Source organism: Rhinichthys klamathensis, unplaced genomic scaffold (assembly GCF_029890125.1).
Source record: "Rhinichthys klamathensis goyatoka isolate OS25496 unplaced genomic scaffold, OSU_Roscu_1.1 h1tg000595l_1, whole genome shotgun sequence".
NCBI classification, from domain to species: Eukaryota; Metazoa; Chordata; class Actinopteri; order Cypriniformes; family Leuciscidae; genus Rhinichthys; species Rhinichthys klamathensis.
Genome location: NW_026607051.1, coordinates 1,688,639 through 1,976,996, shown reverse-complemented (window position 1 = coordinate 1,976,996; position 288,358 = coordinate 1,688,639). Strand labels below are relative to the sequence as shown.

The following is a 288,358-nucleotide window of genomic DNA, read 5'->3' as shown; positions in this document are numbered from 1 at the left end:
CGCGCTGTGTCTATAAACGAGCCGTCATGGCCACAGAGTCCCGTTCTATTCCTAGAAGGAAATCGACTGACTGGGCAGTAATGAGCTCTTGTATTAGTGTATTGATAAACCTGACCGTCGAAGGCAAATCTCAAGAATGGCCTGTGACGGGGTATTATCTGAATCTGAAAATAGGCATCTTTTAGATCGAGAGAGATAAACCAGTCCCTCGGGCGAACGTGCGCGAGGATTTTCCTGGTCGTAAGCATTTTGAACGGCCTTTTCATAAGCACTTTGTATAAATGTCTCAGATCTAAGATGGGCCTGAGGGCTCCGTCCTTCTTGGGCACGAGAAAAATATCGTCTGTAAAAGCCTGACTCGCTCAGAGAAGGCGGTACCAGCTCTATAGCACCTTTGCACAGTAGCTTCGCTATTTCTGCGCGGAGTAGATGTGCTTCTTCTGCATTCACTGTCGTCGCGGTCGCGGGGACGGCGAACGAACTGACGTGAATAGCCCTGCTTTATTGTGCTTGGCACCCATTCTAAAGAACCCCTGGGATAGCTTCCCATGCTTTTATATGTACAGCTAGTGGGCGAATGGCCTCCGTGCTCTGATCGCGCACCCTCGGTACTTGGAGGCGGCAGCTCGCTGATAACCGTGACAGGCTGAATTGTGTGTGACGTCCCAATTGCCATGAATGGGGATCGTTCTTTTACCACTTTGTGATGCGCAAGCAGCGCGAGCGCTTGTGCGCGGGCACGAGACTTACATATGAATGTGACGCCCTGATCGCTTTGGATGGGGAGCGTTTTATGATCGCCTTGAGACGCGAGCGCGGCGCTATGGGCAGAGTGTTTATTAGTAAGCGTGAGCGCTTCTGAGCGGGCACAGGACTTACAGTTATAAGTGACACCCCGATCGCTTGGGATGGGCGGCGTTTTATAGTCACTCTTAGATGCGCGGGCGGCGCTCGGGGAGAGGTATGTGTTAGAAAGCGTGAACGCTCGTGGGCGGCACGTGACTTACATTCATAACCTGACTGATATGAGTCTTTAATGGCCGTGTGAGCGTTGCCATTAAGCGTGCGCGCTCGTGAGCGGGCACGTGACTTACATTCACAGCCCGACCAGTTATGAGCACTTGAGTACGGCGGCTTGCTGACAGCGACAGCTGGCTGTTTTACATGTGACGTCCCGGTTGCTTAGAACGGGGAACGTTTTGTGAAAACATTGTAATGTGCGAGCAGCGCCGGAGGCGGTGTGTCAAGTCAAGTCAAGTCATCTTCATTTATATAGCGCTTTTAACAATGAATTGTTTCAAAGCAGCTTTACAGAGATACACATATAATTTAAGGTAACAGATTGTTTTGGCGTTATAGCGGTTCTTGAAAAATGTTACTTCCAGCTAAAGTTAACTTTGATTGATTTACCTCCGTCGAAATGATCAGACTTTAAACGCAAACCTGTGATTAACGCTGACGGCGTTCACATGCTCATTCAGAATTCTATAGTTATGTGCTTTTTAAAATATGTGCGCAGGTTTGTAATTCATACAACCCAGCCTAAACAAACTACTTTTCTTGCCTATAAATTTTGATACAGAATTTTGTTTTATTTTATCACTTCGGGGTACGCGAGCCGGAATTCACAGCGCTTTATCTGTAGAGTGGGAAAGGGATCCTCCATAGGGAGAGGATAGTGGATACTTCAGCACTGCATTGTCATCGGGTCCAGGCGAATATCCTTCGTCAGATCTGGACACGGCCTGGATCCGGCAGGCTGCGGGAAAACCTCGGGATAAACAAAGACACTAATATTAGCGTAGATGCCATTCTTCTTATGATGTAGCGAGAGTGTGGTGTGTCTGCTTAGTAAGCGTGAGCGCCCTTGAGCGGGCACATAACTTCCATTCATAGCCTGACCAATATGAGTACTCAAATACGGCGGCTCGCTGACAGCGACAGCTGGCTGTTTTACATGTGACGTCCCGGCTGCTTTTAAACGGGGAACGTTTATGAAAACTTGTAATGTGCGAGCAGCGCCGGAGGCGATGTGTCTGTTAGTAAGCGTGAGCGCTCGTGAGTGGGCACCTGACTTACATTCTTAACCTGACATGTATGAGGCTGTTCTGGCCGTGTGACAGAGCGGGCAGAAAATAGGCGTGAGCACAGAGTTGTGGGCACGTTTCCTACATCTAGCACTTGAGCGGCATTTGCCAGCTTTATGAGAGTGGGCTCTGCGAGAGACACGGGGGTTATCGTGCTTGTGTGTAAGGGTGAACACCGAGATGTGGGCACATTTTCTACACTCAAGACACCAACGGCGTGAGCCGGATAACCAGACATTATACTCACTTGAGATTTCTCTGGGTCGCCGCGAGAACGGCGGATGTGTGCAGGCGAGCGGGTTGCATTACCGGCTCGTTGGCTGCCAAATACACCGCTGCAGTAGCGTTATCTAAGGGGACTGACAGGGCGAGACATTTCGACGGCGGCGCGCAAGCCCGTCCGGGTCATGCAGAGAGCTCGAGAGGGCTCTGCATGACGCGCGAACGGGGACGTGAGGGCGGGGTAGCTCTCTTGTAACGTAAAGAGAGCTAGCCGCGTGCTCGTTGGTCGAGCAGAACTGTATAAAAATTTCTGCTCTTACCACGCATCCAGTACGTCGCGTATGTTGATGCCCGTCCGGGTCATGCAGAGAGCTCGACGCGCGAACGGGGACGTGAGGGCGGGGTAGCTCTCTTGTAACGTAAAGAGAGCTAGCCGCGTGCTCGTTGGTCGAGCAGAACTGGGAACAGTGTTTGTATGAGGGCGCGCGCACTAGTAGTGGGCACGGGACCTACATGTGACACAGATGATGCCCGTCCGGGTCATGCAGAGAGCTCGAGAGGGCTCTGCATGACGCGCGAAACGGGGGCGCGAGGGCGGGGAAACTCTCTTGTAACGTAAAGAGAGCTAGCCGCGCGGCGCTGTGGTTAAAGACTTCGATTCGAGCCCGCAGGGTCGACATCGGAAGTTCCTCGCAGTGCTCGCATCCTCCATCGAGAGGGCGAGGCTGCGTGTTCCTGGCCCAGGCAGAGAGCGCAGATAGGCGGTCTCCAAAGCTGAGCTGCTCTTTTAGGAAGTGTAGAACACAGAGATAAAAGGATATGTCGCCGGATAGCGTAGCTCACACGGATGGCTGAAGGTGGCGAAGACGGCCGGCTTCCTCAGCGCTGTCCTAAGCTGGCTGTTCGCTGTTCGACGGTGGCTTCTCTCAGATCCAGCGATGCGAAGAGCCCGCTGAAGAGACGAAAATCAGGGAAATCAGCCTACACACGGGATGTGTAGGCTGATTTCTGAAAGAAGTTGACATATAAAAACTTATTTTATACGCTAAGCCACGCACATCCCCCAGCAGGTCGGCCTGGTATGCCTGCAACACCGCCATAGTGTGCAGTGCAGCACCGGCCTGACCTACTGCCGTGTATGCTCTGCCATTCAAACGAGCCGTTGTTTTCAGCGGTTTGGATGGCAGGGTTGGAGCTCTCAGTGTCGCTGCCCGCCCAGATACGAGATAGTTCGCGAACGTCTCGTCAATGGGCGGCATTGACACGTACCCATACACTCCGATCCCCTCAACATCAGCGAAACTAGCCCGCTGATGTTGGTGAATACGGGCAGAGTATGGGTTCTTCCATGCCTTCTCGATCTCCAAGTGAAGACAGGGTACCCCCAGGATCCTCCAACTTAAATTCAAGGCTTTTTAAGACCTTTTTAATACCATTTCAAATGAAATTCAATGCCAACTTCGTACCCATTCCGACAGAAGTATGAGGGGAAAATGTCAAATCTGTATGCGTTTTAAACCCTAGAAACTAATTATGTACAAGGAGGCTACTTTAATTAAATAAAACATTTTACTTAAATTATCAGTCATATTTAATACATACGCAACAGCATTGTAGCGCGCACGTGTATGTAGGCCAGTGTTAATTTTGGCAGCCATTTTTGATTTACGAAAATGCTTATTGGTCTTAATCACATTTGAGTCATCCTGTTTTTTATAGTTGTAGTTAACGAAAAGTCTTTGCATTTTTTGTCAACTTTTAGTCAAACTGCAGTTACTTTACTTTTGGTAGTTATTTTATAGCTATGTAGTCTTTAGACAGAAAATGTAATAATAATTATTCTCTCTAGGCCAATTCAATTAAGCTTATGAGAAATTATTGACATTGCACTCTTTAGCAGTAGCACTTGTGCAGTTCTACATAATTTGGTTCTCCAATGTTTTAGAGTGCCGTACCCCCTGGTGCAGTCACACCTTTTCTATTAAGGGACAAGATTTGCCCCCTTTAATACATTTTTCCATTTCATTTTTTACCTTTGTAATACCTTAAAAAGAAAAAAAGAAATAATGCTTTAAATAAAACAATGTTCATTAAATTTGCAATGTTAAAAAACATTAAAATCGCCAGTAGGTGGCAGTAACTCACTATCTTTATGAGTGAGTCTTTGAGTCATTCATTCATTCATTCATTGAATCTCACGATTCGTTCAAAGCCACATATTTCGTTGCAAAACAGAGCAAGCCTGACAATGCTGTTTTAAATGTAGTACATCACTTAATGTTACCCTTTTTTCTTTTCTTTTTTTACTGTTGTATAAAATCAATGTCACGTTTGAAATCGTGTGGATATTCGGGAAACATTGCATTCTTGCTCTTATGAACACTGGTGGATATCTCAGCCTGCATTTTGATCGCAGATTTAGTCGCACAAACAGCGCAAGCGGCTCGTGACAGAACACAGACCGACTGAATGACACTTGAATTTAAGTAGAAAATCTTAAATAAAGATCGCTGAACTCCAGCTTGTCTGTGTTTTCAGATCATCCGCGCTTCTTCAGCAGTGTAGAGAGAACGCGCGCGCATGGTTGCCAGATACTATTGAAAAGACCGGGTAGAAAATATGTTCTTTTAACAGAAAAGCTCTTATTTGGGGTTTAAATTCTGTCATTTGTGGCCACAGCGGATTAAACTAGGCTATCTTGTTCTGTACCTCACTTGCCTAGTAACCATAGTAACGGTGCGCACGCTATCGCTTTTTCTGCCATGATGTGGAGCGCGAGGTGCACTCAACGCTGCATACATTTTGAATTAGCCTACATTAGTAACAGTTAATTTTGTTACGGTATGAACTTAATCCTAGCAAAGGCAAAAAAAATATATAAGACCTTTGTAACGAAATCCAAGACTTTGTATACTAAATTCAAGGCTTTTAAGGCCTTAATTTGAGATGATCAAATTCAAGACTTTTTCAAGGCTTTTAAGACCCGCGGGTACCCTGGAAGATCAGGAAGGAATGGAAGGCTCACCCGAGCTGGTGGTGTATGGCCGGGGAGAAACCGATCATCGAGTCTGCCGCGAGCGGTCTCTCCTCTAGCGCGCTGCCAAGGCAACTGCAGCCTTTCAGCAGCGCGCTCCATCACATCCACCAGCTCTGCATACACGGGGCAGGGTGGCTGAGGAGGTTCAGGATCTATCTGATCATAAACCTCCTCAACCATCTCCTGCGCGTACCGCCCGCTCCCGCAACGTATGTGTTACACTCCCGCCCGCTCCCGCAATATGTATGTCCACTCCCGCCCGCACCCGCAAAACTCGGAGAATTTATTCCCGCACAATAATAGAGATGCATTGACTTTGTGTCTTCTCCCGTCCCGCAGGAAAAAAACGCGTATTTGTATTGCTATTATTAAAGAGATTCATGGGGTTGTTGGTTTCGTTTCCCTGGCCTGCATGTATTCTGACGCACTGATCAGGAAGATGAATAGTAAATGTCAGACTTTCCTTGCTCAGGTTTTGTGCTGTAAATACCCCATTTGAGGTTCTTTTTCACATCATTGACATCTCCATCATGTCGTTAGGCTACCTCCCGATCCCGCAGGGTTTTTTTTTTTGGCCGCCCATTCCCGCCCGCAGCAAAGTTCAAACCGCCCGCTCCCGCGAGATTTGCGTTGGGTCCTGCGGGACCCGGCGGGACTCAATCCCAATGCAGCCCTCTAGTCTGCGCGGACCGGCGCGGTCATTGATATGCTGGAGCACTGTCTATGAGCAGAATGGCGTCTAAGCGATTGTGGTGTTCTGTTCTTGGGTGTAATAACGAACACAGCAGTCATTTTAATGTTCCTAAATCCGAACCGCTGAAGACACAGTGGCTGAGTTTGTTTTCGAAGGGAATATTCCCCACGAGCAACGTCAATGCTATCATGTTTGCGCGAATCATTTCTCACCAGACTGCTTTATAAATGAGGGTCAGTATAAAGCTGGTTTTGCTAAGAAGCTGCTCATGAAAAAAGGATCGGTACCAGCTATTCATGTTCCTGCTGAACCTCTAGAACAACTGAAGTGAGTGTAACGTTTTATTAAACTTTATATTAATCTTTGCAAATCGCTAGCTGCATGCTTCACAATGAATGCGTCTAAGGTTTACACTTAGGGTACATTACGGCATGTTTTCTATGTATGATGTTCTCAATATAATTCATAATCCCACGTTTATACTGAACAACGCGTTATGGTTATTGTGTTATTGTGTTGTACGCACAGAACAGAGGGGCGGGGTGAGCAAAGCTCATTATCATTTAAAGTCATATGCACTGAAACGGCGTGCTGAAAACAGAGCTGTTTTTGACCAAGTAAAATAAGTGTTTTCTTACAATACTAATGAGAATTTGTAATTAAAGTATATTACAAACTTTTAATTTAGACCCTAATGAATCATACTAGCTTGTACAAAAATGGCATTATATGACCCCTTTAAAATATATGAACGACACGTTTAATTCATCTATCTGTAAATATCTTGATATTGATGAAACTTGCTCATTTTGTGGTAGTATTGTTGAAGAAACAGCTGCCCATTTATTTTGTGAATATGGGTTGATTTAAGTTGTTATATTTTAAACCCTACTAATTAGGGATGGCTGACACGAAACAGTCGTTCCGAAGCTTTGCGAGATCCCGAAGCGCAGATGTTTCGAAACACTGATCCGAAGCGTGATTCAAAACAACTATGTCACGTGACTATGGCCAAACGAAGCCTCGAAATGTTTGTTTCATCAGGTGTGATCTGCCGAATCAGCGTTTGATTGACACGGTCGGGAACAACAGACCACACAATCGCACATCTGTATAAAAGTGAAATCAACGCATATTGACCTCGTGGGTTTTTGTGAGAGGAGTTTGATTTTGAGATTTGATTAGTTATAGGCTATTTAGGCTTAGCCTACATTTAAATTTACACAACACATTGACTGATAGGCTAGAGACAGACAGAGTATAGCCTACATATAGTGACACATTAATAGATGCATAGATATAAATATAGACAGATAGATTAATAGATAGATTTGCCCAGAATTCATGATCCACTAACTTACTGGAAAGAGAGAGCAGTAATCTTTCCTCATTTGTATGTCCTAGCTAAAAAAATATCTTTGCATGCCAGCAGCAACAAATGTCCCTTGTAAGGGGATTTTTTCAAAGGCTGGAGAAATTATCTGTAAAAAAAGAAGTAGGCTAAGTCTTTCCACAACAGAGAAATTCATATTTTTGAATAAAAATCTCTAAAAAAGTGAGACATTGTGGCTTGATTTCTTTTATTAATATTCATTTTGCAGGACCAAAATAACATTATGCACAGTGAGGAGCCTATAGGTTACAAGCTTCACATAAGGTTGTTTCAGATCAACACCTGCAAGTGACCACTAGGTGTCACAGTGGAGACGGGTGTCGGATTGATTCGAAGCCTCGAAACAATATGGCCCATTTGGTTCAACTGTTTCATTGCTTCACGAAGCCTCGATCTGCCCATCACTACTACTAATGTGACCCACAGTTTTATCCTTAGGCTATAACGATATAATTTTTTATTTAGAAACCCCCAAATTGTCATCTCTTGAATATGTTGTTAATTTCTTTATTTTATACCCAAAAAGTTTCTCCTTTAAGTTCTCCTCTTTTTCTTGATGAATTTACCTCTCATTGAGTCATTTCTATGGAGCCCCTAAAAGTACGGAGCCCCTAAAGGGACCTTTGCAACAAAAATAAAATAAAATAAAAAATAAAGACTATATCGCGTGCGCACGCGATACGTTTCTCGTGCGCACGCATTACATTTTCCGGTTTGCATACAATTTGGTCACTGTCATTCCTATGAGGAAAACAAGAGCATGGATGTCAAAGTTTAAACTTCTCCTCTAGATTAAAAAAGACCAAAGTGTTATTAAACTGTTGGTTACAACGCGACCAATAAATCCTTATTTTTAAGGAGTTGGTTTAACAGGGATATTAATCATCTTATGAATATGTTTGATAATTATGGAGATATTTTAACATACAAACAATTTATGCGAATCCATAGTTTTCCTGTGCATTTTAAAGAATTTAATTCTGTCATTAAAGCTATTTCCCCTACTCTGATTCATCTTATCAAAAGTCATATTCAATTTAACTCCACATTAATGATAAATCCAAAATTAATTTTTAATGGCATTGAAGTGATTGATAAAAAATGCAATAATAAACATATTTGTACAATATTTCAAATACAAAATAAAATAGCACCTAGAGTATTTTTTTTTTGGAACTATATTATTGATCATATTATTTGGAAGACTGCTTGGTAGTCCCCTTTAAATATCGCATTAATAATAAAACCAAAGAAATACATTTTAAAATTTTGCATACTATACATGTTATAATTTTGATGATTATGGCTTACAGTTATGAAAACCTTTTCACAATATTCTAAATTTGAATTTGGGGTTTTCATAAGCTGTAAGCCATAATCATAAATAATATAACAAATAAAGGCTTGAAAAATCTCACTTTGCATGTAATGAGTCTATGTTATATATTAGTTTCACCTTTTAAGTTGGGGATGAATTTAAATATTTTTGCATATGGATATACAATTTTCCCAACAGTATAAATAAATTAACAATGTATTCAAGACCTTGGTTAACATTGTTTTCATAATATACAATAATATCCTTTAAACTAAAATAGTATTTAATTTTTACTAAATTAAAGATAAATTCTCCCAATTCCTTCCAGAAATTTTGGATAATTTTGCATTCAAAAAACAAATGAGTCAACACCTCTTTCCCACTTTTACAAAAGGAACATAAATCGTCAATATCAGAGTATCTTGCAATTAATGATTTAACAGGATAAATGGTATGCAAAATTTAAAAATTTAATTTTAGGTTTTATTATTAATGCAATATTTAAAGGGGATTAACCAAGCAGTCTTCCCAATATTGCCCTAATTTGCAAATAAGGGCAAATAAAATTGCTTCCTAATTTGCCCAATATTATCAATAATAGAGTTCCAAAAAAAAAATCCTCTAGGTGCTATTTTATTTTGTATTTGAAATAATGTACAAATATGTTTATTATAGCATTTTTTTTATCAATCAATTCAATGCCATTTCAAATTAATTTTGGATTTATCATTAATGTGGAGTTAAATTGAATATGACTTTTGATAAGATGAATCAGAGTAGGGGAAATAGCTTTAAAGACATAATTAAATTCTTTAAAATGCACAGGAAAACGTCTCGGTTACGTATGGTAACCCTCGTTCCCTGAGTAGGGAACGGAGACGTCTCGTCGGAGGAGTTTCCAACGAATTGGGATCACGCTAGGGAGACCAATTGCCTTCGAGTAAATTAAAACGAGCCAATAAATATTGGCATGCGGGATTTGCATTCCGCGTCCCGCCTAGCAATACGGGTATAAAAGCGGAAGCGAACGCACATACCATTGCTTTACGCTGAGGAGCCGGACGGTGTCCAGTCCCCCGCGAAGGTACAGCAAACATGGCGACGGGACGAGACGTCTCCGTTCCCTACTCAGGGAACGAGGGTTACCATACGTAACCGAGAAGTTCTACCAGAAAGACTCGGGAGAATAAATACTGTAACAATAAATACATTTATTGATAGCCCAACAAGCAATAAAGTTCTTTGGCGTAGGCCCCGTCCATAGCTCGCAATCCAAAAGGGTCCGGACTCTGCATTTCCTGCCTGAAGACGAAGGCAGGGGCGCAGCCGACCCCCTGTGAGGTATAGGAAGTGACCATCCTGGTGGTGGTGGGGAGGATGGAGGGGAAGGGACCATCCTGATGGTGGTGGGGAGGATGGAGGTGAATGAAAGCGTCAGCATCTGCGAACTCGAACATGTGTAAGTACTGGTCTTTTATACCGCAAGTATTAGACACGATTGGATAGATGAGAAGGTAATAAGTGACGTAGCAATTGAGTCTTCCCGGCAGAACTTAACGCTAAAGCTTCCATTTCCCTTTCGTATGGGAACTCCTACGTCTCGTCGGAGGAGTTTCCAACGAATTGGGATCCCAAATAAAACGCCATGATGCTGGCCCCTTCCAGCGCCCAGCTAAGCTGCCCGCCAAGCAGTTTCTCAGTTTCTTCCGGGCGGGAGCTAGCTAAGAGGAAATCACACTGCTGTTCCGCAAGACCCGCTCAGTGGATTTGGATAACACTGGGGAAATGTGCCCATGTGGGAACGTTGCGGAGCCCCCGGCCAGCCCGAAGGGAGGCACTGAATACACATATGAACTAGCCCGTAGGGTAGTAAAACATATGGGAGTCCTCTAGGTAGTCCCAGCCCGTAGGGTGGGGAGCATACTCAGCAAGGACGACAGAGAGAGTCTGTCGAGGGGAAGACACGGAGCTAGCCCGTAGGATAGCAGGAACGTGGAAAATTGATCACGAGGAAGTCATCGTGAAGGTCACTCAGTCTACCAGCAACTTCTTAAGAGAGGTAATAGACCTAGCGTCAGGCGGTCCGCCACGCCTGATGCCGAGGGGTGATGGAGGAGCTCAAAACGTTAGCCGTTTGTTGGGGAACCAGGAAGCAAAAAGGCGCACGGATCCAGCTCATAAGGCGGAATGGTGCAGCAAGCCGACAGAACCTATTCCCTCGCGCCACTGACCGTAGCGAGTAAACGGGAGGAAACCGGTTCAACACGTAAGCTATAAAACCTGGCAAACGTGTTAGGTGTCGCCCAGCCCGCAGCTCTGCAGATATCTGTCAGTGAGGCACCTTGCGCCAAAGCCCAAGAGGAAGCGACACTCCTAGTGGAGTGAGCCGTTAACCTGGGTGGGCAAGGTACGTCCTGGGATTCATAAGCCCGGACGATAGCATCCACTAGCCAGTGGGCTAACCTCTGCTTGGAGACAGCCTTCCCCTTCTGGTGGCCTCCGTAACAGACGAAGAGCTGCTCTGAGGTCCTGAAGCTTTGCGTTCTGTCCACATAACAACGTAGTGCACGTACGGGACAGAGAAAAGCCAGGGCTGGGTCTGCCTCCTCCACGGGCAGCGCTTGCAGGTTCACTACCTGATCTACAAATGGAGTGCTAGGAACCTTGGGCACATATCCGAACCGGGGTCTCAGAACCACGTGAGAAAGGCCCGGTCCGAACTCTAGGCACGATTCGTCGACCGAAAAAGCCTGCAGATCCCCGACCCTCTTGAAGGAAGCTAGAGCCAATAGAAGAGCAGTTTTTTCAGACAAAACTTTTAGCTCTATATTCATTTAAGGGCTCAAATGGGGGCCTTTGAAGCGCTCTCAGCACCAGGGCTAAGTCCCAAGAGGGTACAGGGTGCAAATTACGAGGGGGATTTAACCTCCTAGCACCCTTAAGGAATCTGATGATCAGGTCGTGCTTCCCTAACGACTTCCCGTCGATCACATCATGATGGGCAGCTATTGCGGCCACATATACTTTGAGGGTGGAGGGAGACAGCCTTCGCTCCAACCCGTCTTGTAAAAAGGAAAGCACGACACTGATCGGGCAAGTTCGGGGGTCTTCCCGGCGGGAAGAATAGCAAACGACGAACAGGTTCCACTTCAACGCATAGAGGCGCCTCGTAGAGGGGGCTCTAGCGGAAGCGATGGTATCTACCACAGCCTGTGGTAGGCCATCTAGAACCTCCGCGTCCCGTCCAGGGACCAGACATGAAGTCTCCACAGGTCTGGACGCGGGTGCCAAAGAGTGCCCCGTCTCTGAGAAAGCAGGTCCTTCCTCAGAGGAATGGGCCAAGGAGGTGCTGTCGCAAGGAGTATGAGTTCCGGGAACCAGGTCCGGTTAGGCCAGTACGGCGCAACTAGCAAGACCTGCTCCTTGTCCTCCCTGACTTTGCACAGTGTCTGTGCGAGAAGGCTCACTGGGGGAAACGCATACTTGCGTGGGCCCCGGGGCCAGCTGTGTGCCAGTGCATCCGTGCCGAGGGACCCTCCGGTCAGGGAATAGAACAACTGGCAATGGGTCGTGTCCGGAGAGGCAAATAGATCTATCTGAGCGGCTCCGAAGATTCCCCATATCAGCTGAACCACCTGGGGATGGAGTCGCCATTCTCCCGGAAGGGGCGGCTGCCGTGAGAGCTCGTCGGGTGCACGGTTGAGCACACCAGGGATATGAATGGCCCGAAGCGACCTCAGATGCTTCTGACTCCATAGGAGGAGATGGCGGGCGAGTTGCGACATACGACGGGAGCGTAGACCACCTTGATGGTTGATGTAAGCCACGGACAGTACCAGTACATGCCTGTGCAGAAGCAGCCCCTTGAGGCGGCACAAGGCTAAGCGTACTGCTTGCAACTCTAGGCAATTGATGTGCCAATGCAGCTGAGGCCCCGTCCACAGACCTGAGACTGCATGCCCGTTGTACGTGGCCCCCCATCCGTTGGCAGAGGCATCCGTGAAAACCACAGCATGCCTGGACACCTGGACTAAGGGCACTCCGGCCCGTAGAAAGGCAGGGTGCGACCAAGGACTGAAGGTTTGGCGACAGTGCGGGGTAATATTGACCCGGAACGTGCCGCTCTGCCACGCCCATCTCGGGACTCGATCGTGAAGCCAGCGCTGAAGCGGTCTCATATGCAACAGGCCGAGCACCGTTACTGCGGCTGCCATATGCCCCAGGAGCCTCTGAAATTGCTTCAGTGGAACCGCTGACCTGCCTCGAAAGGACCTGAGGCAGTTGAGCACTGACTGGACGCGCTCCTCGGTGAGGCGCGCAGTCTGACTGACCGAGTCCAGCTCCATACCGAGATAAGAGATCCTCTGTGTGGGGCAGAGTTTGCTCTTGTCCCGGTTGACCTGAAGTCCCAACCGGCTGAGGTGCCGGAGCACCAGGTCCCTGTGATCGCACAACAGATCTCACGAGTGAGCTATTATCAGCCAGTGAGTTGATAGAGTTGAGAATGTGAACGCCATGTTCTCTCAAGGGAACAATGGCCGCCTCCACGACTTTCGTGAAGACGCAGGGCGACAGGGCCAAGCCGAAGGGTAGGACCTTGTACTGATATGCCCGACCCTCGAACGCAAACCGAAGAAACGGTCTGTGTCGAGGCAGAATCGAGACATGAAAGTACGCGTCCTTCAGGTCGATCGCTGCAAACCAATCCTGGGGACGGATGCACTCGAAGATGCGTTTCTGCGTAAGCATCTTGAACGGGAGCTTGTGAAGGGCCCGATTCAAAACACGCAGATCCAGGATTGGTCGTAACCCACCGCCTAGGGCTGTAGAACCCAGACCTCATCTCGGCTGGAGGGACCGGCTCGATCGCGTCCTTCGCCAGCAGGACAACGATCTCTTTCCTCAGGACAGGGGCGTTGCACTCCGCACTTGGGTGAAGAGGACACTCCTGTACCTGGGAGGCCGACGGGCAAACCGAATTGCATAGCCGAACCGGATGGTGCGAATGAGCCACCTGGACGGTCTCGGAAGCGCTAGCCAGGCTTCGAGAGATTGAACCAACAAGCACGCGGAGGGGCAGCGAGGGACCCGCCCTCGGAGGCATTGCTGCGGCCGAAGGTGGGGTCTGTGTGTGTGGTGCAACACTTACCTGCCTCCACCGGGGGGCAAACAGCAGGGAAGGCCCATCTTTCTCTGGGGCGTTCGACTGCTGACTGTCCCGAGGCAGGAGGGGAAACGAGGAGCGAGGCTGGGGGGCGTCGAGTCCTGGCTTACGCGCCTCCTTGCCCGGTGACAGATGAGAGTGACGAGGCCGTAGCGGCGACACTGGCATCTGAGCGCCTTGGCCAGCGACAGACGAGAGCGACGAGGCCGTAGCGGCGTCACTGCTATCTGAGCGCTGGGGCGAGGGGAATGAGAGCAGCGAGGCAACGTGGCGGCGCACACTGTCATTCTCACCCTCTAGGAGGGGAAACCAGGAGCGAGGCCCGGGGGCGTCGAGTCCTGGCTTCCGCGCCTCCTTGGCCAGCGACAGACGAGAGTGACGAGGCCGTAGCGGCGTCACTGCCATCTGAGTGCTGGAAGAGGGGGGAAGGAATGGCGAGGCATGGGAGCGTCGCTCACTGCAGTCCGCACCTCTTGTAACCCAGAGATGGAAGAAATTGCTCTATTGAAAAAGTGGGTACCACTGGACTCCGGCCAGCAGCGGAACAGAAACTGAACAAATTCTCCACCCGGCCCTCCTCCGGGGGCGGGAGAGGTGAGGACACCATCTCCCTGAGAGCAACTTCCTCCAACCCTGTGTCACCCGTCTCAGGGCTGCTGAGACAGGTGGCGCCGTCCTCCTGCGAAAGCTAGACGTCACCATAAAGCTGGCTGACATCTTTTTCACAGGGGGCTGACACCCTTGACGACAAACAGACTGAGGAGAAACCAGGAATGAGTCGACAGCATATCGGGTCAGCTCCTGGCCTCCTCAACCTGCTTCTGAACTGTGGAGATCCGCTGGGCACAGTCTCCAACAGTGTCGCCGAAAACGGCAAACCCTGTGGGATAGGAGCACCGAGAAAGCGAACTTTGGCGATGTCTCGTACTCCACAAGGTTTAGCCGTGGGATGCTTCTGGACCAGCAGTGTGGACATCGTCTGACCGAGGGCCAGTGCTATAACTTGCACAGCTCAACCCCGACTCAGAACTACCCCTGTGTAGTCAAACCACTAAGGGTAGTGAGAGAGGAAAAAACTTTCTGCAGATTTTGGCACGTTTGGCTTTCCACAGCACCAACATGCTTCCATACTGCTAAAAGCTCTTTCACACGCATCCGGGCAAGCACGGGGGTGGGGCAAGGCAATTACGCGTTGCACTGCGCCCCCAGAGTAGCCCGGGAAGTGTGGCTGTCAAGTCTGAATCTGATTCAGCATGAGCACACACACCATTACAGTGGGAACTCAGCGTCATCATTTCCAGAGTGTAACAGCCCTCTCTCCGATGCAGCGATCGACATCTGATCCCTGGTGCCCTGAATGAATTAGCCGGTCCCTCATGAGAAGGACCAGAGATTCCACCCGAAAGCTGCCAGGCATGCAAAACAGTGAACGTGGCCATACCTTGATGGCACACGGCACGCTGAGCGCTCAACCCCTCGAGAAAGGCAAGCGAACAACGCGCCAACGTGGTCATGCTCTCGTAAGAGAGCATAAACCACACACGAACACAGTCTCAGCATGTTTGCGATGCGCTAGAGGAGTGAGGGTTCCGAGGAGGTGGTCTCGTCAGAGAACACTCACTGTAATCCTCTAATCACCAATGCTATTAACCAAAATAGCCCTCCACCGTTGGCCACCAGAAGAGGAACTAGATCGGGGAACAGTCAAAGGCACGCTTCTAGAGCGCCGACTGACACGCGCTGGGTTGCCGTGACAACCCGCGCTGTCAGCCGGCAGCTCGACGGCACACGGCACACTGAGCGGCTCAAGCCTTTACGAGAAAGGGAGACGAACAACGTGCCGACGTGATCATGCTCTCATGAGAGAACATAAACCACCCACGAACGCAGTCTCAACATGCTTAAGCCCAGGCATGCAAAACAGTGATCGTGGCCGTCAAATGAGGACAGGAAACGACCGCATCCACAAACACACGGGTGAAACGTCATCCTGAAAAGGACGCGATCTTCACCCGTGTTGCTCTTTTCACAGAAAACGCTCTCTTATTGTGCTGAAGCACACAGGGATGAACGCGGCAACACAGCGGGGAAACTGCAAGCCCGCTGTGCGCACTCAACCGAATACCAGCTGTGACAACAGCTCTTTGAAAAAAAGGCAGATCGCGTGAAGCAGCAGCCGGTACCCGGGAGATCGCGAAGATCGCTGAAGCGCTGTCACACCAACACAGAAAGGTCTCGGAGAAAACAGCAGACTCGTTGAGCGTGAAGATAAATCTTGAAGCTCATCCACTCAGAGGACACACCGGTCGGCTCCGAAGCTAAAAGCAATGGTATGTGCGTTCGCTTCCGCTTTTATACCCGCATTGCTAGGCGGGACACGGAATGCAAATCCCGCATGCCAATATTTATTGGCTCGTTTTAATTCACTGGAAGGCAATTGGTCTCCCTAGCGTGATCCCAATTCGTTGGAAACTCCTCCGACGAGACGTAGGAGTTCCCATACGAAAGGGAACTATGGATTTGCATACATTGTTCGTATGTTAAAATATTTCCATAATTATCAAACATATTCATAGGATGATTAATATCCCTGTTAAACCAATTCCTTAAAAATAAGGATCTATTGGTCCGTTGTAACCAACAGTTTAATAACACTTTTATGGCGTTATTTCCCTGTCAAATGTCGAGAGCGCATTATTGTAGCGCGAAAGTACATTCATATAATGTGCGAGCGTGAATCTCAATGCTCGCGCGCGCTCTCAGATACACGCTGCTCTTGTAAGAATTTTCTCTGGGCTCGCTCAGAGAATATGCCTGCACTTAAAACGTGTTCAGTGCAATCGCGAATCTCTCCTCTTCGCTTAAAGTAAGCGTATATGTGCTTAGACTGTGTCCCGTGCGTTCGCGCATGCCTAATTACTCTTCTCTTCGATTTCTTTCTCTTTGCTCTTGGCATAAACGCTGTCAAAACGGCAACAACCAATCAGAAATTGCTATTCCATATGTTATCTAGGTTTTTTTTCCCTTTTTTTCTGCTGTTCTGTAAAGCACTTTGGCCAGCCAGTGGCTGTTGTAAAAATGAGCTATATAAATTAAATTAACTTTAACTTGTGAATGTCATTGGTTGTTTTTGGTCATAATCCTTGTCCTTGTGTTCCCATTGTCTCTTGTCTAGCTTTGTTCCCTGTACCATTGTTGGTGATTCTATGTTTAGTCCAAGTTTATGTTCATGTTAATTTCATATTGTCACTTCAACCCAAATCGGTTTATTGGAATAAACTATACTTGGGTTCAATTCAACTCGACTTCAGTGGACTGCATTACACATATTATAGACATGATTCATCAACACAGTCTCACACCCTACTCGTCAAATGTCTGACGCATGGTCAAGACCCCTGGCGTCAAGTTTCAACGACAGAGGTGTACCCTTGACGTTGTTTTCGACGCGGGGGTCCGTCAGATAGACATTCATGACATGTTAATCCTTCATCGTCAGATATAGACGAAATAGGAAATCAACTGTCCATCAACGGTGATGCCGACGCTGATGCCGTCACTTTATGTGACTCGTGATATGGTCACGTAATTGAATCTATTGATTCGTGACACGGACACATTTATTTCGTTATTTTCGTGATATCAGCACGTTTTTTTAAACTAATGTGTTTCTATGGGAATCATCTTTCGTGATCACAGCACGATTCTGCCTGTCAGGCTGCAGCAGAGAAGCTGTTTAATCAACATTTATTCACGAGATCTTATCATGGTTTATGTATTTCTTTTCGGTTTTATTGCCAGGGAAGCTGGATTGCTTTGCTGTTTATTGATATTTTTAAAATTATATTTTATCAGTAGGAAATCGCGCTTAAGAAGTCTCATTCCGGACACATCGCGATATTTGGCATTAGTTCACGTGTGCCAGCTGTTGGTAAGTAGCCTAGTCTTAACTATCCTAATAATGTTTTATATAGGCTAATGTATTTTCTGTTTGTCTATATTAATCAGATTAGCTCACGTTCAGTCACTGCATTATCTGTCATCTCCACAGAGGCTTTTGCGTTTCATTGCTTTCTAATTCAAAACAGGGTGATTTAAACACTGTCACGTGACTATAGGCCTAGAACTTTAACCAGTTAATCATATTCATAACAGGTTTAAAGTAGTACAATTAGTTCCAAAGTTGTATTTGTAGTAGAAGCACGGTAAAAACAACACTTACCATGCTTTTACCACAGTTACATTAGTTTTACTGTGATAAGTGTAGGAAAAAGACCGTAATCACAAAACTTACCATGTTTTTACCACACTGTTGGTAGTTTTAATGTGATACTTATTGTAATTGCACAGTAACCACAACACTTATCATGCTTTTACTACAGAAACCCTAGTTTTACTGTGATAGGTGTGGTAAAAGGACAGTAACCACACAACTTACCATGCTTTAAACCTCAGTAACCTTAGTTTTACTGTGATGGGTGTAGTAAAGGGCAGTAATCACAAAACGTGCCATGCCTTTACCTAAGTATTGGTAGTATAATCCTATATATTATACATAATGATATTTTATTATCTCTTTTTTTCAGCTAAAAAGACCAAAAGGGCCTTTAGTCAGCCCATTATTGTTTGAGGACAAGTTAACCGAGGAGACGGACAGCTGCAAAGGCAAATATTCACAATGGTATGTATGTGCTGGTTTTAACCCTAAATCAAACATTTTATAAAAGCATTTGTTGTTTCTTGAACCTTTTCTTACAAAACCCATAGCCCAATCAGTACGAACATAGTCTCATAGTCTTAATAATTCACAAGATTTAACAAGTTGTCAAATTCGTATGATACTCGTACATATTTGTATAGTATACTTGTACATAATCCTGTAGCTTTTACTCCTAGTGCTGTCATTGGCTACTGCCTCAATTCCTGTACATATTTATCGCGATATTTGTAATTCAGTTGCACCCCTTCTTGGAAAGTAGTCGGATGTCCCACACAATGTCAGAAAGTTTATATTAATTGCATTGTATTCATTAAAATTATTACAAATTAGTCCCTGTCTGTTCATTTTCCAATGATGCATGATTTCTCTTCACACCTCATAGCTTACCTCTGTTTGCAAGAGTGGAAAAGCTAATTTGACTTGTCACATGACATCATATATTCAATTATTTTGTCGTAATCAGATCAGTTACACTGCTGATAACTGTCCCGTTTGCATGGTAAATCATGTTATTTTTTAAAGAGTTCCTATGATTATTGCTTGCTATTAAAGACATACTTTTATTCATAGAAATGCCCACATATCAGTGAATTTATTACATAAAAATGCTTTTAACATTTAATTATGCAAAACTCTTTACAGAAATAAATCCTACAATTATATATAAACTGACTACTTGCAAATAATGTATTAAAATTATCTTCCTTTCTGTTTTGCAGGATTACTTAGTATTTTTTTTTTTAAAGCTCTACAACATCAATCTCAACAGCACTTTTAAGAGCCAACCATCACAAGAGCTATTAGTGAGTCGCAGCGAATCTTGCCATGATCAGCCCTTCCCAGGTAAAGTTTCTACAATATTTCAATCAGTATTTACTCATCAAATGCTCTCTCCTACGGAGCCCCCCTAGTCCCACTTTGTCAAAAAAATGTATTATAACTATCTCGTGGCCTCAAGATAAGTAACTCGTGGCCTCAAGATACTATCTCGTGGCCTCAAGATAGTATCTTGTGGCCTCAAGATAGTATCTCGTGGCCTCAAGATAGTAACTCGTGGCCTCAAGATACTATCTCATGGCCTCAAGATAGAGATACTATCTTGAGGCCACGAGATACTATCTTGAGGCCACGAGATACTATAGTAACTCGTGGCCTCAAGATAGTATCTAGTGGCCTCAAGATAGTATCTCGTGGCCTCAAGATAGAGATACTATCTTGAGGCCACGAGATACTATCTTGAGGCCACGAGATACTATAGTAACTCGTGGCCTCAAGATAGTATCTAGGGGCCTCAAGATAGTATCTCGTGGCCTCAAGATAGTATCTCGTGGCCTCAAGATAGTACCTCGTGGCCTCAAGATAGAGATACTATCTTGAGGCCACGAGATACTATCTTGAGGCCACGAGATAGTATCTTGAGGCCACGAGTTACTATCTTGAGGCCACGAGATAGTATCTTGAGGCCACGAGTTACTATCTTGAGGCCACGAGATAGTATCTTGAGGCCACGAGATAGTATCTTGAGGCCACGAGTTACTATCTTGAGGCCACGAGTTACTTATCTTGAGGCCACGAGATAGTTATAATAATTTTTTTTGACAAAGTGGGACTAGGGGGGCTCCGTACTCTCCTGAATCGTATGGTAAATTAACTTATTTATAACTTGTCTTAATTTATGTTTCAAGAACAATAGTAATTGCACATAGAGTAAGTAGACTTTCTTGTTTTACAGCAGAGAATGAAGACCAGTCCTTAAATCGTGGCAAGCTAATCGAATAAGTTTCAGGTGAGGTATGGGACTAGCTGGTAAGATTCACCAATTCGCAACGGTGCATCGGCATAAAAGCTAACGATGCGATGCATCGATTTAAATAAGTGTGCATCGGATATAAGTTGGCATTTGTATCGCGATGCATCGTTTCTAACATCTGCATCGGTAAAAAATGATTTATTCATATAATTATTAGTAGATGCGCTATACTTTTACTATTTAGAAAGTGACCAATCAGACCAATATTTTATTATGTAACTGCTGCGTTCTCACCGAACGCAAATTGAGCGTCTGGAGCGAGTGATTTCCTTGTTAAGTCATTGTAAAGACAAGTTGACGCAGGTCTGGAGGTCCTGCGGCGCGAGACACATTTAACGCGGTGCACTGGACACGATTTCGCCTCATTTGCGCGTCCAGTTCGACTAGATTGATTTCTCCTTTCTGAACTGTTGCTCAAGCGCGTTCTCTCATCACAGCTGCTACATGAATATGACGGATCACAACACTACGGAGTGCGAGGCGTGTCCTGAGAGTCACCCACCTTTAAACCTTAAAGTAGGACATTAATTTAATCTGGTTTACAGAAGCCTGTGACTGCAAATAATAGTTTTTCATAGATGTATATTTTTACATCTGAATACAGTTATGAAAGACCTGTTTGTGAAAGTTTTTTATTTATTTATGTTTATTGTTTGTTTAAACAGCACCTGCTTTTATTTAATCTTTTGGTTTTGTGAAAAAATATAAAAGAATATGCGTTAAAAGTCAGATGGCACTTAAGCTACTTTATGATTTGCTGTATGTCTGAATAAAATAAATAAAAGTTAACTATCTATACCATATTGAATTGCATAGCATCATATTTTTCTCCATTGCATCGTATTACATTGAATCGCATCGCGTTGAATCGGATCGCACCGCATCTTAAGAGTAGTGAATTGTATTGCATCGCATCGGTAGCTGCTTATATGTATCTTTAATGTATCGTATCGTTGGCTATGCATCGAGATGCGTATCGCATCGGCCTCAGCTATGGAGATGCACATCCCTAGTAGGGACATCTGGAGCCCAAAGAAGACAGAAAAGGTACGCTAGTCCATTGGTATGTCTTGTATTGAAACAATGCTGTAATATTTGATGTTGACAATTTAACATTGTACAGGTTATTACTTTTGACCAAGTGAAGCTCTTAAAACAAGTTGACAGAAGAGTATGTTGTCTTGAAAGAAATCAAGCATCACTTGCAAAGGCTCAAAAGAGACCATGCCTTTCTAAAAGATCTTTTAAAATAGGTTGCTGTTGATATGGGTAAAACTATTTTTGTTCAGTACTTAGCTTATATTATGTGCTGCAATTGCAATATTATATATATATATATATATATCATATTGCAATTGCAGCACATAATATAAGCTAAGTACTGAACAAAAATAGTTTTATATATATAATACTTCAATGTGTATATTATATAATGTACTGACTGCTGCTTTTGTAAATTTAAATAAGGAACAGGCAACTCTGGCCCTTTTGCGTTCTCCTTTTTGAGGTGGGGAGTTTACCTCCAACCTTAATTGAGCACACCTGACATTTTTAACCAAAGTCTTCAGGTTTACTTCTAAACAATAGGCAGGAGGGTTTGAGGTTGGAGCTAAATCTGCAGGACAGTGGACGCTGAGGGCCAGAGTAGCCCATCACCAGTGTTGGTCAAGTTACTTGGAAATAGTAATTAGTTACTGATTACTTCTCCAAGAAAGTAATCCAGTTACTTTACTGATTACTTATTTTCAAAAGTAATTAGTTACTTTACTAGTTACTTTACTAAGTTACTTTTCAAAAACATGATGCACAACCTGAATACGCTATAAAGCAATAGACCTTTCAGCCTAATTCTATTCTTTCTGCATATTCCATCATCTAAAATTTAATCAAATGAAACACTCTTTTTTTTAACTTGTTTTATTAGTTTCAATATTTTAACTTTATGCACATTGCATCAAGCAAAAATTAAATTAAATGCAACAGTCTCAGACTTTTGATGAACATTTAAACCTATTTTCTGCACATTCCACCATATTTTAATGAAATAAAGAAAGTCCTTCTTCTGTTAACTTATATTTCTGCATATTCCAGCATATAAAATACATATATTTTTTTGTAAAATCCTTCATTCGAATAGATGTAAATAAAATACAGCAATAAAATAATTAAAATGAAAGTCTCTCCTGACTGTATTCCAAAATATTAACACTTACGTCTTTTAACAGTAAAGTGCAGAGAGGAGTAAAAATGAGTTTACCAAAACAGCCATGTCATGTCAGTTGGGGGTTCAGGTTTTTTTTCAGTAAGTTTCACATTCCTGTGCCGGCTTGCTAGGTGCTTGCTCAGATTTGAGGTGGAATTTTGACATTCTCCAAGGGGGTGTCTAGTTTCTAGATCAGGATGCTCTCTACACACGCAAGGTCTCTCGCTCGCTCTTCCTCTCTGCGGGTGCGCGCGCGCTACGCGGTCTCTGTCTCGCATGCACGCTCGCTCTAGATTCCGGGAGATTTTAACTGATTTGCGGTATAACTAGTCGATCACGAGTGGCTCAACAGGTAGATCTATAGATAAACTCATCTTTCAGGCATTTGACCGACCGGGTTGACACTTCAGCGTGAGAAATCGGGGGTGTGGCGTGTGAGACCAATCAAATGCGTGTCTTTCTCCCGCGCTCCGTGTTGTCTCTTGTTTAACACTACACATTTCGATGTTTACCACTGACGTCGCGGCACGAGACAGTCTCACGAAACAAAATGACGGTTAACTAACGCAGTAACGCAGACGGTTAACTAACGCCTGCTTACGGGGAAGTAACAGTAATCTAATTACTGTTTTTACAATTGTAATCCCTTACTTTACTCGTTACTTGAAAAAAGTAATTGGATTACAGTAACGCGTTACTTCTAACGCGTTACTGCCCATCAGTGCCCATCACTGCTGTAAATAACACAGAATATAAGCTGAGCTGACTGTCCATTAAACAACTTAATTTGAATTGTTTGTTTTACTTTCAGACCAGGACTGGAGAACGCCTGACAATGGGATGTTGAGACTTCTTCCTCTGGTTGAGAAAGATCTACACCACATCAATGATCACATCTTCTGTTCATCTGTTGTACTGTTGGGTACAACTGAACAAACTGTTTAGACGAGAAAGAAGAACATGAACACGAAATAGACATGTACAGGGAAGAGCGAGAAACCAGTTTAGCTGTGATAATGAATAATTATTTTCCAACACATTATCTAATCTGTTTTCTGTATCATAGGTGACTGAATATACTTCTCTGGCACTCATTTTGCGGCTTCAGCAGCTGTGAATGGATTAATATGATGTTAATGTATTTTTAAAGACAAATTTTTATTTATCTTGAATCTCATTTGTCCTTATGCTACTTTATCAACTTTATTCTGTGTCCTCCAATAAAGTGTTGTTTAATAAAGTATGGTGAATATTGTGTATTGAAAGTGGTGTTTGGTATAGTAAATATCATTTTATTTGAGAAATTTTAATTTCTTATTTCTTTAGTTTAGTTCATAATTTAAAAACAATTACATATCATTAATTACCATGATTCTTTTACTTAGGACATACAAATTTAGATCTGGTTAATGATATTTGGGACAACAATGCAACAAAAGTTGCACATACTTGCATGTATGCCATTTTCAGTGAAATAAAGGGAAGCTATGTGAATAACTAGAGGCTGCAGTGGGCTATCTTGCTATAAACACTTCAAGTAGCTATAATTGAAGATGATCCATGTTGATCATTCTTGTACATGTACTACTGCATTTTAAAATGAAAGCATAGACATTACTAATGTCAGGCATATAAGCAGCAAACGGGGAGAAAAGGAAATGTTGGCGCTGTTTTTTTGTTGTTTTACTGAATGGTGCATTATCTTTGTGTAATAGTAATAGTGTGTGTAGATCTGTGTAGATTGTACTGCCCTTCCACCCCCAGGGGCCCAGCAATGGCCCCCAGAAGAGCAAAAAAAATGCAAATTTCAAATGGCTGTAACTCAAAGTCCGGTTAGTGTATCAAAGAGAAAATTGGCAGGATAACTGCTTATGCTATGTTTACTAAATAATGTTGGGCACAGTTTTCAGACATACATGGAAAAGTTATTTTTAAAGGGCTCACAGTAAAATATCAAATTTCAGCCTATCCCTCATATATGTCATAAAGGTTTGCACAATGAACAAATTTAGATATCCAGTTGTCCATTAAAGATATTATTTATTTAACATGTATTGTTTAATTACTAAACGTTTTAAACTACATTACCCACATATCTCTGTCATTCTATCAATGGAACAGGAAACATGGTGCTGTAGTTCATTGAAATGTGCATACATGCTTAGGGTTAGGGTTGTGATCTCAGTAAAGGAGTAATTTCTCACAACATAGAGGCACTTTATAGTTAACTTAATGTATAACTAACGTAATAATAACACCAAAACATACTTTGTAACATGAAGCGCCGTTTTATATGGGTTAAATGATAGTCCAATCACAGTGAGTTCTGCGATAAAGTCACAGCCAATAACAACCCAGCTGAACAGATGCGTCACACTTACTTGCCCATTTATGGTAAATGATGACAGATCTCTGTTCCGGCTGCAGGGATATACACACACCTAAAGGATTATTAGGAACACCTGTTCAATTTCTCATTAATGCAATTATCTAATTAACCAATCACATGGCAGTTGCTTCAATGCATTTAGGGGTGTGGTCCTGGTCAAGACAATCTCCTGAACTCCAAACTGAATGTCAGAATGGGAAAGAAAGGTGATTTAAGCAATTTTGAGCGTGGCATGGTTGTTGGTGCCAGACGGGCCGGTCTGAGTATTTCACAATCTGCCCAGTTACTGGGATTTTCACGCACAACCATTTCTAGGGTTTACAAAGAATGGTGTGAAAAGGGAAAAACATCCAGTATGCGGCAGTCCTGTGGGCGAAAATGCCTTGTTGATGCTAGAGGTCAGAGGAGAATGGGCCGACTGATTCAAGCTGATAGAAGAGCAACTTTGACTGAAATAACCACTCATTACAACCGAGGTATGCAGCAAAGCATTTGTGAAGCCACAACATGCACAACCTTGAGGCGGATGGGCTACAACAGCAGAAGACCCCACCGGGTACCACTCATCTCCACTACAAATAGGAAAAAGAGGCTACAATTTGCAAGAGCTTACCAAAATTGGACAGTTGAAGACTGGAAAAATGTTGCCTGGTCTGATGAGTCTCGATTTCTGTTGAGACATTCAACAGAATTTGGCGTAAACAGAATAAGAACATGGATCCATCATGCCTTGTTACCACTGTGCAGGCTGGTGGTGGTGGTGTAATGGTATGGGGGATGTTTTCTTGGCACACTTTAGGCCCCTTAGTGCCAATTGGGCATCGTTTAAATGCCACGGCCTACCTGAGCATTGTTTCTGACCATGTCCATCCCTTTATGGCCACCATGTACCCATCCTCTGATGGCTACTTCCAGCAGGATAATGCACCATGTCACAAAGCTCGAATCATTTCAAATTGGTTTCTTGAAGATGACAATCACTGTACTAAAATGGCCCCCACAGTCACCAGATCTCAACCCAATAGAGCATCTTTGGGATGTGGTGGGAGCTTCATGCCCTGGATGTGCATCCCACAAATCTCCATCAACTGCAAGATGCTATCCTATCAATATGGGCCAACATTTCTAAAGAATGCTTTCAGCACCTTGTTGAATCAATGCCACGTAGAATTAAGGCAATTCTGAAGGCGAAAGGGGGTCAAACACAGTATTAGTACGGTGTTCCTAATAATTCTTTAGGTGAGTGTATATATATAGATATAATATCTGAGCTGTTAAACATATATTCCTTCTAATTAAATGATACAACTAACATTTAAAAACAAAAGACTTCTTTGTGTGGTTACCATCCAAAAACGAGTTAACATGATCAACGACACAGATTTGCATATTTGATTAGACTAATGCATTTGAAAAGATAAACTTTTTTCTAAACAATGGCCTACAGCAGGGGTAGTTTTGCAGTGTTTTAATTAAAGATAATTACATGTACTAAAGTGCTTCTAACATTTACAGTGTATGTATAGTATATCAAAGGTATATCAATCATATTCAAATAAATGTAACAAAAGTACAATGAATGCTGTAAATAGTGTTGCATAATTAAATGTTAAAAGCATTTTTATGTAATAAATTCACTGATATGTGGGCATTTCTATGAATAAAAGTATGTCTTTAATAGCAAGCAATAATCATATGAACTCTTTAAAAATAACATGATTTACCATGCAAACGGGACAGTTATCAGCAGTGTAACTGATCTGATTACGACAAAATAATTGAATATATGATGTCATGTGACAAGTCAAATCAGCTTTTCCACTCTTGCAAACAGAGGTAAGTTATGAGGTGTGAAGAGAAATCATGCATCATTGGAAAATGAACAGACAGGGACTCAGCAATAAAACTGAAATTTAACAAAAAGAGTTAAATATTAAAGTCACTATTTAACTTATTTTTTATTGTCTATATTCTGTAATTGATATTTCTTATTCTATTGCTATATTATAGTATTATTATTAAACTATGCTATTATCAATATTTTTTATGATTGTATTATTGTACTTATGATATTATATAATTATACTAATCATTACTATTTTATTTGCTGTATACTATTTGTTTATTTTATTGACTAAACTATTTACTATTACTTCTCACTTTATGTTATATATACTATTTGCATTGCACTGTAGTTGTACCATAACTTATTATTATAAAGGATCCATCAGTTATCTTTGTTATTGCTAAAATCTGGTCAATCACAGAAAATGCTTTTTCCACAATAAGAAAACTTAAATTATATCTCAGTATGGGGGTCTTCACCATTCTTATCCAAGAATAAAAAGCCAGATACATGACAAGCCTGAGCTTTGACAATTCTTTATTTAAAAAAAATATTTTACAAGTCTAACTACCGAGATTTTAAATAACTAGAGATGGAACTTTTTGTACACCACATACAAACCACTGAAATTGGTTGATAAATGTAAAAACAGTTTGTTTTTATCCAGAAAAAACGCAGCTCCCCCGTTTACTTACATTTGATTACAGTGCAGTCTTGCCCTCAGCAAAATGGCGGACCCGTTGACGTATCGCAGCAACGTTCCAAAGCGGCCAATAGGGCGTCTATGTATTTATTATGTCTATGGCTGATTCATTCAAGATTGAGACAGATGTTTATGAATGGGTCATTGAATCTTTGACTCAATCGATTTGTTCAAAATGCTGAATCATTCAGTAATGAAAACAGGTTGAGTGTTCCTGTGAGATGCCCCGTGGTTCTGCTGTGATTTTTGTTTGGAACTATTTTCGCTGCTGAAACAGAACAAAAACAGCCAATATTGCATCTAAAATGTAAGTGACTTAATTTTAACTGTTTATTGAACTGTTGTTGGAAATTAATGTCACATTTTCAATCGTGATGGTGTTCAGGAAAAATAATTGAGGTTGCTTAACATATGTTAAAAATATAAAAACTCCACATTTAGATTTTTTATAGGCAGTATGTTGTTAACTGAGTGTGTGTGTGCGCTCATTTGTGTAGATTTCTCCTCGAGAGGCTGCGCGAGCGTCAACAGTGCAACCTTACCGTCAGTAATAGTCAACAACACTGACAGTAATGCAGCGCAATATGAAAGAGTTCGTCTTAGGTTTAACAACCTATGAAACTAATAATTAACAATATGAAACTAAAACGACATAGCCTAAGCTTAATTTATAGCTATTTAGAGGTGGATAAAAGCACAAAAACAGTCACATAATATACCGGTAATACTCTTTCCACAGCTTGGGCTCAACTCTTTCCACTAAATCAGCACAGACTCATTCCTCTTTTAGTCGGCCACTCATTCCACTTGCTGTCGGCGAATCTACCTTTCTTTTTTTGACAGTCGCCATGATGCATATCAGCGATGACAACCGCTAACGTTACGTGTCTGTTGCGTTCATTCTGACCCCCAATTTCCACCAACTGCGGAACGGCTGCGGATCCGCTCAGGAACGGCGGCGGAGTCAATAGGTTTCCATTAAAGTCAATGTGTGCATTTTCACTGACTGCGGAACGGCTGCGTTCCGACTCCGTCCCAGCTCCGGCGTCCCGCAGCCCTCCGGAGAAGATACGCAGAGTTTCTATTTTTGCCGGATGCCGGAGAGCGCCGCAGGAAGTCGAGCAGAAACTGAATAAAACATCCGGTAATTTCCAAAATAAAAATATAGTTTTCACTTTTCCAACAAGAACAATAGTTAACTTTATTTACACAGCCTACTACTTTCCCAATACATTCAAAAAGGAACCCAAATAAACATTTAGCATTTTATAAGTTGATTATATTTAATTATAAATATAGTATTAGAATCACAATAATCTCCACAAAAAAGGGAGATCAGCAGGTCAGCACATAGTTGTTTCCCCTGTACTCCTCTGGATGGAAACAAACTGTTGCTGGTTTTGTGGTTCTGTTTATAGAAACTACATCCAGTTATATCGCGCGATCAAACGTAAATTCGCGAGATATCGTGTGTCCTCGTGACTTCAGCTGTCAGTCATGGCCGCAGCCGTTCCGCAACAAATCCGTATCTGGTAGGTATTGAAGGACGGCGGAGCACGGATCCGACACGCAGCGGAGCCAATCCGCAGCCGTTCTGCAGTTGGTGGAAATCCGGGGTGACTGTGCACGCCGCCTTCACACTGGCAGTTGAAATCATCTCCGATACGGCTCCGAAACGACCGGAAGTCATTCATTTCCTATGGAGATTCGCAGACCGCATGCGAATGGGTCCGAAACGGGTCCGACCGAGTGCGGTGCGAAGAAAATCGTGTCCGTTGGTCATCCGGATGCGTTCAAAAAATTGAACTCTTGCGAAAAGCTACGGACGGTTCCTATCCGACAATTCCAGCGGAAGTTAGCGTTGCTATGATACTGATAAACAAACCTGAATTCTTATCGTTATAAAATCATTATTTATTTTATTAAAAGTTAAGTTGTCATGTAATTTTTTATTTTCATGATTTGCTAACGTTATTAGGGCAGTTAATACAATTAAATTGTAGGCAGACATCGAACTAAATATGATATAGTGGTATAAATTATACCACTATATCACATTTTTTAGCCGACCTGACATGTCAACGTCCTGAGCAACTTTCCTCACGCAGCAGCCTTCCTATTATTGCCATTTTTGTTCTACCCGCTTCCGACGCTTTTCACTGTGTAGTACGACGTCCGTTGGGGGCGTATTGCGTATTACGGAGCTGATTTCAACTGCCAGTGTGAAGGCGGCGTGACCCGGACACAGTCGGAAGCGACCACCCGGAAACGTCGACTCTCTTATGATATTTAATAATATATTATGTTATTTTATAATATATTATGTTATTTTATAATATTGTATATTATCTATTATATTAAATGTAACGTGGTTGGTTAGTTCAGGGAAGAAGGAGGCGGGAACCGGCAAACGTTTAAACCACTTTAATACATTAATACGCAAATGACAAAACGAAAGTAAAAGCAGTAGCTCCTCGTGGACGACGACCACACACACATAATATAAAGTCCATGCCTGGTCCTCCGCTGTCTTCGTTCCGATCCTTTTACGCGCCCCGAAGCTGATCAGTGAGAAACTTGAAACCGGTGCGGCGCGCGCGCCCCCGAAGCTCATCCGTGAGAAACTTGAAACCGGTGCGCAGGTGACTCGCGCTACTGGCCTCGCCCTGCTTGCCACTTTGCCTATTTTGTGTTTTCTGTTACAGGAAAAGTAATTGCTGAGATTTTTGGTTCTGAAGTTCTTTTTTTTTTTTTTGGGAGGATTTGACTCGCGGGCCGCATCAAACTGTTTTGCGGGCCGGTTACGGCCCGGGGGCCGGACGTTCCCCACCCCTGCTTTAGGGGCTCCGTACATCTCAAACAAGCCTAATTTTTTTATTTGAATTCAACACCAGCGCGGGATTTGACGCTTACTGTCGCTGCTGAGAAATGGATATGAAGATCACTGGATACAGGGGTGAATTTGGATCTGTTTCTTGCAAACAAATGTGTGGATTCTAAAGATTTGGATCAAACTAATAAAATTGATGTCTTTTGTGAATTTATGTCGTGTTTTATAGGAGAAAACGTACTCGGTTACTAACGTAACCTCGGTTCTCTCTAGAGAGGGAACGAGTACTGCGTAATATCTTACGCTATGGGGAAAACCTCTTTTCCACGAGATATTGAAGCCAAAAATTATCCTTAATTTTGAATTAATGTAAAACGCTGTGCAGCAGCATGCAGACATAGGCAGGACGGCTCGCGTGCCTATTGGCTGCCCTGCTGCAATAGCAGCAGCCTATCGAGAGAGGCGCTGCGTGACACCATATCCAATGGGGGCATTTCGCGCCCATTTCGTCACGTCCCGCCAGAAAGGGCGTGGTCTCGCCCTATAAATATAGCTCGATAAGGCTGGTACACTGGTTTTCATCGCCGAAGCGAACCAGAGCTGTGTATGCACGGCAAGATACGCAGTACTCGTTCCCTCTCTAGAGAGAACCGAGGTTACGTTAGTAACCGAGTACGTTCTCTTACGAGAGTATCTCTCGTACTGCGTAATATCTTACGCTATGGGGAACACAATGCAAGACGCCGTGCGTACTGGGATCCGACACCAAAGTCCCAAGGGCAGTAGCCCGAGTCTCATGTAGTGCATAATCACCATAGACTCACAGAGAGTCGGAGAAGAGAGGCTGCAAGCATCATTCCCCATGAAATAGCATCCTACAGGAGCTAGTTATGTTAACAGTGTTTCACACAGACAGGGTGAACGTGTTCAGCCTGAACTGGGTAACAGTACGGGTTATTCAACACCCATGGAGCTGTTTTATCGCTCAGTGAGCGATGCACAAGCAAAACTCAGCATCTGGGCCAGTACAGCGGGGCAGATAGCACTGAATTCTATACCGACAGAAGCTTGGCTTGTAAGGCGGGAACCTCTAGGTTATAAAACCTTATAAATGTAGACGGCGAGGCCCAGCCTGCGGCCGTACAGATATCTTGCAAGGTAACCCCACTATACCACGCCCACGACGAGGCCACGCCTCTCGTGGAGTGCGCTCTGACACCCAAAGGACACTGCAGGCCCTTAGAAGTGTAAGCCAGTGCTATGGCGTCGACTATCCATCTGGATAGGCTCTGTTTTGATGCGGCCAGTCCCTTGGAGCGTCCGCCAAACAAAACGAAGAGCTGCTCGGTCTGTCTGAAGACAGACGAGCGGGACACATAAGCTCTCAGTGCCCTGACAGGGCAAAGGAGACTCGCATCCTCCTCCTCATCATGAACCGAGAGAGCGCACAGGGAAATAACCTGGGCCCTGAACGGTGTGTTGAGGGATTTGGGCACGTACCCGTGCCTTGGTTTGAGTATGACTCTTGAGTCATTAGGCCCAAACTCCATACATGACGCGCTTACTGAAAGCGCTTGTAAGTCCCCTATGCGCTTCACTGAAGCGAGAGCCAAAAGAAACACCGTTTTGAAAGACAGATGCTTCATGTCTGACAAATGGATTGGCTCGAACGGGGAATTGCACGACTTAAGGAATTGCACGACTAGGTCGTTTTTCCCCAGTGACTGGCCAGACACAGGTTTTGTAAACGTTGCTATGGCCGCCACGTACACTTTGAACGTGGATGGGGTCCTGCCCTTATCCAGCAGCTCTTGAAGGAAGGAGAGTACTTCCGTGACCCCGCAGTCTACGGGTGAAAAGCCCTGAGCTTGACACCAGGCAGAGAACACAGACCACTTCGAGGAGTAGAGCCGTCTAGTAGACGGGGCTCTCGCCTGCGTGATCTTGTTTAACACTCCCTCCAGGAGGTTAGCGGGTACCCGTTGATGGCCCATGCATGTAGGGACCATAGTTGCGGGCGAGGATTCCAAATCGAGCCCTTGGCCTGAGAGAGGAGGTCTTTCCTCAACGGTATTGGCCACGGGGCAGTGCTGGTCAGCCGCATCAGGACTGGGAACCAAGTCTGGTTTGTCCAGAGCGGAGCCACAAGCAGCACTGGGCATCCGTTTTCCCTGATTCGTTCCAGCACTTGAGGCAGGAGCGAGACGGGGGGAAAAGCATAGAGGGGACAGCGAGGCCAGACGTGGGCCAGCGCGTCCTTGCTCTTGGAGAAATATTTCGGACAGTGAGCGTTTTCGTGGGACGCGAACAGGTCCACCTGCGCTCTGCCGAACGTTTTCCACAGCAGTTGGATCGTCTTGCGGGTGCAGCGACCATTCCCCTGCTGGGACATTGTTTCTGGACAGTCTGTCTGGTCCCACATTCAGGTGACCAGGCACATGTGCTGCTCTCAGCGAGAGCAGGTTGTGCTGAGCCCAGACCAGAAGGCGTTCCGTCAACCTGTAAAGGTTTCGGGACCTGACGCCGCCCTGGCGATTTATGTGTGCCACCACTGACATGTTGTCCGACCGGACCAGGACGTGGTGACCTTTTATCTGGGGACAGAAGCACCGTAGCGCTTTGTCGACTGCTATCATTTCCAAGCAGTTTATGTGAAGGAGCCTTTCCCGTTCTGACCACAGGCCAGCGAACGGTCTGCCCTTGAGCAGCGCTCCCCAGACACCACCTGCACACTCGAGGCGGTCCCCAGACTCACACCTGACTGACACCAGTCGGTTACTTTCCAAGGTTTCAGAGCTGAAAACGCACTTTAGATCGACCCTGAGGCGAAACAGACCAGCGGTCCGTGCCCAGGGCGGAACTCGCGCTTTCAGCCACATCTGCAGTGGGCTCATGTGAAGCAGGCCCAGCTGGAGCACAGAGGCTGCTGAGGCCATCAGGCCCAGCATTTTCTGAAACCTTTTGAGCGGGACTATAGAGCCGTGGCGGAAGGATTTCGCGACGCGCTGAATGTCTAGTCCACGCTAGGAATGACAGGCGTGCTGTCATGGATTGCGAGTCCAGCACTGTACCCAGAAAGAAATTTTCTGACTGGGGGACAGTGAGCTCTTCGCCCGATTGACTGTGAGGCCCAGATTCTCGAGGTGCTCGAGTAATGTGGCCCTGTGTTCTATGAGCTCTGAGTGAGATCGAGCTAGAATCAGCCAATCGTCCAAGTAGTTCAAAACTCGCATGCCCCGGAGTCTCAGGGGTGCGAGAACCACGTCCATGCACTTCGTGAATGTACGGGGTGCTAGGGACAGGCCGAACGGCAGGACTGTGTATTGATATGCCTGGCCCTCAAAGGCGAATCTCAAGAATCACCTGTGATGGGACGCTATTTGTATCTGGAAATAGGCGTCTTTCAGATCTATTGACATAAACCAGTCCTCTTGGCAAACTTGCGCGAGGATTTTCCTGGTTGTAAGCATTCTGAACTGGTGCTTCGCAAGCGCTCTGTTCAGCTGTCACAGATCTAAAATGGGTCTGAGACCTCCATCTTTTTCGGTACCAGAAAATATCTGCTGTGTAGGCCCCCTCTGCTCTGAGCTTGAGATAAAGGTTCTATAGCACCTTTGCTCAGTAGTTTCGCTATCTCGGCTCGAAGTAGATGAGATACTTCGTTTTTCACCGCCGTCTCGACGCGCGCCGTATAACGGCGGGGACGTCGAGCGAACTGTAGCGAATAGCCTCTTTTTATAGTGTTCAGCACCCATTCTGATACCCCAGGAAGCTGTGCCCACACTTTCGCGTGAATAGCTAGGGGTAGAATGAGATCTGGGCTCTGGCCGTGACATAGTGACGGCAAGGGAGCTCCGGCGTGCTGTAACGCAGACACTGTGTTTACAGTGTGTGAGGCGGGGGGCGCTCAAAACCCTTATAGCAGTTTGCTGAGGGAGAGAGAGCGGGGCGAGCCCCGTGGGGCTTAACATGTCTGTGAGTGAATGTGGGCGCAGGACAGCGGGCACATTTACTGCACTGAAAAACACCGTCGGCCTGAGCTGACTGAATGCGTGTTGGTTTCGCTTTTACAGAACCCGTGGGACATGTGGTGTGTAGTGTTTGTGGGCACTGAAACGTAGGCACATTCACTACATTTAGTGCACAATCGACATGAGGCGATTTTGTTTGTGCGAGCCCTGCATTTTTGCGGGCTGTGTTTGTGTGTAGAAATGAGCCCTGGGTTGTGGGCATTTTTATTACACTCATAACACCATCGGCTGTGGCCGGAATACCAGAAAATACACCGTTTATGTGATTTATCTGGGTCGCCGTGGGAACAGCATTTGCGTGCAGGCAAGCAGGCTTGGTACTGGCTTGCTTACTGCAAAATACACTGGAACAGTCACATTTTCTGGAACTGAACGAGCGAAAATTTCAGTGGAAGTCTGGCGAGACTGAAACACCGTCGATTTCCTAGGAGGCTAGGAAGACTTGTGTTGGTTTCGTTTTACAGAAACCGTGGTAGTGTTTGTGGGCACTGGGTTGTGGGCACATTCACTACATTTAATGCACAATTGACATGCGTCGATTTCATTTGTGCGAGCCCTGTACCGTGGCGGGCTGTGTTTGTGTGTAGAAATGAACACTGGGCTGTGAGCATTTTATTACACTTATAACACCATCGGCTGTGGCCGGAAAACCAGAAATACAATGATTACATGATTTTTCTGGGTCGCCGTGGAAACGGCCTTTATGTGCAGGCAAGCGGGCCGTGGTACCAGCTTCTTTACTGCAAAATACACTGGAACAGTCGCATTTTCTGGAACTGAACGAGCGAAAAATTTCGGTGGAAGTCTGGCCGCAGCGAGACTAAATTTGTATCTGCTGCGAGAGCCGGGATCGAACACGGGTCTCTTGCGCGAAGGCTTCGGGTTCCGCCACTGAGCCACAGGGAGAACTACATTAGTGCAAGCAGATAAGAGAGTGTCATCACAGTTTTGTGTGTGTCGGCGTTTGTATGCAGGTGTGCGTGTTATACAACAGGCTCATTGCTGCAATAATGACATTTTCAGCCGCTCAAACTAGGAGCTGAGAAATGTTTGAGAAATGGAGATTAGTCCGGCCTCGGCGGGGACTAAAACACACTCTTTTCTCATTTTGCCGGTGACGCACGCCCATGGGGGGCGGGGTAGATTTCTTATAACGTAAAGAAAGCTAGCCGCGGTTTTAGGGCTCGCGGTCTTGATGCTGGCCCGTTTCCCTGACGACTCGCGGACAGAAGGGGGAGGTCCACAGAGCTCGCCCAGTCCTCACTGTCCGACGCCAGGATAGAGCAGCAGGTCTCCTCTACAGATGCAGCTATCTCGTCGTCGTTAATGGCGGAAGCGGCGGCGCGCGGCGGCCGTTATCCGTCAGTGAGCGACTCGAGTGAAGCTGGTGAAGCTGGCAGGCGAACCGGCGAGCTTTCACGGGCTGGAGAAGGCTCGGGGACCCGCTGAGTACGGCGCTTTTTTACGGCGCGGCACTGCAGCGGGTGGAAGTGCAGTCTCGCTGAAGGATGCCAGGCGAGTCCTCAGAGTCACCGTAGGCAATCGCTCGCAGTGAGGGCAGCCGCCGTCGGCGAGCGCGAGAGCTGCATGATCCTCTCACAGGCAGGAAACACATCACATGGCGGTCCCCGTCGCTGAGTGTGGCTCGGCACGAGCCACAGGAGGATGGCATCTTTACAAAGACGCGGCTCTTTTAGATGATAGAAGTGTGAGTCGCGGGGTGAGCACACACACACACACATACACACAGAGCAGAGTAAAGGATATATAGTACGCCGGAAAGCGCAGCAGGTACGGCAGTTGAAGGCGGTGAGGCCAGCGACTCCAGAAGCTCGTCCCGCTGAAAGGCTTGCGTCGACGGCGCGGCTTCTCACTCCGGATCCAGCGATGCGAGAGGCTTCGCTGAAGAGATGAAAAATCAGTGTACCAGCCTTATCGAGCTATATTTATAGGGCGAGACCACGCCCTTTCTGGCGGGACGTGACGAAATGGGCGCGAAATGCCCCCATTGGATATGGTGTCCCGCAGCGCCTCTCTCGATAGGCTGCTGCTGTTGCAGCAGGGCAGCCAAAAGGCGCGCGAGCCGTCCTGCCTATGTCTGCATGCTGCTGCACAGCGTTTTACATTAATTCAAAATTAAAGATAATTTTTGGCTTCAATATCTCGTGGAAAAGAGGTTTTCCCCATAGCGTAAGATATTACGCAGTACGAGAGATACTCTCGTAAGAGAACACATTTTGTGTCTCACGGTAAACTAAATATTACAAAATGGTTAAACGATTGAAGAAGGTATTTTTAAGGTTTTAAAGTGTATTCTTGTTTAACACCATGCAGGCTAAAGTTTGGAGCAGAAGGCACGAACAGAGCAAAATGTTAATATTTATGAGTATTATAATAAATGCGACTGAAAACTTAATTGATACAGTTGAATGCAATAGAGTCAAAACATTAATGCCACGATTTTATTAAGCATAAATAGTAATGGTAGATTTGTTCATACGTAAATAAATTAAGTTTTTGTGCTGTCTATACGTAAATGTTTTACGTTGTAGTGCTATAAATACGTCAGTATTATACGTTTCTGCGTGTATAAAACGTAAATAAATCTAGCTACGTAGAACCTCACTTTACGTAAAAATACATATGTATTCTGATGAGATCAAGTTGATTTTTGAGAACAACTCTACATTCTGCTTTATTTTCAAAGTAGCCTAATGTCTGAAATGGTAGTTATTTTTGGAAAGTTTAAAATTCTGAACTCAAAGTCTACACACTACATACAGGCAGGCATGTATTTTCATATATAATGATCCATTTATACAAGCTCCATACTTCATAGATTGGTTTCACGTGACGTCACGCTGCTGCATCGCGAGAGCGCGAAAATTCAGATGGAGGGTAGGAAGTGAAATAGCTGAGGATCTGCCATCAATGTTTTGTGTAGTTTACGGCGGCTCCAATCGTTCTAATCGAGAAAAGGGAAAGGGTTTTTATAGAGTACCAAAGATTGTCATTCATAAAGGTGAGAAATGTAAAAAGCTCACAGAACAACGCCGTAAAAAGTGGATTTTTAATGTAACGTTACGTCTGCGATTTGGGAGGAGCAGAGTCTGTTAATGCCGTATCTCTGCAGCGATGGTATGTTAGCTAGCCAACGTGTTTTTTTGTGTCTGTGTTTATATAGCATTAGGTTGTCGTTCAGGGGATCAGTGGGAATGGGACATTAAATGATCAAGGTAAATTAGACTCAATACGGACTCTCCGCAACGGTTTCCTCCATAGACGTATTCTCCATGTACTTCCTGCCCTCCATCTGAAATCGCCCCGCCTTCCCGCGTCATCATAATCGTCATCATAATCACGTGACTGAAACCCAGCTATTAGAAACTCCATAGAAAGGTACAGATTTTTTTTCTTCCTCCACAAAACTATATGCAAATTTGGTATAGCGGCAGCCAGTTACCGCTAAGAGGAGTAGAGGGAATAAAGTTGACGCGTTTCCACTGCGAATCCGGTGGTTTATTACAACATTGAAATTGACAGAAACATGATGAATGAGGACAGTAAAGTAAGCATAAAGCAATTAAATTCAAACGGTCAACAGAAAGTAAGCGTCCCTGCTACTCGCCCACTTCCTACATGCTAAACCACACGCAAACTAACAGGTAATATAGACCTAAACCAAGTGACGTAACAAACTGAAAGTAAAAATTTCAAAATAAAAGAATCGTCACTTTGCGTCATCGGAGGATTTTTGTGCCAGAGGCTAAAGACTACAGCCAGTGTTCCGCATGTTTTCACCACGCCCATATGGGGCGGGATCTCACTCACAGAATGTAAAGATAGTGTCAGCCATCTTTCTGTAGAAGCTATGCTAACAGGCTCTTGCCTCTTGGTCTGTGTAGAAAGTTTGTATAGTAGGCTAATCACGATGGCGGAAGGTAGTTTTGAAGTTGAAATGGCAGAAGGGGATTTCGAAGATCTGTTGCGAGAATCTGATGCTCGCGGCTACCTGTACTAGCCGCAATACAGCGATAAACAGTTGCGGGAGATGGAGGAACAAGAGGCGGCCGGAGCGAGACCTGAGCCCGGCCAGACTCGAGCTGGGGCGGACTGGCGGTGTCAGTGCTCTCGCTGTGCGCCTATGGAAACAGATATAGAGTCCTATTGCTGTCGCGAATCTCAGCGATGCCATTTTCTTCTGGACGAGATCGCTGAATCCGCAGAGCTTTGAGTGTAAAAGTGTTAATATTCGTTTTTTTTTTTATTAAAAGTTATAACTCACATTGGTTGTGGTTCTTTTTATAAACCTTTAGTGCTACTAGATTATGGATTAGCCTAGATAATGTATTAGCTTAGAGAAATAGTGATTTCAATTGGAGGAAAACAGTTCGAGAGCTACTAAGCTATGGTCCTGCCTTGCATCATATTTGTAATGTGATAGTCTTTACGTTGTGTTATATACATTAGGCTAGTACATCCCGCTACAACGCAATTTAGCACCATTTCGATGGAAATGTATCAAATAACTCATGATGTATCAAAGCAAGCCTAGTTGTATCCATTTTTCTGATTCTGCCGCCTGTAACCGGTAGGCGTGGTTTAGGAGTGGCCTCGTAAGGGCAGCAAAGCAAGTGCATTCTGGGAATTGTTGTCTTTCAGCCAGTAAAAAATACATTTTCTGCCTTTTCTCAGTCTAGAATGCTTCAATTTCAAGAATAATTTCAACTATATAAATGACCAATATTAAATACACATTCATCTTCCCAGAGGTGAAGTATCCCTTTAATAGGTGTGTAGCTCAGAGGCTTCGCCTTATTTAAGGTGGAAATCTTTTTGGGTTCAATTCTTCTGTTCAGTCTATCAGGGTCAGACGCGAGTGAATACATGAAATCACTGGAGAGCTTTATAATAGAAAACGAAGTTGTAATTCTAATTGAAAGCAACACTGACTCTGTTTTTTTCATGTTTAATAATATTAAAGCTGCTGCCTTAAAGGAGAACTCCGGCGCAAAATGAACCTTTGGTCTAATTACACATTGTTACCTAGTCAACCGTTATCTGAGATTTGTTTTCATGATTATCGAATGTAAATAGTTTTATCTCTAAAAACAGTTTAGCCTATAAAGCTAGTATAACGCTAGTATATTGGGCATAGTGTAATGACAAATAAAAATCGCTTGTTAATACCACTAACAAGGCTGAAAATAGCCCCACACTAACACGGTAGCATAATGAGGGTCCCTACCTTCAAACCGAAGCATTGAGAACTTTGTAAGTGTACAGACGTTCGTTCGTTCGTTCGTTCGTTCGGCGTTCGTAGATCGACTGGTAAAGACTGTATTTCAAAGATGGCTTCTGCCTGTATACGCGAAGTTGACTGTATGTTTAAAATATCTTCTTATTAAACTGTCTGGACACTGACAAAGTTCTCAATGCTTCGGTTTGAAGGTAGGGACCCTCATTATGCCCTCATATTGTCATTACACTATGCCCAATATACTAGCGTTATACTAGCTTTATAGGCTAAACTGTTTGTAGAGATTAAACTATTTACATTCGATAATCATGAAAACAAATCTCAGATAACGGTTGACTAGGTAACAATGTGTAATTAGACCAAAGGTTCATTTTGCGCCGGAGTTCTCCTTTAAAGCAATCTATAACGTGCTGTATAAATAAACATGACGTGACTGGAGTGCTGAATTGCAGAAAACATATCAATATATAACTGATCAGATTCTTTTCCTAACTGCTATTTTCTCACCGCTGCCATTTTTGTTATTGAGAGGAAAGAGTGCAGCTCATATTTACATATTCATCTAAATGTGGGCAGCGTCGGGATGTTTCAAAGGTATTTCACATTTCATTTTACCCCTAAGCAAAGAACTAAAAAGAACATCACCATGAGTATATTGAGGGCTTACCCTGTTTTAACCCATGTCTCCCCAAATCACAGAAAGTGCTTAGTTCACCCTGATTCTTATACCCATCTGTGAATGACTGTAAATTCCTTAGTCCCTTGCCTCACCATGTGTAGCTGATGAAGAAAGAACAGACATTTAAATACATAGGCCCTGTTTAGACCTGGTATTAAGAAGTGTTCTGGTCGATTGGATCACAAGTAGACATGGGAGACACATTCCCATTTACACCTCATGTTTTAGTCCATCTTATTTGTCCACTTTCAACCATTTCTGTCCTGATTTTTTCGAGGGAAGAGTCTATGAGTGGGTAAAAGTATGGGCTTTTTCAGATCAGAACCACCAATATCTATAATATTTTTCCCCTATATTTTATGATAATTTCATGATTGGTTTATGTACTACTAACACTTGTGCATTAAGTCCCCATGGATTATATACAATGTGAAAAAAAATATCATAGTACAATGCAGAAACAGTGCCTGTCAAAAGTTTTGAAACATTACTATTGTTTAATGTTTTTGAAAGAGGTCTCTTACTCACCAAGACTGCATTTATTTAATAAAAAATGCAGTAAAAACAGCAATATTGTAAAATAGTATTGTCACAGGTCGGGGGGGTCAAACCAGACTGCACCCACCCCTCAAACCCAGGACCACTCTGAGGAGCGTACCAGAGACCAGACAGACAAGTAGAATTAAAAATGAACAATCTTTATTGAATAATAAAAAGGAAATTAAAAGTCTTGACGTGAGTTTGTGTCTCTGTCCAGGAAGGGGGAAACCGCTTTGGACCCTGGGAGGCGAGGGATTCGTCTGCCGTTCCAGCAGCAGGTAAGTGTCGGGGTAAGTAGAACTTCTTAACCACGATGCAGACGGACAGATACCCGGGCAGGGCAGGACCGGGACTGAGGACTAGGAGACCCTTCCACCGGACAGGTGAGTAGCAGGTACGTATACCTCTCAAGAAGGCGGGCAGGCGGAGGGGCCTCACTGGAAGACAGGTGGGTAGATAGGTCGGTATGTTCCCAGACCGTCGGTCGTTCCGAATATGCTCAGCACAGAAGAATCATCCAGTTGAACAGACAGAGCAAATTATACAGGTGCAGGCACACTCCGCTGCAGAATCGAGCTTACGGCTGGACTGTGTGGCTCCAAGCGGACAGCGCTGGGACAAGGGTGAATCCTTCCTTCAGACGGGCAGCGCCCAAGAAGACAGCGGCAGACGAATCATCTAGTTAAACGGACAGAGCAATTTATACAGGTGCAGGCACACTCTGCAGAATCGGGCTTACGGCTGGACTGTGTGGCTCCAAGCGGACAGCGCTGGGACAAGGGTGGATCCTTCCTTCAGACGGGCAGCGCCCAAGAAGACAGCAGCAGACGAATCATCTAGTTAAACGGACAGAGCAATTTATACAGGTGCAGGCACGCTCCTCTGCAGAATGGAGAATCGGGCTTACGGCTGGACTGTGTGGCTCCAAGCGGACAGCGCTGGGACAAGGGTGGATCCTTCCTTCAGACGGGCAGCGCCCAAGAAGACAGCAGCAGACGAATCATCTAGTTAAACGGACAGAGCAATTTATACAGGTGCAGGCACGCTCCTCTGCAGAATGGAGAATCGGGCTTACGGCTGGACTGTGTGGCTCCAAGCGGACAGCGCTGGGACAAGGGTGGATCCTTCCTTCAGACGGGCAGCGCCCAAGAAGACAGCAGCAGACGAATCATCTAGTTAAACGGACAGAGCAATTTATACAGGTGCAGGCACGCTCCTCTGCAGAATGGAGAATCGGGCTTACGGCTGGACTGTGTGGCTCCAAGCGGACAGCGCTGGGACAAGGGTGGATCCTTCCTTCAGACGGGCAGCGCCCAAGAAGACAGCAGCAGACGAATCATCTAGTTAAACGGACAGAGCAATTTATACAGGTGCAGGCACGCTCCTCTGCAGAATGGAGAATCGGGCTTACGGCTGGACTGTGTGGCTCCAAGCGGACAGCGCTGGGACAAGGGTGGATCCTTCCTTCAGACGGGCAGCGCCCAAGAAGACAGCAGCCGACAATTCGTCTAGTTAAACAGGCAGAGCAATTTATACAAGGCAAACACACTCCTCTTCGGTATCAGAACGAGAACTTATAGCCCGAGCGGGACATGCACGTCTAGCACTGAGGCTTTGTTCAGCAAACACTGGGCGGAATTATGCACTGGGGAATACTGGCAGTTAAATATACATATCCACCCACACACTGCAACCTCACGTCAAGTCCAATACTGTGTGACACTTCAATTCAGGCACTGCATATCCACTCTCAGTGCAATAAGGCCAGCACTCACCCAATAGTCAATCCTTCCACTGTTATGTTGAATCAGCACTCAGACGATAAAGAGATGCAGATGACTTCTCACAGCATGGAGAACAGCGTCTTCAATACTCTCTCACTCTCAGACGGAGATACCAGGATTTCAATGATGACTCAGTCCACACTCTTAAGTGGCAGTTACACTCGTGATCAACGCACTTCACAATTCTTTGTTCAACTCAGAAGATGAAGATATCAGAATTTCAATGGTGACTCAGTTCACACTCCTATGTGACAGTTACACTCATGATCAATACACTTCGCAATTCTTTGTTCAACTCAGTGCAGGACATGCATTCACACAGATTCGATGTTTTACTACTTAACTTCCTCTCAGGAATGATGGCGTTCTCCAGTCTTGACTGTATCTCCCCACTTCTCCAACTTTCCATCCAGTTCACGTTTCCAGCGTGTATTCACACAAATCACCGTTGCACCCTTCAGCCAGCCAAATCCTCACAGCCCTCTCCAAAGATCCCAGCGAATTCAGCCACAGTCAAAGAAACTAATTCTCCCGGGGGAGTACCACACCCAATTCCCTCTTCCCTTTCCTTTTTAAATGTTTCCTCCAGCCCCGAAGCCCTATCGCTGATCCCCAGTTCAATCGTCAGCACCTGTTACCACTTGCCTCATCAGCTGCCGCTGTCATGGCAACTGACAACAAGTGAACCAGCCCGGTGTGCCGGCGAAATCGTCCCGGGGGGAAACACACTCCTAGCGGAAATTGGTTCCGCTAGACTTGTCACCTTGTGACAGTATTACAATTTAAAATAGCGGTTTTCTATGTGAATATATTTTAAAATGTAATTTATTCCTGTGATTAAAGCTGAATTTTTAGCATCATTACTCCAGCAGTAGTCACATGATCCTTCAGAAATCATTCTGATATGTTGATTTGCGCTCAAGAAACGTTTCTGATTATTATCAGTATTGAAAACAGTTCAAACATTTGTGGTAAGATAAAAAAAAGAGAGAAATTTATATACTTTTATTCATAAAGCATGAATTAAATTGATCAAAAGTGACAGTGAAGACATTTATAATGTTGCAAAAGATTTCTATTTAATAAATGCTTTAATGAATAAATAAATGTAATAACTGCAATTAAATGCGGTTCATTGAACTTTATATTCATCAAAGAATCCTGAAAAATAAAAATTTTAAGCAGCACAACTGTTTTAAACTGATAATAATTAGAAATGTTTTCTATTTCTAATCATTTAAATGATTTCTGAAGGATCATGTGACACTGACGACTGGAGTAATAATGCTGAAAATTCAGCTTTGAGCACAGGAATAAATTACATTTTAAAAAACAGTACATTGGTATATTTTTTTATTATTTGAAATCTTGATGTAATTTATGTGTTTTGTTTTCAGTAGACCCTGTGCCTAAGGCTATATTTGATATAGGCTATGTTGAACTACATTTCCCATGTTCCCTATCCCTGTAGCCTTAGGCTATGTTTACACGGAAACGATCTGAAGAGAAAACGCAAAAGTGGCGTTGCGTTATCAACTTTTTATTCTGCGTTTAGACCAGCGTTATGGTTGGGAAATCCGCGTGCATATGGTGACGCAAAAGTGTGTGAAATTTGATGTAGTATGCACTCCAGGCGGCTAGGTGGCAATGTGAAGCACTGCCACACAACAACACCAATATCTTAGAATATTTTGTACAACTGCTGAAAAGACTCTTGTATGTTTTTTAGAGCTGCTAGGGCAACTTGAAGGTCCGACGTATGGAAATAATCTGACATGTTGGTTGTTATTTTCCTGTACTGGCGCATGCATGTGACGTAAACGCGTACGCGACGAGAGCCACCGTGAGCACATTTGCGTTTTTACCGTTTAGACGGGAACGCGACGGTGGAGCGTTTTTAAGATTTCCACTCTGGAGGGTGGTTTCACTTTTTTGCGTTTTTAAGCCCCCAAAACGCCGTTGCCGTGTAAACGAAAGGCACATCCGATAAAATATTTTTATTCTCGTGTAAACGGGGCCTTAGCCATGTCAACACAGGTGTCTGGCATCATGCAATCAGGAGAGGTGATTGACAAGGGCCTTTTTGTATGGCCACATTCACTTTGTTTGTATGCCTGAAGAAGGTCGCAAGACCGAAAGCTTGCTATTAAATTGATTTTGCACAGTGTTTTGAGTGTGCGGCTGCTGTATTTTTACAATTCTTGATGATTTAATGTAGCGGCACCTCTCTACAATACATTTTTGACGGATGAGCGGTGGTTCTTTTCTATAAAAAACAGTACATTCACATAGAAAACAGCTATTTTAATTTGTAATATTTTGCAATATTACTGTTTTTACTGTATTTTTGATTAATTAAATATAGCCTTGGTGAACACAAGAAACGTACTCGGTTACTAACGTAACCTCGGTTCTCTCTAGAGAGGGAACGAGTATTGCGTAAGTTTAGCTTATGCTACGGGAAAGATTCATCTTCTCGAGATATTGAAGCCAAAAAATTATCCTTAATTTTGTATTCATTGTCAACGCAGTGCAGCAGCTAGTAGACCTAGAGCAGGCAGTCTTGCGTGCTCATTGGCTGCCCTGCGGGCATCTGCTGCAGCCTACCAGTGAGCCCCGCGTGACGTCACGCCCAATGAAGGGCGCCCGCGCCTTCATAGCGTCATAGCCCGCCAGAATGGGCGTGGCTTAGCGTATAAAAGAAGGGGCTGTAGGCTGAATTCCCTGGTTTTCGTCGACTGAAGCGAAGTCGCTCGTGGCGCGAGCACGGCCGGTTACGCAATACTCGTTCCCTCTCTAGAGAGAACCGAGGTTACGTTAGTAACCGAGTACGTTCTCTTACGAGAGGTTCTCTCGTATTGCGTAAGTTTAGCTTACGCTACGGGAACTTTTTGTCAACGCCGTGCGCGCCAAGCAACCACCCATGAGTCGCCGAGGTTTCTCGGGGAACCCAATAAGTGGAAAAATAAGGTGGCCAGCCACGCGGGCCATCACTCGTACATAAGCACACATAGGGAATACAGAGCAGAGCACTGGTCTGTATAAGCATATAGCACATACCTACTAGTGCAGCTCAACCAGGAGAGCTGAGTCACGTGAGAGTGGTCTGAGCATGATATATCTGGGCAGAACGCACAACTCGCTTAGACTGACAGAAGTTTAGCCTGCAGGGCGGGAACTTCTAGGTTATAAAGCCTGACAAAGGTAGACGGGGAGCTCCAGCCCGCCGCTACACATATGTCGTGGATAGAAATCCCGCTGGACCACGCCCACGATGAGGCCATGCCTCTAGTGGAATGAGCCCTGATGCCCAGAGGGCATTGCAGACCTTTTGACGCGTAAGCGGCCGCTATAGCGTCCACTATCCATCTGGACAGAGTCTGTTTCAAAGCAGCGAGACCTTTGGTGCGCCCACCAAACGAAACAAACAGCTGCTCCGTGCGCCTGAAAGAGGCGGAGCGCGTAGTGTAAAACCTCAGCGCCCTGACCGGGCAAAGGAGATTCACGTCTATCTCACTGTCTGACGCTGGCAGAGCCGACAGTGAAATGACTTGCGCTCTGAAAGGAGTGCCCATCACTTTTGGAACATAGCCATGTCTAGGTTTGAGGATGACTTTAGAGTCATTTGGGCCGAACTCAAGACACGTCGGAGGTCCCCCACATGTTTGACTGATGACAGCGAGGTCAGAAAAACGGTTTTTAGTGATAGGTATTTTAACTCCACGGAGTCTAGTGGCTCAAATGGGAAGGCTTTCAGGGCCTCGAGGACCAAGGAAAGATCCCACATAGAAACCGACGGGGGGCGCGGCGGATTCATCCTTCTAGCTCCCCTAAGGAAGCGGATGACCAGCTCATGTCTTCCCAGTGACTGGCCGTGCGTCGATTCTGCGAACGCCGCCACCGCCGCCACATAAACTTTGAGCGTGGATGGGGACCTCCCTTTATCCATCAGCTCTTGTAGGAAAGTGAGCAGATGCGCAACCTCGCACGTCCGCGGGTCCAGATCTCTGTCGGTGCACCACTTGGAGAACACCGACCATTTAGACGCGTAGAGCCTTCTCGTGGAAGGAGCTCTAGACTGCGTGATCGTGTTCATCACTCTTTCTGGCAGGGCAACGAGTACCCGTTGATCAACCATGCGTGCAGAGACCAGCGCTCTGGATGGGGATGCCAGATCGAGCCGCGAGCCTGAGAGAGGAGATCTGCCCTCACCGGAATAGGCCACGGAGCTGCATTTGACAGCCGTGCTAGTTCCCGGAACCAATTCTGATTCTCCCAGTGCGGAGCTATGAGGAGCACAGAGTGGTGCGTTTCCCTGATTCTCTTGATCACCTGTGAGACCGGAGGGAAAGCATACAGTGGGAGGCTGGGCCAGACCTGGGCCAGCGCGTCCTCGTTCTTCGAAAAGAACATCGGGCAAATGAGCGTTGTCTTTTGACGCAAATAGGTCGACTTCCGCTCTGCCGAATAGGCGCCACATCTCTGGACTGTTTGGGGGTGCAGGGACCATTCCCCTGGGGGAACGTTGTCCCTGGACAGTTTGTCTGGGCCGTCGTTCAAATGGCCAGGCACATGCGCCGCCCTCAGCGAGCGCAGGTGCATCTAGGACCAAATAAGGATGCGTTCCGTCAGATTGCAGAGGTTTCTGGATCTGACACCGCCCTGACGGTTTACACAGGAAACCACAGACATGTTGTCCGAGTGGACGAGAACATGTTGGTCCTGTATGAACGGGAGGAAGCGCTTCAGCGCGTTCTCGACCGCTATAATTTCCAGACAGTTTATGTGAAAACACTTCTCTTGGTCTGACCACTGGCCAAAGGCCGGTCTGCCTTCGAACAGCGCGCCCCAACCCGAGTTGGACGCGTCTGTCGAAATGACTTTCCGATAAGAGATGATTCCCATCATCACTCCCTGCTGGTACCAGTCGGCTACTAACCAGGGCTGCAGAGCCGCTATGCAGGTCTGAGTCACTCTGATTTTCTGGCCGCCAGAAACCCAGGCTCGGCGAGACGCGCGAGCATTCAACCAGCGTTGGAGCGGGCGCATGCGCAGTAGGCCCAGCTGGAGCACCGCTGCCGCTGAAGCCATACAGCCCAGCATCCTTTGAAACGTTTTCAAAGGGAGAAAGCTGCCCTTCTGGAAAGACGCGGCTAGGCAGCGAACACGGCGCGCGCGCTGTGTCGACAAACGAGCCGTCATGGCCACAGAATTCAGTTCTATTCCTAAAAAGGAAATTGACTGACTGGGCATTAATGAGCTCTTGGTCCAGTTGACCGTGAGACCCAAGCTTTCCAGGTGACTGAGAAGCACTGTTCTGTGAGATAACAGTTCCGTCTCTGACTGTGCCAATATCAGCCAATCGTCCAGATAGTGCATTATTCGAGTTCTCAGGGGGGCGAGCGCCGCGTCCATGCACTTCGTAAATGTACGGGGTGTTAGAGACAGGCCGAACGGCAGGACGGTGTATTGATATACCTGACCGCTGAAGGCGAATCTCAAAAATTGCCTGTGACGGGGTAATATCTGAATCTGAAAATAGGCATCCTTCAGATCTAGAGAAATAAACCAGTCCCTCGGTCGAACGTGCGCGAGGATTTTTTTGGTCGTAAGCATTTTGAACGGTCTTTTTGCAAGCGCCTTGTTCAAATGTCTCAGATCTAGGATAGGTCTGAAAGCTCCGTCCTTCTTGGGTACGAGAAAATATCGGCTGTAAAAGCCTAACTCGCTCAGAGAAGGCGGTACTTTTTAGGTGTGCTACTTCCGCAATCACTATCGTCGCGGTCCGGGCTCGAAAGCGCGGGGGACGGCGAATGAATTGAAGTGCATAGTCCTGCTTTATTGTGCTCAGAACCCATTCTGAAATCCCTGGGATAGTTTCCCACGCAGCTATGTGAGCCGCTAGGGGGTGAATGGCCTCCGGGTTCAGATCGCCGCCATTTGCGGGCTTGTGAAGCTGAGCCGGAGCCGAAAGCGCAGCGCGCGCGCTCTCGTTTCTGGGCAATGGCTGCTCGCTGAAAGCCGAGACGGTCTGATTTATGTGAGGTGTCCCAATCATAAGGGATGGGGAGCATTTTATTCTCACTTCTAGACGCGCGAGCAGCGCTTTGGGCGGAAAAGCTTTCTGTAAGCGAGAGCGCGTGTGCGCGGGCACGAGACTTACAAGTGTATTTGACGCCCCGATCATAACGGATGGGGAGCGTCTTATCAATGCCCTGCGTTTTGTGATAACATTTAAACGCGCGGGCGGCGCCCGGGGGGAGGTGTGTGTTAGTAAGCGTGAACGCTCTCCGGCGGGCACGAGATAGTGGGCACAGACCTGTGGACACATTTCTTATATTCAACACTCGAGCGGCTTTTCTGCGCTTTATGAGAGTGTGCTCTGTGAGAGACACGAGATTTGATGTGCTTGTGTGTAGGGGTGAACACTGGGGCATGGGTACATTCACTACACTTAAAACACCAACGGCGTGAGCCGGACCAGACATTATACTCTTTTTGAGATTTCTCTGGGTCGCCGTGAAAATGGCGTTTGTGTGCAGGCGAGAGGGTAAATGAACCGGCTCGTTGGCTGCCAAATGAACCACTGCAGTAGCCTGTTTGAAGGGGACTGTCAGGGAAATAACCTTTGACGGCGGTCCGGCCGCAGCGGGACGCGCGCGTCTTTTCTCTCTCTTGGTTAGGACGGCTTCGTGTGCTCAGACTTCAGCGTGATCTTTTGCCGAGGCCCTCTGGGGGGGCGGCGGTCTGTGACGGCTGTCTGAGCGCGACCTAGGGCGGCCGCCCTGGCGTCGCTGCGAAGGCTGAGGCTGTGCTGGACGCTGGGTGCTGGTTCGCGCCGGAGGCTGGCTCTGTCTCTCGCGAGAGCGGGCCTGTGGCGGAGCTTGAGCGTCGCGGCAGGAAGAGGTTCATGGCCTGCGTGGTCTTCTGTACCTCAGAAAAACGGTCAACGATCCCGTTCACCGCTGGGCCGAAGAGACCAGTAGGGGAGAGCGGCGCGTTCAGGAAGGTGGCGCGCTCAGCCTCCCTCATATCCGCGAGCGTTAACCAGAGGTGCCTCTCTGTCACAGTCAACGCGCCCATGGCTCGTCCGATGGCTTGAGCTGCGGTCTTGGTGGCGCGGAGAGATCCGTCGCGCTTCTCAGATCTGTAACCGCAGCTGGGTCCTGGCCCTTCTCGTCCCATTCACGGAGGAGGTCGGCTTGCAGGATTTGTAAAACAGCCATGGAGTGGAGAGCAGACGCGGCCTGGCCGGAGGCGGCATATGCGCGGCCGACCAAGGCGGACGTGGCTTTGCATGCTTTGGAGGGGAGGGCTGACCTTGACCGCCATCTCGTGGAGGGCGGACAAAGGTGCGCTGCGACCGTCTCTTCCACAGGAGGAATAGCCGTGTATCCTCTCTCGGCGGCGCCGTCCACTTGGGAGAGCGACGCGGAGGTCTGAGACTGAAGCCTCGAAGAGAAGGGTGTGTTCCACGACTTTGTCAACTCCGTGTGAAGCTCCGGTAGGAACGGAGCGGGCCTGCTTGCTGGGGCTGAACGGTGGCGACTTTGCAGGAAACATCCGTCGAGCCTATTCGGCGCGGGTTCCTTCGGTAGCGACCACTCGAGCCCGAGTCGGTCAACCGCCTGCGTCAGCAGACGCATCAGCTCCGCATCAGCTCCAGCGCGGGTACGGCCGGATTCCTGGATCGACGAGGAGGCGGAGTTTAGCGACCATTCCTCGCTATCCGATGCCAGGATGGAGCAGCAGTCTCTCGTGGCGTGTCCTTCGGCCTCATCCTCAGACGCGACGGCAGTGAGGCTCGTGAGCGGCAGCTGCGCGTCGGTGAAGGGAGGCGGGGAAGGCGAGAGCGAGGCTCGAGGGAGGTTCTCCGTTGAGTGCGTCGCTGTGGCCACAGGTTCCGGCTAGGGGTGGAACGGTACATGTATTCGTACCGAACCGAAACGGTACGGGCGTCACGGTTCGGTGCACGAATTTACACGGAGAATACACGGTATAAAAATAAATAAAACTCGCGTGAAAATTAATTAATGTAATGCGGAACTACTGTTAGATACGCGGGTTCTTTAGGGACACATAATCTGTACCATCGGCTTAGCTCTGAACGCGCGTTCACTTCAAACGTTGGCTTTATACGCGCGTCCTATTCGCTTTGGACTAGCGTCGAACTAGACGCGATAGACGCGAATTTAACGCTCGGCTCTATTCGCGTTTGGTGTGACCGCATAGCATAATGAACAGGCTGCGATGTCAAGATTGCAATGCTGGAGTGTGTGTGTTTGTGTGTGTGTGTGTGTGTGAGAGAGAGGCGCGGCCGCGATCGAACAGTGGAAACATAAAAAACATACTCCGTCATTTTGTTCATACAGATCATTAAACCTGCAAAGTGTTTACTTAAATTTGTGTACACTCGCAATAAAACACAACATTGTGCTTTTGTCACACTGTAAACTCTTGTCAAACTGTAACCTACAACTGTCACCCAACCAAAATCTCTCTCTCTCTCTCACACACACACACACACACAGTTTTAAAAGCAAAAAAAAAATTTATCCGACTCCATTTCAAAACAGTCTGTGGGTCCCATCTTTTGGACATTCATCATATCGCATTGGTTTTCATTTCTCGTCCTCGGAGCGCTAATCATGTTAGAGAATAATGTTACATTGTTAATTAATAATGTTAATTAAAATTAAGGAAAACAAATATATTGATCTGAAATATAGCAAATTAATTTTAAATTAATTCAGGTACAATTACCAAACATATCGCAAGGTCTTTTTGTCTTTTTATTAATTTAATTAATAAACTATTTATATAAAACTATTGTCAGTGCACTACAAATAAACTGGTTCTATGCCTTTATTAATAAAACTTATTTAAAAAATACAATGCCTTCTGCATTTTTGTTTTGCTTTTCCCTCCATTGTACCGAAATCGTACCGAACAGTGATGTCTGAACCGAGGTATGAACCGAACCGTGACTTCTGTGTACCGTTCCACCCCTAGTTCCGGCTGTCTCTGGGAACGGCACTTCTTTTTGCGCGGTCCCACAAAGGGCGGAGTGACTGCTTCCGGGTTGAAGGCTTCGAGTCGAGCCCGCAGGGTCGACAGCGGAAGCGCTTCACAGAACTCGCAGCCCCCGGACGCGAGGGCGAGCTCCGTGTGTTCCTGGCCCAGGCAGAGAGCGCAGATCACGTGGCGGTCTCCGACGCTGAGCGGGGCCCTGCACGAGCCACAGGAAGTGCGAAGCATCTTGAAAAAGACGCTCGCTGCTCTTTTAGGAGTATGAGAATACAATAAAAGGATACGTCGCCGGATAGCGTAGCTCGCACGGATGGCTGAAGGTGGCGAAGACGGCCGGCTTCCTCAGCGCTGTCCTAAGCTGGCTGTTCGCTGTTCGACGGCGGCGGTGGCTTCTCTCAGATCCAGCGATGCGAAGGGCTTCGCTGAAGAGACGAAAATCAGGGAATTCAGCCTACAGCCCCTTCTTTTATACGCTAAGCCACGCCCATTCTGGCGGGCTATGACGCTATGAAGGCGCGGGCGCCCTTCATTGAGCGTGACGTCATGCGGGGCTCACTGGTAGGCTGCAGCAGATGCCCGCAGGGCAGCCAATGAGCACGTAAGACTGCCTGCTCTAGGTCTGCTAGCTGCTGCACTGCGTTGACAATGAATACAAAATTAAGGATAATTTTTTGGCTTCAATATCTCGAGAAGATGAATCTTTCCCGTAGCGTAAGCTAAACTTACGCAATACGAGAGAACCTCTCGTAAGAGAACATCATACAGACTTCTTTCAAAAATGTCCTTTCTTATTAAAAAAAGACTAATTTATTTGATCTAGGCTCCATACTTTGTGCCCCATCTCTTCCCCCTCGAAGCCAATTCTGTGCTAACCCAGTGGTCTATCACTCTATTAGAATTTGGTCTCAATTTAGAAGGCATTTAAGTTGCAGACAACGTCGGTACATTCTCCCATAAAGAATAATTATAATTTCCCACCTTCTCTCTCAGACTCTACCTTCGGAACCTGGTCCTCGAAGGGCATTAAGTCTATTTCCTGTCTTTACATAGATGGCAAGTTCGGATCATTTGCTCAACTCTCACAATTATTCGATTTACCTATGTCCCACTTCTTTAGATTTCTCCTAATTAAACACTTTGTCCAGAAAAGTACAACCTCCTTTCCAGATTTCCCAGTGAGCAACACAGTCGACCATATCCTTGCATTATCCCCTTCACATAAAGGTCTAATCTCGACTCTCTATAACAGTATATGCAATGTCTCCCCGCACTCTTTGCAGGATGTCAGGAGACTTTGGGAGAACGATCTCGGGGAGGAATTTACAGATGTTCATTGGAAGGCTGTGCTTGATTCAATTCATACATCTTCTCCTTTTGCCAGACACAGCGTGATACAACTTAAAATAGTTCTAAGAGCACACTTGACTAAGACAAGGCTGGTGAAAATCGTCCCTAATGTGGACCCTGCGTGCCCTCGTTGCAAAGGTCAGCCAGCGGATTATATACATATGTTCTGGTCCTGCCCTAAACTCAATATGTTCTGGGCCAACATCTTTGGTGCCTACACTAAGATGCTTCAAAAAAACATTACTCCCAATCCTGTCAGTGCCCTATTTGGATTCACCCCTGATAATCTCCCCCTTATAGCATTCACTTCCTTGATTGCCAGGCGTCTCATCCTGCTCTCCTGGAAGGAACAAGCACCCCCCAGCTTCACAAGGTGGATTAGGGATGTAATGAATTTCCTGAAGCTTGAGAAGATCAGATATACCCTTAAAGGCTCCTTGCAAACATTCAGGAAGGTCTGTGCCCCCTTTTTAGAGTACTATGAGAGATCGCAAACACCATTAAATAAGGATGAGTAAGGTGTTATCATCAGAGTGAAGCGGCAGCCCCTTCCCCCCCTTCACTTTAAAAAAAAAAAAAATAATGTATTATTTTTTTCAAATTTTTTTTTTTACATATTTGTCTGGACTTACTTATTTAGATAGTTTATTTAGATTATTATTATTATTTTATGTCTTCCACTCATTTCTTTACTGTTGTAATCACTTATTTTGCAACATTATGCTATATTGTATATGCTCCTTCTGCAATCCTTAGTTGTACAAGCACTTTAATGAACAATCATTCTTGTGAAGATCTGGATTCAAAGGAACGAATTAGGATGGATGGTTGGGTGGGTGGGGGTGTATCTTTCATATTGATGAACATCTGTATAACACAGCCATAATATGTTTGTATAGATTTGGCCCAACATGTGCTGTAGTAGAAAATGCTACATGGTTTAATAGAAATTCAAATAAAAACTGTTAAATATATAAAAAAACGAATTTACGTTTTATTAAAAGTGCAGGGGACAGATTCCCCGCAAATTCTACGCCCGCATGCTTCCAAGGCTCTTCCATCTGCAAGTTCCAGATTGTCAGGACCTTCACTAAGGTACCTTCATCTGCATGATCCAGACTACATGGATCTTCTCGGTGCTCCCAAAGATCAGCATTATCCAGCTCTTCATGTTCAATGCTGTTTAAACTCCTGTCTTCCAGTGGAACGCGGATCAGCACAACCAGTGGAAGCCATCGGCCACCACTGGAATATTTTTTTCAGAGACTTCGGCATTAGTGTGAATTGTCAGTATGTGATTTTGTATTAGATGTTTTAAAACAAACAATCATTCAGTTAATTTGTTGAATTCAGAATAAGGTGATTCACCTTATTAGTTGCAGAGGAACCATAGTTTATCCTTCCATGAGATAACAACTCTGCCATAGTAACATTCAACTTAATCACCTCCATTTATCAATCTTATGCACTTAATGTATCCATTCATGGCACTCATTTAGTAGTTGATATTTTTGTACATAAAATTCCTGAAAACCTTCAATTTACATAATATTTATTTATTCGATCACCCATGACTGTTCTTTTACTGTTAAGGTGAAATTCATTATCTGGCGCCCTGAGGTAAAGGTGGCCCTCTGACATTTTCACAGGGTTTAGAACGACAATAACTGGTTACTGATAACTGGCCCTAAACAGTAAAATAAAATTAAACATCAAGTCATTAAAATATTATTTATTAAAATAAGAAAACATATGGAACCATTTGTATGTGCCATTTACTCAGAATCTGCAACTAGAATGATGTTACTCAATAGTATCAATAAGGACTTTTTTTTTTTTTTTTGTGACGACCACAAAAGCACATAATTATTTTAAAACATTTATTCAAAGTACTGACATTCTAAACCAGAAAGCAAGATAATTCTGAATTTTCTAAAAACAAAACAAATGCAAGTTCCACATAAACACTTATTGACAGGAAAACAGCTTAATTGCAGATAATAAAATAAAAAATGATATACATGACATAAGCAATCTACGATTGGTTTAGGATATTTTGTCAAGTACAAGCTGATTCAATGGCATTTAATAATTCATGACAGTGTTTCACATTAACATAGGGCCTGGTTCATGCCATTTCTGTCCTTTTTAGACATAAATAGTCAGTTGGTCATATGGTAATTTATCAGAAATCATGAGTCAAGTTGCTCCAATCTGTACATGTGTTAGCATAATTTCCAGAGAAAACAAACATTAGTATCTATGTCGTTTGTTGTTCGGCCCATCAAAGTTGCCCCCAACCGGACTTCCTCTCCCAAAGCCACTTTGGCCAACCACACCAGGAACAGGACCTGCCCCAACCACCATGGGTGAGTGCTGCTGCTGCTGAGGGGAGTCAACACCAGTCCGCCCACCCACGGGAGAACCCATCGGAAGACCTCCTCCTTCAGAAAACCGCTCATTATGCTGAATATAAAAAATAGGCATATTAGTAGCAAGCAATTGTTTGAATATAATGCCATTTTACATTAACCATATAATATTTTAGTTGTTGCATAAACAAGTTGTCAAAAATAAGCAAAAATGTCAAATGTCAAATTATTGACTATATTTTGAGCCAAAGGTCTTGTAATGATTTTCAGTTTTGTTCAAGGTAATTAAAGCAACAGTTTTTCAATAATGAAAAAATATGTAAATGTATGGTATTTGGATAAAAGGCACCACCTGCTGATGGGCCCAAAGGGACACTAATTAACATGATAAATAGCTGGCTGAACTTTCCAGTTGTTGAAATGACATGGTTAGATTCAGATGGTAAATATCATATATCAAGTTGTCCACCATCACAATCATCATATTTATAATGAAACCATCATATTTAAAAAATGATATTAATAATATAATATAATAAAATATCATATATTTGCTTTTTTATTAAATAATTCTGTTTCTGTACTTTTAAATTGAACATACATTAGCCAAAAGTTTTGGGACCCCTGCCTTTACATGCACATGAACTTTAATGACATCCCATTCTTAATCCGTAGGGTTTAATATGGAGTTGGCCCACCCTTTGCAGCTATAACAGCTTCAACTCTTCTGGGAAGGTTTTCCACAAGGTTTAGGAGTGTGTATATGGGAAGTTTTGACCATTCTTCTAGAAGCGCATTAGTGAGGTCAGGCACTGATGTTAGACGAGAAGGCCTGGCTCACAGTCTCCACTCTAATTCATCCCAAAGGTGTTCTATCGGGTTGAGGTCAGGACTCTGTGCAGGCCAGTCAAGTTCATCTACACCCCACTCGCTCATCCATGTCTTTATGGACCTTGCTTTGTGCAGTGGTGAGCAGTCATGTTGGAACAGGAAGGGGCCATACCCAAACTGTTCCTATAGAGTTGGGAGCATGAAATTGTCCAAATTGTATTGTTGTGCTGAAGCTTTAAGAGTTCCTTTCACTGGAACTAGAGGGCCAAGCCCAACCCCTGAAAAAAAACCCCACACCATAATCCCCCCTTCACTAAACTTTACACTTGGCACAATGCAGTCAGGCAAGTACCGCTCTCCTGGCAACCACCAAACCCAGACTCGTCCATCAGATTGCCAAACAGAGAAGCGTGATTCGTCACTCCAGAGAACACGACTCCACTGCTTTAGTGTCCAGTGTCGGCATGCTTTACACCACTGCATCCGATGCTTTGCATTGCACATGGTGATGTAATTCTTGGATGGAGCTGCTCGGCCATGGAAACCCATTCCATGAAGCTCTCTATGCACTGTTCTTGAGCTAATCTGAAGGCCACATGAAGTTTGGAGGTCTGTAGCTACTGACTTAGCAGAAAGTTGGCGACTTCTGCACACTGTGCGCCTCAGCATGCACTGACCCTACTTTGTGATTTTACGTGGCCTACCACTTCGTGGCTGAGTTGCTGTTGTTCCCAATTACTTCCACTTTGTTATAATACCACCACTAATAGTTGACCGTGGAATATTTAGTGGTGAGGAAATTTCATGAATGGATTACACAGGTTGGAACCTATCACGGTACCACAATTGAATTCACTGAGCTCCTGAGAGCGACCCATTCTTTCACAAATGTTTGTAGAAGCAGACTGCATGCCTAGGTGCTTGATTGTATACAACTGTGGCCATGGAAGTAATTGGAACACCTGAATTTAATGATTTGGAGGGGTGTCCCAATACTTTTGGCAATATAGTGTATTTTAATGACAGTATATTTATTGAACAAAAATAAATTCTTTTATTTATCAAAATAAACCAAAAATAGTACACAATATCGCTCAAGTGATTGTTTTGAACAAGTATTAACTTAGACATTATTAAAACATTATTTTAGCTAAAGTAATTGTATCAATACTAATGTGATTTTTGCCCCATGCTGATGACCTTGACAGTTGCCACCAAATAAAATCTGTTGCTCCATCAATGTTCATTCAAAACACATATATTTTTCCTGCAATCATACAATATGGGAGAAGTGAAAAGCACTTTTGTTTTACGGTGTACCTTTAATATGATATTTTATTATATGATTTGCGATATACAAAGAAATGCCTACAATCACTATTATAGTTTTGTAATCCTGCACAAATGACAAAAAAACAACTCAAAGAATAATAAAAAGTGAACCGAAAACATACTGTCACAGTTCTGTCACCCTTGTCTGGGTTTTCTCTTGGTTTAGTGACAGAGCTGTGAAACTCCCGGTTTGTCATGTGTTTGTGTTTAGTCTGGTCTGTTGTGAACACATGGCTGTCATGTTATTTCCCTGTGCCATGTGCTCTCCAGTCAATTGTCAAACCCCGCCCATCTTGTTATTGGTTAATTTTCCCCACCTGCCTGCCTCGTTACCTTATGTTTGTTCCCCTATTTAATCTCCCTGTGTTTACAGTCCTGTGCTGGGGGAGACGAAGTGATAACAACATTTGAGTAATTTGGCGGAGTAGCAACAACTGTACCGTGAATGTAACTATCATGGGTGATACAACGGACGGAGATAGTGACAATATGGAATGGAAGGATGTAACTAGAAAGAGGAAAGGTAGGAATGATAGCTCAGGAAGTTCAGTCTGCGGAGTGGAGGTGGGTGATATGGTTAAAAAAGCAAAGGCTAGTGAGAAGAAGGAAGATGAACAAACTGATTGGAAAGTGATGATAACGTTTAAAAATGAAGGAGGACATTTCCATCCACTTAAGCTTACAAAGGCAATTGAAAAAGAAATGGGTAAGATCAAGTTTGCTAAATACTTGAGTAATAAGAGGGTTTTGATTTTTGCCAAAGATCAATTACAAAGAGATAAATTGCTTAAAGCAAAAACTTTGAACGGAGAAAGGATTAGTGCTCATATCCCAGGAAATGCAGCAAAACTCAGAGGTGTTATTTATGACATTCCTTTGACAATGAAAATGGATGAGATAATACAAGAAATCAAAGGAGGAAAAGTTGTTAAAGCCACAAGAATACAAATTCAAAGAAATGGTGTGAGAACGGATAGCTTATCTGTAATCCTTGAGTTTGAGCGTGAGTTACCCAAAAGAGTAAGAATGGGATATATGAGTTATGATGTCAGAGAATTTATTCCTGCTCCTTTGCGCTGCTTTAAGTGTCAAAGAATGGGACACACGGTAGGACAATGTAAAGGAAAGCAAAGATGTGCAAGATGTGGAGGAGAACATGATTATGGAAAATGTGGTCAAGATGGAAAAATTAGATGTTGTAACTGTGGTGGGGAACACAGTGCTGCTTTTGGAGGATGTCCTGTTCAAAAACAAGCTAGAGAGGTGCAGAAATATAAAATAACAAATCAGGTATCCTATGCTGATGCACTTAAAAAAGTGAAGGAGAATGTGATAAATGAATCCCGTTCAGCACATAAAGTAAACAATGAGAGAGAGATTGTGAAGAAGCAGCAAATAGAGACCTTGCCTGTTGAAATAAACCAGAGTCAATTAGAAACTAATCCATATATACAGAAGATTAATGAGGATACAATGATGGTGGATAAAATAAATTTTATCACTTTCATATGTAAGGTTGTGAATGTGGCGATACAGCAAAAGAAAAAAAGTGATAGAATCAAGACCATTGTAGAAGCAGCTATAGAAATTCTGGGGATTAAAGAAGTTACAGCTGAATTGATACATGAGATGTTGAATCCTTCCAATGATGGAGTATCTCAAGGTGATTAGTAGTTTGATCATGGTTTTCCTTATACTCCAATGGAATGCCAGAAGTCTTATAGCGAATGGGCAAGAATTTAAGAAGGTTGTAGATGAGTTGGAAGTTTTACCTGATGTTATGTGTTTACAAGAAACATGGCTAAGAACACATCTGGAATTTGTTATTCCAGGATATAATTCTATTAGATGTGATCGAATTGATAAACAAGGTGGAGGATGTGTAACATTTATTAAGGATAATATAGCATATAGACAAATAAATGTTCCAAATGAATTTGAATGCATAGTAATAGAAATTTGTAGTCCCAGAGGAGATATCAAAATAGTCAACTATTACAATCCTTGTAAAAAGCTGTCAATGCACAATTTTCATATGATTTTAGAAAATGTTACCAGAAGAGAAATTTGGTGTGGTGATTTTAATGCTCACAATACACTATGGGGAAGTGATCATACTGATAATAATGGAGAAATAGTTGAAGAACTAATAGAGGAGAGATCACTGGTGTGTCTTAATAATGGAAGTGGAACTAGGGTGAATGTTATAAGAAATACAGTTTCATGTTTAGATCTCACGTTAGTCTCTGGAAATATTAGTAATATTTGTGAATGGAATGTTAAGAATGATACTAATATAGGTAGTGATCACTTTCCAATATTATGCTCGTTGAATTTTGATGTGTTTATTCAGGATGAATATGTAATAGAAAGATGGTGTTTTGGTAAAGCGGATTGGAGAGTTTTTAAAGATTATTGTATTGAAAGTTCTGAAAGATTATCAATGGAGGGTGATGTTGATAAATGTACAGAAACAATAACCGCTATGATTATCAGTGCTGCATCAGCATGCATTCCTAAGAGTAGCATAATAAAGGGGAAAAAAAAGAAAATGGTTCCGTGGTGGAACAATGAATGTAAAAATGCTATTAAAGAAAGAAATCATGCGTTCAGGATTTTAAGAAAACATTTGAGTCAAGATAACGTGATTGAATACCAAAGGAAGAAAGCAAGGGCAAGGAAAGTAATTAAGTCATCCAAAAAGAGTGCTTGGAGACAGTTTTGCTCCTCCATTGGCAGTGAAGTACAATTGGGTGATATTTGGGCAATGATTAAAAAAAATGAGTGGGAAAAGGAAATCGGTTAATATCCCAGCATTGAGAGATGGAGAGTATATGGCAATTACAAATAAGGAGAAAGCTGATTTACTAGGCAAGAAGTTTGCAAGTGTGCATAGTGGAAGTCATTTGGATGAAATGCACAAACAAAGAAAAAAAGAAATTTTAAGAGATAATTCTGATGTGACAAAGAAAAAGGATTGTGATGGTTCGGCTCTTGATATGGAATTTACTCTGCATGAGATGAAACTGGCTTTAGAGGGAAGTGGTTACACGTCCCCAGGGCAAGATCAATTATGTTATGTAATGTTTAGACAGCTACCTGATGAAGCATTGGAAATCATATTACACCTGTTTAATAAGATATGGAGAGAAGGCGTAATACCTGTTAGCTGGAAAAGTGCTCTGATATTACCTTTTGGTAAACCTGGTAAAGACCTAGTGAATGCAGGAAACTACAGACCAATTGCACTAACTTCTCATTTATGTAAATGGATAGAAAAGATAATTGTTCGTAGACTGGCATATTATTTAGAGCAAAGAGAACTGTTAAGCCCATGTCAAAGTGGATTTCGTAAAGGAAGATCTACGATAGATGCATTAGTGAAAGTTAGCAATGAAGCAGAAAAAGCAATTGGTGTGAAAGAGGTTATGAGTATAGTATTTTTTGATATAGAGAAAGCGTATGATTCTATGTGGAGAGAAGGTTTAATGATTAAAATGCAGAGAATGGGGATTGGTGGAAGACTTTACAACTGGGTTTTAGATTTTTTAACTAATCGGATATTTCGTGTTAAAGTTGGAGATGCTATGTCAGAAGATTTTAATATTATAAATGGTATCCCTCAAGGTAGTGCTATTAGCCCGATTCTGTTTAATATTATGATAAATGATATTTTTATGAACGTTGGGAAAGACATTGGATCGTCACTATATGCAGATGATGGGGCTATATGGAAAAGGGGGAAAAATATTAAACATGTGACAAATAGTATACAGAATGCTATATTGAATATTGAAAGATGGTCGTATGAATGGGGATTTAAAATGTCAATTGAAAAGTCATGCTTCATGCTTTTTACTAGAAAGAAAAGGACAGATACGGTACAACTGAAATTATATGGTCAAAGAATGGAAAGGGTAACAAAGTTCAAATATTTAGGGCTATGGTTTGATGAGAAATGTATATGGAGGAATCATATTAATCAGATTGAAACTAAATGTAAAAAGGTAATAAATCTAATGAGAGCAATTACTGGGTATGAATGGGGAGCAGACAAACTCTCACTTATGGATATTTATAGGGCATTAATACGGTCGTGTATAGATTATGGGTGTATAGTATATGGAGCAGCAGCTAAAAGTATTTTGGAAAAACTTGATAAAATTCAGTTCAGAGCCTTAAGAATCAGTATTGGTGCAGTTAAAACAACACCTACTAATGCGCTGCTGGTTGAAGCTGACGAGTTACCTCTTTATTTAAGACGTTCTAAGTTATCATTAGTATATTGGGTAAAGCTAAAAGGATCTGGAGAGGAACAACCCGCTGTAAAGGTGTTAAGTGATTGCTGGGAGTATACACAACAAAGAAAATGTAAAGGTTTTGGTTGGAATATTTCTACAGTAGCTGAGGAATATGGACTAAACAGGGTAGAGTATGGACCAAATACTGTATGGGGTAATGTTCCTCCATGGATATTCCCAGTGATCAAGGTTGACTTTCGTCTTATAGAACTAAAGAGAACATGGGCTGAAAGGGAAGTGGATAATATTGGATGTTTGGTTCATAAATATGTGGGAATTAATTATTATAATTACATGACAATATTTACTGACGGATCTAAAGACCCAAGGAGTGAGCATGTAGGAGTAGGAGTATACATTCCAGAGTTTAATGTTGTAATTTGCAAAAGAATTAATGATGGAGTATCTGTATTTACAGCTGAAATTACTGCTATAATCCTAGGATTACAATGGATAGAAGAGGTGAGGCCGGAGAGAGTTGTAATTTGTTCAGACTCTGCTGCAGCTCTTAGTAGCTTAAATTCAAAAGAAACCTCTAGAGATGATTTATTGTTGGAAATATTTACAACATTATTAAGAATACAAAGAGTTGGAACTGATGTACAGTTTTGTTGGGTTCCTGCTCATGCTGGTGTAGAGGGAAATGAGAAGGCAGATGAGATTGCTAAGAGAGCGTTGAATTTAAACAAGAATGATATTATGAAAGTTCCATTTGGAAAAGGTGAGGCTAAATCATTAATTAATAAGGTAGTGAGGGATTTGTGGCAGAAGAAGTGGGACTCAGATAACAAAGGAAGACACTATTATAATATACAAAAATCAATCACAGTGAAAACATATAAAGGAAAGTGTAGAAAAGAGGAAGTGGCTCTTGCAAGACTAAGACTTGGACATACTGGATTAAAGTCAACTTTGTTTTTAATGGCAAAATGCATTTCTGATAAATGTGACAGTTGTAATGTACCAGAAAATGTTGAGCATGTTATTTTGTGGTGTAATAAGTATAGTGCTGAGAGGATCATTTTACGTGGGAAAATGTACGGATTAGAACGTGGATGGAATTTGGAAGGGATTTTAGGAAGGAATGAGAAGATGAGGGAGTGCTGGGAGGCTCTCTTTCGTTTTCTAAGAAATACAGGATTAGATAATATTATATAGGTTAGATATAGTTGAGTTAGTTTCTTTTGCATATTTGTGTGAGTATGTGTGTATACATGTATGTGTATGTAAGTATATGGGTGTATATGTGTAAGTGTGTGTGTGTGTTTAATAATTATTATTATTATTAGCAATTTTATATATATATATATATAAGTTGTTGTTGGGTTTTTTTTTTTGGTTGGTTTTTATTTATTTATTTATTTAGTTTATTTTTATTTTATTAAGACCTGAAGTATGTAAAGCCCTGATATTACACACTCCTGTACAGTAGGTGGCGGTATGCACCTATAAACACTGGTTTGCGATCCGCCATTAAACTGAAAGAAGAAGAAGAAGAAGTCCTGTGCTGGTTCGTTGTCCATGTTTCCCTCGTGTTTTCTGTGCCTGCCTGAGTTCTCTCTTGTTTTCCCCCCCACGGGGTTGCTTTGTTTGTAGTTTTGTTTTGTTTACTTAATAAATATCCTTACCCGCACTTGTATCCATGCTTCCTGTTTTACCTATTCCGTGACAGAACGAACCAGCCAGATGTGGATACAGCGGCGTGAGGTTTTTTCGTCAGGAGAGGAGAAAGGGTCTCATATATCCTTGTTTGACTATTTTGCTATGTGTGCACGTAGGACTGAGGATAAGATAGCAGCCAGCTGGCAGGTTGGAGGAGGTAAGCCCAGTACTGCTACTGGCAACTCCCCTAAACTTCCTAGTCACCAACAACCCTTTGAGGGAACCCGCCTAGCCAGATTTTCTGGGACTAGTGGAGGCCGTAGGAGAGGACAGGACCGACGAGAGAACCCTCCAGTGAGGCAAACTGCAGCGGTCCCAGTGGACCTCGGAGAGCCTGCAGCGGTTCCAGAGGCGGAAAGCTTGGCGCCACCACCTCGCCATCAGACACGGCGGAGGAGGAGGAAGCGGGAGCCAACTGTCCCTCAAGTCCCGGAGGCCGTCCCCGAGCAGCCCGCTGTCGTCCCGGATGCCGTCCCCGAGCAGACCGCTGTCGTCCCGGAGGCCGTTCCCGAGCAGCCCGCTGTCGTCCCGGAGGCCGTTCCGAGCAGCCCGCTGTCGTCCCGGAGGCCGTTCCGAGCAGCCCGCTGTCGTCCCGGAGGCCGTTCCCGAGCAGCCAGCTGTCGTCCCGGAGGCCGTTCCCGAGCAGCCAGCTGTCGTCCCGGAGGCCGTTCCCGAGCAGCCTGCTGTAGCCCCGGAGGACCTGACTTCGATTGTCCCAGAGATGCCCACTCTCCCTATTGCACCGCCAGTGGTGATCAGAGAGGCTGCAGTTCCACCGAGATCTCACAAATGGAGGAGAGGGGCGTCTGCGATCCCACAGGGCCTGGAAGCCATCGCCAAGCGTCTCACCCTGCCGGCACCGCCCCAGCTCCTTGCCCTGCCGGCGCCGCACAGGTTCCTTGCTCTGCCGGCGCCGCCCAAGCTCCTTGCCCTGCCGATGCCGCTTGCCGAGCCTGAGACTGTTCAGGTCACGTCTGCCGATCCAGAGACTGTTCAGGTCACGTCTGCCGATCCAGAGACTGTTCACGTCACGTCTGCCGAGCCAGAGTCTCCGGACAAGATGGCCGCGGCCGAGCCGGCATCTCTTTCTGTTCCTGAGCCGGTGTCTCTTTCTGTTCCTGAGCCGGTGTCTCTTTCTGTTCCTGAGCCGGTGTCTATTTCTGTTACTGAGCCAGTGTCTGTTCCTGTGCCATGGCCTTCCAAAGGGTCGTCTCCACCATGGCCGTCCGAGGGATCATCTCTGCCCTGGTCGTCTCCACCATGGCCGCCTGAAGGGTGGTCTCCGCCGGCCCCTGGCTCAACCCTCCCTCCCCTCTCTGTGTATGTGTTCTGATCTGTTTGTCTTGTCTGCTGTTTGGTCTTGCATGTTGGATGTACCTGTCTTGTTTTTGGTGTCCTTCCTTGGCAACGCCAGGTGGCGTCCCTTTGAGGGGGGGTAGTGTCACAGTTCTGTCACCCTTGTCTGGGTTTTCTCTTGGTTTAGTGACAGAGCTGTGAAACTCCCGGTTTGTCATGTGTTTGTGTTTAGTCTGGTCTGTTGTGAGCACATGGCTGTCATGTTATTTCCTTGTGCCATGTGCTCTCCTGTCAATTGTCAAACGCCGCCCATCTTATCTCGTTATTGGTTAATTTTCCATACCTGCCTGCCTCGTTACCTTATGTTTGTTCCCCTATTTAATCTCCCTGTGTTTGCAGTCCTGTGCTGGTTCGTTGTTTCCCTCGTGTTTTCTGTGCCTGCCTGAGTTCTCTCTTGTTTTTCCCCCCACGGGGTTGCTTTGTTTACTTAATAAATATCCTTACCCGCACTTGTATCCACGCTTCCTGTTTTACCCATTCCGTGACACATACTGAATTGTGACCTCAACACCAAAGTACATACCGAACCGTCATTTTGTGTACCGTTATATCCCCAGTTATAACATGGCTGACAATACACTGCTACACTAAATAAAGGCTGAGATGGTATTGCGATATACAAAGAAATGCCTACATTCACTATAGTTTTGTAATCCTGCACAAATTATTAAAAAAACAACTCAAAGAATAATAATAAAAAGGGTACAATTGTTCTCAAATCTACAATTATTTTTCTTCAATACACAATTGCCCTACATAGGCTATGCCCTACAGCTTTACATCTGTAACATACTGTGACATCACAAAATAAAATAAAAAGATAATCAAATAGCACAAACTGTACAATTATAGATGCCAAACATAAATACATTACCATCACTCCGTTATCTGGAATCAGGTGTGTCCCCATATTTGATGATCCCTCAGGCCCCATGGCTCCAACTCGGCCTGCTATGCCCATCATTTGTGAGGGGCCTTGGTTACCGCTAACCGCAGCAACAGGGTTAAATGAATCTATGTAAGACAATGTACAGTTGACATTCACTGAGGGGGCTAAAAGGTTTAATGAAACTAAAAATACATTACAATATGTTGTAATGTATGGATCTGTGACACCTTACATTAAAATAAAAAAAGTAATATTTGGGACTGTACATTACTTCGCTGCAATTAACACACCAAAAAACAAGAAAGACTAATAAAATTAGAAAATTCTAAATATAACAAAAAAATTGGCGTGGCAAATGTAGAAGCCACGCCAAATGTAGAAGCTTTTGTAGCAAGACAAAAGACAAAGACAAAAGAATTACAGAAAACATTCTGAAGGCATTTTCACACCAAACACAATGTGAAACAGTGAAGAAAATATGCATCAGGCTGAAGGAAACACTAATTCGTGCAAATTCAGATGTGAGAAGTGAAAATTTTTACACAAAGTGATAACGCATAAAGTACATTTGTATTATTTAACACATTTATTGCAGATTGGCAAAAAAAAGGTGTTTGTATTCGCCTGTGCATTATTTATTTATTTTAAGGAATGTTAAATCTGCGTTTGTGTGAGCAAAAAAAAAAAAAAAAAAAAATCAGTCTCTGTCTGGTGTCTATTTAAACAGCAAATACTATAACTGTCTGGAGTCTATTTAAACAGCACATATATATATATTCACACACTTCAAGTCGCCATGAAATCAAAATGGTCAATTCTTAAAAAAAAAAAAATGTATTCAGAGATTATTATAAATGATTTATCTGTGCACCTTCTTTTTTAAATGAATGTGCGTAAAAATCTTTAATCAAAATATCTTCCCCTCCCTCTTGCAGCAACATCTCTTCTCTGAAAGAAGTGTTTACTGGCGTGAGGGAGGGGCAACCTGCCACTCATATGAGATCGATCAATAGCAAACCACAACCATCCAATTCACCATGGATAAAATCAAGCTCCCCCCCCCACCTTTCTGTTCTTATTCCAGTAGCCGCTTCACTCTGATATCATGTTCACACCGTTTCATGCCGACTTTTATTTAAATACAATTTGATGTTAATATAAAAACTGTGCAAAATGTTGGAGCAAACTGATTCATGTAAATCGTAAATATGCACAGAATAAGGTCAAAAGAATATTGACGGAGATTAATTCTATAGGAATCCATTTTTTCCATTCAAAATCTTCTTTGCGATAAGCATTACTGTTTGGTGGGAAAAAGCCTTCAATCTAAAACTGAGATTAGAGACTCTGTAGAATTAAAAAACAAATTCCCTGTTAAAACAGAATAAGAATTTTCCAGGTTAACAAACCAGACAAGACACTTTCGTAAAAAGAGGCAAAGCCACGCTGCAACATTTAAATGCCTGTGCAAGTGATGCACTGCCCCAAAAATTGAATCAAATATAAAAGACACCTCACACAGCTGTTTCCAATTGCATGTGGAGTCTCAATACAATCATACCTCCCATATTAATGGCTCCACGGGTACCCATTTCATTCATTCTCATATCCTGTTCTTTCTGAAAGTGAAAGAGAAGTTTTTAATAAGCCTCAGTCCACACAAAACTAAGAACTTAAATAATGTAACCAATTATGAAGTCTTTCAGCTACAAAAGAATGAAGGATTTAGTACACGACATACATAATTGTACTCAACCAGAATGTGTTTGCAGTTGCGGTGGGAAATGCATGTTGATCGCTAAGTGCCGCTATAACCATAGATTTTTACAAGTTATGGACGTATCATCTTGTTTTTGCAAGTAGCAGTTAATCGCACTAGTGGAGATTACAAGAAAAAAACTATCAATATGATTTTTAAAAATCCCATTCACATAACCAAATTTAGTAATATAAATCATTTGTTGTTTAGAACAGTAAATGTCAAAATGGTGTTTAATCTATATTTACTTTTTCATGGACTGCATGTGCTTTATAAACCAGTAGGCTACTAATATCTGTATTTTATTAAAAATGAATTCTTAATATGTATTATTTTCTCTTTGCAATAAAAAAAAAATATAGAAAATGTGAACTCCATTCACTACACATTTAGGCTTTATGTCAATATAGTTCCCACATTATTTAAAGGTTCAATAAGTGAATTTTGAAAAACACACCAAAATACACTTGTAACTAAACAGCAGTAAGGGGAGAAGCCTATACACTCATGATGGGGGAGGAGAGGGAGCTCAGTGCACAAGACAGACATTAGCAGAAAAACTATAGAAAGCGAGAGATGGCAGAGAAAATACAAAAGAGGAAAAGGGGAATATAACTTTAAAAAGAAGGGTTACGATCAGGCAAGAGGTAGGGCCCACGTTAATATCAGAGAAGCTTTACAGGGCTTGAGAGAGCTTAAGGAGCAGGAAGGCCTGAACACAGATGTCGAGGTTGCTTTATTTCTTCTTGATGTGCGAGTAACGTTGGTTTTGCTGTGTTTCAGAGAACTAACATATGCTGTCTTTTGCTTGAATAGACTTGTGTCATTTTCGCTTGGTTGTTCATTTGCATTATTATTATTATTATTACTATTATAAGCCAGGAACATCTAAACCTTCTCCACCGCCTGTTTCAAGCATCGGCTCCCAAAGTGTGTTTGAAAAGTGAGATAACATACTCCTAATATATGTTTTTTCTTTTGGTTTTCTTTTAGTGATTGCTTAATCCCTTAATCTTGTCACTTTGTAATATATTAATTTACTTGAACTATCGTGTTATGTAAGGAGCTGTTCATGAAAACGGTGTTTATTTTTTGCGATGGAAAGGAAGACTTTGCCATCGAAGTAGAGGAGCTAAATAACAATTAGACATTCGACCTGAATTATCATAGTAACACAAATAGCTTTCACTTATTGATGACGTCATAACCTCGGGAAAATTTAAAGGAACTTTTGGTGCTCAAGTTCAGGGAGTTTCAACCTTTCAGGACGTACGCCCCCCTAAGTTTATCTAAATTCACTCATGACTAGCGTGTCAGGGCATGGGGAAACCCCTTAACTGTTAAAAGGACAAGATATCGCAGCAGACATTCAAACATATTTTTTATTACGAATATAGGACTGACCTGAAAGAAAATGCTATATCTACTGTAAATGCAGGTACACTCGCTTACTCGATCTCTCACAATACTCTACTCTATAAGCTTCAATGAACAATATCAATGAGAACATATGTTTACGTTGCAAAGAGTGGTTGCTACTGTAGGTGTGTTGTGTAGTGATACCAAAGAACGTATATTGACAAGAAGTGAAAGCCAATAGAACGTTCCATTGCAACACCAGCACCCAGCAGCAGCGCTACGCTTCCGCCATTTTGGGGTGAAAGCGACTCGGCAGTCCACTAGTGATGTGTTTCTTTTACTGTCTATGTGTGTCATTCGCGAACGAGCCGGCTCTAAGAGACGATTATTTGAAAAGAGCCGGACTTCCCATCACTATCCACTAGCTTCTTGCTGTCGCTATGGCAATATCAGCTGCTTTGTAAAAAAAAAAAAAAAAGTACATTAAAGATCAAATCCAAACTGAATGATGACAACACAGAATAACGTAGGCCTACAGTCACTAGACTAGTGATCATTAAATCCCAGTTTAGTGATCAGTTTATTTTACAGACTTAGACAAGTCTTCTACTTTTTCCCCACAAAACCTTTAGTAGCCTATTAGCATTACAAACACTGAATTAATACCAACATATAAAATTAAGTAAAGGACATGCTATATCAGATAATTGGGAATGTTGGACAATATATAACAGCAATAGAATAGCTTTACAGTAAACAGTTTTTTTTTTGCAGTACTATCTTATATTAATGAACGTTAAAGCAAGACTATGTAAACAAAAAAAACAGCCACTGTCCAAAAGTGGCAATTATAGGATAACAGACACAGCAATGCATCATGTTCTGTAAGATCATCATGTTTGTAGCATGATCCAGGGGATTAAAACGTACAAAATATATTTCAGGCCTAGTGGAGTTGGTAACTATAAAAGTAGTAAATGTGTAAAGTTGCATTAAATGGAAATACTCAATAAAGCAAGAAAAAACTACCTCAAATGTGTATTTAATGATTCGATTCCACAACTGATATAAAAAAAAAAAACATATACAAGACAATACAGCATTTACTGTAGCTGTTACGTTAACTGTTATCTGTGCTGTTGTCCAGTAACTCCAGTTGGAATCTTCACCCCAAAATGGCGGCCGCGCTACCGGACCGCCACCTAGTGGCTGTTACCAAAAAAGCATCAAAGTTTCTCCTCTTGTTCTTCTATACTCTTTGGTGATACATAGAACCGGTTGGTGAAGCGGTCATATCCATGTTTTATCGTGAATAAAACACAGCTATTGACCAATCAGAATCAAGGTCTGGAACTAACCGTTATATAATACTTAATATGCTGCATGTAGTGTGCAAAACAGTGTCTACACTGGACACGATCCTTGTTGCGTCACGCCTTTCCGCAACAGCTTGAGGATGTCTACACTGGACATGATAAAATGACCATTGCAAATCCATTTGTTCTTCGTGTCAAAAGTAACTCAGACGCTTTGGAGTATGTGAGAAATAGAACGAGGCATCAGTTTACTGTCGGTGATTTTGTGTGTTGCATTATTTGGGGGAGGCACTCTCTGGGAGATACTGCTACTATAGGGGATTATCACGCTTCCGGGTTTCATGGGCGGGATTTGTCAACTTTGTGCATGTCCACTTCCGGCGCAGTTCAACAATGGCGGAAACAAAAGCTAGATGTCACTGCTCTGTTGTTCAGTTAGTCGATGTACGTCAGAAAAAGTTATTTTGGGTAAATTTACCAGGGATGCAGTATAAGTAAACGGGTCGTCCATCATGGATTCGCCAGAGTGATTCACCGGAAGTGACAGTGCACAAAGATCACTGAATGCGGAAGTACTACGTATCAGCGTGATAATCCCCTATTGTGTTTCTGCTTACACATGTAGCTTGATATTCTGTTGTAGTTATTTTGTTTATTTATTTGTTTTCCCTTTATTATCCCTAAAACTTCTGTTTATTATTATTGATTGTGGTATTTGTTTAATTTAATAAAACCTTTGCATTAATTAAACGCTGTTGTCCGATCCCTCTTTTATGTTGCGGCTTGAAACGAGCGGGTCGTAACAACAGCTTACCGAATTTAGAGTAATTTTTCATTCATTTTAACCGTTATGTTTATGTATATGACAAATCACGTAGGTACTGGCCTCTCCGCAGCGGTTGGCTCGGTTTAAAATAGTCTGAATATGAACACTAGGATAAGACAAAAACACGATTTGGAAGATGGTTTCATAATGTACTCACTCGTTATATACATTTGGAATTTTTTTTACAAAAAAGTTACATAGTGTATCTTTAAGCAGAATACAAAAACAGAATTCAGTTGAAAACTAAAATAATATAAAAATAAATCTAATTTCAAGAACCAACAAATAATAACATAATACACAAATAATACATAACATAATACATAACATAATACACAAATAATTGACCTCCCTCCATCAATAACACATTTTCAAGGTTAACATAAAATCTTAGAGCAGTTAGGATAATTATTTATTACAGGTTTGCATATAAGGTTTAGTGTTTGTATTCCCTGTGCGATTTGATTTAAAATAAGACATACTATTTTTAGTTGCTTCCCTGAAACTTTTTGCATGTACAAGTCCGTGAGAGAGACCTGGCGCATCAGAGAGGGAGACAAAGAAACTGTCTGAAAGAGACCCAGAGAGATAAAAAAAATAATAATAAAAAAAAAAAAAGTTCTCAATATTATGTTTTAATTGTACGCAGTAATGCTGCAATTTTTTGGGGGGCAAATCAAATGTATAAATGTTGCACACTAATTGCAAAAACCAACTGTAACAAATGATTTATCTTTTGTTCCTTAAAAGGAACTGAATGCCTTGTTGAGTTCACTTTATAATAAAAATGACAAACAAGGTTGATCGCGAAAAAAGGTTGTGAAGACTGGGCTAAAAGGGTGAATCTGAAAGGACTAAATACATCCTGCTAAAGACCCAAAAAGCCTGGAATGTAAATTTACACACACACACACACACACACACACACACACACACACACACACACACACACACACACACACACACACACACCCACCCACACACACACACGCATCCCCCACAAGTGAAGCCTGCTCAGGACAGAGCGTGGTTTCCAGTTACGAGACATTTTTATGACTGACTTGGAATTTGATGTTCAAGAGAAGGAAACTTCTCTTTTTAAAAGACATTTAACCAGATATATTCGATGTGTTTTTATGTGTGTCCATTTGCCCATGTCACATTGTAATGACTATAATTTTTCCGTTTTAATGTAAATGTTTACTTATAACAGTCGTGTTTGATATCGTAAAAATGCCCTGGACTTGACTCAGCCAGATATATGTATGAACACACCGTAAAAGGTATGATTATGTGCATAACACATCTCTGCAGTAGAAATGACCATTCCTAACACAGGTCATAATTTAATTAGACAAGCAGTCTGACAAGACAAAGAGAAATAAAACCCAAAGTCCCGCCTGTAAACTTCCAACCCTCTAATTGGCCAAGCCAACAGGAAGAGGCTGGATTTCTCCAAAAGTGATAAATGACGCTTCCCCCCTCCGCTCGCTCTCTTCCTCCCTTGTCCTCGTGTCATAATGTAACGTCTCTTCGAGCTCTTCGCCTTTCTTTTATTTGTTTCTAGTTTAGTTTGTGTTTTTCAGTTGTAGATAAGTCTCTGTGTTTAATTCCAATCGACGATTGAAAAGAAAACCCCGTGACATATCTCTTCAGCAAATCCATCTACAAGGGACCTTTAAACGAGCGACTATCTTCCTTTGGTAATGTTACCCAAAGACTTTGAACCTCCATTCAACACGCGCGCCAAGCAGCACCACGTGACGCTTCTTAAAGGACTCCGCTCACGCACGCGGCCAGACAAGGCCGCGCAGGAATGCCGGACACAGAGAGACCAAAACTTGTGCAAGTATCTCTTTTGAAGCTTCTCAGAAGCATTAAGATGATGTGTTTCGTGTTGTTACAGAAAGGTGAAAGTCTAGGGAAAAATCGTACCCATGCTGTCTCTCTCTCTCCCTCTCTTCTCTCTCTCTCTTACTCGCTCACGCGCGCAAGTTATCCATTGTCCAAACTTTACGCATTTCTCGTTCATTGATGTCTTATTGTATTGTTCATTGATGTCTATGTGTTTGTAAATACATATATCCCGTGTAACCGTAGTAAATACATAAGTAGTCATGCCTCTATTAAATTAATTATATATTAATTTGATTGATGTACTGTCTCTTTGCTCAGTTTCAAGTCCCTTAAGTGCCAAAGATCTTATGCTACAAGCTTACTAAAATTAAATATACCTTAAAGAGTATGTGTTTATAGGGCGGGAAACCCAATTCTTCTGGCCAGAGAATTGCGTTTCCTGAAATCCTATAAAGTAAGATGATATTGTGGAGCCCCACAAATATTATCCTGACAATTGAGCTAATTCATTTTACCTGTTTTGTGAAACGTGGTCCGTGTAATTAATTGCAATCAACTTGTGGTTAATTTCAAGGATACACATGCATGCATGCAGGTAAAATGACAGATCCTCCCTTATCGGGAGATTTATTAACATGTAAGACTGATCTAATCCAAACATGCATGAATAATTATTAATTACCAATTATTAATTATGATATGCAAATTCCCCACGGATTAGATCCGCCCTTGAGTCTTTACAAGGTGCTCTGTATCCCCTGCTCAACTCACATTTGCTTCTAAAGAGTTGGCAGCTTCGCTTACCTCAACAGTTAATCATAACACACTGATCAAAAAAAAAAGTTCCCACACTGCATGCACCGATCCATGACGTCCGTACGGACGGTTCAGGACGATTACATGTACCGTTACACACCTCACCTACTTGTTACTATTTTGAAACTCTTAACCTGCTTTCATCTTCATCATCGAAGATTGTAAGATTTTAAAACATCAGATTTAAACAGTATGGCCACCCAGTGGATATAATTGCCATTACACACTCTTTTCAATGAAGGGTATAAGCACAAAGAGCAAAAAATGGGATTTGGCGAGTTTTAATTTTTTTATTTTTTTATTTATTTAAAAGGGACAATGCATATTAATGAACATCTTAGCTTTTCAGCAATGTAAATATGCCACAATTAGCCCCAGGGCTACTTTACATCTGCAGTCCCCTGTCAGGTCATCACAATATCAAATAACAAAGCTAACATTTAAATTTAAGTATGATGCTACACAGTTTAGAGGACACCTTAATATTCAAATAACATATTACAAGAGACACCACTATTTTCAGACAGGTTACACATACACATACAATAAAGTGCTATTCTATGTACTTTAGGTACATTGCAATTATGCTAAAATACTAAAAATTACAATAAAATGCTGGATCTAGTTTGGTATACATACAAATACTTAGACAATACTACAGTGATCTTATCCATATACCTCGATTTGCAAAATTTTTTGTTAATGGTCACAATTTTGATGTGTCTTGAGCCATTGTTTAAGTTGGTTCTTAAAACTGGGGTACGTCGGACATTCTCTAATAACAACCGGTAATTTGTTCCAAATCTCTGACCCCTTAATTGACAACACATATTGTCCAAATGTTGTACGCCTGTAAGGCACCACACAATCACCCCTGATGGAAGCCCTGGTAACACTTCTTCCCTCTCCTTGTTTTTTTAATGTAATGTATTCACTCAGTAGGGGTGGGGCAAGTCCATGCAGGATCTTATATACAGCACAGGCATATTTTAGCTTTAGAAAATTTTCAAAACTTAATAAATTATATTTCTGTAATATTAAACAATGGTGATGTGAAAGCGGTTTTCTATCAAATATTTTTAAGGCTCGTTTGAAGAGTGACTCAATTGGTTTAAGCGTTGTGACATTTGTGAGTGACCAATTTATAAAACAATATTCAATATGAGAAAAAATCATAGAATGAAGAAACATTCTGGCTGCTTTACATGAAAGTGATGGACTGATATATTTGAAATTTGCAAGATTCAATTTTACAGTTTTTGAAAGACAATTGACATGATTTTTAAAGGACAGTGTAGGATCTAATACAACACCAAGATATTTAAATTCATTTACTATCTGTATTTCTTCTTGTTTTAAAAATATATTTGAATGTGTCATTTCAATCTGTCGCTTAGAAAACATTACACAAACAGTTTTTTTAAGATTCAATAGTAGACATGATTTTGTAAGCCACTCCTGTACACGAGTCAGCGCAGATGTAAGCGACTGAGAGGCTTCTTGAACAGTTTTGGCATGTGTAAAAATTACTGCATCGTCTGCATACATTAAAATATTGATGTTTTGGCACACTGTAGGCAGGTCATTAATGTATAAGGAAAATAAAATTGGTGCAAGTACAGAGCCTTGAGGAACTCCTACTGAACATTCAAGGTAAGGGGATTTAATATTGTTAACAGAGACACAGTGTCTGTTAACAGCAATTACAGCAATTTGATTGCGAAAAAAGGTCAACCGTGCGGTTACAATGCATGTTAAAGGGGTAATAGTCTTGTTTAAACTTGTTCGTTCGTCTGGGCTCAAAGTCACTTGGTGAGAACTTTGCAGAAGCTTTGCGTTAATTCCAAGTGAGATAATCAAATATTTCTACTCAAAAAAATATTTTGTGTCCAATTATTTCCCCAACATAGTTTTGGTATTGAGGTAAAAGTTAATTTACCTTGCATTGGGGTGAGCGGGGCACAACCTAACGTGGGGCTAGTTGTAACACTTGAGATAGTTTAAAGGTATAGTTCACCCAAAATTGCCATATTAAAAAATGTCCTGGCTCTTTCAAGCTTGATAATGTGAGTGAATAGCTGTTTGACTTTGGAAGTACACTAAAGCGCAGCTATTCATGATTAAAGTGCTCGACGTGGACCTGCGGGGGTTAATAAAGGTCTTCTGAAGTGAAGCGATGCGTTCGTGTAAGAAAAATATCCAAATTTAAAACTTTATCGATTAAAATAACTAGCTTCCAGCAGACGGCCGTAGCTACGCGTCAATTTACGCCAAAAGAGTAACACTTGAACTTGACGCACAACGTAATGACGAATGCAGTTGCCCAGCCCTGTTTGTTTGAACCACGAGAGGCCGTCATTACATTGTGCGTCAAGTTCAATTGTTACTCTGCAGTGTAAAAGAGGCCTTAGACTATTTAAGACTATTACTCGCCAAGATTTTTACATAATTTTGTATTTTTTTGACCGATCAAGCACTACAATCCGTGAAAAAGAATTGTTTTGTTACTCGCGAGCTGTTTGTGATTCGGTTTATGTATTCGTTAAGTATAATGCTTTAAGAGCTCGCTCAAGTACTGGGGAGCTAAACCATTTAGTGCTTTGTAAATAATCAGCAATATTAAAAAATGTATACAATGTTAAATAGGGAGCCAATGCAGTGTTGACAGAACCGGGCTAATATGGTCATACTTCCTGGTTCTAGTAAGAACTCTAGCGGCTGCATTTTGGACCAGCTGTAGTTTATTTATTAAACGTGCAGGGCAACCACCCAGTAGAGCATTACAATAATCTAGCCTTGATGTCATGAACTAATTGTTCTGCATTTTTAATTGAGAGCATATTAGATAATTTAGATATATTTTTAAGATGAAAAAATGCGGTTTTACAGATACTAGACAAGTGACTTTCAAATGAAAGATTGGGCATGGTGCTGTCCTGGGGCTGCTTTGCATCCTCTGGCACTGGGGGATATTTAGAAAACTATAAAATAATTCACAGTCAAATTTCTTGAAAATATTTAGTGAATAGATGTCAGTTTAAATGCTTAAAATTTTTCTAATATTATATTATATCAGTTTGGTTTTAATATATTAATTATATTATATTATTAATAGCCTAATAGAGAATTGATCTCACAAATGGATTGTTTAGGGCTCCTTGCCATTTAAAAATTTGAAAACCCCTGATATAGAAAATCCTGCCAATTCATTGGCAATAAATAAACATTTAATTTTGATTGTTTAACCCTCTGGGGTCTGAGATATTTTCTGGGCCCTGGAGGTGTTCTGACATGCTCTGACATTTGTGCTTATATCTGTTACTTGTAACATTTTCATGGCTAAAGTCTGATTACACTGTATTCAGCACAAACTCTGCTACAATAATATGTATGTATGTAAACATATTGTTTTGATAAAATGTGTGGTTTGTGAAAAAAAAAAAAAAAAGTCACTGAAATAAGGCCATAAAACCCATACTGACTATTTGTTCACAAGACTTTTGAAAATTGTATCACTTAGTCTAGAGTTTTTGCATCAAAACGATGTGAAAATCATCCTGCCCACTCATTCACATAAAACAATATATTGATTAGAAAATTTGTAAGACATGTGAGAATGGCTTTTTGATTGTTTGGATTTATTTACAACACAACATAGTCCTAAGATACAAAAGACAAAAAGGCACATTATTGAGCACACTGATCTAAACAGTCACACACCTTTTTGCCCATTTCCAAGGTGTTTGCTTCATTTTACCATGTTCATGTACAGAGACTCATGTGAATGTTTAAGTCAGCAGGGCTCATCAGTGTCATCTGGTCCCTGTATTATATAAAAAAAGAAAAGACAACTGTGAACATGCTGATATCAGGAGAAACTATAGGGCTGCACGATTTGGGGAAGAAAATCGAATTGTGATTTTCTGGTTAAAATTGCGATTTAAAATTCACAAAAAATATAAATAAATATATATATATACAGAAATATAAATATATAAAAAATATATATATTTTATTTTATATTTAATACTTAATATTTTTACCTTATTTTATATTTATATATATAAAAAAAATGAGCACCAGGTTTGTTGTGCCTTGTAGGCATATACTTGTAGGGCTGCATAAAATAATAATAATTTTTACTTGCAGGCGGCCTATAACGACATGTAGCCTAATGTTTGGCGCGTTTTGCTTTCAAATGCACAGCGCAAGTGACCCAAAATTACAATGCTTTACATTATTCTTACCACATTATAAACATCTACGTTTGAACAGATATCCACGAACACAGCATTTAACCGTGTAAACACTCATACTAGCCTACTTTTATATCATGCTGTGTTTTATATTATCAAGCTTAAAACATCCTTGTGTCATATATGTATATTTATTTAACATTGAAAGGTTGCCTACCTGTCTATAGTTCATATTTCAACATGTTTCCGTCGATTTCATACATTTTAGTCTGACACCAGTTCAACTAGTATAATGTGAAGTTTATGCAACAATAACACACTAACTATTATAAGTGTTAATGCATTTCTTACCTTAAAAATCTTATCTTCAAATCGCATACTACTTCTTCTGAGGTAAATCCAGTGTAAACACACAGTGTGTCTTCCAAACTCGATTAAAAGCAGAGGTTTGATGAAGTCTGATGCTTTGTTTTGAGGTAATGAGGGCGTTTACAGGTTCACGTTCTTTCACGTGGACTATTTGCATGTGAATTGCTCGTGCGCGCGTGGGTGTGGTCACATCATAGGTAATGAGCAGGCGCTTGAGAAACTGTACATCTCGTTACTTTCATACAGATTACTTAAACAGAGAATATTTGTTTTTTATATGATTTACATCTAAAAATAGACACTTCAAGCTTTCTAAAAACATATCTCTCACGTATGGGTGGCAAGTATTCGCTGAGATACAGTACATTTTCTGTCGCGTTTCAGAATGAACTTCACACTGAGAGAGACGGCAGAACGCGCATCATGTTTATTTTCTTTATTTTACGAAAAGCAGAACATTGTTTTTATTATGAGTTCATGTTATTTATTATGTACACAAATAAAAGTAGACATTTAACAGTTTTGAATGATGTATAAAACTTGACAAAAATAGACAGAGTTATTTGAGTGTCTTTTGCACTGATAAGAAAAAAGCGAGGTGATCACGCCGGTGCGACCGCCGACCCCAGGGGGTTAATGCTGTCCTCAGCCAATAACTGACCATACAAAATCACATTATGTTTGTCTCAAACCATCTCAGTGTAACTGCTTAATTTTTTTCCTATTATATTATATTATATTATATTATATTACATTACATAATAAAGAATTGAACTGTTCTTGGTAGAGACTGGTACACATCACATTAAAAATGTTTTCTCAGGTAACCTAAAATGTTCTTCATTTAGTAACTTCTGAATTAACTGCATTGTTAATGTCCACCCAATAGAGAAAAGCTAGAAAAAAAGAGGGAACATTGTCGTGACCATTTTAGTCACAGTCTGGAGCCCTGCTAAAAGAAATACAACATCAGAATGAAAGTGAAGCATTTTGCCTGTACTCACACTCTCCATGAAACTGGGCTTGAATCCATCTGGTTGGCGTCTCATGTCAAGGTGCTCTCTATGACGCATCATATCTTCCTCACGTCTACGTCTCTCTTCTTCATGCCTAAGCATATATAACTCAAATTCAGTTAAACTGCACATGCTCAGATCGACCATCTGGTACACCAAAACGTGAATATTTCAACGAGTAAAGCACAAAGCTTTGCTTAAAAAATAAATAATATGTTAGCAATGAAATGTTACATCAGAAACATGGAAACATTTAAATTCATGCCAAATGAGAAAGGTACACAAGCCCATATATTTAAGCCATCTGTTAGCCTTGTAATCTGTTTTCTGATCTCACTCGATTTTCCACAAATTTAACAATATTACATGAGTTATTCCACTGGACATGGAATCTCATTTCTTTTCTCAAATCTTCACTCATGTTTCACCCATTTTTGCAGGTGAATATAAACATTTCTTCCTTTCGTTTAATCTTAATTACTATATTTGCATCCGTTACTGTGGTAAAGTAGAAAAACACTGTAGTAAAAAACCTTTTTACTTGCACGTCAAATTCTATTTAACACATTTTGTTAGAATTGGTAAGGCACGTCAAGTTTATTGGTAAAGCGCATTTCATACACACTGGTAATTTAGTTTTGCTTTCTCTGGCAGCGCAACATCAAACATAGCCTTAATGTCTTTTGCGCCTGCAAAGATAAAATTTGCTCTTCAGACCTTTTACAAGAAGTAGCTTTGGAACATCGGGAGAAGACATTAGACGAGATAGTCTCTGTCCTGCTCATCTCCCACATCTAGGGGTGGAACGGTACACAGAAGTCACGGTTCGGTTCATACCTCGGTTCAGACGTCACGGTTCGGTACGATTTCGGTACAATGGAGTGAAAAGCAAAACAAAAATGCAGAAGACATTTTTATAAATGTGTTAAGCCTTGTATTGTTTTTATAAGTTTTATTAATAAAGGCATAGAACCAGTTTATTTGTAGTGCACTGACAGTAGTTTTATATAATTAGTTTATTAATTAAATTATTAAAAAGACGAAAAGACCTTGAGATATGTTTGGTAATTGTACCTGAATGAATTTAAAATTAATTTGCTATTTCAGATCAATATATTTGTTTTCCTTCATTTTAATTAACCCTAACTTTATTCTCATCTGAATTATAAATAATTGATTTCCGTATAAAATAATACTACCATTAAAAACTTTTGTTAACAGTTGTTACAGTTTGACAAGAGTTAAGCGTGTGACAAAAGCACAATGTTGTGTTTTATTGCGAGTGTACACAAATATAAGTAAACAATTTGCAGTTTTAATGATGTCCTGTATGAAAAAAATGACGGAGTATGTTTTTATGTTTCCACTGTTCATCGCCCGTGCCTCTCACACACACACACACACACTGTTCGATCGCGCGATTCGCGCCCGCCTCTCTCTCTCTCTCTCGCACGCGCGCGCGCGCTCGCGCACACACACACACTGTTCGATTGTGCGATTCGCGCCCGCGCCTCTCTCTCTCTCTCGCACACACACACACACACACACACACACAAGCATTGCAATCTTGATCGCAGCCTGTTCATTGCTGCGTTCACAGTCACACCAAAAGCGAATAGAGCGAAATTGATCGCTATTTAAGAGTTTTTTTTTTAAATTTGTACCGTGTATTCTCCGTGCAAATTCGTGCACCGAACCGTGACGCCCGTACCGTTTCGGTTCAATACGAATACATGTACCGTTCCACCCCTACCCACATCCCTATCAAAGCGCAGAGCGGTATATATGACAACACATTTATCTTTGTGGGGAAATCTAATGAATGTTTTTTTTTTTATTTAATATTTAACTTTCTTATATTATTTAGATTAACATTATTTACTGACATTTATTTCAGTGTTTTACAGCCTATAGTGCGTTTCACTGACGAAAGAGCTAAACTAAACACACACGTTTGTTACGAAATGGATGTTTGAGCCTTATTTATTATTTTTTTATATTACAAAATGTATTATACAACAGTAGTTTGTCTATTACCACCTGGTGGTAAAAAAAAAAAAAACACTGTCACAAAACCTACTCTATGACGCTTTGCACAAATTATGGGAGTAACTTCCTTTAAACTGTAAACAATCAGTTACAGGCAATAACTTGTTAAAAGTTTTGATCTGTGAATCCAACAATAACCATTTGCAAAAACTGGGCTATCTATCATTTTGACAGATAACAAATTGTATTTTCCTGCTTTGGAAACATTCCAGTTAGGGATACTATTGATTAATCGATGATCGATTAATTGTTGTTAATAATTTACCCCTTAAGCCCTGAAGGCATTTTTAGAGTTGTTTTTTGTTGATAATAATGTCACTCAAATAAAATGGACCGAAAATTGCCTGCTGAATTTTATAGGTTGTATTTTTAAACAGTTTGAATATTTTGGAAGTGAAATATGAAAGGTGAATATGGATTATTTAATTTTTTTAATAATGAAAATGTGTTTTAATTGTTTTGAATTGAAATATTCACAGCTTAAATGTTCAACCATGCTGAATTTCAGCCCATAAAAATGCAAGCCCTAAAAATACAATGCATTAAAATGCAAGCATTGGCAAGCATATTTTTTTCCAAGTAGTGCAATTCAAGAGGCTTTTTTTGTTTCAAAAACATTGGGCATTATTTTACTTCCATAGTCTACTGCAGGCAGTACACTTCGGGTTTAAGGGGTTAATCAAAACCAGATGGTCGATTACTCAAGTGCATGCCAGTGTTGTGCCCAATTTCAAGTCCCTGCCAAATTATTGTGGAATCGGAGGGTTTCCTTTCTATGCCCTATCTGAATCAATAGACAAATCCGGTTATATATGAGTTTTTGGAAAGCTTTTAAGATAAGGTAAGATAAGATTTTTATCACAGTCCTGACATTAGGTGAGTGACACTCTGGGGTGATGTACTATTAATCAGAAGTGAAAAGTGGTCTTTTGTTCTCTTTATAATGTTAAGTAATATGACAGTCCCAATCAGTCATTATTATAGTTATTCATTGCTGTTTGAGCTGCATGCGCTTAACCTGATCACCGGCACGCTTTACTACAGCGTTAATTCTTAACCAAATTCACCCTATATGAGATAAATCAGATATAGATAGGCCTACACAAAATAAACACAATATTACAACTTACATTTGCACAAAACAAAAGGCTGCGAATGCACACACAAACTTTTAGTCATGATGAAGGTGTAACTTTTGTTGTAAAATGGTCGTCACCTTCATTTATCAAGCGCTTTTAACAGTATGTAGTGTTTTACAGTTATAAGCAGCTTTACAGTTATAATAGAAATTATCGTAACAGATTGTTTAGGCTTTACAACAGCATTAGGATAAAGTTATTGTCCAGCTAAAGTTAGTTTTGATTGATTCACTTCCGTTGCGAAGATCATTAGTTATTAACTTAGGGGCCGCTAACACGACACCGTTCTAACAGAAAAACTCTTAACGCGCTCCGGCCGCCCATCCGCACAAAACAGTGCCTGGTGTCTCGAGAACGCACTCCCTGAAATAGGTTCGAAGGTGCAAACGATTATCCGTTATCTCTGCGCGAACCTCAAAAATGCAAACCCGCGAAAACGCAGACGGCATGCACATAAATATTGCGCATGAGGTCCCAAATATAACTCCAGCACACTAGCTTAATTTTTCCTTGTCTCTGTTTTACATGTTTCACAGTTGAGCAGCATGCATGCGCATGAACCTGCATAAGTTTTATCGATTAAATGTATTAACGACAATTAATCGATCGTTGATTCATCGTTAACATCTCTAGTACAGTTGGCTTATTTATAGACTTAGATGTTTCCCTCTCACCACAAATGTTTTATATAATTACAGCTGTTTATCGAACACCTTCGACAAATATTGAGTTTTTGATAAATTACATAAGCTTCTTAAAGTATGTGATTTTACTAAAGAAGACAAATCAGACACAATTATTTGTTATATTTAACAAATAATCTTTACAACTCACTCTGGGATCTATGGTCCCATCCCCCCAACTAGGGCAAGAACCATGACTACCATCAGATAAGATTATTGCTGTTAAAAATGTGGTCATGTGTTCAGACGAGGCCATAGGAAATACCTACAGCCCTTAAAACAGACTTTCCTGCATTCATTTATAGACGAACTGATCTATAAATGAACATGCATCCCAGGACATTGTGTGAGATAATATTATGTCTTGTATACTGTCTCTTGCATTTGTATTTATTTCATGCATGCTTTATGAGAGAACTACTAGTTAAATGTAACCCCACCTATATCATGTCTCCTATCTAATTAATCCTCATTTAATGACTCACACTATAGTGTACATCACCTTTTCATAGAATGCAGTGTGTGTTTTTGTTATATCTATCTGAGTATAAATGAACACAAACGGCAAGGCCCATGTCTAACCACAATTGAGACAAAGGGGCCCTATCTTGCACTCGGCGCAAATGACTTAGTACACTGACGCATGTATCATTCCTATTTTGCACCCGCGCAAAGCGGGCTTTTTCCTCCACAGACACAAGTCGGTTAACTAAGAAATACACTTGCGCTCCCCGGGGCGGTTCAGCGCAAAGAGGAGGCGTGTTCCGGCGCAAACTTTCCCTCATGCTATTTTGCTGTTCTATAAGACAATTGCGCCACTGACTAGAAAAAACCTAGTCTAAAGTCAGTGGCACGTTGCGCGTTGTTCATAATGCTATTTTAAGCGCGCATGCTTGGCCATAATCAATGTAGCGTGTGCACAACGCGCATACACTTTGATTCTCTCATCTAAGCAGCAGTTTTCAATTTTGCAAATCATACATTATTACGATAGATAGATAGATAGATAGATAGATAGATAGATAGATAGATAGATAGATAGATAGATAGATAGATAGATAGATAGATAGATAGACAATTTATTATAAAAGCATACATGTAGCTTACACATTTACCCAAATTATCATACGCCTGTTTAACAGAAGTTAATTTGGGTGGGTTTCTCCATCCCCAATGTCACTTCTCTGTGTTTTACGGCCCTGACGAGAACGTTGCTCTCCTCGGCTGTGAACCGCTCCTGGCACGCGCCTGGCAAATCCTCCGTTATAATAGGAATCCGCTTTAGAACAAGCGCGCCTGCTCTTAAAGGGAATGTGAGATGACCCTCTGATTGGTTTATTTCACGTTACGCCCAAACCACACCTATGAATAATGAAGCTACTTCAGACAACCCCTTTTAGATTTGCGCCAGGCGCAAGAGGCATTTATCCCGCCGGGAAAATAGCAACAGCGCCGGGATCCGCCCACAAAGTTACTTGCGCTTTGCGCTTTGACACTTGCGTTTCAGATCGTTAAAATAGGGCCCAGAGTCATAAATCCTCCCAACAGAGGAGAACATTTCTTATTGGTCGAGCCATCCAGGGCCGGCGCTCCGCACACGCACATCACGCACTGCGCGGAGGGCACCAAGTGCTTGGGGGGGCACCAAAAAATCTGGGTCGTGAAAAATCATCACAATAGGCTACTAGTATAAATAACAAATAAAATATGTCTAAAGCATGTTAATATACAAAAGCAATACAAAAGTAATATAGGCCTAGACCAAATTAGTCGAGAAAAAGGTGAATCTCCTGTGCCAGTCTCCCTCTGGTGCCCCCCCTTCCCCACCTCCCAGTGGTCTGTTCGATTATGCCTCAATCAATGTCAAATTTGGCAGACACCGACCTCAGACATGGCCTCGAAAAGGCACCAAAGGTCGGGGGCGTAAAAAAAGAAAAAGAAGAGACAGCGGGATGATACTCGCGCGTCGCTTGCAGGTAAGACAATGTTTTAAATAAAAATGTTAGTTTTGTAGCGCGGGCGCCCTTGCGTCGTGTATGCATGTCCAGGGGGGCGTCGCTAGTAGTGCAAATTATCCGGGGCTTTTTTAGCCCTGCATGTTGAATCTTTTATTTTAACGGGGGTCCGGGAGTTTCTCCCCCGGGAAATTTTGAAACTTGGGCTGTTTAAGATGCAGTTAGTTTGTTTGAGAAGAAAAGGAAGACCGCTTAGATACGTTTTTTCGTTGTTGTTCTATGCGGATAATGCGGTCATTTTCAAGAGGTCCATAGGCCAAGGCCCAAGGGCGACATCTGTTGGTGAAATTGCAATTAGAAAAAAAAAACACAAGCATTTGTGCTTAGGGCACCCAAATGGCTAGCGCCGGCCCTGGAGCCATCCCTGAGAGGTGGGACCTTTCTCAGGCTTTAAATGCCTCAACACAAGCCCTTCCTTCGCTTGGCCTTCTCGGTACGTTCGGGTTGCTGTCCTGCATGGTCGCACCAGGCCCCAGGGCAGCAGGCCTTGACTCACAACCAGCCATGTGCTCATTCAGGAGAGAGAGAACTTTCAACCAGAACAGAGTCAAACAAACCATGCCAGTTCATCACCAACCTAGTGTTGCTTTCATCAACGAAAATTATGACTAAATATCATCGTCAACAAACCTTTATCACGTGACGAAAACAAGACGAGACGCAACGTAAATTCTGGTCATGTGACGATGACCATAATACAAATGTATAGTGCAATATTGTTGACGAATAAAAACAAGACTAAATGTGGTTTACAAAATAAAACCTATGCTAAAATGTCTCTTCATTTTCGTTGACCAAAACAAGACGTGACGAAATGTTATAACGTTTAGTCGCGTTATTATTATTATTTTGCAGTATTTCTGTTTCCTGTGTCTCACTTCAGGGGCTGCATAAGGTCGCACTGCGCAGACGCAGGCGACGTCACTTCCTCAAGCCCCACTCGCGGCATTATTTAGAAGATGCAGCTGCGGTGAGTTAGTGTAAACAACAACAAACAAAGTTAAGTGGAAAAAGATAGGGAGAAATGCGCCACAAAATCACAGGAAAAATCACCACGAAAACGACTGAGACAAACGTGTGTGACTAGCGTGTGTGTGTATATTTGTTTGTGAGAGAGTGTAAAGTGGGTTAACGTGTGACTAGTGTGTGTGTGTGTGTGTGTGTGTGTGTGTGTGAGTGTATTTGTTTGTGTGAGAGAGTGTAAAGTGGGTTCTTAGTTCCTACCTGACTCCATGTGTAAGCATCCCTTGTTGGCCAAATACTGTACCTAGTTTTGTCATTCACATAGCAATAACACTGAACTGAATTTGGCATCAACAACATGACTTTGAATACCTTATTCTAGACCAATACATACATTTAAACAAATGGTATTGGCATTAACATGCCTGCCGAGACTACTGCTAAGACTACTTCTGTTTTGATTATGTAGACTTTTTTTTTCTTTTACGGACAGTCAAGTCACTCACTCAGAGGTTGATTTACTGTAGATACGACTACGGAGCCATAGAGAGCCATGCATGGTTCAAGGCTGTTGGAGAAAGTGAGGCACTTGGTGAACAAATTTCTCTCTGAGGCAAATCATCTGTCGCCACAGAGACTACCATCAGATGTGCCTATCGAGATGTTTTAGTTTGTCACGTCTTTACACGCTGAAGTAAAACGTTTAATTTCCTTCTTTTTTAGGGGTTTTAAGTAAGATTGCTGCAGAAGTGTGCTCTGGTTCTGGTAAAAGACTGTCCCACCAGGTGGTCAAGTTGCTTTGCTATGATTTCGCGCTGTCTTGAAGTCAAGGAGCACCTCACAGCTGTGGGTCCATGGGCTGGGACAGCCTGCAGCCCAGTGAGTGGTAGAAGATCGGGATGCTGAGAGACCTCCTTCTGCCATTTGCGGAGCACACCAAGTCGCTTGAAAGTGACACTCAATCACTTTCCCTTATTGTGCCAGCACTCCTGCATCTCAAAAACCACCTGTCGGAGTTCTCGCTTGCACATGGGCGAACCTACAAAGATACAGCTACTCTGGCTCAGAAGATGCTGTCCAGCATTCAAGCACCTTGTTTCTCTTTATGTTAAACTTGAATGTATTAATTTTTTTCTGGCATTGTCATGTGATGATATTTTATTTTATTTTATTTTAATTATTTTATTTTAATTTATGTGTGTGTACTTCTAACATGTTTGGTTGGTAAAATAAATATGTTGTAAATTCAAATCAGAGCGTCTTCCATGTCTGGAATGGATGTATTTTTGAGTCTATAAGGTAACAATAACTAAAATGAAATGCTTGACACAAAGACTAGACTAAAACTAAAATTAAAACAGGCCGCCAAAAACAACACTAATGGAACCATCAAAATCCTTCTTCAGGAACTTCACGAAATGCTTTCACTGCACAGGCCATGCAAGCATTTAATGAGGTGCTCTGAAAATAATAAGCTGATGGTTCTTTTCATAGTTAAATTGATCTTTTCCATAGTTCCATTTCCTGCTTCCGGTTTCATTCTGTCACTTACCATTTTACCCATGTATGTGTGATTGTGTGTATGTATGTATGTGTTTAGATTAGTTATGAGATTGTTAATAAACTTGTGCACAATACGTATTTGTTTCTGATTATCTGGCCTGCATACAAAGTCCATTTAATTATTCAGATTCTGACTAAATGCTCTTTGTAGTACTGTACAGTAAGAAAGTTATTTCCCAACCCCTGGAAATTAACATTTCTATTAATAATCAATATTGAGGGTTTACAGGATAAACTGATTAATTGGTTGTAATGTTAATGTAGCTAAATCAAGTTAATCCGTAATTAGAAAGCAAAAGAAAAGTTTTATATATTTCTATTGTATTGTAAATGAAATGGTCACAGATAATAATTTCGATATACTTTGCCTTACTGAAACCTGGCTTAAACCAAATGAGTATTTCGGTCTAAATGAGTCTACTCCGCCAAGATACTGTTATAAGCATGAGCCCCGTCTGACTGGTCGTGGCGGCGGTGTTGCAACAATCTATAAAGATATTCTTAATATTTCTCAGAAAACAGGTCACAGATTTAATTCGTTTGAAGTACTTATGCTAAATGTTACGCTCTTAGATGTAAGAAAGAAATCCATATTATCTCTAGCCTTGGCTACTGTATATAGACCTCCAGGGCCATATGCTGAATTTCTAAAAGAGTTTGCAGACTTTCTCTCGGATCTATTGGTCAATGTCGATAAAGCAATAATTGTTGGAGATTTTAACATACACGTAGACAACAAAAATGATGCCTTAGGGGCTGCGTTTACAGATTTATTAAACTCCTTTGGGGTCAAGCAAAACGTCCGTGGTCCCACTCATCGTCTAAATCATACACTAGATTTAATTATATCATATGGAACCAATCCAACTGATATAGATATTATACCGCAAAGTGATGATGTCACTGATCATTACATGGTAACGTGCATAATACGTACTGCTGAAATATGTCATGTTGCGCCACGTTATAGACCAGGCAGAACAATCCTTCCAACCACTATAGATAGATTCTCAAATAGCTTACCTGATCTATCTCAGCTGCTCAGTGAACCCAAACTAACAGATGAACTAGAGGAAATGACTAGCAGTTTGAGCACCATTTTCACTAGTACATTAGATATTGTTGCACCAATTAGATTAAAAAAGGTTAAAGAGAAAACTAAAGCACCATGGTACAACAGTGTTACGCATGATATCAAGAGAGAAACTCGTAACCTAGAGCGTAAATGGAAACAAACTAATTTAGAGGTCTTTAGAATCGCGTGGAAAGACAGTATGTCACGTTATAAAAAGGCTCTAAAAACAGCCAGGGCTGAGCACCTCCGCAAACTAATAGAAAATAACCAAAATAATCCAAGGTTCTTATTTAACACCGTGGCTAGACTAACAAATAAACAGACATCACCAGAGCAAAATATACCGTTACAGTTTAGTAGTAATGATTTTATGAATTATTTCAATGAGAAAATAGAAAGCATTCGAAACACAATTATAAATGTACAATCCTCTATGGTCTCTTATGATTCAGCCTCAATTATCGTCCCTCAAGAACAACTACACCGCTTTGCAACGATAGGACAGGAAGAGCTAAATAAACTTATTATTGCATCTAAACCAACAACATGCTCATTAGATCCAATACCCACTAAACTACTGAAAGAAGTGTTAGCTGTAGTGGAAGAGCCTCTTCTTAATATTATTAACTCGTCTTTATTCTTAGGTCATGTTCCAAGAATATTCAAGTTGGCAGTAATAAAACCTCTCATTAAGAAACCGCAACTAGATCCAAATAACCTAGCAAATTACAGACCCATTTCAAATCTTCCATTTATGTCCAAAATACTAGAAAAAGTTGTATCCGCTCAACTGTGCTCTTTTTTGCAAGAAAATGATATCTATGAAAAATTCCAGTCAGGATTCAGACCGCATCATAGTACAGAAACTGCGCTAGTTAAAATTACAAATGATCTACTCTTAGCTTCTGACCAAGGCTGTATCTCAATACTAGTCCTACTTGATCTTAGCGCCGCGTTCGACACTATAGATCATAAAATACTCTTGGATCGACTACAAAACTACACTGGTGTTCAGGGACAGGCATTAAGCTGGTTTAGATCGTACTTATCTGACCGTTATCATTTTGTCTCTTTACACGGGGGAAAATCAAAGTTAACGTCAGTAGACTACGGAGTACCGCAAGGATCGGTGCTAGGCCCTCTGTTATTCTCAATATATATGCTGCCACTTGGTAATATTATAAGAAAACATGGAATTAATTTCCACTGTTATGCTGACGACACTCAATTATATATTTCATCACGACCAGATGAAAACATTACCTCATCTAAATTGACAGAATGTCTCAAAGATATAAAATGCTGGATGACGCGTAATTTCCTGCTATTAAATTCAGATAAAACGGAGGTATTACTTATTGGTCCAAAAAACTACACACAAAACCTCTTACAATACGACTTTAATATAGAAGGATGCCCTGTTACTTTTTCCACTACAGTAAAAGACCTGGGTGTTATACTAGACCGCAACTTGTCTTTCGAAAATCATATTTCATCTGTTACAAGAACAGCCTTTTTCCACCTTAGAAACATTGCTAAATTACGTAACATGCTATCTGTTTCTGATGCAGAAAAGTTAGTTCATGCATTCATGACCTCGAGACTAGATTACTGTAATGCTTTATTAGCTGGTTGTCCTGCATCCTCAATAAACAAGCTACAGTTAGTGCAAAATGCAGCCGCTAGAGTTCTTACTAGATCAAGAAAATATGATCATATAACACCGATTTTATCATCTCTGCACTGGTTACCTATTAAGTTCCGTATCAATTACAAAGTACTACTACTGACCTATAAAGCCCTTAATGGTTTAGCTCCTATGTACTTAACGGACCTTCTTTCGCCCTACAATCCACCGCGTTCTCTAAGATCACTAAATTCAAGGCTTCTGGTCATTCCTAGGATATCGAAGTCCACGAAAGGAGGGAGGGCATTCTCGCATTTAGCTCCAAAACTCTGGAATAGCCTTCCCGATACGGTCCGATGCTCTGACTCGCTGACACAGTTTAAAACTAGACTAAAGACGTGTCTCTTTAGTCAAGCATTCACATAATGCTTACCTTTTAGTCCTCTGCTATGCCATACGGAACCGTTTGCCACTGAAACTGCTTAACGCACCAGTGGGGCTCGACAGCCTTATAGACAAACGGGTCGGTCCGTATGGTTGCGGTTGGGTTGCGGAGAGTTTGGGTTACGGAGAGTTGTGAGATTATGGTTTTCTAACACCTACTCCCGTGTAATGGAAATCATTATGAACATCAGCTATGCTAATTATTTCCCATCTGCCTTTCTGCTGTTATCTCGGGACGCTTGTCCCGAGAAAAATGGCGTTCGTAGGCTCCAGTTTGGTATCCTGCCTCTCACGGGGATTTCGGATGCCTCAACGCCTGTGATGAGAAGACCAACGCCTGTGAAGAGACGACTCAACGCCTGCGAAGAGACGACTCAACGCCGGCGATATGTTATCCCCTAAATATTACATGATTAACTAAATGTATTTTTTCCAGGTACTCTCTGATATGGACTTACTGTAAAGCTTCTTTAAAACCCTATGATTGTTAGCCAGAGGAGAACTGGCCCCTGACTAGCCTGGGTTCTCCCAAGGTTTTTTTCTCCATCCAATCTGATGGAGTTTTGGTTCCTTGCCACTGTCGCCTTGCTTTTGGCTTGCTTAGTTGGGGATATTTAATATTCAACAATATTATTGAACTGTGTTGTACTACTTTCATGTTATCACTGTGAAGCTGCTTTGATGCAATCTGTATTGTGAAAAGCGCTATATAAATAAATGTGACTTGACTTGACTTGACTATAATAGAGGAAGGAAAAGGTAATACAAAATTGATATGGGCAAATTTGAGAAACTTAACAGGAAATAATAAAAAATCAGTGCGAAATATTGAACTTGAGTTAGAAGGAAACCGTATTAGTGATTATGGTATGATAGCAAATACTTATACAAATAATTATTTTGTGGACACTAAGCTTTCTCACCAAGTCTCTTTGTTCAGAGATCCGATGGATTACATTGGCAGATACCGCTCTACTCACATTTACTCTTCAGCAAGTGTCTAACACAAAAGTTGACAGAATAATTAGTTCTTCTAAATATTCTAGATCTAGAGATAAATATGGATTCGATTCTATTTTTTTTAATTATAAAGAATTAATCATAGGACCATTAGCAAGTTAATTCAAGGGATTTTTCCCTCTGCAAAATAAATTGTCGAAAATTAGTAAATATAGACCAATAAGTATTATTCCTGCAATGTCTAAAGTCACTGAAAAATGGGTAGCAGAGCAATTAATTACATATCTTAATAGTGCATTTTCTATTCACCCTATACAATTTTTTAGAAAAAAATATTACATCTAAATTGGATAGAGGAGGTGTAGTTGGTGCTGTATTATTGGATTTTAAGAAAGCTTTTGAAACTGTAAATCATGTTATTTTGCTCTCTAGGTTATCAAATTAAATTTTTTTCAACTGAGGCCATTATGTGGTTTAAATCTCATTTAGAAAACAGTATGTAATGGTTATAAATGCATTATCAGAATATCTAAATTATAATATTGGAGTTCCACAAAGTTCTATTTTAGGTCCATTGTTGTTTGGTATGTATGTAAATGATTTACTAAATGTCTGTCCTCCATATGTCATTTGTCAAATTTATGCTGATGATGTTGTCCTGTATGTACGCAAAAAGTCAACAACAGAAATTGACTGATACCATGAATCAGGTTTCACAATGGCTTATCAAATCACGTTTACATCTTAATGTCAGGAAAACTGTTTGTATGTTTTTTACTAAAAGGCCAGATCATGATGTGAAAGCAAAAGTATTCGTCCAGGGACAGAAACTTAACATAGTACATGAATTGAAATATCTAGGAATAATAATATATTCTCAGCTTTCTTTTAAAAAACATGTGAAGAAAGACATTTAATTTAGCGAATTTTAGATTTATTAGAAATAGTTTAACTAAAGAAGCAGCAGTTTTATTCATGATCTCGATGATTATCCCACATATTACATACTGCATGGTTAAACCGGTTGAAATCGTATATAAACAAACTCTTAAGGTGCTAGATAAAAAAGCCAAATAGTTCTCACCATTGTAGTGTTTTAACTAAGTTTTCCCCTTTTAAGTTAGGAACATTTGATTCAATTAGCTGACTTAGTACTTGTTTTTAAGATTTTAAATGGTCTTGCTCCACCAGTTTTTAAGGATTATATTGATCAGATAACAGGACAGTGTACACAAGCTGGTACTAGGGGTAGTAGAGGTCCTGGGTAAGATTTGTATGCACTTCATTTTGCGGAGAATATATCAACTGTTATGGACTAATACAGGGGTAGGCAAGTTCGGTCCTAGAGAGCCGCTGTCCTGCAGAGTTTGGCTCCAACACTGAAAAAAACCTCTCCTGCCTATAGCCTTAGTAATCCTAAAGACATTAATTAGCTTGTTCAGGTGTGTTTGATTAGGGTTGGAACTAAATTCTGCAGGACAGCGGCTCTCTAGGACCGAACTTACCCCTGGACTAATATGACCCCATTGAACAACGTGGGATGTGTGCCAAAATCTCTACCCGGGACGAAAGTCCAGAAAATTACCACAATAGGTGTTATTATCCTATTATTATCCTATCCTATCCTATTATCCTATACCTATTATCACACTACAGGTGAATGGGACTTTTTTTTTTCTTTATAGATATTCTCATACATTTCTACCAGTTTAATCTTCATATTAAGAGAAATACTTTTTGTATTACACTTTGTTTTAAATATAATAAAATATGCAAATTAGGCAATATCTATAAATATGCATACATATAGTCTAAACTCTTGAAGCTATAGATTTTCTGAGGTGATCACAATGTTTACAATGACCATGTAGTGTAAGAATTCTGGTTTGATATTTTTTAATTGTGTTTCTGTAGATGTTCAGTGTGGATGTCGTGTGTGTGTGTGTGTGTGTGTGTGTGTGTGTGTGTGTGTGTGTGTGTGTGTGTGTGTGTATGTGGGTGGGTGGGTGGGATATCCTGTTTTGTGCTGTATTGAATGGAAAATTATAAATACAATTGTATACAAACACTGGACTTTTTTCTTAAAAGAAATAAAACAAGCATTTGATTAATATACAGAAATGTTATATCAAACCTTTCCTATTATCATTGGAACGTTAACTTAAAGGGCATATTGCAGGTTAAAGGACCCAACGAGTCAATGTATAGAAAAATAATGTAGGAACTAGATTTTCTTTAAAATATTCTTATAAATACGCTACAGAAGCTTCTGGAGTCGTTTTTGTGAGAAAATTTTACTTCCGCGTCTGAAAATGGTCGTGGCGGGCGTGACGTAACGGGCGGGAGAGCGGTCGATTCAAACAACAGGAAAACAATGGATCGCAATGACATTTCGGACGCTGAGGAAATACTTAGTCGTATGACGGACGACAGCCATACAATTATGAGCCTGCTATGCTGCCAAGAGAGTAGGGACAGGCCAGGATTAATGTTAGACAGAACGGTCAGAGACAACTTGAGTTGTGGTGTGAGGAGAACCAGTGGAGAACAGGACAGGTGTCTTGGTGAGAGACGTGCTTATAGATACACGTTCGCTAACGATATACACTGTGCTCACAATATTGTACAGATTATTACCATCGTATATCAGTCCAGCAGACATTAGTATGTTTAGGGTAGAGGTTGTTTAAATATTCAAATCTTTAATTTTCTGTTTATGTTATCACCCAGGTGAAAAATATGTTTTAAAATGTACTTGAGTATGTTTTTAGTAACTTACAATAGAAATATACTCAAGTATAGTTTTTATACATTTAATAGTATAATTTTGTTTTTCAATTAGCCTACAAGTTGCCTCTATTTAGGGCATGACTACCTATATCACACTATTTGATGCCATTGGTACAGTATACGACGATCAATATTCATGCTTCGGCATCCCATGTTAAACTCCATCATATCGCCGGGATGATAATCCTCCGATCTGAAGTGAACGCTACACACGACCGCGTTTCTTGAAGCAGATGCGGAAGAGAAATCCCGTCTCTTCACCTGCACAAACCGCACCAGGCATGAAAGATATACAGCACCGTCCTTTTTCTTGTTATGGAAACCTGTGGACTCGATGTCCTGACAGGCCGAAGTTTTTGCAACCTCCACAAACACAATAATTTACCATGACTATGATAAATTGAAATACACAAACTACCTAAAACACACTGACTCACGACCGCTCTCACTGAATACCAGCCTACTCTGCGCTGAGGCTGAGGCTCCCTGGCGTGACGTAAAATGACGCGATGTTGAAAAAAAGCCGTTTTTACAAGCAGTCCAAGAAACGCTCACTTTATCTACTAAATTAGTGCCCTTATGTCGTTTTAAAACATTTTAAATCCTGCATTAACTTTTCATATGGTATTTTCACAAGGTTATATATAAATTTAGATTTTGTTTTTACCTGCAATATGCTCTTTAAAGTGAAAAATACAAAACAACAGGTTTATTCCCTGTGTTGCAAGGTAAAACTTTCACAACAGAGTCCAGGTATGGGGATGATGATGAGAGCTCATGCAGTGATAGGATTTTTACAACTATTGCCTCCCTTGCATTTGCAGTACTTGCAACAACAGATACCAGCTACCCGACAGGGACACCCATCCTTGTGTGCACACTTGCCACACGAGCAGGGATCTGGCAAACCTTCAGGTTTTGAGATTACAATCTCAGGGACTAATAAACTGCCCTTTCTTACAAAACCATAAGCATCTGCATTTAAGATCGAGGTGGCGTCTGTAAATGGTGCTTGGACCCAAAGCTGCTGATAATAGGCTCTTTGTATATGTTTTCTTGCATTAGTTGAGGTGCAAGCGGTCCTCTCAAAGTCCATCTTAAGGGTATTACTATCAAACGCAGCAATGTGCAGGTCGTCAAATGTCTCCATGTCCGTTGATGGTTTGAGACATTTGACCAAGAATGTTTCTGCCATTTGTATTGCATTCTCTTGGTAAATTTGTGTGCACTGGGAATCATATATTTTTTTTAAAAGACAAGGTAACATTTATTTTACATAGAGCACAGTGAAAATTACATGCATATGACATAGTGGGTAACTGAATATAGCGCAGCATAGTTTGAAATCAAGGGTTTAAAGTTTGTCGATCGTGCGTCTCCAGTGAAGCTGATCTGATGGTCATGCACAGTAACAGGTTGATGCAGGCTACAAATGCGCACTTCAGAGAATCTGACAGCTAGTTTCGACTAAGCCAGCAAGGTTTGTGAAATTAAATGTTTATTAGATATTCAAAGATTTGTTTAAATTATATAAATGCACATATTCTGAATGCTGACGGTAAATGAGAAAGTATTAAAGCAACACCAAGTAACTTTTCCTCTGCGGTCGCCCTACAGGTTGGAAGCGGAATTGTCCATTACCGCTGTCGTAAATAATTTAGCCTACCCGCAGCCTACTGTCACACGCATGCTCGTTGTTTATCCAGCACCGGCTTTGGAATGAACGATGTCCACAGACAAGGTAGAGTATGTTGCATGATTTCATGAAAGTGTGATGTATTGAGACATCAGAAACGAAGAAAAACAAAATAATGACTATTGTAACGCTTGACGTAAAGCAAGTCAAATTTGTAGTTTTCTTATGTCTCATTTAGTGCTGGGCAAGTTAACGCGTTATTATCGCGTTAACGCATTTATTAATTAATGCCGACAATTTTTTTATCGCGCGTTAACGCAGTTTTTTTTTATTATCATTATTTTGAAAGTCCGTTGCTCACTGGCTCTGAATACACATAGGCCTACAGTCAAACCATGATCACAGGAGGGGTGGGATGTTGGTCAGCCAGCAAATAACCCACCCAAACAAGCAGTGGAGAGGCTTGGGCAGGTTCTCTCAGGTGAACAGAAAGGGAGACAGCGCTCCGCGAGTGAATGACAGGCGCTCTATGGATAGTAACCATGGCAACGGCTTCTGTGCGCTACGCAGCTGTAGCCTTTTTAACTTAAATTAAAATTATACATAACTTTACCTGATAGGCCTGCGTTTAGTTTAGCTGGGATGCTCTGCCATGTGAATTCCCTCCTGTTGATGTCCTGATAACTATTTAGATTCTGGAAACTCACAAACAGCGAGCCGAGGATCAGTCTCTCTTCCAATGATTGGTGCTGCGCGTGGTGTACAAAAAGTTAGACAATTCAACTTCGGCAACGCGCGGGCGCGTGCGTGAGGCGAGCATGACTGCAACAGTTTCACAGGAACGCACCCGCTTGTCGCTGCACCTGTGCTCGACCACTTCACCTCACTGTTTAATGTAATCTTACGTGGGAAACCATGGCATGCCATGACCAAACCTAAGCTGCTATCAGAGAAGTAACGTTGGTCGACTTATTAGTGATCATGACCCTTTGACTACATAGACTGTTTCTGCTGCTCCCTGATACAAGATACCTGTTCAGAAAAGAAAAAAACCCCAAGAAAACTGGACTCGTTTTAACAAGCTAGATAAAAGGTAAAGCCCTGGCAGTGGCAAATAGCTTTGTTTAAATATTTGATTTGATTACATTAATGTTTAAGTTGAGATTTACATGAAATATTTTATTGATACTGTGTAAAGGGAATACTGCTGGTATAAAAGCACCTTATTTGTTTAAAGTTTTTGCAAACCACATGTTATTGCACTTTTGTAGCAGTACATTTAAATCAAAAGTGTGCAATACACTACTTTAGAATTCATTATTCAATTTTGCGCGTAACAATGCGATTAATCGCGATTAATCGCAAGAAAATCATGCGATTAATCGCGATTAAATTTTTTAATCGTTGCCCAGCACTAGTCTCATTAGAACTACAGAAACGCGACCCGATCTGGCAATCTTACATAGCGTGGTTATAGCAGATATAGGACCGCAAAGCGAATCTAGAAGTGCCTTTCACCCTGTTACGACTTAATGAACCACTGAAACGATTTTGGAAACATTATTTTAAGGTAAAAAATCTTACTTAGTGTTGCTTTAATAGTGTTTGCCTTTGTTTTTTTTTTTTATTAATATATTTGTAGAACATTAACAGAAAGGTATTAATAACTGAAAGTTTTACAAATGTAGCGTCTGGATGAAATCACAATGACTTACTCAATTTTGAGCTTTAGAAAGCTTTTAACCTATTGGACTCATTCATGCAAATCACCAGTCCAGCACCAAAGAGTCTGCATCAAATTGCTCCATAGACACGTTTGTGGCATGGGAGAGCGTAAGCATCCTCTTAATCAACTCACTTCTCCTCCCACTGCAAGCACTGAGGCCAGGTGGCATGGCTGGACCTCTCGGAGATACCCAATACACATACACAAACATTCTTTCCATTTAACTCATATTATAGGTCATTCCAAAATGTATATAATATATTCCTGTGTGTATGTTCCCCACCTCATTTTATCTTAGTGATTACTTTCTAGTTGTGTTAGGTGAGCTCTAAGTGCCTATATCCAAGTATAAGAGTATATATCTCCTTTTGTATATGCCAAACATATCCTTCTTGGTACCAAATTAAACCCCTCGATTTGCCTTAGCTAAATATATATAGTAGGTTACAATAAAATGTATTATACTATGTTTACCACCTTTTGGAGTAGAATTGACAAATTCTCACACCATCATAAACCATGCAAATTAGGCTGTCAGAAGGAAACAAAGAAAATCTCTCCCGCTCAAAGTTTCTGAGTGTCATTGGTCAGTTCACCCAAAATAGGTGTGGTCTCAGTCCACCTTAAAGGACGATGACGGCGGCTCATCGGGGCTTTTTCTCTTGCTTTTTGTTTTGCTTTTCAGTCTGGTGTTTTGCCTTTTGTCTTAGCTTAGTCTTGTTGTCTATCAGTCCTATCCTCCGGGTGAAACGGACTATTCCTCATTTTCTCTGGCAACTTTGCTTTCAAGTAAACCGTTAGCCTGGGAAAACCCAGACAACTTCCGGCAAATTTGGATTTGCTCTGCAAGTTAGTCTGGCGAAGAGCTCATTCAAGCCCATTTCTAATCCGTCGCAATCGCGGCACCAATCAGAAACGTTGGGGCGGGCTTTACACGATGACGACAGCACAGCGACGGTGAAGCAGATTTTGTACATTTACAAAGATGGATGCCGCCGTGGAACTAGGGGTGTGACGGTTATAGTTGAACACCGTCATTAGAACTCTATAACCACCAAAACCATGTTATAAAAATATTTTTTTCACATTTTTTTTTTTATCATAGAGAATGTTTAAATACTAATATCAGCTTACGAGGGAAACGGAGGCGGAGTTAGTGGTGCCTCGGAGGCTGCTACTGCTGGAGATGATTCGGGAGAAGTCTGTGCCACTTTACCGATCAGAGCGCGCGCTGACACGGAGTAAAGCCTTGTTTATACTTGACGCGTCCGCACGAGCGCGAAGGTGTGCGCGGCAAAAATAACGCGTTGGGTGGGCAAGACCCCATTTCGCTTGGCTGTGTGCACCATTTATATCCATAATAAAGGCTAGATGTCTCGTCCGCGCTGCTGGCCAATGGAGGTCGACGTCTGCACCTGGCGGCCATCTTGTCACAGGCAGCTTGCTCACTCGTAACATTGTGTTTTAATGGTGCATGTACTTTTTAAATAACCATAACTTGCTCAATTTTCTACCGATTTTCAAATGGTTTGGTTTGTTATAAACGTCAGAGATGTAGTTATGTCACTGCATACTTATGAATAATAGGTGTATAAATAAATAATCATCCATAATTATAGCCACGTTAATAACGTTTGTAAGAAACCAAACCGTTTGTAAATCCGTCAAGATTTCAACGAGATAAGAGTATTTGTGTTTGTGCTGATCACTCATCTTACATCAGGTACCACAGAGCCCGCCAGAAAGCTTGCCTGTGACAAGATGGCCGACGGTGATGACGATAGAGACTCCGCCGTAAGACATCTAGCCTTTATTATGGATATCTATGGTGTGCACGGCTTTTTTTGTAACAGCGTGCGCGATGCCGCGTCCGAGGATGAACGACTTCAAGCCGAATCTGCCCAAGCATGTACGTCTCACCGCACCGGCACGCAGTTTGCGCGTCTAAATTGCAAAGTTCATTGCAAAGTTTTTTTTGTTAAGGTTTTGTTTACTGTGTGAGATTTATTTAATGGAAAGCACATTCACTTCTAGTTGTCTTGCTGTTAATTTTAAATAAACGTAGAGCAAGTAGCTAACCAGTGTCTGCTCGTTTATTCAAGTTGTTCTATAACAGACGAACGTCGCTCTGCATACGTCATCTCCTTCATCGCTCTGATTGGTTTTAGGTCTATCCAATTGCGCCCAGAGGCATTTGAGCTACGTCCGTTGGTGACGCCCCTTTGGAAATGATTTGTCTATGAAGCTTTGCCTGACCATAACTCAGTTACAACTGAGAATGGTCTGGTTTTAACCAGGCTAGTAAACCGTTTGAACTTCCCGCGAACGTGCGCACTCCGGGAGAACGGAAAGAACGCTTCAAACTCACGGATACAGCGAGGGTCATCACACACACACCCACGCATTCTTGCTCAGCTACAAAGAACCATGTAAGTATTATTTCTATAGAGATTTAAATGCGTTTAAGATTGTTTGCCCCTGCTTTAAGGTGTTTTGATTCTTTGCTGGCTCTCAAAGGTTAACTGTTTGTGATATTTGCCATTTTCTGAGATCTGCTTTCTCTCTCTCTCTTTCTTTATTTGCTGTCATTATTCTGTTATATGTATTCTTTGTTTAAATGTAGTCGTATGTTTTTATAGTTTCATTTATTAAAACCCATTATACGCTTGATTGTCTCTGTCTGCTGCTCACCTGATAAAGTCCCTTAAATGTTCGATTTGAAGCAACAAGCTTTATATTTGTTGAGTAGCCTAAGTTACTTTAGTTAGTAATCTTGTAGGACAGAAAAGTTATTTTTCATGGCCAGAAGAATAGCCTTTTTTGAGAGTCTATAAGAAGAATAATCCTTCCTGAGAGTTGATAAGAAGATCGTACGGTCGGTTCGGTGGACGAACAGATTATTCGGTGTGAAATTAATTCCGTTAAGGGTTATTCTGAAAATTGATCTATTTCTAGCCTATCGGTATATTAATAGTTAATTATAATTCATTATAATTAATTATCCATATATACGATTGATCTATTCTAGCCTATCTGCATATTAATAATTGATTATAATTCGTTGTAATTAATAATCCATATATACAGATACAAATACATTGGCTATGTATTCCCTTTTTAGGCAATTTAAAATATGTATGCAATATTTGATCATAACCATGATTAATTATTAAATGTATATTCCCCTCATTTGACCTAATTCGCTACACAAACAAGACTGAGCTTACATTCAATCATCACATCACAGTATACATACCATTCCCAACAGTAAAAAGAAAAAAAAGAAAAAATGTCATACATTTTAGAGGAGCAGCTTAGATTTTATTTACCACAAAAAGCATCATGGCTCAGTATATTCCCAACATTGTCCATAACATGTGTTAGCGACCATATGCCTTTCTGCCACCACTCATCAATAAACAAAGATTTCCTGTTCACAGTTATACATCTGTTGTTCCAGATTGACATGTTATGAGGACAGGGTACATGCAGGAATCATAGAGATGAATTTACTACCTTTTAATACCTTTTTTACTACCTCCACAATATTTTTTACTACCAACACGACATGTATTCTATGTAACGTTACAATGTTCTCAATATAATTCATAATCCCACGTTTATAATGAACAACGAGTTATGGTTATTGTGTTATTAAAAACTGTGTACGCAGAGGGGCGGGGTGACCCCCGGGGTGACCTTTGTATATTACAAAGTTTTCATTTAGACCCTAAAGATTCATATTAACGTGTCTATGGTGGCATTATATGACCCCTTTAACCCCAGCCCTTGAGTTACCCTAACCATTACGTTAACCCTTAGCCCTAATAAGGTGAATAATAACCATGGCACTTTAAAACAAATGACACTTAACAGCCATGTCTTCGGTGGTCGCCGACAGACACTTATCCTTTCTTTTTTCTTTTTTTTTTTTTTTTTTAAGCTTTGATTTTACCACTTGATTTCATAGCTTTCTTCTTTGCTGGACCTGATAATTGTTTTGGTATAATCATATCAATATCAAAAAGTAGAATAAAAACGAAGCACTAAAAAGTTTATTTTAAAAGTTTAATTAAGTCTAATTTTCTACCATATAGCCTACTGTAAAATTTAATAGAATTAGCTGCCAGATACATTTTTTGTTGTTGTAATTAAATTGCTGCTAGATGATAACTTGCTTTGCACTTTTTTTCTGGTTTCACCTCACTCCAGTCTAAACTAAAAATTCTTTTAATTTTTTTGGGCAATGTTTCTACAAATTATAATATAAATAACCTGAAAATACTACGTAGTTTACAGCATACATAAAATTGTTTGTTCATGTTACTTCACAGTGCATTAACTAATGTTAACAAATACAACTTTTGATTTCAATAATGTAGGCTATATGGTGAAATTGACATTAAGAAAGATTAATTAATGATGTAGACGTGCAGTTTATTAATAGTTCATGTTAACTAATGTAGTTAACTAGATTTTAATAAATGGAACCATATTGTGTTACCGATTCAGAAGTCCCGTGAGGACAGATCAGTTGTTTTAACCATTCATTAAAGTGACGCGTCATTAGCGGACGTGTACGCATTATGTGGTTAGGTTATCCCATCAGTTAGGACATCGCACAAAATTTGTGTCAACAAATAGGTTTTTTTAGGATAGATTTTTCCGTTTATTGAAAGTGTGGTTATGTCAGCTGAATGTGGGGAACGCTTTTCAGAGAAGATAAGGGAACGTTTTTTTATCACAATTCACACACAGCGGGAAATAAATTTCCAATTGCGCCACGAGAAACTTCGGTCTTCCGACCTTTTACCATCGTGTCAATTGATTTTGATTAATATGAGTGAGGGAGAGAGAGCAAGAGTGAATTGAGTGCGCGCCGCGCGCGCAGCCGGGGCTCTCTCTCTGTTCCTTCTTTCAGTTAACATGCACCCTGTCACAAGCGCAGCAGTCAGTCGTCTACATTAGGCTACTCACCGATCAAATATGGCTTTGGCGGCCGACTGATGACTGAAATAGAAGCGAACTCGCGAACAGGTTGGGCAGCAAGCCAGGCCAGCCGGGTACCCAGTTTGTTTCAGCGCGCGCGAACGAACAAACACCACGTCACATGATATCGCTCAGGTCATACTCGCAACATATAAATAAATCCACGCGAATTTTAGAACAAAGTCCTGCACTTAACACAAATTGAATCTCATAGGCCTAGTTGGATGGGGGTTCGAAAATTTACTACCTGGTCAGATGACGTTTACTACTTTTTACTACTTTTTACTGGCCTTAATTTGGCGTAATTTAATTTACTACCTTTTACAACCCCGCGGAAACCCTGGAGGACTAAAATTATGATTGAAAATCAATTTCCAGTATAATAATACTTGATGGAAAGCAGAAAGTTTTACAGGGAGTTTGGAAAGTTCGAAGTCACATTGCAGCAGAAAACTTATGCCACCACATTTTTTGAATACAGCAGTAGGAATCTCAAACCAGAAAGAGGACTTATCGTTAAACTTATCGACTGTAACCATCTAAGTTTAATGACCCTATTCATAATATCAAAGTCAATCGTTTTAGCACCCTTCTTCATAATCTTTAATCATTTCACTTTTACGTATATAATGACTCCTCATTTTCCATATAAAATCAAAGTTTAATTTGTTAATTGCCTTTATCTTTTTTGCAGAAACTGCTAGAGAGAAACATGGATAGATGAATCTAGAAAGATTTTCTACTCCAGCAGCCATATCACCCTGAAGCCCAAGACTGGTTGCCCACTGAAGCTAAGCAGGGCTGAGCCTGGTTAGTGATTGGATGGGAGACCTCCTGAGAAATCCAGGTTGCTGCTGGAAGAGGTGTTAGTGAAATCAGCGGGGGGTGCTGCTCACCCTGTGGTCTGTGTGGGTCCTAACGCCCCAGTATGGTGACGGGGACACTATACAGTCAAAGAGCACCGTCCTTCGGATGAGACGTTAAACCAAAGCCCTGACTCTCTGTGGTCATTAAAAAACAATCCCAGGATGTCCTTCGAAAAAGAGTAGGGGTGTAACCCCAGCATCCTGGCCAAATTTGCCCCTTGTCCTCTATTCATCATGGCCTCCTAATCATCCCCATATACTGATTGGCTTCATCACTGTCTCCTCTCCACCAGTAAGCTGGTGTGTGGTGGGCGTTCTGGCGCAATATGGCTGCCGTCGCATCATCCAGGTGGATGCTGCACATTGGTGGTGGTTGAGGAGATTCCCCCTTCCATGTAAAGCGCTTTGGGTACCCAGAAAAGCGCTATATAAATGTAACAAATTATTATTATTACTTTTGTCAATAAAATTCTTCCAGAAATTGTTATGTTAAGTTTTTTTTAAATACATTCACAATACGCTGGGGAACGTGCACATCTGTTTGTGTGTCGGACACTAAATCACTGCCCCTGCCTCTGTTCTTCTCTTCTGATGCTGAGAACTTGGCCCGTCTGATCAGTGTTATGGCCTTACAAGACAATTTTACTATTTCTGAAAGCTGCCTTTGTAGCTTTGTACTAGAAATAAGTTCTAAGAATGAATCCCTTTAATCAATCATTTAAATCACTTAAGCTGAGGTGTTTAATTGTTCTGTTGCTGTTGATTTCAGGAAATGTGCAACCCAATCCAGGTCCAGACTCTGTTATAAGTTTTAATACCCCTGCTGATTTTAAATCTAGGGCTGGTCTTGGTTTTATTCACTTGAATGTTCGCAGTTTGATTGCAAAGATGGATATGATTCGTATTTGGGCACACTCAACTGATGCTGATGTAATTGTTTTATCAGAAACTTGGCTAAGCAAATCTGTTCTGAATGAGGATATCAGTATTGATGGTTATAATGTACATAGGACTGATCGTCCCAGAAGGGGTGGGGGTGTCGCAGTATATATCAAAAGTAAGTTTCATGTAAATGTACTTCTCTCTAAATCAGTGAATAAGCAATTCGAATTTTTAGCTCTTGATCTCGAGGTCTCTAGGACTCTCCACATTATGGTAGTTGGTTGCTATAGGACACCCTCAGCTGTTAGGGATGCTCTGCCTTCTTTAATGCAGCTTTTATCAGGACTGAATCTGAACGAAATTGTAGTCATTGGAGATCTATATTGGAACTGGTTACATCCAGTATCTGATGATTTTAAAGCTTACTGTGACTCGCTAAATCTCTTTCAGCTCGTCGATAGTCCCACCAGACCTAATCTGAAATGTCCAGATAAATCATCTCTAATTGATCACATCCTAACCAACGTTCCTTATAAATACTCAACAGCTTCTGTTTTTGCAAACGACATTAGTGACCACTGTGTTGTTGCCACAGTCAGAAACACAAAAATTCCCAAAACCAAGCCACACATTATTATTAAGCGCGACATGAAACATTTTATGGAACAAGGGTTTTTCTATAACCTGTTTTATTTTGACTGGGATAAAATGTATCTTAATGCTGATGTTGAAAATGCTTGGAATTTTTTTTATGATGGTTTTAAAGAAATTGTTGACAAGCATGCTCCCCTCAGAAAGTAGAGTAAAAGGCCGAAACAATGCATGGTTCACTGTAGATTTAGCCAACTCTCTTCATGAGCGTAATAAGGCCTGGGCAAAAGCCAGGAAAACAAGCCTGGATTCTGATTGGCTGCTCATAAGGAGACTGCGCAATTTGTGCACAGTGGCTATTAGAAAGGCCAAAGCAGACCACTTTTTTATAGAAACTTCAAACAATTTAAATAACCCCTTAAAATTTTGGAAAACGATTAAATCCTTGGCTGGAAATAACACTGGCATCGAGCTGCCACCATGCATTCTTAAGGACTCACGTAAATTATCCGATAAGGCTGAAAGGCTTGGCTGTTTTAATGAGCATTTTTATTGCCCCTGGTTCCTTGTTCGATTCCCTCAACATTTCACATCAGAATCACCCTAAAGGACATACTCATGGTCATATTAGAGTCAGTAATTCTTTTAATTTTAAACCATTTTTAGTTTCAGAAGTGCATAAAGCCCTCACACTTTTAGACATTAGAAAATCGGCTGGTCCTGATAATTTGGAGCCTTATTTTCTACAGTTAACATCTGATTTTATTGCACCGCCTTTGACTTATCTTTTTAATCTCTCTCTGGACACAAACGAAATTCCACTTATATGGAAATCTACATTTGTTCTTCCTCTGTTAAAAGGGGGAGACCCGACAGATTTAAACAACTACAGACCCATTTCGAAATTGTCCGTCCTGGCCAAGGTTATGGAAACTCTGGTGAATGAACAATTGAAAGAGTTTCTAACTACCAACAATATTTTGTCTAACTCTTAATCAGGTTTTCGTAAAAAACACAGCACAACTACAGCAGCCCTAAAAGTAGTAAGTGATTTCATTGACTCTTTAGATAAAAAACAACATTGTGCAGCTCTTTTCATTGACCTATCTAAGGCTTTTGATACTGTGGATCACGCAATATTAAAACAAAGACTTCTCAGTGTCGGGTTGTCAGAACAAACAGTCTGTTGGTTAGAAAACTATCTATCAGGTAGATCTCAGTGCGTACAGGTAAATGGTCTCACTTCCAGCCCTCTTAGTATATCTAAGGGTGTGCCCCAGGGGTCAGTGCTTGGACCACTGTCATTTATATTATATATCAACATTCTCGATCAAAATGTCTCCAACGCAAATTTTCATTTCTATGCCGATGATACTGTGATATACTGCTCTGCACCAAACCAAGCTCTTTGTCAGCTACAACTTGCTTTTGATACTGTACAACGTACCTTGTTTGATTTAAAACTTGTTTTGAATGACGATAAAACAAAACTTATGTTGGTTTCCAGTGCAAAATCAAAGTCACGGAACCTTTTACCCATCACTACTTCTCAGGGCTCCGAGATTGAGTCTGTATCTCAATACAAGTATCTTGGTTTCCTAATTGATGATTCACTCTCTTTTAAACCTCACATTCAGCAGTTAGTGAAAAAACTGAAGCTGAAACTGGGTTTTTATTTTGGAAACAAGTCACGTTTTTCCTTTGAGGCCAAAAGGAGCTTGTTGCTGCTACTTTCATGTCAGTGCTGAACTATGGCGATATTATATACATGCATGCATCTATTACAAGCTTAAAACTGTTGGATACTGTTTACCACGGAGCTCTTAGGTTCATCACAAACTTTAGAGCACTTACTCATCACTGTTCTTTGTATGATCAGGTTGGTTGGTCTCCATTGTCCACTCGTAGACTTAATCATTGGCACATTTTTATCTACAAAGCTATTCTTGGTCTGCTTCCCCCATATCTTCAATCTTACATTAAAAAGAAAGGTACAGGAAGATATTGCCTTCGTTCTGAGGACTTAGTATTGTTATCTGTCCCTCAAGTCCGGACTGAATTGGGAAAAGGGGCGTTTAAGTATGCGGCCCCCTGCGCTTGGAATCAGCTGCAAAATGTCCTGAATCTTCAGGAGCCGGTTTCACTTGTTGATTTTAAATTACTTTTAAATTACATGGAGGCTACACAAACTGGCTGTAGATGTTATGATTGACTATTCTGACGATCCTTGCTATTGTTTATCGCTTGTGATAAATAGATATGAAACTTTGATTTTTATGACCTTGTAACTCACTATTTTTTACCGGCGTAAATTGTTATATGTTTTGTGTTCATGGCTGTTCTGGAACAACAGCCACCTTTCTCTCAAAACAAAGGTGTGCGTATATGAGTCCTGTGTGCTCTCCGTTCTGCTATATGGAAGCGAAACGTGGCCTACATACCAGCGGCAGGAGCACAAGCTTAATGCTTTTCACTTCCGTTGCCTACGACAGATCCTTGGCCTGTCATGGCAGGATCGGGTCCCAAACACCACCGTGCTGAAGCTCACTAACAGCAGTGACATGTATACCATGTTCCGGAGGAGGCGACTCAGATGGATCGGTCATGTACGTCGTATGCCAGATGAACGTCTCCCAAAGTCCATCTTCCATGGGGAGTTAGCTGTGGGACACCGCCCTCGTGGCCGACCCAAGCTCCGCTTTAAGGATGTCGTCAAGCGGGACATGAATGTCTTTAACATCAACCCTCACCAATGGCATCACCTTGCGGAAGACCGGGCAGCTTGGCGGTCTGCACTGACAGAAGGCACAACTTTGTCCTGTCATGCTTACACCAGCTTTTGCACAGAAAGACGGCATGCTAGATACCGTTCAGATCGGCGCTTGTGCTGTAAAAGGCCTTGATGTTCATGTTATAGGTTATATGTTTTTATGTCTGCAACCTTGTTAATTGTGCTGCTGCCTGTCTTGGCCAGGACGCTCTTGGAAAAGAGATTTTTAATCTCAATGAGTTTTCTTTCTGTTTGAATAAAGCTAATATATGTCTCTCTGCAGCCAAGTATTCATTATTAATTTACACATTTCCAAAGTTTCATCAATATTAAAATGTTCTAAATTATCCATCATCTTAGATAACCAGATACCTAAATATTTAACTTCATTTTTAACTGGGATATTGTATAATGTTTGGACATATTTAGCATTAAACCTGAAGCTTCTGTAAGACTGTAAAAACTGGAAGAGAGGGCTACTCTAGTGAATGTTGAGAGCCGCCGGGACTCTCAGCTTCATGTATTTCCTAATGTTGGGTTCGCATCTCTTCTCTTTATTCCAGAGCATTTGATGTTATTGTAATGATTATATTTGAACTGATTATGAAATTGGCATGATACATTTACCTGACATAATAAATTGTTACATTTGATTATTCTAATTGACTTTGACATTGTTTTCATTCAAGAGTTAAAAAGAATAGTCAAACATTCGCTCACATTTAATGATGCACGGATATCATTAAAACCTTTTCATTTCTGGAGTCAGATGAAATAACGAGAAAATACATATCAGAAATGTATTTGATTTAATCAAAATTACTTTGCGACGTGGAAAGACAGTAACACGTAGAGACCTTCCCCGCTGATCGGAAGTTCCATTGGGCTGATTTAGCCGGGCCTTACACTTCTGAAAAAATCATATTAACTGAAGTGCTAGGGGTATTTACCGTTCATTTCTTAAAAAAAAAAAGTTATGTCGTCAGCAAATTGACTGACAATAAAACGATTCCCTTCTAGATCAATGCCAGATATGGTTCCCATTTTGAGTAAAATAGACAACATTTCTGCTACCATAATAAATAATAAAGATGAACTTCCACAACCTTGTCTTCTGACCTCGAATCTTGGACAAGTACCTTGAGTAAGAGCTACAGAGCTGTTTATGTCTTTATAAAGCATACCAACAATATTAATAAATTTAGGACCAAAACCAAAGTGTTTAAGAGTTTGAAAAATAAAAGAATGCTCCACCATGTCAAAGGCCTTATAGAAATCCAAAAATAAAATTAAACCATCTTCTTCAATCAGATGACCATATTCAATCAAATTAAAAATGAACCTAATATTATTATGAATTGACCTATCCTTTAAGAATCCTGATTGGGTCACGCTATTGTGATATTCCAGTTTTTAATCTAGAAGCCAGTGCTTTAGTAAACATTTTGTAATTTGTATTTAGTAGTGTTATCGGGCGTAGGTTATCTAATATCCTCTTATCTTTTCCTGGCTTTGGTATCAAAATAATAAGCCCTTGTTTCATAGTTGGCAATAATTTGTTATTATTTATACAATCTTGTAAGGCTTCAAATAGAAGATATGTTAGGTCATCCCAAAATAATTGATAAAAATCTGTGGTTAAACCATCAGGACCCTGTGATTTACCAGGTTTATTCTGTTTAATAGCCGCATCAAGCTCTTGTATGGTTATGTCTGATTCACAAAGTTCTTTAAACACACTATCAATTGACGGGATATTATTTTTTATCATCTGAAAAAAATAATTAGAATTAACAGAGGAAGAAGATGAGGAATACAATTTAGAGTAAAATTTAAACACCTCTTTTGCTATTAAGTTATTATTTGAATGTTCTATTTGGTTCACTATTAAACTATTGAGCGAATGTCTTTCCTGTCGTCTTTTTTTCAAATGAATGAAGTATGAGCATTTTTTTCCCCCTCTTCCAGCCACTTAGCTCTGGATCTCACGTATGCCCCTTTTGCCTTTTTAATATAGGATTTCTTTTTCACTTTTTTTTTTTATCAGATTTTTGCTAAAGGTCATTGAATATTCTCTCAATTTATGTTTTAAATATTCCCATTTAGTACCAGTGGCATTCGGTTTGAATCACGAAAAGTATCTGGCTGTGGGGTTTAAGTTTCTCCAAATATCAATTAATACATTAGCAGACATTTTGAATAATACTCTTAACATGAGAAATATTAAATTTAGAAGGTTGTCTAACCATATATTCATCCGGTGTCATGTTAAAATCGCCACCGATTATATATTCTGAAGGGTAACTAGTTGAGGTCACTTATGACATTTGTTATCATCTCCAACAGACCTTTATTCTGGGTTTGGACATTATACCCATACCAATTAACTAAAATGTAAAATAATTTTGTCTAAGAGTAGGACCACTGCAAGCCAATGGCCATTTAGCCTTGAGAGTAATAATCTTGCCCGGGCATTTATTTATACATATAGCGACCCCTTTGAACCATGACTAAACATCATATCATATCAGTTGTAGAGAATAGCCACACATGTGTATCAGTAAATTTGAACAGAGAGAAATGTTTTAAGAGTAGCAAACTTGTAGACTTTTTTTTATCTTCCACAAACATAACACAACAGCACAAATCCTATTCTACAAATCACAAATTAAGAAACTCGTACGCTCACATTTTTGCTACAGTTGCTGCAGTGAATATGGTGCAAAACGCATTTACACACACGCATCAAAACGTGAAGTCACAGAGAAATTTTGCTCATCTGCAAATCAGTATGTGAATTCATCCAATGAGAGTTGTACACTTGTAGAATATTTTGTATATTTGTATACTTGTATATTTTTCTAGCACAAACACAAGTATATAACTACAGCTGCTTGAATCTGCTGCGACGAATCTCAAACACAGTTTTTCGCTTTCAAGTGACAAGTTTCGCGCACTCTCCCTTTTGCACCAAGTGCACAGTGAAATGTGGGGCAAAAGTGAGTTGTGCATCTGTAGAGGCAGTGGGCGGAGCCTACATTAATATTCATGAGTTTCCCGGGCATGCGCGTGGAACATAATAATAATAATAATAATAACTTATATTTATATAGCGCCTTTCACGAGACCCAAGGACGCTTTACACATAACTGCAGAGACAGAAGAGACAGGAGTCATTCCAGGTTAAATGCCTTTGTATCTAGGTGTTTTTTAGGAGGTTTTTGAAAGTGTCCAGAGAGGGAGCATTTCGAATGTCTGTGGGAATGGAGTTCCAGAGGTTAGGGGCTGCGACGCTGAAGGCTCTGTCCCAAAAAAAGTTTGCAGTCTAGCGTGAGGGACAGAGAGCAGGCCCTTGTCAATGGACCGGAGGTTGCGTGAGGGGATGTAAGGGTGGAGAAGGTCCAGTAGGTACTTGGGGGCAGTGGCATGGAGAGATTTATAGGTGAGGAGGATTTTGTAGGTGATGCGAAATTTGACCGGAAGCCAGTGAAGCTGAGTGAGGATTGGGGTGATGTGCTGCCATGACCTAGTGTGTGTGAGAACCCTGGCAGCCGAGTTCTGGACATATTGTAGCCTGTCCAGGACCTTGCTGGGTACCCCATATAGGACACCATTGCAGTAGTCCAAGCGAGAGGTGATGAAGGCGTGAATGAATGACTCTGCCACAGAGTCTGAGAGCATTGGTCGAAGTCTGGAAATGTTTTTGAGGTGGAAGGCGGCGGATTTGGTAATGAGTTGGACATGTGACTGGAAGGAAAGGGTGGAGTCCAAAATTACACCAAGGTTGCGGACCTCTTTGGATGGAGAGATGGAGCAACCATCCACTTTGAGGAGTAGATCACCCTCAAGAGCAGCGCCTTGGGAGCCATTACCATTAGCTCTGTTTTGCTACTGTTTAGCTTGAGGAGGTTAGATGACATCCAAGTTTTTATTTCATTCAGACAGTCAACAAGTGAAACTGCTCATTCTAGTTCGCTCCTCGTTTCTCAGCAGGTTTAATGGATTATTTCAAAAAAGGTAATTATAGTTTCAGCGCGAATTTAAACTACAATTGTGTATCGTTTCGTAAAGATCATAATGTTTTTATTAATTCGTCACTGACTGAATGATTGCTGGCATTCACTTCGTGTAGGCCTATATAAAGTACAGCAAACTTCAACTCGTCATATAAATTGCACCTTGCGATGCTTTAAAACTGTGGCTTTTACTAATTGTTATCATTTGGTGATTGCAATAAATTAAATAAACCCTCATAAATGTATCCGTGGGCTAACACTTTTTAAAAATATATATATTATATATTCTGGTGTGATTGAAATGCACTTTTCATACGGATTCCATAAGCAGAGAGCAGTCTGTTTTCTTTGCTTTGAATTGTTCTGTTTAAAAGTAGACATTTCAGTATAGATATATTTCTCAGGTCTGTGAGGCAAGTAGGCTACCTTATACGCTGAGTTTCGGTTCATTTATGAGACGAGCTCCAGTTTCAGTGCCGCTTTCAGGGAACTGTCACGTCCGTAACATTGTTTTTTCCTCATAAATGCGAACACGAAAAATAAAATAAAATGAATATTTTATGTTCTGGGGAGAACCAACCCTTCTTCATCCGGTGGGTAGTATTACTTTTGGTTTGTGCATTGTAATTCACAGAACCTACTAAAACAATATTTTGCCACCTAAAAATTAAAGATGTTTTGTGTCACATCCGTAACGCATGTGTATTTCCCTCATGTCATATTAAATATAAAATGCATGTGTAGACTTATATTTTTCTAATGTCTGGACTCCTTTATTGAGGGAGTATGGATATATAAACAGAAGTTTCAATATATTGGTATTAAATGCATTTTCTGAGAATTTATATTTCAAGTTTTTACTGCAAATGTCACGTCCATAACGCTGAAATTGACCAATTTTAAATAGGTTCGTGGATCTTAGTATCGCGATTTCGGTTTTATATCGCATATCGTTACAGACCTATATATATATAGTGTGATTGTTCTTAAATTCTTGTTAATTTAAAGGAGAACTCCGGTCAATTTTAACATTGAGCTCATTTTTTTTGTACATTTGGAGTGCTGTCAGTACAGACAAAAACGACAAAAATCGGTGTTGCCTACACCGTGTTATCCTCTTTTTAAAATTTCACTTTTACGCGCGCGATCATTGGTAACTAATATAACTAATGATCGCGCGCGCGAACTCGACAATCGACTACTGTGGACTTCGAACGAAAACAGGAAGTAAATACAGGTATGTGAGCTGGCTGAATTAACATCATTTTTATTAATATCTTGCACATCTACTGCAGTCAGATTGACCGTGGTCACTCTTAATAACACCACTCACATGGCTGTGCACTTGTAATGTCACATTAAGGTTGTTAAGAGGCTAAAAGCAGGTTTAGAACTTGCCCCATTGAAGTCAACAGGGTGCGAATTTTAAAAAGAGGATAACACGGTGTAGGCAACACCGATTTTTGTCGTTTTTGTCTGTACTGACAGCACTCCAAATGTACAAAAAAATGAGCTCAATGTTAAAATTGACCGGAGTTCTCCTTTAAGCCAACTCATTTAAGACCAAACACAAGCATGAATGTGTTGCTTTAATACATACGTACAATTTGGATTAAACAAAATTTTATGGACAAAAGTGGAAAAATTTCATTTGATACAACTAGGTTACTGTAAATGAGAAACAAAAAACACTTAACATTATTTTAGGAATATAATGCCAGCAATCATTCAGTCAGTGACGAATTAATAAAAACATTATGAACTTAACGAAACAATACACAATTGTAGTTTAAGTTCGCGCAGAAACTATAATGACCTTTTTTGAAATAATCCATTAAACTTGCTGAGAAACGCGCATGCCCGGGAAACTCATGAATATTAATGTAGGCTCCGCCCATTGCCTCTACAGATGCACAACTCACTTTTGCACCACATTTCACGGTGCACTTGGTGCAAAAGGGAGAGCGCGCGAAACTTGTCACTTGAAAGCGAAAAACAGTGTTTGAGATTCGTCGCAGCTGTAGTTACGTACTTGTGTTTGTGCTAGAAAAATATACAAGACATTTGTGTGCAACTCTCATTGGATGAATTCACATACTGATTTGCAGATGAGCAAAATTTCTACATGACTTCACATGTTTTGATGCGTGTGTGTAAATGCGTTTTGCACCATATTCACTGCAGCAACTGTAGCAAAAATGTAAGCATACGAGTTTCTTAATTTGTGATTTGTAGAATAGGATTTGTGCACCTGCAATGAAGATGTAGGTGTAACTGTTGTGTTGTGTTTGTGGAAGATAAAAAAAAGTCGACAAGTTTGCAACTCTTAAAACTCTCTGTGACTTCAAATTTACTGATACACATGTGTGGCTATTCTCTACAACTACAAATTCCACTGTCACAGGTGTTCAGTTGTTTTGCACCAAAAATATCTCCATACTCTAAAGCCAGCTGCTTTGCCTTCCTTTCTGGCTTGTTCGATTCTTGGCCATAATTCACGTCTCAAAAGTCTATCTTCCTTCGTCAGGTCCTTCGTCTTCTCCCCACACGAACTCTGGTAAAACTTACTTATTTTATGAATTAGAGAAATCTAATACATTGGCGAGCCACCCAAATGACCGCTCTGCCAAATACAGCAAAATCTAACATTTTGCATTCATTACGATTATAATAGTCAATTTTGAATAGATTGCTAAAACAGGAGCATTCTGAGTGTTAAAAAAAAAAAAAAAATCTTTGTAGAGTAAATGCAGCGATCTTACCGAATGAATGTATAAGAATGTAAAAGGCTGTACTTAGTGTTAAAAAGTGAAGAAAAAATAATAAAAATAAATGATATATATACTGTATATAAATAAATAAATAAAATAAATAAAAGGGGAAAAAATATGATTTTTGTGAATTGCAAAAACACATTTTCACAGTCAGTTTTGCTCATATTTACCATGCGTGCCAGTGTTTGTATAGCCCACTGTAAGTGATCATAAGATATGTGGTAAAAGTGGACTCATAAAAGCCTGCTCATTCTCTCTTTCAGCCAAAATAACAAATATTATACACTCTTCTCTCATTTCTGGTATTGTCCCTTCATCTTTAAAATCAGCTGCAATTACTCCTATACTGAAGAAACCTGGTGCTGACCCAAACAATTTCAATAACCTACGTCCCATATCTAATCTACCATTTCTCGCTAAAATACTCGAAAAAACAGTTGCATCACAGGTCCATGCATACCTGTCTGACAATAACCTTTATGAACAATTGCAATCCGGTTTTCGACCATGCCATAGTACAGAAACAGATATGATAAAAATCACCAATGATCTTCTTGTTGCAGTCGACTCCGGACTATTAACTATTCTTATCTTTCTTGATCTGAGTGCGGCCTTTGACACCATTTCACATAACATCATGATTGACAGATTAGTCTCTATTGGTTTTACTGATACACCCTTGGAATGGTTTAGATCATATCTCTATGGCCGCACTCAGTTCGTTCAGCTTAAACAGTTCAAATCAGACGTATCCCCTGTCATTACTGGTGTTCCCCAGGGCTCTGTCCTGGGGCCCCTTTTGTTTATTATCTATCTACTTCCTCTTGGTCATATATTTCGTAAATTTAATATTCACTTTCATTGTTATGCGGATGACACTCAACTCTATATGTCTACTAAGCCTACCACATCACTTCCACCCTCTTCCCTTACAGATTGTTTAATAGAAATTAAAACTTGGTTTTCTTGTAATTTCCTTAAACTTAATAGTGACAAAACTGAGGTACTCTTAATTGGCAGAAAATCCATTTTGAATAAATAAGATAGTTTTTCTCTTAACATTGATAATTCCAGTTTTCCCTTCTCCTCAGGTCAGGAGTTTGGGTGTGATCCTCGATAGCACTCTCTTTTCAAACTCATATTAATAAATGTCACTCGATCTGCATATTTTCATTTACGTAGCATTAACCGTATCCGACCGTCTCTCTCACCTACTAGTGCAGCCATTCTCGTTCATACACTGGTTACATCCCGTATTGATTATTGTAATTCTCTTCTAGTTGGTCTTCCTCTTAAATCTATACATAAACTTCAATTGGTTCAGAACGCTGCTGCTCGTATCATCACCAGATCCCCTTATATTAATCATATTACTCCGGTCCTTCATCAGCTTCATTGGTTCCCGGTAAAATATCGAATTGATTTTAAGATTCTGTTTTTGACCTTTAAGGTCATTCATAACCTTGCTCCACGGTACCTTGCTGACCTTCTTCATATTTACAAACCGACCCGTACTCTTAGGTCTTCTTCTTCTGTTCTCCTTACTGTACCTCCTGCTCGTTTGACCACCATGGGTTTCAGAGCCTTTAGTCGTTCAGCTCTCAGACTCTGGAACTCTCTTCCATCTGGTATCCGTGATAGTGAATCGCTTTCCATCTTTAAATCTCAGCTTAAAGGGGGGGTGAAACACTCAGTTTCAGTCAATCTCATGTAAATCTTGAGTACCTATAGAGTAATATTGCATCCATCATATCTCCAAAAAGTCTTTAGTTTTATTATATTTATAAAAGAAAGATAGGCTGTACCGAGTCTTTCCGGAAAAAGCAGAGCAGGTGGAGGCGTGCCGTGTGGGCAGAGCTAAATCACGAGTGCGCGAAGCTTTTACGTTGAGAGCGTCTGGAAGCTGTGACATCCTAAAACAAACAATGGCTAACAATCAAATTCAATTCAATATGCTCCATAGATACATTAACTATACGTTATCGTGTTGTTTAGCCTACTTGATGTGCTTAAGTTACACGCCGATAGACACGCACAGATATTTGAAGCAGTTCTACTCACCGCCTGCGGTTCCAATGCAAGACCGTTAACCTTTAGTGTTGGGACTGCTCCATCCTTGAGAACTAAACGATTAGCAAATCCGGCTTCGAACTGGGCCTTGTTTATAAAAAAAATCATCCTCGAAATGCATGGAACAAACAAGAACACTTGCACAACTGTGTTGATGTTCTGGAAAAACAAACTCCATCCACTGGTCCCTTAACGCTTGATTCTTTGGGAATCTGTGCAGTGTTGTCTTGCCTTGGCAACCGAAAACACACTTCTTTGGTGACATATTGCAGCGCAGCCGATGCACAGCGCTTTGATGGGCATAGGTTACGGCTATCGCTCTACAGCTGCGCGCGCGCCCTTCCGAGAGAAGTGCCCTTAGGACCGTATAAGGAAATTCCGGCGCATCTGACGTCATACGCGCCCATACTCGAAAAAAACTTTCCGAAACTTGTGACAACCAGGAAGGAGTATTTTGAGAACAGAAATACTCAATCAAACGTACAACTTAATTTTTGAAACTTTGTCCATGTTTAGCATGGGAATCCAACTCTTTAACAGTGTAAAAAACTCACTATGCATGAAATAGCATTTCACCCCCCCTTTAAGACACATCTTTTTAAATTGGCTTATTCCTTGTGATCTTTCCTTCTCAATTTTTGCTAGTTGTTTTTGTACACTGATTTTATAAGAAGTAACTATAGTTGTAACTTTTCATATTTATTGCTGTAAATGTTTAATCATGTTTTGTGAGGTGACCTTGAGTGTCCAGAAAGGCGCCTATATAAATAAAATTGATTATTATTATTATTCATGTTTAACATTTACATTTAGATGAAGGGTTCCTTTCAATAGGTCAATTTAAAATGTGTGTGAAATTATAATTTGTAGCTCAAAAAGTCCATAAGTAATTATCAATAGACCCTTTTTAGATTTCTTTCTTTCTATAATATGTTTGTATTTCTAACCTTCAAAATGGTGTATTTGTGTGAACTTTTGTGTTTAAATTAAACAATTAATATAAAATGAATATGCAATGTTTTGTAGACATGAAACAACAACTAAGTAAACACTTCAATAAATATTTACCAGATTAAATGTTTACAAAGCTTTTGTTTTATTTTTGTACACTGATAACACATAAAATTGCTTTCTGGTCTACAAAACCAAACAGATGTTGATTGGCACACTATGTCTGCATGTTATTTTAGCCTGCAAATTTTTTTAAATCTTATATTTGTACTAATTATAATATAGTAATACTATGATGCAAAAGTACTACAAAGATCACATAATTTAGTAATTAATTCTAATTAATTAGTAAATAATTAGTTCTGAAGTGTCCTGTTATATGAAAGTGTGATGTCTGTATGATTACTATACTTGCAGTTTAGCCTGCAAACAAAAAGTTGAAAACTAAAGTGACATTTCAGAGAAGAAGAAGAAGAAGAAAAAAAAGATGCGACCATGCCACTGTTCACACTGGATATGACAAAGTATCGTTTGATTAAAAAAACCCCAATTTTTAGAAGAAACTGCTGATAAAGATAAACAAATATATTTTGTATTATAGTTTTACATATCTTTCTTATTTGCAATAACTCAGGAAGGCAATAAGGTAAGAGGAAAATTCTTTTTTAGTGAAGTTCCCCTACACGTGAGCTGCATCTGTATGCAATTTTGTGGTGATAGCATTAAGTAATCAAAAGTTACAGCATTTGTTTAGACCTTGACACCCCACTAATAGGTATTTTTAAAATTGTTCCTCCATGAGGAATATCTTGTGATCGACGCAATGGATTATGTTGATCAACTCATGGGCTCATTTTAATTGACTAATTTTTATCGTGATAATCTGCTGTAATTAATGATGTGCCATTGTCCACGGTCGGAGCATGTTTCATGAAGTTACGAGCGAAAACGTGACATAAATGCCGCATCCGTATATTATTTACATGTGGGTCTTGCGAGGCTTCACGTAAAAAACTCGCTCAAGTTTAGTCAAAGCCCACTCTTCTACTCCGTGAGACTTTTAAAATGACATGACACATGACTATCTGAGCTGTATGATGTTTTTGACGCATTACATAATACAAAAAAGTATTTCACAAATGATGATTTTCATTTATTTATCTGCAAATAACACTACTTAGAAGTTAATCAAATTGGCAACATTCATTGTAAAGTTCAGACTCCAGGCTTTCAAATCACTCCTATTTTGACACTTCGGTATTAAAAGGTTAATTTGCAAATTGTTTAAAGGAAAACATTGTGAATGTGGAATAATTTTTTTTTTTTTTTTAAATCAGTTAAAAAAATAAAAGCACACCTCATCTCAACCTGCTTGCGTTTCTGCAGCTCCTGATTCCTGAGCTCCTCCAAGCGTCGCAGTTCCTCCTGACGTCTCATGAGATCTGTTGGTATAAGTCCACAAATATTTACAATGACAAAGTTAAGAATATTAGTAGTAAACGAGAAACGAGACAACACACTGGTTGTGGGAGATCACAGTCATTGTGTACTCATGTATGTTGTCCTCATTACAATTTATAGATGCCTTTTCAAGAAAAAAAAAACCTTATTATATCGAAATATTTAAAGGGACAATGTGTAGGAATTTCTCCCATCTAGTGGTGAAATTGTATTTTGTATTCAAACGAATAGTGCTCTACAGCGCCTCGCTTTTTCAAATGCGTGTTGCTTCTACGGTAGCCGTTATGTACCAAAAAGCTATAACAGGATGTCTTCTAATAGCACTTCATCGAGTTTTCCTTCGGGTGAACAGGTTTGTTATTTCAAACAAACTGCAACTTGACAACGAACAAACGGATATTTGATAGAATTGAAAGTTTCCTAAGGCAGAGAAGTGACAAGCAATGAAAAAAAGCTTGTAATTTAGACCGTAACATTGACTTACCTGTTGAGAAGAAAGCAGGCAAGTTCAGTGTCTATTTTGAATGAAAGCTTTCTCCTGCATCAACTCTTTCCACCTGTAAAAAGCTATCCTGACATTAAACCTTGTTTTTTTGCAAATTCCAGTCTTGTGGCTCCACATAAGTATGGTCCTCCATTATAAATAATGTGCAGTGCAGCCTTTTAAACTTGCCGTGGCAGTGACAGGCGTCTCTCAAATCTTTTTGTCCGGTTCAGCTGCTTTTAGTCACGTGACGCTGGCTCTGAACGAAAACGAGTTGTGGAAATGCGTTGGCATAGTACTTTTTGTCCCTCTCTGCTATTATAGTTTATCAAGATGGCGGAACGACATGGAAGCCTCTGTGGACCTACCCGTCCCATGTATATAAAGATAATAAATTCTTCGTTTATGAGGATAAGTCAGATCATTGGCAGAGGTATTTATACACCATTGAGGACATATTTATGAATAAAAATATTGATTTTAGATAATAAAATATTTAAAAAACTACACATTGTCCCTTTAACCCTCTGGGGACCAAGGTGTTTTTGGGGCCCTTGGGATGTTTTGACATGCACTGACATTTGTGCTTTTTTCAGTTATTTATAAACATGTTAATGGCAAAGGTGTAAATTCACTCTATATAGCACAAACGGGGCTACCATAATATGTGAGCAACATGTATGTACATGTTTGTATTTTTAAGAGAATAATGTTTATGCGTGGTTATTGAAAAAACTAAAAATTAAAGTTTCTGAAATAAAGCAACAAAACAATACTAAATATGTGTCCACAAGACTTTTGACTAATGGAAGTTGTGGCCTAGAGATTTTGCTTCAAAATGATCTGAAAATCATCCTGCCTAATTATTAACATAACACAAGATTCTTTTAAATTGTGAAAAACATTTTTTGTTAGCCAAGGCAATATGTGAATGGGCGTGAACGGCCCAACCCCATTGTGAATAATTAGGTGGTTCTCACCTGAGAAGACAAAGACCCGCATAATAATGAGCCTTTCATTCAGGTGTGTCACACAAAAAAGAATGCAAGGACAATATATATATATATATATATATATATACACATATACACACATATATATATATATATAAAATCAAAATATAAATGAAAGTCAAAAGCACATTTTTAGTCATACCTGGAAACAAATCCTGTTCAAATAGGTTATATGGGCCATTCAACAGAATTGGTTCAAAGTTAGAGTTGGAAACATCTTAAAAAGAAAATTGTCTTTTTCCATAAATGTCTTAGTAGGCCAATACATTTTATCATACATATTTCAAAGTTAAGGATTCATTATTTTGATATAGCTTGCATTGGAACAAACACTATAACATCTTAGTTGATTAGTTTATTGACAAAACATACTATATATTTAACATATGAGCAGAAACTGCTAACAAAAGCTTATTTGATGTCTATTTTAGAGTTAAAACTTTATAATCTATCCAAAACTAGTCACACACACACACACACAGAAACATGATTCAAATTTAAACAAAGAATAAAACACTTACAGCTCAGCTCGATCCTCGAAATGAAAATAAACCAGCACTTGTTCTGAGGTAGGTAAATGTCCCAGGATTATTCCTCACAGCTGCGCAAGACCACAGTACATTAATCTGACTAAATATGTGTTTACCGAGTTTATGTGGGCGTTTACACGTCTCAATGTGTTGCTTCAGATCATTAGCGTTTGAATAGCGCGCGCTCTCCGTGGGCGTGTCACATTAGGAAAATAATGAGCTGAGAGAACGATAATGAGAACGGCTGACACCTCTCTCTTTTTATATAGATTACATAAACAGAGAATATTTATTTTAGTTTTAAATTAGATAATTTAAAAATACAAACTTAAATGATCATAAACATATATTGCTCATGTCTGGGTGTATAGTATTCGCTGAGTTTTGTTTAAGTTTAGAGACGTGCTCCAGAAAAAAAAGTTCACGGACACGGAGAGGCAGAACGCACACCCTGTTTATTTTCTTTATTTTACAGAAGCACAATATTTTATTTCGATTGTAGGTGGGCACATAAAAAAGTAGACATTTAACAGTTTATTTTTTCATATTTCTTAAAGTGTGTATGTCAGGTTAATTTTTTTTTTAGATATATTAAATAAGGGTTAGATGTCTGAGTGAAAATGTAATTATCATTAAAATTATTACTGTAATTGCCCTACAGTAAGCTGTATAGCCATTTCTGTCAAGATTATATTTTTAAAACACACCTGTGCTGTGACGTCAGAAGAGGGAGACGTGGCGAAAAAGTTCTATTCAAGTATGGAGAGTTTTGAGTCTAAGGAGATACAAAATCCCCCTCAAACCTACAATGGCCCACAGCCATACAATTTTGAGCCTCCCAGGCGTGAGACAGATGAGGAGCCAAACAGAAATTTAAATAATTCCTATCGAAGAAACATAAATATCTGGTGTGAAGAGAACCAGTGGAGAGTTGGTCAGGTGTCTTAGTAAGTATAGGCATAACTTAGAGGTGGAACGGTACATGTATTCGTATTGAACCGAAACGGTACGGGCGTCACGGTTCGGTGCATGAATATACACAGAGAATACGGTATAAAAATAAATAAAACTCGCGTGCAAATTAATTAATGCGGAACTACTGTTAGATACGCGGGTTATTTAGGGACACCTAATCTGTAGCTCCGCCTTAGCTCTGAAGCTCCGTGGCTATAATGAACAGGCTGCGATGTCAAGATTGCAATGCTGGAATATGTTGGTGTGTGTGTGTGTGTGTGTGAGTGTGAGTGTGAGTGTGAGAGAGAGAGAGAGAGAGAGAGAGAGAGAGAGAGAGAGAGAGAGAGAGAGAGAGAGAGAGAGAGAGAGAGAGAGAGAGAGAGAGAGAGAGAGAGAGAGAGAGAGAAGCGCGGGCGCAATCGAACAGTGGAAACATAAAAACTGGAAGAAATGTGCGCTGCAGCCTGCAAATGACCGAGGTCTTGGATACCGAAGCAGCACTGAAGTCAGCATGTTTGGTCCGAACAAAGTTGACCCAGGCACGGAACACAGTTTTAACAGTGTTTTTGCACCCAGCACAAACGCAGTAATTCACCATCGTGAAAATACGCCTGCGTATACCTAACTAACTACCTAACTTAAATAACTAAATAAATAAATGTCCTAATTACTAATTCTCTCGCTCTATCACTCGTACAATTATCAACACAGCTCACAAACTCACTTTCTCAGCGACTGGGGAGACGTATCCCTCTTATGACGTCAAGCGATTCGTTTGGGGGGAGGAGCAGTTTTAAGGGTGTACTCACACTAGGCACGGTTGCCACGAACCGGGCCCGAGTACGATTGTCCCCCCTCCCCACTCCCCCTCTGGCCTGCACTCACATAGGGTTTCAGCATTCGTGCCGGAGCACGCTTACGTCATTATGGTGCGTGCGACGGTTTCGGGATAAACCAGAAGAGCGGCGCTCTCTGAACACAATGTCCATCGCTCTGTTTTCTTTGTGGATAATTTTGTGTCGTTTGGTCCACGGTGGTCCACAGCCCTCTCACAGCCTGTTGTTAAACAGATGCGTCGCCTTAGTGGCGCGAAAATTTTCACGTAATCGTGCTGCTCGTATGAGGAGATTTGCAAGGTACCAGCTGAAGTGCAGCAAGGACTTTGCAGCTTTGATTACGGACTGTGTTGGTTTTGGAGCGTCGCAAAACCATGACGTCACGCGTCCTGTTCCGTGCTCCAGCACGGTTAGCGCTCACACTGCATGCGAACCGCGCCCGAGTCCAACTGAACCGTGCTCTGGCCCACCTCTTCCAAGCGGGCCAGGGTCGGCTAATCGAGCCGCGCCCGGGCACGGTTCGGAGCACTCACACTAGTCAAACGAACCGCGCTTTGGTGGTCAAACACACTCGGGCACGGTTCAAACTGGCTAGTGTGAGTACACCCTAAGTGAGTTCTGAAAATAACGAACTTTTTCATCTTATATTCTGCCTTTAGGTATCGAAAAACATACAAAACAATACATCAACTTGTCAAACGTGTACTTCCCCTAACTATTTTGTGTTAATCATAATTACAAATTTAACCTGACATACACACTTTAACTCTGTATGACCAGAAATGAGGGAGTAGTTTAAGTCTATTTTTCTGCTATGTGAAAAAAATCTGCCAAAACACGCCGGCGCGTTTGCCGTCCCCAGAGGGTTAAGCATTTCCCTCACAACATTGTGGTGGGCAAAATAAGTGGCTCTTTTAGAAAACTAATATGCATACTACCTTGTCTCATCATCATGAGTTGATGCTCATGTTTGGCAGCCTCCATTTCAGCCTCCAATTTCTCTTTTGCCTCCTGTATGTTCCGTTCCACTTGTTCCTTTTGCTGTTTCTCCATCTCATCCAGAGCCTTCCAGCGAGATGAGTACTCAAACTCAAAGGTGCCTGGCTGTGCAAAGCGTGGCTGATGCTCCCGTTCCCTGTATTGCAGATTCTTGTGGTTAATTTAAAACTTTTTTTCTTTAGATATACTATATGCATATGGAATACAATTAATCTCAATTACACTGAACAAAATTATAAATGCAACACTTTCGTTTTTGCCCCCATTTTTCATGAGCTGAACTCAAAAATCTAAGACTATTTCTATGCACACAAAAGGCCTATTTCTCTCAAATACTGTTCACAAATCTGTCTAAATCTGTGTTAGTGAGCACTTCTCCTTTGCCGAGACAATTTATCCACCTCACAGGTGTGGCATATCAAGATGCTGATTAGACAGCATGATTATTGCACAGGTGTGCCTTAGGCTGGCCACAATAAAAGGCCACTCTAAAATGTGCAGTTTTATCACACAGCACAATGCCACAGATGTCGCAAGTTTTGAGGGAGCATGCAATTGGCATGCTGACTGCAGGAATGTCCAGAGCTGTTGCCCGTGAATTGATTGTTCATTTCTCTACCATAAGCTGTCTCCAAAGGCGTTTCAGAGAATTTGGCAGTACATCCAACAGGCCTCACAACCGCAGACCACGTGTAACCACACCAGCCCAGGACCTCCACATCCAGCATCTTTATCTCCAAGATCGTCTGAGACCAGCCACCCGGACAGCTGCTGCAACAATCGGTTTGCATAACCGAACAATTTCTGCACGAACTGTCAGAAACCGTCTCAGGGAAGCTCATCTGCATGCTCGTCGTCCTCATCGGGGTCTCTAACTGACTGCAGTTCTTCGTCGTCGTAACAGACTTGAATGGGCAAATGCTCACATTCGATGGCATCTGGCACTTTGGAGAGGTGTTCTCTTCACGGATGAATCCCGGTTTTCACTGAACAGGGCAGATGGCAGACAGCGTGTATGGCGTCATGTGGGTGAGCGGTTTGCTGATGTCAACGTTGTGAATCGAGTGGCCCATGGTGGCGGTGGGGTTATAGTATGGGCAGGCGTATGTTATGGACAACGAACACAGGTGCATTTTATTGATGGCATTTTGAATGAACAGATATACTGTGACGAGATCCTGAGGCCCATTGTTGTGCCATTCATCCACGGCCATAACCTCATGTTGCAGCATGATAATGCACGGCCCCATGTTGCAAGGATCTGTACACAATGAAAACAAGCTGAAAACATCCCAGTTCTTGCATGGCCAGCATACTCACTGGACATGTCACCCATTGAGCATGTTTGGGATGCTCTGGATCGGCGTAGACGACAGCGTGTTCCAGTTCCTGCCAATACCCAGCAACTTCGCACAGCCATTGAAGAGGAGTGGACCAACATTCCACAGGCCACAATCAACAACCTGATCAACTCTATGCGAAGGAGATGTGTTGCACTGTGTGAGGCAAATGGTGGTCACACCAGATACTGACTGGTTTTCAATTTGTGAACAATATTTGAGAGAAATATGCCTTTTGTGTACATAGAAAAAGTCTTAGATCTTTGAGTTCAGCTCATGAAAAATGGGGGCAAAAACAAAAGTGTTGCGTTTATAATTTTGTTCAGTGTATCTAAATACATACTTGTGATACTGTGCTGATTTTTGCAACAGTTTTTCTGGTAGACCATCTTCATCATCAAACTGTTCTGTTGGCTCAAGAATGACTGGACGAGGGGACCTGAAGGACAAAAATGAAGAAGAATTCCATGTCAAAACTCTATTACTTGACTTAAAGGTCCCGTTCTTCATGTTTTTTTGAAGCCTTGATTGTGTTTACAATGTGCAATATAACATGTGTTCATGTTTCGTGTGTAAAAAAACACAGTATTTTTCACACAATTTACTTATCTGTATACCGCTGTTTTCACTGTCCAAAAAACGGCCCGATGACTTCCTTGTTCTATGAAGTCCCTCCTTCAGAAATACGTAACGAGTTCTGATTGTGCCAGCGGTTCCTGTGTTGTGATTCGACAGCAGCTTATCGCACGTTGCCCGGAAAGGTCACGCCTCTTACCATAAATTGGAGATGCATGCGCTGATTGTTATTGTAAAAATGTCAAACATATTACCTTATCAATTTGAGCCGGAATCAGACCCGGAGAACATAGATGAAGAGAATCGATTAGAACCTGTTCAAACACGACTTTTGCTGGATGTTTCACAGTGGTAAGCTGTTTATTTAGTAGTTGTCATACTTTTAATTGGTTAAATTGTAATGTTAAATGTTACAAACCGTTGTAAAAGCTTGTGGTATGTGGTTTTGTCCGTCTGTCGAATTAACGATGGTGTTGTTGAATTTTTAAAATAAGTCCATTGTTTATTCCTACCTTAGTTACACGTGTGCACAAGTTTTGATTAGTAATACATGTTTTATAGGTGTACATGGAGAGTACACATAAATACACTTTATTTTTACCATGAATATAAAAGCTGCCATGTTGTGTAAAAGAAATCGTTGCCATGCATTACAATAATTTATTTATTAAAAGTTGAATGTTACGTGACTGCACATTAAATTATTACTGCCTCACATCAGTGTATAGGTTTGTCGACGAATGATGCAGATTGCAGACCCTCCTCCATGTATGGTTCATCACCCGGGCTTTGAAGCAAACTGCTTAAACCCATATACCTTACAAAACATAAATAATATTTATCGAATAATATTTGCGAATCCGGCATTAAACTGATTGAGATTGAGGAAGCTGTCCTCGGCAAAATGTGCTGCACATAGTTTTAATTGTGGATTAAATTTTTCGGGAACCGAGTTAAACATAAATTGTAACCATTGATCTCTAAGCAAAGCGTCCCTGGGAAGGCCAAAGGTGAATTGAATCCAGCATGAAAATAACAGCGTCTCGACGACAAACAAACACACTCTACAAACAAAACTCTTCCTCTTCTCCGTGGGAGCGCAAGGTATTCCTGTGGGCGGAGATTAGTCAAAAAACTGTTCTAGTTACGTCATTAAAAAAGGAAGTAGAGGGATGTAGTCCAAACCGGCCGTTCGCTGTAGGCTTTGAAAGGGGACTTCTGTTAAATAAAATATCTCGCTACTAGGCATTGAACTTTGAGCTTTATAATTTTACAGGTATTATTTATGCTCTAACAGCAACATTACACACTAACTAAAGTTTGAAAAATGGAATCGCGAAGAACGGGACCTTTAACATATTTGATATCTACAGACAGGTCAATCACTGATAAACACAGATCACACTGTGAAAATGAAAAGTTATTACATTGTAAGCAAAAGGGCTCCATCTGCACAGCGGTCCAAGGCTTTTCGGGCAGCAGGCTTATTGGCAAACTCCACAATCCCCTTGCCTGTGGGTCGTCCTCGGTCATCAACCACCACGACTGCCCGCTCAACTGGGCCGAACTGTGAGAAGGACTGTTCAAGAAGCTCATTAGACACCACTGGTGAGAGGTTTCGTACTGTGAGTGCAGCCCCATGTGTGGCAAAACGAATCCGGATGGGCCTGTTCCCCAGCACCGTGCCGTCCAGCTCAGCCTTAGCAATCTCTGCAAGTGTCCTTGTCTCCTGAATAATCAAAACAGTGACAATTGAAAATATGGATGCTTAAATGCTACAAACAGAAGTGAGCACAATTAGCAAACTTCTTTATGGTTTTCATGGCAAGTGTCCAGTAATTAAAATCCAGTTCAGTCCAAAAATCTACAAACTTACAAAAATACAGATCAATCTTTCTTTGTTTACTTTTTATTTAGATATAATAACATAGCAACCCCAGTTATTTTGCTTCGGGTGGGAGATAGTATTCTCAAAACAAAATAAAATATTTAGATATTATAAATGGATTGACGAAAAAAAACAATCAAGTTTAATTATACCTATGGGTTGTATTTAATACTGATATATCAATTCTACATTATCAAATAATTACGGGGTTCAGGGTTTATTATATGAAAGCAGGGGCCTTCAAGCTCAAACCCACTGATCTAAATCAAACTACTTCTCCTAGAGGGTTTATTCGATTCACACCAAACTTTTTCAACATGATGCAAAGACATTGGAGATGGTAAATTGCAAATGGATATTGAATATCTCGAACGGTGTTGCCATGGCGAAGAATTAAAGTAATGACAAAAAAAGCAAAGGAAGAGTCTCATATCTTCTAAACAGTATAACCACTAGATGGCATAGGCCTGTTTTTAAACAGGGTTGAGCAAATCATTGTTGCTGTGCACAGGGTTTTCATAATTACTTTTATTAGGTATTGCATGTGGATGTAAATTTAGTAGTGCTGTCAATCGATTATATTTTTTATTTGGATTAATTACACTTTTGTTGTGCGATTAATTGTACTTATGAAATTAAGCATATGCCATTTATCTAGTTTAACACATTCATTTTGTCATCATTTGCTATATCCAACAAAGTAAATAATCAGATTGAAGGGCGATTCTCACAAAACTGCATTTTCTGCAAGCTTCAAGGACACTTGGAGACTCCAAAAGGACACCACAAAAGTCTATATAATCCTATTATATAATACATTTATGCACACCAATGCACCCATGAAAAAAAAAAGCATTACAGAATTTTTAGGGCCCAAGCCTTGAAAAGGCGAAGGCCCTATTGTTTTCCTAAGGATTATTTATTAGGGCCCAAGCCCTGAAAGGGCGCAGAGCCCTATTGTTCTTCTTAGGATTATTTGCTATTCTTCTTTATTATTATTTTTCTTTTAACATTTCGGGCACTTTTGGGGCCCTTAACGTGCTTGAAAACTCTTGAAACTTTGCACACGGGTCAGAACCCGCGGTCATCAGGGCCGGGCTGAAGCTGGTACCCGGGCGTGGCAGGGGGGCTCGACAGCGCCCCCTGGAATGGGGTTTGAACACTTGTCCATATATCAAACACGCTTGCATGTAATAATCTGAAACTCGGTACACTTATAGATCTCATCGGGCTGAACAACTTTCGCGCTCTAAGTTTTACGCCAGCCCAACAGGAAGTCGGCTATTTAGGGTTGTTTGGAAACGCATGCTCAGGAATTTGAAACACTTCTCCTAGGGAATTCCGCCGTTCGTCTCCAAACTCGGTGTGCATGAAGTCAAAACATTGAGGATGAAAAATTGCCAGGGGATTTTTGATATCTCGAACGGTTTGGCCGTGGCGAGGAAACGAATTTATGGCGAATAATGGAAACAGGAAGTGTGTTATAACTTCAGCATACAGTAACTGATCTTGATGAAACTTTAGCAGTGTGTTCGCTGAAAAAGGCCGATCACATGGATGTGACTATTGTGAGTCAAAGTTATAGCGCCACCAACTGGCAGCAGGAAGTGTGTCACTTTCAAAATGCTTTTAAATCACCCTCTTATTTTTACCCGATTTGCTTCAAACTTTATGTGTATAATGTAGACACACGCCAGATGTAGACCTGTGAAAGGATTATTGATATCTTAGATACTGTTGCCATGGCAACGCATCAAACTTTAATATTCTTTTTGGATGCTTTTGAGACTCTTAGCATGCCTGAAATTGCTTAAAATTGCATGAAACTCGACAGACAGATCACATTTATTAGCCAGTAGACATGTGCAAAGTTTCAGAAACGGGCGTGGTGCAGGGACTCAGTAGCGCCACCTTTTGACAAAAGTGGGGGGGTTAGTTTTATAGTTTTACCTACAATCATAAAACTCGGTACGCATATTGTTCAGATCAAGCCGGACAACTTTCTAATTAACTGTCATTAGCTCAGACCAAGAGGAAGTCAGATATTTTGGTTTCAATATGGTCATTTTCTCTCTCTCTCTCTCTGAGCCAATATGGCAAGCCGTTTTAACATTTAAACATTTTAACCTACTAGTCTCAATTTTCATGCTTCTAGTACTTATTTTTTAGATACTAGTATCTATTCCATTAAGTACTAGTACTTATTCATTAGCGACTAGTGCTTATTCTTTAGTACTAGTGCCTATTCTTTAGATATTAGTGCTTATTCTTTAGATATTCTTTTGAATACGTATTAGTTGCTAATGAATAAGTACTGGTATCTATTTAATAGGTACTAGTATCTAGTGACTTAGTACTAGTATTTATTGTATAAATACTAGTATCTATTAATAGGTACTAGTATCTAAAAGGTCATTTTCTCTCTCTCTCTCTCTCTGAGCCAATATGGCAAGCCGTTTTAACATTTAATCATTTTAACCTACTAGTCTCTATTTTCATGCTACTAGTACTTATTTTTTAGATACTAGTATCTATTCCATTAAGTACTAGTACTTATTTATTAGCGACTAGTGCTTATCCTGTTTAGAATATTCAAAGTGCTTATTCAATTTTTATGCTTATTTATATTTTCAGAGCAGAACATCCGTTTTTTCTGCTTATTCAATATTGCATCTAAAATGGAAGTGACTTGACGTGTGTGTGTGTGTGTGTGTGTGTGTGTGTGTGTGTGTGTGTGTGTGTGTGTGTGTGTGTGTGTGTGTGAGAGAGAGAGAGAGAGAGAGAGAGAGAGAGAGAGAGAGAGAGAGAGAGAGAGAGAGAGAGAGAGAGAGAGATTGTGTCTGTTACAGTGACAAGAGTTTAACCCTTTAAGGCCTTGTCTTTTTGGATATATATCTTTTTTTATTAAAAAAAATGTGCATACAACCCATATCTTTTAAATGTATTGTTTGCTTTAAATTAAATTAAGATTGTATGTTTGGTAATTGAACCTAAATAAATTTAAAATTAATGTGCTATATTTCAGATCAATATATTTGTTTTCCTTCATTTTAATCAACACAAACTTTATTCTCATCTGAATTATAAATAACTTATTTCTGTATAAAATAAAAAATCCCGAATAATCCAGACCAACCAGAGCGCACTATTTATACAACATCATCAGTGCTGAAACGGAACTACCAGAGCCGTTCGGCAGATAGCGAGCAGATATTTTGATATTTTGTGTCACGTTGTGCACAATAACCCTAAAGGCACCAGGGTGGCGGTGCCACCGGCTTAATATATATATATATATATATATATAAATATAGCTGCGAGCAGCGATGAAGGGCCAAAGCCGGCGGCACCGCCACCCCGGTGCCTTTAGGTAACTAAAGGCACCGGGGTTGCGGTGGCACCGGCTTGGGCCCGTAATCGCTGCTCGCAGCTATATTTATATATACACTCACCGGCCACTTTATTAGGTACACCTGTCCAACTGCTCGTTAACACTTAATTTCTAAGCAGCCAATCACATGGCGGCAACTCAGTGCATTTAGGCATGTAGACATGGTCAAGACAATCTCCTGCAGTTCAAACCGAGCATCAGTATGGGGAAGAAAGTTGATTTGAGTGACTTTGAACGTGGCATGATTGTTGGTGCCAGAAGGGCTGGTCTGAGTATTTCAGAAACTGCTAATCTACTGGGATTTTCACGCACAACCATCTCTAGGGTTTACAGAGAATGGTCCGAAAAAGAAAAAATATCCAGTGAGCGGCAGTTCTGTGGGCGGAAATGCCTTGTTGATGCCAGAGGTCAGAGGAGAATGGCCAGACTGGTTCGAGCTGATAGAAGGGCAACAGTGACTGAAATAACCACTCGTTACAACCGAGGTATGCAGCAAAGCATTTGTGAAGCCACAACACGCACAACCTTGAGGCGGATGGGCTACAACAGCAGAAGACTCCACCGGGTACCACTCATCTCCACTACAAATAGGAAAAAGAGGCTACAATTTGCAAGAGCTCACCAAAATTGAACAGTTGAAGACTGGAAAAATGTTGCCTGGTCTGATGAGTCTCGATTTCTGTTGAGACATTCAGATGTTAGAGTCAGAATTTGGCGTAAACAGAATGAGAACATGGAACCATCATGCCTTGTTACCACTGTGCAGGCTGGTGGTGGTGGTGTAATGGTGTGGGGGATGTTTTCCTGGCACACTTTAGGCCCCTTAGTGCCAATTGGGCATCGTTTAAATGCCACGGCCTACCTGAGCATTGTTTCTGACCATGTCCATCCCTTTATGGCCACCATGTACCCATCCTCTGATGGCTACTTCCACCATGTCACAAAGCTCTAATCATTTCAAATTGGTTTCTTGAACATGACAATGAGTTCACTGTACTAAAATGGCCTCCACAGTCACCAGATCTCAACCCAATAGAGCATCTTTGGGATGTGGTGGAACGGGAGATTCGCATCATGGATGTGCAGCCGACAAATCTGCGGCAACTGTGTGATGCCATCATGTCAATATGGACCAAACTCCCTGAGGAATGCTTCCAGCACCTTGTTGAATCTATGCCACGAAGAATTGAGGCAGTTCTGAAGGCAAAAGGGGGTCTGTCACAGAGCTACCCTCAGTTCTTTGTGACCCCTTGTTAGCCCTTCCACAAAACACATGAACACATACTTGGTTTTTAAAAGACTCTTTATTTACCTTAGTGTACCAGCGACATGAGAGATGGATTAACCACCCAAATATATCTACAACTATACTGTTGTGTCTCAGACTGGCCACCTGGGCACTAACCCAGAGGACATTTAAAGTTTGCTACAGACTGTTGATTGTCACCTGGATCAGCATACATGGTGGTGGCCATCTTGATTTGGGTAAAAGACTGGAATGGACTTTCCTCATGCTTTTTATACCTGTGCTGTGTTGCATCATGGGAAGTGGGAGATACCAAGTATGGTGGGAAAGGAAGGGGAATTGGTTGATGTTAATGTGTACTTCCTCTAATTATTCCTGAAGTTTACTTATTGAAGTTTCTACTGTTATTTAAATTTGTGTGGTGAAGGAAATGAAGTTACTTGATCACCTAATATTTTTACTTGATAATTATTACATGTTCATGGTCTTTATTACTTCCCCATGTGATTTATTGTTGAGAAATGGTTGTACCCAGGGGTATAAATTCTCACATAATGAAGTGATCAGGAGAGTTAAGACTGGTGGTAGTGAATGCTGTATCAACTGAGTACTCTGATTGAAGTATTGGACCTGATGCAAGGTTATTGTTTTTGGTATCTTGAAGTTGTTGTTTTTTTTCTTTTTTTTTGTTAATTTTTCATGCTGTGGCACCTGTGAGCACCTTGCACTTTACTGGCTTGGGAGAACGTAAATAAATATAAAAATGGCATTCAACGTCCTCCATGTGTTATTTTGAAGAACTCTGGATGTCTCTGTGACAGGGTCCAACCCGTTACTAGCATGGGGTACCTAATAAAGTGGCCGGTGTGTATATTTAGGGCCCAAGCCTTGAAAAGGCGAAGGCCCTATTGTTTTCCTTAGGATTATTATTATTAGGGCCCAAGCCTTGAAAAGGCGAAGGCCCTATTGTTTTCCTAAGGATTATTATTATTATTATTATTATTATTATTATTATTCTAACGACTATCCGGGCACTTTTGGGGCTCTTAACGTGCACGAAAACTCTTGAAACTTTGCACACAGGTCAGAACCCGTGGCCATCAGGGCCGGGCTGAAGCTGGTACCCGGGCGTGGCAGGGGGGCTCGACAGCGCCCCCTGGAACGGGGTCCGAAAACTTGGTCCATAAATCAAACACGCTTGCATGTAATAATATGAAACTCGGTAGACATATAGATCTCATCGGTTTATATATCCTTTGTACTTTTACTTTTTACCCCAGCCCAACAGGAAGTCGGCTATTATGGTTTGTTTGGAAGCGTATGCCCCTGGAATTCGATATACTCCTCCTAGAGAATTCAACCAATCGCAACGAAACTCGGTCAGCGTGATGTCAAGACATTGAGGATGAAAAATTGCCAGGGGATTTCTGATATCTCGAACGGTTTGGCCGTGACGAGGAAACGAATTTATGGCGAATAATGGAAACAGGAAGTGTGTTATAACTTCTGCATACATTAACTGATCTTGATGAAACTTCAACAGTGTGTTCGCTGTAAGAGGCCGATCACATGGATGTGACTATTGTGAGTCAAAGTTATAGCGCCACCAACTGGCAGCAGGAAGTGTGCCACTTTCAAAATGCTTTGAAATCACCCTCTTATTTTTACCCGATTTGCTTCAAACTTGATGTGTATAATGTAGACACTCGCCAGATGTAGACCTGTGAAAGGATTATTGATATCTTAGATACTGTTGCCATGGCAACGCATCAAACTTTTATATTATTTTTGGATGCTTTTGAGACTCTTAGCATGCCTGAAATTGCTTAAAATTGCATGAAACTCGACAGACCGATCACATTTATTAGCCAGTAGACATGTGCAAAGTTTCAGAAACGGGCGTGGTGCAGGGGCTCAGTAGCGCCACCTTTTGTGACAAAAGTGTGTGTGTGGGGGGGGGGGGGGGGTTGGGTTAGTTTCATCTACAGTTACAAAACTTTTTCAACTTGATGAAAATACATTAAAGATGCTAAATTGTGAACGGATATTGAATATCTCAAACGGTTTTGCTATGGCGAGGGATTATGTCAAAAAGAGAATCAGGAAATGTCTCATATCTTTCTAAAATGTAATTATACACCATTTATTTTTCTATAAAATTATACTAATATTAGAACTAAACCCATTGTATTCCTTTTTTTCAATTTAAGATTTATGTTTAAGTTTAAAAACAGCCAGAATGGTTGTTTAGCCAAAAAAATAAAAAAATAAAAATCATTCACAGTGCTTTACTGCCCTCTTGTGTTCAAAATCAGGTAGGCCAATTGTTTTAAATTGTAGGGATGCTACTATGGGAATATTTTCCCACCGTGACTCCGCTGGGGGCTTTAAAGTCGCTAACTTGAAAGCGAAAGTAACGGACGTCTCCACAAGACGTGCAGCTGTGAGCATTTTCGTTTCATTTTAAAAGAAGCCCCATTTCGGGGGCGGATTTCTTGAATGTATTTTACAAAATCACAATGTTGTGTTTGATTGCGAGTATCCAAAAATAAGTAAACACTTTGCAGTTTGAATGATCTTCTTGAATAAAATGACGGAGTAGCCAATGTTTCCACTGTTCGATCGCGGACGTCCACACGGACATTGATAATGGTGGCGCGTGCAGAGCGCTCGAGGGAATTCCTATGGAAGTAGGAATGAACTAAAAAACGTTCACTCTGTTCTGCTCGCTCATCGTCGTGGACGCGCAGCGTTATGAATGCCCGTGTGATGCAGCGTAACACAGCAGAGAGAGACGCTCACTCTCAACTCGTGATTAATGAAATTTGACTCCGGTTGCTGATCTTTGCTGCAACTTTCGTTCAGCTCACAATTTAGTAAGCAAACACGTTCAGGTTTTAATTGTAGTGACTAAATGATTTTATTAAACACACACACACACACACAAACACACACATCAAATTGACGGTGGGGGGCAATGGTATATTTAAATCTGCAAATTGTAATATATGCAGGGCACCCCGGTCCAGTCTTATTAAATGTATGCTTCATCTTTCATTTTTAATTTGTAAATTTGATCAATAAATTCAATTATTTAGAATGATAAGACACTATATGGCTTTTACCCTAGGTAGGGCTGATCAAATTAAATCGTTTACACTGAAAAATAACAATGCATTAAATAATGTTATGAGATTGTTTTAAATATAAGTCAATTAAAAATCGTTGGGAAGAATGATACTTTTAAACATAACACTAAACCGTCATTAGGTGTCGCCAGGCGACCGTCTTAATGAGCGAGTCATTGATTCATTCGTTCAAACAATTCGTTCGAACGGCTGAGTCATTCATGAATGAGACAGATTATGGATTGGTCATTGAATCTTTGAGTCAACCGATTCGTTCAAAATGCTGAATCATTCAGTAATGAGAACGCGTTGCTGTGAGATGCTCGATGGTTCTGCTGTGATCTTTGTTTAACTATTTTCGCTGCTGAAACAGAAAAAAAGTCAATATTGCATCTAAAATGTAAGTGATTTGACTTGTGTGTGTGTGTGTGATTGTGTGTGTGATTGTGTCTGTTACAGTGATAAGAGTTTAACCCTTGTTAAAGTTTAGGCCTTGTCTTTTTGGATATATATCTTTTTATATAAAAAAATAGGCATACAACCCATATATTTTAAATGTATTGTTTGCTTTAAATTACATTAAGATTTGTATGTTTGGTAATTGAACCTGAATGAATTTTAAATGAATGTGCTATATATCAGATCATATATTTGTTTTCCTTAAAATTTAAACTAATACTAACTTTATTCTCATCTGAATGATAGATTATTTATTTCTGTATATAATAAAAACACATTTGATTTCTCTTTTTTAATCAATGTAGAATGTGTAACTGAAAAAATAAACAGATTAGGGCTCTGTTCGAGAACAAGAAATGAAAACCAATGCAATATGCTGAATGTCCAAAAGATTTGTTTTGCTTTTAAACTACGTGTGTGTGTGTGTGTGTGTGTGTGTGTGTGTGTGTGTGTGTGTGTGTGTGTGTGTGTGTGTGTGTGTGTGTGTGTGTGTGTGTGTGTGTGTGTGTGTGTGTGTGTGTGTGTGTGTGTGTGTGTGTGTGTGTGTGTGTGTAAGAGATTTTGGTTGGGTGACATTTGTAGTTTACAGTTTGACAAAAGCACAATGTTGTGTTTTATTGCGATTGTACACAAATATAAGTAAACAGTTTGCAGTTTGAATAATGTCCTGTATGAACAAAAGGACGGAGTATGTTTTTATGTCTACATTGTTCAATCACGTCTCTCACACACACACACACACACACACACAAACAATTTTTTCTAATCAGATCAGGCAAGTAATATTCTGTCTTGGCACACTTCATATAACTTTCAATCTTGTGTACTTATTTCATGTGTCCATTAAGTCCATGAGACCGTAGGGTGTCTCATTTTTCATTTTAGGATTCAGAAGTTTGCTCACGCATATGATATGTGCCCTCAATGCACACTTTTGCAGAGCCCACACCAATGCAAGCTCTACAGCACACATCTTCTCAACAGTCAAAGCGGGGTTAAGTTATTACCCGTCATGCACAGTAACCCTTAAGGCACCAGGGTGGCGGTGCCACCGGCTTGTTTATATATATATATATATATATATATATATATAAATATAAATATAGCTGCGAGCAGCGATGAAGGGCCAAAGCCGGCGGCACCGCCACTCCGGTGCCTTTAGGTTACTAAAGGCACCGGGGTTGCGGTGCCACCGGCTTGGGCCCGTAATCGCTGCTCGCAGCTATATTTATTATTATTATTATTATTTTATCGACTATTCGGGCACTTTTGGGGCTCTTAACGTGCACGAAAACTCTTGAAACTTTGCACACTGGTCAGAACCCGCGGCCATCAGGGCCGGGCTGAAGCTGGTACCCGGGCGTGGCAGGGGGGCTCGACAGCGCCCCCTGGAACGGGGTCCGAAAACTTGGTCCATAAATCAAACACGCTTCCATGTAATAATATGAAACTCGGTACACATATAGATCTCATCGGTTCATATATCCTTTGTACTTTTACTTTTTACCCCAGCCCAACAGGAAGTCGGCTATTATGGTTTGTTTGGAAGCGTATGCCCCTGGAATTCGATATACTCCTCCTAGAGAATTCAACCAATCGCAAGGAAACTCGGTCAGCATGATGTCAAGACATTGAGGATGAAAAATTGCCAGGGGATTTTTCATATCTCGAACGGTTTGGCCGTGGCGAGGAAACGAATTTATGGCGAATAATGGAAACAGGAAGTGTGTTATAACTTCTGCATACATTAACTGATCTTGATGAAACTTCAACAGTATGTTCGCTGTAAGAGGCCGATCACATGGATGTGACTATTGTGAGTCAAAGTTATAGCGCCACCAACTGGCAGCAGGAAGTGTGTCACTTTCTAAATGCTTTTGACAAAAGTGGGGGGGTTAGTTTTATCTACAGTTACAAAACTCAGCGTGTATATTCTTCTCCTCAAGCTAAACAACTTTCTAATTTAAAGTAATTAGCTCCGACCCTCAGAAAGTCAGATATTGTGGTTTGAATAGGGTCATTTTCTCTCTCTCTCTCTCTGAGCCAATATGGCAAGCCGCTTTAACATTTAATCATTTTAACCTACTAGTCTCTATTTTCATGCTACTAGTACTTATTTTTAGATACTAGTATCTATTCCATTAAGTACTGGTACTTATTCATTAGCGACTAGTGCTTATTCTTTAGTACTAGTGCCTATTCTTTAGATACTAGTGCTTATTCTTTAGATATTCTTTTGAATACGTATTAGTAGCTAATGAATAAGTACTGGTATCTATTTAATAGGTACTAGTATCTAATGACTTAGTACTAGTATTTATTGAATAAATACTAGTATCTATTAATAGGTACTAGTATCTAAAAGGTCATTTTCTCTTTCTCTCTCTCTGAGCCAATATGGCAAGCCGTTTTAACATTTAATCATTTTAACCTACTAGTCTCTATTTTCATGCTACTAAGACTTATTTTTTAGATACTAGTATCTATTCCATTAAGTACTAGTACTTATTCATTAGCGACTAGTGCTTATTCTGTTTAGAATATTCAAAGTGCTTATTCAATTTTTTTGCTTATTTATATTTTCAGAGCAGAAAATCCGATTTTTCTGCTTATTCAATATTGCATCTAAAAATGTAAGTGACTTGACGTGTGTGTGTGTGTGTGTGTGTGTGTGTGTGTGTGTGTGTGTGAGAGAGAGATGTGTCTGTTACAGTGACAAGAGTTTAACCCTTTAAGGCCTTGTCTTTTTGGATATATATTTTTTTTATTAAAAAAAATGTGCATACAACCCATATATTTTAAATGTATTGTTTGCTTTAAATTAAATTAAGATTGTATGTTGTAATTGAACCTAAATAAATTTTCAATTAATGTGCTATATTTCAGATCAATATATTTGTTTTCCTTCATTTTAATCAACACTAACTTTATTCTCATCTGAATTATAAAGAATTTATTTCTGTATAAAATAAAAAATCCCGAATAATCCAGACCAACCAGAGCGCACTATTTCTACAACATCATCAGTGCTGAAGCGAAACTACCAGAGCCGTTCGGCAGATAGCAAGCAGATATTTTGTGTCACGTCGTGCACAATAACCCTAAATGCACCAGGGTGGCGGTGCCACCGGCTTTATATATATATATATATATATATATATATATATATATATATAAATATAAATATAAATATATATATATATATATATATATATATATATATATATATATATATATATATATATATATATATATATATATATATATATAGCTGCGAGCAGCGATGAAGGGCCCAAGCCGGCGGCACCGCCACCCTGGTGCCTTTAGGTAACTAAAGGCACCGGGGTTGCGGTGCCACCGGCTTGGGCCCGTAATCGCTGCTCGCAGCTATATATATATTTATTATTATTATTATTATTCTAACGACTATCCGGGCACTTTTGGGGCTCTTAACGTGCACGAAAACTCTTGAAACTTTGCACACAGGTCAGAACTCGTGGCCATCAGGGCCGGGCTGAAGATGGTACCCGGGCGTGGCAGGGGGGCTCGACAGCGCCCCCTGGAACGGGGTCCGAAAACTTGGTCCATAAATCAAACACGCTTGCATGTAATAATATGAAACTCGGTACACATATAGATCTCATCGGTTTATATATCCTTTGTACTTTTACTTTTTACCCCAGCCCAACAGGAAGTCGGCTATTATGGTTTGTTTGGAAGCGTATGCCCCTGGAATTCGATATACTCCTCCTAGAGAATTCAACCAATCGCAACGAAACTCAGTCAGCATGATGTCAAGACATTGAGGATGAAAAATTGCCAGGGGATTTCTGATATCTCGAACGGTTTGGCCGTGACGAGGAAACGAATTTATGGCGAATAATGGAAACAGGAAGTGTGTTATAACTTCTGCATACATTAACTGATCTTGATGAAACTTCAACAGTGTGTTCGCTGTAAGAGGCCGATCACATGGATGTGACTATTGTGAGTCAAAGTTATAGCGCCACCAACTGGCAGCAGGAAGTGTGTCACTTTCAAAATGCTTTGAAATCACCCTCTTATTTTTACCCGATTTGCTTCAAACTTGATGTGTATAATGTAGACACTTGCAAGATGTAGACCTGTGAAAGGATTATTGATATCTTAGATACTGTTGCCATGGCAACGCATCAAACTTTAATATTCTTTTTGGATGCTTTTGAGACTCTTAGCATGCCTGAAATTGCTTAAAATTGCATGAAACTCGACAGACAGATCACATTTATTAGCCAGTAGACATGTGCAAAGTTTCAGAAACGGGCGTGGTGCAGGGACTCAGTAGCGCCATCTTTTGACAAAAGTGTGGGGGGGTAGTTTTATAGTTTTACCTACAATCATAAAAATCGGTACGTAAATTGTTCGGATCAAGCCGAACAACTTTCTAATTTACAGTCATTAGCTTGGACCAACACGAAGTCAGATATTTTAGTTTGAATGTGGTTGTTTTCTCTCCCTCTGTCTCTCTCTGACAGAGAGAATGCACCCACAAAATCATACATAGGGGCATACTGCCCTCTTGTGTCCAAAATTATATTTATATATACATATATTTGGTATGTGACTGAGGACCTACAGCTTTTAAATACGGACGTCCACATTGATAATGGTGGCACTTGCAGAGCGCTCGAATGAATTCCTATGGAAGTAGAAATTAACTAAACGTTCGCTCAGCTCTGCTCGCTCGTCGCCATGGACGCGCACCATTATGAATGCCAGTGCAGCCGCATACTTTTTAGTGTCACTTTAAAATTAGTGCAATAACGGGGCCGATTGCTTGAATTGTGAGTTCAATAGTCTATTATTTTTCACGGAAAACACAACAACAAAAAAGTACAATGATAGATTCGTTTAAATAGGGGCTTTTACATAAAATAGCCTATTCCGTCATCATCTTTTCAGTCAGCTCTTCACTCTCGTGATTAATGAAATTTGACTCCTGTTGCTGATATTTGCTGCAACTTTCGTTCCGCTCACAATTTAGTAAGCAAACACGCTTCAAATGTGTTTTTATTTTATTTTTGTGTATATATATGTGTGTATATATATATATATATATATATATATATATATAGCTTATGTTTCAAATATGAGTTAATTAACAATCGTTGGAAAGAATGATACTTTTAATATCACTAAACCGTCATTAGGTGCCGCCAGGCGACCGTCTTAATGAGCGAGTCATTGATTCATTCGTTCAAACGATTCGTTCGAACGGCTGAGTCATTCATGAATGAGACAGATTATGGATTGGTCGTTGAATCTTTGAGTCAACCGATTCGTTCAAAATGCTGAATCATTCAGTAATGAGAACGCGTTGCTGTGAGATGCTCGATGGTTCTGCTGTGATCTTTGTTTAACTATTTTCGCTGCTGAAACAGAAAAAAAAGTTAATATTGCATCTAAAATGTAAGTGATTTGACGTGTGTGTGTGTGATTGTGTCTGTTACAGTGATTGTTTAACCCTTGTTAAAGTTTAGGCCTTGTCTTTTTGGATATATATCTTTTTATATTAAAAAAATAGCATACAACCCATATATTTTAAATGTATTGTTTGCTTTAAATTACATTGAGATTTGTATGTTTGGTAATTGAACCTGAATGAATTTTAAATGAATGTGCTATATTTCAGATCATATATTTGTTTTCCTTAAAATTTGAACTAACACTAACTTTATTCTCATCTGAATGATAGATTATTTATTTATGTATAAAATAAAAACACATTTGATTTTTCTTTTTTAATCAATGTAGAATGTGTAACTGAAAAAATAAACAGATTAGGGCTCTGTTCGAGGACAATAAATGAAAACCAATGCAATATGATGAATGTCCAAAAGATTTTTTTTGCTTTTAAACTATGTGTGTGTGTGTGTGTGTGTGTGTGTGTGTGTGTGTGTGTGTAAGATATTTTGGTTGGGTGACAGTTGTAGTTTACAGTTTGACAAAAGCACAATGTTGTGTTTTATTGCGATTGTACACAAATATAAGTAATCACTTTGCAGTTTGAATAATGTCCTGTATGAACAAAAGGACGGAGTATGTTTTTATGTCTACATTGTTCAATCACGCCTCACACACACACACACACACACCAACTATTTTTCTAATCAGATCAGGCAAATATTCTGTCTTGGCACACTTCATATAACTTTCAAACTTGTGTACTTATTTCATGTGTCCATTAAGTCCATGAGACCGTAGGGTGTCTCATTTTTCATTTTAGGTTTCAGAAGGTTGCTCACGCATACTTTGTGGTTGATATGTGCCCTCAATGCACACTTTTGCAGAGCCCACACCAATGCAAGCTCTACAGCACACATCTTCTCAACAGTCAAAGCGGAGTTACGATATTGCCCGTCATGCACAGTAACCCTAAAGGCACCGGGGTGGCGGTGCCACCGGCTTGTTTATATATATATATATATATATATATATATATATATATATATATATAAAGGCACCGGGGTGGCGGTGCCACCGGCTTGTTCATATATATATATATATATATATATATATAGCTGCGAGCAGTGATGAAGGGCCAAGGGGTTGCGGTGCCACCGGCTTGGGCCCGTAATCGCTGCTCGCAGCTATATTTTTTAGGGCCCAAGCCCAAAGGGCGAAGGCCCTATTGTTTTCCTTAGGATTATTTATTATTAGGGCCCAAGCCCAAAGGGCGAAGGCCCTATTGTTTTCCTTAGGATTATTTATTAGGGCCCAAGCCCAAAGGGCGAAGGCCCTATTGTTTTCCTTAGGATTATTTATTATTCTTCTTATTATTTTTTTACTACCTTTTGGACACTTTTGGAGGCCTTAACATGCTCAAAAACTCCTGAAACTTTGCACACATGTCAGAACCCGCGGCCATCAGGGCCGGGCTGAAGATGGTACCCGGGCGTGGCAGGGGGGCTCGACAGCGCCCCCTGGAACGGGGTCCGAAAACATGGTCCATAAATCAAACACGCTTGCATGTAATAATATGAAACTCGGTACACATGTAGATCTCCTCGTTTCATATATACTTCACACTCTTACTTTTTACCCCAGCCCAACAGGAAGTCGGCTATTTAGGGTTGTTGGTAAAACACACGCAATGGAATGTGATATACTCCTCCTAGAGAATTCAAACAAACGGCACGAAACTCGGTCAGCATGAAGTCAAGACATTGAGGATGAAAGTTTGCGAGGGGATTTTTGATATCTCGAACGGTTTGGCCGTGGCGAGGAAACAAAATTATGGCGAGAAACGTGAAACAGGAAGTGTGTCATAACTACTGCATACATTAACTGATCTTGATGAAACTTCAACAGTGTGTTCGTTGTAAGAGCCCGATCACATGGATGTGACTATTGTGAGTCAAAGTTATAGCGCCACCAACTGGCAGCAGGAAGTGTGTCACTTCCTAAATGCTTTGAAATCACCCTCTTATTTTTACCCGATTTGCTTCAAACTTCATGTGTATAATGTAAACACACGGCAGATGTAGACCTGTGAAAGGATTATTGATATCTTAGATACTGTTGCCGTGGCAACACATCAAACTTTAATATTCTTGTTTGATGCTTTTGAGACACTTAGCATGCTTGAAATTGCATGAAACTCGACAGACACAGGTATGCATATGGTTCAGATCAAGCCGGACAACTTTCTAATTAACTGTCATTAGCTCAGACCAAGAGGAAGTTAGATATTTTGGTTTGAATGTGGATGTTTCTGAGAATTTTCTCTCCCTCTCCCTCTGACAGAGAGAATGCACCCTGCCATTCGTGTGTGTCTGTGTCTGTGTCTGTGTGGGGAGGGGGGGAGGGGCTCTTTTAGTTTAAACACAAAATTATACATAGGGCCATACTGCCCTCTTGTGTCCAAAATTATATTTATATATACATTATACATATATTTGGTATGTGACTGAGGACCGAGAGCTTTTAAATACGGGACATTGATAATGGCCACGTGCAGAGCGCTCGAGGGAATTCCTATGGAAGTAGGAATGAACTAAAAAACGTTCGCTCTGTTCTGCTCGCTCGTCGCCATGGACGCGCACCATTATGAATGCCAGTGCAGCCGCATACTTTTTAGTGTCACTTTAAAATTAGTGCAATAACGGGGCCGATTGCTTGAATTGTGAGTTCAATAGTCTATTATTTTTCACGGAAAACACAACAACAAAAGAGTACAATGATAGATTCGCTTAAATAGGGGCTTTTACATAAAATAGCCTATTCCGTCATCATCTTTTCAGTCAGCTCTTCACTCTCGTGATTAATGAAATTTGACTCCTGTTGCTGATATTTGCTGCAACTTTCGTTCCGCTCACAATTTAGTAAGCAAACACGCTTCAAATGTGTTTTTATTTTATTTTTGTGTATATATATGTGTGTGTATATATATGTGTGTATATATATATATATATATATATATATATATATATATATATATATATATATATAGCTTATGTTTCAAATATGAGTTAATTAACAATCGTTGGAAAGAATGATACTTTTAATATCACTAAACCGTCATTAGGTGTCGCCAGGCGACCGTCTTAATGAGCGAGTCATTGATTCATTCGTTCAAACGATTCGTTCGAACGGCTGAGTCATTCATGAATGAGACAGATTATGGATTGGTCGTTGAATCTTTGAGTCAACCGATTCGTTCAAAATGCTGAATCATTCAGTAATGAGAACGCGTTGCTGTGAGATGCTCGATGGTTCTGCTGTGATCTTTGTTTAACTATTTTCGCTGCTGAAACAGAAAAAAAAGTCAATATTGCATCTAAAATGTAAGTGATTTGACGTGTGTGTGTGTGTGTGTGTGTGTGTGTGATTGTGTCTGTTACAGTGATTGTTTAACCCTTGTTAAAGTTTAGGCCTTGTCTTTTTGGATATATATCTTTTTATATAAAAAAAAAATAGCATACAACCCATATATTTTAAATGTATTGTTTGCTTTAAATTACATTGAGATTTGTATGTTTGGTAATTGAACCTGAATGAATTTTAAATGAATGTGCTATATTTCAGATCATATATTTGTTTTCCTTAAAATTTGAACTAACACTAACTTTATTCTCATCTGAATGATAGATTATTTATTTATGTATAAAATAAAAACACATTTGATTTTTCTTTTTTAATCAATGTAGAATGTGTAACTGAAAAAATAAACAGATTAGGGCTCTGATCGAGGACAATAAATGAAAACCAATGCAATATGATGAATGTCCAAAAGATTTTTTTTGCTTTTAAACTATGTGTGTGTGTGTGTGTGTGTGTGTGTGTGTGTGTGTGTGTGTGTGTGTGTGTGTGTGTGTGTGTGTGTGTGAGAGATTTCGGTTGGGTGACAGTTGTAGTTTACAGTTTGACAAAAGCACAATGTTGTGTTTTATTGTGATTGTACACAAATATAAGTAAACACTTTGCAGTTTGAATAATGTCCTGTATGAACAAAAGGACGGGGTATGTTTTTATGTCTACATTGTTCAATCACGCCTCACACACACACACACACACACCAACTATTTTTCTAATCAGATCAGGCAAGTAATATTCTGTCTTGGCACACTTCATATAACTTTCAAACTTGTGTACTTATTTCATGTGTGCATTAAGTCCATGAGACCGTAGGGTGTCTCATTTTTCATTTTAGGTTTCAGAAGGTTGCTCACGCATACTTTGTGGTTGATATGTGCCCTCAATGCACACTTTTGCAGAGCCCACACCAATGCAAGCTCTACAGTACACATCTTCTCAAAGGTCAAAGCGGAGTTACGATATTGCCCGTCATGCACAGTAACCCTAAAGGCACCGGGGTGGCGGTGCCACCGGCTTGTTTATATATATATATATATATATATATATATATATATATATATATATATATATATATATATAAATATAGCTGCGAGCAGCGATGAAGGGCCAAAGCCGGCGGCACCGCCACTCCGGTGCCTTTAGGTAACTAAAGGCACCGGGGTTGCGGTGCCACCGGCTTGGGCCCGTAATCGCTGCTCGCAGCTATATTTATTATTATTATTATTATTTTTTTACTACCTTTTGGACACTTTTGGAGGCCTTAACATGCTCAAAAACTCCTGAAACTTTGCACACATGTCAGAACCCGCGGCCATCAGGGCCGGGCTGAAGATGGTACCCGGGCGTGGCAGGGGGGCTCGACAGCGCCCCCTGGAACGGGGTCCGAAAACATGGTCCATAAATCAAACACGCTTGCATGTAATAATATGAAACTCGGTACACATGTAGATCTCCTCGTTTCATATATACTTCACACTCTTACTTTTTACCCCAGCCCAACAGGAAGTCGGCTATTTAGGGTTGTTGGTAAAACACACGCAATGGAATGTGAAATACTCCTCCTAGAGAATTCAAACAAACGGCACGAAACTCGGTCAGCATGAAGTCAAGACATTGAGGATGAAAGTTTGCGAGGGGATTTTTGATATCTCGAACGGTTTGGCCGTGGCGAGGAAACAAAATTATGGCGAGAAACGTGAAACAGGAAGTGCGTTATAACTTCTGCATACATTAACTGATCTTGATGAAACTTCAGCAGTGTGATCGCTGTAAGAGGCCGATCACATGGATGTGACTATTGTGAGTCAAAGTTATAGCGCCACCAACTGGCAGCAGGAAGTGTGTCACTTTCTAAATGCTTTTGACAAAAGTGGGGGGGTTAGTTTTATCTACAGTAACAAAACTCGATATGTATATTGTACTCTTCGAGCCGGACAACTTTCTAATTTACCGTAATTAGCTACGACCAACAGGAAGTCAGATATTTTGGTTTGAATGTGGATTTCAGATTCTGAGTTTTTAGCTACTCCTCCTAAGTAGTTTATTTTATTCATGCCAAACTTTTTCAACATGATGAAAATACATTGAAGATGCTAAATTGTGAACAGATATTGAATATCTCAAACGGTTTTGCTATGGTTGAGGGATTCAAGTAATGTCAAAAAAAGAATCAGGGCATGTCTCATATCTTTCTAAAATGTAATTATACACCATTTATTTTTATATAAAATTATACAAATATTAGAACTAAACCCATTTTATTCCTTTTTTTCAATTTAAGAATTATTTTTAAGTTTAAAAACAGCCAGAATGGTTGTTTAGTCAAAAATAATAATAATCCAAATCATATATAGTGCTATACTGCCCTCTTGTGTTCAAAATCAGGTAGGCCTATTGAATTTATATATATTTATATATTAGGGATGTTACTATGGGAATATTTTCCCACCGGTTAATCAACGTGTGATTGTGTAAACCAATTGTGTAAACCTCCCGCTGGGGGGTTTAAAAACACTAACTTGAAAGCGAAAGTATAATATGGACGTCCGCACGGACATTGAAATGGTGGCGCTCGAATGAATTCCTATGGAAGTAGAAATTAACTAAACGTTCGCTCTGTTCTGCTCGCTCGTCGCCATGGACGCGCACCATTATGAATGCCAGTGCAGCCGCATACTTTTTAGTGTCACTAAAATTAGTGCAATTTCGGGGGCCGATTGCTTGAATTGTGAGTTCAATAGTCTATTATTTTTCACGGAAAACACAACAATAAAAGAGTACAATGACAGATTCGCTTAAATAGGCGTTTTTACATAAAATAGCCTATTCCGTCATCATCTTTTCAGTCAGCTCTTCACTCTCGTGATGAATGAAATTTGACTCCTGTTGCTGATATTTGCTGCAACTTTCGTTCAGCTCACAATTTAGTAAGCAAACACATTTCAAATGTGTTTTTATTTTATTTTTGTGTATGTCTGTGTATATGTATGTATATATATAAATATAGCTTATGTTTCAAATATGAGTTAATTAACAATCGTTGGAAAGAATGATACTTTTAAACATAACACTAAACCGTCATTAGGTGTCGCCAGGCGACCGTCTTAATGAGCGAGTCATTGATTCATTCGTTTGAACGACTGAGTCATTCATGAATGAGATAGATGTTTATGGATTGATTGGTCATTGAATCTTTGAGTCAACCGATTCGTTCAAAATGCTGAATCATTCAGTAATGAGAACGCGTTGCTGTGAGATGCGCGATGGTTCTGCTGTGATCTTTGTTTAACTATTTTCGCTGCTGAAACAGAAAAAAAGTCAATATTGCATGTAAAATGTAAGTGATTTGACTTGTGTGTGTGTGTGTGTGATTGTGTGTGTGATTGTGTCTGTTACAGTGATAAGAGTTTAACCCTTGTTAAACTTTAGGCCTTGTCTTTTTGGATATATATCTTTTTATATTAAAAAATAGTCATACAACCCATATATTTTAAATGTATTGTTTGCTTTAAATTACATTAAGATTGTATGTTTGGTAATTGAACCTGAATGAATTTTAAATGAATGTGCTATATTTCAGATCATATATTTGTTTTCCTTAAAATTTGAACTAACACTAACTTTATTCTCATCTGAATGATAGATTATTTATTTATGTATAAAATAAAAACACATTTGATTTTTCTTTTTTAATCAATGTAGAATGTGTAACTGAAAAAATAAACAGATTAGGGCTCTGTTCGAGGACAATAAATGAAAACCAATGCAATATGATGAATGTCCAAAAGATTTTTTTTGCTTTTAAACTATGTGTGTGTGTGTGTGTGTGTGTGTGTGTGTGTGTGTGTGTGTGTGTGTGTGTGTGTGTGTGTGTGTGTGTGTGTGTGTGTGTGTGTGTGTGTGTGTGTAAGATATTTTGGTTGGGTGACAGTTGTAGTTTACAGTTTGACAAAAGCACAATGTTGTGTTTTATTGCGATTGTACACAAATATAAGTAAACACTTTGCAGTTTGAATAATGTCCTGTATGAACAAAAGGACGGAGTATGTTTTTATGTCTACATTGTTCAATCACGCCTCACACACACACACACACACACACACCAACTATTTTTCTAATCAGATCAGGCAAATATTCTGTCTTGGCACACTTCATATAACTTTCAAACTTGTGTACTTATTTCATGTGTCCATTAAGTCCATGAGACCGTAGGGTGTCTCATTTTTCATTTTAGGTTTCAGAAGGTTGCTCACGCATACTTTGTGGTTGATATGTGCCCTCAATGCACACTTTTGCAGAGCCCACACCAATGCAAGCTCTACAGCACACATCTTCTCAACAGTCAAAGCGGAGTTACGATATTGCCCGTCATGCACAGTAACCCTAAAGGCACCGGGGTGGCGGTGCCACCGGCTTGTTTATATATATATATATATATATATATATATATAAAGGCACCGGGGTGGCGGTGCCACCGGCTTGTTCATATATATATATATATATATATATATATATATATAGCTGCGAGCAGTTATGAAGGGCCAAGGGGTTGCGGTGCCACCGGCTTGGGCCCGTAATCGCTGCTCGCAGCTATATTTTTTAGGGCCCAAGCCCAAAGGGCGAAGGCCCTATTGTTTTCCTTAGGATTATTTATTATTAGGGCCCAAGCCCAAAGGGCGAAGGCCCTATTGTTTTCCTTAGGATTATTTATTAGGGCCCAAGCCCAAAGGGCGAAGGCCCTATTGTTTTCCTTAGGATTATTTATTATTCTTCTTATTATTTTTTTACTACCTTTTGGACACTTTTGGAGGCCTTAACATGCTCAAAAACTCCTGAAACTTTGCACACATGTCAGAACCCGCGGCCATCAGGGCCGGGCTGAAGATGGTACCCGGGCGTGGCAGGGGGGCTCGACAGCGCCCCCTGGAACGGGGTCCGAAAACATGGTCCATAAATCAAACACGCTTGCATGTAATAATATGAAACTCGGTACACATGTAGATCTCCTCGTTTCATATATACTTCACACTCTTACTTTTTACCCCAGCCCAACAGGAAGTCGGCTATTTAGGGTTGTTGGTAAAACACACGCAATGGAATGTGATATACTCCTCCTAGAGAATTCAAACAAACGGCACGAAACTCGGTCAGCATGAAGTCAAGACATTGAGGATGAAAGTTTGCGAGGGGATTTTTGATATCTCGAACGGTTTGGCCGTGGCGAGGAAACAAAATTATGGCGAGAAACGTGAAACAGGAAGTGTGTCATAACTACTGCATACATTAACTGATCTTGATGAAACTTCAACAGTGTGTTCGTTGTAAGAGCCCGATCACATGGATGTGACTATTGTGAGTCAAAGTTATAGCGCCACCAACTGGCAGCAGGAAGTGTGTCACTTCCTAAATGCTTTGAAATCACCCTCTTATTTTTACCCGATTTGCTTCAAACTTTATGTGTATAATGTAAACACACGGCAGATGTAGACCTGTGAAAGGATTATTGATATCTTAGATACTGTTGCCGTGGCAACACATCAAACTTTAATATTCTTGTTTGATGCTTTTGAGACACTTAGCATGCTTGAAATTGCATGAAACTCGACAGACACAGGTATGCATATGGTTCAGATCAAGCCGGACAACTTTCTAATTAACTGTCATTAGCTCAGACCAAGAGGAAGTTAGATATTTTGGTTTGAATGTGGATGTTTCTGAGAATTTTCTCTCCCTCTCCCTCTGACAGAGAGAATGCACCCTGCCATTCGTGTGTGTCTGTGTCTGTGTCTGTGTGGGGAGGGGGGGAGGGGCTCTTTTAGTTTAAACACAAAATTATACATAGGGCCATACTGCCCTCTTGTGTCCAAAATTATATTTATATATACATTATACATATATTTGGTATGTGACTGAGGACCGAGAGCTTTTAAATACGGGACATTGATAATGGCCACGTGCAGAGCGCTCGAGGGAATTCCTATGGAAGTAGGAATGAACTAAAAAACGTTCGCTCTGTTCTGCTCGCTCGTCGACATGGACGCGCACCATTATGAATGCCAGTGCAGCCGCATACTTTTTAGTGTCACTTTAAAATTAGTGCAATAACGGGGCCGATTGCTTGAATTGTGAGTTCAATAGTCTATTATTTTTCACGGAAAACACAACAACAAAAGAGTACAATGATAGATTCGCTTAAATAGGGGCTTTTACATAAAATAGCCTATTCCGTCATCATCTTTTCAGTCAGCTCTTCACTCTCGTGATTAATGAAATTTGACTCCTGTTGCTGATATTTGCTGCAACTTTCGTTCCGCTCACAATTTAGTAAGCAAACACGCTTCAAATGTATTTTTATTTTATTTTTGTGTATATATATGTGTGTGTATATATATGTGTGTATATATATATATATATATATATATATATATATATATAGCTTATGTTTCAAATATGAGTTAATTAACAATCGTTGGAAAGAATGATACTTTTAATATCACTAAACCGTCATTAGGTGTCGCCAGGCGACCGTCTTAATGAGCGAGTCATTGATTCATTCGTTCAAACGATTCGTTCGAACGGCTGAGTCATTCATGAATGAGACAGATTATGGATTGGTCGTTGAATCTTTGAGTCAACCGATTCGTTCAAAATGCTGAATCATTCAGTAATGAGAACGCGTTGCTGTGAGATGCTCGATGGTTCTGCTGTGATCTTTGTTTAACTATTTTCGCTGCTGAAACAGAAAAAAAAGTCAATATTGCATCTAAAATGTAAGTGATTTGACGTGTGTGTGTGTGTGTGTGTGTGTGTGTGATTGTGTCTGTTACAGTGATTGTTTAACCCTTGTTAAAGTTTAGGCCTTGTCTTTTTGGATATATATCTTTTTATATAAAAAAAAAATAGCATACAACCCATATATTTTAAATGTATTGTTTGCTTTAAATTACATTGAGATTTGTATGTTTGGTAATTGAACCTGAATGAATTTTAAATGAATGTGCTATATTTCAGATCATATATTTGTTTTCCTTAAAATTTGAACTAACACTAACTTTATTCTCATCTGAATGATAGATTATTTATTTATGTATAAAATAAAAACACATTTGATTTTTCTTTTTTAATCAATGTAGAATGTGTAACTGAAAAAATAAACAGATTAGGGCTCTGATCGAGGACAATAAATGAAAACCAATGCAATATGATGAATGTCCAAAAGATTTTTTTTGCTTTTAAACTATGTGTGTGTGTGTGTGTGTGTGTGTGTGTGTGTGTGTGTGTGTGTGTGTGTGTGTGTGTGTGTGTGTGTGAGAGATTTCGGTTGGGTGACAGTTGTAGTTTACAGTTTGACAAAAGCACAATGTTGTGTTTTATTGTGATTGTACACAAATATAAGTAAACACTTTGCAGTTTGAATAATGTCCTGTATGAACAAAAGGACGGGGTATGTTTTTATGTCTACATTGTTCAATCACGCCTCACACACACACACACACACCAACTATTTTTCTAATCAGATCAGGCAAGTAATATTCTGTCTTGGCACACTTCATATAACTTTCAAACTTGTGTACTTATTTCATGTGTGCATTAAGTCCATGAGACCGTAGGGTGTCTCATTTTTCATTTTAGGTTTCAGAAGGTTGCTCACGCATACTTTGTGGTTGATATGTGCCCTCAATGCACACTTTTGCAGAGCCCACACCAATGCAAGCTCTACAGTACACATCTTCTCAAAGGTCAAAGCGGAGTTACGATATTGCCCGTCATGCACAGTAACCCTAAAGGCACCGGGGTGGCGGTGCCACCGGCTTGTTTATATATATATATATATATATATATATATATATATATATATATATATATATATATATAAATATAGCTGCGAGCAGCGATGAAGGGCCAAAGCCGGCGGCACCGCCACTCCGGTGCCTTTAGGTAACTAAAGGCACCGGGGTTGCGGTGCCACCGGCTTGGGCCCGTAATCGCTGCTCGCAGCTATATTTATTATTATTATTATTATTATTTTACTACCTTTTGAACACTTTTGGAGGCCTTAACATGCTCAAAAACTCCTGAAACTTTGCACACATGTCAGAACCCGCGGCCATCAGGGCCGGGCTGAAGATGGTACCCGGGCGTGGCAGGGGGGCTCGACAGCGCCCCCTGGAACGGGGTCCGAAAACATGGTCCATAAATCAAACACGCTTGCATGTAATAATATGAAACTCGGTACACATGTAGATCTCCTCGTTTCATATATACTTCACACTCTTACTTTTTACCCCAGCCCAACAGGAAGTCGGCTATTTAGGGTTGTTGGTAAAACACACGCAATGGAATGTGAAATACTCCTCCTAGAGAATTCAAACAAACGGCACGAAACTCGGTCAGCATGAAGTCAAGACATTGAGGATGAAAGTTTGCGAGGGGATTTTTGATATCTCGAACGGTTTGGCCGTGGCGAGGAAACAAAATTATGGCGAGAAACGTGAAACAGGAAGTGCGTTATAACTTCTGCATACATTAACTGATCTTGATGAAACTTCAGCAGTGTGATCGCTGTAAGAGGCCGATCACATGGATGTGACTATTGTGAGTCAAAGTTATAGCGCCACCAACTGGCAGCAGGAAGTGTGTCACTTTCTAAATGCTTTTGACAAAAGTGGGGGGGTTAGTTTTATCTACAGTAACAAAACTCGATATGTATATTGTACTCTTCGAGCCGGACAACTTTCTAATTTACCGTAATTAGCTACGACCAACAGGAAGTCAGATATTTTGGTTTGAATGTGGATTTCAGATTCTGAGTTTTTAGCTACTCCTCCTAAGTAGTTTATTTTATTCATGCCAAACTTTTTCAACATGATGAAAATACATTGAAGATGCTAAATTGTGAACAGATATTGAATATCTCAAACGGTTTTGCTATGGTTGAGGGATTCAAGTAATGTCAAAAAAAGAATCAGGGCATGTCTCATATCTTTCTAAAATGTAATTATACACCATTTATTTTTATATAAAATTATACAAATATTAGAACTAAACCCATTTTATTCCTTTTTTTCAATTTAAGAATTATTTTTAAGTTTAAAAACAGCCAGAATGGTTGTTTAGTCAAAAATAATAATAATCCAAATCATATATAGTGCTATACTGCCCTCTTGTGTTCAAAATCAGGTAGGCCTATTGAATTTATATATATTTATATATTAGGGATGTTACTATGGGAATATTTTCCCACCGGTTAATCAACGTGTGATTGTGTAAACCAATTGTGTAAACCTCCCGCTGGGGGGTTTAAAAACACTAACTTGAAAGCGAAAGTATAATATGGACGTCCGCACGGACATTGAAATGGTGGCGCTCGAATGAATTCCTATGGAAGTAGAAATTAACTAAACGTTCGCTCTGTTCTGCTCGCTCGTCGCCATGGACGCGCACCATTATGAATGCCAGTGCAGCCGCATACTTTTTAGTGTCACTAAAATTAGTGCAATTTCGGGGGCCGATTGCTTGAATTGTGAGTTCAATAGTCTATTATTTTTCACGGAAAACACAACAATAAAAGAGTACAATGACAGATTCGCTTAAATAGGCGTTTTTACATAAAATAGCCTATTCCGTCATCATCTTTTCAGTCAGCTCTTCACTCTCGTGATGAATGAAATTTGACTCCTGTTGCTGATATTTGCTGCAACTTTCGTTCAGCTCACAATTTAGTAAGCAAACACATTTCAAATGTGTTTTTATTTTATTTTTGTGTATGTCTGTGTATATGTATGTATATATATAAATATAGCTTATGTTTCAAATATGAGTTAATTAACAATCGTTGGAAAGAATGATACTTTTAAACATAACACTAAACCGTCATTAGGTGTCGCCAGGCGACCGTCTTAATGAGCGAGTCATTGATTCATTCGTTTGAACGACTGAGTCATTCATGAATGAGATAGATGTTTATGGATTGATTGGTCATTGAATCTTTGAGTCAACCGATTCGTTCAAAATGCTGAATCATTCAGTAATGAGAACGCGTTGCTGTGAGATGCGCGATGGTTCTGCTGTGATCTTTGTTTAACTATTTTCGCTGCTGAAACAGAAAAAAAGTCAATATTGCATGTAAAATGTAAGTGATTTGACTTGTGTGTGTGTGTGTGTGATTGTGTGTGTGATTGTGTCTGTTACAGTGATAAGAGTTTAACCCTTGTTAAACTTTAGGCCTTGTCTTTTTGGATATATATCTTTTTATATTAAAAAATAGTCATACAACCCATATATTTTAAATGTATTGTTTGCTTTAAATTACATTAAGATTGTATGTTTGGTAATTGAACCTGAATGAATTTTAAATGAATGTGCTATATTTCAGATCATATATTTGTTTTCCTTAAAATTTGAACTAACACTAACTTTATTCTCATCTGAATGATAGATTATTTATTTCTGTATAAAATAAAAACACATTTGATTTTTCTTTTTTAATCAATGTAGAATGTGTAACTGAAAAAATAAACAGATTAGGGCTCTGTTTGATGACAAGAAATGAAAACCAATGCGATATGATGAATGTCCAAAAGATGGCTCCCACAGACTGTTTTTAAATAGGATTGTTTGATATTTTTTGCTTTTAAACTGTGTGTGTGTGTGTGTGTGTGTAAGAGATTTTGGTTGGGTGACAGTTGTAGTTTACAGTTTGACAAGAGTTTATAGCTTGACAAAAGCACAATGTTGTGTTTTATTGCAAGTGTACACAAATATAAGTAAACACTTTGCAGTTTGAATAATGTCCTGTATGAACAAAAGGACGGAGTATGTTTTTATGTCTACATTGTTCAATTACGCCACACACACACACACAAACACACACACACACACACACACACACACACACACAAACACTATTTTTCTAATCAGATCAGGCAAGTAATATTCTGTCTTGTCTCTTAAAAAAACAATATATATATATTTATGTATATATATATATATACACTCACCGGCCACTTTATTAGGTACACCTGTCCAACTGCTCGTTAACACTTAATTTCTAAGCAGCCAATCACATGGCGGCAACTCAGTGCATTTAGGCATGTAGACATGGTCAAGACAATCTCCTGCAGTTCAAACCAAGCATCAGTATGGGGAAGAAAGTTGATTTGAGTGACTTTGAACGTGGCATGATTGTTGGTGCCAGAAGGGCTGGTCTGAGTATTTCAGAAACTGCTAATCTACTGGGATTTTCACGCACAACCATCTCTAGGGTTTACAGAGAATGGTCCGAAAAAGAAAAAACATCCAGTGAGCGGCAGTTCTGTGGGCGGAAATGCCTTGTTGATGCCAGAGGTCAGAGGAGAATGGCCAGACTGGTTCGAGCTGATAGAAGGGCAACAGTGACTGAAATAACCACTCGTTACAACCGAGGTATGCAGCAAAGCATTTGTGAAGCCACAACACGCACAACCTTGAGGCGGATGGGCTACAACAGCAGAAGACTCCACCGGGTACCACTCATCTCCACTACAAATAGGAAAAAGAGGCTACAATTTGCAAGAGCTCACCAAAATTGAACAGTTGAAGACTGGAAAAATGTTGCCTGGTCTGATGAGTCTCGATTTCTGTTGAGACATTCAGATGTTAGAGTCAGAATTTGGCGTAAACAGAATGAGAACATGGAACCATCATGCCTTGTTACCACTGTGCAGGCTGGTGGTGGTGGTGTAATGGTGTGGGGGATGTTTTCCTGGCACACTTTAGGCCCCTTAGTGCCAATTGGGCATCGTTTAAATGCCACGGCCTACCTGAGCATTGTTTCTGACCATGTCCATCCCTTTATGGCCACCATGTACCCATCCTCTGATGGCTACTTCCACCATGTCACAAAGCTCTAATCATTTCAAATTGGTTTCTTGAACATGACAATGAGTTCACTGTACTAAAATGGCCTCCACAGTCACCAGATCTCAACCCAATAGAGCATCTTTGGGATGTGGTGGAACGGGAGATTCGCATCATGGATGTGCAGCCGACAAATCTGCGGCAACTGTGTGATGCCATCATGTCAATATGGACCAAACTCCCTGAGGAATGCTTCCAGCACCTTGTTGAATCTATGCCACGAAGAATTGAGGCAGTTCTGAAGGCAAAAGGGGGTCCAACCCGTTACTAGCATGGGGTACCTAATAAAGTGGCCGGTGAGTGTATATATATATATATGTGTGTGTGTGTGTGTGTGTTTGTGTGTGTATATATATAAATATAGCTGCGAGCAGCGATGAAAGGGCCAAAGCCGGCGGCACCGCCACCCCGGTTATAGCGCCACCAACTGGCAGCAGGAAGTCTGTCACTTTCAAAAAGCTTTGAAATCACCTGATTGCTTCAAACTTCACTACTATGATGTAAACACACGGCAGATGTAGACCTGGATGTAGACCTGACCTTTCAGAAGGTTGCTCTCGCATACTTTGTGGTTGATATGTGCCCTCAATGCACACTTTTGCAGAGCCCACACTGATACAAGCTCTACAGCACACTTCTTTTCGACAGTCAAAGCAGGGTTACGTTTTTGCACGTCGTGCACAATAACCCTAAAGGCACCAGGGTGGCGGTGCCACCGGCTTTATATATATATATATATATATATATATAAATAAATAAATATAGCTGCGAGCAGCGATGAAGGGCCAAAGCCGGTGGTACCGCCACCCCGGTGCCTTTAGGTAACTAAAGGCACCGGGGTTGCGGTGCCACCGGCTTGGGCCCGTAATCGCTGCTCGCAGCTATATTTATTATTATTATTATTATTATTATTATTTTATCGACTATTCGGGCACTTTTGGGGCTCTTAACGTGCACGAAAACTCTTGAAACTTTGCACACTGGTCAGAACCCGCGGCCATCAGGGCCGGGCTGAAGCTGGTACCCGGGCGTGGCAGGGGGGCTCGACAGCGCCCCCTGGAACGGGGTCCGAAAACTTGGTCCATAAATCAAACACGCTTCCATGTAATAATATGAAACTCGGTACACATATAGATCTCATCGGTTCATATATCCTTTGTACTTTTACTTTTTACCCCAGCCCAACAGGAAGTCGGCTATTATGGTTTGTTTGGAAGCGTATGCCCCTGGAATTCGATATACTCCTCCTAGAGAATTCAACCAATCGCAAGGAAACTCGGTCAGCATGATGTCAAGACATTGAGGATGAAAAATTGCCAGGGGATTTTTCATATCTCGAACGGTTTGGCCGTGGCGAGGAAACGAATTTATGGCGAATAATGGAAACAGGAAGTGTGTTATAACTTCTGCATACATTAACTGATCTTGATGAAACTTCAACAGTATGTTCGCTGTAAGAGGCCGATCACATGGATGTGACTATTGTGAGTCAAAGTTATAGCGCCACCAACTGGCAGCAGGAAGTGTGTCACTTTCTAAATGCTTTTGACAAAAGTGGGGGGGTTAGTTTTATCTACAGTTACAAAACTCAGCGTGTATATTCTTCTCCTCAAGCCAAACAACTTTCTAATTTAAAGTAATTAGCTCCGACCCTCAGAAAGTCAGATATTGTGGTTTGAATAGGGTCATTTTCTCTCTCTCTCTCTCTGAGCCAATATGGCAAGCCGCTTTAACATTTAATCATTTTAACCTACTAGTCTCTATTTTCATGCTACTAGTACTTGTTTTTAGATACTAGTATCTATTCCATTAAGTACTGGTACTTATTCATTAGCGACTAGTGCTTATTCTTTAGTACTAGTGCCTATTCTTTAGATACTAGTGCTTATTCTTTAGATATTCTTTTGAATACGTATTAGTAGCTAATGAATAAGTACTGGTATCTATTTAATAGGTACTAGTATCTAATGACTTAGTACTAGTATTTATTGAATAAATACTAGTATCTATTAATAGGTACTAGTATCTAAAAGGTCATTTTCTCTTTCTCTCTCTCTGAGCCAATATGGCAAGCCGTTTTAACATTTAATCATTTTAACCTACTAGTCTCTATTTTCATGCTACTAGTACTTATTTTTTAGATACTAGTATCTATTCCATTAAGTACTAGTACTTATTCATTAGCGACTAGTGCTTATTCTGTTTAGAATATTCAAAGTGCTTATTCAATTTTTTTGCTTATTTATATTTTCAGAGCAGAAAATCCGATTTTTCCGCTTATTCAATATTGCATCTAAAAATGTAAGTGACTTGACGTGTGTGTGTGTGTGTGTGAGAGAGAGAGATGTGTCTGTTACAGTGACAAGAGTTTAACCCTTTAAGGCCTTGTCTTTTTGGATATATATTTTTTTTATTTAAAAAAATGTGCATACAACCCATATATTTTAAATGTATCGTTTGCTTTAAATTAAATTAAGATTGTATGTTTGGTAATTGAACCTAAATAAATTTTAAATTAATGTGCTATATTTCAGATCAATATATTTGTTTTCCTTCATTTTAATCAACACTAACTTTTAGGGCTGCAACAACGAATCGATTAAATCGATTAAAATCGATTTTTGAAAGAGTTGGCAACGAATTACATAATCGATTCGTTGCATCGCGCGACACGGAAATGTTTGAGTATAAAAAAAAAATTGGAGTTGAGCGCGGAGCACTGTCGCTCAATCGCGGAGCGAGCGCGAGAGAGACCGAGTGTGTCCGAGATCGCGCGCACGAGAGAGAGAGAGACCGAGTGTGTCCGAGATCGCGCGCACGAGAGAGAGAGAGACCGAGTGTGTCCGAGATCGCGCGCACGAGAGAGAGAGAGACCGAGTGTGTCCGAGATCCCGCGCACGAGAGAGAGAGAGAGAGAGAGAGAGAGAGAGAGAGAGACCGAGTGTGTCCGAGATCGCGCGCACGAGAGAGAGAGACCGAGTGTGTCCGAGATCGCGCGCACGAGAGAGAGAGACCGAGTGTGTCCGAGCATTGGTAATTTGGTACATACTACAGTAATATATAATTAGGCCTACTATATAAGATATAAATAAAAATAACAATTACATTCTTACCACTGAATTAGCTGACTGTGATTTGAATCAGATAGACAGACGATGAAAACAGTTTCTTTTCTGTCCAAATAGCCTACCACTACAAGGGCAGGGGAATATTTTTTCCACAATTTGCAGCACTGATTTTTTCGATCTTTACTCTAATGACTCAGAGAAACACTATACGTATATAAACAAAATACCTTACACACCATAGGAGATGGTCAATCCATTGTATTTGTTTTTAAAATATTATTTAATATTGTATTTATATTTTATATACATTGTATTTATAATTAATATTAGGATAGACTACAGATATTATCTTCTCTTATAATTATTATTATTGCTATTATTATTACCTATTATAGGTAATATGATAATAGGTGCATTTGCTTGTTAAAAAATGTCAAACATTTTGTTAAAGATTATAACATCTTTGACTAAAACAAAACACAAGTTTGTGAGTGTGTGCATCTGTGAGTGTGAGAGTTTGTGAGTGTGTGCTAGTGTGGTGTAGAGAACAAGTTCTGACGTTCAAACAAATCCTGTTAAGTTTTCTGATTGGTATTTTTCTTTATTTTTTATCAATTATTTATTGTTCTGACAGCAGCTCACTTTATTTTTAAAAAGCATATATTATTTGGCAGATGTAAAGCATACATGTGTATGTTTTTGGTTAGTCTATTTTTTTGCACTGGACTTTTTTTCACGGTGAATTTGCACTGTCAGTTCTGTTTTTTAATAAATGATTGGAAATTAATGCTTTTTTTTATTATCCGATTCATCGATTAATCGTAAAAATAATCGACAGATTAATCGATTATTAAAATAATCGTTAGTTGCAGCCCTACTAACTTTATTCTCATCTGAATTATAAAGAATTTATTTCTGTATAAAATAAAAAATCCCGAATAATCCAGACCAACCAGAGCGCACTATTTCTACAACATCATCAGTGCTGAAGCGAAACTACCAGAGCCGTTCGGCAGATAGCAAGCAGATATTTTGTGTCACGTCGTGCACAATAACCCTAAAGGCACCAGGGTGGCGGTGCCACCGGCTTATATATATATATATATATATATATATATATATATATATAAATATAGCTGCGAGCAGCGATGAAGGGCCCAAGCCGGCGGCACCGCCACCCTGGTGCCTTTAGGTAACTAAAGGCACCGGGGTTGCGGTGCCACCGGCTTGGGCCCGTAATCGCTGCTCGCAGCTATATTTTATTATTATTATTATTATTATTATTATTATTTTACTACCTTTTGGACACTTTTGGAGGCCTTAACATGCTCAAAAACTCCTGAAACTTTGCACACATGTCAGAACCCGCGGCCATCAGGGCTGGGCTGAAGATGGTACCCGGGCGTGGCAGGGGGGCTCGACAGCGCCCCCTGGAACGGGGTCCGAAAACATGGTCCATAAATCAAACACGCTTGCATGTAATAATATGAAACTCGGTACACATGTAGATCTCCTCGTTTCATATATACTTCACACTCTTACTTTTTACCCCAGCCCAACAGGAAGTCGGCTATTTAGGGTTGTTGGTAAAACACACGCAATGGAATGTGAAATACTCCTCCTAGAGAATTCAAACAAACGGCACGAAACTCGGTCAGCATGAAGTCAAGACATTGAGGATGAAAGTTTGCGAGGGGATTTTTGATATCTCGAACGGTTTGGCCGTGGCGAGGAAACAAAATTATGGCGAGAAACGTGAAACAGGAAGTGCGTTATAACTTCTGCATACATTAACTGATCTTGATGAAACTTCAGCAGTGTGATCGCTGTAAGAGGCCGATCACATGGATGTGACTATTGTGAGTCAAAGTTATAGCGCCACCAACTGGCAGCAGGAAGTGTGTCACTTTCTAAATGCTTTTGACAAAAGTGGGGGGGTTAGTTTTATCTACAGTAACAAAACTCGATATGTATATTGTACTCTTCGAGCCGGACAACTTTCTAATTTACCGTAATTAGCTACGACCAACAGGAAGTCAGATATTTTGGTTTGAATGTGGATTTCAGATTCTGAGTTTTTAGCTACTCCTCCTAAGTAGTTTATTTTATTCATGCCAAACTTTTTCAACATGATGAAAATACATTGAAGATGCTAAATTGTGAACAGATATTGAATATCTCAAACGGTTTTGCTATGGTTGAGGGATTCAAGTAATGTCAAAAAAAGAATCAGGGCATGTCTCATATCTTTCTAAAATGTAATTATACACCATTTATTTTTATATAAAATTATACAAATATTAGAACTAAACCCATTTTATTCCTTTTTTTCAATTTAAGAATTATTTTTAAGTTTAAAAACAGCCAGAATGGTTGTTTAGTCAAAAATAATAATAATCCAAATCATATATAGTGCTATACTGCCCTCTTGTGTTCAAAATCAGGTAGGCCTATTGAATTTATATATATTTATATATTAGGGATGTTACTATGGGAATATTTTCCCACCGGTTAATCAACGTGTGATTGTGTAAACCAATTGTGTAAACCTCCCGCTGGGGGGTTTAAAAACACTAACTTGAAAGCGAAAGTATAATATGGACGTCCGCACGGACATTGAAATGGTGGCGCTCGAATGAATTCCTATGGAAGTAGAAATTAACTAAACGTTCGCTCTGTTCTGCTCGCTCGTCGCCATGGACGCGCACCATTATGAATGCCAGTGCCGCCGCATACTTTTTAGTGTCACAAAAATTAGTGCAATTTCGGGGGCCGATTGCTTGAATTGTGAGTTCAATAGTCTATTATTTTTCACGGAAAACACAACAATAAAAGAGTACAATGACAGATTCGCTTAAATAGGCGTTTTTACATAAAATAGCCTATTCCGTCATCATCTTTTCAGTCAGCTCTTCACTCTCGTGATGAATGAAATTTGACTCCTGTTGCTGATATTTGCTGCAACTTTCGTTCAGCTCACAATTTAGTAAGCAAACACATTTCAAATGTGTTTTTATTTTATTTTTGTGTATGTCTGTGTATATGTATGTATATATATAAATATAGCTTATGTTTCAAATATGAGTTAATTAACAATCGTTGGAAAGAATGATACTTTTAAACATAACACTAAACCGTCATTAGGTGTCGCCAGGTGACCGTCTTAATGAGCGAGTCATTGATTCATTCGTTTGAACGACTGAGTCATTCATGAATGAGATAGATGTTTATGGATTGATTGGTCATTGAATCTTTGAGTCAACCGATTCGTTCAAAATGCTGAATCATTCAGTAATGAGAACGCGTTGCTGTGAGATGCGCGATGGTTCTGCTGTGATCTTTGTTTAACTATTTTCGCTGCTGAAACAGAAAAAAAGTCAATATTGCATGTAAAATGTAAGTGATTTGACTTGTGTGTGTGTGTGTGTGATTGTGTGTGTGATTGTGTCTGTTACAGTGATAAGAGTTTAACCCTTGTTAAACTTTAGGCCTTGTCTTTTTGGATATATATCTTTTTATATTAAAAAATAGTCATACAACCCATATATTTTAAATGTATTGTTTGCTTTAAATTACATTAAGATTGTATGTTTGGTAATTGAACCTGAATGAATTTTAAATGAATGTGCTATATTTCAGATCATATATTTGTTTTCCTTAAAATTTGAACTAACACTAACTTTATTCTCATCTGAATGATAGATTATTTATTTCTGTATAAAATAAAAACACATTTGATTTTTCTTTTTTAATCAATGTAGAATGTGTAACTGAAAAAATAAACAGATTAGGGCTCTGTTTGATGACAAGAAATGAAAACCAATGCGATATGATGAATGTCCAAAAGATGGCTCCCACAGACTGTTTTTAAATAGGATTGTTTGATATTTTTTGCTTTTAAACTGTGTGTGTGTGTGTGTGTGTGTAAGAGATTTTGGTTGGGTGACAGTTGTAGTTTACAGTTTGACAAGAGTTTATAGCTTGACAAAAGCACAATGTTGTGTTTTATTGCAAGTGTACACAAATATAAGTAAACACTTTGCAGTTTGAATAATGTCCTGTATGAACAAAAGGACGGAGTATGTTTTTATGTCTACATTGTTCAATTACGCCACACACACACACACACACACACACACACACACACACACACACACACACACACACACACACACACACACACACACACACACACACACACAAACACTATTTTTCTAATCAGATCAGGCAAGTAATATTCTGTCTTGTCTCTTAAAAAAACAATATATATATATTTATGTATATATATATATATATATATATATATATATATATATAGTGTGTGTGTGTGTGTGTGTTTGTGTGTGTATATATATAAATATAGCTGCGAGCAGCGATGAAAGGGCCAAAGCCGGCGGCACCGCCACCCCGGTTATAGCGCCACCAACTGGCAGCAGGAAGTCTGTCACTTTCAAAAAGCTTTGAAATCACCTGATTGCTTCAAACTTCACTACTATGATGTAAACACACGGCAGATGTAGACCTGGATGTAGACCTGACCTTTCAGAAGGTTGCTCTCGCATACTTTGTGGTTGATATGTGCCCTCAATGAACACTTTTGCAGAGCCCACACTGATACAAGCTCTACAGCACACTTCTTTTCGACAGTCAAAGCAGGGTTACGTTTTTGCACGTCGTGCACAATAACCCTAAAGGCACCAGGGTGGCGGTGCCACCGGCTTATATATATATATATATATATATATATATATATATATATATATATATATATATATATATATATATAAATAAATAAATATAGCTGCGAGCAGCGATGAAGGGCCAAAGCCGGTGGTACCGCCACCCCGGTGCCTTTAGGTAACTAAAGGCACCGGGGTTGCGGTGCCACCGGCTTGGGCCCGTAATCGCTGCTCGCAGCTATATTTATTATTATTATTCTTTTTCTGTCAACCTTTCGGGCACTTTTGGGGCTCTTAACGTGCTCGAAAACTCTTGAAACTTTGCACACAGGTCAGAACCCGCGGCCATCAGGGCCGGGCTGAAGCTGGTACCCGGGCGTGGCAGGGGGGCTCGACAGCGCCCCCTGGAACGGGGTCCGAAAACTGGGTCTATAAATCAAACACGCTTGCTTGTAATAATTTGAAACTTGGTACACATATAGATCTCATCGGTTCATATATCCTTCATGCTCTTACTTTTTACGCCAACCCAACAGGAAGTCGGCTATTTAGGGTTGTTTGGAAACGCATGCTCTGGCATTTGAAACACTTCTCCTAGGGAATTCATTCAATCATCGCCAAACTCGGTGTGCATGAAGTCAAGACATTGAGGATCTCAAATTGCGAACGGATTTTTGATATCTCGAACGGTTTGGCCGTGGCGAGGAGTCGAAATTATGGCGAATAATGGAAACAGGAAGTGTGTTATAACTTCTTCATACATTAACTGATCTTGATGAAACTTCAGTAGTGTGTTCGTCGTAAGAGGCCGATCACATGGATGTGACTCTTGTGAGTTAGTTATAGCGCCACCAACTGGCAGAAGGAAGTGTGTCACTTTCAAAATGCTTTGAAATCACCCTCTTATTTTAACCCGATTTGCTTCAAACTTCACTACTATAATGTAAACACACGGCAGATGTAGACCTGTGAATGGATTCTTGATATCTTAGATACTGTTGTCGTGGCAACGCATCAAACTTTAATATTCTTTTTTTATGCTTTTGAGACTCTTAGCATACTTGAAATTGCATGAAACTCGACAGACACATCACATTTATTAGGCAGTAGATATGTGCAAAGTTTCAGAAACGGGCGTGGTGAGGGGCTCAGTAGCACCACCTTTTGTCAAAAGTGGGGGGATTAATTTTATCTACAGTAATAAAAATCGGTATGTGTATTGTTCTCCTCGAGCCAGACAAGTTTCTAATTTACACTCAATAGCTCCAACCAACAGGAAGTCAGATATTTTGGTTTGAAAATTGTCATTTTATGTCTCTCTCTCTCTCTGAGCGTACGTCTCTCTGTGTGTGTGTGTGTCTGTGAGTGTGGGGAGGGGGAGGGGGGCTAGATTAACCATTTGACTGCTGTGTGGTTTGGCCTGCATTAAAAAAGAAAATAAATGTCTTACGCCTTGTATTTTTTAAATAAGTTGTATTAATAAGTAAAGGCATATAACCAGTTGAATTGTAGTGCATTGAAAATAGTTTTATATAATTAGTTTATTAATTAAATTAACTTGGTCCATAAACTTCGTCAGAAAATTTGGTCCATAAATCAAACACACTTGCATGTAATATTATGAAACTCGGTACTCATATAGATCTCATCGGGCCAAACAACTTTAAGCCAGCCCAACAGGAAGTGGGCTATTTTTGTCTTAATGTGGATGTTTTGCAAAACCAGGCTCTACATTTTTACACACTCCTCTTAAGTGGTTTATTTTATTCCCACCAAACTTTTTCAATATGATGAAAATACATTAAAGAAGCATAATTGTGAATATCTATTGAATATCTCTAATTGTTTTGCTATGGCGAGGGATTAAAGTCATGTAAAAAAAATAAACACTAAAAGCCTCATATCTTCTAAAAATTTAATTATACACCATTTATTTCTAGATAAAATTATACAAATATCACAACTAAACCCATTTTATTCTTGTTTTCAATTTAAGAATAATGTACAAGTTTAAAAACAGCCAGGATGCACTATTCAGTTAAAAAAATAAATATATCAAATAATACATAGGGCTATACTGCCCTCTTGTGTTCAAAATCAGGTAGGCCTATTGTATTTAAATATATTAGGTAGCCTATGTGACTCCGAGAATATTTTCTCACCGGTTATTTGACGTGTAACACCGGGGGCTTTTAAATCGCTAAGTTAAAAGTGAAAGTAAAGTAAGGACGTCCGCATGGACATTTATAGTGGTGGTGCTCACAGTGCGCTCGAATGAATTTCTATGGAAGTAGAAATGAAAAAATGTTCGCTCTGTTTTGCTCGCTCGTCGCCATGGACGCGCACCGTTATGAATGCCAGTGCAGCCGCATACTTTTTAGTGTCACTTTAAAATTAGCGCCATATCGGGGACCGATTGCTTCCGGTTTTCAGGGAAAACACAACAACAAAAGAGTAAATGACAGATTCGCTTATATAGGCGCTTTTACACAAAATATTCCGTCATAATTTTTCCAGTCAGCTCTTCACTCTCGTGATTAATGAAATTTTACTCCTGTTGCTGATATTTGCTGCAACTTTCGTTCTGCTCACAATTTAGTAAGCAAACACGCTTCAAATGTGTTTTTATTTTATTTTTGTGTATATATATGTGTGTGTATACATATATATACATATATATATATATATAGCTTATGTTTCAAATATGAGTTAATTAACAATCGTTTGAAAGAATGATACTTTTAAACATATCACTAAACCGTCATTAGGTGTCGCCAGGCGACCGTCTTAATGAGCGAGTCATTGATTCATTTGTTCGAACGATTCGTTCGAACGGCTGAGTCATTCATGAATGAGACAGATTATGGATTGGTCATTGAATCTTTGAGTCAACCGATTCGTTCAAAATGCTGAATCATTCAGTAATGAGAAAACACGTTGCTGTGAGATGCTCGATGGTTCTGCTGTGATCTTTGTTTAACTATTTTCACTGCTGAAACAGAAAAAAGTCAATATTGCATATAAAATGTAAGTGATTTGACTTGTGTATGTGTCTGTGTGTGTGTGTATGATTGTGTCTGTTACAGTGATTGTTTAACCCTTGTTAAAGTTTAGGCCTTGTCTTTTTGGATATATATCTTTTTATATAAAAAAAATAGGCATACAACCCATATATTTTAAATGTATTGTTTGCTTTAAATTACATTAAGATTTGTATGTTTGGTAATTGAACCTGAATGAATTTTAAATGAATGTGCTATATTTCAGAGTTTTCCTTAAAATTTGAACTAACACTAACTTTATTCTCATCTGAATGATAGATTATTTATTTCTGTATAAAATAAAAAAGAGATTTTGGTTGGGTGACAGTTGTAGTTTACAGTTTGACAAAAGCACAATGTTGTGTTTTATTACGATTGTTCACAAATATAAGTAAACACTTTACAGTTTGAATAATGTCCTGTATGAACAAAAGGACGGAGTATGTTTTTATGTCTACATTGTTCAATCACGTTTCACACACACACACACACACACACACACACACAAACTTTTTTTCTAATCAGATCAGGCAAGTAACATTCTGTCTTGGCACAATTGATTTAACTTTCATAACTTACTTATTTCATGTGTCCATTAAGTCCATAAGACCGTAGGGTGTCTCATTTTTCATTTTAGGTTTCAGAAGGTTGCTCACGCATATGATATGTGCCCTCAATGCACACTTTTGCAGAGCCCACACCAATGCAAGCTCTACAGTACACATCTTCTCAACAGTCAAAGCGGGGTTAAGTTATTGCCCGTCATGCACAGTAACCCTAAAGGCACCAGTGTGGCGGTGCCACCGGCTTGTTTATATATATATATATATATATATATATATATATACATATATATATATATATATATATATATATATATATAAATATAGCTGCGAGCAGCGATGAAGGGCAAAAGCCGGTGGCACCGCCACTCCGGTGCCTTTAGGTAACTATTTACACCACTGTGTTCCTTGGCCCAAGACGGACAAGATGCATATCATGTAGCAATGCTAGCTACCAATTCATAGCTAATCTGTAATGATAGCTTGGATTTTTTTACAAAATACTGCAGGATTGTCATTTCCACCCCGTCATTTCCAACACATTACCTTCTTGGGTGGAAATGACAAAGGTGAGGTGGAAAAGATATTTATGGTTACAAGGTGCAATTCATAGATTGTGTGGCTACATATGTATATTTTATTTATTGAAATGTACAATGCTAATGTATTTATTCAAATATATATTTGTTTTTCTACATGGACGTCCATTCATTGTCATTTCCACAACACCCAGTCATTTCCACCACCTCATAACTTTTTAAAAAATATGTACAAAATTCTAATCACTCATTAAAAACTTCTGCATAGTTTATGGGATAATGGTCCACTTAATGTAATAACACAAGTAGTTATTTTTCTAAAATGTATCTAACCAATCCAATATTATATTTCAGGTTGTGGTGGATGTAAGCTTTGTGTTTGGGCCTCATGACAATTAATTTACTTAACCCACAAATCTATGGTAATTGCAATATAGGTATAAACTGGTAAAACTATGTGTGAAAGTGGTCTTACACTGTTAAGAAATTATGTATATCATAATATTTTTAAATAATAATCAAATATGTACATGTGATGGAAATGACATTTGTTCAGTGCGGATCAGAAAATATGTCAAAAAACACCAATTTCGGATTCTCGATTTGAACAAAAAAAAAATTTGTTATGGCCAATTTTGTCCAAAACCTACTTTTGCGAACTAGTCCCTGGTTTTTTGCTCGATCGGAACCAGACCAGTCTAGGACAATTCTCTGGACTCTCTAGATCAATAATTATCAAAAAAAGTTGAACTTTGCCCTTTGGTTCACTGTAACAGGGCCATTTAGAAAAGGGGGCGTGTCAAAATACACTCAAAAGCCTATAAATCATAAATAAAAACTCAGAACTTCACAAAAATTGATGAGCAATATTTTGTCAGAGTTTATCACTTCAATTGTTCTTATGCTTCACATAATTGCTATCAACGTGGTAAATCATGGTAAATAACGCCAGAAACATGGTAAATCATAGTAAAAAAGCTAAATCATGCTAGAATCCTGGTAAATTATTCTAGAATGTGCTATATCATGGTAAATCATCATATAACTTGGTATATCAAGGTAAACTATGGAAAATCATGTTAGATTCATGGTAAATCATACTGGAACATGGTAAATCATGAAAAATCACACTGAAATGTAGTATATCATGGTAAATCTGCCGAAGCACTCATCAGTTGCTCATCCTGACTCGTTCAAAGAGTTCAGAGATCGACAGGTTAACGTTAGTCCATCATTCAACTGATTTAATTTAGACTTTTATTAAACCCACTGAACAGCGCACATACATAAGAGCTTATCAATTAAATATGATACGGTAAACACGAAAGCTCAAATCTGCTTGCATGACACGCTATAACCAATTAAGTTTAGGTCTCATCATTTTTGCCCTTTCAAACAAACATATATTAATTGAATTTGAATGAATAAAGAATAAAAATGTGAATAATATTAATTTTTGTATTAGTGATAGTAAAATGAATGGCTTATTAGTGCCGCTGTGGTGACCCCTAGAGCAATAAGCAGAGAGAGAGAGAGAGAGAGAGAGAGAGAGAGAGAGAGAGAGAGAGAGAGAGAGAGAGTAATAGTAGTAATATGAATATTACTAATATTACAATTAAGCTACATTTCAGTTCAGTTCAGTTCAGTTCAGTTCTACTTTATTTATCCTTAGAAAGGAAATTTAGTGTGCAGCAGGATCTAAAAAACAAACACAGAATAAAAGCACCACCAGATGCCAGCAGCATAATACACACAACACAAAACACACACCAACACATCAGTCAATGGAGACACTCCTTGCTCGAACCAATGACAAAAAAGCAATGCAATACACAGATCAGTATATCATAATGAATAACGACATAAATAAATAAATAAAAATCATAAGATATCACCTAAGTGAGTTCAGGTTCCTAATAGCCACAGGAATAAAGGAATCCCTGGCACGCCTGGTTCGTAACATGGGTAGCCTAAAACGGCGACCTGAGGGGAGCAAATTAAACTCCCCATAAAGTGGGTGATCAAAGCAATTTAAAATTTGGTTAGCCTTACCACGAACCCGATCATCATATATATGTTGCAGCTGTGGTAGCTGTACCCCAACCACCTTAGACGCAACATTTACCAGCCTAGCTAACTTTTGCTTGTTAATCATTGAAAGGCCATTGTACCACACCACAATACAAAATGTCAAGACTGATTGAATAAAACACTGATAAAACATGATCATAAGAGTCCTACACACGCTGAATGACTTCATCTTCCTCAAGAAGAAAAGTCTCTGTTGGGCCTTTTTACAGGCAGCAATTGTGTTGCTCTCAAAGGATAGTTTGTTGTCAATGATGGTTCCTAAATATTTGTATTCATCTACAGTCTCAACATTCATCTTCTGAATAACAGTTTGTGAAACACTGTGCTGTACTCTACGAAAATCGATGATCATATCCTTTGTCTTGGAAACGTTGATAGACAAATAAAAGTTTTCACACCACGCAATGAAATCATCCACTACAGGACCATGCCCATCCTCATCATTACTCAAAAGACTCACTATAACAGTATCATTTGCAAACTTCACACAGTGCCTATTTTCATACTTGCTCCTACAGTCATTTGTGTATAAAATAAAAAGCAAAGGTGAAAGAACACAGCCCTGAGGAGAGCCTGTGGAGGTAAGGGCTTTTGAGGATAAGACACCATTTACCCTAACACACTGCGACCTGTTTGACAGAAAATCCAGTATCCAGCCAATTAAATTAGAATTCAAGTTAAAAAGAGATTGAAGTTTCTCAGCCAACAAGAAGGGCTGGATAGTATTAAATGCTGAGGAAAAGTCAATAAAAAGGAGCCTCGCATGAGTTTTAGAGGATTCCAGATGTTGATAAAGCGAATTTAACAATGTAAGTATTGCATCCTCAACACCTCTGCCAGCCCTGTAAGCAAACTGGAGAGGGTCTAACTGCTCCTCTACCTGCTTCAGTAACTCCTGCTTAATCAACTTCTCAAAGCTCTTCATCACCAACGAGGTGAGAGCTACAGGTCGAAAGTCATTTAATACCTTGGGGTTCTTACACTTAGCTACAGGAATAATAGTAGAGTGTTTCCAAATCTTAGGCACTTTTTGCGTCTGAAGCGATAGAGTGAAAATTACTTTAAAAATCTCACTTAACTGACCAGCACAAGACTTAAGGACTCTACCACTGATGTTATCAGGGCCAGGACTTTTCCTAACATTAGTTTGTTTAAATAATGATTTGACCTCACCTACATCAATATCAAAATCAAAAATACAATCACTGACCAAATTATCACCCATGTGACCGATATTTTCGCTAAAATCACTATTAGAGAATCGCATATAAAAACTATTTAATTCATTTGCTAGCTGCTCATCAGAATCAAAACCATTTAATGACACAGTGCTAGAGCCTTTATGCAGACCTGTCATTAATTTCATTCCATCCCACACAGATCTGAGATCAGACTTTTTTTACTGAAGTTTAGCCTTTACTATTTCAGCTCGCACCACCTTCCTGATTTCAGCATATGCACTTTTGTCACCACTATTAAAAACTGTCCTCTTTTCCCTTAACAGATGTTTCAGTTCTTTAGATATCCAGGGCTTATTATTAGGATAGGAAACAACTGTCTTAGTTGGGATCACACTGTCCACACAGAAAGAGATGTAACTGCATACTGCATCAGTCAGTTCATCAATGTTGTTGGATGAGTCTTGAAAAACAGACCAATCGGTGCAGTCAAAACAGCCCTGTAGGGCCATAGTACTCTCCTCATTCCACACCTGTACCACACGTGCCTGCACTTTGTCTCTATGTAGCACAGGTCTGTATGTGGGCAAAAGATGCACCACGTTATGGTCGGAAAATCCTAAAGGAGGACCTGCGACAGACTTATATGCGCCCTTGATAGAGCCGTAGCAGAGATCCAATACTCTGTTCCCCCGAGTGGGACAGGTGACATACTGCGTAAAACTGCTCAGCGTCTTTTTACAGTCGACATGATTAAAATCACCAAGAAAGAAGCACGGGGCATCAGGAGAAATAGATTGTAGTTTTTTTTCAACATTTGTCAACATTCATTAGGTAACCTGGCCTAACAATATTATAGCATTTATTAATCTATATCAATCAGTAATTAAATGACCTAGAAAATTAAATTTACTAATACATGTTTTTAGCATGTTAACATTACTTTATGCAATGCATTAAACTAATATGAACCCAAACAGTAACCAAACCAAGATGAATAAATGCAATAAATGTTGATAAATCTCTGTTGATGCATGACAGCTAATGGTTTACATGTCATTTCATTATTCTATTAGTATTATTATATGTGAATCTATTATTATAGATATTAACCTATTTTAATTGTATAATTTCAGGGTTTTTTTTTTTTTTCAAAATCAAAATTTAACCTACTGTATGTTCCCTGACTGATTATTTTTTTTTTTTTTTCAATTTGATACATTTTCTTTGCACATTTGGTAGTGGAGAATTTCAAGCAGTGTTTTTTAAGCGTCACTTAAATTTTGAGACTGTTTTTTTTTAACCTGTGGTATCGATTTAGTATCGATACCGAGGCATTAGGTTCTGGTATCGTACCGAAGCCAAAATTGTGGTATCGAGCCATCCCTAACCTAGACACGACCACAACACATCCCTTAAGTGTCAGCAGAGATTGTGTCAACTAAACTCTCCCCTGTGAAGGCCTCATCGACATGACAGCCATGGGCACTGATCCTCAACAAACCCATCTCCATACCGGCGTGACTCCGATCTTCAACCAGATGGAACTGGATAATATTCTGATAGTTCCAAACCAATCTGACTTCTGACCTATAATGCTGCCTGAATCATAAGCATTCACTGTTTGTTCATTGGCCAGAGGAGAACTGGCCCCCCGACTAAGCCTGGATTCTCCCAAGGTTTTTCCTCCATTCTGCCACCTGATGGAGTTTTGGTTCCTTGCCACTGTCGCCTTTTTCCACCTTTGTTGCCATTGGCTTGGCTTGCTTAGTTGTGGACATTAAATTTAACATTTAATTTAATATTCAACAATAATATTGATCTGCCTGCATTGACACTATTATACAAGAACTGAACTGAGCTGGATGATGACATCACGGTTTACTACAGAGCGGCAATATATACATACATACATACATACATATATATATATATATATACACTCACCTAAAGGATTATTAGGAACACCATACTAATACGGTGTTTGACCCCCTTTCACCTTCAGAACTGCCTTAATTCTACGTGGCATTGATTCAACAAGGTGCTGAAAGCATTCTTTAGAAATGTTGGCCCATATTGATAGGATAGCATCTTGCAGTTGATGGAGATTTGTGGGATGCATGGTACATGGTGGCCATAAAGGGATGGACATGGTCAGAAACAATGCTCAGGTAGGCCGTGGCATTTAAACGATGCCCAATTGGCACTAAGGGGCCTAAAGTGTGCCAAGAAAACATCCCCCACACCATTACACCACCACCACCAGCCTGCACAGTGGTAACAAGGCATGATGGATCCATATTCTCATTCTGTTTACGCCAAATTCTGACTCTACCATCTGAATGTCTCAACAGAAATCGAGACTCATCAGACCAAGCAACATTTTTTCAGTCTTCAACTGTCCAATTTTGGTGAGCTCTTGCAAATTATAGTCTCTTTTTCCTATTTGTAGTGGAGATGAGTGGTACCCGGTGGGGTCTTCTGCTGTTGTAGCCCATCCGCCTCAAGGTTGTGCGTGTTGTGGCTTCACAAATGCTTTGCTGCATACCTCGGTTGTAACGAGTGGTTATTTCAGTCAAAGTTGCTCTTCTATCAGCTTGAATCAGTCGGCCCATTCTCCTCTGACCTCTAGCATCAACAAGGCATTTTCGCCCACAGGACTGCCGCATACTGGATGTTTTTCCCTTTTCACACCATTCTTTGTAAACCCTAGAAATGGTTGTGCGTGAAAATCCCAGTAACTGAGCAGATTGTGAAATACTCAGATCGGCCCGTCTGGCACCAACAACCATGCCACGCTCAAAATTGCTTAAATCACCTTTCTTTCCCATTCTGACATTCAGTTTGGAGTTCAGGAGATTGTCTTGACCAGGACCACACCCCTAAATGCATTGAAGCAACTGCCATGTGATTGGCTGATTAGATAATTGCATTAATGAGAAATTGAACAGGTGTTCCTAATAATATATATACACACACTATCCTAAAATATATGTTTACCTATAGGCAAAATTGCATACATTTTATTTGCCAAAAAGCAATTAAAAATAGTCTACTATTTGGCCAGTAGAAAAGATTGAGAATAACTCTTCTCTGAAATGTATTTTATACAATATTGTTGTATTTATTCTAGGATACTGAATGATTTTTAGCAATGTAATGTGACGGCACGTAGTCCTTTCTCATATTTTCCTAATCTCGTGTTAAACATGATATCACGTGGATGGGAATATGCATGGAAATGATATGCAGATGACGTTATGTACGTACAATCTTCCGCTGATTGGGTTTTTTTATTAAGGGAATTTTGCGCAGGTTCTGGCGTACGCAAAATCTAGCTTTTGTGGGTACGCACAGCTTTAGGATGAAATCTACAGAAAATTTTATACATGAGGCCCCAGGGGTCTCATTTATAAAGCGTGCGTACGCACAAAACGGGGCTGGAAACGTACATAAGCCAGTTTCCACGCAAAGGTTGTGATCTATAAAAAACAAACTTGACGGGAGAATGTGCACACCTTTAAGCAAACTTTGACCCGTGCGTTCGCACGTTTTGGAGACGAAAGCCTGTACACAGCCAGCTAGAATCTTTCCGTCTCAACCACAGCCAGTTGCTGCTCCTTTCTGCTGCTTCAGATAAGTTCTTTACTGTGCGACGGAACTCTTGGCCACTGAATCCGATGTCTCTGAGGAACCGGGTTGTAGAGTGTGCCACAAAACCTCGACAACCCACTTCCACTGGATAAACCTGGACTCTCCATCCTCGCTGTTCTGCTTCAGTGGCCAGCTGAGCATACCGCAGTTTCTTCCTCTCATATGCCTCATCTACCGCATCCTCCCATGGCACTGTTAACTCTATCAGTTGAACAATGCGTGCTGATCCGGACCACAAAACAATATCTGGTCGTAGGTTAGTGGTGGCAATCTCAGGTGGAAAAATAAGCCGTTGATCAAGATCAGCCAGCATCTTCCAGTCCCTAACAGCTTCCAGTTGTCCTGGGCGAGAATTGGTGTTTACACCTTTTCTTGGTGGTTGCTCGCCTGGGCGGAGGAATATTGTCTTCTGCGTATAATGTTTTGCTAGAACAGGCGGCAACTTATTGGTCATACTACGCTTGCCTTCCAGTGCTAAAGCCAAACATCGCAGTACTTGGTCATGGCGCCAAGTAAACCGACCTTGGCTAGGAGCCACCTTACATCCTGTCAAAATGTGCCTTAATGTGGCAGGTGATGAACACAAAGGACAAGAGGGATCCTCTCCTACCCAGAGGTTTAGGTTCTGCGGTGATGGGAGAACATCATATGTTGACCTAATAAGGAAACTGATCCTACTCTCTTCCATTGACCAAAGGTCTTGCCAGCCCATCTTGCGTTGTTCCACACTCTCCCATCTCATCCACTCTCCCTGCTTGGCCTGGGAAATGGCCTTTATACACCTCATCCTCTCCTCCTGCTTTCGCACCTCGTTGACTACCAGCTTCCTCCTTTGAGCTGGGCCTGCCTTGTGCCATTTAGGAGGAGCTAAACTGAGCCCAAAACCCCCTCTTCCATGCTGTACCTGTCCCACGATATCCCCTATTTGAAGGTCAGCCTTTGCCTCTACTACAGATTTCTTTGCTGACCACTTTCTACCAGTTTTTAACACAGGGGCTGCCTCCCTTACACATTTGTCACGTGACTCTACTAAAGTCATTTCCAGCCTGACCTTGGCACACTTAAACTCCTCGGTTAAAGCAGAGACTGGCAGCTGCAATATTCATTTACTATAAAGTCCCACTCTGCTGAGGCAGCGTGGAACTCCCAACCATTTCCTAATGTATGAACTTATTAACGCTTCCAGCTTATCCACTGTTGTCAAAGAAACCTCGTACACAGTCAGTGGCCACAGCAACCTCGGCAGTAGACCAAACTGAAAGCACCAGAGTTTTAGTTTGCCTGGTAGAGCACAGCTGTTTATGCTCTTCAACCCTTCCACTGCTTGTCGGCTAACTTCTCCCACTCGAACAGTGTCCTTTAGATCCCCATCGTACCATCTCCCAAGACTCTTCACTGGCTTCTCAGAAACTGCTGGTATTGCCTCACCATTAATGAAGAATGTTTTATCTACTACCTTTCCTTTAACTATCGAGATGCTCCTTGATTTAGAGGGCTTAAATTGCATTCGTGCCCATTCGAAATTATCTGTTAACTTCCCCAATAACCGATTAGTGCAGGCTACTGTTGTAGTATAACATATAGTTGTCATGTCATCCATGTATGCTCTGATTGGTGGTAGTCGCATCCCAGAAGCCAAGCGCTCTCCTCCTACTACCCATCTTGATGCCCTAATGATTACTTCCATTGCCATGGTAAAAGCCAGTGGAGAAATGGTGCATCCTGCCATTATTCCAACCTCTAAGCATTGCCATGCAGTGCTGAATTTTGGAGTTGAGAAACTAAATTGCAAATCTCCAAAATAGGCTTTCACTAAATTTGTTATTGACATTGGTACTCTGAAAAAATCAAATGCTGCCCAAAGAAGCTCGTGTGGCACTAATATGCATTAGCCAAATCTAGGAATGTCACATGGAGCTCCTTCCTCTCCTTTTTAGCTGACTGAATTCGTTGCCAGATAACATTGATGTGTTCTAAGCATCCTGAGAACCCTGGAATGCCCGCTTTTTGAACTGAAGTGTCAACGAAGCCATTCTTTAATAGGTAGGTGGACAATCTCTGGGCAATAATGCTGAAGAAAATCTTACCTTCAACGTTTAATAGTGAAATAGGACGAAACTGACTGATGCTTGTAGCATTTTTTCTTTAGGTATAAAGACTCCACCTGCTCTGCGCCATGCTCTAGGTACAACCTGTTTTTCCCATGCCACTTTTATCAATTTCCACAGAATTCGCAGAACTCCTGAAGCACTCTTGTACACTCTGTAGGGAACTCCATTAGGCCCTGGAGATGATGAAGCCCTTGCCTTTCTCACAGCCTGCTCTACCTCTTTCCACTTAGGTGCACAGACCTCCATTTGGTATTCTGGTGGGTTGACAGGTGGTATGTCTGATGGAATTGACATAGGCTCATTCCTTTTTGCATCTGTATGCGTTTCCTCCAAATATCTCTCTAGCTCAACCCTAGATGCTTTTAAAGTGCCATTCTTCTCCCTGGTGAATAACTTCTTTACGAATTTGAATGGGTCTTTATAGAAATTAGCCCTCGCACGTTCCTTCTTTTTGTAGCGTTTCCGTAGGCGCTCAGCTCTGCGTAATGTTGCCAGCTTATCTTTTATGGCCCTTTGTAAGAGATTGAGTCCCTCCTTCTGACTTTGTTCTGCTCTTTTCCATTGCTTCCTCAGCTGTCTCCTTTCTCTAACTAACCCTTCAATTTTTCTGCTGCCGTCTAGACATTCCAGGAGTAGTTTGTACTTTTTCCTTCCTTTTTTCATCCTGCCTAATCATTCAAAAATCATCCTGCCTAATCATTCAAATAAAACAATAGATTGTTTTAAATTGTGAAAAAAAATTTTTTGTTTGGAAAGTCAATATGCGAATGGGCGTGAACGGCCCAACCCCCTCATGAATAATTAGGTGGTTCTCACCTGAGAAGACAAAGACCCGCATAATGAGCCTTTCATTCAGGTGTGTCACACAAGAAAGAATGCGAGGACAATATATACATATATACACACACACATATATATATATAAATAATCAAAATAAAAATGAAAGTCAAAAGCACATTTTTAGTCATACCTGGAAACAAATCCTGTTCAAATAGGTTATATGGGCCATTCTATAGAATTGGTTCAAAGTTAGAGTTGGAAACATCTTGAAAAGAAAATTGTCTTTTTCCATAAATCTCTTATAAAGTATTATTTTTAAAGTAGGCCAATACATTTTATCATACATATTTCAAAGTTAAGGATTCATTATTTTGATATAGCCTAGCTTGCATTGGAACAAACATTATAACAGTTGATTAGTTTATTTTTGACAAAACATACCGTATTTTCTGCACCATAAGGCGCACCGGATTATAAGGCGCACCTTCAATGAATGATCTATTTTAGAACATTTTTCATATATAGGGCGCACCGGATTATAAGGCGCATAAGATACTGCAGTCAAACGTTTAACTGGGTTTGCGTTATGCATCCACTTGATGTGCTAAAGGGAATGTCAACAAAACAGTCAGATAAAGTCAAACTTTATTAAGCGTTCTGACAACTCCGTTCACTCCCATGGTAACGTTGTTCAAACGTTAAAGGAGAACTCCGGTCAATTTTAACATTGAGCTAATTTTTTTGTAAATTTGGAGTGCTGTCAGTACAGATAACAACGACAAAAACCGGTGTTGCCTACACCGTGTTATCCACTTTTTAAAATTTGCACCCTGTTGACTTAAACGGGGCAAGTTTTAAACCTGCTTTTAGCCTCTTAACAACCTTAATGTGTCATTACAAGTACACAGCCATGTGAGTGAACGGTGAATCTGACTGCAGTAAATGTGAAAGATATGAATAAAAATGATGTTTATTCAGCCAGCTCACATACCCGTATTTTCTTCCTGTTTTCGGTCGAAGTCCACAGTAGGCGATTGTCGAGTGCGCGCGCGCGATCATTGGTAACTAAGCAACAGTGGAGACTCAGACTGTCAGCCGATGACGGTGCTGTGTGGTGTTTTGAGAATATCAGCTCAAATGGATAGTTCATCCGAATCAGATGTTGAACACCCGGAGGAGGTTTGATCGCGCGCGCGCACGAACTCGACAATCGACTACTGTGGACTTCGACCGAAAACAGGAAGTAAATACGGGTATGTGAGCTGGCTGAATAAAGAGATTATTCCTGCCTTCGTGAAAGCTCGGATCACAGTTGAGACTGATATATCAGCCCAGGCATCCACGATCCATTGGCAGATAGTGGCGTAAGTCGCCCGGCGCTGTCTCCCCGTCTTGGTGAACGTGTGTTCACCATCCATATATAAGGCGCTCCGGATTATAAGGCGCACTATCGTTTTTGAGAAAATTAAAGGCTTTTAAGTGCGCCTTATAGTGCGGAAAATACGGTACTATATATTTAACATATGAGCAGAAACTGTCTAGCAAAAGCTTATTTGATGTCTATTTTAGAGTAAAAACTATATATTTAACATATGAGCAGAAACTGTCTAGCAAAGGCTTATTTGATGTCTATTTTAGAGTAAAAACTTTATAATCTATCCAAAACTAGTCAACGAAATGTTGTCATTACAGACACTATTCTATATCGTGATTAGAACAAATCTCAGTAGGCTATAGCAATATAGTTTGGATGCGTTCACGTAAAAATAATGTTTACTAATGCAGGAGCAGTGTTTAGAATAACGCCGTTTAAAAGAACGCCGTTAGGTAACGACGTTATTTTTTCAGTAACGGGGTAATCAAACTAATTACTTTTTCCGTCGTTACAACGCCGTTAACGTTACTGGACGTTAAATGCGGTGCGTTACTATGCGTTGATTCATGGGCGTCAGTTTGGTTTGAAATGTGTGGGGGACAGAGACGCATTCGGAAGTGCACTTTCAGAAGTGCTGGGTACAACGACGCAATATACGTAAATATACGGTTAGTAAAAAATATACTAATGTCATAGAACGGATACCTAATACAAATAAATAAAACATATCCAGTTAACTAGCAGAGCATTCATTTAGTTCGCTATTAAATAAGAGATCTAGCGCTTAAATCTGTTGTTTTTGAGATCCAGCTGAGCGCTCGTGCTGCTGCGATCAGTGTCATGGATACAGTTGTTCTCTTGTGGCTCGCGGCGCGCGCAGTCTTCACTCGGACGCGCGCAGTCTTCGCTCGGACGCGCGCTTCAATCTATCGCCGTTGCGGAGACTATTCATTCCGGTGAAATCACAAAATAAAATGCACACAGTGTCCCTGCTTGATCTAGATATATAGATACAGCTATATCTAGGAGCTAAAGTTCAATCTTTAAAAGCACTCCATCTTGTTAAACTGTTTACTTTTTTAATGAAGATAAAGAAATACAGCAGCCTATGTCTTCCAGACTATTTATCTCAGGTTGTTAGAGTTTGTTTGATTTATTTAATTTGCTACAGTTACTGCAAACACCCTTTATATTATTTAACTGTTTACTTTTGAAGAAAATACTTGAAGTACAGAATGTCTACCAGACCAGTTGTCTGACATTGGGAGTTTGATTTATTTAATTAAGAATTTGTAGTTTAAAAGTTTACTTTGGTTGTGAACAAAACACTTGGAAGTACAGGTTGTTAACTTGACCAGTTGTCTAAGGTTGAGAGAGCTTGATTTAATTCGCTAGAGTTAAATACACTTTATATGGTGTAACTGTTTACTTTTCTTACAAAGATAATACTTGAGGTGCAGGATAAACCTCTTGCTGTCTGTCGACGTGCAATATCGAAAGTTACGTACAAACACCTGTCTGTTCTACTCATTTCAACTGACTTGTGAAAAATCCAAATTCTTTGACATATAGCAACTTTTTTTTTTAACAGTAACGCAAATAGTTACTTTCCCTGGTAACGAGTTACTTTTATTATAGAGTAATTCAGTTACTAACTCAGTTACTTTTTGGAACAAGTAGTGAGTAACTATAACTAATTACTTTTTTAAAGTAACGTTCCCAACACTGTGTAGGAGCGAGAGTGAATGAACGCACAGATGCGATGTACATCTGCAGTAAACAACATTGCATGCGCATCTGTGCCATTCATTCATTCATTCACACACAGACACACAATTCATATTTAAACAGTCTTTGTACAGTTTACAGACACTATTCAGTAACGCGATTAGAACAAAGCACTTAAGAATAAATGACTTACTACATCAGCTGAATCTTGCCTCAACATTTGCATTTGAATAGCGCGCGCTCTGAGTGGGCATGGTCACATTAACACGTAATACACTATAATTAGCTGAAATGAAAAAGACTGACATCTCTCTTTTCATACAGATTACATAAACTGAGAATATATTTTAAAAAAATATATAAATGACTTCATTTAAAAGAAGAGAATTTCAGCTTCATAACGAAAAATCTTTCGTGCCTGTGTGACAAGCATTTACTTAGTTACAGTTCATTTTCGGACGTGTTTCAGAATGAACTTCGCTGACAGAGAGAAGGCAAAATTCGCATCATGTTTATTTTTCTTTATTTGACAAAAAGCAGAACACTGTTTTATTGCGAGTATCCACAAAAAAATAGACACTTAACAGGATCTAATGATGTACAACACTTGATAAGTGATATGATATGATATGTAAAATCATAATCAACAGAGTAATTTGAGTCTCTTTTGCACTGATAAGGAAAAAAGTGAGCCCGTTGCGCCGGCGCGATTGCCGACCCCAGAGGGTTAAACTCATTTTTTTTTCAGTTGAGAAAAAGTAAATCTATTACTTGTAACAAGTTTTTAAGTAATTGTTTTACCTTGATCCAGTTTGATCCATTTTTTTCAATGTGTAGTATGAAATGGTTGAAAAAAAGAAACAAACAGCGTTGTTTTTTTTTTAAAAGATTATACCATTTTCTACTGGACAAGTTTAAATGTAATGACATGTTCCTTACACTTCAGATATATGCGAGTGTACCTTAATCACTATTTTCAAAAATAAACAATATTAGTTTTTGGTGATTTATACATGAAATTTTTAAAAACTATCGACTAACCTTGCCATTTAATATAAAGGTCATATAGTCTAATTTTTTTAAAGAGGTCATGAACTGCATTTATACACTCACCTAAAGGATTATTAGGAACACCATACTAATACTGTGTTTGACCCCCTTTCGCCTTCAGAACTGCCTTAATTCTACGTGGCATTGATTCAACAAGGTGCTGAAAGCATTCTTTAGAAATGTTGGCCCATATTGATAGGATAGCATCTTGCAGTTGATGGAGATTTGTGGGATGCACATCCAGGGCACGAAGCTCCCGTTCCACCACATCCCAAAGATGCTCTATTGGGTTGAGATCTGGTGACTGTGGGGGCCATTTTAGTACAGTGAACTCATTGTCATGTTCAAGAAACCAATTTGAAATTAGGGGTGGGCGATATGAGCAAAAATTCATATCACGATATTTTTCACTGTCCGGACGATATCGATATTATATCGCGATATGAGAAAAAAATTGGAATCACATTTTAGTACACCTTAGTTAAATTACAGGTAAAATATGTATTTTAACAGTAGATAACTAGAAAAAGGTGAGGCATTTCATTGGACATAGACCTGAAATGTTTTTTATTTTTTTATTGTGCCATTTTCTTTCTCAAAAAGTGCAAACGTGCAACATGAAGTAGGCCTGAATGCACTTGTTATGTCTTTCCACTTTTTGCTCGTCTTGTCATAATGAGAACCGGCAGCGAATGAAGACTATTGATTTCTGAGTGAGAGCCGTCTTCGGGTGTGCTCTGTCTCCGCCGGGAATATCTGTTGTTATAGTTTTGCTTTTTTAAATTAGTTTTTATTTTAATATCGTTTTCAATTTTGCTTTAAATATCAGTTTAGTTTTAGCTAGTTTCATTAATGGTTTTGTTAGTATTTATTTAGTTTTTATTTTGCAAACACATTTCTATATAGTTTTTATTTTATTTAGTTTCAGTTTTAGTAATTATAGTTTAGCTTTAGCAGAGCGAGCAGAACACTTCCAGTGTAGACCAAAGCGAGACGTTTAATTTAAGTATAATGTTTGCACAGATTACAGTTAACTCTTGTCCAGACATCTTAATAATAAAAATAAAATAATGGTTTGAGATTGAACAAAGCACCAAATAAATAGAACTTAAAAGTATACAAGAAAAAAACAATGAAAATTTTCATACAAACTAATTCATTAGTGTAAGGAGACAGAATAAAGGCCTACAGTTTGTACAGTATAAAACCCATTACGTCTATGGAGAGTCCCCACAAAGATAGTGGACCAGTGTGTGTGTATGTGCGCGCTTATGTGTGTGTCGTGTGTATGCGTGCGCTTGTGTGTGTCGTGTCCTGTTATTCATAGCCTAATGTTACATTGCGGGGAAATGTCTCCACGTGGATAATATTATTAGCAGTAAATGTTTTGTAAAAACAAAGATAATAGCAGCTTTCAGCCTTTCAACCTTCATGAAAACATGACATCTCAAGCATACAGTAGCCTAGAACTATAACGTTTTTTTGTGCTTGACGAACTTGTTTTGGTGTTGCACCCGCGTCTCGCAAATGAAACGGCATTCTAAAAATGCTGCGCTCAAGTTAAAAGTCACACTTGCGTCTCATTACCTTGTTATTTCCCATTCCACCGCAAAAGATGCATCCTTTATGAACAGCCGCTTAGCACTAGCGATGTGTTCTACGTTACGGTCCTTCATTGAACGCGTCACAGGACAGCGGTTAATCGCCTCAGCAACTTCACGCGTATGAAGCGCCAAATCAGCCATTTCCTTAAACAGCGTATTCGATTCTGTATCGTCATTAGTGTTAACAGTTGTAAAGAGTACCAAATTGAACAAAACAATATAACTGCAAAATTTGAATTTATGAATACGGTATCCTTGGTATCGCAAAATCCATATCATGGCACAACATAATACCGGTATTCACGTTCATACCGGTATAGCGACCACCCCTATTTGAAATGATTCGAGCTTTGTGACATGGTGCATTATCCTGCTGGAAGTAGCCATCAGAGGATGGGTATATGGTGGCCATAAAGGGATGGACATGGTCAGAAACAATGCGCAGGTAGGCCGTGGCATTTAAACGATGCCCAATTGGCACTAAGGGGCCTAAAGTGTGCCAAGAAAACATCCCCCACACCGTTACACCACCACCAGCCTGCACAGTGGTAACAAGGCATGATGGATCCATGTTCTCATTCTGTTTACGACAAATTCTGACTCTACCATCTGAATGTCTCAACAGAAATCGAGACTCATCAGACCAGGCAACATTTTTCCACTCTTCAACTGTCCAATTTTGGTGAGCTCTTGCAAACTGTTGCCTCTTTTTCCTATTTGTAGTGGAGATGAGTGGTACCCGGTGGGGTCTTCTGCTGTTGTAGCCCATCCGCCTCAAGGTTGTGCATGTTGTGGCTTCACAAATGCTTTGCTGCATACCTCGGTTGTAACGAGTGGTTATTTCAGTCAAAGTTGCTCTTCTATCAGCTTGAATCAGTCGGCCCATTCTCCTCTGACCTCTAGCATCAACAAGGCATTTTCGCCCACAGGACTGCCACATACTGGATGTTTTTCCCTTTTCACACCATTCTTTGTAAACCCTAGAAATGGTTGTGCTTGAAAATCCCAGTAACTGAGCAGATTGTGAAATACTCAGACCGGCCCGTCTGGCACCAACAACCATGCCACGCTCAAAATTGCTTAAATCACCTTTTCTTTCCCATTCTGACATTCAGTTTGGAGTTCAGGAGATTGTCTTGACCAGGACCACACCCCTAAATGCATTGAAGCAACTGCCATGTGATTGGTTGATTAGATAATTGCATTAATGAGAAATTGAACAGGTGTTCCTAATAATCCTTTAGGTGAGTGTATATATATATGTTTCCTACAGTGCACTTATAATGTTAGTATGATTTTTACATTAAAAATTGTCATAATTTAGAGATAAAAGGCCATTTTCTACCCTGATTTTAGCCCTCTGATTTGTTTGAAATGGCATGTCTGCTGTGAGACTTCAATGTAAATGCCTGCTATGATTTGCTAACATCTTTGCATATGAAATACATGTGGAACTCTCAAAAACCTTTACTACGTTTTTAATATTACAGCTGTCAGGAACTAATTGTGAAAAGTGTTGATTGTAGCATTATATTTAGATCTGCAATTTGATATGTAAATGAAAATTCGAAGAAGGTGGAGGGGTCAATAATTACTTAGGGGTCCAAAAACTAAAGATATCTTTAACCCTCTGGGGTCTGAGGTGTTTTCTGGGACCTGGAGGTGTTCTGGCATGCTCTGCTTTTGTGCTTATTTCTGATACTTGTGACATTTTCATGGCTAAAGTCTGATTACACTGTATTCAGCACAAACTCTGCTACAATAATATGTCAGCAGCATGTATGTAAAAGTTTGTAGTTTTAAGATAATGACGTTTATGCGTGGTTTGTGAAAAAACAAACAAAATTGTCACTGAAATAAGGTCATGAAACCCATACTGATTATTTCTTCACAAGACTTTTGGAAATTGTATCACGTAGCCTAGAATATTTGCTCAAACTATGTGAAAATCATCCTGCCTACTCATTCAGATAAAACAATATAATGATTTAAAATTTGAAAGACATGTTTTGTGTAAGAAAGCTTTATGCGAGTGGGCGTGAACCACCCATTAATATTGAGTGTTTTACACCTGAGAAAGACAAAGACCCTCCCCTAATGGCCCTATAAAGGTGCTATCATTATGAGGAGCCTTGCACAAAGAATGAGCAGAGACAAAAAGAATGGCTTTTTGATTGTTTGGATTTATTTACAACACAACATAATCCAAAGATACACAACAAATGACAAAAAAAGCACATTATTGAACAGAGACTGATCTAAAGACAGATACTTGAACAGTCACACACCTTTGTGCCATTGAAACATAGTACATAGCTGTCATTTCCAAGGTGTTTGATTTTTCACTTTACCATGTTAATGTACAGAGACTCATGTGAATGTTGAAATCAACAGGACTCATCAGTGGGGCATCTGGTCCCTGTATAAAAAAAAATAAAAAAATAAAAAATAAAAAAACACCAGCTGTGAACATGCTGATTTCCAGAGAAACTATAGGGCTGCACGATTTTTGGAATACATTTTAGATCTTTCTGGTTAAAATTCCTTTTTAAAATTTACAAAATGCACACACACACACACACACACACACACACGCACATATATATATATATATATATATATATATATATATATATATATATATATATACATACACATGAACACCAGGTTTGTTGTGCCTTGTAGGCATGTACACTGAAAATAATGACTTTGTGGTATAGTAAAATCTATTACATTAATTCATGTAATTTATACATTGTAAAATCAAGATTAAGTTGGAACTATATTATCTCAAGTAATATTTACACAATGTATTCATGTAATAACTTAACTGAGAAGAATGAGTAAATTTTATCATATATTTGTAAATACCATTTAATGTTTTATAGTCACACCACATTCACCTAAAAATACTAAGTAAATTTTAATCTGAAAAGCAAAGTGCGTTTGAATCCGCGCGCGTTTTTTTTTTTTTACAACAAGAAGAAGATCCCGCTTGTTCAGTTTTGTGGCAGAGACGGTCGGTTTGGGATGTCGGATTTACATGGCTGACTTATTTTAGGTAAGTTTTGACTTTTCTATTTGAGATTTTATGATAACAACTACTTGTTCATTTTGATTGTTCGATTATTGCATAACTTAGACGTTACGGTTCAAAATGAACTGAACGTGAGTTTTAATCACAATAACGTTAAAGCGCCGCCATTATCCACTTCTATAAAGTTGAGACTGGTGGTTAGTCAAACATAGAGGGGATTAAATGTAAGTTAGTTAGCCGCGTTTTTGGAGAAAAAGTCACCCAGTCTGGGTAACTTCAGAGTAATTTAATGTTAGCTGGCCGTGATTAAGCTCAAACTGTCATGTTAACTTACGTTCTGTAAGGAAATCGATGTAACTTTAACGTTAACGTGCTGGCTGTGTGTGTCCTCTAGCTAATGTTAGCCTTATTTAAAAGCGTCTAACTTAACGTTAAGCTAGTCGTTTCCATATCCACTGAAAATTTCGCAGCAAGTAATTTATCAAAGCTAGTCTGCACCAAAGAAGGACAGTTTGGAAAAATGCAGTATCATCAGCAGGTGAACTTTGGATAACAATAAGAGCTAAGGGTATGACGTTTCGGTCACATTTTTAATAAAAATAAAATGTAACGTTAATGTTTTTAAAACCTAACTGTAGACCACAGCCTTTCGCGGCTAAAGTCAAGTCACATGAGGAGTTGGGCTAACTGCTGTATTAAAAAGCTTTAAAACAATGTAAATGAAAACTCACTGCAAAAATTGGTTTCTCTCAACAGGTAACGTTAACAGAACAGTACAGCAGTGCGTTGTTATATCAGTGACTGGTCTGACGCAGCAACATTAGTTTCATACAGGCAAGTAGAAATCTTTGTAACAATACTATAATATTGCTGCTATTCTTTTTCCCTGTTCTTTATTGTGTAATGTAATATGAATTGTAAATACATTTAGCATTAACTTTTAGAGTATTATTTTAACATCACAAATTGTGTCTGTTATTTTACAGGGTGACCACCTTGTTCTCAGGAGGAACCAAAACAGTGGACAACTGAAGTCTAGGGAGGAAGAGAGATTGACGCGTTTCAACACAGGTGTATTAGGGAGAAACAGTAGGCCTCATATGTTATGAGATGGTCTTGTAAAATTTGCAGTTTCAGGTCATCAAAACGTTTAGACCTTTTAAAACATTATAGATTGAAACATCTACACACTGGTCAAGGCCGATCACTGCCCTGCTTGTACTCAGACTGTCCTTGTTCATTTAAAGGTTGGGGTGCTCTTCGCACACATTTGTCCAGAGATCATACACAAACTGAACAGTCAGGGCAAGTTGTGTCATTTTCATGTCTTGTATGTAATTCATGTAGTTATCACACCGAGAGGCAATATTTTGAACACCTCGGAGTTCATTTAAAAAAGCACGAAACTGTTCATTGTGTTTTTAAAGATTGTGACTACAGTACTAATATATATTCAACTTTTGCCTCACATAAAAGTAGGAAGCACAATCCTCATTGCCTTGAAGATTTTAAACATACTGTATTTCAGACACATTCAAGTCAGGAAACAGCAGATAACAGCTGGTTGTTAGATGAAAGTGAAGTGTCTTCTGATGAAACGCTTGTGAACGAGGGAGAAGATTTAGGTAAAGCCATTTTTGATGAGCTTTTTTCCTTATTACTTAAATTAGATTGCATCTTCAATGTGCCCAGTAGATGTATAAATGAGATTGTAGAGGAGCTTCAATTTATTACTAGTTCAGCATCAGCACCCATTATCAAAAGCATTGTTCATGACACATTTGAAAACCATAACTGCGCTGTTGAAGAATTTGTAATCACAGATTTGGTAAAACGCATTTGCCAGTTAAATCCTATTAGTGCAGCCTTTAGTGAAGAAGGTCCTCTTGGCACAGCATATAAGAGAAATCAGTACTTAAAGGAACATTTCTCTATTGTTGAACCATTAGAGTATATACTTGATGCAAAAGAGGGAAGGACTTTCCAATATGTACCAATTTTGCAATCCTTGTCACAAATTCTGAAAAACAGTGACATTCAGGAGAAAGTGTTGAAGAGTACAAGACATTGTGTTTCTTCCGGCCAGTATAGTAGTTTTCATGATGGTTCCCATTTCAAGGAAAACACATTTCTATCTGGAGAGGAGTTAAGACTTTCACTTCTACTTTACTCTGATGATTTCGAAATATGCAATCCTTTAGGAACCTCTCGTAAGAAGCACAAGGTAACAGGTGTCTATTGGGTGTTGGCTGATATTCCGACTGTATTAAGATCTACATTATCATCAATTTACCTAGCTGTTTTGTGCAAGGCTGATGACATTAAGACGTTTGGCTATCCCAGAGTCTTTGAGCCATTATTAAGTGATTTGAAAAGCTTTGAAGAGGATGGTGTTTTTGTGCCCTGTTTGGGAAAAATCATAAAGGGCACTGTATTTTCTGTGATTGCAGATAATCTTGGTGCCCACTCAGTTGGAGGGTTTGTTGAAAGTTTCAGTGGGTCATATGTTTGCAGATTTTGTACTGGAGAGAGGTCCCAGTTTCAGGAGCTTGAAGTCAGGACAGGAGCATTCCCTGGTAGGACAAAGCCGCAACACAAGTTGGACGTTGAAGTAGCGCTGGATAGCAACACCCCTAGCCACGGAGTAAAAAGGCATTGTGCTATCACTCAAAGATTAAATCATTTTCACGTGACAACAGGCTATCCTCCTGATATTCTGCATGATTTACTTGAGGGCATTGTACCTGTAGAGTTGGCACTGTGTTTAGATGTCTTGATAAAGAAAAAATATTTTTCTTTTGAAGAGCTCAACAGAGTCATCAAACAGTTCCCATATAAGTGGAAAGACGAGACAAATTGTCCCCAAGGTATACCAGCAACCTTTGCCTCCCGTAAAACCATCGGTGGTAACGCACATGAAAATTGGTGCTTACTGAGGCTGCTTCCACTTATGGTTGGGTGGAAAGTACAGGAAGAGGAACAGGCATGGCAGTTGTTGATGACACTCAAAGATGTTGTTGAGTTGGTTATGTCACCTACTCACACGGATGAAAGCATTGGTCACCTAGATAGTCTTATTGCTGAGCATAGACATAGATTTTTCAGTGTTTTTCCACAAGGGAAATTGATTCCAAAGCACCATTTTTTGGAGCATTACCCACAGCTCATTAAAGCATTCGGCCCACTTGTGTCCTTATGGACGATGAGGTTTGAAGCCAAGCACCGCTTCTTTAAGAGGATAGTGAGACAAGCTAGCTGCTTCCGTAACATTTTGAAGTCAATGGCAAAAAAACACCAGTCCATGATTGCATACCATCTCCATGGTTCAAATGTCAAAAAACCTGATATCTCTGTATCAAAGATGTCAAGAGTTCCATTAGAGGTTGTAAATGAGAACATACAAGATTTTGTATCACAGAAATTTCCTGGAGAGACAGTTGTTCATTTGACAAAGAAGGTAGACTTTCAGGGAACCAGTTATGGCATTGGCATGATGTTGGTATATGGCTCCACTGGTGGGTTGCCTGAATTTGCTGAAATACTACAAATCATCATTGTTCGTGACAGCTTGGTGTTTGTAGTGAAACTGCAAAGTGCATGGTACTGTGAACATTTGAGATGTTTCAAGTTGGAGTCCACAAGCTTAGTCAAAGTACTTGAGCAGCCTCAACTCACTGACACATACCCACTGGCTACCTATTCAGTGGAAGGCAATCGCATGGTATCTCTGAAACACCATATCTGCTTGTCAAACTAGGTAAAGTATAGTTGTTTGTAACTGACTTGTGCCTTATTATTATTATTATTATTGTCCAATAACTTGTCAGGACCAATTTCTTTTCTTTTTTTCAGATTTGAATTTGTTTTAAACATATCAATGTAGAGCATGCATTAATCATAGGCTCTTGTGGGGAGATATCTTATTTGCTCTTGTCTAATAGAATCATGTCTTTGTTTTCTCTTGCAGTTTTACTTGGCACACGGTTGTGATTATGTCTGCCCCAACTCAACTACGTGTTATCATTGAAGAGACCCAAGTTCACAAGTTAACCCTACCAGATGGAATCCCTAGCACTGTTGACGAATTTTTGGCAACCGCACAGAATCATTTTCAACTCCAAGGGAGTTTTACTCTTATGTACATGGACAAAGATTTTGATGATCAGTTCTTCACTCTTACGTCAACAGATGTCATTAAGAACAAAGACACAATCAAACTTGTTAGAAATGAACCTTCTTCTGTTATTCTCACATTGACTCCCATCAATGAGGATGCTGCCCCCTCTCCTTCAGTGCCACTGGGTTTGTCATTCCAGGAAGACGGTTCCTCGGTTAGTTCATCCGACACCATCATTTTACCAAGGTCCCCAGAGTTTAGATCTGAACCGTGGCCAACTATCTTTGAGATACCCACCTTTTCATATAATGTTGAACTGCCCCTTCAAGCAGGAAATAAGGCCTATGAAACTGATGGCTCACTCCTTCAAAATCCAAGCATGAACTCTGACATACTTGAGAAACTTGCTGAAGCAATATTCCTATACACTGCCTATCCCTCTGGCCTTCAAATACTGGCAGTTGTAGAAGCTCTGCTAAAAAAGCATCCATGCCTAAAAGAGCCTGGAACCTCATATTCAGGCATGTACGGTTGGCAGCAGCGTCTTAGATTCAAGATGGCTAATTACCGTTCCAAAATGAGAAGGCGTGAAGTTCCTTGTCCTGAGCTTGATATCAACTCCTTGAAAAGGAAGCCCCAAGGTGAGAGAAATCCTGCAAAAAATTGCAAGCGGCCAAAGAGGGCAGAGGTAAACTACCTTCCTCCACATCCAAGTGGAGAAACTAGCGACACTCTGGAGTTAGAGAGACAGGAGCTTCTTAACGAGGTAAAGAAGAACAACAACAAGGTGATTCGAGAAAAAATGGCCAAAACATTCTCCTATCGAAGGCTCGAAGTTGTGAGTGGTAGTCCTGCTGCTGAAGACTTCAGAGAGAGATGGCCTGCTTTGTTTTGTGAAGCTGAGGTAGGCGAATCTATAAACCCTTAAAAATGATACCTGCTCCATTGGGCAGTAACAACAATTTAAAATTGGAAGCCATGTTAGGGATTGGGGGTGGCAGTAGCTCAGTTATTATTATTATTAATATATACAGGATTTCAACTCTGCATCAAACTATTTGGCCTAGTTCCTAATTTTGTACTTTTGTAATTTTTTTTCCAATTCAGATCAAGGACGAATTCAGGAGAATAACTACAGTTTCACTGGAGCAGAGCTTTATGTTCAAACTTGACCACTACACAACAAAACTTATTGCCCTGATGATGGCCAAGGGAGGTGTCATCGGGACCAAGCTGAGGCCGTTTATGGAAAGACTGAGCCGGGTAAGCTTATTTAAAATAGTTATGCAGGGATAAAGTCTCTCTCACGCTTTCTTCTCTCTCACACACACTGTCACACTTACACACCAGGTAATCTTTAAAAAAAAATCTAAAATCCACAAATAGATAATTAAATGCATGTGTTTTTGACAGGTCATAAAACTGTATTGGATTAGGATATATATATATATATATTTTTTTTTAACTTAATTTTAACTTGTTAAAATCTGCAAAAAACTGCACACACAAAAACTGCTTGCAGGCATATATGCAGGACAACTCCTCCTGCTTGTAATGCACACAGTATTGACACATTTTCAATCTGTTCACAGAACCAAAGCATTGAGATGAGACGTGAAACTGTCATCCGCAGCCTTATCCTGTACCTCGGCGAAAAAGAAGAAGAGCTATTTGAAGATTGCCTGGTAAAGCATGATTTTCTTTTTGTCATAAAAATAATTTTGAAGTGCAAGTGAAAAAAGTAAGACACAAACATGAAGATTTTCCACTCAGAAATGGTCCAAAATGATGTGCAGTCACAACTTAAACGTAGTCTGGATATAACAAAGTCATAGGGTTTCCTGGCACTGTAAAGGTGCAGAGGCACACAATGTATGGTTTCGAACAACATTCATTTTATGTGTACAATCTGTGAATTGCAGCTGTCTTGCGCAATCTTCTACTAATTTTTTTTACTTATGTTGACTCACTGTAAAACAAATTATACTGAATTTAACGATGTTATGTTTAGTAATTTTTAGCAAGCATGTTCGTTCTGCACTGATAATGAATCTCTTTTGTATTTGTTTCTCAAGAATTGTGTTCTTTCTTTCTTATAAACTGTATGCAGGAGGACACTCGCAGTGATGCCGCTGAACATGTCCTTAAGATACTGGTCGTCCATGGTGCTGATCGAGAGGATCCAGTCGATGTGTCCATCTTTTTGGAAGGCAGGGAGATGTTTCCAGGATGTGGCAGTACTGCTAAAGCTTGCACACTGCTTATGGGGCTTATTTATGCCCTCAACCTGGCATATCCCCCAACACTGCGCTACACCTTTGAGGTGTTCCAGAAACTTTTCCTGGACCTGGATGGTGTTAAGATGTCTCCAAAAGTGCAATCTTTAAAGTTGAAGTTGCTCTCCTAAATGCTATCGACATGGCACGTGCTGTACAATCGAGGCTGTTGGTACACCCCAACTTACATCTCTATCTCAACGATTGGTTTTGATTCCCCAAAAGACTGTTTAATGTGGTTAAATTTGGCCACGACTACTTGTTATATATATTGTTGCATTTGTTGTTGACACTATTTTGCTGGTGTAAGATATAAAAAAAGTGATTTTGTCAAAAAAGATTGTGTCAGTGTGAATATAAATATCCATTTCAGAACACTTGACCACATTAATATGCAAGTCACTAGATACATTTTTTTTAAAAAGTAGTTGACTTTAGTGATGTTGTCTTGCTCACACTCCTCTAGAGAATTGCCAAGAATTAACACCTGATCTTTCTGTTAATGTTTATTAGAGGCAAGGGGCAAAGGAAGAACTATCCAGAACTGTTGACTACTTTTAACTTTTGAAATGTGTTACGGTTTTAAGAGCATAAAGAGCACGTACAAGGTTAATTCTACAGTTGTTGTAAATTATCAGAGAGGTTACTGAATGTTAAGATTACTGATGATTTAATGGTTCATTGTGAATGTTGAAATAATAAACTGTTCAACTTAATTGTATTTATTTGTGATTTGTGATAAGTATTTGATGCAGAGAAAATTATTACATTTATTTGGTAACATTTAAAGCAACATTTACATAATAATAGTGAGTAATATAAATTCATTAAACTAAGTAATTCAAAATGTGAAATGGACAGACATTATAAAATCTACTTAATTACTTCATAATAGTACATATTACAGATTTATAAAATTTACTTGATATTTTCACAACAGTGATGTTCCTTTTAAAATTAAATGTACTTAATTACTTGTAATAAACACAACCTGCTAAGTTAAATATAATTAAGTAACATTTACTTAATGTCTTCACAAATGTTAAATTTAGAGTTAAGTACATTTTACTTGATACTGGCAAGTAAGTTGTACTTAATATCACAGCAGTAAAATTTACTTGATAAAATCATTGTAACAATTTGCACTCAATTTTTATAAGTAAATCCTACAAGTTGTTTTTATCAGTGTAGGCATATAGGCTACGTCAGTGTTTCTCAAACTTTTTCTGCCATTCCCCACTTTGAAGGTAGGGAAGGGTTCGTGCCCCACCTGTCCTCATGCAATCGCCCCAACAAAATGTTAATAAACTAAGCTTTAAGTTAAAATGTATTTTATTAACATGACATTTTAAAAACAAACATGACAGTAGATAAAAATAATAATGCAATTGTGTTTGTATTTTGCCTCTGATAACATCAAATTCAGAAACGGAGAAAATAAAAGTGTGGACTAAATGTGCTTTGCTTTATTTTGTCACTTCGCAAACTGCATCCAAAAAGAAACAAACAAAATCGAAAAAGAATAATAAAAATCTCAGGGTTTTTCCTGGCTCAAAACGAGGCGGAGGTGGTAAAATCCTAATAATGTACGTATTTTAGGTATTTTTATAATAATAATTGTATTTTGTATTTTTCGAAGACTATCATATAAGCTACTGTGTTTCCCACAGTATTTTGTGTGTGGTGTGTACCTCTGCACCCCTAGGGGGGTCCGGGGGCATGCTCCCCCGGAAGAAAAGTTTGTACGTTTTAAAGATAAATTCATAAATATGGTGCACTTTGAAAGTTCAAAATTAAGTGATTAACTAATTTAATGTCTGCAATGAGCCTGTTTTTTAGTAGGCTACACATATTTTCTGAACCAGAAAATCGCCGCTCACCGCTTGACATCACAACTATTCAGTGTTTTCAACCACATAATGTTTATTTTAGGTTTCAGACATTTAAATTCACATAAGTAAGTTATTAAAAAAGCAATACATTTAGAGTTTGTCAAATACACACTTATGTCTATGGAAGCGGGAATAATAATTATTTCCATTATAATTAGATGACACGTATTATTCATATCAAATACACATCGTGTAAGTAAATTTCAAGTTTACTCTATGCTTCTCTCAGTTCACCAGCCACTTACTTTCATACTTTCATTTCGGGAGAAGTGGATAAATTGACGTTTGTTAAATCCAACAGATCCGATTCTCTAAAATCCGGCATAAACTAACGCCCATCGCGTATAGCTCAACTAAGGTGTTTAAACAACAAAACACGTCCACTTGCTCATATTTGACAATCGGAATATCAGATATTTCCTGCTATAGCCAACACATTTGTGAAATAAAAGCAGATAATCAGTCATTCAGCGCTATTGTGGCTGCGGTGTGACAAGCAATGACGCGTCACCATGGAAACCATAAAGGGATATGATCTAAATAACGGGCGCCTCTAAAAACTTTTAAACTTACGTGTGAAAAGGTTAAGTAAGGCTTCCATTTAAATGTGTCGTTGTTTTGTTTTGAGTTTATGCTCAATAAATAAAGGAATTAATAGAGATGGGCGACAGTGCTGCATAAAATAATAACAATAGCAGGCGGCCTATAAATCGTTAAAAAGGAACACTTCAGTAACACTACACTAGAGAAAAAAATATATTGATTATCATATGTTACTTCAATCTCATTTCATAACATCATAACGAATTGAAACATTTGGAGTAAAAACAAAGCCTAATGTTTGGCGCGTTTTGCTTTCAAACTGACTCAAACTCACAGCGCGTGCAAAGAACATTTACTGAAGCGATTGAGCCGCACCAAACTATTAAACATTTTTGTTACCATATTATACATCTGGGGTTTGAGCAGATATCCACAAACACAGTATTTAACAGTAAACACGGGTCTAAACATTATAATATTCACCATGTTAGAGTAAACACTCATAAGAGCCTACTTTTATCATGCTGTTTTATTATCGAACATAAAAATATCCTTATGTACATATACATTTAGCATTGAAAGGTTGCCTAGCAGTCTAGTTCACATTTCAACATGTTTCTGACTCTACATATAGATACACATACATGTACGACATTAGGCATTTTACTCCAATCTCATTTCATAACGTAGGCTACATTTTAGTCTGGCACCAGTTTAACATGTCTTACCTTAAAAATCTTCTCATCTTCAAATCGCGTTCTTCTAATTCTTCTGAGGTAAATCCAAATGAAACAACACAGCACAAACACATCCAAACTCGATGAAAAGCAGAGAGGAATAAGTTACTGAAGTCTCTGATTCTTTGTTTTGAGGTGAAGAGGGCGTTAACAGTTTCGCGTTCCTACGCGTGGATCATTTGCATGTGAAGAGCTCTTGCGCGCGTGGGTGTGGTCACATTAGAGTTAATTAGGACCCATTTGAGAAACTGTACATGGTGCTGCTTTCATACGGATTACTTAAACATAGAATATTTGTTTTTGATATCATTTACATCATTTTAAAATAGAGACTCCAAGCGTTGTAAAGACATACGTTTCAATTCGCCGATTTACAGGTCATTTTCTGTCGCGTTTCAGAATGAACTTCACATTGAGACGGCAGAACGTGCATCATGTTTATTTTCCTTATTTTACGAAAAACACAACATTTTGTTCTTATTATGAGTGTACACAAATAAAAGACGACATTTAACAGTTTTGAATGATGTATAACACTTATATGTAAGACCAAATTCAACAGAGTATTTTGAGTCTATTTTGCACTGATAAGAAAAAAAGTGAGCTGGTATCACCGGCGCGACCGCCGACCCCAGAGGGTTAAGGTATTCCTTATGAAGGTAAAATGATGTCATAATGAATCGCATGCGCAAGAGAAGATTTGTAAAGGTGTAAATCGGGCTTCAAGTGTAAGAAAAAAATATGTGCATTTAACCCCTTCGCTGTTATTTTATAAAAAATATATATTTTACAAAATATTTTTTACTATAAAATTACTATAAAATCAAAGCTATATATCTAACCAAGAAGTGTTCCAAATTTGAAGTTGATATCACAAAAATTTAAGTTCCCATGAGATTTTGTTTTGGCGTAGTACCAAAAATAGCCACCGGGTGACATACATTCCATTGAATTTAGTTGTATGCATTCTGCCTTAAATTAATACATTTTTGTCCAAATATCAATTCTGTCACAAAATTTGGAACCTTGAGACTCAGACCTTTCTGACAATATGTGTTTTGTCAAGATTAGAAAAGGTTTTGATCATAAATTATGAAATATAATAAAGCCCAAAAGGGGAGGAGCCTGATAAAATAATTTAGAGTACCATTTCTATGGTAACGCAACGTTCAATTTCAAAATGGTTTTCACAGGATGAATTCTGAGTTTGTAAGCTTTCAAATGATACCCAATTTATGATAACTACTAAAATATATGATGTAATAAAAAAAGGCGATAAAAAAAAGTATTATATTTTAGAGGATAATATACACTACCGTTCAAAAGTTTGGGGTCGGTACGATTTTAAATACTTTTAAAAGAATTCTCTTCTGCTAACCATGGCTGCGCTTATTTGATTAAAAATACAACAAAAATCAGTTATAGTATTAAATATTATTCCAGTGTAAATCAGCTGTTTTCTGTGTGAATATAGTAAAGTGTAATTTATTCCTGTGATCAAAGCTGAATTTTCAGCATCACCAGTGTCAGTGTCTTCAGTGTCAAATGATCCTTCACAAATCAGTATAATATGAGGATTTGATGCTCAAGAAACATTTATTATTATTATCAATGTTGAAACAGTTGTTGGTCTGTCAGTTGTACAGTTTTTTTTTTTTTTTTGGATTCTTTGATGAATAGGAAGTTCAAAAGACTTTTGTAACATTATAAATGTCTTTACTGTCAATTTCGATCAAATTAATTATTCCTTGATAAATAAAAGTATTGATTTCTTTCCTCCAAAAAATAAAAATAAAATTCTCACTGACCCCAAACTTTTGAACGGTAGTGTATATATTATACTTTTTAGAGGATAATATTATATTATAATTTTTTATTGAAAAATACTAGATTATATGTTTTATTATGAACCTTTAGCATGAAAACCAAAGTTTAAATTATTAAAGGTGTGTGCGTCAACTTTTTGTGACAAAGGTCAGAACTCCTGTTATGACGCAGATTTTTTTAGGTGCACTCGTCAAAAAATCATCGGTTACTCTTCCTACATAATTTGTAGCAAAAAACAGCAGTCAAATATCTATTTAGGAGTCTTAGACCTTTCCAACCATATATAGTTTGTCATAATTAGATTAGGATTTAATAGTAATATAGCGAGGTAAAGTTAGGCGTCCCGTATACGGAACGGTGACAGTTAAGGGGTTAACTGTTTCGTAAGTGTAATTCATGTATTGTAAAACTGCAACTTCATGCTAACGCAAAATAAATAAGATCTGTATTCTTCAGACTTTCATTTTTCCGCGCTTACACTTGGCACGGTTTTTGCGCACAAATGTGGCCAAAAGCATTGCAAGCCTGTGAACAGCAATCTGCAAGCGAAAACAACAGAGGCAGGAACAGATGAATTGCGTAAAATCAAACTTTGTAAAAAAATAAACTGTTGCAAATGTCTAAATGACTTGCTGTGTGCATTGGGTAAAAAAGTTCCCGAAATAACCCGATTTGTACAGTTGCGTCTTTCTTTTACCTGCGCTTCCAGTTTTGCCACGATCCTCTCACTCACTGAGTTTTGCAAGCGCGTAGAGGCGGGCGGGTCCACATTCATCATGTAGCCAATCAAATGAGCTTCTCGTTGACACTCGGTTTACTCTGATCTGATTGGTTCAATAAACACCCCAGTCACCAGAACACATCTTTATCTTTATTTGGCTCAGAAATGTTCTCATTGCCGAAATGGTACTTTTATTGCACACATACATGTTAAATAAATAAATAAATGAACAAATAACTAACTAACTAAATAAATCATGATTGCTTAATAAGCTGTGCACCATTAGGCAGACTATAGAGGGTATGCGCATGACGTCACCGTCGGCCGGAGTGAATGCGGTCACGCCCACAAGTGGCAAAAAGACTGAGCGGCAGCATTTGTTTTCAGCGTGAATGCCGTGAAAAACACACAAAACACATCTAAAACGGGAAAGAGCTTTACGATTGACTGTACAACTAGATTTGACCAGAAATCTGAGGTACTGTATATTTTTACAGACTGCAAAAAGCTACAGAACAGACTATATTCTGCATAATTTGATGTTTTTAAATAAACACTGACAAAAAACTATACAAGTTTTAGGGCTGGAGGATATGATGATATACAGTATAACATTTATGTAAGTGATCACTCGGATTTAGACCTATCTATATTGTATTTATATGAAACGTTTACAGGCAAATTTCCTTAATTTATTTCCCCGGCGTCAAAATCAGGCACATATAAATGTCAGGAAACACGATTCCTGGCTGCATGTCAATATCCATGGATCACTGGATCTTTGATAAGTTGTAAGGAACACTACATCGAGTCCAACTTTTAGTTTAAACTGATAATAGTTTGTTTTACTCGCGTTTTCGCAGTTTCCCCTATTAACTCCAGCCACGCAGCAGCTCTTTTGCCACTCAGTCCGGCTGAGGGGGGCGTGTTCCGGCGGGAAAGTGCATTCCCTCTATATGAGCCAATACTGAATTTCGAGCTGGTGTGAAAGAAAATGTCTGTGTATTCAGTGCATGTATCCTGCTCATCATCCTCCTGCTCTTCATCCTCCTGCTCATCAGGCCACATCAGTTTGTAATCTTGATGCTGCTGAATGTATACGGCGTAGTATCTGCACTACTGCATGCATAATTTCACCTGTTTGCTGATCAGGGGGGATTCCAGAATTATTATTATTATTATTATACTAAAATTAGTTATAATAATATTTTTCCCTTTAACATGTATTTTAAGAGCATCTCTAAATTATGCACCATTTATCACCTGCAATTCCATCGTGTAACCACTAGATGGCTGTATATATATATAAACATATCTTTGCTGTGTATTGCCTGGTTGCTGGGTTTTTATTCAGACATAATTAGTTACTTTTTGTCAAAGTTGAGTTCATGTTGATTTAGTATTAGTTTTTCATTACAGTCAAATCTGGACACAGAGAAAACATTTTGTTATTCATACTAGCTACATATAATAGCTTGATCAGTCACATGGAAGTAATCAGAATCAATATTGACAGTGCAAGACAATATTTCAAAATAGATAATTGAGTATTAAATACCACGAACAGAGACATGTGAAAAACACTGCATCAGAATGGTATTATTACATAAAGAATGGGTATTAAATGTTTTGATTGTAAAGTTTAACATCAGCTCAGTGGTGTAACAGATTATATAATGTATACAATTTAAATCCAAAAACATTTACACCATTGAATATGAATGTCAGTCAGCCTGGTGCCCAGCTTATTAAGCAATCATGATTTATTTATTTAGTTAGTTAATTATTTGTTCATTTATTGATTTAACATGTATGTGTGCATTAAAAGTACTATTTCGGCAATGAGAACATTTCTGAGCCAAATAAAGATAAAGATATTGTGTTCTGGTGACTGACTGGCGTGTTTATTGAACCAATCAGATCAGAGTAAACCGAGTGTCAACGAGAAGCTCATTTGATTGGCTACATGATGAAGGTGGACCCGCCCTCCTCTTCGCGCTTGTAAAACTCAGTGAGTGAGACGATCGTGCCAAAACTGGAAGCGCAGGTAAAAGAAAGACGCAACTGTACAAATCGGGTTATTTCGGGAACTGTTTTACCCAATGCACACAGCAAGTCATTTAGACATTTGCAACAGTTTATTTTTTACACAAAGTTTGATTTTACGCAATTCATCTGTTTTGCAGTTCCTGCCTCTGTTGTTTTCGCTTGCAGATTGCTGTTCACAGGCCTGCAATGCTTTTGGCCGCATTTGTGCGCAAAAACCGTGCCAAAAGTGTAAGCGCGGAAAAATAAAAGTCTGAAGAATACAGATCTTATTTATTTTGCGTTAGCATGAAGGTGCAGTTTCACAATACATGAATTACACTTACGAATAACAGTTAAATGCTGCAAATATTTTTTTCTTAGACTTGAGGGCCGATTTACACCTTTACAAATCTCTTGCGCATGCAAATTTATTTTACGCTTGCAATCTTGTGTACTCTTTCACAAATCTTAGCCTGCGCATGCAATTCATTATGACATCATTTTACCTTCATAATTCCTTACCTTAAAGGGATAGTTCACTTTGAAATTAATGTTTGGTATGTTTTAGCTTACCTCAAGGGCATCCAAGATGTAGGTGTCTGTTTCCGCAGTAGTTTCAATTTTGATATTTTTAGGTCAAACCGTTCTTGTCTGTCAGTCATATAATGCAGGTCTATGGTCACCACCTCAAAGAGCATGCACAGAGAAGTCCAAATTAAACATGATTTAATGACTGGTAAATGTAAGTACACATTGATGGCCTAAGACACGAAACGAGCGGTTTGTGTGAGAAAACGAACAGTATTTATATCGTTTTTACCTCTTGTAACCACAGCCACGTCCAAGTGATCTGAGGGCGCGGGCGCTTCGGTCTGCGCAAGCGCCGGAAAGCGCCGGAAGTGATCTCTTCCAAAAAAAACAAAAAAAATTCAACGTTGTCTGTTGATATATCGAATTCGTCTTCCATTGCGATTTCCTGTATAATGTTTAGATCTTCACAGTGAAAGGTAACACTTCCGAAATCTCTGTGTAAACAATGAGTGACGTACACGCGCGAGAGATCACTTACGGCCGGCGCTTGCGCAGACCGAAGCGCCCGCGCCCTCAGATCACTTCGACGTTCCTCTGGTTACAAGAGGTAAAAACGATATAAATACTGTTAGTTTTCTCACACAAACCGCTCGTTTCGTGTCTTAGGCCATCAATGTGTACTTACATTTACGAGTCATTAAATCATGTTTAATTTGGACTTCTTTGTGCATGCTCTTTGAGGTGGTGACCATAGACCTGCATTATATGACTGACAGACAAGAACGGTTTGACCTAAAAATATCAAAATTGAAACTACTGCGGAAACAAAGACACCTACATCTTGGATGCCCTTGAGGTAAGTAGGGCCCTATGATTTCCGCGATCATGGAATCGCGGACGGAATTACGGAATTGGGAAATTAACGCGGAATCTAGTGTTAACGCGGAATTTCGTGGAATTTTACATATTTGGATTGAAATTCTGTTTTTGTGTGGGAGAAGAACGTATGTCTGGTGAAAATGCAGACCGGGGGAAGCAAATCTGGGCGACACAACCCCTCCCGTCATTTCAGCTCCAATGACGGCATCAAAACAATGAAAGCATGGCGAAGCGGCTCTCCACGGCTCTGCTTTCCTCTGCGAAAAAGTTAAGAAACTCGACGCTATAAGCCCTCAGTACCGAGCCGAGCAGTTCGCACGTGACTTTTATGCAGTGTTTCCCACACATCGACTAATTCGTTGCCACAAAATCAACTCCTGCCGCAATATTGCGTTTCGTTTAGGGCTGCACGATTTGGGGGAAATGTCATATTGCGATTATTGAGGTCAATATTGCGATATGCGATTGCGATATAATAAACAAATGGTTTCATGAGTCAACTTGCTTGGTTCTAAAGCAAAATGCACACACAGATTAGTGATAATTCTGAAATGTGTATTTCTCAACTCAAACTAGCAACAACAACTAAATGATTGATAACACCTATGATCAATAAGCCATTGATGTCTGGATAAAAATTAATTTTATTTTAATTTAAGTGAACTTCAAACAATCCTCACATAAACCCATAATAAATGTCATATTTACCTGTGCTCTTCCTGTCTAACAGGTATACAGAAATTGAATAAAGTTAGCAAACAGTCGCGCTGCATAAATTATAAATTATATGGACTAAAATCCTATTTAAAGCTACACAAGTTCTTTGGTCAAGAGCAGTGAGTGTTTTTCTGTTTCCTTTGTTCTTTGATTAACTTTACTGACAGAAAGCATTATTGGATGCTGGCCCTTTAAGAGTTGCTGACAGAGACGCAGATCTCACACGCGCCTTATTCTCTCACAACTCTTTACGACCATCATAAGAATGCTCTTATGTTATGAAGACACTCGACAAATGATATTTTGGCATAATTGTGTGTGTTATTGTTCGTTCACTTCAAGCGGAAAGAGAACTGTATTCTGGCGCGCGGTCTGTGCATGCGCATGATACTGGCGCGCGTCTTTCAGTCAGGACATTCACAGGCAGCGCGCTCTCTTTTGACTTCTCGCTGAATGGTTAAAAGCATTCGCATAAATAAGAGCGGGATCAAGTAACACTAGCCAAAGGATGATAAAAATAACAGATGCTGTGTTAACAGCCCTAATTTGATTATTTCATATGAAATCGCAGTATTTTGCGTCATATAATCGCATAGGCTTGACATCGCGATTACGATTGCGATATGATTAATCGTGCAGCACTAGTTTCGTTCATTTTTTTTACGCTATTTAAAACACGCAGCGTATTCTTTCTGTTGTTCACCACAGCGCGTCGGAGCTGTTGTGCTGCACGCAGGAACGAACGACATCAGGCTGCGGCAGACGGAGGTTCTGAAGAAGGACTACAGGAGCCTGATCGAGACAGTACGCAGCACAGCGCCTGAGGCAACGATCATCGTGTCTGGACCGCTTCCCACGTACCGACTAGGACAGGAAAGGTTCAGTAGATTATTTGCACTAAATGAATGGTTAATGTCATTGTGTAATGAACAGAAACTGCTCTTTGTGAATAATTGGAATCTGTTCTGGGAGCATCCTAGGCTCTACCGCGCTGATGGCCTGCACCCCAGCAGAGTCGGAGCGGCTGTTCTGTCGGACAACATCTCCAAGACGTTACACACCATCTGACTAGTAAGTCAAAGTCCAAATCACAGTCTTTGCTGTCCCAACTTAATTGATATAAGTAGTGTAGAACATTATATAGAAACTGTGTCTATTCCTCGTCTAGTGAGGCCAAACAATAAATCTAGTGTAGGATCTAGGAAAAATCTTATTGTAATTAAACCAGAAAATCTAAATATCAGTGAACAAAAACAATTTCTAAAACTAGGTCTTCTAAACATTAGATCGCTCACACCTAAGGTGGTTATTGTAAATGAAATGGTCACAGATAATAGCTTCGATGTGCTTTGCCTTACTGAAACCTGGCTTAAACCAAATGATTATTTCGGTCTAAATGAGTCTAGTCCACCAGGATACTGTAATAAGCATGAGCCCCGTCTGATCGGTCGTGGCAGCGGTGTTGCAACAATCTATAGAGATATTCTTAATGTTACTCAGAAAACAGGTCACAGGTTTAATTCATTTGAAGTACTTGTGCTAAATGTTACGCTCTTAGATGTAAGAAAGAAATCCCTATTATCTCTAGCATTGGCTACCGTTTATAGACCTCCAGGGCCCTACGCTGATTTCCTAAAAGAGTTTGCAGACTTTCTCTCAGATCTATTGGTCAATGCCGATAAAGCAATAATTGTTGGAGATTTTAACATACACGTAGATAACACAAATGATGCGTTAGGGGCTGCGTTTACAGATTTATTAAACTCCTTTGGGGTCAAGCAAAACGTCAGTGGTCCCACTCATCGTCTAAATCATACACTAGATTTAATTATATCATATGGAACCAATCCAACCGATATAGATATTATACCGCAAAGTGACGATCTCACTGATCATTACATGGTAATGTGCATATTACGTACCGCTGAAATTTGTCATGTTGCGCCACGTTATAGACCAGGCAGAACAATCCTTCCAATCACTATAGAAAGATTCTCAAATAGCTTACCTGATCTATCTCAGCTGCTCAGTGAACCCAAACAAACAGATGGACTAGAGGAAATGACCAGCAGTTTGAGCACCATTTTCTCTAGTACATTAGATATTCTAACCAATTAGATTAAAAAAAGGTTAGAGAGAAAACTAAAGCACCATGGTACAATAGTACTACACATGTTATCAAGAGAGAAACTCGTAACTTAGAGCGTAAATGGAAACAAACTAATTTAGAGGTCTTTAGAATCGCGTGGAAAGACAGTATGTCACGTTTAGAGATGGGACGATTACCGGTTTCACGATAAACCACGATAAAATATACTGACGGTTAGTATTATCGTTTAAAATTTAATTATCATTAAAACCGTGTTTGATTATCGCGATTTTAATAACTCACTGTAAATCATGTCAAGCCAGCAACAGTCTGACGCAGGCGCAGCGCGCAATGTTTTTTTTTATTATTCGAGAAGGAATGGCGGAAGGCAGTGAGATTTTTTGTTTTTGGGAGATTTTTCAGCCTTTTAAGAGGACGAAATCTGAGGTGTGGTCATATTTTGGCTTTTTACAAAAGTCCTGAGGGAAACTTGATCGAGGATGGTCACCCTGTCTGCCGAACAAAACGTCGCTGCAATAGAAACACTTCAAATCTTCCGAGTCGTCTTTGTGACCATCACCCACTGTTGTATAGCGAACGCAAGGCAAGTTAACTTTGACCTCAATACCAAAACTACGTCTGGGAAATAATTGGGCACGAAATGTTGTTTTGAGGTCACCCACTTACAATAGACGTGAAGCTTCCGCGAAGAAAAGTTTGCAGCAAGTGGCTTTGAGCCAAAGACGAACGAACAACTTCAAGCAAGACTATTAAGAGTGACATTTTAAGGGATAGTAATGTATAGTTTCATTGTACACTTGTTACACCGATTTTATTTTTACCACATAATTACGGGGACATATTGAATTGAGATTAATGTTTTAAATCTTACTCGTTTAAAAATCCATTTTGTACAGCGTACAAAACAATCGTCCAGACAAGATGATCACAACAATATTATCAAACTCTGTAAACAATAAATCAACTCCGATAAAACGGGAGACGCAAGACGGCAAGTTGTATTTGAATAAAACAAGAGCGCGCGTCCGTTGTGATGCATGGATGTGCGCCGTGTAATAATGCGTTGCTATTGACGACGGTCATTATAAAGAAGGAAATGTCACAGAATAGAATCTTGCTTAAAAAACTGCATAGAGCTGCTTGTTTTATTTGTTGTTTGTTGATTTTCAAATATAAAACTTGTTGAAATGTTTTCAGTGTGAGCATCAGTCATTTTTGAACACTTTCATCTAATTTTAACAAAACCGTGATAATATTGATAATCACAATAATTTTGGACACTATAATCGTGATATGAAATTTTCATACCGTCCCATCCCTAGTCACGTTATAAAAAGGCTCTAAAAGCAGCCAGGGCTGAGCATCTCCGCAAACTAATAGAAAACAACCAAAATAATCCAAGGTTTTTATTTAATACCGTGGCTAGACTAACAAATAAACAGACATCACCAGAGCAAAATATTCTGCTACAGTATAGTTGTAATGATTTTATGAATTACTTCAATGAGAAAATAGAAAGCATCCGGAATACAATTGTAAATGTACAATCCTCTATGGTGTCTTATGATTCAGCCTCAATTATCTCCCCTCAAGAACAACTACACCGCTTTACAACTATAGGACAGGAGGAGCTAAATAAACTTATCTTTGCATCTAAACCAACAACATGTTTATTAGATCCAATACCCACTAAACTACTGAAAGAAGTGTTACCTGTAGTGGAAGAGCCTCTTCTCAATATTATTAACTCGTCTTTATCTTTAGGTCATGTTCCAAAAATATTCAAGCTGGCAGTAATAAAACCTCTTATTAAGAAACCACAATTAGATCCAAATAACTTATAAATGGAAGATTTGAAATGGGTCTGTAATTTGCTGTCTAAAATACTAGAAAAAAAAAACGTGTCCGCTCAATTGTGCTCTTTCTTGCAAGAAAATGAGATATATGAAAAATTTCAGTCAGGATTCAGACCGCATCATAGCACAGAAACTGCGCTAGTTAAAATTGCAAATGATTTACTTTTAGCTTCTGACCAAGGCTGTATCTCAATACTAGTTCTACTCGATCTTAGCGCTGCGTTTGACACTATCGATCATAAAATACTCTTGGATCGACTACAAAACTACACTGGTGTTCAGGGACAGGCATTAAACTGGTTCAGATCGTACTTATCAGACCGTTACCATTTTGTCTGTTTAAATGGGGAAAAATCGAAGATAACGTCAGTAGACTATGGAGTGCCGCAAGGATCGGTGTTAGGCCCTCTGCTATTCTCAATATATATGCTGCCACTTGGTAATATTATAAGAAAACATGGAATTAATTTCCACTGCTATGCTGATGACACTCAATTATATATTTCATCACGACCAGATGAAAACACTAACTTATCTAAATTGACAGAGTGTCTTAAAGATATAAAATGCTGGATGACGTGTAATTTCCTGCTATTAAATCCAGATAAAACGGAGGTATTACTTATTGGTCCAAAAAACTACCCACAAAATCTCTTACAATACAACTTTAATTTAGAAGGATGTCCTGTTACTTTATCCACTACAGTAAAAGACCTGGGTGTTATACTAGACCGCAACTTGTCTTTCGAAAATCATATTTCATATGTTACAAGAACGGCCTTTTCCCACCTTAGAAACATTGCTAAATTACGTAACATGCTATCTGTTTCTGATGCAGAAAAGTTAGTTCATGCATTCATGACCTCGAGACTAGATTACTGTAATGCTTTATTAGCTGGTTGTCCTGCATCCTCAATAAACAAGCTACAGTTAGTGCAAAATGCAGCCGCTAGAGTTCTTACTAGGTCAAGAAAATATGATCATATAACACCAATTTTATCAGCTCTACACTGGTTACCTATTAAGTTTCGTATCAATTACAAAGTACTACTACTGACCTATAAAGCCCTAAATGGTTTAGCTCCTGTGTATTTAATGGACCTTCTATCGCCCTACAATCCATCGCGTTCTTTAAGATACCTAAATTCGAGGCTTCTGGTCATTCCTAGGATATCTAAGTCCACTAAAGGAGGGAGGGCGTTCTCACATTTAGCTCCAAAACTCTGGAATAGCCTTCCTGATACTGTTCGTTGCTCAGACTCGCTCTCCCAGTTTAAAACTAGATTAAAGACGCATCTTTTTAGCCAAGCATTCACATAATGCTTACCTTTTATACTACTGTTGAATCAGATCAAATGCATTAATATTATGAACAGCAGCTACGCTAATTATTTCCCATCTGCTTTTCCGCTGTTATCTCGGGACGCTAGTCCCGAGGTAAATAGCGTTCGTCAGCTCCAGTTTGTATCCAGCCTCTCACGGAGACTTCAGATGCCCAAACACCTGCGATGAGACGACTCGACGCCTGTGAAGAGACGACTCAACGCCGGCGATATGTTATGCCCTAAATTAATACATGATGATTAACTAACTGTATTTTTCTATGTACATTTCTGAAATGCACTTTCTGTAAAGCTGCTTTGAAACAATATGTATTGTGAAAAGCGCTATACAAATAAATTTGAATTGAATTGAATTGTATTTCCTTTCCCCGCTCTCCCTCCGTCTCTCTCTCCGTCTCTCTATCACTCAGGCGTCTCTCTCACATACATGCACGCGCACACACACACACACACACAAACCGCGTCTGTCTATGAGGCCCCGGACTGGACAAAAGCGAAGCGAACTCCACGAGCGACACTGGGCGAGAGAGAGACAGAGTGTGACTTATTTAAACTTTAAACTAATATAATTTATTTTACTGGACAGTTTAAAGCTCATAACCATATTTTGTTGTTACTTGAAGAGTGCAGTGTCATGTTGCATCATGCAGTATTTGTCCTGAAAAGGCTACTGAGTAAATGTCTGTAATTTAAGGTCATTCCTATTTTATTTGTATACATTTTAATCATTAACTTTAAAAGCACACTCTTTTTATGACTAAAATAACAGTAAAGGGTAAAAAAAAATGAATTCCCAAAAATTAAAACGGAAAAAACGGAATTTGGGAAAAAGTAAAACGGATTTCATAGGGCCCTAAGCTAAAACATACCAAAAATTAATTTCAAAGTGAACTATCCCTTTAAAGCTGCAGTCCACAGTTCTTCCTCTTTGTCGCCATCTCTGTTTGAAATCTGCAATTGCAGTTATTCACGGAATTATCAACTTTACATGAGTTGTACTTCGACAGGACACAGCGCGGATGAACAATGTTTGAGGAGAGTGTGCAGCTGTCAGTCACTGCGCCGGTGTGGATACTACTGTCATTCAGAATCACAGATTATTCTAGGGCTGGTCCGAATACCATTTTTTGAGCTTCGAAGCTTCGGTAGTAATGAACATCGAATATTCGAAGCTTCGGAATCTCTATATGTCTGTCTGTCTGTCCGTTTGCATTTTGATTATTTCGAGAACCGTTCATCCAAACGACTTCAAGGAGTGCAGTGTCGTATTTGGTGCAATATAGATAGACAGGCTAGACGTGACACGTTCAGAATTAATAAACTTTTATTAAACTACAGAACAGCGCAAGCGGGAAGCGCGCGCGCCTCACGCGAGCAGAGCTTATTCTCCGAGAACGGACACTGCACTAGTGATATAAAACACACACACAGGTCTGTTAACTTAAATATTAGACTACCTTATTAAAAATATTGCTTAAGTTAACAGACCTGTGTGTTTTATATCACTAGTGCGTGCAGTGTCCGTTCTCGGAGCATATAAGCCCTGCTCGCGTGAGGCGCGCCGCTTCTTTATTTAAATCTACCCTAAAAATAAGTGAACTAACTAAATAAAGAACATGGTAGCAATAACAATAACAATTTCAATAACAACATCACAAATTTAAATGTATATTTCGCAGTAGATTAATTTAGATTGATAATAACGGGTAAAAAGGATAATACATTTTGTTTCTATTATTCTATTTTCCACAATGTCAAAGCAACGCAGCTTAACCCAAAACACAAGCTCAGGCATGCACTTCTGTCCATGATACAAACTCCGCTTTTCTGCACTCTAGCCAGAGAATACTCCTGTTGCAGGAACACTTTTAGTAGTCCAAGAAGAAGCAAATATATTTATTAAGTAGCTAAGTTATATGTTAAGTATTATATTTCACCAGATTTTATAGTGTAAAACATATTCAAGCGCGAATGAGAACCGTTTCGAGGGGGATGCCAGGTGTGCAAAAAAAAAACGAATATTCGAATGTTACATTTTCAAATCGAATACCAACCCACCGAACGAATATTCGGGTCCAGCCCTAGATTATTCTTTTTGGAAGTATGACCAACATAATAATTTTCACCGGAAAATGTCATCTGAACAAGTAAGTAACATCAGGGCCGGACTGGGACCAAAATTCGGCCCTGACATTTGTGGTTTTCACCGGCCCAACTAATTGATGACGTTAAAAAAAAACGTCCCCAGAATCTGAACATTTTTCCCACTGAGGCACACCATACAAGGCAGCAATGACTTTCACACTGTAGGCATACACGTCATGATATAAGACTGAGGCGCATAGACTTTAGTCCATACACATTCACAGCACACACGAGCATGGCACGGCGGCCCGACGCACACAACACAACTGCTTAATAAAAAAAAAAAGCACCATGACCAAACCACAATAGAATATATATGATAAAAAGAAGCATGACCTACCTTATTAAAGTGGGAAAAACATTTTTATCTTGGGACATTTTTCAGCATGGGCCTCAAGACATTTGGGTTTTTTGTCCCTTATTTTTTCTGCACCACCCTTTACTTTCACAAAGTTCGTCTTTTTATCCATTTTGTAGATCGGCTACTGACATGCTAGCAAGATTTGTTTTACTCTTTCCCCGCTTTTGGTTGCGTACTCTTGACGTGGAGCATATTACTTTGGGCAGAGGGGAGGGCCTCTGCCTCTCACGTCCTCATGCACGTCCTGCCATATCACTTGCCAGTAGCTAGGGGGAGAAACCCCCCTATAAATATGGGCCGGCCCATCTCGTTTTTTCCGGGTTTCTCACGTATTTTAGCTCTTTTCCCGCTGTCTTCCCGTTTTAGTATTTTCCCGTAAAATATCCCGTAATTTTACGCTCTGATTGTGTTAACTCAGAACACGCAACTATCTGTGTCTGTGAAGTGGCGGCTTGCACTTGGGTTGCTAGACCTCCAGTAAAGCAGGTGGCAGTATACAGACAGTAGCTTAGGCTACTATCGAAGAAGAAGAAGACAGTCGCAGCGGCGCGGGTGCGAGGAACATAGCGAGGAAGAGAGAAAAAGCATGGGAAAAAGTAGTGGGAAGTGACTTTGAAATGATCAAGGAGAGTAGAGTAGATGAGTGTGATGTGCGATGATGGATCAGGAGGACGCCGACGGCCAAAATCACCGAATTAACCACCAATTCTTTGAGTTCTTTCTCCCTCTGTCTCCCAACATTAAGCTAAAACACGTTGTAGCAAATGAAAAATGTGTAAGTAATGTTTACTTTGTTCATTCATAAAGCACTTTAAACATATTCATTGGTCTGTAATTCTGATATATTTATTGTTGGCACACGACCGACCTTCAACGTTGAAATATGGTTGAAATGTCAGTTGTTGTTTCAACGTTGAAACAACGTTGATATAACGTTTAATGCTAAATGGTTGAAAACCAACCGGTACATGACCAACCTTCAACGTTGAAATATGGTTGAAATAATGACAGTTGTTGTTTCAACGTTGAAACAACGTTGAAATAACGTTTAATGCTAAATGGTTGAAAAAGGTTAACAAAAACACTTCTAAATCAACGTTGAAATTTTTACAAGATCTGTACGTTGAAACAACGTAATGTTTTCAACAACATACAACAGAAATATCTGCCTTTTAACGTATCATTATGATAATTAATTAGCATTTAATGATTAATTTATCTTAACAGCTCTTCAGTGTATGTTAAAATATAATTACTATCATTATCATTATTAACAATACTAGTTTTACTTTCAAGAGAGCAGTGCAGCAGAAACATTTTGCTTTATGTGAATTTGTGTGAATTTACAATTTTGTCTGCATGCCTAACATTACATTATTACATTTGTATTCATACACTGTCATGTCATTTGACCAATTAATTAAATAATAATACAGACTGCAAATAAAACTTAATACACCGCAATGTTAACTCGCGCAAACTATTGTTATTGGATGTTTCGCATTTTTACTTTGAGCATGATTGGTTGATATGTCTGTCTTCCAGTAGCCTGGTAATACCAAACTCTGCTACTTCGCTTTGCTTCATAGACAGAGTCTGGCATGGCATCATTGAAAAGTGTTTTCTTTATCGCGGGGGGGGGTTTGGGGGGGGCGCTCGTCTGAAGTATAAAATCATTGGTTACCCGTAAGCCAATCACATAACGTTTGGTTATGACGTGTGTTATGCGCCAGCTCAGCAGCATCGAACTGCCACTGTAAACACATTATAACGCGAAAACGAAACCATCGAGAGAAATACCGGAGTGAACATGGCTGTCAACGACTTTTGTAGATTATGTGATGTAAATCTACGCATCCACGGCACAATCGGGGCCTCTATTATTTGACAGTAAAGAGAAACAGGAAAATATTTGCAGCCAACTGTCAAAGTTAGGATTAACGTTAGTTCTGTCAAACACAGCTCTTTGTTCATTTCGAGTCTGTCGGAAATGCTGCAACTTAATTGCAAGATTACAGCATGACATGGCAATATTTACGAACTGGGAAAAAAAAGGAGACACTGACCTGTCAAAAGGGTGCCAGTTCGAGCTCGACAGATAAAAGAGAAGGGATGACGGGAAAACCTGTCGGGAGTAGGGCCACAACATCACCTCCATTCAAAATGTTTAACAAACACTCTTCTTGTTCGGGCTTCAGTTTGCAAATGCCGGCATTATTCTCACAACAGAGTGAATTGCATCCCGTGTCTCCATATCCGCGGTCGTTTTCGATTTCCCTAACCTAAAATACAATCTTAAACTCTGCGCTTAGCGTCTACGCCACGGCTCTCAGCCCGCCCTCTGTTCGTTGATTGGCCGGATGTTTTCAGGCCTGAGGAAAACTGAGAGACATGTCGATGTCTCAGACTAATGGTGCGTTCTATTATTTATCCGTCTCGGAGATCCGAATCGGAAGACAGACGTTGCCTAGCAACACGCCCCCTTTCCTCGGATTTCTCCTCTCGGACGTCGGACAACCGTGAGGACACCGAGCAAGAATTCCGTTTCGGAATTCAAGATGGCTGCGCCCTGTGTGACTTGTAAGTATGAATTGTTTTCATTGTTTTTGAACCGTTTTGGTATTTTAAATGACGATTATAATCACTCGTATTACTGCGTCCCATGTAGGTATGGGAATCGGTTGTTGTGAGTGCAATTACTAACGTTGCTAGCGTTGCTAACAGAAGATTAACATGAAAAACATGAAATAAAGTGAACATTTTCAAGTTCAAATGGCTGCGTTTTGATAAGGTGTAGTCATGATATATTTTTTTTAATGTAAAAATGGCCAGTGCTACCATTACAACAGCTTTCCGGGTGGCGTCCATTTTTTTCTCCGACTCGGACGCGCAAAACATAATAGAACGCTTGAAGTGTGGACGTGACGTCATATCCGAGGTCCGAGTCGGTTCGTTGGCTATAATAGAACGCACCATAAGTACAGAAGCGAAATGAAATTGAGCGGAAGTACGAAGTCTGACGTAGTCAGGCTAGTCTTCCAGGAAACTGTCCAATGAGAATTTGCGTGGCTCTGCGCGCCTATTTTAAGTTTGAAAATACGTCCGTTACTCTCGGTCGGTAAACAGCTGCTGCTTGCGTTGATTACTCGGTCAGACCTGGATTATTTTATATCTGCCTGTTGAATTCTTACATTTTGAGCGAATTTGAATTGATATGTCAATGAAGAACAAAAGCTGGAATGTGAACAGAGGAATACTGGTGATATCAGGTAAGAAAACATTTTCAGTCTAACGTTAACGTTTAGGGACACGGGTAACGTTAACTTAATGGTCATAGGCTTACGTTACTGCAACCTCATAAATAAGTTATCTCTGTGTGTGTTTTTGTACTGCTTCACCATTAGCGTAGCGATATTAGCACGTATTTCAATGTAACATTAGTAAGTTACCATCTGACATTGCTGTGTTTTGTTGTTGGTAACGTTATGTATTTAATGTTGTCAGCTAAAGAATGAGTAATGTGATAAAACCGTCATTTATTCGTTAGAAGTATGTTTACATAACCTATTCAAACACTGATAACGATATTGAAAATAATTTTGTTTACATTTTTTTTCTAGATCAAGCATTGGAATACGATTTTTATCGGGGGAGAACACCCAACAGAAAGACCCATTCACAACTAAAGTAAGTCAATTTTACCCACTGTTCGAAAACCAACACTGGGATTAATATATAGTATTAAGTATGATTTTCATCTTCAAAGTAAGACATTTAACGTTACAGAAAGAAAGTCTGAGTAACTTTTTGTCCTTTTGTCTTTCTTCTGCTGAAGTGGGGCACTGAAAGGGGATTCATGTCACCTTCATCAGTTCTTTCTTTAATTACTGGAAACCATTAAGAGGAAGACCCTCAGATGTGTCATAATAGGATAAATGCGGCTGCAGGTAAAATTATTTGATGGTTTGATTTTGGTGTACCAAACAGCTTTTTTTTGTGTGCTTCCCTTGCTATGATACACATTTCTGATGTGATTGCCATGCTTTAAGTGTATGTTTACATTTTTAATCATGTAATAACTAACAGTCTCAAAGATGACATTACTCCGTTCATGTTGTGTGAATGTTATAATGGCAAACGTTTTTACAATTTAAATCAATTTTAAAATTGTTTAAAGGAATGGTAAATATATATATATATATATATATATATATATATATATACTGCTTTAAGGACTTTTTATTGAAAAATTTCTTCTTTCCCCCCCTTCAGATTTGCCAAGGATCCCGCTGATTACTGGTAATTTGGTGGAGGATTATTCTTTAGCTGCTACATTGCACTATCACTTCTGGTACGGATTCATTGACCTTTTGTGTTATTTTTTTATTTTACTTAATTTAATAAATTACTTTTAATTAGTGAAATGTATGGTTAGGATTCTGAATTAAAACAGTGTAATGTTTCTCCACAAATATTATCAGAAATATACGGAGCACCCCAGGGGTCAGGCAAAAATTGTTGAAACAATATAAACCTGCATTGAAAGATATAAGTCAAAGAGCAACAGACCACAACCCTCTCAGCTCAACACCAAAATTTGGTGATTTCTTCATCTGTTTTAAGGATGAAATCATGACCTTATGATTATAGTTACCGTAACTGACACATGAGTAATATTACATTTTTTACAATTCCACCTTGGGGCTCTGAAGAATTGCTTGTGTAAATTTTCATCTGAATACATCAAATATGTGTTTAGCATGGATAGTGTTGTATTTGTTTTCTAACCTAACTCTAATTGAACTGTAAAGTGAAAATCTTGTACATGTCTTATTTTTTATTCATTTAAAATGCTTTTATTTATACAGGATAGTACAGACAGCGGGCAAGAAGTGAAGAGGGAGAGATGGCATCGGAATGGACCTCGAGCTGGGACCCTGTCGGAGCACTGCACTCACATTTTATTGAGAATTTAAAAACTTTTGTACTGTACATTTTAAATATTAAATGTTTAATTTAAGGGTTACTGTAATTGAACAAAAACTCTTTAAATATCCCATTTAGATTTCTACTTCTACAGGTTTTTAACATTACTTCGAAAACGCTGCAATTTAAAGTTTGAGATGTTTTTCATCTGTTTTAGAAAGTATTTTTAGACTTGTTTTTTCAGAATAAAACTTGTTTTACAATTTGAGCATTTGTTATTTCTTTATTAAATGTATTTAATTAAGCTGCTGCAAGTAATTTGAAAGTTACATTTTTTTTAGTGTAGGCCTACAGTTAATCACAAATTCAGTCAGCATTGTCATGACTATGTTCCAACTGCAAACTAGGTTGTAATTGAATGTACAATTGTATTATCCCATGATGAAAGGTAAGACGGTTGATTCAGTTTGCAAAACCGAAGCATAATTCAAAATTGGTTCAATGTCGACATTCAACCTTTATTCACCCATATTGAAAGAAGAGACGGTGAAACAATGTCACGATATCAACGGTGAAACAACGTCACGATTTCAACGTTGATTCGTTTTGCAAAATCGAAAGGTGATTCAACGTCGACAGAAGACCATAACCCGACAGGTAAGAGTGAAACGACGTCGCGATTTCAACGGTAAATCAACGTTGTTTCTTCCGCGGTGAAACGACGTCACAATATCAACGTTGATCCCAAGGGCGTAGATTTGGTTTGAACATTGGGGGGGTTGAAGTTTGGGTATGCCTCCTGATATTGTGATCATGGTATAAATAATGGGGGGGTCGTAATGCATAGATTTAAATATTGGGGGGGTTATATCCCCCCCACAAATTACGCCCCTGGTTGATCCGTTTTGCAAAATCGAAAGGTAATTCACCGTTGATTCAACCATGGTACCTGACGTTGTTTCAACGGTGAATCAACGTTGAAATGCCGGCTGGGGTAGTTATAAACTCTTTAGACTGTTAATGATTAGTGCTTTTTAAAAAAGTTTTTGGGTAAGAATCGTGTAAAAAAAAAATCCCTTATTTTGGGGATGGATTCCGGGAAATCTCCCTTATTTTCAATGTTGACAGCTATGCTATGGGAAGATGCAGCAACGTGGTCAGCTCGGCCCAAAACAATAGAAAATCACACCGGTGTAGCAGTCGATTCTGTTCCCTACCGGAATTCCTGTTCCCCCTGACAACGCATGCGTAGCAGTTGCAACGAAGCTCAGCTGGATGTACGGAAAGCGAAAAAGGCCAAAAGCATTGGTGCAACATTTAAATGTCTTGATTAGGGATGTGCACGAATATTCGAATTTTCGAATATTCGATCTGTAATTATTATTCGAAAAATAAAATACTATTCGAATTTTACTACGTTGCTTTGCTGGCCGTAAATGCAGTGAATCCATGATAAATCCCAAGCACTAACTCGCAATTATAGTTAAATGCACAGGATGGCGCTGTGGAGTGTGTTAACAAGTTGTGTGTGTTTGATCACATAATGTTGTCGTCTGCCTCGCGAAGTTTGGAATTACTTGAAAATGATCTTACTAAATGGAATTACTTTTGATCAAATTAATTAATTAATCTGAGTTATAATATCATCACCACAATGAGAAATCACATGAAATCCAAACAGTTGAATGAGGCAAAATAGCTGTCCATCACTGCATCACGACTGCAGGTAAGCGCAGCTGGACCCCGCGTTATCCGAAATGATAAATGATCTTCTAGCAAAATGATTTTGAGACATATACTTCCTTTAAGTTTCGTTGAGGGAGACCGGTTTAAGAACAGAAAACGCAAAGTGCTGTTAGAAACTTAGAACACCGTTATCTTTGTGTCTCTGAAGCGTCTGTCAGCAAAGCGCCTTTTCTCCCTCGAGCTGGTGCATCCCCCTGCATGTGGATATCGTTTTTCTCAATATAAACGTGAAACAATATAAACACGATAATCATACTGACTCGAGTGTATGTGTGCGTTCTGTACGATATCTGGCGCAATCTGCTTTATTGGGCGTTTTTTCCCCGTTCGCGCTGCTTGAGCATGCTTTTATTAATGCTTTTGTTTTTTATATTTTTTGTTTACACATAGGCCTACTGTTTAATGTTTTCAACTAAAAGAAAACTTTAACATATATTGTAAGCTTGTTGTGTATATTGCCTAATTGTAAGCGTGTTCAGAAATGGTGACAAAAACGTAAAAAAAATGTCAACTTAAAAAATAACGTCTTTTTCGTTAAACGTCATTTAAATAAACGAATATTCGAATATTCGATTTTTATGAGCCCGAATATTCGAATGCAATATTTTAGAAAAATGCCCATCCCTAGTCTTGATACACTGCAGCATAATAAAATGGTTCTCGCACTCCAATCATATTTCTGTGAATTAATTTAATTAATTTAGCACTTGTTCATAGTTTTTGTATTATGTCTGAATATATTCAGTTGAATTGTGCCCATATAAATCGCCTTATGTGTCCATGTTGACATCCAAACTCAATGCCTCATATTATTGTCTTATTATTATTTATAAAGATTGCAAAACGTCAGAGATGACAGGTTTATGATATACAACTTTGTAAACAATATAAAAATATATTAACAACAAGTTCAATGTCACCAAAATACACACGTGTATTTGTGTATGAGAAAAATAGTTCCTCACATTATTGTCACAAGGGAAACACATTTTCAGGTGACACCTTTTGTTCCCTGTATGAAATAAAAATAATGAAATAAATATGAATAAAACCATATATTGCTATTACTACCTTTATTATTATTTTTGACATGCAAGATATAGGCTATGGGTGCAACATAACAGTCTAATCATAATTAATTCAATTTCAGAGGGCACTAATTAAATGAATAAATTACCCATATTAATAAATGGTGTTCTAAATTGGGGAGATGACCACACAACATTGTCTCCTGAATTTTTATTCTTGCTGGCACATTCCAACAATGGATCCAAAAATGTATGGGGAAATCATGAACTACAAAACTCAAGGCACATAACCATTTGCATTAAAAAGACCATAAATATGTAATTCTCAGACGTTCCTCCAATTTCCAAATTGATGGCAATTAATTCCAAATGATAATTATTCTACACAGTGGAGACAGCTCTAGATAACTCTACAGACAGGACTCAGGAGTGAGGTATAGTGATACAACAAGACTTGATACAAACAAAAAGCCCATAATTGTCCATGGACTATAGCCTTCTTATAATTAACTTGCCAGGAACTAGAACATCAAAAATAACCTATCCTGCAATTTCAGTTTAAATTAGCCTATTTCTTTCATTGGGCCTTTGTAAAGGGGCCATCTAAATTGTTGTTTAGATTTATTTTACTAAAGCTAATAAAGCTATTTCAATAGATGGCCAACTTTACTACCTCTCCTCAAAAAATGGAATATATGTGTTTCTTGCAATAAATAACAATATCAGTCTTTCAAAACAAGCATTATTTATTTTATAATATGAGACATTAAAAGCACCTGTGAAGTGATTGTGATTCAAATAGTCCTGCACTAGAGGCTTATCTGTATTTTACAGTCTATGGTATTAACCAGAGCCTTAATAAAACATCACATTGAAATTGGTAATACGGTTTAAATTTGAAAAGAAATAACCTGGATTGAATTGACAGATGGGAAAACTCAATTAGGGCTACAAGTTTCGGAAATAAAATACAATACTTTTTTAACCTTTTGGCTTCCCGTACATCCAGTTGTGCTTCTTGCTCGTCATAGATATGCTTGCTCGTATTCAGTTCTGATGGTACGTATGGTAACTCGGCAACTACGCATGACTTGTAGTATGATTGCGTAAAGGGAACAGGAATTCCGGTAGGGGACAGAATCGACTGCTTCACCGGCCCTTCTAGCATGTGCCAGAATTGCCAGATGGCCAATCCGGGCCTGAGTAACATCCACTTTTGTTCTGGTTCTGACATTGCAGTAAATCGCGCTGATTAAATCTAAAAATCGGTTATCATATCACGCAAAACTGTGCAAATTATACTTTGTTCTCAAATTGTTAATGTTAACAACGTCAGCATTGCGTGACTACATGTAATGTCCTTCCGATATGTATCCTTGTTTTCGCATGGGCCTGGTTGCAGTCTCTTTTTTCCTGTAAGTTACCCACTCCGAAGTCCGAACTAAGTCTTTTGTATTTTACAACGGGTGAGTCTCCAGTTGTCACTGGTGATTGTCGTTTGAACCTTTCTGGATCCGGCATCAAATTGATAAGTTTAATCATCAAGTGCTGTGAGAAAAGGCTATAAATCTCCACCTCCAACATCCTCACACGGAATATACTAGCCGAGACTCCTTCTTTATGAGTACATATGTGACGTAATGACGCAAAGACATGCTCGAATCTCCCGTGAAAATCCTTCAGTAACACTGAAATTAAAAAAACATTATTACAAGCTTACCGTTTTGAATCGAGCTAAGGCAAGCAGATAGTTTTGAACACTGGCTGGTTATTTATTTTCTCAAATATGTATTTTGGATAATTTGTAACCCAAAAAAAACTACGGACTGCAGCTTTAAAGATAGCTTTAGTTTTTGGACCCCTAAGTAATTTGTGGGAGGCTCCACCTCGTGTCTAAATGTGGTAGTGCATTCAAGGTTTTGATTATTTGTTATGTGTAATTTTGATGTACCCGCTTAATTAAATATTAGACTAGAAAATACAGACCTAAGATATTTTAAGTCCATACACGCAACTACTTATGAACCATTCTCTGAAAAAAAAAGCTATTAGACTGCTTTTTCCCAATACAAGATTTGTAGAGACTCACCAGGCGTATGAAGCCGAATCCTCGATCTCTGTTGATGAAAACCTCATTTGCCTCGCCATATTTGGAGAAAAGCTTCTTGAAATCTTCCTCCGTCATATCTGATGGGAGATTACCAACAAACAGTCTGCACCGCTGAGTAAATGTTTTCTCCCCCGGTCTCCTGAAGTTCTTGAGGTCTAAAGCCATCTCTTGAAGCGCAGTGTTTTCAGGACTAGAGTCCCGCGGTGATGGAGCTGCCGCCTCCATCTTTTCGCTGGGATCTGGGGAAGATTCCGCGCTGCGCTTCACATTCTGCGGGTGCGGGGATGTAACGTTAGCATTGTTTTGAATATTCACCTGTTTTAGGTTACGGTTTGCCATTGCGCTGGAGCCTTAACTATGACTTATACAACACTGACTCGGTTTTTATTTTATATTAATCGAAAAAGAGACGTTGTAGTATGGTCTATTTTTTTTTTTTTACTATTATTGTAACCTATACTCAAATGAACTTAAAAGAAGACGACTCCAGCGCTGCATCTTCTTCTTCTTCTTGCGGCGGATTGCAGACACATAAGTGCATTACCGCCACCTATCACCCAAATGGACCATTGTCACTCTACACTCTCCCAGAACCATATGGCTCTGATATTATGAAGCTGCAGACTTGGGCTGCGTTCGGAATCGCATACTTCCCTACTATATAGTAGGGGAAAAAGAGTAGGTGAGCGAAAAGTATGTACGAATCATAAAAGAGTAGGCGATAATTACCTGGGTGACGTACGTGCTAATTATCGCGAGATTCGGACTTAAGTGCGTTCGAATGCCTACTTTCCTATAGTAAAAGACACAGTATAGATTAAGTTATTGTTTAAAAACGAACGCTTGGTGACATTACTTGTACTTCAGGGAGATGTTTTACATTAGATTAGTGCGTCATTCACTTGGCTTCTTCATATTTCTATCAGGATCGGTGGATCAGCACAAACTCGGGATTTTACGCAAATGATGATAATTGACTGTAAGAGTGTAAGCAGCTGATTTTAAATTCTAAAGCATGACCGTTTTTTGTTGTCATTTTTTTTAACGAGATTGTCCAATGCTTGCATTATTTGGTACAAAGTGCAAATAAAATGTTTAATGGCAAACACGTTTCCTGGTTGATTACCTGTTCATACAATATGAGGGCCTATTGGTTCTGTAAAGCCCTATGTTATATTTTTTAAAGATTCATGTTTTCTAATAAGTGTCAACCGGTTATGTACGACTGTCTATCTATGACTGTGACATCAGGTATATTAAAAATCCAATTGTTTATTCATCCACCATCGCATTGCGTGTTCATGTTCATGTAGGCTACTGGATAAAAATGGTTACAAATATTAACACTCACATATAGGCTAGCTGCATAACCATAAAAAAACACACTGCTATAAATCTGTGCAATTATAATAGGCTGTAATAAAATAAATAAAACACCCAGCAGAGAAGTGATATGAACATGTAGGCCAATTGCTTAAATACGCTCTTGAGCACATAGCCTAGATTATAATATTTGCTATAGATCAACATAACATCTGTTTTAGTAAAAAAAAACACACAAAAACATTGCAGCGCTGCACGGATTTTATTCCCATTGTACGCACATAACCCAATGGCCAGGGCTTGCTATTTGGTAGCCTGTCTTATTTGTCACCGTGGTTTTGCTTTAAAATAAAATAAAACACACTTTCGGATTTATCCTTTGTTTATACTGAAATACAGGGAATTATCATAATTTGTGTAAAATCCCGAGTTTGTGTTTATTCACTGATCCTAATGGAAAAACGAAGAAGCATAAACGAATGATGTAAAATTAAGGAGCTCTGCATGACATGCGGAGAAATATTGTCTAAATCAGCCCACATAGAAATGATCTCTCCTTTGATCTGCCAGTAATTTCATGCAGTCATGCTCATTGCCCACCAAAAGTGGCACTGACTTATCTGCAGGGTAAATTAATATAGTAGCCTATCTAGGCTAAATCTCAAACAGTGTATTATTTATCAGCAACATATTTTGTGATATCGCCAAGCCATAAAACTGCTCAATATTAAAGCTTACAATATTACTTTTTGTAAAGCTGCTTTGAAACGATGTGAATTGTGAATACATTTTGACAGTAACTTCATCTAACTTGATTCGTAAGTTCATCAAAACATTATCCAATTGATCGTTACTGAAATCGCAATTATCACTTAATATAGTACGGCCAAACAGCGTCATAGATAATTCATAAACTCGTACATAAAGGAATGCGCATGCTCGTGCCTCAAGCGTCTATGCCAATAAGATTGCTGTATTATAAACCAATAAAATCGGGTGTGGGCGGAGCGACACGTGTCGCCCCACCTAAAAGTGTCGCCCCGCCCCATCGTCCAGACTGCACGGACTCGGCAAAAGTGCGCATCAAGGGCGCAAATCGACCGCAGGGGGGGCGCTCGCGAGCACCCTTCTGAGATCTAAAAATGACAAATATGGGACACACTGCGGTCTCACGGACTTAACGGACACGCGCACGCGGCAGCCATTGTAAGTCCACAAGACCGAAAGTGAACATGAAGTGTGCCATTTGGGATTGGGCCTACGTTCGAAACATCAATGGCCCTGTCCCAAATGGAACCCTAAGCACTCGTGGTCTTCCTCTGAGTCCGCACTTTCGCGACGTAAGGCCGCTTTGAATGTCGGGAAGAAGTCTGCTGTGGAGTCCGCATCAGCGCGGGCTCGGCAAAAGTGCGCATCAAGGGCGCAAATCGACCACGTGGGGGCGCTCGCGAGCACCCTTCTGAGATCTAAAAATGACAAATGGGACACACTGCGGTCTCACGGACTTAACGGACACGCGCACGCGGCAGCCATTGTAAGTCCACAAGACCGAAAGTGCTCATGAAGTGTGCGATTTGGGACAGGGCCAGTATTCATAAAAGAGTAGGCGAGAAGTTCCCGGATGGCTTACTGCTTCCGGCCTGATTTTTGAGTGCTCAACCGATGGATACTCTTCTATCCCAGGAGGCCACGCGAGAGCATACGTCATTATCAAACATCACGGAGATCAGCGACGCGGAGGTTTTCGAATGTGAGTAAACACGGTTCCTTATGTGTTAAACTACTATAGAGTAAACGTTTTAACTGTTGAAGGTGTAAAGTAGTTAGACAGTATAGTATAGTTGTGATTTTGCTGTAAAAACATGTTTTGTATAGCTAGCTAACAGGGGAGCTCTAAGCACACGTAACGTCTCTAAAGTGGATTTACATAACCATATAAACATGCTTATTTAAAATGTCTATTTACATCTGAAAGGAAAATATTGTAAGTATTGACATATTGCAGATGAGCACATCACAACATGAAAAAGACATCTGAGTGATGTATGTGTGCATGGCATTATTATAGGATAACGTTATTAAATTCACTGTTGTCAACACTGTTGACATTAGACAAATGTGCTGTAAATAAGGTAAATAAACAAATCTATAAAGTAACTAAACACATTTTTATTCAGACTGGTGTGAGCACTGAGGATGAGGAGCCCAGAGCTGAATCCTGGAAACGGTGCCATGGATGAGACGCTCCATCACTCCACCGGCCCTTATCGCCTCAGATTGTGAAGCGCAGCGCAGCAACAAGCTCCGGCACGAAGGCACGGTCACCTCTGGTGAATTCATCAGAGTAAAGCCGCAGAATGGGAACCGCTGTGTTGAGATGGCAGTATGTGGGGCTCAGCGCCTGTAAATACATGCTTGTAGTTTGAATAAAGATTTGTTTCATGTGTTGTTGAATTGTATGCATTTGTTTATTGTGTGATGGTTACTTTTATTTGTTCTTTAACTCATTTATTCATGTTTCTTATTGTTGTCAGTATATAAAATATAATGATTTAATGTATGCATTAATTCATTGCTTGAATGACAATTGAGATGTTCACGTGTATTCATGCATAACTCATATGACAAAACAAATTACATTTTGCTTGTTTTATTAAATTATATCATTTTTAGTATATAAAAAAGTAATATAATTAAGTATTGGTTAGCATTTAATATTATTTTGTTTAAGTTTTGGGGTGGGCTAACAATGCAATTCATTCTGAGGTAATATATATTAATTTTTAAGGAGCGATACTTACATTTTTCGAGTATAAAATCAACAGTTTTCTCCAAAGGAGATCTTCGAGCAGCGGCCCGTCTCCTTGTGCATACATTACAAACGCCGAGGAAAACTTTTCTAGGTTGTGCTGTCGAGTTACTGATGTTATAAAGTGTTAGTGCACCTGTCGCTCATATAATTTAAACTTATAAACTTAAAGATCATGGAAAGATACCATAGTTGTATCTAACAATGAACAATCATAATGACAAAACAGAAAACATAAAGATCATTGGTTTGTGTACATCATAATATGATATTTATACACAGGAAAAAAGAACAATAACAAGGCTAAATATCTTTAAATAGTTCTTCATAATACATTAAAAATTGTTTTGTTGTTATAAGTCTGAGGGATGAAACGAGAGGTAAATTCATCAAGAAAAGAGGAAACTTTTTGGGTATAAAATAAAGAAATTAACTACATATTCAAGAGATGACGATTTTGGGGTTTCTTAAAAAAAATATATCGTTATAAGGATAAAACTGTGGGTCACATTAGTAGGGTTTAAAATATAACAACTTAAATCAACCCTAAATGTATTCACAAAATAAATTGGCAGCTCTTTCTTCAACAATACCACAAAATGAGCAAGTTTCATCAATATCTAGATATTTACAGATAGATGAATTAAACGTGTCGTTCATATCTTTTAAGTTGTTGCGCAGTAGGTCACATGATAACGTCAACATGGCAGATGATGTCCGGATCGCATTCATACTCAACGAGATTTGGCTATAAAGTACCTACTCTTTTAGCGCTCGTTAAGTAAATACTCATTGAAATTAAGTACCTACTCATTGAGTATGCGATTCCGAACGCAGCCTTGGAGCCAAGGGGGTAATCCATCAGCCGGAAGTTGAAGCTGCCTCCGGGGGCCGCCATTGTAGCTGGCTATCACCTGCTGTTAGCATCCCATTGACTCCCATTCATTTTGGCGTCACTTTGACAGCGAATAACTTTACATCTGAGGCGTCCAAAGACTCCATTTGTCCATTATTTATTTCTAAAGAAACACGACAATGTATAAAAGGCTCCATTACTTTGTATCTTACGTTACGGCCCCGTAGAAGCCATTCTTGTAAAAATAGGCTAACGATTGCGTCATAACCACGGGACGCTCTGTCGCACAGTAGAGAAATTACCGTATAGACTGAAGTAGAAGCTCGTAGGCAATCGTTTACTGTCTATGAGCCAATCGGGTGGACATGGAGGCATAAAGTCAAGGGAGAAGCCCATAGATAGTGAGTTCATAAAAGCAACGGGACAAAATATTTCAACAACAGATTTGTTTCAGATTTCAATTCAGATTTGTCCCGGCACAGCTACTAGAAGGTCAGAACGGTTGCTCACGTGACAACTACGTCGTCAAGCTCAGTTTGAGCCTGCGCAGTGCGCTTGGCTATCAGGAAGTGAGTGCCCTTGTTGGGCTTCAACTCTCTCCGTTGAGGGGCGGTACGAAGATGGCGAGTTGAGCAGTCGTGTTTTCTGAAGCTCGTTATAGTTGTTCCCAGAAGTTTGTCTGAAGTAAGTAACTTCAACTGATTTGTCACGCGATGACTTCACAAAAACTAATTAAACCTGCTAAACTAAAACTAGACCCCAAAGGAAAAGATCTGTCGCCTAATATTGAAAAGAAAGTTGAGGCCAGAGAAACGGAGCACGACTACGCAATGGAGGTCTCTGTAAACAGCAAAAGAGGACGCGGTGAGGCCTCTCTTCCTGCAACGCCAAGTAAAAATCCTGCGGAAAAAAAGGTCAAGCCTACAGCTGACAGTGAGAAGGCGGAAATCTCCAACGAAACCATTTTGGAGGCAATTTTAAAACTTGAAAGGAGGGTGGATGAGAAGCTGGCGGATTTAAGCGAGCAAACTAAGCAAAGCAGTGCCATGATTGCAAGCTTAACAAAGGTGATTCAGTTCAACACAGAAGAGGTAAATGAGTGCAAGAAAAGAGTCAAGGACTTGGAGATTCAAAATGAGCTTCTTCGCAAGGATAACGATGATCTAAAGGAGAGGGTGAGAGAACAGGAAAGATATAGAATGAGATGGTGTCTTCGTATCAAAGGCATTGAAGAAAAAAAAGATGAAGATATCAGATCACGTGTCATTCAGATTCTAAGCAAGTTTGCACCTGAGATGGAGGGAAAGATGGAAGAGGCTGTTGACATTGTCCATAGGCTGGGAAGAAGGATAGACAATAAAAACAGGAATGTCATCGTGCTGTTCACTCAAAGACGGGTGAAGGATGAAATCTGGCGTCGAAGCAAAAATTCTCTTATTTGCAAGACGGAAGGAGTTCGTTTCGCGGAGATGCTTCCTCGAGAGGATTTGGAAGACAGACGAAAGCTTTGGCCTCAAATTGATCAAGCAAGGAGGGCAGGAAAGGTTGCGTTCTTTCGCGGTCCATATGGCTTCATTGAAGGACGACGGATCGACGTTGACGGGTGAAATTATACATTTATAAGTGTCAATCAGGTAATTTAGTTGGAAACTTTTCAATGGGACACTAGAGCTCTATTTGAAAGTCGCGGTTCATACAGTGACTGAGTGAGCTTACAAGTGGTTCGATTTTTGGTTTTATAGTTCTCTAATTTTCGTTTTTGTTTTTTGGTTTGTTTTAGCATAATGATTAAGGACAAAATAATCTTCGGTTCTTTGAATGTTAGGGGCTTAAAGGACATTGTTAAAAGGAAAGCAGTTTTTTTTATTTTGTAAAGGGCAGAAAGCTAATTGTGTGTTTCTACAAGAGACTCATTCTTCGGACTCAGATGCATCTTTCTGGACTAATCAATGGGGGGAGAAGATTTTTTTCAGCCATGGGTCTAACCGTTCTGGAGGAGTGGCAATATGTTTCAACAAATGTCCTGGGGAAGTCCTCGTTCATAAAGCTGATGGAAGTGGGCACTGGTTGATGGTGGTACTGAAAATTGATGGTATTTTTTTCATTCTAATTAATATTTATGGATTTAATAATGCAGCACAAAACCAGAAATTATTAGAAGATATTTCTAATATGATCTCCGAAACTAAAGTAAGGTACCCATCTGATAATGTTTTAATAGGAGGGGACTGGAATTTGGTTCCTGACGAGTGGAAAGATAGATGGCCTCCCAGACTTAACAAGGGGCGGCTTAAAGCTAGTGTTGATTTTTTGGTGACAGAAAATTATTTGAGTGATGTTTGGCGATATTTAAATCCTGAGGTTGAATGCTTTTCATGGTTTAGAACCAAATGGGGAGAGCAAATCTAGAATTGATTATTGGATGGTCAGTGACAACATTCTAAAATATGCTGTAAAATCTACAATTTCTAAAGCTCCGTTAACGGATCATTGTTTCATAGATCTCGTTTTAGAACCCACAACTAAGCAATTTAGAAACAAAGGTTACTGGAAGTTCAATGCCTTCCTTTTACAAAATGAAGAATTTTGCAATAAAATTAAGGAGTTAATAAGAGATATAGAGATAAATGATTCTTTTGATTCTAATATAAGTAAATGGGAATTTCTAAAATTTAAAATTCGTGAATTTTCCATTGGATTCTCTAAGAAACTAATAAAAGAAAAAAGAGAATATGAAAGGAATTTAATTTGTGAAATAAGTCAGTGTTGTAACAAACCTATTTTAAATGATTATGACTATGATAAGGTGATGGAGCTGCAAAGTAAATTAGATAATTTGTATCTTGAGAGGGCACGGGGTGCTTATATAAGATCGCGCGCCAAGTGGATTGAGGAAGGTGAAAAGAACTCTTCATACTTCTGTAATTTAGAAAAAAATAGACAGCAAAGGAACTCTGTCAGTAGTTTAATGATCCAAGGTGAGGAATGCAAAGATTATAAAATAATTGAAAAAGAAGTGTTTCAGTTCTATTCTAAATTATATTCCTCAGATTTCTCTTCCTATGAGTCAGATCTTTTTTTTGCTCAAATTCAGAACAATATTCCACGTATATTGAGGACTCTTTCAAAGTTTTATGTGATTCGGATCTTAAAATAAAAGAATTGGATTCAGTTGTTGAGATGATGCCTTTAAACAAATCCTCAGGGACAGATGGGCTCACTAATAATTTTTTTTTAATTTTTTTGGGGAGATTTGAGAAATCTATTTTTCTGTGCCCTAAAAGAAGGTATTGAAAAAAAAGAGTTGATTGAAAGTATGAAGCAAGGTTTGATTACACTGATTCCAAAAGCTGGTAAAGATAAAAGAGTCTTAGACAATCTGAGGCCTATCACTTTGCTTAACATTGATTATAAAATCTTTTCTGGGGCTATCGCTGCTAGGCTGAAAAAGGGTATTTCTACTATAATTAGTGAGACACAATCAGGGTTTTTGGCAGGAAGGTCAATTCATAATAATATTAGATTGGTTCTAGATTTACTCGATTATAGTGAAATGGTTCAAGAGAGTGGGTTTCTTATTTTTTTTAGATTTTTACAAAGCTTTTGATGCTGTTGAGCATCCTTTTATTTTGAAAACCTTACATAATTTTGGTTTTGGAGTAAAATTTATAAATTTAATTGAAATATTATATAACGGAATCAATAGCTCTGTAGCTCTAGGGCATGGAACCTGCTCAAGATTTTCAATTAAAAGAGGGATTCGTCAGGGATGTGGTAGCTCTCCATTATTATTTATAATGGTTGCAGAGTTATTATCGATATTGATAAAAATAATGGTATTGAAGGTCTTACAGTGTTGGATAGTCATATAATTATAAGTCAATTTGCTGACGATACAACATTGTTTCTAAAAAATGAATATCAAATTCCACTAGCTTTACAGTCTATTAACCATTTTTCTAAAGCTTCGGGGCAACATTTAAACCTAAACAAATGTGTAATGTTAACATTACATGAGTTTCCTTTGCAGTCAATATACAAATTAAAAGGGAAGTTAAATATTTGGGGATTATTATTTCTAAAGATAAAGATGTTATGGAGAATAAAAACGTGTTGAATAACATAGATAAATGTAAGTCCATACTAAATAGATGGCTGCAGAGGGATCTTACAATATTTGGAAGGGTTCTTTTATCTAAAATGGATAGTTTGTCCAGACTCATCTATCCAGCCTTCTCCTTGTCCATATCGACACGAATGATTAAATTAATAAATAAGGTGAATTTTTAATTTATTTGGAGAAATAAATGTCAGTACATAAGGAAGGATGACATGATTAAAAAATATGAAGATGGTGGGGTGAATACGATCGATTTTGACATTATGAATGGTGTTTTGAAATTGAAATGGTTAAAATCCTTCATTCAAAATAGCCACTCCTTTTGGTTTGTTGTCCCCAATGCTATCTTTAACAAACTGGGGGGAATACATTTTTTTGTTATGTTGTGATTTTGAGTGCACCTCGTTACCAGTTAAACTTTCAGCCTTTCATCAGCAAGTGCTGCTCTATTGGAAACTATTGTTCAAACATAACTTCACGCCTCACAACACTCCAGTTTGGAATAGTAAAGTTTGGCAGAAAATCTGTATATCTTGAGGAATGGAAATCTAAAGGGATTTGGGCTATTGCCCATTTCTTGGATGATAATGGAAATCTGTTACTCTATAGAGAGTTTTGTGAGAAATTCCAAGTACAGTGTACCGTTAATATTTTTAATAGAATGATTAGAGCCATACCAATTCCTTTAAGACTAATGGTTAAAGAAGACATGTTGTACTCCCAAATCTCCCCAGAACTGAGACCGCTCTCCTTAGAAGGTTATGATTTTTGTGATAAAAAACGTACAAATAAAGTTATTAGAAATTTTATTTTACAGGCTAATTACCCAAACCCAATTAGACGGCACTACGTGCTTAAAGATTTTGATACGGTTGAAATAAAAATAATTAGGAAACATTATTTGTCTTTTCCCCTTCCTCCTAAAGCTAAGGAGGTGAACTTCAAATTTTTAAACGAGATTTATCCTACTAATGAATTTTTAAGATTGAAATTTAATTTTGAGGTGAATAATTGTGTTTTTTGTGAAAAAAATATTGAGAATTTAGAGCATGTCTTCTTTGATTGTGATATGGTCCAACCCTTTTGGAGTGAGGTGCAGAACTGGTTAAGGTCTAGGAGGGTTGAACTCCCACCTCTCACGGTGAAGTTGATTAGGTTTGGTGTTTGTCTGGATAACAAAGATTGTGATTTTGGTATAAATTTCTTGTTATGTTTTGGAAAGTTTTTCATACACAAATGCAGATGGTTTAAATCTAAACCCAACTTTAATCACTGGATGAATGAGGTTAAACTCTTGTGCAAATCTTTAAAATTAGTTAAAAATCAGAAAGCCCTTAAATTGATTTCTTTTTTGGATATGTTTAAATTAATTTAAAAGTCCCTTTTTATTTATTTATTTTTCATTTTATTTATTTTTGTATTGCTTTTTATTTAATTATTTGTTTGTTCTAGTCTGTTTTTTTCTGTACTAGCGATGCTCAACCTAAGGCTGAACAATTGAGGTTATTTTCAGAGATTTGTTAATGTACCTTGTTTGTTTGTGTTGTTGAAGAATAATAAATAATAATAATAAATAATAAAAAAAAAAAAAAAAAACTCTCTCCGTTGAAATCAACGGGGTCGCTGTGTCCATTTCTTTTACTGTCTATGCTTGGAGCCTGCATCTACAGTCCCCCACCCAGAGTCCCGCATTCTCAGACCCCTTGTTTTTCGAGACAGCGCCTCCTGCTGTTCGGAAGATCGTATAACACCCCCACCCAGAGTCCCGCGTTCTCAGACCGCTCGTTTTTCGAGACAGCGCAACCTTATCCAAATGCCATTGAAAAAACAACAGGATGCAATACTACGGTCTCGTTTTATTTAAAGTTATCCAAATAAATATTTGCGTTCCCTGCTTAATGCATGTGACTGCTTAATGCATGTGACTGCTTAGTGCAATGACTAACAAATTACCCAGTAGTTATTTTTTGAGCATGGGTGTGTAATTGAAAGAAAATTACTGATGGAAGGGATACAATTACAGATTGAACTATCTTCTGAAAAATATTGTGATATTATATTGCTACAATGTTTTTTTTTTAATTCAAATTCCAATTTTTCTTTCAGTTCAACCTATAATGGTCTAATTAACATTATACCATGCTAACATTACAAAACCTGTTTTTTGATATTTTGAATGTGAAGCAAAACTCAAATAAGAATAGACAAAACACCAATAATAAACAATTCTGTAGGCTACTTTATTTAAAGATCACCTAAACATCACCTTGCTGTAAAGAAAAAAGGAAGAAAGAATTGTGTTAGTGACTTTTCGTCTTCAATTGCATAAAAAAAAAATCCTCTTTTATAAGTCGCTTTGGATAAAAGCGTCTGCTAAATGAATAAATGTAAAATGTAATGTAAATGCATAAGGTAAAATAATTACTTTCTGGTAGGTGAATGTTCCTTCTTTTTTCATTCTTTTTGCAATCGCTCTGTCAAATTCCTCGACTTCACTAAAATAAAAGATGAATGCCATTGTCAAAAATATTGTGTAATAATAAATAATATTTTTTTCTGCAAATGCAAATTACAAGCATACTTAGGGTGATAAGTAGGGCCACGGAGGAACACCTCCTCAGCCTCCTGCCAGGATAATGCCTGCATCTCACATAGGCCATGAATGATGGCCTGTCCATATAAATAAATAAATAAATAAATTAATTGGTCCCACTTTATATTAAGTGGCCCTAATACCTGTGTACTTACATGGTTACTAGATATGTACTTAGTTTGTAACTACAGTGTAAATACACATTGGTACATAGTATTTACAACTGTAATATTTGTGTAACTACACATATGTAACAACCCACGGAAAGGTATGTGTAAGTACAAAAGTGTAACAGGACATTGGTAACAACACTTTTTCCACTACAGTAAGTACACATGTGTAACAGGCATTATGTAACTACATTTTGTAACAACAATATGTATTCACACAAGTTGTTCCACTTCCACACGCAGTCTTCCATACTGTAGTTACCAGTTAAGAACACACTGAAACCATGATGATTCCTATGTGTATACCATGTATTTACTATATGACCGGCAGGGCTTATGTTGAATTACAGCTAAAGTTTTCCCTTGTGGTACCAGTGTACATACATGGTAACTCCTCAGGAACTCTGCACTTGATACAATGTGTTAAACTGTCATAACTTACATGTATTATGCAAAACCCAAACCTCTGTGCAACTGTACTAACAGTGTACTAACATGGTAACTCCTCAGGAACTGTCCACTTAATATAAAGTGTAAAATGGTCATAACTTACTGTGTATTATGCAAAACCCAAACCTCTGTGCAACTGTACTAACAGTGTACTTACATGGTAACTCCTCAGGAACTGTCCACTTAATATAAAGTGTAAAATGGTCATAACTTACTGTGTATTATGCAAAACCCAAACCTCTGTGCAACTGTACTAACAGTGTACTAACATGGTAACTCCTCAGGAACTGTCCACTTAATATAAAGTGTAAAATGGTCATAACTTACTGTGTATTATGCAAAACCCAAACCTCTGTGCAACTGTACTAACAGTGTACTAACATGGTAACTCCTCAGGAACTGTCCACTTAATATAAAGTGTTAAATGGTCATAACTTACTGTGTATTATGCAAAACCCAAACCTCTGTGCAACTGTACTAACAGTGTACTAACATGGTAACTCCTCAGGAACTGTCCACTTAAAATAAAGTGTTAAATGGTCATAACTTACTGTGTATTATGCAAAACCCAAACCTCTGTGCAACTGTACTAACAGTGTACTAACATGGTAACTCCTCAGGAACTGTCCACTTAATATAAAGTGTAAAATGGTCATAACTTACTGTGTATTATGCAAAACCCAAACCTCTGTGCAACTGTACTAACAGTGTACTAACATGGTAACTCCTCAGGAACTGTCCACTTAATATAAAGTGTAAAATGGTCATAACTTACTGTGTATTATGCAAAACCCAAACCTCTGTGCAACTGTACTAACAGTGTACTAACATGGTAACTCCTCAGGAACTGTCCACTTAATATAAAGTGTAAAATGGTCATAACTTACTGTGTATTATGCAAAACCCAAACCTCTGTGCAACTGTATTAACAGTGTACTAACATGGTAACTCCTCAGGAACTGTCCACTTAATATAAAGTGTAAAATGGTCATAACTTACTGTGTATTATGCAAAACCCAAACCTCTGTGCAACTGTACTAACAGTGTACTAACATGGTAACTCCTCAGGAACTGTCCACTTAATATAAAGTGTTAAATGGTCATAACTTACTGTGTATTATGCAAAACCCAAACCTCTGTGCAACTGTACTAACAGTGTACTTACATGGTAACTCCTCAGGAACTGTCCACTTAATATAAAGTGTAAAATGGTCATAACTTACTGTGTATTATGCAAAACCCAAACCTCTGTGCAACTGTACTAACAGTGTACTAACATGGTAACTCCTCAGGAACTGTCCACTTAATATAAAGTGTAAAATGGTCATAACTTACTGTGTATTATGCAAAACCCAAACCTCTGTGCAACTGTACTAACAGTGTACTAACATGGTAACTCCTCAGGAACTGTCCACTTAATATAAAGTGTAAAATGGTCATAACTTACTGTGTATTATGCAAAACCCAAACCTCTGTGCAACTGTACTAACAGTGTACTAACATGGTAACTCCTCAGGAACTGTCCACTTAATATAAAGTGTAAAATGGTCATAACTTACTGTGTATTATGCAAAACCCAAACCTCTGTGCAACTGTACTAACAGTGTACTAACATGGTAACTCCTCAGGAACTGTCCACTTAATATAAAGTGTAAAATGGTCATAACTTACTGTGTATTATGCAAAACCCAAACCTCTGTGCAACACTGCATTAACAGTGTACTAACATGGTAACTCCTCAGGAACTGTCCACTTAATATAAAGTGTAATTGTTAGGGTCATTGTTGTGTACCACAGTAAATGCAAAACACAAGGTTACGTAGTTGATAGTAAACTCTGAAATATAAATGTGATAGTTATGCTTTGATAGATTCTGGGATATTACGGCATAAGTTAGCACTTTTAAAGATTTATTCTTTAATTTAGATTTTTTGATTTGACATTGTGGTGACCTATTTGCCTTTACAGTAAATTACAGTGTTCTGTAAACAATAAACAAGAATAGCCTACACTTTAAAACCTTAAAAATACCTTGTTTAATCGTTTAACCATTTTGTAGTATTTAGTTCATTTACCGTGAGACACAAAAAGCGTTTTCTCCAATAAAACACAACATAAATTCACAAAAAAAAACATCAATTGTATTAGCCTGATGTAATCCAAATCTTTAGAATCCATACGTTGTTTGCAAGAAACAGATCCAAATTCAGCCCTTTATGATCTTCATCTCCATTTCTCAGCAGCGACCGCCAACGTCAAATCCCGCGCTCAGGCGCGCTGGTGAGTGGTGATGAATTCAAATTCAAAAAATGCGCCTTCAAGAAGCTTTACGACATGTTTTACGGCCGTGATATCAAACGCTCATTGGCTCTCGCCTGCTTCGTCACAGATTGCGACATGCCGTGTTTCAGTCGGTGTTGTACATTTGAAATGGAGAAGCGCGCGCGCCTTCACAGAGCGAACCGAAACCGGATTAACATTTTCATGGATTAATAATTTATATTCTGATCTGTACCTCATACACAACTATTATAATACTGCCAGAGAGGACTGCGGCTGCAACGCATCATCATGTGAACGACTTTTGGTACCGGTTTTGACATTTTCGCAATAAACAAATTATTGTGAAATGTATAACGTTACTTGTCTGTCTGTTATGTTTTTATTTTCTTCATAAGTGTAGCCTACGTAGTTTTAAGGAATGGTTATGGGTAGGTTTAGGGGTATGAGTAGGATTAGTGGCTCAAAATATATTTTAATGCTATTGTTAATAAAACTATGAGAGGTTTGGGTTTGCTGAGATGGTCTCTGTTATGACCGTTTTACACTTTATATTAAGTGGACAGTTCCTGAGGAGTTACCATGTTAGTACACTGTTAGTACAGTTGCACAGGGTTGGGTTTTGCATAATACACAGTAAGTTATGACCATTTTACACTTTATATTAAGTGGACAGTTCCTGAGGAGTTACCATGTTAGTACACTGTTAGTACAGTTGCACAGAGGTTTGGGTTTTGCATAATACACAGTAAGTTATGACCATTTTACACTTTATATTAAGTGGACAGTTCCTGAGGAGTTACCATGTAAGTACACTGTTAATACAGTTGCACAGAGGTTTGGGTTTTGCATAATACACAGTAAGTTATGACCATTTTACACTTTATATTAAGTGGACAGTTCCTGAGGAGTTACCATGTTAGTACACTGTTAGTACAGTTGCACAGAGGTTTGGGTTTTGCATAATACATGTAAGTTATGACAGTTTAACACATTATATCAAGTGCAGAGTTCCTGAGGAGTTACCATGTTAGTACACTGTTAGTACAGTTGCACAGAGGTTTGGGTTTTGCATAATACACAGTAAGTTATGACCATTTTACACTTTATATTAAGTGGACAGTTCCTGAGGAGTTACCATGTTAGTACACTGTTAGTACAGTTGCACAGAGGTTTGGGTTTTGCATAATACACAGTAAGTTATGACCATTTTACACTTTATATTAAGTGGACAGTTCCTGAGGAGTTACCATGTTAGTACACTGTTAGTACAGTTGCACAGGGTTGGGTTTTGCATAATACACAGTAAGTTATGACCATTTTACACTTTATATTAAGTGGACAGTTCCTGAGGAGTTACCATGTTAGTACACTGTTAGTACAGTTGCACAGAGGTTTGGGTTTTGCATAATACACAGTAAGTTATGACCATTTTACACTTTATATTAAGTGGACAGTTCCTGAGGAGTTACCATGTAAGTACACTGTTAATACAGTTGCACAGAGGTTTGGGTTTTGCATAATACACAGTAAGTTATGACCATTTTACACTTTATATTAAGTGGACAGTTCCTGAGGAGTTACCATGTTAGTACACTGTTAGTACAGTTGCACAGAGGTTTGGGTTTTGCATAATACATGTAAGTTATGACAGTTTAACACATTATATCAAGTGCAGAGTTCCTGAGGACTTACCTGTACACTGGTACCACAAGGGAAAACTTTAGCTGTAATTCAACATAAGTCCTGCCGGTCATATAGTAAATACATGGTATACACATAGGAATCATCATGGTTTCAGTGTGTTCTTAACTAGTAACTACAGTATGGAAGACTGCGTGTGGAAGTGGAACAACTTGTGTGAATACATATTGTTGTTACAAAATGTAGTTACATAATGCCTGTTACACATGTGTACTTACTGTAGTGGAAAAAGTGTTGTTACCAATGTCCTGTTACACTTTTGTACTTACACATACCTTTCCGTGGGTTGTTACATATGTGTAGTTACACAAATATTACAGTTGTAAATACTATGTACCAATGTGTATTTACACTGTAGTTACATACTAAGTACATATCTAGTAACCATGTAAGTACACAGGTATTAGGGCCACTTAATATAAAGTGGGACCAATTAATTAATATAAAAAAAACATTGCATATATGGCAATAATAGAAACAATCCAATTCAGCCAGGGTAGTGACACTTCGTAGAATAACTTTGTTGGTTTAAAATAAATGGGGGCACAAAATGGGCAGTGAAAATCACTGCAGCATTTTTTACATTTCTGCATTTTCTGGAAGTGAATTCCCTCGTTGAATTGTTATATCCATCTTTAAAAAAAAAAAGAGAGAGAGTTAAATTCAAATTTTAAGACCAGCCCACAGAGCCCATACAGTCAAATTTCAGTCAATACAAATTAAAACAAGGAAGGCCAAATGACACATTCTAGCTCACATGTTAATACTATAGACTGGTTAATACATAGTGAAGGCATGGTAAATTTGATTATTAGGCAATTGTATGAGTTGTAAATGGCTGGCAACAACTTCATATCACAGTTAAATTAATATTGATTCATTTTAATACTTACGTTTTTTAAGAACTAATTTAAGTAGTCTACATAAATTATATAAAGTAAAATAGTTACTCCAGCATTAATTAATTCAATTTATAGTTTTAGGAGAAAAGGTCCGGTAATTAAAAAAAGGTCAAATCTGCTTAAATAATTAATGATGACATTCTTTGATATTAAATTTTACAATGGCTTGTCTATAAAAAGTCCAAGGTTAAAGGCTAACTTTAGCTATCAAAAATTTTCGGGGAAAAAGGGCGAAAAATAACGGCTCAAATTTTGTTACAAACTATCTTTACACATATTAAATGGACTATTCATATGTTGGTGTATCGATGAACTATTATTTATGGAAAGGGCCACCGGAGGAAAATAGGGGAGGGTCATGTATTTTTATTCTTTGTTGAGGGGAGGGTCATCCAACTTTTTTTAGTCTATAGGGGAGGGTCACCCAACTTTTGTATTCATCAAAACAGCTAATTTTCAAAGTGGCTTGTTTGGTGCATATTTCTTTCCATGTAGCTACAGCTCTCTCGGTCTCGGCCCCCCATCGCTATCAGATGGGTCTGACCCAACAAAAATCCAGTTTGGCGCTGTCTGACAGTGTGCGCGCGCTTCAGTAGGCTACGCGCTCAGAAAAAGTGCATTAGAACAGAACGCCAATGAAATGTTTACCCGGCAAAGCTTTAAAGCACGAGCAAATAATGAACTTTTGGGATTGCGAATAAGTGCAGTGTCCTGTGAGTGCTACTCTACCGCTGCATTAACATGTGATGTGAATGTACGTCGAGTTTTTGGGACGCCAGAACTGCAGCTGATGTGCGCTGTAGCACGATACTAGTTTAGTTTCCATTCTTATTGTGTTTCCACAACAATGTTAGTGAGCAAATCTACTGAAATTGCCACAATAAAAGTGGAGTGTGATGTGTTGGACATAGGGCCAGGCACGGCGTTATGGGTCAGGCCCACCCAAAACTTTTCTTCAAAAATGTTTTGTCAAGATTTATAACAATAAGCTCATAATTTGTGCTAATAGTCTAAATGTTTAGTTTTAAAAACAATTTTAAAAAGCTGGTTATGTCTATTTTGATGTTTCTGCGCAAGTTCAGCAGACAGTGTTCGGATTTGTTCCGATCAGAGCATGTGAGCGGAGAGCGCATTTCTGAATATTCCGCTCTGTTCGCTCATTCCGCAGGGTCGCTCGCTCAACCCAGTGGCCTGCTGGTTCGAACTTCGAAGATATGTGGAATAAGGCCTCCGACTATTTTTTTCCCCCTAGTCGACTAGTTGTTAATTTGTCCATTAGTGGGCAATCGCCCCTTTATATTAATTTAATTAGGCTAGGGCAGGCTATATATAGCCTAGGCTACTATGGAAGCTTATTGTTTCCGCCATATAAAACATTTTAAAAGATAATTGCGACTTTATCTCACAATTGTGAGTTTACATCTCACAATGTGAGATGTATCTCGAGTTTCACAATGAGTTTACATCTCACAATTCTGACTTTATTTCTCAGAATTGCGTGAAATAAAGCCGCGATTGCGTGTTATAAAGTCAGAATTGCGTGAAATAAAGTCGCAATTGCTTCTTTTTTTTCTTCTTTTTTTTACCCCAGAATAGTTTATATCTCACAATTCAATTCTGACTTTGTAACACGCAATTGCGAATTTATATCATGCAATTCTGCCTTTATATCTCCCAATTGCGTATTACAAAGTCAGAATTGCGACATACACTCACCGGCCACTTTATTAGGTACCCCATGCTAGTAACGGGTTGGACCCCCTTTTGCCTTCAGAACTGCCTCAATTCTTCGTGGCATAGATTCAACAAGGTGCTGGAAGCATTCCTCAGGGAGTTTGGTCCATATTGACATGATGGCATCACACAGTTGCCGCAGATTTGTCGGCTGCACATCCATGATGTGAATCTCCCGTTCCACCACATCCCAAAGATGCTCTATTGGGTTGAGATCTGGTGACTGTGGAGGCCATTTTAGTACAGTGAACTCATTGTCATGTTCAAGAAACCAATTTGAAATGATTAGAGCTTTGTGACATGGTGGAAGTAGCCATCAGAGGATGGGTACATGGTGGCCATAAAGGGATGGACATGGTCAGAAACAATGCTCAGGTAGGCCGTGGCATTTAAACGATGCCCAATTGGCACTAAGGGGCCTAAAGTGTGCCAGGAAAACATCCCCCACACCATTACACCACCACCACCAGCCTGCACAGTGGTAACAAGGCATGATGGTTCCATGTTCTCATTCTGTTTACGCCAAATTCTGACTCTAACATCTGAATGTCTCAACAGAAATCGAGACTCATCAGACCAGGCAACATTTTTCCAGTCTTCAACTGTTCAATTTTGGTGAGCTCTTGCAAATTGTAGCCTCTTTTTCCTATTTGTAGTGGAGATGAGTGGTACCCGGTGGAGTCTTCTGCTGTTGTAGCCCATCCGCCTCAAGGTTGTGCGTGTTGTGGCTTCACAAATGCTTAGCTGCATACCTCGGTTGTAACGAGTGGTTATTTCAGTCACTGTTGCCCTTCTATCAGCTCGAACCAGTCTGGCCATTCTCCTCTGACCTCTGGCATCAACAAGGCATTTCCGCCCACAGAACTGCCGCTCACTGGATGTTTTTTCTTTTTCGGACCATTCTCTGTAAACCCTAGAGATGGTTGTGCGTGAAAATCCCAGTAGATTAGCAGTTTCTGAAATACTCAGACCAGCCCTTCTGGCACCAACAATCATGCCACGTTCAAAGTCACTCAAATCAACTTTCTTCCCCATACTGATGCTCGGTTTGAACTGCAGGAGATTGTCTTGACCATGTCTACATGCCTAAATGCACTGAGTTGCCGCCATGTGATTGGCTGCTTAGAAATTAAGTGTTAACGAGCAGTTGGACAGGTGTACCTAATAAAGTGGCCGGTGAGTGTATAAACATGCAATTCTGTGAAAAAAAGTCAGAATTTCAAGCTATATTTCTCGCACTTTATATCACGCAATTTTGACTTAATAACATACAGTTGCGACTTTAGGCCTATATCAGACAATTTTGACTTTATAGCTAACCTGCGATTGCCACTTTATATCACGTAATTCTGAGATAAAAAGTCAGAATTGTGAGATTAAAAAAATCTCACAATGTTTTATTTTTCACTCTGTGGCGGAAACATGCTCCAGTTGTCGTGCAATGCAAGTGATCGTGCGGGCGCCTTATTACATTGTCTGCTATATATTTGCTTCTTATTTATTAAATACAGGCATTTGGTTGATAAAACATTGATCAAAATTAAGATACAATTTATACAAAACGAAAATCTTTTTAAAAAAATGTCTACAAAAAAAATGTCCTTTCTACAAAACAAAACTCAAGTGGTCAAAATAATGTTTTACCCACTCCATGTCTCCAGAAATATTTCAGCGCTTATCATTAGCTTGTGAAAGTGTGAAAATAATTTCCAGTAAAGGACAATGTTGCAACAGTCGTTGTTTATGTAGGCTACCTTAAACGCGCACGTACAGTCTCTGAGTCATCGCTGCAACCAGGAGATGAAGGAGAGCTGAGATGAGATCCACATCACCTAGCACATCTTCTCTGCCACCCGCTATAGTGCGACTATCGCAGCTAGCGCGACCAGCGCCGTTGCTAGCAGGGCGCCAGCGCCTCTGCCTATCCCATAAGTCCTTATAAATGCAATTTCAACTATTTCTGAAGTGCTTCTTTTATAAAGAACACCGCTTTTTCTTTTATCGGGAAACGCAGCCCAGGTATGATGCGTAATGGAGATTCCAAAAGCGCTCTTCTTTTGGTCAGAACCAAGGAGAGCGATCGCGAGGTCCGTCCTGACTCCACATGCACCGAAACTTTTTAACAATGCAACAAAATATTTAAAGAGCATCAAGCTATTAAAATCTATATTATGTATAGCCTAGGTAGCCTACAGATATAATAGTCAGTAATTTTTATTAGGTTAAACAGTGATTGGATAACGTTTTTAATTTAAGGCCCACCCACAATTGGTCTGGCCCATCCAAACCTGGAATCCTGGCGCCTTGCCTGCATAGGGCTACCACATTTTAAAATTACTATTCGTATTATTTGAAGTTAACATAATAAAATACGTAGACATACACCAAAACAACTTGATAAATACTTTAAAATTGGGCAATTCCAGCGTTGTGGACGTGACATTTGCAGTCAAAACTTGAAATATAAATTCTCAGAAAATGCATTTAATACTGAAACGTCTGTTTATATATTCATACTCCCTTAAGGCGGGCTTACACGGTGCGATTTTTTGCTGTTTTACGAGCTCGCAAATTATTTTTTTCACTCTGGAGAAATCGCGTGGAAATCGGTTGTGCTCGCATGTTGGGCTCGTGTGTGCTAGGAAGATACGAGCCGAGCCGAACCCCTCGACCTCACGATAATTTTTAAACATGTCTAAAAAGTTCAGGAGAAGTAGGCTTGAATTCGTGAGGTGTGTGCGCTGTGCAGTTGAATGAGCCGATTTGTCGATCTATCTGAATTTGACCAAGAAATCCACTGAAGAAAGACGAAAATGGCAGCGCGCGAATTTGGACTATTGAAAGAGAACCCTACTACTTTATTATGATTTTAGTATCATATTGATTAATAAATGCACGCACAATTATCAGTGAACTTGATAAATGTTGCAGATATGTTTTACTGTGCACAAACAAATGCCTTTCAACTTGTGTGCAAAATTCTGAATTAAATGAATGTGCAGCAATATGTACAAATAGAGTCTGTAGCCCATGTGTTGTAGCCATAATAAGCGCATTTAGTTTCATATTTATTATAATGTTTTTTTTCATCTATGTTTATTATGAAAAGTATAGCCTACGCAATATATCGGGAGACATGGCCAGACATGATTTTGACCACCTCATTAAGTGTTGTTTTGTAGAAAGCCTTTCTTTAAAGTGAATTTCGTTTTGTATAAATTGTATCTTAATTTTAATCAATTTTTCATCAACCAATTACCTGGATTGAATTAGCCTAATAAGAAGCAAATATAGCTGGATTTACAAATGCACATCTTGATTGTTGCATGCAGCACACATGTCGAAATAAGATTTATGAGGGAATTTTTTTTTTACTGACGTGACAGTTCTCCGTTACGGACATGACCGCTCTGAAAGTGACTTTTACAGATAAATATATAGAAAGCTTGACATGTCTACTTTTTAACAGAATAATTCAAAACGAAAGAAAACAGACTACAGACTCTGCTTCTGTAATCCGTAAATGTGCATTTCTCTCTGGCGCGTTCACTACTGCGAAGATCGCGAGTCAGCATCATCACCTTTATATTTGCAGCCACACTGACAAAGACTTGTTTATCAATAAACAATTAAAATGTCCCCTTGAAATTATTCATAATCATCACTTTTGCCGGTTCTTTGTGGCAGCTTTAAGATACTGTATTGGCAGCGCCACCCTTACATTTTACGTAGGCTACATGAACGCGTCACCACGGCATCAGCACCGAAAACATGATTTTTTTTTAAATTATTTTTATTTTTTTCAAATCAAAAATCGTGATACGAACCGAATTGTAGGTTTGGTCTATCGTTACAGCCGCAAGATGAGAAAACAGGAGTTTAGTCGTTTATCGTGGAATGGCTATCTGAACATCTTTGCCAAAACCAGTACAAAAGTAATTAATAAATTATCGGGGAGGGTCATGCCTTTTTTCACAATCATTTTGGAGGGTCATAGAAAAAATTATTGCTGGCGAAGGGAGGGTCAAGTCTTTTTTGACTACAGATCTCAAATCTCCTCCGGTGGCCCCTTAAATAAAAAACGAACAGTCCCTAAAGTAGTTTTATTAAAAAGAAATTGAATGAGTATGATTCGCTAAATAAAATTGACGATACGCACGTTTCGGCTTAAGTTCTTCACATGTTTATCCGATCCAATTTGATAGGAGGCGCTGTCTCGAAAAACAAGGGGTCTGAGAATGCGGGACTCTGGGTGGGGGACTGTAGATGCAGGCTCCGAGTCTGCAGCTTGATACTACTCCTCTCCTACCTCACCCTTGATTCTTAACACACTCATTACCCAGAGGCTTCATAGAGCTTCATCCGGCGCTGCGTGTTCATCTCCTCCGTTCACACTCAAAATAAAAATATAATTATAATAATAAATAAATAAATAATATTAATTCTTAACCTACTTACGTTTGTGCAAACCTTCCCAAATATTGTAACATTAATGGTGCATTACCTGGTTTTAGTGAATTTTTATTGTTAACTGCTCACCCTTATTCAGTAATTTGTTCACTAATTCATCCTTCAACTCATTCCTTACAACAGTATATTTCCTACAGTGCATATAACATGTTCAACCGTTTCATTAACACCACATGTACCTCAATTAGACCCGTTGGATGTTTGCCTATTAAGTGCATTACTGTTCAACCTTGTATGCCCCAATCTTAATCTGTTCATTCGTTGGCCAGAGGATGGCCCCCCAACTGAGCCTGGTTTCTCCCAAGGTTTTTTTATCCATTCTGCCAGCTGATGGAGTTTTGGTTCCTTGCCACTGTCACCTTTTTTCACCTTTGTTGCCATTGGCTTTTGGCATGCTTAGTTGGGGACATTTAATTTAACATTTAATTTAATATTCAACAATAATATTGATCTGCCTGAATTGACACCATTATATGAGAACTGAACTGAGCTGGACGATGACATCACGGTTTTCTCCAGAGCGGCTATATATATATATATATATATATATATATATATATATATATATATATATATATATATATATTAGTATTTCATAGGATTTAAGAAAACATTTGCTGTACATTTTTAAAGATAGTTATCTCTATGTCATATATTAACACTAGATTGTTTTCTTTCTTAAAATTTACTTTTATTCATACTTAATACTTAATGTACATTTTCTGTTTGTATTGTAGTTTCACAAATAATTAGGTTGTGGGACTGAAGATTTCAAAGTAAAACACCGAAAAAGAACTTCTTTGGTTTCGACTTTTTCTTCAACCCTCATCCTGTTTAACCCTCTGGGGTCTAAGGTGTTTTTGGGGTCCTTGAGATGTTTTGACATGCCCTGACATTTGTGCTTTTTTCAGTTGCTTATAAACATATTAATGGCACAGGTGTAATTACACTCTATTTAGCACAAACAGGGCTACCATAATATGTGAGCAACATGTATGTACATATTTGTATTTTTGAGAGAATATTGTTTATGCATGGTTATTGAAAAAACAAAAAATTAAAGTTTCTGAAATAAGGCCACAAAACACATATTGATTATTTCTTCACAAGACTTTTGAAAATTGTATCACATAGCCTAGAATATTTGCTCCAAAACTATGTGAGAATCATCCTGACTACTCATTCAGATAAGACAATAAAGTATTTTTACATTTTTAATGACGTGTTTTGTGTCAGAAAGCTTTATGCGAAGGGGCATGATCTCTCATTAATATGTATGCATTTCACACCTGAGAAAGACAAAGACCCTCCCATAATGGCCCTATTAGGTGCTATCAGGCCCTATCATTACGAGGAGCCTTGCACAAAGAATGAGGAGATTTTAAAAAGAATGGCTTTTAGATTGTTTGGATTTATTTACAACACAACATAATCCAAAGATACACAACAAAGGACAAAAAAGCACATTAGTCACACACTGATCTAAAGACAGAGGCTTGAACAGTCACACAACTTTGTGCCATTGAAACATAGTACATACCTGTCATTTCGAAGGTGTTTGATTTTTCATTTTGCCATGTTCATGTACAGAGACTGTAGAATGTTGAAGTCAGCAGGACTCATCAGTGGCATCTCTCCCTGTAAAAAAAAAAGAAAGAAAAAAAAAACACCTTTGAACATGCTGATATCAAGAGAAACTATATGGCTGCACGACTTTGGGCATGCATTGTAGATTTTTCTGGTTAAAATTGCGATTTAATTATATATATATATATATATATATATATATATATATACACACACACACACACACACACACACACACACACACACACACACACACACACACACACACACACACACACACACACACACACAGTGCTTAGAATAAGTGAACACACCCATGCTAAAGTTGACTACCCTTCACAATATAGACATCGTTTTATTTCAGTTAGCCTAACTGAACATTTATACATAAATAATATATTGTATTTAGACAGTATCACATATTTTACCGGAGGCTGAAATATATTTCACTAAATCATTATATAACCTAAGCAGTTATTCACAAACTGTAGAGTATGAATGGAGAATCATGAATTCACCAATTCCGAACGCCATGCACACATTCCTGCGAACGGTTTCTAAATGCCCACAACCTATGACTCACCCAATCTAAATCAACTAGCGCCAACGAGTCTGAAATTTAAATTGATTTCTGACACCTTTACAGCGTAACCGAGTCTCCCCAGATCTCCTCGTGCCAGCCCGATTCATTCGCGAGGCACGATCAAAGAAGACCGTTATCTCTAACACCCCTCCCCGGCGAGGGGGGGGTGCCAGATGTTCAAATGAAGATACGCACACACCTATGTTCACACACACACATACCTATGAACCCTAGGTTTCTATCTATAAATCGGTACTAAAACAAGAGTTGGTGTATTAAAATACCTGTAACAGAACTATAAATGTGCAAACATGTCCTACGAATGTTTTCATGAATGTAAGACACTTATAAATGCCTGAAAGTGTGCATTAAGAGGTAATTCTGCAATATTATGTCTGTGACGTGTGATGTTTGATATGTTTGTAATCCTAAAAATCTGATCTATTCATTAAGCTGTATATCGATAGCGTGAAATATATATAACTACCTATATATGCCACTTCCAAAGTAAGCTTAAGGTCCTTCTAGTCATAAAGATGCAAATTGATTCCGAATGACCCACTCGGGGGGCGTAGGCTCTCTTCAAGATGGGCCATTATCATTGGCCGACACACCTATCCAAGGCGTGTTCTGTTTATCTTTAAAACCCCAAACTCAGAGACATTCTCTCTCTCTGTTCCCTGTTCCTGTATCCTGTGACCCGATGTAATCCTCGTGTTTTATTTTGTTCCTGTTTTATTTTGTCTTCGTTTTATTTTGCGTATAGCCAGTCTGTCCTTAGTGTGGTCCTCGAGATACCCACGTGCGTTTCGTTAGTCTTCCAGCATCCCAGCGAAAGGACTTTCTTCACGCATACAGAACTGCGTTAGAACTTTTAAATCTCCCGCGACAACCACGCTTGGAGGAATCAAAGAAGCCCGCCTCCTATTCCCAGGACGCCACGAGCTTGCTCCCACACTGCTCTAACCAGGTCTGAATGCAAACTGTTCCATCTAAATTTAGACGCTCTGAAGTGTGTATTCTTAGGCTGTCACTGAGGACCTAACTGTGCTAGCAATTGTGTTTTTCCCTGTGTTTCTACCTTCTTTTCTTATTGTTTAAGTTCATTCCGTTTTATATATATCTTTGCTTTACATGTAGTGTAGTTCATTAAACCTCATTTATACTTTATTACTTTATTGTGTTTGTTGTTGATCACATAACAAAGCCTCTTTAATATAAAGATCCTAGCTACAATCTGATAATTGTTAAGTGCACAAAACATTTTCAGTAAATTTAAGCTAAAATAAGACCACCAGCCATTGGTAACCTCTAGCGAAACAGCGCGGCGGACGTGCTGGCTTAACGAGGTATCAATCGCTGTGGTAATCCTAAAGATCAGCTATAGCCCTCTGTGTAGGATGTATATTCACAATTCCTCATAATTCGTGGTGTGAATTGTATAGATATGCCCTGAACAGACGTGTATGCTGTACGACCCCTCATTGGGTGATTTATCTATGCAAGGACTCGGCTCAAACTATATTCGATAATTTGTTGATCAGAGATTAATAACTGTTGAATATTTATCCCCAAAATCAAAACTGACTAAAGAGCTTATGACCCAGATTCCTTACATATATTTGGTGGAGAATGCGGGCAATATTTTAAGCTTTGTTGTGTGAGCAATTAATGCAGTGTCAATTTGGTATACCTTGTTGTGTTTTGGATTAAGAAACGCGAGCGCGCCGCGCATGTTGGAAGCTGAAAGTCGAGTTTCAGCCAAGCACATTACAAACTGCTAAATTCGTCTAAACGTTTTAGCCATTGTAATTGCTAAAATAAATTGCAGTTCATAATAGTCACTGTCGAAATGTTGAAAGTAAACTAGTTCATAACAAAAGAGATATTACCTCTGTAAAGACGTTTACATGTTAATATATGTGCTTTTGGAACCGCCTGCTTGCAAAACGAGAATCTTTTGAGCAGAGTCGAAGAGGATCTGAATTACAGCGATGCTCCTGTAATTCAACCTAACAAGGCCTGATTTTCTAATGACGTAAATTCCTGTAGGTCCAGTTACACGTAAATGCAGTGAAATAATTCTGCCTCGTGAACCCGTGAAACATAGCACCGTAAAATCCGCCTGAATCTAAATTGTGTGCAGTTAAGATTTGGCGCGCCCCACAAAGGTACAATTGAAGCAGTGTGGTTGTGATTCTGTTGCTGAACACTAGAGCGCAGCCTTGCGCCTCGGTCTCAAATCACCGCCACACCCTCTTCATCAACGTGAGCGCAATAGCGCCACCGTATGGACGCTCACACATAAGGTCACTCTTTCCTGAATTTTCTTTTCTAAGTCATTTCTAATTCCTCACAGGAAGTGACTCACGAAAAGACGCCCCCTTCAGGGCCTCCAACGCTGAGTCAGCTCCTTGTGATTCTTGCATTCTGTTTGAAATTTCAGTCTATTTTCAGTTGGGTTTGTTCTAAAGCCGTCATTGATACCTTACAGCGATCGTGATTAGCATTAGAAGTAATCCCATCCGTTAATTGTCATAGTCTCATTCAGATTTGGTCTAAAGAAAAACTTGGAAGGTAAAACTGAATTAAATTCTCACTTCACTCCATGAATTAGGTTACGAATAATTCTACTCGATTTCGTTTTCTGTCCAGATAAGTTATTGATTGTCCCTCAGATAAATCAATATCTTATTAAATATTCTTACCTTTTCTCTTTCTCGATAAATTAATGAGTTTGATAATTTGTTGTAATAGGTTGATAACTTTTATTAATTGTCTTTTCTAAAAAAAATTTTTTTTTTTGTTTCTTCTCAATTTTTTTTTACTCTCCCCTGCCGTCTCTTAGTGATATTTCTATCACGACTGCACCCGTGCTATTTTAGGTGTTATTTAACATCTCCGTACACGCTTAGTTGAATTGAATTTACACCAGTTGACTTGCAATTTCAATTAAGTTGTTTTCTACCAGGCTAACCGCTGGAAAGTACCCCCTCTTGTGGCTCAAACCCGCCACTATAGCGTACTTACTCTAGCTAGTCCATAAAAATAAAAAGCGTCCAATCAGTAAACGGGCCGCGGCGATTAGGACGGGGGTTGGCGGACGAGCGCGCTGACCCCCGAAATTTTTTGGGGGTCGGCCGACGCCGCAGGCCGACCCTCCCCGGGCGCCCGACCCACGCGGGCGGGGTCGGGGTGACCCGACCCCCTCAGGGGCCCGACGGGAGTGCCCCGAAGCCCGAGGCCACCCCAAGCAGTTCTGCCTTCGTCCTTGGTGGGGCGCCACACGTGCCCCGTCCCACTAACCCACTTTTTGTCCGATTGACCACTAGAGTGACCAGACCCCCCCCCACCCCCCGTCCCCCCGTCCCACTAACCCACTTTTTGTCCAATAACCCACTATATGGCGGAAATGCCCCCCCCCCCCCCTCCCACCTGCCATCGATTGAATGGGTATTTTCAGACAGTTTCTTTGATAGACATTTGAATTAAAGTTCCTGTCATGATGGTAACTATTTGACTGCACTCAGCAGGCCACCCAGAGTCCATAGCACCCAGTGCCATCCCATAATTCCACTGTCCAAGAAGCCACTATTTGTCCAATAACCCTCTATTTTGAAAAGTACTAACCCCGGCCTTCATGCAATAAGCTGCAATCGGACACAATCCCACCTGCCATCGATTGAATGGGGATAGTCAGACAGTTTCTTTGATAGACATTTGAATTAAAGTTCCAGTCATGATGGTAACTAATTTACTGCACTCAGCAGGCCACCCAGAGTCCATAGCACCAAGTGCCATCCCATAATTCCACTGTCCAAGAAGTAACTATTTGTCCAATAACCCTCTATATTTGACAAGTACTAACCCCGGCCTTCATGCAATAAGCTGCAATCGGACACAATCCCACCATCCATAGGCCCGAACTTTGAACGGCTATAACTCGGCGACCAAGCCACCTAGAGGCACCAAACTCGGGTCAGAGTAAGGTCCCCAGGGGCCCTTTCCAACGCGCCCTAGCCCGTGCTTCTAGCTCCCCCACGGTCCGAGATACGGGGCCCAACAGGAAAGGGTGCACTTCAGAAGGAAGGGTCCCAGAGGCTCGGGACTCTGGGGTCTAAGAGGGGTCCACCACCCCAAAGGACGATCCGCTGGGACTCGTCATTTCCGAGATGTTGACCGTTTTGTCCAAAAGACCCTTATGTATAAGTGGGTGTATCTTGGGGGTGCAGCCGAGTTGGAGCTCCAAACTCCGGGTGTGAGTAGGGCCCTTTGGGTCCCTTTGGACCCCACCGTCCCCAGCTTCTAGGTCCTTCTGGTTCCGAGATACGGCAACTTCCTGTCCAGCTTTGACCGGGTGTATCTCGGGAACCAAGCCGAATTCGAGCTCCAAACTCCGGGTGTGGGGAGGGCCCATGGGTCCCCTTCAGACCCCACCGTCCCCAGCTCCTAGGTCCTTTTGGTTCCGAGATACGGCCACTTCCTTTCCAGCTTTGACCGGGTTTATCTCGGGAACCAAGCCGAGTTTGGGCTCCAAACTCTTGGTGTGGGGAGGGCCCATGGGTCCCCTTCAGACCCCACCGTCCCCAGCTCCTAGGTCCTTCTGGTTCCGAGATACGGCCACTTCCTTTCCAGTTTTGACCGGGTGTATCTCGGGAACCAAGCCGACTTGGAGCTCCAAACTCTGGGTGTGTAAAGGTACCCATGGGCCCCCCAGGACCCCAGAGTATGGAGCCCAAAGTCGGCTTGGTTCCTGAGTTATGCCCGGTCAAAAAGTGCTAAGAACTAAGCCGGGTAGAGCAACTGTCCGCGAAGCCTATATTTGGTACAATGTAATAAATGCTACGTGGGATCATCCCAAGAAGCCACTATTTGTCCAATAACCCACTATTTTTGTAAAATACTAACCCCGCCCTTCATTCAAAAAGCTGCAATCGGACACAATCCCACGTGCCATCGATTGAATGGGGATTCAGAGAGTTTCTCTGATAGACATTTGAATTAAAGTTGCTGTCATGATGAAAACCATTTTACTGCACTCAGGGGCCTCCCCTGAGTCCGTAGCACCAAGTCCCATCCCATAATTCCACTGACCGCGAAACCACTATTTTTACAATGGAACAAATGCTACGTGGGATCTGACAGTTTCTCTGATAGGCAATTTTTGAAAAGTTCCATTCTTGATAAAAACTATTTTACTGCACTCAGGGGCCTCCCCTGAGTCCATAGCACCAAGTCCCATCCCATAATTCCACTGACCACGAACCCACTTTTTTTTACTATTGAAAAAATTCTACGTGGGATGTCCATAGCTCTGGTCAGGAAGGGTCTAGAGCCTCCATTTTTGCACTCAGGTCTTAGTCCCATCACCCTCTAACAGAATCCAGAGTTTCAAGAAGATTGGAGAAACTCAAAATCTCGACCCGAAAAAACCGACGGGTAAACACTGAAATGACTTGAAAATTGGTGAGATGTGTTCAGTGGAGTGTGCTTAGTACAGTAGAGGTGGTTGGGGCTGAAAAAGTAGTTTTTAATCATCTGAAAGTCCCGTTGGAGACATGGGTGACAGCCATATAACCACGGAACGCATGGGAATGTTTGTTTTTCACGAATATCTCAAAAACCACACGGCGAAAAAATTTCAAACTCGGGTCGTCTGTAGGCCGAAGAGCCCTATCCAACGAGCCCACCCCCGTCCCCGAGGGCCTCGGGGCCAGGGAGTTAGGTCCGGTCAAATGCGCATCTTTGTCGGCTTATATCTCGAGAACCCCTGGCTCAATGTTCCCCAAACTCTAATAGATTGTAGTGCTGGACGGGCCTTTTCGAATGAGCCCACCCCCGAGGTGCCCACCCAACTCGCCCGGGTCCCCGAGTTATAGCCGTTCAAAGTCGGGGGCCCCAGCGAACGGCGAACCGCTAGGGGGCGTCCCCGCGGCCCGCCATCGCCCTGGTTCGAGTCGGGGCCCCCGTGGGACCTCCTCACCCGAATTTGAGCTCTCTGGGTCTTCGCGTTCCCGAGATATGAGTGATTTTGTTCCCGAGATCGTGACGTCATCAGCGGGCGCCATTTTAGAACGCGCTCGACGGTTTTCGGCTAATATTAAAACACGGCCAAAATTCATAATTTTTTTATCATTCTTTTCAGCTCAACTAGACAGTTCCAAAGAGCCCAGCCACGGCCGGATCCGTCGCGTTTTCGCTTAGATAAATGTGTATTTTCATCTCCATCTCTGGCCCCCGGGGGCCCACGGGGCCGTGGGTGGTCTCAACGTAAAGGTCTCGTCCCCCTCTAAACGAGATACAATTTTGGTGTCCGTAGGACCCAGTGGGACATCACAAAAAATTAATACGTCGCTGCTCACATCAGTCACCAAGCACAATCAATGGCCTCATCACAAACGGGGGTCAGGAAACGCTTAGAAAGCGGCTAGGGCCCTCAAACTCGGGGGCCCCACTCAGGGACGGGAGACGACGGAACTCGCCGAGTTTCGGGCTCCTGCGACCTTCCGTCTCCTCACGGGAGCGCGTTCCGTCGGTTTGACCTTTTTGACCCCGTGACGTGTTTTTCACCCTTTCGACCACCGAACGAGGCCCCAGGGCCACCAAACTTTTAGGGCCGCACCAGGGGGCCGTGGCGAGAAGGAAAATGGCGCCCCCTAGTCGATCGGACGTTTCTAAGCGGCGTCCGCGAAACCATTGTGGTGATTCATTTAATGGGCGAGTGGGATTTCCATGGAAAGGTCCCAGGGGCCCCAAATTCGGCACGGTGACCCCTGGGCCCGCCCCGAGCGACGTACCGAAAGCACCGGGCCCTCGAGTAAAGGCAAATATATTTTAGATATAGCCTTTCAGGCCTTTAAATGATTTGATGGCGGGGGAGGGGCGATTTTTTCCAAAGGCCCTCGAGTTCCAGGATTCGGGGCCCCGCATCAGGGGCCCCTGGAGAGTCGGAATCCAAAGTCCCGGGGTGCCACGACCCTTCCGTCTGCGTACGGGGGCCGTCCCACGGGCCATTTGCAGGCATGTCGGTTTGGGCCACTTTTTCGGCATTTCGGCCCCTGAACGAGGCCCCAGGGCCACCAAACTTTTCCGGGGCGTCCCACAGAGTCTCGCTAAACACGTTTCATTAAAATATTTCGAAAGCCTAGCTTAAAAAACACTTTGTCCGCGAAGAAACCATTTTTCCCGCCAAAAAGTGGTTGCGAGGACACTCGTTTTCATGCAAACCAAACACCGAAATAACTTGAAAATTAGTGTGATGTGTTCAGTGGAGTGTGCTTAGTACAGTAGAGGTGGTTTAATCCAAAAAAAAAAAAAAAAATCTCCAGTCACCATCCACATTTTTCAGTCACCATCCACAATGAATGGGCTCGTAACGAACGGGGCCTAAGAAACGATTAGAAAGCGGCCAGGGCCCTCAAACTCTGGGGCCCCGCTCGAGGTCACCAGACGACAGAGCTCGCCGAGTTTCGGGCTCCTGCGACCTTCCGTGTCCGTGTGGCAGCTCGTTTCGTTGGTTTGACCTTTTCGACTCCTGTCAGTTTCAAAATGTGCTTTTTTCACACTTTTTCGACGTTTCGACCCCTGAACGAGGGCCCAGGGCCACCAAACTTTTCCGCGCGCACCAGGGGGCCGTGGGAAGACGGAAAACGTCGCCCCCTAGTCGATCGGCCATTGCGAAGCGGTGTCCACGAAACCACTGTGGCAAAATACATTCATTAAATGGGCGAGTGTGATTTTTTCAGAAACGTCCCAGGGGCCCCAAATTCGGCAAGCTGACCCCTTGGCCCTCCCCGACCGACGTACCCAAAGCAGGGGGCGCTAGAGCAGAGTGAAATTTTTCTCAGCCTCTGTGCAGAAATCCTCTCTCAGGGCTGTTTCCCTCTCAGACTGAAAAGGCCCTTTCAGGCTTTTAATTTTTTTTCGGGGGAGGGGCGATTTTTTTCTAAAGGCCCTAGGGCCCCACGCTTCGGGGCCCCGCGTCAGGGGCCCCTGGAGAGTCGGAATCTGAAGTATCGGGGTACCACGACCCTGCGTCTCCGTACGGGGGCCGTCCCACGGGCCATTTAACGGCGCAGCGGGTTCGCGGACGAGCGTCCCTTTTTCGACCTTTCGGCCCCTGAACGAGGCCCTAGGGCCACCAAGCTTTCCCGCCCGCACCGGGGGGCCGTGGCGAGTCGGAAAACGGCGCCCCCTAGTCGGTCGGCCCTTCCGAAGCGGCGTCCGCGAAACCACTGCGGCGAATACATTTGTTTAATGGGCGAGTTGGATTTTGATGGAAATGTCCCAGGGGCCCCAAACTCTGCACGGTGGCCCCTGGGCCCGCCCCGAGCGACATGCCAAAGGCGCAAGGCTCTAGCCCGAAGGCAACACTTTCCCGCCCTTTTAACACTAATCTCGGCCTTGTGTGTCTCTCACTCATTTACCCTAAGAGCCTTTTGAGCGAAAGTTGGTTATAAGTGGCAAACTTTTTTTAGGAAGGTCCCAGATTTTCAAGCTTCGGGGCCGTGAGTCGGGGGCCCCTGGAAGGTCAGAATCTCAAATCTCAATGCGCCACGACCCTGCGTCTCCGTGCGGGGGCCGTCCCACCGGCCATTTAACGGCGTAACGGGTTCGCGGACGAGCGTCCCTTTTTCGACCTTTCGGCCCCTGAACGAGGCCCCAGGGCCACCAAGCTTTCCCGCCCGCACCAGGGGGCCGTGGCGAGTCGGAAAACGGCGCCCCCTAGTCGGTCGGCCCTTCCGAAGCGGCGTCCGCGAAACCACTGTGGAAAATACATTCATTTTATGGGCGAGTGGGATATTTTTCACAATGTCCCCGGGGCCCCAAATTCGGCATGCTGACCCCTGGGCCCGCCCCGAGCGACATACCGAAAGCACCGGGCCCTTGAGCGAAGGCAAAGCATTTTCAGCCTCTAACCCTAACCGTCACGCTAACCCTAACTCACGGTCTCTTTTTTGACCTTTCGGCCCCTGAACGAGGCCCTAGGGCCACCAAGCTTTCCCGCCCGCACCGGGGGGCCGTGGCGAGTCGGAAAACGGCGCCCCCTAGTCGGTCGGCCCTTCCGAAGCGGCGTCCGCGAATCCACTGCGGCGAATACATTCCTTTAATGGGCGAGTGGGATTTTGATGGAAATGTCCCAGGGGCCCCAAACTCTGCACGGTGGCCCCTGGGCCCGCCCCGAGCGACGTACCGAAAGGGCCCGGGCCTAGGGCCTGAGAAAGTATTTTTTATCAGCTTTGATCCATCTCTCTGTCTGCCATTGAGGTCAATGGCAGACACTCAGAAACAGGCCCGTTTTCAGCCGTACACTCGTCCGGACTTTAAACGTGGGGCAATATGCTCTCTGTCGCCCACTAGAGGTGTCCGAAAACCAACAGTTCCGTGGCAAGTAGGTAAGGATCCGTGAATAGGGGGGTTATTAATAAAGGCCCACTCCTCTACAAGTCTGTGGGCAATTGTCATCCAAATTCACCCTACGATCCCTCCGGCCCATAGTGCGCCAATTGGCAGCTTGTTAACATGGGCGTTTTTCCACGAACCCACGTTTGGGACTAACTCCTGTGTTTATCCTGCCTTACTCACTAACCCCTTCTCCATAGGTTATTCTGATAACTGACAACAGTGTCACAAATCCCCCTCTGTTTTCTTCACTCGCATTAGGCAACAAGGTTTTGTATTTCCTACACACACAGATACTCCATTTGGTTTAGACCAAGTAAGCTTTAAGTAATTTTAGACTCACTTTTCTCTATCACATTTGATATCCACAGGTAGAACTCCCTTGCGCTGGTGTGATCGGACCGTCATTCCTGGTTGGTTTCCAGTGAGCGGGGCTGTCTGGCCGGCGTAACCAACGCTTGCTGTGGGTGAGTCACGGAACTTCCTGGCTCTCCATTGGTGCGGCACGCAATAAGACATCAGCAATTTGGCGCTCCCAAAAGGGGGAGACCCACCACGCAATAAGACACAAGGCAATTTCGGACCCAGTACTCAAAGCGGGACCGCTCGAAAGAGGGTTCTGAGGAAAAGTCCTCTTTGCAGTGTCGTAAGCAGGTGACCTCCCCGGGAGTGCCGGTTGTGTAAAAGTCTAGGTTGTTTGAGAGGGCGCACCGTGGTTGACGCACAGTTGAGGCCGTGGACACCCCGGTTAAGTGCTTGGAGCGACGGAAAGATTGTCCCCGACACTGGCTCCAGCTAGTGTGATTTCAGGTCACCCCAAGCAAGCCAAATTAAGATAAAGAAAGGTCATCTACTTAGTATAAGCCACCAGAATTTTAGATATTCTCCCGTGACATGTAAGACTGTCCACCCCGTTTCTAAAGAAAACCACACATAGTCGGCTCAAGCCCTCTTAGTTCCCGTAACTCTTTCTGTGCTACTGTTTACTCTGTTTTAACAGACCCATTAATTCCTATTGTCTAATCTCCCTTTAAGTTTTTTTTCTTACTATTCTTCTGTTAGTTCTCTCTGCCTTGTGTGAACTGTGCCTACCAGGTCACCCAGAGACGAAGCCTACAGAGACACCCAAGGAGAGCTGAATAACAGACTGACAGCCGAGCCGGTAGCACCAACAGTGACCTACTAGGCTCCGGCCCTGTCAAATCTTTATTTAGGCCCTGCGCTGACCTAAACAATTTGTCCCTACCTAACTGTCTGCAACAGTTAGTCAAAGTACCGTAAACGGCATCGCCCGTATTAAGGGTATAAGCGCATAAATTGTAGAACAAATTTGCATTTGGTCTGTGTGTGCGTGTGTGTGTTGTGCTCCTCTCGCCCGCAGTGAGCCAGTATGTCCCGGTCTCCCAGCCCAGCAGCCCACTGGGACAGCCTCGAGACATGGCTGAATGCCATGACAGCCACCGTCCTGCCCAGGGATACCGGCGACTCCGAGCCCCGGGATCAGGCGCAGCTGGACACCGACCTGGACTTGCTGATGAGGCATGACCCAACTCAGAGCTACAACCACAAAGAATGGGCCCGAATCATGGGAAACCTGGCCCATACGTATGTCGCACAAGCCCGCCTCCACGAAAGACACGCCATCAACCTGGAACAGGAGACGGCAACTCTGCGGCTCCAAGCGGAGGAGGCCCGGCGCGACCAAGCAAAGACCCAAAGTCGGCTAGACCAGCTACTACTCGAGAACGAGGAGCAGGACGAGGAGGAAACGGACTCAGAGCCACGATAGGAAGTAGAAGAACTTCAAACTGCTCTGGAAAACCTTCGTCTAGACACCGACCAAAAGGAACTAAAAGAAAGAAAAGCCAGAGAGACACTCACCGAAAAACTGCAACAAGGTGAAGCTCTCCTTGAGAGAGCAAACAATGAACTAAAAGAAAGAGACGCCAAAGCCAAAGCCTGTGAGAAACACTTGAAGGCGGCCAGAGCTGAAATAAATGAACTTATCCAGCAAAAAGAACTTTACAAAGATGAGCTCGACGCTGTCCACCGTGAGTTAAAACACTCCTATAAACTTCAAAGTGACCCGGAAAGAGAGACACACACTACCAAGTTTTCTCTGACCGGTCAGTCTGCACACTTCAGCCAAGAACACAGAACTGTGAAGGGAAGCGAACGGCCACCGTCCCAGATATCGACGGACAGTCTACAAGAGCCCTCGCCCTCAGGAAAAGGAGGGGCGCCCCAGAAAGCCCTTGCCACTTATCACGGCATGGCCTTTAAGGAACTTGACAAGTTGGCCCGGAACATTCCTACCTTCACCCCAAACCCTGCCGGAGGCCATGATGTGCATGCCTACTTGAAAGACATTGACTTCCACTTATACACTGTTCCCCACGTCACCCCGTGGGACAGATTATACCTGCTTCGAATTACGTCCAGTCGGGACGTACGCATTTTTCTGGATCGCCAACCAGATTCAGTTAAGGCGGACTATCAGCAACTGCGACAGGCATTCATCAGGGAATTCTCTGATCCAGACACTGATCAAGGACTCATCACCGCGATGAGCCTCAAGCAGGCACGATTAGAAACTCCGCAGGCCTTTTACACTCGCATCAGACAGGCCTACTTTGGGGCAAGGAATGATCCCGGGATGGAGGAGGACTTTAACTTCCGAACTTTGTTTCTCCGAAACCTGCATCCCACAGTGAGCCATCACTTAGGGGTCCTGGCCTGCCCTCGCACAATGAGTACCCAGCAACTGCGAGATTTAGCCCACAAAGCGTTTATCAAACAGAAAATTGCTTCTGAAAAGACTGTCAAAACTCCCTCTATCTGCCCTATCACTGATCAGCACTCACAGCTGGCACTAGAGGGCACCCAACAACACCACACTAACAGACTTTCTAATAACGAGTCAAGACCGTTTCAAGCCAGCAGAGGGCAACGCAACCGCGAGGGTGCTCGTCCTAAGCACCAGAGCGGGCGCTCTGAAAGATCATACAGCACCCCACGGCCCCCCCACAATCAAAAGGGGGGGCCACGTGGGAAACCAGCCGACGGCCCAGACAGAGCCGAACTCCAGCGACAAGAACGCCTAGTCCAGACAGCCCGCACCGAACTCCCTCTCGGCAGGCCTCACGCAGGTCCAAGTCCAAATCCGAACCTGCTGCAAAAGAAACAAGTGAGTCCACGTCAGAGACCGCAGAGATCCTGAAGATTCTACAAGGGCTTCTTCACAAGAAAACCGACAAAGGGGACAAGCCAGACTCCTCGTGACTAAGGGTAAGGAGTAACACCCTTCCTGATAGCCCTCCTACTGAACCAAGCACCACGAACACTGTTCTCCTGACACAGACCACAGAACCAGCTGTCACAACACCAAGGGACAATGACACCCACTCGCTGCTATTGTCAACCGCACATCCAGATGCGGACAACCAAACCCATCACACCAGTGAGCAAACCCCTGAGATACCAGAAAGTGCGTTTTTGGTTGTGTGTCTCCGCAACGAAGCCCAAGATACCGACCCTAACTGTTTGTCTATCACCACACAAGCCCCGACACTAAAACTCCTGGGGAACCTGGTCGAAAAAGGACTAGCACGCAAACTTTATCTTTCTATCACAGTGGAAAATGTGGTGAAGCTCGAAGCTCTGGTCGACACCGGATCGGACCTCACTTTGATATCAGCCGAACTCTTTGAAAGACTCAGATTTGAAGCTAACAGACAGAACAGAACTCTAAAATCTCAGAATTGTGAGCTGAATATGCGATCTTACAGCCAAACTGACATTCGGCTTGAACGAATAGCTCCCATTCACTTAACACTTGGTCCCATGGGTTTATTACACCCTGTGTACATTTCACCAATGGACACGTACCCCCTCCTCATCGGCAAAGATCTACTAGATCGCTTCGAGCCCCTGCTGGATTTCAGACAACTGAAAATCTGGGCTCAAGTGCGAGAACCCCTCCCCTGTCAGCCACCCAGGTCAACTGAGCCAGACTGTCAGGTCACAGAGGTCACGGGAACTTTCGCCGCCAGCCAGGGAGACACAGACTCAGCACCTGACCGAGATTCAAGTTCGTTACTCTGCACTTTTCAACTCACCAAAGACTCTGAGTCCTTCTGCCCCAAGGTCAACACCGAACTACAGCTGAATGGTATAACCACCACAGACATTGTTCTCGCTCTATGGGCCGACTATTCCGCTGTCAGCCTGTCACTTTTCAACGATCTAAGTAAAGTCACGCCAGACCTTCCTTCTGCCAGCAAACGCACACGTTTCCCTTTGAACTCATGCCCCTCAAACCTGGTGACTGCAAAAGGTATCTGTGCTTTGAACTTGAACTGGAACCATCGGCGCCTAACTCATTACTTCCTGATCATTACGGATCTGCCCCACGATGTCTACATTGGAGTAGACATTCTGATTCGCCTCCAGGCTCATGTGGATTTTATTAACGAGGTACTGTGGGCCCCACTGACTTTACAAACAGCTGTTGTTCCGACACACACTGACAATCTTCTGTCAGGCCAAACCATCCCAGAGGTTTGCACCCTAATCAGCGAACAGGCAACTGTAGTACCTGCTTACACCAAAGGGGTCGCTGTTCGATTGAACATACGGTGTGGCCAAATCCTAAACCACACACTGGGTTTCTTTCAACCTTCGCCCGAATGCCTTGAACTTGGACTCACACTTGAGGCCACACCCCTCACTGAAGTGTCATCTCGGGCCATCTACATCCTTTTCAACAACTGCATTGCAGTGGACATCACAATTCCAAAAGCCTATCGGCTAGGATGGCTAGTAAGCCATGACTTTCCTGATTTTGAACCTACTTTACCTGTCATTGGGCCAATTCCAGTTTCAATGATACCCGAAGGGTGCACAGACAACACACTGCGCACAGCACCTTTCAAGATCATCTCCATCGCCTCTGTCATGCCGATGGACAAAGATCAAGTCTGCAGAACGGAACTGACGGAGGACAAACACCTTGCCGTCTACACAGTTTCCAAACAACTTACCTGCGAGACTGATGCAACTCCTGCACCTGCGCCTGCAAACACAACAGGCGATTCACCCACAGAGGAGCCATATCCAGGTTTTGAGTCCCAAGTTCAGCAAATTCTAAAAGACGCCGATGCAATCAAAGAGGATGCAGATCTACAAAGACTAAGACAAGTCCTTTACAAATTCAAAGCGTCATTTGCCAAAGACTCTCTAGATTGTGGTCTCACCCACCTTCACACCGTGCGCATTCCAACGCCCCCTGAGGCTCCTCCCACCTTCGTCAGGCAGTACAAGATCCCCATCGCGTCACACGAACCGGTGCAAGAAATCATTGACTCTATGCTTGAAAAAGGTGTAATTCGCCCATGCAATAGCACCTATTCTGCTCCTATCTGGCCGGTAATCAAACCAAACGGCAAGTGGCGACCCACCATCGACTACCAAAAACTGAATCAACAGGTGCCACTGTCAAGATGGCCCATGACCCAGCTAGAGCAAGAAATACCCAGAATCAGGGGAGCCACAATCTTCTCCACACTTGACGTGGCCTCAGGGTTTTGGACCATACCTGTGCATCCAGATGATCAGCACAAGCTTGCTTTCACGTTCGGTAACAGACAATTCACTTTCACCAGGTGCCCATTCGGCTATGCTAACTCACCCGCCGAATTTAACATCTTCCTGAACAAAGCATGCCCCGATGCAAGGATGAGAGGCAACCTCATCTATGTGGACGACGTGCTGATGAAAAGCACAACAGTAACCGATCACCTGAAAGAAATAGACTATGTTTTGAACCAATTATCAGCTGCGGGAGCCAAGATTGCCCTCCACAAAGGACAATGGTGTCGAACCAAGGTCAACTACGGGGGACTACTGATCGGGTCACAGGGCATCGAACCACAGTCCAGCCGCATTCAAGCTGTTCAAAACATCAAACCACCCACCAACCTCTCAGAACTGCGAAGTTTCCTGGGGGTGTGCAACTACTCACGGCAGTTCATCGAAAGCTATTCAGACATTGCAAAGCCTCTGACTGCCCTGCTGAAAAAAGACTGCCCGTTTGTCTGGACAGCCGTCCAGGACAATGCCATGACTGAGCTGAAACGTCACCTGTGCACCGCTCCATGTCTGGCTTACCCTGACCCACAAAGAGAATTCTAGTTAGAAACCGGATTCTCCAACCACTGTCTCAGCGCTGGCCTGTACCAACGACACGATCAAGACAAAAGAGTTGTAGCATATGCCAGCAAGACACTCCTTCCACCAGAGACTAAATTCTCAGACTGTGAAAAAGCGCTGCTTTGCACTGTATGGGCCATACAACGGTTCTCCAACTACATTGGAGCTCAGAAAGTTATCATTGAGACTTGTCACCAGCCTGTCATGTTCCTCAACAGCCAACGCATCCGCGATTGCGTGGTCACCAATTCCCGCTTCGCCACATGGTTGATGGCCCTCCAAGGGCGCAATGTTGAGGCAAGATATGCCCAGAACCACAAGTCAGCGCTAGGCAACGGCCTGGCTGCCTGCCAGAACTGCTCTGATAACGCACCACCTGTGACAGCTAATGTGGAAGAACCACAACCACAGATGTGTCACAGATACTTCGAAGACAACACGTGCCAAGGTATGCCCACAGCTTACGTCGATGGATGTTCCTACAGCCAAGAGGGCATCCGCCAAGCTGGCGCGGGTGTGTTATGGGTCAATGATCGGCCTTGCCCACCTCAACACTTCAAGCTGGGGCCTCAGTCATCACAATATGCTGAGGTGGCAGCCATTCTCATAACCATGCAAATCTCAGCGACCCACAACATCAAAGAACTCCTGATCTGCACAGACTCGAACTATGCCAGACTAAGTTTCACATGCCACCTCCCAGGGTGGAAACAAAATGGCTTTAAGACTTCGAACGGTAAGCCTGTCAAACACCAACACTTTCAGGCATGCGATGACCTAACTAGACAACACGACATGATCGTCTACTGGAAAAAGGTGAAAGGCCACTCCAAGCAACCAGGCCTCGATAAGGACATGAATGACCAAACCGATGCCCTTGCCAAGACTGGCGCACTGCACGGTAACCCATGGTCACCTCCAGCCCAACCACCGGCTTTTGATGTGGCAGCACTAACCCGCATCAAACGTACCTTTCCTGCCGCACTGCCCGCCTCTCAGCCTCTCACTCTGACCCCGCAGATCTCAAACAACGACATAGCGGACATGCAAGCCACTGACATGTCCATAAAGACTTTCCTAAACCACCTCTCTGACCCCTCCAACCACCCACTCACACAGTCTGATCTCACTGACAACCCGTGCCTCAGACGACTGCACGACATCAAGCACATGCTGCGTGTGATTAACGACATTCTGTGGTATACACCTGATGACACCACCACGCCACGGCTGGTGGTCCCTCAGTGTCTAAGGGGGGTGATGTTAATATACGCTCACGACGCGCCATGTGCTGGACATCACGGCACCAGAGCCACCTATAAGACACTGAAGCAAGTGGCATATTGGCCCCGCATGCAAGAGCACGTAGCGGAATATGTCAAAGAATGTCTAATTTGCTGCCAGTTCCAACCTGCAAATCCGAACCACAGAGCTCCGCTGCAACGCAGAAGGGTCACCTTCCCATGGTCAAACCTCCAAATCGACTGGGTAGGGCCTCTGCCAAGGTCAACGAAGGGCAACAAGTACTTCCTCACAGTCGTGTGCCAGTTCACAAAATGGGTAGAGTGTCTTCCAGCACCCAACGACACCGCTCAGACCACGGCATACCTCCTGATGAATCACATCTTCTCCAGATTCGGATTGCCAATGAGTGTCAACTCAGATAGAGGTACTCACTTTACAGCTGAGATTATGCAGCAGATCTGGAAACTCCTGGGGGTCCAAGTCCAACTACACGTGAGTTTTCACCCGATTTCATCTGGCCAAGTTGAACGTTCGAATCGGACTGTGGTCAGTATGCTGAAAAAGTATGTGGCTGCCAACCAGAAAGACTGGGACGTGAAACTCCCGCTGCTATTAATGGCTCTCAGGGCCACCCCACAGGACTCAACTCAGGTGTCTCCCTTCGAACTAATGACTGGACGACAGATGACACTTCCACTGCACCTGCTGTATCAGCCAGGAGACTCCGGTCTCATCACAGCCTGCACCACTCACCAGTACCTCGATGAGCTGCACCGGCACCTGAAAGCAACCTTCGCTTTCGCCCAACAACAGCTTCAAAAGAGCGCCGAGGGCCAGAAAGCATACTATGACCGGAAAGCGTCACACCAGGAACTAGCCGTGGGTGACAGGGTCTGGTATTACAGCTTCGCGCAGCCACCACGCACAGCCTCCCATCGGCTGTCAAAGAAATTCCTACCCCATTGGACAGGACCTCATGAAATTTTTGACAAACTTTCTCCGGTGGCGTACCGAATCCAATTGAGCCGGGGACAGAAAGACCCAGTGCTCAAATGGGTCCACCGCAACCAAATTAAAAGACATTCGGCTGTTGGCCGAGAAAGGCGGGGAGAGGCCAATGCAAACTAACCTGATTACCCTCCTAGGAGTGAAAAGACTGTCCTGCCAAACCAAGGACAACTCTCGCTGACACACTGTCCCTCTCTCTCTCTCTCTCCCCCTCTCTCTACACATCTTCCCTTTCACCTCTAATAGGATGTTGATGTGGTTCGCCATCCTGCTTGTCCAGTCGACCCGAGGGCAACCGCCACCTGACGTCATCTCAACCGGCCCGGCGTCAGGCATTGTGCTGAGGGAGCAACCAGGTCTCTTGATCACCAACTGCCGGACCCACACCCAGAAGGTGTACGTACGACTCGATCCCCGCAACGTGTACCGGGCCCACTACCCCAGTGCAACAGCCCAGTACAGCTGGGCCGGGGCCCGATGGACCGAGGACTCTCTCAACCACGCCGAGGCCGACGTCAGGCACATGCTGAACCAACTCGAAAAGATGACCGTCACCCAAGCAGAATTAGGCGGACACAGCCGCCGCCCCAAACGGTTCCTTGGAGCTCTGCTGGGAGCCGCAGCTGCGGTGGGAACTCTGTTCAACATTGGTATGTCAAGTGTCAACGGCGTCAACCTAGCCACCGTGAGACGACAGGTGGCTGAAATTCAAACAGAGATCCCACAGCTAAAAGAGCAGCTCAACGTGCAGAGTGCTTCCCTGCAGACCGTTGGAAGGACCTTGAGAGGAACTGTGGTCATTCTCAACACCCACAGTGTCCTGCTGAACCAGACTATGAAGTCCATGAAACAGCTGTTCACTGTTTTCCAAAATGACTTTGCCAAACTCAGCTAGTCACCGCCCTGATGTCAGACATGTTGCGGGAGGTGAGCTCATCCATCGACAGCCTAGCCATGGGTAGGATCCCGCCCTACCTCATACCGTTGAGCCTTGTCCAGACTGTGCTGGCTTCACCACACCAGTGCTGGCTTCACCACACGCAATCACCACACCAGCTGATCCGCTCCAAGTACACCTGGCCTACTCGCTCGGCAGCGCCATCCCACTCTATGTCGACCCAGAGCAAAGAGAAATGGGCTTCCTCCTGAACTTACTCACCATAGAGTCAAGCCGAATCTACAGACTCAAAGACATTGTCAATGTCGGGTTTTGGAAGGGTAACACACACCTCAAAATCCGCACCCCAGACGAGGTGGCCTACCACGACAGCGATCCACAGCTGTATCTATCTCAGCTGCTCAGTGAACCCAAACAAACAGATGAACTAGAGGAAATGACCAGCAGTTTGAGCACCATTTTCTCTAGTACATTAGATATTGTTGCACCAATTAGATTAAAAAAGGTTAGAGAGAAAACTAAAGCACCATGGTACAATAGTACTACACATGCTATCAAGAGAGAAACTCGTAACTTAGAGCGTAAATGGAAACAAACTAATTTAGAGGTCTTTAGAATCGTGTGGAAAGACAGTGTGTCACGTTATAAAAAGGCTCTAAAAGCAGCCAGGGCTGAGCATCTCCGCAAACTAATAGAAAATAACAAAAATAATCCAAGGTTTTTATTTAACACCGTGGCTAGACTAACAAATAAACAGACATCGCCAGAGCAAAATATTCCGTTACAGTATAGTTGTAATGATTTTATGAATTACTTCAATGAGAAAATAGAAAGCATCCGAAATACAATTGTAAATGTACAATCCTCTATGGTGTCTTGTGATTCAGCCTCAATTATCGCCCCTCAAGAACAACTACACCGCTTTACAACTGTAGGACAGGAAGAGCTAAATAAACTTATCATTGCATCTAAACCAACAACATGTTCATTAGATCCAATACCCACTAAACTACTGAAAGAAGTGTTACCTGTAGTGGAAGAGCCTCTTCTCAATATTATTAACTCGTCTTTATTCTTAGGTCATGTTCCAAAAATATTCAAGCTGGCAGTTATAAAACCTCTTATTAAGAAACCGCAATTAGATCAAAATAACTTAGCAAATTACAGACCCATTTCAAATCTTCCATTTATGTCTAAAATACTAGAAAAAATTGTGTCCGCTCAATTGTGCTCTTTCTTGCAAGAAAATGAGATATATGAAAAATTTCAGTCAGGATTCAGACCGCATCATAGCACAGAAACTGCGCTAGTTAAAATTACAAATTATTTACTTTTAGCTTCTGACCAAGGCTGTATCTCAATACTAGTTCTACTCGATCTTAGCGCTGCGTTCGACACTATAGATCACAAAATACTCTTGGATCGACTACAAAACTACATTGGTGTTCAGGGACAGGCATTAAGCTGGTTCAGATCGTACTTATCGGACCGTTACCATTTTGTTTGTTTAAATGGGGAAAAATCGAAGATAACGTCAGTAGACTATGGAGTGCCGCAAGGATCGGTGTTAGGCCCTCTGTTATTCTCAATATATATGCTGCCACTTGGTAATATTATAAGAAAACATGGAATTAATTTCCACTGCTATGCTGATGACACTCAATTATATATTTCATCACGACCAGATGAAAACACTAACTTATCTAAATTGACAGAATGTCTTAAAGATATAAAATGCTGGATGACGTGTAATTTCCTGCTATTAAATCCAGATAAAACGGAGGTATTACTTATTGGTCCAAAAAACTACCCACAAAATCTCTTACAATACAACTTTAATTTAGAAGGATGTCCTGTTACCTTATCGACTACAGTAAAAGACCTGGGTGTTATACTAGACCGCAACTTGTCTTTCGAAAATCATATTTCATATGTTACAAGAAATGGAAGCTCTAGCGTTAAGTTCTGCCAGGAAGACTCAATTGCTACGTCACTTATTACCTTCTCATCTATCCAATCGTGTCTAAGACTTGTGGTATAAAAGACCAGTACTTACACATGTCTGAGTTCGCAGATGCTGACGCTTTCATGCACCTCCATCCTCCCCACCACCACCAGGATGGTCCCTTCCCCTCCATCCTCCATCCTCCCCACCACCACCAGGATGGCCCCTTCCTATACCTCACGGGGGGTCGGCTGCACCCCTGCCTTCGTCTTCAGGCAGGAAATGCAGAGTACAGACCCTCGGATTGCGAGCTATGGACGGGGCCTACGCCAAAGAACTTTATTGCTTGCTGGGCTATCAATAAATGTATTTATTGTTACAGTATTTATTCTCCCGAGTCTTTCTGGTAGAACTGCCTTTTTCCACCTTAGAAACATTGCTAAATTACGTAACATGCTATCTGTTTCTGATGCAGAAAAGTTAGTTCATGCATTCATGACCTCGAGACTAGATTACTGTAATGCTTTATTAGCTGGTTGTCCTGCATCCTCAATAAACAAGCTACAGTTAGTGCAAAATGCAGCCGCTAGAGTTCTTACTAGGTCAAGAAAATATGATCATATAACACCGATTCTATCATCTCTGCACTGGTTACCTATTAAGTTCCGTATCAATTACAAAGTACTACTACTGACCTATAAAGCCCTAAATGGTTTAGCTCCTGTGTATTTAATGGACCTTCTATCGCCCTACAATCCATCGCGTTCTTTAAGATCACTAAATTCAAGGCTTCTGGTCATTCCTAGGATATCTAAGTCCACTAAAGGAGGGAGGGCGTTCTCACATTTAGCTCCTAAACTCTGGAATAGCCTTCCTGATACTGTTCGTGGCTCAGACTCGCTCTCCCAGTTCAAAACTAGATTAAAGACGCACCTCTTTAGCCAAGCATTCACATAATGCTTACCTTCTATTGTTGAATCAGATCGAATGCACTAATATTATGAACAGCAGCTACGCTAATTATTTCCCATCTGCTTTTCTGCTGTTATCTCGGGACGCTAGTCCCGAGGTAAATAGCGTTCGTCAGCTCCAGTTTGTATCCAGACTCTCACGGAGACTTCAGATGCCCCAACACCTGCGATGAGACGACTCGACGCCTGTGAAGAGACGACTCAACGCCGGCGATATGTTATGCCCTAAATTAGTACATGATGACTAACTAACTATATTCTTCTATGTACATTTCTGAAATGTACTTTCTGTAAAGCTGCTTTGAAACAATATGTATTGTGAAAAGCGCTATACAAATAAATTTGAATTGAATTGAATTGAACTGTACCTGGCCCCAAACCTGCACATGTGCACATTAACGAAAGACATTCACTATCTCTGCCCTAGCAAACCCTTCCTCAGAGATAACACTGATGGAATCTGTGGGCTGCAAACCATGTCCAGCGACAACCGCTGCCCGGCCGAAGCCAAGCCTCGCATGCAAGTGGAAGAAACCCGAGCAGAGATCATCGGTGACCTGTGGCTCGTCAACACTCCGGTACTCACGGCTACTCTTACCTATGACCAGCATGACACCGCCACCCGTGTCAGCCTGCTCAACCAGAGCATGTGGATTCAAGTACCTAAAGGTGCCATCCTCCACGTAGATGACCTGGCATTATATCATCTCCCGAGCCACGAGTACGAAACAGAACTGGAAATCCCCTCCTTCTTCAAGGACCATAACTTCACCCTGGGTCCAGAACTGGAACTGGAAATTGAGACAGGGGGGTCACAGCTGATCGACATTGCTCCCCTCGACTCTGCCCTACAAGCTTTGTCTCGACAGCCCCTTTTGACTACCTCACCTGTTGTCCGAGCCTGGACCGCAGCCGACACGGCGCTGTGCCTCTCTATGGTAGTTAGTCACATTCTAACACTGGGCTTGGCTTTCATCCTGTACAGGAGACTCAACGAGAACCGAGCAGCTACCATCAGGCTCACCAAAGCCGTGTCCGGAGGCTTTCGACGAAACCCCCGGAAGGAGGATAACACGCAAGAAGCCGCCGGCAACCTCATTGAGTTAAGGCTTCAGCCCCAATAACCACCTGCTACAAGACCCTCATGATTCACCTGCATCCGCCATTGTGATGATTGTCGTCCGATGATGTCTCCACAGGGACGTCATCTGACGAAAAGGGGGACTGTAGAGTATGAATGGAGAATCATGAATTCACTAATTCCGAACGCCATGCACACATTCCTGCGAACGGTTTCTAAATGCCCACAACCTATGACTCACCCAATCTAAATCAACTAGCGCCAACGAGTCTGAAGTTTAAATTGATTTCTGACACCTTTACAGCGTAACCGAGTCTCCCCAGATCTCCTCGTGCTAGCCCGATTCATTCGCGAGGCACGATCAAAGAAGACCGTTATCTCTAACACCCCTCCCCGGCGAGGGGGGGTGCCATATGTTCAAATGAAGATACGCACACACCTATGTCACACACACACATACCTATGAACCCTAGGTTTCTATCTATAAATCGGTACTAAAACAAGAGTTGGTGTATTAAAATACCTGTAACAGAACTACCTATATATGCCATTTCCAAAGTAAGCTTAAGGTCCTTCTAGTCATAAAGATGCAAATTGATTCCGAATGACCCACTCGGGGGGCGTAGGCTCTCTTCAAGATGGGCCATTATCATTGGCCGACACACCTATCCAAGGCGTGTTCTGTTTATCTTTAAAACCCCAAACTCAGAGACATTCTCTCTCTCTGTTCCCTGTTCCTGTATCCTGTGACCCGATGTAATCCTCGTGTTTTATTTTGTTCCTGTTTTATTTTTTATTTTGCGTATAGCCAGTCTGTCCTTAGTGCGGTCCTCGAGATACCCACGTGCGTTTCGTTAGTCTTCCAGCATCCCAGCGAAAGGACTATCTTCACGCATACAGAACTGCGTTAGAACTTTTAAATCTCCCGCGACAACCACGCTTGGAGGAATCAAAGAAGCCCGCCTCCTATTCCCAGGACGCCACGAGCTTGCTCCCACACCGCTCTAACCAGGTCTGAATGCAAACTGTTCCATCTAAATTTAGACGCTCTGAAGTGTGTATTCTTAGGCTGTCTCTGAGGACCTAACTGTGCTAGCAATTGTGTTTTTCCCTGTGTTTCTACCTTCTTTTCTTATTGTTTAAGTTCATTTTGGTTTCATATATATCTTTGTTTTACATGTAGTGTAGTTCATTAAACCTCATTTATACTTTATTGCCTCTGTGTTTGTTGTTGATCGCATAACAAAGCCTCTTTAATATAAAGATCCTAGCTACAATCTGATAATTGTTAAGTGCACAAAACATTGTCAGTAAATTTAAGCTAAAATAAGACCACCAGCCATTGGTAACCTCTAGCTAAACAGCGCGGCGGACGTGCTGGCTTAACGAGGTATCAATCGCTGTGGTAATCTTAAAGATCAGCTATAGCCCTCTGCGTAGGATGTATATTCACAATTCCTCATAATTCGTGGTGTGAATTGTGTATATATGCCCTGAACAGACGTGTATGCTGTACGACCCCTTGTTGGGTGATTTATCTATGCAAGGACTCGGCTCAAACTATATTCGATAATTTGTTGATCAGAGATTAATAACTGTTGAATATTTATCCCCAAAATCAAAACTGACTAAAGAGCTTATGACCTAGATTCCTTACAATATATATATATATATATATAAACAAGCCGGTGGCACTGCCACCCCGGTGCCTTTAGGGTTACTGTGCACGACGTGCAAAAACGTAACCCCGCTTTCACTGTCGCCTTACGGTCTCATGGATTTAACGGACACATGAAATAAGTACACAAGACCGAAAATTCATATGAAGTGTACCATTTTGGACAGGGCCTATGATCGTGAATCACAATAGCCACATATATGAGATAATTTAAATTTAGAATCATTTTTAATGTCATAGGATGTCATAGGTCAATCTGTTTTGCAGCACTTAAATGTGTAAATCCAGAAGCCCAGTATTTATCTGGAGGTCTTTGCCCTTTGCCTGTCAACCTGGTTTGTCTCTGCCTTTTCTGTTCTGCCCTGTTTGCCATTGCTCACCCTGCCTGTCTTGACCTTTCTTAATAAAAAGCTGCAAATGGATCCCCCTGGCCTGACCCTGCCTCGTTACAACACATATGCTGCATCTGCTCGATATCTGCTGAACGGCTCTGGTAGTTCCGCTTCAGCACTGATGATGTTGTAGGAATAGTGCGCTCTGGTTGGTCTGGATTATTCGGGATTTTTTATTTTATACAGAAATAAGTTATTTATAATTTAGATGAGAATAAAGTTTGTGTTGATTAAAATGAAGGAAAACAAATATATTGATCTGAAATATAGCACATAAATTTTAAATTAATTTAGGTTAAATTACCAAACATACAATCTTAATTTAATTTAAAGCAAACAATACATTTAAATACATTTAAATTATGACTAGTCAGAATGGCGTTGTAGATATCTCAAACTGGAGTTAGGGATAGTCATAATTTAATTGTAGATATCTATTATCAAGTTATAGATATCTTGAAATTCATTTTGATTAGAGATATCTGAAATTTGATATCTGTAACTTTCATTTTATTGGCTCTTCGCGTTTGGGGGCGTGGCTTAGCCATAGGTCAATTACGTTACAGATATCTTAAATGATAATACAAACTATCCAAAATATAATTACGACTTGTCAGAAAGACGTTGTTGATATCTACAATGTTTATTCCGGATAGTCAAACTTAGCTTTTAAATGTTAAAAGGGCTTGCCATACAGAGACGCAGGCTCAGAGAGAGGCTCACCATATTCAAACCAAAATATCTGACTTCCTGTTGGTCGTAGCTACTTACGGTAAATTAGAAAGTTGTCCGGCTCGAAGAGTACAATATACATATCGAGTTTTGTTACTGTAGATAAAAATAACCCCCCCACTTTTGTCAAAAGCATTTAGAAAGTGACACACTTCCTGCTGCCAATTGGTGGCGCTATAACTTTGACTCACAATAGTTACATCCATCTGATCGGCCTCTTACCACGAACACACTGCTGAAGTTTCATCAAGATCAGTTAATGTATGCAGAAGTTATAACACTTCGTGTTTCTCTTTTCTCGCCATAAATTTATTTCCTCGCCATGGCCAAACCGTTCGAGATATCAAAAATCCGTCCACAATTTAGCATCTTCAATGTGTTGACCTCAAGCTGACCGAGTTTGGTGGTAAACGGATGCAATCTCTAGGAGAAGTACTTCAAATTCCAGTGCAAGCATTCTCCAAACAACCAATAATAGCTGACTTCCTGTTGGGCTGACGTAAAACTTGACCGAGGGAAAGTTGTTCGGCCCGATGAGATCTATATGTGTACTGAGTTTCATATTAATTCATGCAAGCATGTTTGATCTACGGACCAAGTTTTGGGGACCCCGTTCAAGGGGGCGCTGTTGAGCCCCCCTGCCACGCCCGGGTACCAGCTTCAGCCCGGGCCTGATGGCTGTGGGCGCTGACCTGTGTGCAAAGTTTCAAGAGTTTTCATGCACGTTAAGGGCCCCAAAAGCCCCTGAAACCTTGAACACCATTAAAATAATAGTCAAATTCCCCAACCCCCCCACACACAGAGACAGAGGGAGAGGGAGGGAGAAAATTCTCCTGAAAATCACATTCAAACCAAAATATCTGACTTCGTGTTGTTCGGAGCTAATGACTGTCAATTAGAAAGTTGTCCGGCTCGAGGAGAAAAAAATACATACCGATATTTGTTACTGTAGGTAAAACTAATACCCCATTTTTGACTAAAGGTGGCGCTACTAAGCCCCTCACCATGCCCGTTTCTGAAACTTTGCACATGTCTACTAGCTAATAAATGAGATGTGTCTGTCGAGTTTCATGCAATTTCAAGCATGCTAAGAGTCTCAAAAGCATCAAACAAGAATATTAAAGTGATGCGTTGCCATGGCAACATTATCTTATATATTAAATAATCCTTTCACAGGTCTACATCTGGCGTGTGTTTACATTATAAAGATGAAGTTTGAAGCAAATCGGGTAAAAATAAGAGGGTGATTTCAAAGCATTTTGAAAGTGACACACTTCCTGCTGCCAGTTGGTGGCGCTATAATTTTGACTCACAATAGTCACATCCATGTGATCGGCCTCTTACAGCGATCACACTGCTGAAGTTTCATCAAGATCAGTTAATGTATGAAGAAGTTATAACACACTTCCTGTTTCCATTATTCGCCATAAATTCGTTTCCTCGCCACGGCCAAACCGTTCGAGATATCAAAAATCCCCTGGCAATTTTTCATCCTCAATGTCTTGACTTCATGCACACCGAGTTTGGAGACGAACGGCGGAATTACCTAGGAGAAATGTTTCAAATTCCTGAGCATGCGTTCCCAAACAACCCTAAATAGCCGACTTCCTGTTGGGCTGGCGTAAAACTTAGAGCACGAAAGTTGTTCGGCCCGATGAAATCTATTTGTGTACCGAGTTTCAGATTATTACATGCAAGCGTGTTTGATATATGGACAAGTGTTCAAACCCCATTCCAGGGGGCGCTGTCGAGCGGTAACAGGGTACCAGCTTCAGCCCGGCTCTAATGGCCGCGGGTTCTGACCCGTGTGCAAAGTTTCAAGAGTTTTCGAGCACGTTAAGAGCCCCAAAAGTGCCCAAAAGGTAGTAAAATAATAATAATAATAAAAAGAATAATAAATATAGCTGCGAGCAGCGATTACGGGCCCAAGCCGGTGGCACCGCAACCCCGGTGCCTTTAGTTACCTAAAGGCACCCGGGTGGCGGTACCGCCGCCTTTGGCCCTTCATCGCTGCTCGCAGCTATATTTATATATATATATATATATATATATAAAGCCGGTGGCACCGCCACCCTGGTGCCTTTAGGGTTATTGTGCACGACGTGCAAAAAAACGTAACCCTGCTTTGACTGTCGAAAAGAAGTGCATTGGTGTGGGCTCTGCAAAAGTGCGCATCGAGGGCACATATCAATCACAAAGTATGCGTGAGCAACCTTCTGAAAGGTCAGGTCTACATCCAGGTCTACATCTGCCGTGTGTTTACATTATAGTAGTGAAGTTTGAAGCAAATCAGGTAAAAATAAGAGGGTGATTTCAAATCATTTTGAAAGTGACACACTTCCTGCTGCCAGTTGGTGGCGCTATAACCGGGGTTGCGGTGCCACCGGCTTGGGCCCGTAATCGCTGCTCGTAGCTATAAATATATATATATATATATCTATACACACACACACACACACACACATACATACCTGATTAGAATGCTACCTTGAAAAACAATAATTTAAATTAAATCTCACCCAAAAGAGAAATCCCCCTGCCACCTCCCCACACAGGATTGTCCTCAAACAGAGCACTAATCTGTTTATTTTTTAAGTTACACATTCTACATTGATTAAAAAAGAAACATCAAAAGTGTTTTTAGTCAGAGTATTATTTTATACAGAAAAAAAATATTTGTAATTCAGATGAGAATGAGGTTAGTGTTTTAAAATTACAAAAGGAAAACAAATATATTGAAATATAGCACATGAATTTTAAATTCATTCAGCTTCAATTACCAATACAATCTTACTTTTATTTAAAGCAAACTATACATTTAAAAGATGGGGGTTATATGCATATTTTGTCATTAAAAAAAAAATACAAAATTGTTATGCAAAAAGACAAGGACTTAGAGATTTCTATCCTTTAATGCAGGAAAAATCATACAGCCAGCCACACACACACACACACACATAAAAACAGACACCAACCCTCAATGTCTTGACTTCATGCTGACCGAGATTGGTTGGAATCGGATCAATTCCCAAGGAGAATTAAATAGAATTTCAGGGGTATGCGTTTCCAAACAAACCATAATAGCCGGCTTCGTGTTGGGCTGTCGTAAAACTTAGAGCACGAAAGTTGTTCAACCCAATGAGATCTATAAGTGTACCGAGTTTCATATTATTACATACAAGTGTGTTTGACTTATGGAAAAGTGTTCGAATCCCAGTCCAGGGGGCGCTGTCGAGCCGCCCTGCCACGCCCGGGTACAAGCTTCAGCCCGGCCCTGATGGCCGCGGGTTCTGACCCGTGTGCAAAGTTCCAAGAGTTTTAGAGGATGTTAAGGGCCCCAAAAGCCCCGAAACCTTGAACAACAATAATTAAAAGCATTCTCACTCAAACAGACACATCCCCCTCCACCCACAGACACAGAGGTACACAGAGAGAGGGAGAGAGATTACTCCAAAACATCCACATTCAAACCAAAATATCTGACTTCCTGTTGTTCGGAGCCAAAATCTGTAAATTAGAAAGTTGTCCGGCTTGATCTGAACAATATGCCTACCGAGTTTTATGATTGCAGCTAAAACTATGAAACTAACCCTCTAACTTTTGTCAAAAGGTGGCGCTACTTAGCCCCTGCACCACGTCCGTTTCTGAAACTTTGCACATGTCTACTGGCTAATAAATGAGATGTGTCTGTCGAGTTTCATGCAATTTCAAGCATGTTAAGAGTCTCAAAAGCATCAAAAAAGAATATTAAAGTTTGATGCGTTGCCACGGCAACAGTATCTAAGATATCAAGAATCCATTCACAGGTCTACATCTGCCGTATGTTTACATTATACACATAAAGTTTGAAGCAAATCGGGTAAAAATAAGAGGGTGATTTCAAAGCATTTTGAAAGTGACACACTTCCTGCTGCCAGTTGGTGGCGCTATAACTTTGACTCACAATAGTCACATCCATGTGATCGGCCTCTTACAGCGAACACACTGCTGAAGTTTCATTAAGATCAGTTAATGCATGGAGAAGTTATAACACACTTCCTGTTTCACGTTTCTCGCCATAATTTCGTTTCCTCGCCACGGCCAAACCGTTCGAGATATCAAAAATCCCCTGCCAATTTTTCATCCTCAATGTATTGACTTCATGCTGACCGAGTTTTGTGCCATTTCTTTGAGTTCTCTAGGAGAAGTACTTTAAATTCCATTGCATGCGTTTTACAAACAACCCTAAATAGCCGACTTCCTGTTGGGCTGGGGTAAAAAGTAAGAGTATGAAGTATATATGAACCGATGAGATCTATATGTGTACCGAGTTTCATATTCTTACATGCAAGCGTGTTTGATTTATGGACCAAGTTTTCGGACCACGTTCCAGGGGGCGCTGTCTAGCCCCCCTGCCACGCCCGGGTACCAGCTTCAGCCCGGCCCTGATGGCCGCGGGTTCTGACCCGTGTGCAAAGTTTCAAGAGTTTTCGAGCACGTTAAGGGCCCCAAAAGTGCCCTAATAGTTGTAAGAAAAATAATAGAGAAAATATAGCTGCGAGCAGCGATTACGGGCCCAAGCCGGTGGCACCGCAACCCCGGTGCCTTTAGTTACCTAAAGGCACCGGAGTGGCGGTGCCGCCGGCTTTGGCCCTTTATCGCTGCTCGCAGCTATATTTATATATATATATATATATATAAATAAAAGAAGCCGGCGGCACCGGGTTTAGGGTTATTGTGCACGACGTGCAAAAACGTAACCCCTCTATGACTCTCGAAAAGAAGTGTGCTGTAGAGCTTGCATCAGTGTGGGCTCTATAAAAGTGCGCATCGAGGCACATATCAACCACAAAGTATGGATGAGCAACCTTCTGAAACCTAAAATGAAAAATGAGACACCCTACAGACGGTCTCATGGATTTAACGGACACATGAAATAAGCACACAAGAATGAAAATCTGCCGAACGGCTCTGGTAGTTCTGCTTCAGCACTGATGATGTTGTAGGAAAAGTGCACTCTAGTTGGTCTGGATTATTCACGATTTTTTATTTTATACAGAAATAAATTATTTATAATTCAGATGAGAATAAAGTTAGTGTTGATTAAAATGAAGGAAAACATTGATTGTATTGATCTCAAATATAGCACATTAATTTTAAATTCATTTAGGTTCAATTACCAAACATACAATCTTAATTTAATTTAAAGCAAACAATACACTTTGGGTTATATGAATATTTTGAAAAAAAAAAAAAATATATATATATATATATATATATACACACACACACAGACACAGACAGACAGACACACACACACATAGTTTAAAAGCAAAAGATCTCTCTCTCTCTCTCTCTCTCTCTCTCTCTCTCTCTCTCTCTCTCTCTCTCTCTCTCTCTCTTGCGCGCGCACACACACACACACACTCCAGCATTGCAATGTTGACATCGCAGCCTGTTCATTATGCTGCGTTCACACCAAACGTGAATAGAGTGAAATTTATCGCTATTTAGACTGAATAGATGATGAAGGAATATTTTATGTAAAAGCGCCTAAGCCAATCTGTTATTATACTCTTCTGTTGAAGTGTTTTCCATGAAGAATAATAGGCTATTGAACTCACAATTCAAGCAATCGGCCCCAGAAAAGGCGCTATTTTTGAAATGAAACTAACGGCTGCACGGGCATTCATAACACACACACAGTTCGATCGCGCCCGCGATCCCTCCCTCCCTCTCTCTCTCGCACTCTCTCTCGCACACACACACACACACACACACACTCCAGCATTGCAATCTTGACATCGCAGCTTGTTCATTATGCTGCGTTCACACCAAACGCGAATAGAATCATTATACTCTTTTGTTGTTGTGGTTTCCATGAAGAATAATAGGCTATTGAACTCACAATTCAAGCAATTGGCCCCAGAAAAGGCGCTAATTTTGAAATGAAACTAAAGGCTGCACGGGCATTCATAACGGTGCGCGTCCACGGCGCTGAGCGAGCAGAACAGAGCGAACGTTTTTTTAGTTCATTCCTACTTCCATAGGAATTCCCTCGAGCGCTCTGCACGTGGCCATTATCAATGTCCGTGTGGACATCCGTATTTAAAAGCTCTCGGTCCCCAGTCACATACCAAATATATGTATAATGTATATATAAATATAATTTTGGACACAAGAGGGCAGTATGGCCCTATGTATAATTTTGTGTTTAAACTAAACTATCACTCGAAGAGCCCCTCCCCCTCCCCACACAGACACACACACACACACAGAGAATGCTTGCAAACATCCTCATTCAAACTAAAATATCTGACTTCGTGTTGGTCGGAACTAATAACTGTAAATTAGACAGTTGTTTGGCTTGATCCGAGCAATATAGGTACCGATTTTTATGATTGTAGGTAAAACTATAAAACTAACCCCCCCCCACTTTTGTCAAAAGGTGGCGCTACTGAGCCCCTCACCACGCCCGCTTCTGAAACTTTGCACATGTCTACTAGCTAATAAATGAGATGTGTCTGTCGAGTTTCATGCAATTTCAAGCATGCCAAGAGTCTCAAAGGCATCAAAAAAGAATATTAAAGTTTGATGCGTTGCCATGGCAACATTATCTTAGATATTAAACAATCCTTTCATAGGTCTACATCTGCCGTGTGTTTACATTATACAGATACAGTTTGAAGCAAATCAGGTAAAAATAAGAGGGTGATTTCAAAGCATTTTGAAAGTGACACACTTCCTGCTGCCAGTTGGTGGCGCTATAACTTTGACTCACAATAGTCACATCCATGTGATCGGCCTCTTACAGCGAACACACTGCTGAAGTTTCATCAAGATCAGTCAATGTATGCAGAAGTTATAACACACTTCCTGTTTCCATTATTCGCCATAAATTCGTTTCCTCGCCACGGCCAAACCGTTCGAGATATCAAAAATCCCCTGGCAATTTTTCATCCTTAATGTCTTGACATCATGCTGACCGAGTTTCGTTGCGATTGGTTGAATTCTCTAGGAGGAGTATATCGAATTCCAGGGTATACGCTTCCAAACAAACCATAATAGCCGACTTCCTGTTGGGCTGGGGTAAAAAGTAAAAGTACAAAGGATATATGAAACGATGAGATCTATATGTGTACCGAGTTTCATATTATTACATGCAAGCGTGTTTGATTTATGGACCAAGTTTTTGGACCCCGTTCCAGGGGGCGCTGTCGAGCCCCCCTGCCACGCCCGGGTACCAGCTTCAGCCCGGCCCTGATGGCCGCGGGTTCTGACCCGTGTGCAAAGTTTCAAGAGTTTTCGAGCACGTTAAGAGCCCCAAAAGTGCCTGAATAGTCGTTAGAATAATAATAATAATAATAATAATAATAATAATCCTTAGGAAAACAATAGGGCCTTCGCCTTTTCAAGGCTTGGGCCCTAATAATCCTAAGGAAAACAATAGGGCCTTCGCCTTTTCAAGGCTTGGGCCCTAAAAAAATAATCCTAAGGAAAACAATAGGGCTCTGCGCCCTTTCAGGGCTTGGGCCCTAATAATCCTAAGGAAAACAATAGGGCTCTGCGCCCTCTTTTAGGGCTTGGGCCCTAATAATCCTAAGGAAAACAATAGGGCCTTCGCCTTTTCAAGGCTTGGGCCCTAATAGTCCTAAGGAAAACAATAGGGCCTTCGCCTTTTCAAGGCTTGGGCCCTAAATAATCCTTAGGAAAACAATAGGGCCTTCGCCCTTTCAGGGCTTGGGCCCTAATAAAGAAGAAGAAGAAGAAGAAGAAGAAGAAATATATATATATATATATATAGATATAGCTGCGAGCAGCGATTACGGGCCCAAGCCGGTGGCACCGCAACCCGGCTTTGGCCCTTCATCGCTGCTCGCAGCTATATTTATATAAAAACAAGCTGGTGGCACCGCCACCCCGGTGCCTTTAGGGTTACTGTGCATGACGGGCAATAACGTAACCCAGCTTTGACTGTTGAGAAGATGTGTGCTGTAGAGCTTGCATTGGTGTGGGCTCTGCAAAAATGTGCATTGAGGGCACATATCAACCACAAAGTATGCGTGAGCAACCTTCTGAAACCTAAAATGAAAAATGAGACACCCTACGGTCTCATGGACTTAATGGACACATTAAATAAGTACACAAGATTGAAAGTTATATGAAGTGTGACATTTTGTTTAAAGCTTTGTTCAATTAATATTGTTAATCATTTGACACAACAAATGGATAAAGTATTATTTTAACTTTTAAAAAACTATTAACGTTTTTTAATACTCATCCATTATACAACTAACAATTTTTTTTGCATAGACCAAACACAACATAATTCTGGTTTATAGTATATTCGTGTTCGAAGGTGTCATGCTCCTCGTACGTTCAAGAAAAGTACGAAGTACGAGCGCATAGCTTTCCATCTTGAGACTCAGCGGGGAGCACGCTCTGGACTACCACGAAGTGCTGAAGGTGCCTGCGAAGTTTTGGCATTCTACCAGCTATATATACATATATATATATATTTTTTTTCCAAAATATTCACATAACCAATATCTTTTAAATGTATTGGTTGCTTTAAATTAAGATTGTATGTTTGGTAATTGAACCTAAATGAATTTAAAATTAATGTGCTATATTTCAGATCAATATATTAGTTTTCCTACCCAACAGAGAAAATACCCCCCCCCCCCCCCCACCCCACCCCACCCCACACCACACACACACACACACACAGTTTAAAAGCAAAAGATATTTATCCAACCCCATTTAAAAATAGTCTGTGAGTGCCATCTTTTGGACATCTATCAAATTGCAAATTGCAAAGTACTGATTTGTTTATTTTTAAGTTACACATTCTACATTGATTAAAATAGAAAATCAAATGTGTTTTTTTAATGGTAGTATTATTTTATACAAAAAAGTATAAATCTGATGAGAATAAAGTTAGTGTTGATTAAAATTTAAAGGAAAACATATATATTGATCTAATGTATATAGCACATACTGTATATATAAATGAACAGGCTTGGCATGTCAAGATTGCGATGCTGGAATGTGTGTGTGTGTGTGTGTGTGTGTGTGTGTGTGTGTTTGTGGGGGTGTGGGTGGCTCAGCGCGATTGAACAGTGAAACATAGGCTACTCTGTCATTTTCTTCATACAGGACATCATTCAAACTGCAAAGTGTTTATTTATATTTGTGTACACTCGCAATAAAACACAACATTGTGTTTTTGTTAAATAAATTAAAGTAATACGTCCCCCGAAATAGCTCTAATTTTAAAATTAAACTAAAATGCTCACGGCTGCACGGGCATTCATAACTGTGCGCGCCCACGGTGAGGAACGAGCAGAACAGAGGGAACATTGTTTAGTTCATTCCTACTTCCATAGGAATTAATTGAAAAAGCTCGCTCTACTCTGCACCATTATTAATGTCTTGTGCGGAGTTAGCGATTTTAAAGCCCCCAGCGGTGTCACACGTTGATTAACCGGTGGGAAAATATTCCCATAGGAACATCCCTAATATTTTTATATATAAATTCAATAGGCCTACCTGATTTTGAACACAAGAGGGCAGTATGCTTATAAACATATTAATGGCACAGGTGTAATTGCACTCTATTTAGCACAAACAGGGCTACCATAATATGTGAGCAACATGTATGTACATATTTGTATTCTTGAGAGAATATTATTTATGCATGGTTATTGAAAAAACTAAAAATTAAAGTTTCTGAAATAAGGCCACAAAACACATATTGATTATTTCTTCACAAGACTTTTGAAAATTGTATCACATAGCCTAGAATATTTGCTCCAAAACTATGTGAGAATCATCCTGACTACTCATTCAGATAAGTCAATAAAGTATTTTACATTTTTAATGACGTGTTTTGTGTCAAAAAGCTTTATGCGAAGGGGCATGATCTCTCATTAATATGTATGCATTTCACACCTGAGAAAGACAAAGACCCTCCCATAATGGCCCTATTAGGTGTGCTATCAGGCCATATCATTATGAGAAGCCTTGCACAAATAATGAGGAAATTTAAAAAAAGAATGGCCTTTAGATTGTTTGGATTTATTTACAACACAACATAATCCAAAGATACACAACAAAGGACAAAAAAGCACATTAGTAAACACACTGATCTAAAGACAGAGGCTTGCACAGTCACACAGCATTGTCCCATTCCTGAAACATATAGCTACATACCTGTCACTTCCAAGGTGTTTGATTTTTCATTTTACCATGTTCATGTACAGAGACTGTTGAATGTTGAAGTCAGCAGGACTCATCAGTGGCATCTCGTCCCTGTAAAAAAAATAATAAAAAAAATAAACACCTTTGAACATGCTGATATCAAGAGAAACTATATGGCTGCACGACTTTGGGCATGCATTGTAGATTTTTCTGGTTAAAATTGCGATTTAATTATATATATATACACACACACACAGTGCTTAGAGAATAAGTGAACACACCCATGCTAAAGTTGACTACCCTTCACAATATAGATATGGTTTTATTTCAGTTAGCCTAACTGAACATTTATACATAAATAATATATTGTATTTAGACAGTATCACATATTTTACCGGAGGCTGAAATATATTTCACTAAATCATTATATAACCTAAGCAGTTATTCGCAAACAAAATAAATTACGCATAAGTCAGTATTTTAGCATGATAATCAGTGTCATAAACTAATCTCAAAACTGAGTGAAATATATGTAGTAGGCTAATATCACATTTAAAAAGTTTACACGAGCGTATAGGCCTACGTATAGGGATATTGTGACTGTGAGGTAATCTTTCCTATGTCAAAAGCTAGCCAAAACTAGGCAAAATATAGTCTGAAAATTCATTTGAGCTCTATAATCAGAAAAGGAATTATATAACACTAAACAACTTACTCCGAGCTTGTATCCTCGGCGGGGTCAATTCGTTCTTCAAAATGCAGCCGTTGGTCGTCCGAGTTTCAAATTCCTCTGAGGAAAAGGTGAATCCTTCCCCGCTGTCCAGAATCATCTGAAGGAGTAGAGTGCCATTCTCAAAACGCAATGAACTATCAGTGAATCTGATGGAGAAACTTCGTGTTTTTATGCCATTGATCGGTGGGCGTGTGCTATACATAACGTTAGATCACCTATTTACCATGTGAAAAGCGCTGGGGGCGTGGCGGCCTCGGCTCATTAAAGATAATAAACTGAGAACGAAAAAAACTGTACCTCTCCTTGGTTTCAAACGGATTACATAAACTGGAAATATTTCTTTTTTTAATAAATTACTTCATTTAAAAGAAGAGAATACAAGCTTTAAAAAAGACACGTCTCGTATCTCTGTGATAAGTATTGACTTAGTTACAGTTCATTTTTCGGACGTGCTTCAGAATGGACTTCACTGACAGAGAGAACGCAGAACGCGCATCATGTTTATTTATCTTTATTTGGCGAAAAGCACAACACTTTGTTTTTATTGTGAGGTTCCACAAAAAAAATACAAACTTAACAGGATCGAATGATGTTGTCATGAACTGCTCGGTGGAAACAGACAGTGGTGATCCAAATGCAGGCTTTATTGAGAGGACAATCCAGAAACAGGTACGAGAGAACAGGCAGAGGTCAAAACCAGGTAAGCAGTCCAGATCAGCAAACATATAATGCAAGGATGAGGCAAACGGGAAGACCAGAAACAGGCAGGGAGTCCAGGAACCGTGAAACTAGGAAACACTAAGGAACTAGGAAAACCCTTAGGATGCAGTGAGACACATACAATACTGAGCAATGAACCAAGAGAAAACTCAGGCTTAAGACAGGTGCGCTAAACAAGATAATCAAACACAGGTGCATGAAATCAACCAAAATCAGTCCAGGGAGAAACCTAAAGGAAACAATAAACTAGGAAGGAGTGCCCCCCAGAGGCTCAAGCGGGCACTCCAGCCGCAGATCGTCACAGATGTATAACACTTATATGTAAGATCAAAATCAACAGAGTAATTTGAGTCTCTTTTGCACTGATAAGGTAAAAAGTGAGCTGGTATCGCCGGCGATACCGCCGACCCCAGAGAGTTAAGAGTCTGAAGGCTACTTGCTTGTCTTCGGTTTGCTTTGGGGATTCCCTTTTGTCGGTGTAAAGGGGTTTCCCGTGTCTGTTGCTTGGCTAGCGGTCTCCTTGTGCCTGCTAGATCTTGGGCAGCCAATCACGTGGTGTGTTGGCGGATGGATGAAAGTCTTTGAAGTTGGAGGCGCGTTGCAGTCGAAACGTTTAAACGAAACTTTGCAGCAAAACTTAACTTAGAACCGAGACTTTTAACGGAAAAGAAAACAAAAGAAAAGAAAGGAAGTGAGACGAGTTAGATGGTTTGAATGAGACTGTTTTAACCCTGATCTTGATTTGGGTCATTTGTCTCTCTGCGTCTACATGGTTACTTTAACCATCGTCTGCTCCACCCGACTTGTTCTGCCGAGACCTTTTCCGAGGGAGAGAGCGGGGGAGAGAGAGAGCAAGAGCACCAGAGAGCAGAGGGCAAGAGCACAGAGAGCACAAGAGAGAGATTCTGTGTTCGGGTCCAAGATTTTAAACTCAAAGTTTGTCCCACCTCTAGGATACCTTCTAGCCAATTGGACACTGGCTTAATTTAGGAGGTGGCCCTATGGGTTATCTGTGATCTCCTTGTTCTCCAGCACCAGCAGAGAGAACAATAGGCCACAGTTTAGACATTATTACTATTATAAGAATACAAAACATTTTACACAGATTTCAAATCAAACCATCCTTTTGAATAAAAAAAACGATCCTGGTGACAGGAAACACGGCACACTTTCATTCACACACCTAATATTTATAACAATTATTAATTGTATGGCATCTAAGCATATGAGACACACACATATATTGTAGAAACAACATAGAATATTATGTGGTTGCATGATTTTTGAGAATTGTTCTGGGATGAGTTTATGGATTTTGATATGTAAAGTGTTAGTGTGTAAAGTTTAGGGGGTTTAAGCCATTCCAGTCTGAGGTCAGGGCTAGTTCCTGCTGAAGGCTGATTTGTTCATCTCTCATGGGACCTTGGTCCTATGAAAGACGTAGTCTGTTAGTTGCAGGGGTCAGGTGACTTCTTGTTAGGGCCTCTTGTTTCACCATTTCTGAACAGATCTGTTCTTGCCAAATTATAAAACGTTGACAACGTTCTTCCTTTAGTTAAACAATAAAAAGTCTTTTTGGTTGCAGACTGGAGCCTGGGGGTGATTTATGGTTCTGGGTATGGTGATTTGAATCTGGAATGTGAAGCCTCTTTTGTGTGATTATGGTTGAACAATCACCTAAGAGCTTCACTTGTGTTTGGTTCATTCTCGTAGTCGCTACAATTGCATCTGCAAGTCTACAGGTGGAAGCAGAAAGAGCTGCAATTTTAGCAAAGGTGGCTTCACACGTCTTAGAGGATAGAGAAGAAGCACTTAACAAAGAGAGGCAAACATTAAAGAAAAAACGTGAAGTTCTGGAGCTGAAAGCACAGCTAGCTGCCTCATTAGCCAAACTCACAGTTTTGATGTCTGCTGGTAAATATCACGGAGCTTCAGCAGCAACAGACGTAACGGCTAATCCTCACGACGTGAACATGCCAAGCGAAGGCCAAATTGAGAGGAATGCCTATCATGCTGAGATGTCATTAAAGAGTTATGCTTCAGAGTGTGAATTCCTTTCTTTGGATAAGGCCTCTAAAGCCCTTTCTGTTGTGCAAACCCCAAGTGTGCACCCCATGGATGTTCAACCCAGTCCTACCCCACAGCGTTCAAATGGCCACAATGCAGTCAGTAAGAAGGCCAAGGAGGTTCAAGCACCTGGTCCAGTTAACCTCCATGCACAGTCAAACTTAACCACAGCCACTGCATCTGACCAGTCTTCAGAGCAGTCTTCAGAATCTGGTGCGAGTTTTGGTGTACATTTGAGCAGCTTGGTAAACATCCTTCAACACCAAAATTACATAACACCCCTTCTAGTGAAGCAGCATCAGCTTTCAAGTCTTCCTCAGAGAGATATCCCAATCTTCAATGGTGATATTTTGAAGTACAGACCATTCGTAAGAGCTTTTGAGTATGGCATTGAGCTAAAAACAGAGAGCAGTGCTGACCGGCTGTAATTTCTTGATTAATATACCAGTGGCTTTCCCAGAGATCTGGTAAGGAGTTGTCTTCATATGACCCCAGATAGAGGTTATGAAAGAGCAAGAAATTTGCTACAGAAAAACTTTGGAGATGAATTCAGTATGTGTTCTGCCTATATGAAGAAAGCATTAGAATGGCCTACGATTAGACCTGAAGATTGTAAATCTTGCAATATTCGCAATATTCTTGAGGAGCTGTTGTAATGCAATGGAGGACATGAGTTACTCACATGCAATTAACTTGTCATCCAACATGAAAGTCTTGGTCTTGAAACTTCCTTACAAGCTGAGGGAAAGATGGCGATCAAATATGTGGGAATTTCAAGAAAACCAGAACAGTAGGCCTCAATTTAAAGATCTTGTCCTATCTGTTGAAAAGCAAGTGAGAGTGGCTTCAGACCCAGTCTTCGGGGATATTCAAGATAAACCCCTAGCCAGAACTAAAGAAAAATTGACCACTAATGTCTGGAGAAAGCCGAAGTCTGGTGGAAGTACCTTTGCAACCAGTGTTTCTGCTCCTGCTTTCCATTCTACTCAGCAGTCCTCTAACAACAACCATTCACAAGTCTTATGTCATCTGTGTAGCAGCAGCAATCACATGTTGGAGCAGTGTAAGCTATTCAAGAAAAAGAAACACAGGGAAAAGATAGACTTCCTCAAAGGTAAAGGAATCTGCTTTGGTTGCCTACATCAAGGTCACATCAGCAAATACTGTAGGAAGAGGCTCACTTGTACATCATGTTCTAAACAGCACCCAAGTGTCCTTCACATTGAGCAAACAGAGCAAAAGGTAAAGCATGAAAAGAAAATTGACACAAAAGAAACCGTGAACTCCTCTGCTGTTATGCGGCCAGCCGGTGGGCATATTCGGGCCGGTATGCAGGATAATGTCCTTTCAGTGGTTCCAGTAAAAGTCAAAGCTACTAAGGGTGACAAGATCATCCCAGTCTATGCTTTCATTGACCCTGAAAGTTCCGCTAACTTTTGTACCAAACGTCTGATGTCTCAGTTGAACTTCAAAGGTAAAATAACTAATATCCTGTTGAAGACAATGAGTCATGAGAAGTCCATTGCGACTTATGTAATCACAGGATTAGAGATCTCTGGATTGGATAAAAACAATTTCATACAATTGCCTAATGTATTCACACAAAAGGAGATGCCAGTCACCATGGAAAACATACCCACTAAAAAAGATCTTGCTAGATGGCCATACCTGCAAAAGGTTGATATCCCTGAGATTGATGGCAACATTGAGCTACTTATAGAAACCAATGCCTCAAAGGTCATAGAGCCATGGGAGATTGTAAATAGCCAAGATGAGGGCCCTTATGCAGTCAAGACTTTGGTTTGATGGGTAGTCAACGGACCCTTAAGAGGAGGGAAATCCAGCACAAGCCGTGCCTGTCCATCTGCTGCCATAAATAGAATCTCTGTAGCAAATTTGGAAAAGCTTCTGATTAGTCAGTACAATCATGACTTCAATGAAAAAGCCTCAGACGGAAAATGTGAAATGTCATTTGATCACAAAAGTTTTCTTAAAATTGCAAATGAGTTAATCTCACTATTGGATGGACACTACACACTCAACTTACCATTTAGGAAAAATGATGTGCTAATGCCCAACAACCGTCACATGGCAATGAAACGTCTTCTGAGTCTGAAAAGGAAATTTAAGATAAATTATT

General features: G+C 40.4%; 1 protein-coding gene across 1 annotated transcript; it reads right to left on the bottom strand.

Annotated features, from left to right (window-relative positions):
• Positions 1-55,049: 55,049 nt before the first annotated feature.
• pspc1 (paraspeckle component 1) lies at positions 55,050-221,822 on the bottom strand. Its single transcript, XM_056240391.1, has 9 exons — positions 221,353-221,822; positions 127,544-127,845; positions 125,884-125,979; positions 124,140-124,336; positions 119,281-119,365; positions 79,333-79,438; positions 67,392-67,449; positions 65,816-65,955; positions 55,050-55,553 (listed from the first exon to the last, which is right to left on the bottom strand). The coding sequence occupies exons 1-9, from the start codon at positions 221,710-221,712 to the stop codon at positions 55,341-55,343; spliced, it is 1,557 nt and encodes a 518-aa protein (XP_056096366.1). The 5' UTR covers positions 221,713-221,822; the 3' UTR covers positions 55,050-55,340.
• Positions 221,823-288,358: the final 66,536 nt, after the last annotated feature.

Coding starts and splice junctions, on each gene's coding strand:
- pspc1 (XM_056240391.1), bottom strand. CDS start 221,712: ATGGCAAACCGTAACCTAAAACAGGTGAATATTCAAAACAATGCTAAC. Junction 119,366..124,139: donor ACTCATGATGATGAGACAAG/GTAGTATGCATA, acceptor TTATACCAACAG/ATCTCATGAGACGTCAGGAG. Junction 65,956..67,391: donor TGGAGCCATTAATATGGGAG/GTATGATTGTAT, acceptor TGTCTTACATAG/ATTCATTTAACCCTGTTGCT.